At 40.4% G+C, this 247,552-nt stretch overlaps 11 protein-coding genes across 24 annotated transcripts; 5 read left to right on the top strand and 6 right to left on the bottom strand.

Moving 5' to 3' along the window:
* Positions 1–5,885: 5,885 nt before the first annotated feature.
* On the bottom strand, positions 5,886–16,008 carry raf1a (Raf-1 proto-oncogene, serine/threonine kinase a). Of its 2 annotated transcripts, XM_026332098.2 has the most exons (18): positions 15,520–16,008; positions 13,536–13,759; positions 13,262–13,374; positions 13,031–13,133; positions 12,782–12,939; positions 12,303–12,392; positions 10,552–10,705; positions 9,941–10,060; positions 9,742–9,766; positions 9,455–9,570; positions 9,246–9,363; positions 8,990–9,074; positions 8,643–8,819; positions 8,519–8,565; positions 8,296–8,414; positions 8,080–8,211; positions 7,159–7,293; positions 5,886–7,064 (listed from the first exon to the last, which is right to left on the bottom strand). In XM_026332098.2, exons 2-18 carry the CDS (start codon positions 13,734–13,736, stop codon positions 6,924–6,926), a joined length of 2,034 nt encoding a protein of 677 aa, XP_026187883.1. In that variant the 5' UTR covers positions 13,737–13,759; positions 15,520–16,008; the 3' UTR covers positions 5,886–6,923. The 2 variants fall into 2 exon arrangements, with proteins under 2 accessions (XP_026187883.1, XP_026187884.1); XM_026332099.2 differs by lacking the exon at positions 9,941–10,060 and having other exon boundaries at positions 15,520–16,007.
* Positions 16,009–18,174: 2,166 nt separating this feature from the next.
* On the top strand, positions 18,175–22,003 carry cnbpa (CCHC-type zinc finger, nucleic acid binding protein a). 2 transcript variants are annotated; one of them, XM_026333353.2, is made up of 5 exons: positions 18,175–18,289; positions 20,044–20,158; positions 20,423–20,488; positions 20,690–20,888; positions 21,013–22,003. In XM_026333353.2, the coding sequence occupies exons 2-5, from the start codon at positions 20,047–20,049 to the stop codon at positions 21,128–21,130; spliced, it is 495 nt and encodes a 164-aa protein (XP_026189138.1). In that variant the 5' UTR covers positions 18,175–18,289; positions 20,044–20,046; the 3' UTR covers positions 21,131–22,003. The 2 variants fall into 2 exon arrangements, with proteins under 2 accessions (XP_026189138.1, XP_026189136.1); XM_026333351.2 differs by having other exon boundaries at positions 20,044–20,164.
* A 724-nt stretch (positions 22,004–22,727) lies between these two features.
* LOC113146269 (haloacid dehalogenase-like hydrolase domain-containing 5) lies at positions 22,728–26,773 on the top strand. The gene is made up of 8 exons (XM_026333654.2): positions 22,728–22,983; positions 23,755–23,958; positions 24,112–24,224; positions 24,324–24,417; positions 24,530–24,563; positions 24,688–24,862; positions 24,991–25,179; positions 25,571–26,773. Exons 1-8 carry the CDS (start codon positions 22,864–22,866, stop codon positions 25,965–25,967), a joined length of 1,326 nt encoding a protein of 441 aa, XP_026189439.1. The 5' UTR covers positions 22,728–22,863; the 3' UTR covers positions 25,968–26,773.
* Positions 26,774–26,930: 157 nt separating this feature from the next.
* On the bottom strand, positions 26,931–28,266 carry gp9 (glycoprotein IX platelet). The gene is made up of 2 exons (XM_026331686.2): positions 28,018–28,266; positions 26,931–27,815 (listed from the first exon to the last, which is right to left on the bottom strand). The coding sequence occupies exon 2, from the start codon at positions 27,812–27,814 to the stop codon at positions 27,068–27,070; it is 747 nt and encodes a 248-aa protein (XP_026187471.1). The 5' UTR covers position 27,815; positions 28,018–28,266; the 3' UTR covers positions 26,931–27,067.
* A 659-nt stretch (positions 28,267–28,925) lies between these two features.
* LOC113145229 (IQ motif and SEC7 domain-containing protein 1-like) lies at positions 28,926–109,164 on the bottom strand. Of its 8 annotated transcripts, XM_026331678.2 has the most exons (16): positions 108,526–109,164; positions 95,141–95,170; positions 89,065–89,172; positions 42,446–42,725; positions 40,926–42,205; positions 40,539–40,700; positions 40,192–40,314; positions 39,502–39,668; positions 39,080–39,219; positions 37,976–38,005; positions 36,598–36,723; positions 36,410–36,509; positions 35,999–36,160; positions 35,479–35,655; positions 33,777–33,826; positions 28,926–32,505 (listed from the first exon to the last, which is right to left on the bottom strand). In XM_026331678.2, the coding sequence occupies exons 1-16, from the start codon at positions 108,783–108,785 to the stop codon at positions 31,969–31,971; spliced, it is 3,732 nt and encodes a 1,243-aa protein (XP_026187463.1). In that variant the 5' UTR covers positions 108,786–109,164; the 3' UTR covers positions 28,926–31,968. The 8 variants fall into 8 exon arrangements, with proteins under 8 accessions (XP_026187463.1, XP_026187464.1, XP_026187467.1 ...); XM_026331679.2 differs by lacking the exon at positions 95,141–95,170; XM_026331685.2 differs by lacking the exon at positions 33,777–33,826 and having other exon boundaries at positions 32,343–32,505.
* A 4,073-nt stretch (positions 109,165–113,237) lies between these two features.
* On the bottom strand, positions 113,238–137,459 carry nup210 (nucleoporin 210). 2 transcript variants are annotated; one of them, XM_026332279.1, is made up of 40 exons: positions 136,867–137,459; positions 136,112–136,251; positions 134,722–134,853; positions 133,970–134,066; positions 133,542–133,692; positions 132,904–133,036; positions 132,536–132,694; positions 132,246–132,314; positions 132,050–132,156; positions 131,594–131,734; positions 131,327–131,464; positions 130,935–131,090; positions 130,258–130,456; positions 129,380–129,525; positions 128,154–128,372; positions 127,735–127,908; positions 127,222–127,414; positions 126,830–126,936; positions 126,304–126,408; positions 125,667–125,768; positions 125,323–125,451; positions 124,955–125,082; positions 124,748–124,883; positions 124,592–124,654; positions 123,926–124,105; positions 123,755–123,835; positions 123,481–123,612; positions 123,064–123,222; positions 122,586–122,677; positions 121,336–121,510; positions 120,533–120,708; positions 118,944–119,164; positions 118,554–118,690; positions 117,735–117,849; positions 117,130–117,276; positions 116,464–116,714; positions 116,106–116,310; positions 115,350–115,472; positions 115,059–115,136; positions 113,238–114,472 (listed from the first exon to the last, which is right to left on the bottom strand). In XM_026332279.1, exons 1-40 carry the CDS (start codon positions 137,025–137,027, stop codon positions 114,369–114,371), a joined length of 5,661 nt encoding a protein of 1,886 aa, XP_026188064.1. In that variant the 5' UTR covers positions 137,028–137,459; the 3' UTR covers positions 113,238–114,368. The 2 variants fall into 2 exon arrangements, with proteins under 2 accessions (XP_026188064.1, XP_026188065.1); XM_026332280.1 differs by having other exon boundaries at positions 115,350–115,469.
* Positions 137,460–143,052: 5,593 nt separating this feature from the next.
* LOC113145339 (fibulin-2-like) lies at positions 143,053–165,874 on the top strand. 2 transcript variants are annotated; one of them, XM_026331949.1, is made up of 17 exons: positions 143,053–143,222; positions 147,025–148,486; positions 154,247–154,361; positions 154,760–154,889; positions 155,836–156,007; positions 156,330–156,542; positions 157,286–157,393; positions 157,949–158,050; positions 158,902–159,033; positions 161,727–161,864; positions 162,596–162,736; positions 163,044–163,172; positions 163,751–163,876; positions 164,283–164,399; positions 164,525–164,653; positions 165,043–165,166; positions 165,485–165,874. In XM_026331949.1, the coding sequence occupies exons 2-17, from the start codon at positions 147,133–147,135 to the stop codon at positions 165,840–165,842; spliced, it is 3,588 nt and encodes a 1,195-aa protein (XP_026187734.1). In that variant the 5' UTR covers positions 143,053–143,222; positions 147,025–147,132; the 3' UTR covers positions 165,843–165,874. The 2 variants fall into 2 exon arrangements, with proteins under 2 accessions (XP_026187734.1, XP_026187733.1); XM_026331948.1 differs by having other exon boundaries at positions 143,053–144,945.
* A 21,984-nt stretch (positions 165,875–187,858) lies between these two features.
* Positions 187,859–196,190, bottom strand: wnt7ab (wingless-type MMTV integration site family, member 7Ab). The gene is made up of 4 exons (XM_026332948.1): positions 195,855–196,190; positions 195,022–195,248; positions 192,200–192,471; positions 187,859–189,802 (listed from the first exon to the last, which is right to left on the bottom strand). Exons 1-4 carry the CDS (start codon positions 195,923–195,925, stop codon positions 189,320–189,322), a joined length of 1,053 nt encoding a protein of 350 aa, XP_026188733.1. The 5' UTR covers positions 195,926–196,190; the 3' UTR covers positions 187,859–189,319.
* A 703-nt stretch (positions 196,191–196,893) lies between these two features.
* fbxw12 (F-box and WD repeat domain containing 12) lies at positions 196,894–200,637 on the top strand. 2 transcript variants are annotated; one of them, XM_026332946.1, is made up of 10 exons: positions 196,894–197,068; positions 197,158–197,195; positions 197,281–197,447; positions 197,524–197,648; positions 197,948–198,154; positions 198,249–198,413; positions 198,602–198,812; positions 199,513–199,694; positions 199,828–199,958; positions 200,171–200,637. In XM_026332946.1, the coding sequence occupies exons 1-10, from the start codon at positions 196,970–196,972 to the stop codon at positions 200,268–200,270; spliced, it is 1,425 nt and encodes a 474-aa protein (XP_026188731.1). In that variant the 5' UTR covers positions 196,894–196,969; the 3' UTR covers positions 200,271–200,637. The 2 variants fall into 2 exon arrangements, with proteins under 2 accessions (XP_026188731.1, XP_026188732.1); XM_026332947.1 differs by having other exon boundaries at positions 196,937–197,057.
* A 132-nt stretch (positions 200,638–200,769) lies between these two features.
* Positions 200,770–203,969, bottom strand: ptpdc1b (protein tyrosine phosphatase domain containing 1b). Its single transcript, XM_026332945.2, has 9 exons — positions 203,924–203,969; positions 203,445–203,610; positions 203,244–203,324; positions 203,003–203,121; positions 202,792–202,929; positions 201,678–202,681; positions 201,246–201,428; positions 201,004–201,114; positions 200,770–200,904 (listed from the first exon to the last, which is right to left on the bottom strand). Exons 1-9 carry the CDS (start codon positions 203,967–203,969, stop codon positions 200,770–200,772), a joined length of 1,983 nt encoding a protein of 660 aa, XP_026188730.1.
* Positions 203,970–206,876: 2,907 nt separating this feature from the next.
* Positions 206,877–246,102, top strand: LOC113145276 (protein bicaudal D homolog 2-like). Of its 2 annotated transcripts, XM_026331796.1 has the most exons (11): positions 206,877–207,428; positions 222,950–223,162; positions 230,877–231,029; positions 231,829–232,043; positions 232,131–232,377; positions 234,066–234,323; positions 234,483–234,686; positions 234,770–235,318; positions 235,818–235,969; positions 240,731–240,962; positions 244,294–246,102. In XM_026331796.1, exons 1-11 carry the CDS (start codon positions 207,189–207,191, stop codon positions 244,294–244,296), a joined length of 2,466 nt encoding a protein of 821 aa, XP_026187581.1. In that variant the 5' UTR covers positions 206,877–207,188; the 3' UTR covers positions 244,297–246,102. The 2 variants fall into 2 exon arrangements, with proteins under 2 accessions (XP_026187581.1, XP_026187580.1); XM_026331795.1 differs by having other exon boundaries at positions 240,731–246,102.
* Positions 246,103–247,552: the final 1,450 nt, after the last annotated feature.

The raw sequence follows: 247,552 nt of genomic DNA, 5'->3' as shown, positions 1-247,552 counted from the left end.
ACACTTATGCTCAATAGCATTAAAGATTTTATCATATACACAATCAGGTGGAGAGTTCATACCATGCTGGCATTACTTCCAATGCATAAAAACATGACTGTATTATGATGATGCATCCCCTCTGCTTTCTTTGTGCATTTATTCTGTGGTGTCTGTCTCACTTATATGTTGTGGGATACTCCATTTTGTTATACAAATGCATCAACCATTGACCTGTGAGACATGAGAACATATGAACATATAAACATCATATAAATATAAGTTAATCTTTCATTCACCAATGTCTCTATAACTACAGCACCTGAATATCTCTTGCTATCTCTGCTGAAATTAGGGTCACAAATGGAACCCCAAGGATTATGTTCACAAAGGCCTGCTCCAAAGCTGACACTCAAATCTCCTGTAGATATAAACACAAATCTTATCCATGCAGCACAGCTATCTCACTGTGGGAACCAAGACACACTAACATCAGGAGGACAGCAGATCCAGTGTAACTCAAATACTTCTGCCTACCTTGAGTACCAGAATCAGTCTCAGGCCCAGCGGGAGCCAGCAGCCCAGTCTATCGGAGAAAACACACATCCTGGTCCACAGGAAACTGTGGGTACTGAACAACAGCAGTCTCTGGTGGAAGATCAAGCTACGAAAGAAAAAGCACAGGGACACCCACGGCTGAAATAAGCACAAACAGCTTCTGTGGTTAGCGCTCAGTCCTGAAACTTATTCCTTATTTGTGAATTCACATACACTCAGTGGCCACTCTATGCAAGACAGTATATTTTTAGCTGTTCATTCACATATACAGTACATGAGAGGACAGAAACTTAGAAACATTCATAAAAATCAAATATAGGCATGATAACAGTGAACTATCTGGCAGAGCTGTTGTATTGGATTGCATTATGTTGTACAGGGGTAGCTAACAAAATGACCACTGGGTGTATATCTTGACTCACTCTACACATCCAAAGTCATAATTCTCTTTTTTTTTCCCAGTAAATCACAGTCTCTGCTCAGTGCCTTTGGTCTGACAGACATGTCCTTTTTCCGCACTGGCAGAGAGGACACAGCAAATGCTGAGACCATCCGCAGTTTAAGGAAGTCCTTTGCAAGTTGGTTTTCAGAATAAAAAAGCATTTTTTTCCACAACTAGTCACTTGTGTATACGGAAGACAGTGTCTGTATACCATATTTGATATTAGGTGCAAAAAGATGCAGAAAATACCAAGTGGTAAGGTCTTTACAAATAAGATGTATGCACACATGTATTTTTAGTTTGCTATCTGCTGCGTAACTATCAATAGTACAGCTAAGAGAATGTATGTCACACTGTCCTTCAGAATAAGTAATAATGCATTGGTGTGCTAGCAAAATAGTAGTTGATTAACATAAATAAATACTGAATGAATATGTACTAATTGTTGCAGTGGTTATTTATATCTGTTTCTAATAATCTTTTCTTTGGACCCACATTACACATTACATCCTGTATGAGTTGTGAAGGTGATCAGTCCTGAGAGGAGATGAGGCAGCAAAAGATTTCCTGGCCTCTAAATTAAAGGAAATAAAACTGTAATACCTAATCATTAAAACATACTGACGGACTGACACACCTTATATTATATTTTGTAGTTTCAGAGCTCCAAAGTATATAAATCAGTCAGGTTTAATGTTTATTATTCTTTTGTTCATTCATTGGCCGTATTGCACTGCAGGACAGATCCTCTTGTGACATCATTCATTCAGTCTTATTGCTTATTATTTTCTGCCACTGTAATTATGCTGTATCAGCCAACTGGTGATAGATTTACACTGTCCCACCAGATCTTTACTTCTGCACCTCAGAGACTTTCTGTAGCAGCCAAAAACTAAACAACTCTTTCTGTCCTATAGCTAACTTCTCCAAAAGAGAGCACAGAGATGCACAATAAGGCAGTCATCGTAACTTCACATATATCACACTGTAGGCATCTGCACAGTTCCTGTTATTTCCAGATCAAGTGATGAAAGTGTGATGCGTTGATCATGAGACAACCCATCTGAGAGAAAACTACTTCTTTTCTCTTCATTTTACTGACTAACTAATGGCTGAACACAAGTATAAAAAGGAAAATTTGAAAATTTTATAATACAGTAGGTCAGAGTTCATATGCCTTTATTGTCAGGATATCATGGTACTTTCACATGCCTTATTTTTCTAGTGACAAAGTCTGGTGATACGTCTGAAAAGTCAACAACAAATATCCCAATGATTTTAACATTAAAGCTAAACAGATTTTGAGTCTTTAATAATGTACATGTATACATTTAACCATGGTGCACACAACCATATGAAGAATATGGTCAAAATGCTTTATTTAATTTCAGTATTTCTAAGTATGCTGCTTTTACTGATATTAATACCTTGATGCTCTCTTTTCTTGTTATCCATGACATCAGACCTGAACTGCCAACAGCCGTCAGAACTGGTGTATTTCCTGCTGACAGAAGACCCATCAGTGACTGATATGGCAGTGTCATGATAGGAGCACATGATAGGCGATAAGGCTCCTATACCGGAGCTGAACAACCACACATCACACATAGCCACATCTGCTGTTTGGTTATGATTCATTAATCAAACTGAAACTGTTTCCTTCAACAAATATCTGCAAACAACTCCCACAGATTAAATATGTTGAACATTATGTGCGTCTTCCAGACAGTAGTGTTTAAAACAAACCCACACTGACCTGGCCTTGCAATAGTAGAAGCTACTGGAGACACTGTAGTCTCTAAAGCTCCAGCTGAGGAGCTTCCGTCTAGACTCCCCCCAGCTGTCTGCCAAGCTGCTGCACTCTGGGAACAACTTGTGGGGCACATTGCACTGACCATCTTCTGAAGAACACAGTGGAAGAGATGTGTTTCTGTCACATAATAAAGGTGAAAGTTAATGTCCCATTATGGGTATCTTTCAATATCATGTAATCAACTGTAATGCATGTTTGACTAAATGTTCAAAATCCACATATTTTAAAACTGTATATAAAAATGAGCATTTATTTTGAAATTCATGTTTTTCACTAGTCACTATTTTTTTCATAATTTTTCTTTATAAGTTATCAGAATAGTTTGCAAATATTTTTCTGTAGATCATCAAATCAAAATTTACCGTAACTGTGTTGAACTGGCATCAAATCCTTGATGCCATCTGGTGGTAAAGTTGAGAAACAAGTGGACAACGTGCTGCATCTGTGTTTGTAAGATTGCCACTTGCACTGCATGAGTGTTCACTTTGTTTTGAAATAGACAAGTGTAGGTTACAGAATCTTGAATAAAGATGTGGCCTCATATTATAGGAGTGTTAGAAACTTAATCCTCACATGAACATGAAACTGAAGTGGTTTTATTCCCCGCTAGAGTCAGCAGCCTTAACACACAGAGACTATATGGAGTTGTATGTGTAAAATTGCGCTGGTTTAATGTTAAAGGAAATGTCTCTCTGTCTTCTCTTAGAATTATCCTGGTAATAAAATTGTTAAGATTCTTTTTTTTTTTACCTCTTACTAATACCAATATTGCACTGTGTGGGGGACCATTATGTATAGAAGAGCAACAGTAATGCCTTTAAAAAGATGTTCTAAAACATATAAGCTTATAAACTAAAATTCACTATTACATTTTAAATTTGTTTTATGACCCCTTTAAAAAATTAAAATTAGCTCCCCTTTGACCAACTTTAACAATAAACTGCTACTCATGCTTCCAATCTAATAATGTCATTATAATATAAGATAGACACCGTGTTTATGCAGAATGTAAAATTTGCTGATAATATATCAGCAGTTTTAAGTAATTTGAATGCAGGACTTTATTTCAAAGGAGGATTTTTTCATGTCTTTATGCAGGTATTACATGCAGATAGACATAATAGAGGATTACCCACTAGATGGAGCTATTGTAGGCCAGGGAAGTGGGGTGCTTGTACTATGTTTTCTCTGATTTCATTTTGTCCAGCCGGTGTAGCTGGTCAGAATGCAGAAATAGAACAGATAAATAGATATAGCAAAACAGTAAAAATAGATAACTAACAGTCAGCCAATTGCTTTACTCTTATTGTGTTGCTGCACTTTTAATGATATAAGACCTATTTTAACATGTGCTGGGTCTTTTTGACACACACACACACATAAATATAAATATAAATATATATATATATATATATATATACATACATACACACACACACACACACACACACACACACATATATATACACACACACACACTTTGGACTGAACCAGGTGTTGCCCAAGTATTGCTGTCAAGCAGCAACTACACATTGAATGTTTACACTACAACAAAACATAACTGTCCTCTCCACCACATGTCCCTCCCTTGCTGAATAACTGTTGTTCCACTGAGCTTGCCAGTAGCTATTGTAATGCACAGTGGCATCAGCCAATGGTGGAATCCCCTGGTGGCGTGTCTGGACTGGATCCCCTGTGAGGTTACACTAAGTCGCAACTGCTATAGCAAACATTACACCCCGCCACAAAGTCTTGCACATCTGTGGGATTTTACTGCTAGCGAACAAGAAGAAAGGCAGTATAATCTGATGTCAGCTCCTCTCCTGACCTGCTTCCACTCCAGCAAATTCAAGTAATCATTATCAATGCATCATAAGAACTCCCCTGTGTAAAACACATGAAATCCACCAACATAATAAATAATTCAAAATGATACATACTATAATCATTATTTTTTATTTACTTCTTTAATTTATTATTATTAAATTAAATTTTGAGCTGAAAAACTGTTGGAAACTATTTTTCAAAGTGCAGCCTCATCTTTCACCACAGATACTGCCAGTCTTAACTGAAGCAGGCACCTGTGATTAAGGCTAACAGCGAGAACAAAGTTAAAAAAGAAGCTGTGAGCACGGGGCTCCACTTGGTAAGAAATTGTCTAAAGTAGTAAGAAACCACATTGTGAGACTTCATAAAGGTGGGAGAGGGTACAAGTGCATGTGCAGGCCACAAGCATAAGCCAAACCATCTGAAGGAATAGTTAGAAAGTGGAGGAAGAGCCATACTACCATGAACAGACGGTGCAGTGGTGATCCTAGAAAAACGATGCCATGCACAAGGCCAGAACGCTGCACTGAAAAACCGACGGCCAATGATTCTGACTTGGAACAAGGATGATCTGTGGAAACCGGTGTTTCAGTGACAGAGTTTCAGACAGTGTGAAGGACACTATGTGACGTCCACCTCTACAGACGGTGTCCAAAAATTAAAGGATGGAATCAAAATCATACAAAGCTGCAACTTTAATGATCTTGTATCAGATGGGGCTCGGCATGTTCGGTGGGGACCTGGCAGGATAATGCCACTGACAGCAAAGTGCGACTGTGAAACATGGAGGTGGGAGTGTTCTGATATGGGGGAGGCAAGAGTACGAAAGGTGTAGGGGAGATTAAATTTATGGAGGGCACTACCCAAACATGAATGAAAAAATGACCCCCAGAATGAAGATTTTAAAGACCATGACAAAAACTATGACTTGACTGAGTACTTCCTCTGACGCGAACTCAATAGAACATCTTTGGAGCATTTTAAAGCACAAGGTGAAGCAACCATTCCGCTGAAAATAGTTACATGTGAAGAGTAACAGAACAGGTTTTGTGCAAGACTGTGTGGACAATCCATGTCCCATGAATCTATATAAATAGATATATATTAAATTAACTACATTCTTCTTGGGCTTTGTATAAAAAGAATATAATTGTAAATAATGAACAAGTTTTGGACTTTTAGTAATATTGACCAGGGGTGTAGTCAGTTTTGTTCGGTGCTTTGTGTTGACTAACAAATATATTTCCTTAACAATTTCATTTCTACTTTTGGCAAATTTAACTTAATTTTATTAAAATATTGAATAGACAACTTTCTCAAGTTCACAATAAAACGTTTAACCTCTGGAAATAGACATGATAAACAAATACAAATTAGTTTCCAAATCATTTTAAATATTTAAGACAACTGTCAAATGTCCAGCTCATGATAACCTACACATGGTAAGGACTGAAATTATGTGTGGCTATGGATCAGTTTATCCTTAGCTACGTGTTCAACCACTGTGTAGATGGTTGAAACATAAACCAATGCTTTTGCTAAAATGTGCAAATTCCTTTTCCTCATGCTTGCTGTCTGACAGGCTATAATTCTTCCAAAAGACCCAAAAATAAAGACAATAAAATAAATCGAGACAACAATAACAAAAAACAACAACAAGAATTTCCCATATCTACTCCATTATCATTTAAGACAATGCAAAATCAACTACTACTGTGCAACTAAATGGACTACATCCAACGGCTTTGTTTGCAATAAGAGGTGAAGTTGTGCAGGATCTTAGTTCAGGCTTTGTTTTGTCTTAAGGCAGGTAAGCTTTAAAAGTTCTCTTCATCAGAACCCAGGCAGGCTACATAGAAGGATGTGCTTCATATCACAGAACCAAAAATCAAGAAAGGCACCTGTCTTATCTTGAGCTTCCTTCAATGTCCATTTATCACGGTCTTAGGTAGGTGTGTGTGCATGTATTTACAGATTTTATCAAATGCATTGCATCCTTGGAACCTTTGCATACATCCTAATGCATGCAGCAACACACAAGGCACCACCTCCTTGTATCTTAGACCAGCTTTATGCATTCATCCCACTGTGATTCATCATCAATTGCTCCCTTCCATAGTTAATCTCTAACACACTTCTCTGTGCACTTCCCTCTCTCCTCTGTGCCTTAAATATTTTTTGATGAGCATGGGACATTTTAGGTTTATAATGACATCTATATGTATAGAATTTGGTTGTTGCATGAGCATTTGGATATTTCAAAGAGATGGAGGAGGAGGAGGAGGGCACGTGCAGTCTGAGCCTCTAGAAAACAGGCAGTCTGGTGGAGGTCAGAGTACAGGCATTGATATCCTCAGTGTGAGAGGCTCTGTGCAGGGATGGTTCTGAGGCACTGCGGTTTATCTTAGGGAGGGCATGCTGGAGAAGTTCAATGGAGGACAAGATCTGAAAAATGCATGATTGAGAACAAAAATAAAGATTAGTTCAACAAAACACTCTTGATCCGGTTGATGTCTAAATTAGGAAGAGAGTAGTTCACCTGTGGAAAGAGCGGCCTCTCATCCTTGGACTTCTTAATGCAGTCAGCCACCAACCTTTTCATGGCTTTGGGACAGTTCTTGTAGAGCTTACTGAGGTCAGGGGATAAATAGCCTCTTCCCACCATGAAGATAATCTGAAATGGAGAGATGTGACTGAGGGACTGTGTGGAACTCAGTTTTTATTGATCCATGTTAGTGTCACCTCAGAGATACTTTATAAATATGGTCAGTGAGTTTAAGGTGACAGGGATCGAAAACACTGAAGTTATTATAAAAGTATGAGTGCCTCTTGGTGCAGAGATAAAGAATGATGAGAGTACTCTGTTTTTGCCAGGTTCGCTGAGTAGAAAGTCATTTTATAGTGTCAAGGAGAATATGAGTACAACAACACATGCATATAGTCACCTTTTGTATAGCAACATCAGCCTGATTTAAGTACAGACAGAGTAAACTGAACAAGGAGCCACACACAATCCATGTGAGAGGACCAAAAACCACAGACACACAGATATGCGCACCCTTTACACACACACACACACGCACACACACACAGGGTTGTGTTACGAGGTCTAAAATTAGGCTGGTGGCTCCAGGACGCCCGCCTCTATTGCATGGTGGGCCACAGGCCAGCACCACAACCCCCTTCAGACAGCGCCCTGGTGTCTTTCAACCACCTTCTGATCTGAGTTTGCAGCCTGACACTGGGACTCAGCAGGGGTCAAAGCTCAGACACATGACTAAATGTGAGATTACAGCTAAAAAGGCAGCAAAAACTTGTAACCCTTGAGTTTTTTTGGGAAACTGATTTCACTAGACAATTACTGAGAGTGTGGAAAACAAAATAGTCTCATTATTGCCTTTTGATGTACTATGTATGTAGTATTTTACCAACAACTATCACCTGAGAGATATAACTTTACCTGATCTCTGTTTGCTATCTGGGAGTAAGGGAGCTCTCCCGTCATGAGCTCAAAGAGAACAATTCCATAGGAATAGACGTCAGACTGGAAGCTGTAGGGATTGTTATCCTGCATCCGGATAACCTCAGGAGCCTGTCAACATACGGAGAAAATATTTTATTGTGTTTCACAACTAATACAATATAGTCATAGTGAAATTAAAGCTGTGTTACTGACCATCCAGAGAATAGATCCGGAAGGCTGCTCCACCTGATGTGAGCCGCTCCATCTGGCCTTAACGGTAGCAAGACCAAAGTCTCCGATCTTCACTGTTAGCCCTTCATGCAAGAAGATATCTACACCACTGTCAAGGAACTTACAGCTAAAACACACTTAGAAAATGATGGTACATGAAGCACTTTAATCTGCCATGTCCACATAGTAACATAAGGAAGGATACTGTTGGACTTCATGTCCCGATGAATGATGTTCTTTGCATGCAGATAGCTGAAAATAAGAGGAATTAAATTAAATTTATTTTTTTGGTTTTTTTTTTAACGTAAATGTCTGTCTTAAGTACTTACTCCATGCCCTGTGCTGTCTGTCTGGCAATGTCTATGAGCTGTATCATCTTGAAGTTTGTTTCCAGCACATGAATATGCTTGTAGAGGCTGCTGCCTTCACACCACTGAGTCACAATGGCCAGGTTATCCTTCGTCATGTAGCCCATGAACAACAGGATGTTGACATGTCGTGTTTTCCTGTGACAGAGAGAGAGGGAAGAGGAAATTACCAAAACAAAGATAAACAATTGCAATAAGGATGATTCTGCAAAACATCTACAGTTTGCAACCCTCAGAACAGAACAAAAAGCTCCAGCTGGTAGACAGCTAAAGCAGACACTGTCATCATGCTATCTGGTTTTTCTTACCTCAGGACAGCCACCTCATTTCTAAAAGCCTGGAACTGCTCTGGTGTGGGGTCAGTCACTTTTAAAATCTTCACTGCTACATCACCTACAACAAAAATTCTCTACTTAGCTACTTTTGATGCAAAAATGTCTGCTGTTATTGTATTTAAGATGCAGTGCTTATGTGTCATTACAGACTATGAAGTGTATAATAAGAAAGTGAAAGCATTACTTGTTACACCTTAAGTGCCCTGCCCTATGTGAACTGCATTCCTACCATGCCATTTCCCTTTGTATACAGTTCCAAAGGAGCCTGAACCAATGCAGGAGTGCAGATACACCTCACTCGCCTCAATCTCCCAGTAGTAACTAGAGTCCCGTTTGTCCCGAGGCCTCTGAACGAACAAATCAAAAAGGTGCAACTGACAGTTATGTTTCAAAAGAGCCTGGACAGACTGCACTAACAAGTCAAGATACAGATCTTACAATTTTATTTTTCTCCTGAGTGTTGGCGGACAGGGCCCTCTCTCGATGTGCAGGTGCAGGGGCTTTGGACTGGGACTGGGACCAGCCAGTAGGGCTCTGACTGGGAGAACTCCCCGCTATAGGAATACAAAAAGGAAGGGAAGTAAAGGATCAGGGCTCAAAGTCCTTTGCTGTGGCCAAACTCATTTATTACACACTAATAAAGGGGATTCAATATAGAGTTCAGGAGTTAGAAAAATACAAAAGTACATGACATAGACCTAATGAAATGAAGAGCAGGTTCTTACCTGAGTCATGATCACGCATCGCATCCTAGATAGACAAGAAAAAAAGAAAAAACAAAACACAGTAAAAGGTTTTGCCACAGAAGTAAACCACATGTTGTACTGTCACTTGTCGTTTGACTTCCGTACTAAGATGTGAATGCAGATAGCCTGTTTGCAAGGCATGCCATACAGACTGCACACAGACACTCTGCTTTCTAACCTTTTCTGGATTCTCAGGTGAGGCCTCAACAAAAGACTGGGAGAAGTGCACAGTACCTACTTTCCTCTTCAGCCAGAATCTATGGCACCAGGAGCTGGGGGAGGTATTCAGGCAGTCTAGCTACTCCCCAGCAGGGTACAATACAACAGGCCAGTGAGGACACCAGGGAAAGGGACACAGTAAAGGAAAGTGAGGAGGGAACAATGGCAAGAGTGACGCTCCTGAACAGACTTCTACCTGGACAGACTATAGAGGAAATATTCTACAAAGTATGCAGAACCGATGGGCTGATTACGCAAGAATGCTAGTGGTAGTAAAAAAAAAAAAAAAGCAGAAACTAGAACTCAACAGGGGGAAGTCAAAATGTTGCACATTTTAAAAATGCTAAAATAAGATGCCATCAGGGGAATTGCACAAGGCAGGCTGAACTCTGTCCAGGTAGATTACTTAACACAAAAGGTAGATAGGAGGTAGAACAAAGCAAGACGCAGATATTTGGAATGTTTGAGAAGCATGTAGAAGGGCAAGATCACTCTCAGACAAGAGATATATTAGGAGTGGCTACCTGAACCTACAGGAGTACCCAAGGTGATTGAATAGTGTGTAGTTACCTCAATCATGCTGCTGTCTACAGGCAGGGTAGTGCTAACCATGTGGACATTCGGCGTGGAAGTGGAGCGCTGCCTCTGGGACAGACCACCACCAGTGGGTGGGTAGGGCGTGGTGTAGTTGAAGGCGTGAGGGGTGGAATATCGGTGGGCTGAGCTGTGGGGAGTAAGCAAGGACCAAATATTAAAGTTGCTACTGTTTGCCCAGATCTTGTGCCACTGCTTCAAACTGGCACATGTCACTGACATTTTGCAGCAAAATAGATGCTGTATTCTGTAACTTCTTTAAAATTGGGCCACTATGGGTGTGGTGGTAGTGTAGGCACTTTCTGGTTTCATTTCTCTCATTTTCTCCTCATTTTTCACATTTAGGTATCATCTGTTTATGCTGTACCTTCACCAAACAGCTACCACAGACGCAAAGTCAACAAGAGGTATGCTATGTTAATAAAAAAAAAAAAAAAAAGGAAAACTGAAAAATAGCAAACAGCAATGTGAGGAAGTAGTTATTGGTTAATGTTACTGTGGTTACGTTTATCCTATTTTTGGCTAACTTAACACTGTAGAGGTATTTTGCTTTCGATGTTGCCAAGATCAGTACAGATTCAGCTGAAGAGTACAGAGCTCACCAGGCAAATATGTTGGTCTGACTTAAGACGTTCAACCTTGCGAGCACAAAGTGAGCAACAATGGTCCCTAATGTTGGTAGATTTTCAGCTTTGAATATAGTCAAAGGTCTGGGTACATCTCATCTTATTGGACTAGAACTGTACTGCACACTAGCTGCTGATTAAAATGTGGACAGTGGAACTCCAGCTGTATGACGTTCGATGTGTAAGCAGAGATCATATTGCATCACACTTATAATCATGGAGTGCACTCCTTGAGAACAATCTCCTCTGCACCCCCCCCCCCCCCAAAAAAACCGCTCATTTGGCAACACAAAACTATGTTTCAAAAGACTATTTCAAATTGCCCTGCATGGAACAACTTGATACACTGTGAGTGCTAATTTGGCAGCTCACAGTGCTTTTTAACCATTTTAAGTGCCCCCTGAAACAACAGGCCCTTTTCACGCCTCTTGTTACATCAGCCTTCGGACTGGTAAGCCCCCACAAAGCTGAGGACGTCATTAAAAACAGGATTTAACTCAATTTAGATTAAGGTTCTTTTAGAAATGAAAACATGACTACAACTGTGTTTCAGCCAAACCTGACAAATAGCAGAAAATGTGGAAAAATAAACTTAGTAATGTATCTCTAACTCGTACAATATAGTTATACAACTACTTAAATGCAGGAAGAAAAACAAATTAAAAAAGAAACAAAATGACACATTCAATCAAAATAATTTTTTGGTCCTTCATCGTTTTTCCAGAGGTGGGCTGTGCAAATGGCACTTTGATTATTATTTCCAAATACCCAACCCCACATATAAACCCCCAACAGGACATACAGAGGGGCAACATAGTGGGTGACAGCACGGAATACTTATGTATCACTGTAGACAAACAGTGTCTGCTTCAAACAAAACAACACTAATGAATACTGCCATCAAAGACTTTGTTTTCTCTAAATTACAAGAGTTTTCTGATTGCAAAAGAACATGGCACAATGCCCATTATTTTTTCACTGTTCTCGTACTTATGCATTTATATGTGGGAAACATTTCTTTAGGAGGAAAAATACCTCATATTAATAAAAACAATGGGAGGGTGTGTTATGGACAGAGCAAGGCTGAAAACTTTGCCTCACCTTGGAAACCGTGTTATGGATTCTCTCATTCTCCGGGACGTCAGTGGTGGCAGTGTTGGGGCACTGCTGTCCCCGGGCGTTGGACACAAACTGGAAATAGAGACAAACAAAGAGCTTTTCAACTTACAGCTGACTGCTAATGTCTGCAAAGGTAACAGGACTTGACTGAATACTGTCAGTCCGACAGCCTGCATGCAAAATAACTCTAATAAGCTTCTATTATTACTCCAAGTATGCAAAATCATATGTACAAGCTGAGACCTGTAGTATCAGCAGAACTCGTTTTACCTTCAACTTATCAGCACAACTACTGATGCATTCTACTTCAGATCTAATTACACTTACAGAGAATGAAGTTAGGATGGCAAGAATGCCTGCCCATTCTATTTCTATAATGCATTTTGTTTACACATTTTTAAGAAGGCATTACTCTTGATTGCCTTTTTTTATGTTTCACACTTCAAGCTGATGACACTTACAGGAGTTGTCTGATATTGCTCCAGTCAACACACATCGTGGGCACTTTGGTGCTACAATGCTCATGGAATTTGTAGCCACATGTTTGGCAACGGAAACCATTCAGAAGAAACTTCTGGCAAATATCACAGAAAGCTAGTTTCAGATATGTTTTCCGAACCTAAAAATGACAGAAAAAAAACATGGATTTATATCTTTATCAGTGACATTTTATTAACACTGAGAACACTAAAAATGCTTAAGGTACTCACAAAATTATGCGTCGTCAAAGGAACATGATCTAAAACCTCCACCAGCAGCTCTTCACCGATCAGTGAGGTGGTGTCAGTATTCCAATCCATTCGGAATTTTTTACTGATGCACAAAAACAAACGATTCACACAAAAGGTTATGAAAGCAAGCAAAATAACTGCAGCAGCTATGAATGTGATCTCTGCAAACTCTCATCTCTTTTCTATGATTTCAAACAACCATAAGATCACCTCCTTTGTCCTGGATGCAGCTTGAAAACTGCACAGCACTGAGGCTGCAGACCCCGCACCTTCAGTGCCTTAATCAAGCAGTCATGCAAAGTCATACCTGGTCGCACGTTTACCTGAGGGACAGAAAACAAACATTAATTCCTTTTTTGCCTACCAAGACATAAGCACCTCCATATATCTTTAGGTAACTATGTTCCAATCCAGTTATTGGTACACTGAAAATCCAAGGACAGGAAACTCTCCCAGGCAGAATGTGCGAGTGAAAACCACTCACCACTGTGCGCTGCTGGTTTGGGAGGTAGACTCGGATAGTGCTGCTAGTCTTGGAGTCAGGCATCTTGCTGTCATCTGAGGAGCGACGCTGACAGGGAAAGCCCTGGACCATGGTTGGTGAAAGGCACGGGCCCTCGAACGCAGAGTCTTTCATTCCGAAGCCGTTGCTCAAAGTCCTCCACGCTCCCTGCAAGTGCTCCATTAGTAAATAGTACTCTCAATGGTCTGAAAATAGGAATAGAAAAATAATAAACACACAGTATTAGTATTCAGAATGTGTGAAATCTCATATCACCCACATCTACAGTAAATTAATATCACATTAGCCCTTTTCTTTGTGAGGATATTGCTGTCACAGAGTCAGTGCCAAAGAGTGAAAGTGTGGAAGGGTATATAAAGATGCCCTGGAGTTTTGAAATGTGGATTTAAAAAGTTTATGGTTTTTGTTCCATTGAGAAAGCAGCTGTCAGAGTATGTGAGTTACAATGGATCCAAATGTTTTCACAGCAGGGAAAAGGGGACCAAAGCAAAGATGTTGGTTATGGCACAGAGAACCTGTTTGATGTAATCTCTAAACATAATCCCACCAACTACCATTATCAATGGTGTGATTGGGGCCACTTCAGGGTTATATCAGAACCAAGTGTGGCAGAAAAAGGAAACATGCACAGTACGTTTTGACCTGTTTAGTCATCTTGTGTGCTTATAGGTGTTATAGAACGCCACATGTGAGGCGATTTGGCATAAATGCGCAGGCTACTATGGCAACTTTCTTTTCCATTTGAGAGGGAGCAGCAGAGCAATGTAGACAAACTAATCCACTCAGACAAGGAGAATCTCAGGCCAACACAGAGGTCAGCCCTATTATTTACAGTACATGCTTTCATCAGACTTTCTTCTGTATGGTCAGACAACAAAGAAGTAAACCTCACAATATTCACGTAGGCAGTCTAAGATAATAACTTGAAGACTGGCAGACCACAAAAAAAATAAATCAATCAATAATTGAAAGAGGAAGATGAAATGTCTGTATGTCTTGAAAAAAAAAACATTTCTTATCTTTCAACTAGGCAGTGACTTGAAAGGAAAACAGAAAAAATACTGGTCTCCTAATTATCTCAGATGTGTCTTACACAAAGACCTGTCCTCTCCTCCCTGTGGTTTGGCTTTGGCTTGTGTTATGGTTATGCGTAGCAGAGATAACCGGTTAGGGTGAGGTGAAGCCTCGTAAAATAGGGCTGGCTGGGCTTATGGATATGTCTGGTTTCAGATTTAGGTAAAGGGAAAACCCAAAGAAGGATCAACAACTGTGACACCCGTATGTCACTAGGAACTCATTCATTGTGGATCTCCTATCCTTCCAACAATCCCGCAGAACTGTGTACCAAACCAGGTGATTTGATCCATCCACACAATGGTATGAACAGAAATAATGCCAAGGCCAGAATAATTGATCAGCTTAGATCAGATCTGCATAACAGGTCAGACTACATAACCCAACACAGTTCGCTTTACTATGCCGCATTTACATTCGAGCTTCCCTGACTCGGGCCCAAGTCTTCAAAAACATATATGCAGATGAGATCAATATGAGCAGGTTAGCATATTTTGGGAGAGTTGGGTGGACAGTCTCACTGAACTGACTTTTAAACGCAGAGTCCAAACTACAGCCAACATCTTACCAAAAATCACCACAGCATAAGATATTACATAAACACGTGCATGATTTGTACAAGTCCAGGAGGCAGTAGCAGCTCGTGTGTTTTTATAAGGCCTGGTAGATCCAGTGGAGATCGCCTGTAGGCCCGAGCTGTATCGCTAAACTTCACTGCACGGCTCCGTTCACCCTCCATTCAAATGTCGCTTGCCCAAAACCGACTCATTGTGTTGTGTTGAGCCTTGTGGACGAGCCGTTTAATAGTTGTACTTAAAAACATAATTCAAAGAGTAGCGATGTTAGGAGCGGGCACCCTGGGTACACTTACCAAGAGAAGTTAGAAAAGTTGTGCTCCGCCATAACTTCAGGAAAAAGTGGCGTCGGTGACATCATCATATTTGCAACGCATTCAAAGAGAAGAGGAAAAAGTTGAGGTTGCTAAAAGTCCTGAAAGCGTATCAAACAATGTTGTATCCGGTGAATGTGGCAGTAAAGTAAGACGTCAAGGTCACAGGCGGGTCTCTTTTACCAGCCACCAAAACTAAAAGAGGAAAACCTTTATCTTCCAGTCGTGCGAGAAATGCGAGAAAAAAAAAATCCGTCGGACCCTCAAAGTGACACGACGAGGGACATTCTTTAAGTCCAATGAAGCACTTTCAAATTAAAACTCCCAGATGTTGCTCGGTAATGCCTCTCTTTTCAGATCAATATTTACGTTGTTCAGGAGAAGGGGAAAAGGTTTGAGTTGGTGTCGTTCGTCCGTCTGACGCCACTGATTGAAACAGGACCTTGCAGTCATAACAAGAGTTGCAAGCATCATTCACACTGCGCAACTATAGCTCACATTTAAGACCTCCCACTTCGGCTTTACTGTTATTTTTGCTCATGAAAAATCTCCAGAAGATTTGTATATATCGTTATGGCCTTAATATCCAATAACATTTTACATATACACTACATGTAAAGTCCTATTCGGTAGTCTATGAGCCTTTCAGATTAAAGTCCGAGGAGTTAGTAATGCCAAGATTTATTTTCTTTCTTTTTTTGCAAAACCTGATGCATATTTAACATTAATGTGGATTTTAATGCACGTTAATTAAAGTATGTGTTGAAACCGATCTTTTGAAAAGCAAAAAGCGGCCTACTACCGGTGTGGAGCAAAGGAGTAGACCAGTATTAACTCCAAGTGCACCATCGTCTGGAGACTTGGGGACAGTACAACTATGTAGTCTTAGGGATCATTTTGGAAGCCTTCCCTACATTTCTGACAGTATATGATAAAAAAACCCAAAACAAAACAAATTCAACTTGTATAAAAAAGTTGAAGAAGAGTCAAGATTCTTAAAACTGACAGAAATCATCACATTTGAGTTTACATATATTTGAAACGTTTCTAACTGTTAAAACAGGTTTAAGGTTTTGTTAGCCAGGACAGTTTCTTCTTCTCCAAACTGACCCCTTGAAACAGCACCACTGTGAAACTGTATCCTCTGCACTTACCATGTGTTCACCATCTCTGGAGCAGCTTAGCCTGGGTCCCTGAGGTATCCTCATCACAGATGGCTCATAGCTCCTTTCAACAAGCTGGAGTTGACACAATCTGAGAATAAAACAGCTTCATAAACATCCCGGTCAGTATGTCTTGATGGGTTCAGCATATATTGTTTCCAAAGAGCAGCAGCTGACAATTTTAGCTAAAAATCTGGCTCACAAACCATGTCATATCCCTGATTAACAACAAGTTGTACTTTGATTCTAGGCATCACTATTTTACAGTTTAGTCCATGTTCAGAAAATGGCCTTTTTCTGACAGATATCCCATCCAACAATAACAGAAATACTGTTTCTATGAAGATGAGGGCAGGGCTTTGTCATTGTGGAGCATTTTAAGGTACTCCACCTCACATGCAACAGTACCACTGTATTTCAGTGTCAGCATGGGGTATTATGGTGATACATGTCTTTATCAATTCAAAATTGTGCACCACAGGTTGATATATTTCTCATAGCTTTGCGTTAAAGGCCACGAGCTGCAAAATTACACCGACAAGAAACAGAAATTTCTATCTCAGAGCTGTATAAGCAAAGCCACCTTAAGACTGAGGCAAACGTCTCTTTCCCACTTATTGATCTGCCTGAGCACTCAGCCCAGTTAGCTGAGACACTGGCAGTTTCCCTGGACTGTTGTCTCTATCAGTCCTCTTGTATTCAAAATATAATGCAATTAAGACTGGTAAAAGAAGAAGGGTCTGCATCAGATCTATACAACAGTATATTTGTGAAATCAGTTTCAAACACACACACAGCACACACCATTGTTTGATTCTCCTGACGTCAGATTGTTTCAGCCTATCAACACTCTCATTACAATTATTTCAGTGATTTCCACAGTTTTGAGCTATTAGTTAAGTCTTTAGTAACTTTGTGACTTTCACAAATATAAAACTAGGTAGACTTTACACTACAGAAAGATTATATTGGTTGATATTTCTTTACACTGACTTAAGCATACATAGTTTTATTGGTTTGATCAATGCTCATGAGACTATTAGCATTACCAGAGATTAGGATTATAGTTTAAAATAATTCTTGATAAATGTGATGTTGCTTACTTGACCGAGTCTTCCCTAGAAAGAGATTTTGATGATCTTTCATCGGTTTTTCACAATCTGAAAATTCACTGGCCTGTCGGTCTATCCCTTTTTTCTTAGTTTCAGAACACGATTTGTTTTCATTATGATTTTTAGTTTTAGTAGTTGTATGAGTAATACTAGCAGTGGTATATACAGTTATGAGCTAGAATCTAACATTTTCCATTGTTTACAATGTTAAGAAGTTGTTAATGGTAAAAAAATAAGTTGGTGGAATAGGGTCAGTCGATTTAGGAGAAAGGGATCACTCTAGGTCCATGATTGGCTGATTCGTAGAGGCGGTGTCCAGACATTCTCGTGTCTGATTGGTTACTTGAAGAGCGTTCAGCCAATGACTGTAGAGGTTTTTACTGGATTCTGTGAATGACAATTCAGGAACTCCTGCTCGCACCGCATGCAGCGCAAAGAAGGAGGCGTAAACACTGACATAGCTAGGTAGCCAACAAGGTAAGCAATAAAACCGCTCTAAAATGTAAACTGGTACATATTGTGTATCCGTAAATTTTTAAATTGCGTCATGTTAAATCTGATAGCAGCGAAACCTTGTCGCTTGGGCGTTTTTTCTTGTATAAACGCAGCGGTTTGGTTTGGTCTTACTAACGGAGCATCGGCACCAGTCCGGCCTGCTAATGTTAGCTTGTCACAACGACTTTGGTGTGTGCGCCCTGCGCGGGAAATTTTGTTTTTATGGTATATTCACTTCAATACCCGTCGAAACCCATCTACGGTCAACCTTAATCGCTATGCGGGTCGTATCGACACTTTCCTACTGGAGAAGAAAGAGTAATCGTCGACTGAACCGTGCTTCTTCGCCGATATCGTGAGGTGGTGGGTTAGCGTGTGCTAGCTAGCAGTAACAGTGTCTCGCGAGTGCGCAGTAAAATCAACGTGACTAGGCCGACGTTAGCGCAGCTCCAACCTTTGGCATTTGATGCCAAAAACAGTTTGAGGTGGCGTTGTCTGCTTTACTTTCTTCAGACTGACTGCTTGTAGGCAAATTTAAAACGACTAACTTTTGTTTTCGTTCCGGGCTCGTTGTTTTAGCAGACCTTAAATCACCATAACACGACGCCGTGTGACTGCCCTCTGCAGCTAGCTTCCCAAGTTAGCCTGCAATCCACGGCATGGCCATTTCTGTGGTAGTCAGCGACGTGCAGCATTGCATAGTCTAAAGTCAGCTGTATTTCGCTAACAGGTATCAGGCACTGATTGTACATAAATTAATTATATATTAGTAACTAATTATGCACTACTATGCAAGCTGTAAGTTGAGGCCCATCAGACAATCGAGTGACCATTGTAAGACTTAGAAGCAACAAGTACGCTATGCTAATCTTACACTGAGACCACTTACATCGGGTACGCATTGCGAGACGAATAACTTCTTATTGACTCAGATTTGTATTCACTTGATGTGTTTAAGCCCCAGCAGCGACAGGAGCTTGGCCGATGGCAATAACAACATGATTGCTTTGAAGAAATCATGTAAGTTAGTTTAGTTGTTAGTGTGTTGTCCCATGGCCAGTTAAACCCTATAGTTGAGCATAGATTAGATTTCCCCTTGTAACTATTACGGTAGACTGACAGTGCTAGGAGAAAGTTGTGACTTAGCAATGACAAAAGTCCTTGTGGGACAGCCCTGCACAAGTATTGTAGTTTGGATTATATCCATGATCAGGTCATTTTTGATGTCACGGCACTCATCCCACCTTGTGTACACTGGCTGCACTGTTAAAATATTGGATCATTAGTGTAACAGCTGTTCATTTACAGTTGTACCCTGTTGTGAACAGCTGCAGATGTCAAGTGCCTTTCACTAATATGACAAATAGTGTGGGTGTGCATAGTAGAACAAAAGTATTTAAGTGGAAGAAATGGAATTACTGGATAGTGACCAGAATAAAGTGTTCATGCTTTTAAGTTTGAACAGCAGAAGCCTGATTGTCCAAAAGCACACTTGCTTCATATATAGAACATATGAAAACACTATGTGGTGTCCCTCAAAAGCATGATCGTGCACTCAAATTTGACACAAATAAAATCTCACTTTCTACCAGAATGCCCACACCTGTACACACAATTATGATTTGAGGGTCAAATCAAAATTATTCATCACAAAGTCGTGCAGCAAAGTGTAAAGGAATGCATTGAAATACTGTGTTAAACTTAATTTTACTTATGCTTCTGTGTCTTTTATTTAGGTAATGGAGATGAGCAGCAACAGTGAATGCTTTGGATGTGGCCGCTCCGGGCATTGGATCAAGCACTGTCCTAATGCCAGTGGTTCACGTGGACGCGGCAGGGGCCGGGGACGAGGCAAGGGTACATTATACTATTCAGGCAACACCAAATACAGAATAGCCATTACAAAATAAGCTTTTTTTTTTGTTTGTTTTAAACTGTATTTACATTACTAGTACAGTTGTAGTTAGGTATTTGGGATTATAGACAAGTCTCAGCACAAAGTTCTCGATGAAGCATATTAATGTGAGGAGAAACACACTGGGAATTAAAGCCATTAAAAAGCACCTTGTAGTCTTCTCTCCATCTTTGCATATTAATCTGTCTGTGTCATTACAGAGCTGTTCTGTTATCGCTGTGGAGACCAGGGACATATGGCCAGGGACTGTGACCAAACTGAGGATGGTGTGCATAGCAGTTCTCGCTCTTATATTTGTTCTCTTCAATTTGTTGTGTAGTGATATTTTATTGGAACACAATAAAAAAATAATTAAAAAAAAAAACCTTTTTACCGTAACATAAACTATGTTTATTCCAACCAAATGATTTGTTTTTGAAAACTGACAGTAATAGGTTTTTGACAGACTTTTCCCCCCCTTCCTCAAGCATGCTACAACTGCCACAGGAGTGGCCACATTTCCCGGGACTGCAAGGAACCCAAAAAGGAGAGGGAGCAGCTTTGCTACACCTGCGGGAAAGCTGGTCACATGGCCCGTGACTGTGACCATGCCAACGAGCAGAAGTGCTACTCCTGCGGTGGGTTTGGCCACATCCAGAAACTTTGTGATAAGGTGAAATGTTACAGGTGAGTGTTGCCTTGCTGTCCTGTGGAGCATTCCCAGCACTGTATTAAAAATGTCTGTCGTTACACATTGTAATTACTTTACGCACCTTTAAAGTGAGCCTGTTGTGTTCCTTATCTCCTGTAGGTGTGGCGAGATTGGCCATGTTGCTGTGCATTGCAGTAAAGCCAGCGAGACTAACTGCTACAACTGCGGAAAGGCAGGCCACCTGGCAAAAGAGTGCACCATTGAAGCCACCGCATAATCAGTGCCCTCTGTTGCCCCTCCTTTTTTTCAGATTGATGGTTGGTTGTATTATTTTCTCTGAATCCTCTTCACTGGCCAAAGGTTGGCTAACAGAGGCTAGTCCCAGGCCAGTGAGCCTCTTGACATGTAATACAATGAAAGGGGTGAAAAAAAATCTTTCTGCATTCAATACAAAAATGTTTTAGTTTGGTAGCGGTGTTATGTATAATGCTTTGTAAAAGAACCCCCCTTTCCAAGCCACTGGTGACCAGAGATGAATAAATGGGACGAAACACATGGGAATCTATAGGACCTCTGAGCTTGTTGAAGTGAGTCTCAGTAAAATGAGATAGCAGAAGGGAGTAAGTAGAAACCAAACCTCCGTGTATGGTTATTTTGGTTTGTTTTAGTGGGATATGAGTTGGCCAAGAGAGTATGACATGGAAACAGTTCATAACATGATGCATTTCAGCCCTACAAGCAGCTAAGTGGGCGATAGCAAACTGCGTTATATTGTTAAGATAAAAATTTTGGAGGTATTAAAAGAAACATGTTCTTTTATAGAAATCTGTTTACAATTTAAATATCACTTGGTAGTCCAAGGTAGACTTTTACTTTTAAAATGGCTTTGGAATTTTTTTTCTTTTTACCTTGGCAAAATTTAACATCACGCAGTTGTCAGAACAGCAGAATTAGGAGTTATTTGGGAATGAAAAATGTTTTCACAGAAATCAAAATGTTATTTTTGTACAATATCACTTAGACTACTGTATAAATACCATTTGCTTGTACTCAGTTTTTAAGTGAGAAGGAAAGTGCGACTGAAGTCCTAGAAAATAGAAATGTAATTTTAAACTATCAATAAAGCTGGAGGAGCACGGGGAGAACGTTTTGTCTGATTTGAATGCAATATGTGTTTTTAAATGCGTTTTCTTCACAGGTCTCTGCATACAGGTCATTTAGGCCTTTATGCAATTATATTCTGCTAGATAAACACGTCGCTTGATTTGTGGGTTAAAATGGATCTTTTCTCTGGCTCATAAAAAGAAGCTGTTTTCTGGTGCCTCTGCTTTGTCGCAGTACTTTGGCATCTGCTGAATGGCATCCCTCCTCTTCAACATAAGCTCTGTACATTCATTATCTTTGTGCAGTCGCTCTTCTGTGGATGCTTTCCAAAGGGGCTTTCGTTTACACACCATGGTGAGAAAAGTGGAAAGGGGATGTTGCGTTTTGGTTTCTTGCAGCATATTTAAGGACATGAGAACTGCCTGCTGCGACAAGAACGAGTGGCGCCCTGAAACTGAAGTCTATGCGTAAAATGGAGACTTCACGAGCATCCATGTTGTTCCTCCTACAGTCAATACATAAGTGACTACGAACAATAAAATTCACATAAGGTGACACTGATGAGAAAAGACGTAGGGCTAATGGTGATCACTAGGGTCGTGGATTGCCGCAGTGACCTGCAGATGTGCTTGTGCAGAGGAGCGCATTGTAAGCTCCACCTCGGTGTCTAAAATGGCAGCAGGGGTTTGCGGTGCAGATGCAGCTCCTTCCGCTAGAGATACAGCCAGAGATCCTCCCACTCTTCACATGTCGTCATCGGCTGTCGCCCAGTCAGATTCAAGACCAGAAAATAAACGAGAAAAAAGACTAGGAGCAGCCAGCTCTGCCGGAGCGAGCCGGCTCATCATTCAAGTGGGGCCAGTTTGAGCCATTTTTTTTGTTTCATTTTTTTTTTACACCCGGGAGATGAGGGGATTCCTGCAGTTTTACCGGGGCCTGTACCCCCTGAGTAACCGTCAAGCCAGACGAAAAGCTGGGATTGTCGGTTCTCGGTGCGGGTTTTGCGGAACTCAGTCTCACAGCAAGGTACAGTTGGAGCTTGTTGCTGCGCCTCGGCTCAGCCAAACAATAAGGTTGTTGACAAGACGATCAGCGGCGGTTTTCAGATTGTTGCTGAACTGTTTCAGATCGGCGGTGGATACAGTGTTGCATGCCAAGATGAAAACATCAGCAGATGCAGCTTACTGTGTTTTCACTCACGAGAAAAACAAGCGCTGATACACCGCGTTTCTGTTTCCTTTAGCCCCGGTTACAGAACTAACCGAGAAGAAGAAGAAAATCATTTATTACACATCTGCTTGATGAGACTGTTTGTAACTTCTTATGTTAATAATGTAACAATGCTGTGTCACTATAGGATTCCCAATATGGACTCCCTGTGGCTGCCCTGAGTGGTGGAGCTCTCATGAAGGAGCCTTATTGCCAACCATGTCACTGATTTTATTAGGAATTCACCCTCCTGTGTGGAAACTACAGACAATACACATGTTATATAGTGAACTTCACATGACAAATGATGCTCTGCTATGAAATTGTGATTCCTTTTCTTTTAAGCTGTTGAAGCTTTTGATTGAGTCACAAATTAACCTCTTTGGTCATGTTTAATCATTAACCCATTAGGTATTTAGTCAATCTTCATTTCACCCCATGTTGGTCATTTTGACCAGATGTGTTTCAGATCAGTCTTCTTCCCCCATCTGCATTATGTTGCACATTTTTTGACATGTGAAAAGACACTGTTTAATTTCTGGCTCACAGTGTGGACTATTAACCTGTGTTCGTCCTTCTTTCCTGCAGGCACAGCCCAGCTTTGGACTGTTGTTCGACATTGATGGCGTACTTGTCCGGGGAAGGCTGCCTATCCCTGCTGCAAAAAAGGCGTTTGAGAAGTTGGTCGACTCTCAGGGACAGTTTGTCGTGCCAGTTGTTTTCGTCACAAATGCAGGGAATTGCCTCCGACAAACAAAAGCAGACCAACTCTCTCACATCCTGGGAGTACCTGTGAGTTATCAACACTGCTGAGCCAAATCTCTGTTGTGACTTTGTGACTGTTTTATGCAGATTATGTGTAATTTAAGACAGACACAAAATATCCACTTATTCATGTGTGTATGGTGTCCCCACACCATCTCTGCTATTAACCTCCATTTCCAGATTACACAAGATCAAGTGATCATGTCCCATAGTCCCCTGAGGATGTTTAAAAAGTTCCACGACAAATGTGTGTTGGTGTCGGGACAAGGACCAGTCCTGGAAATTGCTAAAAAGTATCCTGGAAAATCAGTTTATGATGTTTTCTACACATGATTTATTTAAAGTTGTATTTGAACAATGCTCTTCATTTCTCCTTAACACACGCTTTTTAGTGTGGGCTTTAAAAATGTTGTCAGTGTTGATATGCTGAGGGAATCATACCCATTACTGGACGTGGTGGATCACAACAGGAGACCCAAACTGCTGGTGAGATGTTGAAATTAGGTGTAGAAAACAAATTGTGATTATAGAAATATCGTGTTCTTTAATCGTACATATCAGCAAAGGCCTGTACTTAGGCTTCCTTCGTTCATTTCAGTCCAATCCTGTTAGCAACCACCCTAAGATTGAAGGTAAGAACATATACCTCTTATTACATCTCAGCTGTTACTCACTGACATCTGCCCTGTCAGGTTTTTAATATAACATCACTGATATCTAAGAGATTTGTTGTCAATCTTTTATGTGCAAAACCAGCTGTGGTCCTGTTTGGGGAGCCAATTCGATGGGAGACCAACCTGCAGCTTATCATTGATGTTTTGTTGACCAATGGTAACCTCAACAATGTTCACCAAACCCAAAAGATGCCTCACATTCCCCTGCTGGCCTGCAATATGGACCTCATGTGGATGGCTGAGGCACATTCCCCACGGTAAACCTTCAAAAATCAGCACCGTCACAGTAAATTTGAAAGATTTCTTAACATCAACTAAAGCACAGCCTTTGAAACTCCCAAATGAATGAGTCAGTGTATTTTTTGTCTTCCACTGTCACACACAGGTTTGGCCATGGAACATTTCTTGTGTGCCTAGAAAACATCTATAAGAAAATAACTGGTAAAGACCTAAAGTACGAGGCTCTCATGGGAAAACCCAGTGAGCTGACCTACCACTTTGCAGAGTACCTCATCAGATTCCAGGCCATGCAGCGGCAGTGGAAACTTCCCATCACTTCCCTTTATGGTATAGGGTGAGACAGCAAGTTTCCTTTTGTATTGCAAGGGTAGTTCCCACCATATGAAATACATTAAGGCCATGCTAAGACTTGTACCGTGATCTGAATTCACTTTTGGTGAAGTCTCATGACTATTCTCATCTGAGTAATAAAAAAGCGTTTCGGCTGCCCACAAACGTGCCAGTGAACTAGTCACGCTAGATCTGTGTATTTCACTTTAACTTTTTGTCCTAAATGGTGCAGTTGTGCTGGTAAAGCTGTTCTGTGTTTGTGCATTCCAGCAATATGTAAATGCATTAATTACTGCACCATAAGCGGAGAAGTGAAGAGCAGCAGAAAATATGAACAATCTTGCCCCTATCAGTGTCCAGGCTAACTTTGTGCACACTGCCTTTTGCATTCTCAGGGATAACCTCATGACTGACATCTATGGCGCTAATCTATACAACCGCTATCTGGAAGAAAGAGTTTCCAGAAAGAACCCCAAAGCTGTGGCGAAGATGGTGGCCGCCACAGGGTCTGCCACTGCAGTGCCCCAGGAGGAGGAGATCGATAACCTGTGGGAGAGCGAGCTAGCTCTGCCCTCTGCTACTTCCTGCAAGTCTGTCCTGGTCTGTACAGGGGTGTACGACCCTAACGCAGAGGTGCCATCTGATGCCAACCACTGCATTAAAGAGACTGTGTTTCACGGACACAGGGACTTCAGATTTGACCCTGCGCTAGTGGAGCCAGGCCATATTGTCCACGATGTGGCAGAAGCTGTTGGCCTCATCTTTGAGCAGGAGAAGTTTGTGCCTCAATAGAGGTTGAAGCAGTTTGTGTGCTAATGGCGACCCTAGTGGAGGAGCCTGGAGCATTAAATTGGGTATAACATTTAGGGCATCAGCCTGTAGGAGCCTAACACTGTGGACATTGTTTAACCACCTGACAGGGCATTGATATAAAATGGGTTCACTTTAAATCTTTTATCACTGAGATCAATTTTAGAGAAAAGGTATTGTTTAACTGTTACTGTCGACCAGTCTTTTTTGTTTTTTCTGTCTTTAATGACCTGTTCTTCATTAAGAAAAAGCGTAAGAGCTGCCTTATTTGAGCCCACTGCGTATTTTTTTAGATAGTAATGTTTTAGATTATTACAAATCCTGAAATCGTCCTATATTTATTACACGAATTTACCAGTGTTTTTAAGGATCATATTGAGATTAGACCTTTATTGCTGTGTGTTTTTATTGTTTGCATTTTTAGTCGTTTCTTTACTCATTTATCCTGGAAAATCTATGCATGAATATATGAGTAGTAGTATGAGATGTACTGTAAAAACAACTGTTTGATGTGCAATACTGTCCTCTGATAGTACTGTCATGTAATTTTGTCTAGCTGTGAGAGTCTTGACCAGTATTTGCACAGATCAGACTTCCATACTTCCATCTTTGTTAAATGTTCTGTATTTCCGCCATAACCTGTTCACCGTAAGGTAGGAATTTTAATTCCAGGAGTAAACACTTAACTAAAACACTTATTTTATCCTGTATTTAATTCTCCATTTTGACCACTTTCAGTAATTCACTAATTGTAAATACATAAAAATATAAAGAAGAGTTGCACAGGTTTTGTAAACTGTTGTGTTTTTCTTTTCAATCAGAAATGAGCCACATCTTGTTGGAAGTGGCCAAGATGTTAACGGGTCTAATCATCATCCTTTAACATCACTGGATTGCAATTAGGTTACATGGTACGGAAAAGTAAAATGTATTGTGAGACAAGGCTTTGGATGTGCAGTAGATCATCTTTATTGCAAAAACACAAAGAAATCTGTTGTGCTTCCTTGCTACTGTCCTCATCCTGTATATGCGACTAGTGTTTTTGCAACATGTCATTTCACGGTAGTAGACAAAGAGGTCCCTCAGGTAGCTTTTATCTTTATATTGTGCTTCTTGTGCAACACATCCAGTACTTGAGGCAGTAACTCCATGTTTAGAAGTGGCCTTTCTAGATTTTCAGCACAAATGAGAGAATCTAAGTCCGTGCTGTCCTCTGACACCACAGCGTGCAGCCTCTTCCTGTGCTTGGGCTTCCTTGAGCGCAATGAGTCTGCCTCGAATCCTGAATGTCGCTCATCTATGTACAGAGTGAAGGTAGACTTTCTGGCTATTATCAAGCTCCACAGAAGCAGAACAATGACAAAGCATAGCATCACTCCCATCACGATGTTGTAAGCCACATTAATACAGCTTGCCTGGACACAGGAGGAAAATAAGTCATCATTGAGTTCAGAGATGGCTCTCTGAGCCACAGAACTTGGACTGGCACAGGTGGGTTCTGTTAAAACAATAGCTCTGTTCTTAAGCAACCAGTTCCTCAGGTATTGGATCCTGCAGTCACAGTGGAAGGGGTTCCCAGATAGTGAGACCTTTTTCAGACCAACCAGTCTGTCGAAGTGGCCTGGAGACACTGAGGTGAGCCTATTGTCCTGCACATGGAGCTCTGTGGTGTCTAAGGGCAGAGGAGGCAGCTCCGTGAGGTTTAAAGTGCTGCAGTTGACTTGAAGGCTGGTAGACAGGAGCACTGAAAATAGGCATGGGTGACCAGCAGCGTGTGCACTTGATGAGGCCCACAGAAGGAATAATGCTAAGCTTAAACTGGAGCACATCCTGCAAGATGAAGGAAAAGGTTATTCTACTGAGGATGCTTCACAAGAGGCTCACAGTGCAGGAATTTTAATTTGTTTATGCCGAAAGTGAATAAGTGAACTAAATCAAACGTCCCCGCGCACCCTGAAGCTGTAACAAATAAGGGCAAATTAACAAAATAAATGTCAAATACCCATCACAATATTTTAAAAGGAATACAAACCTTTTAGAGTTGAGCCAACTTGATAACCTTCTTTAGAGCCTGTCATCCTTAAAATATCATTATATACTCACAGCTGTAGTCCAATGTCATTACTGAGCTTGAGCGTATTTCAAAAGTTCTCCTGACCTCAAGGTATTCCCATAAATGACGTGTTATTAAAGTCAGAATGATCGTACACCAAATACAGAACCACGTCAGTGTGAGGAACACACCAGTTACACTGAGCAGTTATGGCGCATTTGACATGAAGGAAATCCATCTGCTTAAAGAGATAAGAGTAGATCTGTTAAAACCAGTGGTGGAGGCCAGCTGAAGGCCTCCCACATAGGACATATTACAGACATCTACTGCAGTGCACTTTACTGCAAAACACAGCCAGGAGCATGAGCTCTTTGTGGATTTGAATGTAGCTATTTGTCAGCCAAATACTGACTGAGCTTAAGGCCAAAATTAAAATGTTACTTAATGGAAATTTTGAGCTCCGAAGCAGGACGGACATACACTGAGGCAGAATTCCAAAAAAAACAAAAAAAGACCTACAATCCAAGAAAAAAAAGGTCCAATTTCCACAGCTTCAGTAAAATGGTTTAAAGCTGAGAGGCATGTATATGAATAAATTTTCACTGCCTATCCATGGAGGTACACTTTTCACCCATAGGTGGTGTAATGTCACAGATTTTCCGGTTTCATTTTATTGCACTTTAATGCAGGACCTCTAGTGGAAATGCTGCAACACTAGTGGAAAGTATTGGTGGGAGTCTGGAAGTGGAAGACATGAGAGCCTTAAAACAAAGCACTAATGTGAAAAGCATTACACACAAAAAAAATACTTAATTTAATTTTCCTTTGAGTCACACAGAGATGAGTGGTAAAACTGTATACGCTGGAGAGCAAAAATAACACATGCGTACCATAAGTCATATATTTGTTTATTTTGCTTTCTCAACATTGTCACAGTTGGAAGTTTTACAATAACTGGGGGTCTTACTGACTCACTACTCACTGTACAAACAGAATGCACATATAAATGAGGCCATTCTTGTCTTTTTTTTAAAAATGTGTCCCACGCCAGAATGAACAGCTTGCAGCAGGATGTGTGAAACGTTTGTCCGTGTGCACAGTGTATGTGCGTGTGCAGTGCTGTATGTATGAAAGAAGCTGGATGTAAATGGCAGCGAAATTTCTAACAGTCTGTTTTTGACTTCTACAGCAAATGTCAATTCAAGACCGCTGGAGGTTAAGACAATCGATATGTTCATACTTCACCCCCTACATCCATTTTTGAAGTGATGTAAATACATCCTGATCCTAACTGCAGATATCAGAATAGGTACTGGTCATATACACATTATGTACAACTCCATGAATCCCCGTCTTGGTCCCTTTACAGCTTCATAAAGATAAACTCTCCTACAAAGCAGTTCATCCATTTGCACATCAAAATCCCATACTTACACAATGAAAGCCCTCAGCAATGGAAGTGCACTGTTATTTACACAATGGCTTGGTTGATGACATGCATGCTGAGCTTCAATAACTACCAGCCTAACATGGAACAACAGGAACACATCAACGTTAGGAAATTCCAAATTAATCAAAACCAAAGCAGAGGTCAAAATTTATAGGCTGATTTTCTTCCCCATCAGCTCACAGTGAATAGGACACATGATGCATCAGATTCATGCAGTGCATTGTTGGGGTACTTTCTCACAAGTAATGACTGTAGACATTTGAAGCACTACAACACACACCAAAATAAACAGATTCCTCGGTTTAACATCATCCTATGATTTCAGAATTATAGTAAAAATTATGAAATCAATGTAAAGACACATTCAACTGATCATTAAAGTCCCATGTGTGATATGTCTGTCATCTGAATTTTCTTTGTTAATTCACATGAGCTGAAATATGTGAAAATTAGCCTGACTTATGCTAATGGTTTTCTTTGTGAATGTTAAAATACATTTACAACCTGAATATTGGGACAACAGTACTGTCACTAATTTACACACTAGAATAGACTCTTATTTGTAGAATGTAGAAAGTTATTCTTTACATATACCCATATACCTTTGTTCAGTTTGCATTTTGTATATTACCTGAAAAAATGAAAGCGGTCTTTCATATGTGCTTATCCAGCAAAATATTTCTGTTCAGCCCAAAGAGAAGCATATTCCTTTTATTAAAATATATACACACATTCCTCTTTCCACTGTGAACTGTGTATTTATATATTCTTTAATGAAAAAAAAAAAAAAAGATTTTTTTTCACCTGAATCTTGTCCAACAAGATAACAGACTTCCACTCTCAGTACAAGTCTGAACATGATTGCACTTAAACTTGCTATGGTAACACTGATTTGTTATACATGTGCAGAGGATAGCCTCACATCAATAACATTACATGCAAAAAAAAAAAAAATCACTTACTAGACATTCCACTGAACTCCATGTCTGTACCTCTCAGGAGACCACGAGGACAGCCACACATTAATTTACCAAGACTCTGACAGGGGTCAAAAACAAAAATAAATAAATAAATGATGCAACATGGATAACGCAGAAATCGGAAGGACACCTGGCCTGTTCTTAATGTACAAAATCAGTACAAAGATATTGCACATATGATAGAAAAGAGATGAAATATGACTTCTCTATGTAAGGACTGATTTTATTCACTCACCAAACTTTGTTGGTGAGTAAAAAATACACAAAACAAGGCAAAAGAAGAATTGACAAGTGTTTCAGTTTTTGATTTCAAAGGGTCAAGAGAGCAGCTGTTGCATATGTAAAAAGGCAACAGACTTGTTATGCATTCTGTGGGTCTATTTGTAGTGTAGTGTATATCAAATCTTCATTACTTTTTACAGTTTAAGCAGCCACAGTATGAGAAATGAACCAAGAGTAAAAGAACCAACAAGTCTTTTTGATCATCTCTGAGAGCTGACAGTAAAAGCCTGCCCTGAGGCTTCAGTTGTGACAGCACAGCCTTTATAAGCCCATATGCAACAGCTGCCATCCAGAGGCTCCTTAAAGGCAAGAATTCAAGAATAGATTGTTGGTCGGACTGAATGAGAGTTCACTCCTTTCAGATCTACGCCCTCTTACCACAGAATCAGTATAATACTGATAGAATTCATTTTTGCAATAATAATAATTGTAAGTATAATCTTACAAATTACTTTACGCACACTATACTGTACATGAAGTCTTGACTAAATAGATTATGCATTAATAATTGGCACATTTATTTATGAGAGCTAGGAGACAACACATATAGCTGTCATCTACATTAAATACAGCACTAGTACTACTATGACTGAGACGTTGACTCAGTTGTTTACCGGTCCTTTGATTTAAGTTTGCATGAAATGATGATATCTAGGTTTTTCACTATGGATGAGCTCTACGGGAGGCAACAACAAATAGCATTCATGTGATAGTAGCATGTACATATGATCTTCAAACTAAAGAGTTGTAAGTTGGCCTCCGAAAGGCTGTGCACAAGAAATTATGCCTTCATAGTGACAGAAAACAGTCAACCATCTTCTTGTTTCAGGTCATCTTGGTTCCTGATTATGTGAAATTAAGAGGGAATGAAGCGGTGGGGACCAGCTTGATGAGAAAATATACTTTCCCTTCAACACAGCCAGGCGGTGTGTGTGGGCAAACAAAGAGCATCTTCCTATACAGAACCCAACTCCACAAAACCCTGACAGGGCCAAGCCCATAATCAGGCAAACTTGTAAAGGCCCCTGGTGGAAGATTTGAGTCCGATTTCCATCCGGACCTGGAGCTGGAAAAAGGTGACTGCATGTGACCATCACAGCAGCAGTAAAACACAGTGGACAGGCCATAGAGTTATGCTGTCAGTCCCTTTGGTGTAAGCAACTGTACCTCCTTCATTAAGTTCCCTTCCTCACATCTCCTCTCCTGTATTTAGGAGCATCACACTACGGTGCTGATGCCACTGTGTTTAGGTTTGGGTCCGCCAGGTGCCGAACCTGCTTGCTGACTGTGGTGGTGAGGAGCGTGCTGGGAGTGTGAGCTGTGATGGGAATGCTGGCTGTAATGGCTGTGCTGTGAATGGGTGTGTTGGTGTGCATGTGAGGCATAGGCTGGATGCTGGTGGTACTGTGTGTGGGGAGGGGGGTGGTAGTGGTGGTGGTGATGATAAGGTGGTGGGTTCTGCGGGACTTGGCAGTACTGGGAATGTTGACCATGGAGTTGGGCCTGTACTGCATGTGCTGCCTGTGCTGTGTGGTGGAGGTTGGTTGGGTGGGGCTTGTGGGAAATGAGGGTGGGGTGACAGGGTGGAGGGAAAGGGGGTTGGCTCTGAGATGACGGTTTGCCTCGCTTGCTGCCAAAGAGTGACCCAAGGATGGAAGTCGATGCTGAGTTTGGGATGGAAGGATGGCCACGGGGTGGACCCTCACGCGGCGTGGTGGCTCTTCGGCGCGTGTGTGGACTGCTAATGATGGACCCCTGGAGGAGGGAAAAAAAAAAAAAAAAAAAGAAGGTAACAGCAACTCTGTCAGATACTGTGCAAGTGCTTCTGCACAACAGATACTAATCTACAGCTGATAAGCACCAGTGGGATGAATTCATAGTTGTCTTTCAGTAGCAAAATGTTATATGGCATGCAAATGAGAAACTAAAATGTTTTCATGATAGGCAGCAGCAACACTAGGAATAATTCAGCTTGGGCAACCACTTGATATAGAGAGTCTACAATCAAAGAAGCTCTGTCGATAGAGAAAACTGGCTTCAAACAGTAAAACTGTATCAGGAGTAATTACCAAAAGAAGCATAAGTAATAACATTAACAAGGGTATAAAAACATCATCTTCACTGCAGTCAGTGTGCCAAACCCTCACACATGCAACTTGTTATAATCAATGGAGGCATAGTTTCCGCATGCAGAGGATATGACAGGCAAACGTGTCATCCACACATTCAACTAGAAGTCAGAAGGCAGGAAAAACTGAGCTCTGTGTGTGCAGACTTCACAACAGGCCTGGGCACTTTCCCCCCTGTTCCAGTCCAACACTACTCATTATCCAGGTATGATTTCTCCTAAAAAAACAACAAAAAAAAAAGCTGTTCCTTTGGCACATGCTTTATCTAAGACTGGAGAAAGACCATATGACGTCTTTGAAAGCAGAATGAAATTTCCAGGGTCCCAACACGTGAAATCATGGACACATGAAATGAGTGAAAGATGAATGAATGAAATCCACATCTTTATAAGCCCCTGTGAAGCCCATCAGTAGACCTCTGGCTATGAAGGCTAAGTTCCTCCCTGAACCTTACACAGCATTTAAGATAAGTTCTGAATAAGAGAAAAAAGACCCAGACAGGAAGAGAAGGTGCAGGAGGTGGACAGAACAAAACCCTGCTACAGGGAAGAAGAACCAAATGAAAACCTCTTCTATGTGAATGAAAGACAAAGACAGGTGACAAGGGGAGGGATTAGTAGAGTCATGCTGGTTTGAAGATAAACTGTATATTGGTCATATAAAATGACCAAAACAGATCTCTGGCTTCCAAAAAAGGGGGCAGGATCAGAGGCAGGCAACCCATGCATGGACACTAACTGAGGCAAGCAGGCATCCCAGGAAGAAAAATAAATGATCCAAACAAATGGACTGTGTCTATGAAGCAAAGAAGGTGTAAGACCAAAAATAAATGGTGTGTTTTCACAGTGCACATCATCACATAGAGAGTAGCTTGGATACCAGCTGCTTCAAACTTACTTCCATATTGCTGTCTAGTGATCCTGCACTGCTGCGACGCCCCCGCTTGCCTGCCCGAGACATGCAATACCACAGATTAGAGATCGACAGCACTCCTGGATCGACTACAGATGTTTAGGCCACCCACCAGCCCCGAAGGGGGCAGGGCAGTATTTTGTGACTGTGAGTAAGGTCCAGATAGGGGCGGGAATGGCAAGAGGGTGTTTAGGTCTGGGAGGGTGGTGGGTGATAGGTGGTACTGTGGCTAACTGTATCCTGAGGTCATATCTTCACTCTGGTTAAAAACTAAAGGTGCATTAAAATTTCATGGATTTAAGTTTTAAAATGGCTTGGTTCAGTCAACTACTACCTAAAATTTGACAGCCTTTACTCAGCAAATAAAGATTTGATAAGGACTGAGACTGAAGGACCACAAAATGTCCACAGTGAAAAGATACTAAAAGATAGCAGGATACTTCTAAACCAGGGTTGTTGCCTGAACAAAATTTCTCATCCGATTGTCTTTTTTTGGTAAAATATGAGAACTTACTCTTAATGTTGCTGCACGATGTAGATTTTCACAGGGTAAGTGTTGGCAAAAAGCCAGTTTTAGTGACAGTCACAAAGGAGGAGACACATTAAAAGCAATACAGTGGTTGTTGCACATGGGATGTACAAGCATATACAGATCTGAGGGCAAACAGAGCTCTTTGCCGCAGTTAGGCACACTCAGCCAATGATACATGACCAATAATCACACATAAACAGGAAAATACCTGATGTGTATGGAAATAACACAGTAAATACACATGAAATGGAGTATGGCAGGAAAACCAAAAAAACACTTAACAAAAATGACCCCACTAACATGCCACATCCTGCATGGAGAAAAAAAACACAGGAGACAGGAGGGCAGATGGACAGACTTCTTCACTGTCTGACCTATTTCCCCTTGAGGAGCATGTTGTAGAGTGAAGCAGACCCCTGACCGGATTTCATTTTGTTATCAAGTTAATCGCCCACTGACTTCACATCCCTGTTATCTGTAATGAGTGAAAAATATTCTTGCTCCAAAGACGCAGCGGCTGTGTTAAACACTGATATTCATGAGTGTGAAATGCACCAAGACTGAATCTAAACCTTCATCTTGTTGCTGCTGGACAATGGTAACCAGCAGCACTGATTTGTCTGGTTCACAAATAATCGTGAGAGGAAATGTCACGTGGTTTTTGAATATAACAGAAAATTGTAATGAAATGTCTATGGATAAAAGAAACTTAACAATGACCATAAAAACATGAATGGGAACGTAAACATCCGAATGAATCGAGGTAACTGCCTGTCAATTTCATTCATTACTAAAAAGACAGATCCAAAAAAAAATTTAAAAAAAAAAATCGATCTTAACTTTCTCAACATGTGACCTTCTCTCACATAGGTCTGTATTCAGTCTTTGAATTGAATTTGAATTGTAAAATCTCTCAAGCAAAATATACAGAGTACAAAAGTAATGCAAACTGTCTACACCAAACAATCTAATCACAAGTGAGTTAGCTAGTGGACTTAAAGGGCAGAACTCTAAAAATCAGTGTGTGGTGCAATGAAACAACATTTTGCTATTTTTTTTATCCCCTTGCTGTCATCACAGAGAAGTGGATGACACTAGGAGAATATTTTTCTGTGAAATAACCTGCTGGCAAAAACAAAGATGTTTTGGCTGTACCTGCTTCAGAGAGGTCTCGCAGAGAGCTGCTGAGGGCACTCCTCTTTAGGCCTTCTCCCATGGCATAGGTGTCATCCAGACTGGCACGGCTCATGCTCCCATTGCCAGCTTCCTTCTTCAAGCCAGAGCTCTGTGACATGCTGGGTCTCACCACCCCTTTTTGCTTCTCCAGCTCAGCTGTGGAAAAGGAGCCAAGGAAAGAGTGAGGTAAGTGGCAGCGGTTTTACGTTTGACTGTGGCCAGAGAATGACTTTTTGCTGTCTGAAACTCAGGAACATCCACTACTGATCTACATTATTTTCCAACATCCTGTTTTTGTATGTGTCTCTGAAAACGCCTTTGAAAGGTCCACAAAAAAAAAAAAAGCATCTCCTGCTCTGTTAGTGATCCTGTGAATTCTGTAAACATTCTCCCTCATAAACTGCTGCAGTTGAGTAATGAGGACCATGCCCTGTTTCTACTTTACAGAGCCAGAGGGAGACAGAGTGAAAGGGGGATGGGACAAAAGCAGGCAGCTCACATTCTATTCTGTATTTCTCCATTTCCTGGACCTCGGCAATGGACTCCCGCAGGTCATCTGTGAATTTCTTGCGGTCTTGGGGGTTGGGAGCGTTAAAGTTGATGAGGACTTTGATATCCGCTCCTGGTATCGCTGATGTAAGTCTGATTCCATTTGGGTAATCTGTGGCAACGGCAAATAGAGAGCGGCAGATCTTTACACAGGGGCCATTGATCATAACCAAGTAAAAACACAGTGGATGAAGCCGCCTGATGTTTAGAGAGTATTAACATTGTCACCACCCACTGGTTGCACTTCCTGTTCTTGCTGCATGTACAATGGTGCTAAATCAAACTCCCATGTGATGCAAACATTGTCAGCTAACATGCCACAAAAATGCATATGGAATAAAAAAAGCCCTGTGCTACTTACACTGGTTTTCAAACAGCATGACTTGCATGCCATACAGAGAGAAGGACTGCCTGAAGCTGTATGTCACTGAGTTCTTCTTTTTCTGGAAAATCTTGGTTACCTAAAACAATGCAGAGAGAACACTATAAGGGTTGCTCTAAACTAGGAAGGAGAAGAAGAGAGAGGTCACAGGAGGAGAGGGCTTTTACCACTAGAAGGTCGTTGAACAGGAAGATCTCCCGCTGGTGCAGGCCCAGCTTTTGGAGCTTGTTGGGATCTGGCACTTCAAACAGGCGACAGTAACACACCAGCCGACGATGAGGCAGCGACAGCACCTATATGGCAGAAAAAAGAGCACAGATAACACTTCAGAGGTCATTTTGGCCTCAGTTCACAAGGTAATAAGAAACAGAAGTCACCTTGTTAACTGAGCTGAACTGAATACTAAAAAGTACTGTGTCTGTTGTGGTCCAAAAACTGTTAGAAACGCATCAGTGATCCTTCAGTACCATAAGCATGGATACTGCTCTCTAAATACCAGTCTTGTAAATACTCACCATTGCACCAAATCCAGAGCACAAAATAGTCTAAATGTACCATTACACTACTCATGACTGAGTAACATTTGCTAAAAGAAAGGGTTTGGTCTTTTAAGAATTAAAGTCTATAATCAGGCCCTGTTTTTAAAGATGGGGATGAGACGATTCGCAGCTGGGAGCCAATAACAAAGTAGTAAATTGGAGGAGTACCTTTAAGTAACACACTGCTACCTTTGGTCTTGGGATTCGTTAACAAAAACAATAAAACCTTCTGACATGTCATCCATTCCCTGATAATAACTACAACATATGAATTATGAGATAAAAAATATTAAAGCAAAACATTTTTTAAGATCAAGACTTCTGAGTAAACCACTGACTTGCAACATAACAGTCACAATGCTACATGCTAGATAATTTAATATGTAAGCAATAACATGACTAACTGCAGAGAAGAGGCACTGTTAAAACTCTTATTCTTCATAAGCCTGACAACATAAAGAGTATTTATACAAGTAATGAGGCAGAAATGTTTTTGATATTTTTTATATGTATACTGCTAAACTCTTAACCTTCACTGCAGGTTGTCTTGACACATAAGAAAACAAGTCAAATCAAATATTCACCATGACAAATACTGTATTATTAATACAGCTTCTTCTGCTTGCTGCAGCTTCTTTTGTGTTGCAAAAGAAGCAGCCACTGACAGGGTTAACACGAAAAAGAACTTTCTCTTAAGGGTTCTAATAGCTTATAACCAGGAACAGGACATATACAGTAACTGTAACCGAGAGGCATGGGCAAACAAACAACCCAACTCAATGTCAAATAAGAAGTTATGTCTGTTTCTTTGTGTGTGTTTGACTTTGTGTACAGCAATGGCTGCTCATTTGCTTCAGAGGAAAAAAATTCTATATCCTTTAGGTAATCTGACTGTATGATGTGTATTAACTACAAGGCTCAGAAACAGAGACAGAAACTAAGCATATACAATAAAATAATAAAACGATCAAATACAGTATGATTTACGGATATTTAGCTTACTTACACATCCCAGGCCATGATGGAGTGATCCAATCTGAAAAGAGAGAATGAAGAAGTTACATTTTGCAGCAGTATGTAGGGATTTGTTTCACTGCTGCCTCTGATAACATGCACCTATAGCCTACTATTGTGTCCATTAAGATGAATGGACCCCCCGAGTTCTGTATACAGGGTGGCGGTCTCTCTGTGCTGCTGGACTCGATGATTGAATGAAAGCAGATCCTCCCCTAGAAACACACTGTACAGTACTAGTGTTCCTGATTATTCTGGAGAGGAATTCCAATGTGTTTTTTTATGTTGAAGTGTTTTAACCAGGTTTTTAATTCTGCAGCTAAATGGTGACGAGGGATCATTTTTCAATTCGTTCAATTATAGCTGGCTGAGCAGGAGAGATTCCAACCTGGTGGAAACGTACTGTAACAAAGACAAGCCTCACCCTGAGGCTGTATAGGCTAATTACACTTCTAACCTTCACACATGAAAGACAATGCCTGCAGAATAATGCAGAAATGCTTTTTCCCTCCACCTGTTGGGCTGGAGCTCAGTCAGAACTTAGTTTGAAAATGTTCTGTTTCATAATTTCTGAATCAGTCACTTTATTTCAATATATGAAATGCTGTTTGGTTTAACACTGGCAACAGTGCTGGATTCAAACAGTACACCTGCTTTCTCCCTCTAAAACTATAATCATACTACAATGTGTTAAGGTGGCAAAAATGTGGCCCGGTGCTGCAGTCTGATGGGGACTACTCAGCACTGGGCCACATTTCTCAAGGCTTTTGGGCATAATTACCAGCATGGAGGTTTATGCTTAGATGCAAATCCCTCTTCACATAATAATACCCAAAGGTACAATAGGCTTAACATTTTCTAATCTGCTTATTCCTTCTATGACTTAAAACTTCCAGAATTTGAGGTTAGAAATTGGCATTGTTATTTATAGAAACAGATTCTAGCTATGTCAGAACCGACTAAAACTATTCAGCACTGTGCACATCTTGTGATGATGTCTCAGAGATTCAGGTTATACTTTGGCATAAAATGATAAATAAGAAATTCAACTGATATTTTAGTGACGTTTGTAACATAGATAAGAAACATTACTCACTGGTTTCTTTCCCACAATGAGCTTCTCAACCTTCTGCACCTGCGAGACGTGGTCTTCATTGGTCTTGAGCTCTCGCTTACGGATCCTTTCATAGATACCAACCAGAGTCTCCCTGGGTATGTCCTCTCCATCGTCCACACCTAGAACAGGGGGAAGAGCCATATCAAAGTCAAGAGTTGCATTAAGATTTATCTGCTGTGTCATTAGATCAAAATTGTAAAAATAGGAAATTGGTTTAATTTAAGACCAATTATATTTATATTTGTCTATATCCTTTAGGTAGGCCAGTTATTTATATTTGTCTGAAAATATAATTTGAAATCTTCCCTGAGATGAACTTCACATGTAACACATTTAAAAATATCAGTGAACATATAATACATTCATAAGTAATGTTTCACATTAGTTGTTTGTTTTATTACCTCTTAAATTCTTGATAAAGTCCTCCAGCTTCATTTTTCTCTCAGGCTTGACATTGGGGCTGTACATGTCAGTGTTGAGGAGGATGATGGCAAATGCCAGGATGAAGATGGTGTCAGGGTTTCTAAACTGGCGCACCACTGTGGGGTTACAGATGCAGTAGCGCTGGCTAGAGACATGAGGAGGGAGTACAGTATGACCGATTTCAGCTTATAACCAAACTCAGATTACTAAACTCACAAATGAACTGTGTTTACCAAGAGAAAAGTTTTGAACACTGCCTGGAGAACGGAGAAGCTCAGCTAGAACTTGTTTTTATGTAACAATAATTATCTAGACAACACAGCTTTGAGGAGTGGCAGCAGTGGCAACTTCAAAAATCAATAAAAGCTTACACAAATGCCTCTAGTGTCATCACCACAAAACATTAACATAGAATGAGTTTTATGACACATTTTTGCATAATAATAAATATGCATTGAGGATCTGTGTGGTTATACAGTTTACTGTTTATCCTTGCAATTACACATTATAATATTTTATAGATATAATGTGCAAACACAGAGTTTTCTCTCCTTTCTTTCCTAAATACTTCCAGATACCGACAGATGACTGCCTTTTTGTCTCTTTCTGTGTAAGTGCCACTCTTTCCTCAATGTGCTTAAATGCCACCTCTGACTGAGCGATCTTACCTGAAGGCTTCAATGAGTCGCTCCACCTTCTGGGCCTCACCCTGGACACGGATGTGGTTCTGAAATTTCCTGAGGGCCTCATCCAGCTCCATGCCCTGGAAGTCCATTTCATCTACCACACAGCTGGTTACATAAGGATCGACAGAGAAAAATGAGACACAAACATGGTGTACAGCTTTTATATCTTCTAGCTTTCTTACTCTAGGCAGCCTTGATCATTCTAGTTTGTTTTGGAATGTGCACATAGACAAGGACTTAAGCACATTTACACTAATACTTATTTAAATAATTTTGATCTTTGCTGTGATCCATTTTACCTATTTATATTTTTAAAAAGTTATACTTACTCCAAGACATCTCTGTTGAACTGTTTCTGTCGGTTGCCAAGGAATTCTCCAATCATCTGCCTACTTAACCCCTTCCTCTGCAGGAGGAAGTGAGCGACACCCACGGGTGTGTCAGGGATGAATCCCCTCTCAGTCAGGTACTGGATGCCCTTTTCTGGCTTCCTGAAAAATTCATTATAGATGGTATATTTTTGAACCAATGTAGGTGACAAATTTGCTACTGCAGAGAAAATTCATCATTTTTAGACTCAATTGTAAACAAGTTTATACAGAAAAAAATAACACGTCATGTAAATGTAAACCACAGCTCTAACATAAGCACATTATCTCCAAGTCTCTCATGAAGACAGAGGTCAAGCACCCGCTCCATCGGAGCCGAGTACCTACTTGTTGAAGAGATTCAGTCCGATGCGGTAGTGCCTCTTGCGAATAACATCATTACTGAAGATGGGGGAGTCCCAGCTGTTACGAGTCTCTTTGTGGTAAGTCTGCTTGCTGAGCGTCTGCTCCCGTAGGCTGTCTCTCGACGAGGACTCAGAGCTGCAGTTGATGGTGTCATTTGAGTTTGAAGTGCTGTTGATGCTGTCGTTGTCCCCATCAGAGAAGTCAGATTCTGACTTACTCTGCCTGTTGGCTGAGCCGTTGATGGCTAGGTGGCTTTCCAGCTGGCGGTGTCGGTGGCGCAAAGGCGCATCATCATCACGAGAGGGAGCTCTTGGGGGGGGTCCGTGGGAAATGTGTTTAGGACTCGCTTGAGATGATGTTACGATGTGGCCATGTGGTTCATACACAAGTGGCCGTTTGACAGATCCTCGTTCAGACCGGTCACTGAGCTCTGCAGAGCTGTCACTAGGAGGTTCAATAGTCAACAAAGGAAGATGGTCCATTCTAAGACGCTGCTCTTGGCACTCCAGAGATGGAGTGCTGCGGCAGCTCGTGTCTGTTTCACGACCCTCATCTTTAGTGTCAATAGGCCAGTACTCTTGAGAGGAGTTGACTGACCGCAATCGCAAGTCTGATTCTGTGCTAGAGGGCTGGTCCCCTGACCTTGACAGAGCAATAGAGGGGGACATGTCCTCCTCGTCGATAAACAGAGTAACATCACTATATGATGCCATCGTTTCATCGTGCATACGTCCAGCTGTCCTGCGGTGGGACTTCATCTGATAGGGTACTTCCCTCTCCACTATGGAGCAGCCCATGGCCTCTGGGTCAGGACCCTCATCTCCTTGAAGGCTGCGACAGTTCAGTGCATCATCTATTGACTCAGCCAGAGATTTGACCTGCCTGGAAAAGGCGTCTTCTAGTTCTGTGATGGCATCTGTCAAGTCACCCTGTGGGGCGGGGTGAGATGCCATGTTGGCATCCTGGTGGACATTTATATCTCCACAGTCAGACTGCACCATGGACAGCGGGGTGCCATCCTCTGTCATGGACACTTGCCTCCCTTCAAAATAGGAGCTGTGCACTTTCTCAGGCCCCTCAAATGAGAGCTGCATCCTCATGTTGGAGAGAACTATGCGTCTGGACATACGGTTCTCAGACATAGAGCTCCTGAGACGTTCAAAGTTCTTGTTCATTTGGTACTGGCGGAAGGCTGTTTGGATGGTGCGGGCTGCATGTCGAGTTATGAATCGTCCACCATATTTACGCTCCAGCATCTCCACCTGGAGAAAAGACAATAAATGAACTGAAACTGTGCCATTTTTGGCTCATCTACCATAAAATTTCCTTGCTCAATAATCTTTCACAGCTGGGTTTCTGCTAAGCAACCTACATACAATTCATGCTTTTTCAAATATAAAACTGCATGTAACACTTCTAATCTCTATAACGTCATGAGAAGGTGAGAAACCTGGAGAAACCAACTCCATGACAAACCATTTATCAAGGCTTCATTGTAATACCTGTTTGTCCTGGAGGTCAGCAGAGAGCTCATAGCTCTCGGAGAGTGAGCGTGACCGCTTGATGGCTTCCTCCTCAGCCTGCTTCCGGAGGATGGACTGCGAGTGCTGGAGCTTGGGCCGACGGGGCCTCTGAGGCCCAGGCTGGACCCCGTGGCTGTAAAGTGGGCTATCAAACCGGTCTGGACTGATGGCTGAGCCGTGGGTCACAGGGCCCTGACCATAGCTGGCTCCACCATCTAGGGAAGGCCCACTCTCATTGGACCGTCCATCTCCTTCCACACTGCAGTGAGAGATCAACAGTAAGGTTATATTGTTTATCTACTTGAAAAGACAATAAGAAGTCAAATTTTGAGTGAGAAGAAAATTGAAGTGTTATCAGGTTAATAACAGCTGTCTTTTTATTCCTTCTTCTGAAATGTCAGTGGAGAGTAGATTAACTTATCATAAACGTTTTATAAAATTAAGTATTGATATCAGTAGTCAATAGTATAGTAGTATATAAGGCATTACAGAAGCGAACTGTACTGGCCATACTTGAATTAAGGCTTTTCTGAGATGTTTGTGATTCGACACCTACTATTTCTAATGTTTATGATACACAATAAAATCAACATTTGATTCGATCGAAAGCTAATACTAATATGAACCTCTAATAATTTCAGTCTGCCATTTGCTGTGCTACATTCAGAAAATACAAATGCCACATAAAGACTTTCCAAATATTAAAACACATTCAAACATTCTGTCGTCTTCATGGAAATACCTCATCCATGAATGATATAAAAAGAAAAACAGGTTACTCACTCACTCTTACATTCTGCCGTATTACAAGAGGACTTCTTATTGAGAAAAGAAGACCGTCTTTCTATAAAGTGCCAACTCTTCCTCCATATCTTGTCCACCATTATTTCAGTCCAGTGAAATCCAGAGTACACAGTCTCCTCCAGGAAGCTAAAGTTTTATGCCACCTTAAGAGCCAATCAGTGGCCAATGGAGGTTGCATCATGTTTGCCGGAGAGACGACAAACATGATACAAAGTCCGGTTTAGAGTAGAATGACAGAGCAAATACAATTTCAGCGGTCCCTTAGGAATCGTTGACAAGTGAGAGCATGTGGTGCCCACTTGCTCAGTAATCAACATTACATTAACATTTCTTCTCCTTCACAGTACAGCACATTCACTGTTCTCTGGCAACCTGGTGTATTTGAAGTGTGACTTGACACACCCATACAGTGTACACAATCCACTTCCTTCATCAGACAGCTTCAAATCAACATTCAGCAACAACAGCTTACCAGCCAACAGCAGCCTGTGCTGAGTGACAAAGTGGAAGTGGAAGTTTTATTGTGATCAGATTACTAAACGTTTTGCTCTTTAACTGAATTTTATTTACTGATTTGGAACCCCCATTCAGCACAGTACAGCAGTAAAATGTTTACCACAGAAGCTCATTTTCTCAACAGCCTATAATTACTGAACAATAACAGAAATTTCAAGATTAGGTGCATTGCCTGTGTCAGTCTGCTACAATGCATCGTTGGCATTTTGTAAATCCGAACCTAATTCACAGCCCCTTGTTCTTTTCTGTGGGCTGATTTCTGCCTAACAAAGTGCAGTAAAGACTGTGTGCTGAGAATCATTGCAAGAGCTACAAACACTTTCATTTTCTAGACCAGCAGAAATACTTCGGAAAAGCAATTTAAAAAAAAAAAAAAAAAAAGGTGTTAGGATCAACAGGATCCAGTAAATATTTTGTCTGATTCCAAAAGCTAAGATTGAGATTGGATTCAAATGGAAACATTAAGTTCTCAATGTTTATTTTCAACAAATGCTGCAGTGAATTCTTGTGCATGACATTAAGTAGTCTCTCTCCTTTCTGCTAGAGAGGTGATGACCCTTTCATGGTCAGCTAAGGACACTGTGACACAGGAGAACTTCATGGCAAGTAAAAGCCAATCACCTCCCTTGGGGCAGTAGATACACACAATACTGAAATGTGGACCAGCACAAACCAACCATATATACTTATACTGCTGGACAAACATGAAACCCTGTACAACACACTGAAAAGCTTACTTCATTGCATAACTGCCACTGGAATGAATCTTCCAAACCATCTGTCATGGCAAACTGCAAAGCTGTCATCTCCAAAGTTAAAAGTCACACTGTGCACTGTCACAGCACCAGAATACAGCTGCTGGTAAGTATGACTACTGACCTGGATAAAGTGATGAGGAAAAGTATTTGGGTACAGTGACATATTCATACAAAGTAAATATTTTTAGTTTAGTGGCCAGATTTATGGAACTGAGATGGACTCTGAAGATTATTGCAATTATTAATAACTGCCTTTCCACTGTTTTACAATTGACTGTGCAACTGTTTATGAGGCAAAATAACTGTCAATTTAAATTTAATATTGCTCTGAGGTCACAGAGTAAAAGTAGTTCCTCATGATGGTGGTGAAAAGAGAAAAAAGAGAGAGCAGCATTTTAAAAGCTGACGCTTTGTGTGTAATGGATTCTGAAGGAAAAAGCAAGAATGAATGAGCAGTAAAGCAGGAAGTTGCATGATGTTATTCCATAGAAGAGGCAGATGTGATTCCACATGGTTCAGACAAAACTCTTCAGAGTCATGATATAATTTCTATCAACATGTTGGAGGAATAGAATGAAGCAATGATGGCTGGTCCTACACTTCCTGATATTAACTGTACAGCCCTTGAAATATGATCTCACTATGCACAATGGTGTCTGTCCCTCCGTCTGGCTCTTTATCCACCAGGAGCCCCGGCTAGTTCTGATGTAGGCATGGATAAACATGTCAGCTCAGCTGGCAGTGATTTCGAGCAATGGGATCCAGGGATTGGGGGGGGGGGGTCGACCATCTCTTTCCTCCCTCCTTCCCTCTCAACACATCCTGAACAAACAGGCCCAGGCCCCTATCCAGGCCTCAACCCATTCCATCAGTCGGACCTGAGGGAAAAACATTCCTCCATCCCGGAAAAGACGAGTCACATCTACAGGAGTTCTGGGAATAGAAGAAGGCTAATGAAGTGCAGGCCAGTGCTACAGAGGAAGAGAGCACTGCATTGTGGAAGTACTGTAACCTCAAACTAAGTCACTACAAACTGCTGTGTGTCATGTGTTTCCATTATTTTTCAGTTGACTTCAAATTGTGTTTTTAGAAATGTTAAGGAAGCACAATTAAATTCCCATTTATTTGTGAACTCTGTCTGCAGGGAGAGCAGGAATATTATTATATATTATAAACAGTTTATAAACATTTATAAAATCTAATTGCCTTTTTCAGGTTAACAGATGAAGAATAATGAAGTCAGTGTGCATAGATTGCTTTTGAACCTGATTACTTAACCAACCCATGCTGGTGTTTCCATAAATGTGAGCATCTGCACAGAAAAGACATAGGGTTATGTAAGTAACCTCATGCATGATTCAAAGTAATGTAAGCGCAGCCTTATAGTTAAACCCTCTTGTATTAGCAATACTGAACAGCAGTACTGCAAGTATTGTTAGTTGCATCCTCTCAATTAAAGTTTATAGTTGTTATAGCTGTTTTTATGAAGGATGTACAAGGGAAAATCTATTTCCTAGCTAAACTTAACAAGGGTGATAAAATATGAGCAGCAACACTAATGTGTGTGTGTGTGTGTGCATATTTAGATTCCCTGCCTTAACCTTAGTATTTACAGGCATCTGTTTTTTGTGTATGTAAACAGCCAACAAACCAACCTATCACTACTACACCACAATCATTAAAACATGTGCTCCAAACACAACAAATCAGATTTTTGCTCTCTTTTCAATTCAACTCAGAGTTCCTAAGTACAGATGTGTGTACTAGCCCTAACGCCACAGCTGTGAGGGAATAGACTTTAACACTTACTCACTTTTGACACTGGTTAACAGTATTAAAAGTAAACCTAACAGTTAACACTCAGATGTATCATTTCTGCACCAATAACCATAATTACTGATTATTTTGTGCAGCTATAAAAAAAACAGATAGGTTGGAGATTCACAGTAAGACACATCTGGAAACTGAAAGAGTACGATGGCTGACAGACTGACAGAACCTCTGGAGAATTTGCAGCAGACAATATATACAGCAGATGGTCAACTGGAGCCTCAGAAGACTCACTGCTGAGTCATAGTAACTACTGTAAGTTGTATACTTCATTTTGAGAGCACTTGGGTTTCTCTACAAATCAGAATCTGGCCTGAGACAAATCACTTATCAAAGGTCAGACACACAACACAAAAATGTATCTACATGCACAACAGTCTGTCGAATGGCTTCCATCTGCATCTAAAAATTCAAACCTTGCCTTTATAATTACCTTTTTAATAGCAAAGTAATGTAAGAATAGCAAAAGTTATTCCACTGTTTTACTTTACCTTTAAACTAAACTATGGAAGTGATTAGCAAACTTAATTTTCACAGATAAACATAAGTCATCAGACTCTGCATAAAGCTGGCTGATTACTGAATGCCATCCCTTTTCATCAATGTATGTATACAGATTTATAATAAAGTTGAAGAAATCTTAATTTTTTAAGATGACTTGAAATCAAAGCTTTATTGGTGCCGCACAGATGCAGTAAATTATAAATATAACACAGCATGTGTGGCAAGAAGATGCGTGATGATTTGTCAATGACATCCACATACAGCTATTTAAAGTAATTAGAAATCACTATGATTCCCCTGTTCACTTCCAGACCTGATTCTGTCTAAATCAAGGCGTCCCACCTCCTCCCTCCTGTCGAGACTCATGCAACAACAACAACTACTACAACAGAGCCACTGTCATTATCTCTCAATAATAAATAATTAAACTCTCCTCCACACTACACCCAGCACCTGCCCTTGAAGATCCAGCTATGAAAAACCATACAGTCACTGCCAGCAAGCGGGAGGGCCATGGCACACCACAGGAATGCCCTTCAACCAAGAGAGGCTGAACAATCCAACTCACAGATGGATTCTGTACAGTAAGACCAAACACACAGTGATAGCACACTCACACAGTGACTGAGAAGGGACATGATCCGTTTTCCATTGTAAGGGAGTCAAAATTGAAATTGCAGTCCCTAGATTTGAGCTTCACTTTGCTCCTGTCACCTTCAAGTCTGGATTATGAAATGAAAAAGCAAAAGAAAAGCATGTGAACTATGCTCTTTTCACAAACATGCATCCACGTCTCTGTGCTGTTTATTAAACAAAGCTATATGTGCTCTAGCAGCCTGGTGTAACCACATCCAATGACAGAACACACACATGTACGCACACAGCCACCCACCCACCAACACACACACTATAGACAAACACACTACATTATACACTCGCCTATTACTCTTACCAGCCATTCAGCTCCAGTTCCAGCAATGACTGCGTCTTCTCTGAATTACACTGCAAACACCACATGCTGGCCAGCCTTCACAAGGTGATGTACTCCAAACATTAGCAGTCCCCCTCTCCAGTCCCCATTACTGCCTAAAAGGTTTCTCTACACAGATACATCTCAAAACTGCAGTCGGCAGTTGCTTGTAGCTCTCTACAGACAGCAAACATTCCCATTCCTTTGCCTTGGGAAAGCTCTCTATGGATGGGAGGTGTACATGGTCAGTGCTAAGTGGCAGTCTGTAATCTCTGACAGACAAACAGAGCTCTTTCTCTTTCCTCTTTTTTCCTCTCTGTCCTCAGTGTGCCGGGCTGGTAGGAGTATAAGGGGGGCGGAGGCTGGGAGTCAGGGGAGTGTGGGTTTCTGCCAGGCCCTGTGCAGTATGGAAGGGGGGCGGGGTGCAGGGAAGAGGGTGTGAGAGCGTGGTGGCTCTGTAGCTGGGCAGAAAGACAGAGAAGAGGACAAAATACCTACGGCACAATCAACGGGACTCATGTATGAATCTGCATCAGGTGACACAGAAAAAGAAAATCATGGCGTTCTTTCAGAGGCTGGGAAATAATTAATGTGAGAGTGTTGGGGGCATTTGAACATTAGAGGTACGTTTGCTAGTGTTTGCCTGACCAGACGAAAAGGGAATAAATGGAAAATACAAATACACCTCTATTAATAGGCCTTTCAGGGTTCAGAAGTGACTGCTAAGATGTGCACTAAGAAAAGAATCTCCACTTTTCTGCTTCAGAGAAACGCTGTACTGTATTGCTTGTCCACCTCCAGTTCTTTTACTGACAGCCACTTCAAATCAACGTTAATAAGAAGATAAGATATGCTTTATTCATCCCTAAAGGGAAATTTGGGAGAAATGTGTTGCTAACATCATATTTTGCATTATCACTGAAAAGCTCAACAAGACTTTTACTTAGCTTCAGATTTGCAGCAGAGCCTAAACTGACAGTGCCTTGTTTCTGCACCTCAGTGTTGTTAAGACCAAGGCCATAGACTAATCACCCCTTTGTGAGAAGGGAGTTTGGGTAAACTCCCCCCAAGTCAAAGGTAGTTTCTAGCTAATGACAACCTGCACAGGAAACAGAGCAGAATAGCTCCCACATGGGGCCAGTTTACAGGGACACCAATCAACTCCACACACACAGATCTCTGGAGGGAGATGCTGTTGTCCTCTAATTACAGGCCTGAACTCCCAAAATGATCACCTTCTCTGGACTCTTCATATCTGCTACTTCAAATGAAAGAGGCAGAATGAAGATGAAGTAAAATAACAAAGGTACTAAAAGGAAAAAAAGTCTATATCTTAACTCAGTGTGACTCATTGTGAATCATTATGCGTCAAAAGGCAGACCAACAGTAACTGGCCATCTAATGTGTTTCAGTTTGAGACCTTGGCCCTGTACTCTGATGGTTACAGCTGTTAATGCCTTGTGGAGCTGCAGACACTTTACTCAACTTACAGACCTCACCTATCGCACACTTTACTGAAATCGTTTTATTCCTGTGTGCCCCTAAACAAAACAACGGGAATTGAAGCCGTTTAGAATAAGCCTTTAATAAAATAAGCATCTGAATTATTCTATCGTTTTGTTATGCTTTGTTATCACAGAGACACAAGGAGAGGCAAGCATGCAGCTTTTGAAATGTGTGCATTATTAGTCGATATTAGCCCAAGTATATATGAAGTAACATTATAGTCTCATGTGATGTTTATAAAGCCCCAGGCATGACATGATTGTTTCAGTATGAGGGTCCAGGGCAGCATCAGTTCAAGCATTAAGAAAAATTAGATGAATTCAAAGTAAAGCTGAGCTGTAAAGGTTCTCACAAACTTCAGCACACTTAGTAAGCCTGAGTAATCTCTCTGTCTGTCTGCCTGCCTGCCTCGGTGCCTCTCTGTTCCTCCTCTAGTGTTACGATCCAGTCTGGTCACCCCGTCTGATGAAGGCCCACTCCACCTCCACAGTCCTGCCAGAATGATGTCATTAAGAATTCCAGGCAGAGGCCCAGTCTCTACTCATAAAATGCCATTTCTTCAACTCAGTGCATATGGTCTCTCTGCATTTCAGCTCCAACTATAATGTCCTCTAACCCTACCCCCCTTCACTGTGATCCCTTCTTTTCTGCTTTTCTTCTTGTGCAGACATACATTACACTTAGAACAAGGACAAAGAGGCATGTGCAGGTCAGCTATAGACAAACGCATTTATCAGGTGCGTTACCACAGACGTACAACCTGAATGTTATCAGGAAAGCAGCAAAACTTGGATTACAAAGAGAATGAAACATGACAGAACAGAGGAAAAGATAACAAGGAAACTACAGAGGAAAGTGATAGCTTCCTGGAAACTTGGTGACAAAACTTTGGTGCCGTGTGCTCCATCTACATGATATCATGCACCGTTTCTCATTATCTGCTTTTGCTGGATCCTGAGCAACTGAGACCTGCACTAAGAAACGGAAAATAAAATGAAAACCCATTCCTTGACTGGTCTGGAAACAATTACAACTGGCTGATGTCATAGTTTGATACAGCAGCATACTAAATGAAATGTAGTGGCCCAGGATAGGTTTGTGAACACAGAAGACTTTGTATAACAACAAAAAAAGAAACACATTTTCCATGGAAATTCTCAGGAATAAAGAATTGCTGTGCATATGAAGAATCTGGCAGCAGAATGATAAATAGAGCTGAAATGAGAGTAATTAAAGGATATGCTGCATTCGCTCATAACTTCCTGACAGCAAAGCTGGAGCAGATGTGTTGCCTGTGGGATCCAATGGGAATGATCAAAGATCATCAGTGGCGAGTGATGTCTGAAAGGCTTGTCTCTTTTCTCCTGTTCATACATCACCAAATAATTCAAATCCAGATTTATATACTCCAGACGAATGGAAACCGAAGTCTGAACTGAGATATATTATAGAGTTGTTGAATTAAAACATTATTCTCAAGTACCTAAAGTCCACCTCAGATGGTTTCTTTTTCACACAACAAGGATTTGGAACTGAACTTCAACATCCATTTAGTACTGACTGATAAGTGTTTGTAACACCAAGGACTGAAAACTGTTAGCAGAAGCTGATGCTTATCATATTCATATTCATTACAGAAATTTTGGAAATGACACTTTCACTGTCTTGTTGAGAGATGAGAAGATTAAATATAGATTTTATGTTTGTACACTAAATATGAACCTGAGGGTAGATATAATCAGCTCAGAGTAGTATATAAACTGGACAGCTACACTGTAAAGCATCAGACAGGAATTTTGTCGAATCCACCAACACTGGATTTTTAAGGTTTAGATTTTCAAGCTGATTCATGGTACATTTTTTTTTTAATGAAAGTGCTTTTTTTTTTTTTTTTTTAGACCAAAATGGAATTCATAAACTTTTGACTTAAACTGATGAGTTGAATGAATTGAGTCAGCTCAACTTCAGTTACAATAAAAGAAACACAACTAGTGAATTAGTAGACTTCCTAGAATGCATTAAGAGACTTCAAGCTCTCTGCACACTCTTCTTTTATGTAGCTCAAATAAAACATTCATGACAGAAACCTCATGGTTGCTTCCTTAATGAAAACTATAACTAACCATAATGTAAGGTAGTGTTGAATTCAGTCTTTAAGACCTATGGCCTTTGTCCCTATGTATAACCAGATGTCTGTATAAAGTGCATCATGTTAGCTGGAGAACATTTGAAAAGTTCTAACTAAAATTAACAGAGAAACAAACCTGATTACATTTATGTTAAAATGAATGTATAAGTTTGAAGAACTACCAAAAAATGTTAAATAAATTAAAGAAGAACCAGGTTTGCTCTTCAGTCTCTTTTTGCACTGCATTTGTATGTGTTTCCTCTGGTTTCCTCTCACATTCTGAAAAACACATGCTGGGTCAGGTGGGGTGGAGACTCTAAATTGCCCAAAAACATAAATGTGGGCTTGTCAACCAATCCTGGGCGATTTTGCCTTTGCCATCCTCAAAATGACTGAGTGGGCGTAGAAAATGCATGGATGAAACGACACCCTTACAGTGGAAACTAAACAAACCTTTACTTTATAACTCAACCACAAGTTTGTGTGCTCCGGTCTGTGAATGAGGTTCTACAAAAAAAAACAAAAAAACACATGCAGCTGCAGCAAATATATGACTTCAAAGTTGTATTTCTCTTGACTGCATACATATACGTTCCCTTTCTCACAGACAGGTCACGTAATCTGTGCTGGTACCATGATTAGAAATGGGCCCTGTTTCTCCATTTACAACATTTTCCTTTCAGTTCACTCCATCACCAAATACCACATTTCTCTGAAGCTCTTCCATGTAACACCTCCCCCAGCACAGGAACTAAACTACAGAACAGTTCTCCCCTGCTAAAAATAGACCCATGTGAGGTGACACACTCCGGTAAACACTCCATGAGTTAGATTGAGCAATGCTGTGAAAAACAAGTGAAAGTATACACATTAACACATGTGAATGGTCACTGAATGTCCTGCTGATTTCATCTCATTACCTCTTCCTTTGTGGCAGATCTATGTGCAGTGGTTTTCAATGACACTGTGAAATTTTAAGGTCAGCTGGAAAATGGAGCAAGAGTTAGATGGTTCTTCAGAGGTTAATGTTCAGAGCAGGCCAGACTGTAAATGTGACAAAAGCCACAGTGTGTATAAATACTCATGGTGGTATTGATAGTCAGAAGAGCGTGACACCACAGCCATACTGACAAAACAGACCTGACGGAACCCTTATATGCTCAGACCCAGTTCACAGTGGGCTATCAGAATAACAGTGCCACCCACTGGTTAGAAATGAGACTACACATGCATTACAAACGCACGCTAGGCCTGGGGTCAGACATGTGGCAGTGATGTCATTCTGGATGACTGAGGTCTAATGCATTTGTCATGGTTGCAAGTCAAGAGAGTGGCTGGGTTATTCAAAGCAGACCAGCCTTTTCTGGTTGGGACATGGTGGTGGTAACATGTCGGGGGGAGGGGGTGGTGGCTGGTGTAATAATCTATTTGAGGCTGTGGTTCACACCTGTCTCAAGTCGCACAGTCACAAAGTGGTTCGTGTCAGAAAAATGGCACTGCTAAAATGTATTTCAGCATGCACTGTTTATATATAAATACACTGTAGGTTTTCCACGGTTTCCTTTATTGTATATTACTTCTAAAGCATATGACATTGTAAGAATGCAAATAACTATGTACATTAACATGTACTGGAAAATCATTTTAAAGCCCCACACCCTCTCTGAAGCTGTCTAAGCTGTCAATCATCTGACAGACTCTCTCGTATAACATCAACCAAACATTTTTAAACCAAATCTCTCCTCTGGCCTGAACTCAAAACTGATTTCCAGGACCCATCCATCAGCATTATCCAAGGGAACAATGAAAAAAAAAAACAACATATATATCCTTTGATACAACTCGACTCAACGACATGTTCCTGAAATATTTATCTGTGTGTATGTGCATGTGTTTGTGGGCCTGGAGATACAATCACTTAAGAGCTATGGCGTCACTGAACTGGGTAAATTGACTAGAAGGCTTACAATGAAAAGAATTGCTGTTTCAATCAGATTTCATTCATTGCTGACTGCATCTGTGATCAGACAAACAGCTGATGATCTTGAACATGTGCTGTTCAGTCATTTAAATCACTCAAGATTTCATTAGCAGTCTCACATAAAATGGTGTTATGGTTCAGAGCTGAGTGTTGGATAAATAAAATTTTAGTAGATAAACATGTCAGTTGCACAGATGTACGCTCTCAAATAAGTTTTTTCAGCATCAACTATTGATGCATACTTGTCTATTCAATAGAACCACACTCTATAATATCTTGACAAAGATAAGGGATTTAAGTTGAGGAGAACCAGATAATGGGAGGAAACACAGATCAAAACCTCTACATTCCTAAACTACTCAGACTGTGATGGCTGTCTAATCGCTTTAGCAGATTTGCTTTCGTTCAGCATTGGACTCCACAGCCAGGACTCCAGCTACTCGCTGCCCATCACTGGCAAAGGCAGTGGTGCCTCCACGACATCCAAAGCCCACAGCAGATACACTATGGCTATTGAGCTATGAAGAGTGGCTCCCGGCTCTGCTGGCTAACCCTAACTGGCACAACCCATTGTTTGTGTTGGCACCATGCATAAAGGCAGCCTTTCTCATTACGGCTTTCCAGTTTTTGATTCAGGAACACATAGTCATTGAACAACAGGAGTTACCGTGTAATGATGAGATATGTCAATGTGTCAAATAATGTTTGTTATTTTCTTATTGGGGCCCACAAACCACAGTTATAATCCTGAGCCAGGTCAATGAGAAATTTCAGCATCATAAAGATTTCCTTTCATTCTGCTCCTCTTGGAAGTGAAAATGCACAACATTTCATTTTAATAGTCCTCATTAAGCTGAGAGTGATAGAATCATTCAGGAAACAGTGTTATTTTAGGAGAAAGTTCCTAAAGTGGTGAACTGAGTCAAGTCAAGTCTTGGCTAAAGAGATTTCAAGCTGAGTTCTAACGTGATTCAAGCCATTACATCAAGTTAAACAGATATGCAATAATCAAAGAACTCAGGCTACAACAAGTGAGAACCATTTTTATAGGACTGGCAAGCAAAGCTAAATGAATCTGCTATTATATGTTCATCAAGTAAGAACCTTTTGATAAATGCTTCACTTTGACCAATAATAAAAGTCAATTGAGTGAAACTGCTGTGTCAGGAACTCATTTGTCAAAGGAAATCCTTTTTTTTAAAAAAAAAAAAAAAAAAAAAAAAAACTCTGCACATCCAAGCAGAAATCCACCGCCACTCCAGACCAAGACATCAAAAAAATGAAGATGAGCGAATTCAGGCTCAGTTTACATGTGAGGAGAACTTTGCCCAGCCGCAATGAAAACTTGAGCAGTTGTATTTAAATATTCATTGAAAACCACAGTTGAAAGCGCCTCAACAATGAAAGCAGAATTAAAAAAGAAATAATTCATGACTCCTATCTCTCTTGTTTATGTCTCCACTAGAAACTAGCATTCGGGAGGTTGACGATTAATCAAGAGCACCGTTGAGAAATTTAAAAGAAGAAAAATTACCAGTGGACAATTTTTAAACACACAAGCAGGAAGCAATCAATCACAGGACCAAAGCAGAGAGATAAAGCACCCATCCTCAATCTGCATTCCCTTTCCATAGGAATTTAAAGGGAAGCTGAGGGAACCTTTTGTGCAGGTCACCATAGTGCTGAGAACTGTATTCATGTTGACATATTCCAGTGCAACAAGATATCCTGAGTGTGCAGGTTCCATTCATAGCGCATTTCCACAAGACCCGGTGGTTGCAAGTCAGCAGATCTTACATTTCAACACACGCCCCATTTAGGCAGGCGAGGTAGGACATGAAGCCTGACTTTATAGAGTGAGGGAGAAATTCTGAGAATGAGAAGCAGAGTCGAATTCAGGATAACAATGCTTTGAGAAGGGGTTACACAGCACCATGTTCATCATTTCATTTCTTTCAATGCCCCCCAGAACTGCCATTTGATACAGTGCCAAGGCATTTACAGGACAAGTGGTTACACAGGGGCACATGGATTCATTGACAACTGCTATGACAAAACACCTGATAACAGATAATGTTCATTTGCTTCCATTTAATTTACACACATCCAAGCTTTACTGGACAGTTGCACTGGAAGTCAATAACAACATCCTGCAGTTTGTCCTTCAGGGGTGAGCTGCAGCAGAACCAGTCAGCCGTATCTTACATCAACATTAAGACAAAGCTTGCAGTGCACCAGCCTTGATCAGCGGAGTCGAACAAAAGACAAATTCCTGTCATTACAGAGGAATGGATTTCAAATGTCGAGTAAATCTGTCTGAAACCTTGGCTGTATCCTCGGAGATTTGATGTACGCTCCATAAAGCTCACTGCTTTATTGCCTGATAGCAAAGCCCAGGTCTCTGCAGGCTGCAGGGCCCATTGATCTGTAGGCCCTCAATCAATTTACAATTACAATTAAAAGCCCCCGTCCCAACTCTCTAAGCCTACAGGATAACAAATAAAATAGGGCAGCTGGTTATGTGTACCACATACTGTGATCATCTCAAGATATGTCAGTTTTGACAAAAATGATGAAGATACTATGGGTAAGAAATATAAGAATTCAATATAAATGGGCTTAGACGAGGATGTGGACTTTTCAGAGGGCGAAGAGGATGTTTTCCACCTGCTATGCTGTGGGATTTCTCAAATCTACCTGAGAAGCTGAGTGTTTAGCAAAAAGGCCATTGTGTTTTTAACATGCCAGTTCAGGGCTTTTTTTGATTGAATGAAGATCAGCCTAATTCTGCCACTTTAATCAGCTGAACCTCCTCACAGCCTCATGAGTCATGAAAAGCAGGAGACTGTATCGCCAGAGAATAAGTCTCACACCCACATAGTAATCTATGACTGACAAAAATCAACACGGGCCATATGAGAATGTTTTCTCTTTTGGTGGAGTCAATTTCCTGAGGCTACTTCTACTGTACCATCCTGCTTGATTTCTGGGAGTTCACTCTGGCTTCATTTTTTTAATGTTTAATGTATTGGTTTGGCAGAACTTGGGTGAATTAAATAGCTATGTGGAAAAACCTGATAATTCTTCTATGGAACAGAGCAGTCTGGTTTACCTCAGATTATGAGCTGCAGACCTTTTTCTCACGTCTGCAGTTTGGAGTCCATGCCACACAAGGTATGAACAGGCTGCAGGTAATAAGATATTATACAAAAGTGGATATCAACACTGACAGAGGGTCAAGAGTGCTATGAATCTAATCCTCCAATCAGCTACTTTAAGCTCTAAGTCTCATGGATATTTTACTTTTCGCTGTTTTTGTTATTAAACAGCCACATACAAAATATTAAGCTTTGTCAGATAACTAATCTGTAATGTAAAAAGTATATAAAATAGATGTAATATAAATAACACTTATTGAGTATTCATTATATAGTCAGTATTTGAGTATCAATATTTAAGTTTTAGTTGAATAAAAAAATTGTAGTTCTTATTCAATACTAGACATAGATTAGGATGTTACATTTTAAGAAACCAAATCCAATCAGTCTACGTCAGCATTTCAGAAACTTTCCCATCCAAGTTGTTTAACAAGTTCATTGGGTAAATAAAGTCACCTACCTCACTTAAACCTTTAGCAAATCGTGCAACTACTAAGAAGCTGCTGTTCCAGCTGGGAGGAGCAGTTTCAGAGGGAGGGACATGACGAGTCAGCAACATCCTCAAACCACCTCTGATAACAGGACAAGATCATTTTCCCTGTATAATCTGTGTTCGTGCACTTAGAGCTCAAGAAGGACCAGTGTGAGTGTGAGAGGTTCACTTTATTGTCTGCTGGACCTTCTGTTCAGAGACAAACATCTGTTTAGCATAAGGTTAAGATGCTTCTGGGATGATGCAGGCTCCTTGGCATCATGTTCAAGCAGCTTTGAGACCGTAACCATCTCCCATGTGGACACAATGCAGAATAATGAGCAGAGTATTCAGAAAAGCCACTTCAATCTTTTTGTTATTACTTTGCATTTAATGACGAAACCCTAAGAAATTCTGTGTAATAAAATTGAGATTCATAGCTGCTGGACAGTGCCTAATGATCCCTGAGGGGAATTCTGCTTTTTATTTGCTGTTCCACAAAAATGTAACTCGGCAACATCCTACACCAAGACAACAAGATAACTACATATGGGTTTAGACGGAGTGTGAACAAATGACAGAAACAGAGAAGGGGGGGTGGGGTGATAGAAATGGACTGTGGAAAGGACAGGGCAATGCATGTGATGTAAAGACAGAGTGCATGTGATGAGTACAGTGCAGCTCTGTATTCTCTAACCAGCATGCTCACGTACAGTATGACAGTATGATGGGGGAGACACTCTTTTGTGCCCTGTGTATACAACAGGCTGTTCATTCTGTTTAACAAGTCTAATGAGATCAGGTCAGTGTGGACTGAACACATAAGTTCCTTCATCAGAGGGCCTGCTTATAGGCTGCATTGAAAATATGTCAACAGGATGATCAAGCAGGACAATTAGTAGGAATGTGAGGGGAGTCAGGAAGATAATGGGACTGGAAAACATGGGCTTGACTAGATCAGAAGCACATACATCAGAGAGAAGCTGAGGCAGAAGCTAAAGGGACAAAAATAAATAAATCGGCAGAGTCTGTGGTTTATACAGCTGCTGGAAAAATATTTCTGTTATCTTTATATTTGCTTAAATATACAGTATATCTTAATAAAGATTTATTATGACTCCAAGTAAGAGACACAAAAAAAGACAAAGCAAGCCTTTCTCTCTGTTCGCCTTCATCCTGGCACTATGCATCAGCGTGAGTATGACATCAGACTAGAGAGCAGTGGCGTTGGCACCCCAATGTACGAGTATCAACAAACATTACATACTTTCCATACAAAAAAAAAAAAAAAAAAACTGATAAATGCCCATCACTATTTCCTAGAGCTTGTTTTAAATACAGTGAAGCAGGAAATCCTCAGGTTTGAAAAGCTGGACACGGAATGTTTGGCATTTTTTTGCTTGAAAAATAAATAGTTGTGAGAACTGTAGGTGATCAATTTTCTGCCTTGGCATATACATAGCGGCTCACCACAGGCCTGTAGTGTTTGACAGTGTAACCAGCTGCTGGCTAAGCTACACACCATACATGACACACACACACAGGCATATATATGTTCAGAGTAAAGCCCACCTACCTGCACTCATCTGTCTCCAGGTTGACCCATACAGCATGAAAACATGATCAGAGATGACAAATTCCGACTGCTCTTTAGAGAAAGGTAAAGTGATTTCTTGAAAGCTACACTGGTCTATCAGATGCAGCAGGGGGCTGGAAGCCACCACCTGACTGATTTACTCTCCACTATTCAGCACATTCCACTTAACATCAATGAAAAGAGGAGGCTCTCCTCATGTAGAGCACCCTCCTTCTGCTTTACTCTTCAGCCTTTACCCTCACAGCCTCACTCTTTCTTCGAATCATTCTCTTCATTATTCTCTCCCTTGTTTTCCTCTCTCTCTCTCTCTCTCTCTCTCCCTCTCTGCTCAGCTGTATTCATACTCCCAACATGCCTCTACCCTAGCCTGTGGTCATTTATTCAGCTGCTGTGTTGATGAGCTTACGTGGTGCAGCTCCGCAAGGTCACTGACTGTTGTATTTTTTTCCTCTTCTTAAGGACACATGGTGTTGCTATAGGGGTAATATGAGTTTTCAACCAGAATCCATCCTCAGACACAATTCAAAATGTGTTTAAATAACTGGTCAACTAATAATCTCTACATCTGAAGAGAAACATGAATCTTATTCACATTAGCTCAGATTCAGAATCAACTTTACGTATGTTGGAGACAAGGAATTTGATTCCGGTACAGCAGCTCTCTGTGGTTTGCAGGCAACAAAAAATGAATTTAAATAGAAAATTTAAAGAGCTAAATATAAATACAAATATAAGTATTGTTTGAGGTATTTACTGAAGTACGTACATTACATTAATACTTTTAATTATGAGTGGGCAATCAGAAATGGGTGAAAAATTATTTTCTGTGACCATAAAATATTTTTATACAGGAAAAGAAACTTCTATGTGGCATTTTGCAGCTTTCAACAGAGCTGACACTCTATCTGTAAGTAACATATCTGTAAGATTTCCCTTGTGCAAATATCCTCCTCTCCTTTGTTTCCCCTGCTTCTGTATCCTGCCCGGGCGGGTTTTGTCCAGTCGGCCATGGCTGACAAAAACATGTCAATGAAAAAAACAAAACAAAAAACAAGCAGAGATTCTCAGAAATGACCGTGAATATTGTTCAGTGACATCCTATGTCTTAAAAACTGTGAGGCAGAACATTTTTCCTCTTTACTGCTCTACTACTGTACAAGAATATTTGACGACAGAAATGACTGATTTGTGAGTCGTGCTTAAAAAAAAAAAAAATCCCAGGTAAAACTATTATGGTATCAGAAGTGCTAAGTAAATCTGGGCAGCAGCAGCTATCTGGGAGAAAAGCCAGAGAAACAGACTACAAGGCTGCAGCCTCAGTGAGACTCAAGAGCCCCCATCTTTATTTGATTTATAATATCTCCTATTGTTTAATTTCTCTGCTCTCTGTCCTTGACCTTCTCACAATGGATTGCTACAGTTATTTGACTGAATGGGCATTAACAGGAGATGAATCTGACTAAGTTTAGCTGTTTCTTTCTGAAGAATGCAGCCACAGTCTTGGACTATTCACACACTAGGAGGGAGATTAACATAAGACCTCTATCAAGTACTCACAGCAGATTTGCTCAGACCCTGAGGCCGCTCTCCGTCCCAAAGGCTCTCTGCCAACAGATGGTGCTAGTGTACAGTCAGCACTATAACAAGACTGATGAAGGGTATAGGGATATGTGACAGATTAAAAGACTCCCACTCATCTTTATCAGGATGGGGAAAGGAAACAAGCTGATGTAAAGTAGAGCAGCAGTGGGAGGGTTATTGTTTATTTAAAAAAATAAAGGAAAATGTGCAGAAAGAAAGGAGTTAAGAGTGAAGTCTACAGATAGTAACAGAGTGAAACTTCAATCTGCGGTTCCCGAGGGAACTCATTTAAGCTGCAGCCAGACATGTCCAAGACTGGACGAGAAGACAGATTTGATCTTAGTCTCATTTGTCAGAGATGACTCTTCAGTTTCAGTCTTGAGTGGACCATATTTTGAAAGGAAGTTGAAAACATCATTTCCTACCATATTACTACTAAAAGAATAATATTCTAAGGGTTGAGCATAAATAAAAGGCATGTGACTCTGGGAACCTGAACGATACAGGCATTAGATGTGTCTCTGTGGACAGTGCCTTATAGATTAAAAGCTGGATTTATCACAATTGCATGCACGTGCACAGAACTTCAAGGCCAGTTGTCAAGGCAACAGCTAAGGCTGACAGAAAAAACATAAATGCACTCCCTGTACTGTAAAAAAGATATAGATCCTTGGGTACGTGCAAAAATCACAGCCCTGTCTTGGCACACAGCCCAAGGCAATTAGTCAAATCAGGATAAACATTTAACTTTAATGACTATTTACCCGCTACAGTCCCAGTCTCCCTGACAGCATGGTGATTTCACCCTCATGCAGGAATGTACTAATTTCAAAGTCATAGTCCACACAACGCAGGCAAAAAAGACTCAAGCCCTGATCAAATATTCTAATTTTAAATAATAAAGCCATAGAGTATACAAATAATGGATGCTCCTTCTCCAAGTTAGGCTACAAAGGACTATTGTGTTTATGATATTAGCATTGAACAATGATGTTACATCATTTAGTCTTCTGCCAAGAGCATTATTTTATCCATTTATCTTATTCATTGCAGGATGAAACAGAACTGAAAGGCCCCATAGGGACCACTCTGTTTTATAGAGTAAATGCTCAGTTGTGCCATTATCAGCTCCCCCCATCCCTTGACCCAACCCTACCTTGCTCATTTCTGCCATAAATCAAAACACACACTCTGGGTAATGAGCAGCTGTATTGTCACAGAGTTGGTGGATTAGAAGCAATTACTGACCTGAGCTCTGGAAGCTCAGCTTGTTCACAGCTGAGCAAAACCTCTTTATAAGCAAGTCTGCAAGCAAGAGTGACAGTAAAGATATGAAGGCTGAATGCCAGCCTCCGGATTCTGCAGCAGATTGTTGAATAGGGTTTTAATTACGGAACAACAGCTGTTTTAGTCAATATCTACACATACACAAGCATTGTAAACATGAATGCACACAAACTGAGACTGCATCTGTGTATGTGCATGAATCCGTACATAGCATAAAGAATACAAGGAGCAGAATGTGTATATAGAAGCTGCAGTGCAGTAGCATGAGCTCATCACTCTTCTCCCCCTCCTCTTGCACTACTCCCCCCATCACACCCCTCCTCTGACTTGCCATTACATAAGTTAATACAGCACACACCCTCATTATTCTCCATGCAGGCAATGTGAAGAGACGCAAAGGAATATGTCATCAAAAGTAGAATGACAGCGAAAAAGAGAGAGTCTATGTTTTCCTCTGAGCTTTCACAGCTCTCCACTGACCACAAGGAGCAGTGCAGAGGTAACACATGCTCTGGCCTGTGCTTTAATCAGACATACAACACACAGAAAAAGCAGGATTTAAAGACAAATTTTTCTAACATACTCAATTTCATTTGTATTGTGTGCATTTTCCTCACACACCTCAGTAAATACCAAGAACATGAGAAGTGGATGGTGGCATTCCTGAGCATTAGAGTAAACAAACTGGCTTCCTCAGATGATTAGCATTTCAAACGCTGTGCAGTTTAGCATAAGCAGTGCAGATTCTGCAGCGCAGGCAAGACCCCAAATATATTCTCCCTTATTGCTGCTTCCCTGCAGCAATAGAAGGTGAAGAAACAGTGAAGAGGTAGTTTATTTTCGAGACTTTCCTTTATGGCCGCACCACATTAGCCCATTTTAGCGTCTTATTCAAATGTCCTCTCAGCAAAACAAGGAAGCTACACTATTAGAAAAAAAAATTTAAAAAAAATCTTATTCTAAAGGTTGAACATAAAAGAGAATAAAACTATCTTCTCACAGAATGTTGATGTTCCACTGGGACAGACATGAGCATAAATTTTTCAGTAGTGTGTGGACACTGACTGCAACTTAAGCATAGATCACAAAGCGCCCATGAATAATAAAGTGTCTGAGATGTCAGGTAAACCTCAGATAAACCAAAGAACAGAGATGTATCAAGCTCTTACTCTGGTCATGGGCATTACAAAAAAAAACCCCAAAACATCCATATAGTTACATCCCACAGTGAAAGCCAACCCATGGAAATTCCCTGAGAATACAGACTATTGCAGAGTAAACTTATTTTCTACTGGATGAGTGAGCATGAATGTACAAATAATATCTACAGAAAGGTGAGAAAACACATTATGCATCAACTTTAATTAAACACCTACTGCGCATATGGGGTCAGCACTAGTTTGTATGACCACTTTAGTAAAATAATTGTATAATTACAAAAGAAACATTATATTTTAATCTATTATTGACTGTTTGTTAAGGCTAACTGTAACTCAAGAACCTCCATCATCCTGACATTTCTGACCAGAGCACGCCTTCTGTCCTAGACACGTCTAAGCTTTTCCACACTGGAGAGTATTTTTTAACTCACCACAGTGGAACTGCAAACTCGCTTTGGCAGGTTGCTACTTTTCCATTACAAGCAATTCCTCTTAACCTCCCCAAAAAAAGACCTCATTTGTCATTTAGCCAGCGTACCAAAGCAGGGGACCAACAGCAGGGTTGTTGCCTCCTCACATCTGATCAACGAACATAATGTTGGAGCATCTACTTTCAAGTCCTAGTTCCAACTCAGGCCAACACCGATTTATACTAAATTTTCCAAAGTTAAGCCCTATTGTATTTACCTATAACAAAGAAGTGCAGGTCTGTCAGGAGCTGTTCAACATCCCAGATTCCTCCTGTACTCCATCATATGTATATCCACTCCGGGATAGGAAGGAACCGGTGACACACTCCTGATCCACAGACATTAAATAAGTAATGTTGTCACTGTCACACGCTGACAGTCAGATCAAATTAACCCTGGTGTGTAAAGTGTCACGGCTACAGGATTCCTGTTTTTATTTTAATCTCAAAGACATTCAGGAAGTGAGTTTATTCTTTGTTGTTGTTTTCTTCTATGTCCCATCAGGAAAGTGAGTCAGGTTATAAAAGGATAGATACCAAAGGATTGGAGGGATCTCAAGAGCTTAGTATGGTAATGGGCACATCAGTAATAATAATAATAATAATACAATTTATTTATAATGCACTTTATATTTGAAGCAGATCTCAAAGTGCTACAAATTATTTAAACCCAAAATCTCTGATAAAAAGATAAGTTTTAAGACCAGATTTAAAATTATCAACAGTCTGTGGTATCCTCAGATACTCTGAAAGAGCATTCCATAGTCTAGGTGCTGCTGAGCAAAAAGCCCGATGGTCTTGGTCTTTGGAGGTTTCAGAAGATGTACTGACACAGAGCGGAGGTTGCGTGTAGATGTATGTGAAGTAATAAGTTATTTGAGATAGGGAGGGGCATCCCCATAGATGCACTGGTGGGTAAGAATCGCAACCTTGTATTCAATTCTGAATGAAACAGGGAGCCAATGAAGAGATTTAAGGATGGGCGTAATATGGTCATATTTACATGCTCGTCTCAGGATCCTAGCAGCACAGTTTTGGATATACTGCAGTTTTTGAAGGTTTTTTTCATAAGTCCCAATGAGGAGTGCATTGCAGAAGTCCAGCCTGGAGGAGACAAACATATGGACTAACTTACTTTTCCGCATCTGCAAATGTGAATGCTGGATGCAGTTTAGCAATGTTCCTGAGGTGAAAGAAAGATGTCTTACACAGATGTTTGATATGAGCCTCATACATCAAATGAGAGTCCATTTTAACCCCAAGGTTAATAACAGATGTTGACAACGGGATATCCTGACCAGAAAAGGTGATACGAGTGATGTCAGACCTGGTGTGGGGGGCCTACTAAAATAGCTTCAGTCATAGAGCTGCTCAGCTGCAGGAAATTTTGCTTCATCCATGACTTTATCTCCTCCAAACAGATGGTCAAAGTGGATGATGGTGGAGTAGATGAGGAGGTTGATTTTATCTTGAGGTAAAGCTGAGTATCATCAGCGTAGCAAAGAGATAGAATTTTGTGCTGGCTGATGACACAGCCCAGAGGAAGCATATACAATATAAACAAAATGGGGCCAAGCACTGAGCCCTGAGGAACACAGTGTTTATGAGCAACTAATCGCACAACAATATTTCACCCGATATCTCAGGTATGTCATAAAACAATGTGCAGATTACAAATGGAGGTTTATTTTATAACTGGAAAATTTCCCACTCAGAGCATACCTTAATCACAACTCAGATCGAGGAGACCCTTCTCAGAAATGTGTTTAATGCTTAGGGATGCACTGGCCAATTCTGACCATAGTAAAAATGATCGTGGTATGACAATCTTCATTTCAATTCTATTGCTTTGTCATTGTGATTATGCAATTCATTATATCCACTACAATTGATAATTAATTATAGTGTCAACTCAGTTTTAGTGCTAGAGCAGTGCATAATCTCATGTTACCCTACAGTGAGGTAACATATACAGATTTTACATCTGGTACTGGTATTCATTATCAGCAGACAGAATATCTGAAGTTGTACGGTATAGTCTGTTACAGCCAATAATTGCTGTTTGGGTGATTTATTGCTATTGGAATTTCAAAATATTAAATTTCTCAGTAAAAGTCCTGAACACATTAGTTTGTGGATACTGTCTGTTTGCATTGTCTGCCACTTAGAAAATCTGATCCTAAATACACAAATAAGAATATAAGCAGTAATAGCAGTAAAAAAAAAAAAAAAAAAAAAAAGCAGTGTAGAGAAAAGACTATGTAACAGGTCTATATGTTTGAACAAGTCCACAATGTGGGAGCAAACATGTTACAAAAGAGATGAGTACATCTGAATTTCACTGCAAGAAAAAAAATGAACTGCACAATCCCATCGCCATGGAATAATATAAGGAGGACAGGAGATCTCCTCCACACAATGGTTATCTTTATGCCTGCTTCAGTGTTCATTCACAAAGAGATTTAAATACTGCATATCAGAGGACATTCCAGGTGTACTTGTCTATGGAAAGTCAAATACATGATGACAAAAAGGCTTAAAGGAGATGAAAAGAGAATGGCCAGATTAGTCTTAAGTCTTTATTATCAAAGACATGTCCTTGACAAAGTTGACTGCTCTGAAAGACCTTGAAAATGTTTTTACTGTTGGCTGTCTGTCTTGTTTAGCAATTGTACGAACCAATGATAATATATTTCCATGGTTTTAGAAAGGAAACCACCAAACCTGAGCATATAAGCAAGAATGTTATTTGATCAGTCAGACGTCAGAAATATCTGCACAGACTGCTGCGGTCAGTCGGAAAGACAACCGCTATTTATACTGCAGGCCACTGGTTTATGCCAGATGGTCTCCTACCTTATAGTTCGACTGGAAATGCAGTACTTCCACATAGCATTCCACACGGCAGTGACATCACCAGAGGGATCAGACATGCCCATAAAAAATGTGCATGGCACCAGAAGGAAGTTTCGAAAAAAGTTTCAAAAACACAAAATTGCAGTAGCTCCCCCTAAAAAAGGCAGTAGAAGTACATTCTGTGCTCACTCAGTGCTCGACCACAAATTACACCCCACATCCTTCACTTTCCATAGAAAACCCACAAAGAAGTTCATTCTTTTGCTGCTAAAGTTACTTTCTGCCTTTTCGAAGTTCTCCCTGCCCGAGTTTATGTTGGACTTAGAGTTGCAGCTCTAGCAACTGCCTGATGACCAAGTAAGGTAAAGGCCCAGTACATATAGCAGGAGGAAATCATCCCTCTTCTTAACAAAAGCACTCCACCCACAACGGATCACACACCAGTCCTCTCTCTCCTCTCTGTAGACACCCCCTCCGTTGTGCTCCGTCCAGTGCTACCCTTCACTCATCTGGTGCTGTCATGATGCATGGTCCCCTATGGAGATGGGCGGGGTCTGTGTTGTGTGCGTGTTTATGTGAACTGTTAGAGAGAGGTAGAAAGAGAGAAATAGAGTGATAGAGATAGATGAAGAGATACAAGGAAAATGAGAGAGCCTTCAGCCCATGTGCGTATGGTAACACTTGGGCCCACGTCCAAAAATCATACTGCTCTCAGTGGGAAGGCCGCGCAGGAGGGAGGGTGAACCCCAGTCCAGCAGCTGGGAGAGGCTGTTTTGAGTTACTACACTGACCTTGCTTTAACAACACAGTCTCAGTCCTGTGGTTCAATCTTAATATGTTACACTGAAGCCAGAGCAATGTAATGAGTTACACCCAATGACCAGGACATTCCAGTAACTCTGTGGGATTAAACATATAACGAATATAATGAGTTGTTCATGGTGTGTGGAAAAAACTCAATTAATAAAAATAAATAATTTCACTGAGTCACACAATAAGATCAGAAAAAGATTTTGATAATTCCTCAGAACACAAACATTTTGTCTGCTTTTAAATAGCAAAAAGAAATACTGAAAGATTTCCGACCGAAAAGATTATTTTAATGGCACAGGCGTTTGGTACTGAGGGAGCACCTACAGCTGGGGAAATCCCTGAAGCCCACGTTCAAAGAAAGACTTGCCAGCTAAATCTGTGATGCATTATTAATGAATTATGGACATACTGTATCCTCACCTTCGGAATGCTAATGCTTATGACAAACTGTGTTTATATATGTGTGAAAGCATTAGCATATCGAGCTGTGTCAGAAGGTAGGTACCTCTGATTTTCACAGTTCCTGAATCAGTATCAGCTCACTTCTGATTCAGACATCAAGCAGCTACACGACGGGGTGTGCATGAAAGAAACACAACCCGTAGATCTCTGTGGTGTAACAGGAAGGCAATGGACCAAAATATTGCAGCTCTTCTTTTTGCAACTGAAACAGGCATCTGCAGGGAACAATTCTGAGAAATTCTGAGTCTCTGAAGCTGAAACTGCAGCTTGTAATGCCAATGTGAGATTACAGAGTATCAGACACATGGGAGATGAAGCTAAAAGGCAAGGCCAACCAAACAATAAATTACCTTTATCACTGTGGAAAATCCACTCAGTGTTTGTTTTTACAGCCTCAACTGATAATTGTTATGTGCTAATCAGCCCGTTGTGCAGCTCAATTTGATGACTTGGAGGGTGTATGTGCATGTGTATGGAAAGTGGAGCAGCAGATATCTGTGTCGTGATGGGCAGTAAAACACAGAGATTTTTTTTTATTTTTTTTTTTATGGTCTTAAAACAGCAGCAGGGGGAGGGGGTGAGTAATTAACATAGAGTGAGAGAAACATACCTGGAAGCTGCCAAAAACATAACTCAATGTCAAATCTTTATGTTGCATTCAAATAAAACCATGACCTTCTACTGCAGCCATTAAACTGTATATCTTTTAGTCATTGCCTCACCTCAGTAATTTACAGCCATCAAAAGACATTAAATTAAATACGGTCATGTGACTGCTCTGTTGGGGTAAAAGAGAAATAAACCCACAAAACTGATTAGTTTTATATAGTTTCATAAAATATAGATTCAAGATTTGCAGAACTGCAGAACTGCAATAGCTACACTCACTCAGGTATAGATTATGCAGTAGGTGAAAGTTGAATGAGGAAAAGTCCCAGTGGGACAGAGATAAATGAATTCAGTCAGAGCCAGCTCATCTCTTTCTTTTCAGCTGCGCCAACACTAAACAGACAACCGACACAAACACGATCACTTTAAGCGCCAAGTTACTTAACCAAGTGCTCCTACAAAATAACAACCATAACCTGTTTCGCTTTGAGAAATCGATAATGGTTCAGTCAGCTCACACGCCCCTGAGTAATGTCTCTCTCAGTCAGCCAGTATGTCAGTGTGCAGAGCTGGACACCACTACAGTGTCTCAGTTTCTCATCAGTTGGCCCGGCTTGATGAAGTAATGCTTGAGTCTGTTCTAAAAGATATTGATTTTCTTACTGTGAGCAGCATTTCAATGCAGGCAGCAACATCAACAAGCTGACAGCACTCCATGATAATTCTGAGTTGTTCAAAACATGAGGAGAAGACACACAAGAGATTATCAAAGCCAAACATGACTGCACAATGCAGCCATTTTTAAACATACCTCTTGTAAAAGTTGTTGTGTGGGTGCAAACAGAGCACATGCCAGTAATCCAGGCAAAATGCTTTGAACTTCCACATCCTCAGACAATCGACAGGGCAGAACAGTTGTGAGCTCCAACAGTATTAAATGGCACCATAAGCACAGGACCCCGCTCATTCCTTCAACCAGTGAATCCCTGGCATGGAGTTCGGATACGTCCTCCTCTGGAGCCCCAGCGTCACCACTGCCACTGGATGACAGCCTGAGTGGTTTTAACCCGCCCAGAACAATCGCATCATTCCTGGAACTGCCTAAGTCATAACCACCACAGAAAGCCAGGTCTATCAGGAACACTGTGTAGGATTGATTTGGACCCAGTATTAATGCTTTGGATCAACCTCAGCATTAGCTGTGTTTTAGCTCCTAATCAGGTCAGTCAGGCTGTTCTCTGTGCCATTCTCTCCACACAGTGCGTCAGTCCAGGATCCTCTGAGACATCATGGCTACAGCCGAGGCTCTGCACTGCTCCAGCAGGCACAGGTACTGGAATGTGTAGGAGTGCAGAGATAAGGAGGAATCCTCCAAAAGTTACTCATCTCTCAGACTCAACAGGGATCAGTGGCCTCATCTCGTCTACTCCTCTGCTACATGAACTAACTTTCTAATTACGTGAAAGGCTGGGTCTTTTGTCTCACCATGAGTGTAGTTCACTCTTCAGCTAAATGCCATGCTTCTCTTTTTCGCCATCACCCAGTGGAATCCTGAAGCCTCTTTCCTTGTATCTCTGTCCCCTTCTCCTGATCCTCTCCCTCTTACAGCTGCTACCATCCACACAGGACCTCCCAGAAATGTGCTGATTCTGGTTGCTGGGCAACACCTCCGTACTACTGAAGCTGCAAATGGAAGCCCAGCACAGCAGCCTCGCGATTGGCCAGCTTTTCAGCAGGGAGGGGCTGCTGCAATGTTGTATGACCACATGAGTTTATACCCATGCTTTGTTCAAATAAATATGCGCTTCAAGAGTTCTCATGTTTTGTCACTCTGGTAGAGGAAAAATAAATGCTGCTTTATTTAGATCATCAGGATGAGAAAAGTACTATAAAAAAAGACAATTGCAGAAAGAATAAATCGAATAGAATTTCTCTGTATAGAGCCAGTAGGTTAAACGGATCAAATGAGTGTGTCTTCATTAGAACTTCATGTTCAAATGAGCTGCAGTACTTACTCAAGCTATAAGACTCTTAAAATCCTGCTTTTTTCTTACTAAAGAGGGGTTTGCATTTGATCATGGCCATAGTGCTGTTCTTTCTCAGCCTGAGATGCAGTGCCTCACTGCATTCCCACCCAATCTGGGCAGCCATGGGAAAAGGGGTGTGGAAGGGCCCCCTCATCAATATTCACCCAGCTAAGTGTCCTATAACACACTATAAGCTGAAAATACTGCATATTTACACAAACAAATAAGACAAGCATATGCAAACAGAAACACAAACAAACAAACATGCATTAACATGTAGGCATATTTACACATTATACACTAGTTAACATAATTAGATCTGTGTTGTCCACATGGTTCTTTTCACACACCTCCTGGCACAATATGGACGTCCTCTGTTTGAAGCTGAGATATAGAAAGACCAGAGCAGCACAAAGGCTATACTGAGCCTGTGTGAGCAGCAGGGAAACAGGAATGAATTAATCTACACACTATTCATTAGCTGTTTGTCTCAACTCCTGCCTCCTGATTTAAACACATCTCACAGAAAATGACCACACATCTTTTGTCTGGGCACTTCATCTCACTAAGACCTGATGAGAAACTGCTTTCTGCAATTTAGCATTTTGCATTATCCCTACATAGCAAGTGTGACCCTCTTTGTTTTTCAGCACTCTGAATTTTAATGAACTTACACATAATTTGTTGGAAAGTGAAGACACTGGAGATAAAATCCTGTCACCACAAGTAAGGCTGAGCTAAGTGACTAAACTTGAAAATACTTTATTCAGTGCTTCCAGATGAACATTTTGCCAGTTGTTTGAGATGATTTATTCCTGCGGGTCATGGCAGATGAAAAACATTTTGAGTTTCCTCTTTCTAATTCATGTGAGTGGGAGGAAACCCCACTCTTTCTGTGAGCAGAACATACTAGAGCCTGTCAAAGGCAAAGATCAGGCAAAGAAGAGCAATTATTGCAGCACTAACTGGCACAAAACACACATGGCTGTGATTCACACACATGACAGGCCATCATTTGCCTTCGTAGGATAAAGAGTGTGCATACAAGCACAGCAAGATGTGATTTAATGAGATAAATTGATTGATTCTACATGGCAGGTATTGGCTTGTCTATACTGTATGTGTGGTGAACTGGAGTGAGTGAGCGGAGAACTGCCTGCTAAATTAATGTTGTTTCCACTTATCACAACACATGCCTCCACCTACACCTACGTTTCACTGGTTGTGAGTCAATATATGCAGGTTGTCAGAAACTTCAAAATCTGAGACAATGCTGCTACATCATTACATATATGGTAAGTGTCTCCACCAGGGCTCACCCAGTCCTGGTTTTGTTGCTCCTTCCTAAATTTGGGATAAACCACGGAAGCTAATGACAATAGAATTTCTGCACAGGGCAGAGTCAAGGTCAGAAAAATGGGTCACATCATACAACTACTAAGAAATATGAATGACAAAAGCAGAGAAGGGATAAAAAAAAAAAAGTGTCATATTTCCTTTCTTCCTGACTAAAGTCCCTGTTACACTGCAGGAGGAATAATATGATATCAAAATGCTATATAAGCAATAAGAGGGAGGCAGTCATATCTAAATAAATGACTTTATGCAGATAGCCTTGTGACAAGCTCTTACTGTCTCCATGCTTCTGCTACCACATCATTCCGTAGTACACTGATACAGGCTGAGCGTTACACACTGCAGGGACCCCAATCCTCCCCACGGCTGACCCAGTCAATCACTGATAATCCTGAAGGATTTCACTGCGACCTACTCTGAGCAGGAGATGCGCAGTCAACAAATACTTCAATAGAAAATGGCCTGTTACAGAAAATCTTCTTGTTGATGGTAAGTGAGAAGGGGTGAATAAGCTGGATAAGAAGACATGGTACCCCATTATGCAGGAATTAAACCTGGAGCAAGACTCAAAAAAAAAAAAAACAGTTACAGGTGAGTATTAAAATCTAGGTATTTGCAGGGCCACCTTACTGCCCACAAAGACCCTGATTACTATAAGTACATAGTATATATAGTTTGCAGGCCTTCCTGCAAACTAATCCCAGTTCATCTGTAGAGAAAAGTGTCGAAAAGATAAAAGGTATGTTATATTAAAGGCCACAATAATAACAACGTGATAGGAATCTATTACATGCAAATGATACAGTGTGATGGACAGCCTCCCTAAAAGGAAGTGTTAGAAAAGTCCACCCCCTGGTGGCTGGTTGGAGTAGCTTCCAAGCTTTCAAAGATTACCAGCCTATGAGCTGATGTGATTGGGGGAATGAGGAGGCTGACAGGCATACTGATTCACTCAGAGTAGAACAATACAAGACACAATAGAAACTCATTTATTTCCTATCCACCGTGCATCAGAGAAACAATAAATGACAGGATTCAGATCTCTAGGGGGCAACTTGAACATCTCTACACAAAAACAACATTTTTAGATTAAACGGATTGTGACTGCTAAATGGGAATTGCACTCGAAACAGCAGGGTGATTTCTGATAGCGATTTAATACTGTCCAACTCTGTGCATATGTGCTTCTCTTATATGTCTTCTCTTATATGCTTTTTTCTTATGATTAGGATGAAAATGAAATTCCTGCAGTAAGCAGGGAGATACCATTACTGGCGAAGAGGGATGCACAAAAGCTCAGGAGTATGTTATGTTAGTCTATAGTACATGACAGATAATATTGTTTTACAGAAATCTGGGAAGATTATGTTACATCAAAGTTTGCACAGCTTGCAGGAGCACAGGCACATACACAGATTGTTTAGTCACCAGCCTGAAAGAAGCCATGCAGAAAATAGGTGGAGAGAAAAAAAAAAAAACACAACAAAAAAGGAGGAGGGTGCAGAGACAAAACCAGAGTGAAAAAGATAGGGAGGACAAGGAGAAGACAAGAAGAGATCCATAATCGCAGACCCTCTCTTCTAGCTTTGGATTTGTATTAAAGCAGAAACAGCAGCATAAAAAAGGAAAAAAAAAATCCTCTGTGGCTGGCTGGAGGTGGATCCCACAGTTGTCAGTCTCTGCCAGTTAGCCTGAATGCCTGAAGAACTGATAAAGAGCATTGTCTTTCCTGTCAGAGGGAATACATAGGACTGCCAGCACAGCGCACATGTCCACATCAAGGTTTACTTGACCCCTTACACCTAAATCTTTTGTAAAATAAAGGATGACTTTATATTCTTTAGTACCTCTATGCATAATAATGCTGGTTGAATGATGTATACAGGATTATAACCGAGCCAATGTCAAGACATCACCACGATTTCCCATTTAAAATCCCTATGAAATCAACAGAATCATTCAGTACACACGCTATAGAAACAGCTTCAAGCATGACAGCCACACCTTATTTCTATTATGAAACAGTAAGCCCCAACCCATGGAAGTGAGACATAACATAACATACTCAGTGATATGTTGCTGTAGCTGTTATTATATAACATTGTTGCTGATAAACATATCCTCATATCTGTTTTATTTTTGCCAGAGGAACAAAATGTTCTGTAGATGCATCCTTTCCTGATGCACCCAACTCTCCTCTGTGCTGTCGCTTCTGACGCTGCTATTGGCAAAGGCAGGGGCTTATTATGGGCTGTTTCAAACCACGGATGCATCAGCACTAGCTGCTCCCCTGAGGAAACTTTAACTCACTGAGATGTGCCCCTGAGAGGCCAACAGCTCCCATTGGTTTGATAATCCTTACACATGGCTGGCACAGCTTTAGCTGCAAACTCAACTACTGAAGACTCAGTGCCAGCCTACAGATGTCCAGCTGCTGATGCAGTGTGCAAATGACAGCCTTTGAGCTGACCCAGCTCAGCCAAGGTCTGGTTTGTCCTATTCTGGCAAAAGTCAAAGTGCTACTCTAGTGATAATGCTGCAGATTTACAGTAGGCTGCTTTACAGATCTTGTGCTGAAAAAAATTTTCACCTGCACTTTACAAACACTTGAATGAGATAATTCACAATCTTGTGTAATTTTGTCCACTTGATCTGTGATCTGTCTGTGAACATCAATGACAGAACAGGAACAGATCAATAAATACACTATACCAGTTTTTGGCATAAATACTGAACTAGTAAATGGGGCTCTGATGACTAATATCAATTTTTAAGGAAAGACGGTAGTTATTTATACCAGTGAACAATTACCATAGCTATCAGAAAATCAAAAAGAAAAAAAAAAACACAGCATGTGTTCCTGCCTTAACAAATTACTCACTTCCTGCTCTGTTGCATTATGGTACCATCAGCTGACGCTGTATGAACTGACAGCTTGTTATGTGGCAGCCCCTGCATTATATGCAGTTGTTGTCATATGCAATAGCAACATACATCCTACAGTTGCTGTCTCCAGTGGAGGCATATTCAGAGCAATGCTCCCATTGCCTTTGTGCACTCTCTCAGTCAGACCCAGCACTCTCTGTTGTCAAAGGCTCTGGCTCAAAATGCAGGAATGTGCTGTCAGTGCCTTAGATCTCCGGTGACACACTCCATTTTTCATCATCAGTGCTGGTGTCACCTGAACAGAAGCATCACATTAAAAATTTGCAGCCAATAATGAGAAATGGGTATTCATGCTGTAACAGAGCTCTCACACCATAAACACCCTCTGAGAGTAAGTATAAAACCCTCTGATGCTGAAGTCACATTGTTCATGCAGCACAGGGGCACACAGCAGTGTGCATTAAAGTTATTATTTTGAAAGTGACAACTCATAAACCTACTGGATGGTAATGGCATGGACAACAGTATTTGTTTTTAAAAAATGTGTGCACCCCTTAACTCAAATATACGTTTCCTTTCAATACCATGACATTGACATTTTGACACAAAAGATATTAAATGTTAAATATTTTCCACAAGATAGTTTGTGGAGTGTGCCCATACTCCCTAATACACATCCCTGCTGTGTATTCCAGTGGTATAGTGCTCTGCACAACAGTCAATCACTTAAACTCTCTGTCAAGCGGCTTTATACATCACAGCACATTAACAGACCTGGTTTGATCACTTATTGTAAATGCCTAGTTACTCCTGCATCACACTTGTATGCAGCGTGTGCATTTTCAGGCTGATAAACTTCATAATCATTTGTTACACTGTATTAAACTGATCAAAATGCACCTCGCCTATCTTGTCGTATTCAACCCAAGGTAATCTCTACATCCCTTTAAGTGAGAGTACTTAAATGTAGTATCCTTAAAGGTCAAAGAAGCCTTTTCCAAAACCCTGGCAATCCTGCTCTTGGCTGTCTGTGGCACAACACTGGAATTACTGAAGGACCGGGGCCTGCCAACACTGACAAAATAACATTTAGAACAGAACAGACTCATCACACTCCAGCTCCTCATTAGAAGATATTAGCAAAATACTGTGAGCTTCAGTCTGTTTGACATACAGTAAAAACCAATGTCAATCTGCACCACATCTCCTCTGTCTCCTACCAAAAACAGTAAATGTTTCAAAAAGTCATCAATTTGCACCACACTTTCAGCTTCCCGTGGCCTGGCCACATAACTTTCTGGTGGTTAAAGCTTTCCTTGGAATAAAGCTCTGAGGAAACAGAGAGGAAATAAATCAGCCACTATCTCAAAACCACAAACCAAAAGAGAAATTCAATTCCCTGCATGGCAAAACAGAAAGAGAATCAAGCATGTAGACTGAAGGAACTTGTGATTCTGTGGAATGCTTTCACGGATTAATGTGAGCTTTAAGCATCAAAAGGGAGATTTTAGTCGGTGAATGGCAGCGCCTGTGAAGGACTCAGTGGAGACACATGAAGGTCTCATATTCATTAAGATGACTGATCCCCATGTTAGGTATTAGATCATGACATGTCAGGGTAATTCAGTTTAAGATTACGCATCAGCTGGTAAGTACACATGTGTTAAATGCAAGTGGTCACATACCAGTTTAGACTAACAGGATTGTAAAAGAATTACAGTCCAAAATGAGACAGACTACAAGGAAAACACACCTAAATCTGCCTCTATGGACAAATGCAGTAGCAGAATGCTTATTCAGCCAAACACTAAAGGTGTAATGTACTAGGCAAGGCTAGATCTTGTACAGTGCTGAACAAATAACACAAACCATAATATCACCCCAAAAAAGCAATGCAACTGCATTTTGTCTAGCTTTTATCCCAGTGAAACCAACACATGATTTACTGAAGGAGAGAGAAAAGCTTTCCACACAGGCTGTTGGAGTCATCGCCATCCCAAAAATAACAGCTCAGACCCAGCCGCATTTTACACACACACACACACACACACACACACACACACACACACACACACACACAGTACCAATCACACACCGAGAACACACTCACACTCACAAATATACGGCAGAAGCTGCAAGGAACTCATGTGCCCGGTAAGAGCTGTCACAGCATCATCCAGAAATTAGTCATTTTTCCCAGCCACCCAAGGTCCTAAAACCATCAGTCACATGACTCTGTTGTGATTTTAGTCATAATGTGAGTTCTGCAAATACAAAACAACACTCAGGTTTCATCACTTTGTATAAAGACACATATTATGAATTAATCTGGGTGAAATATCTGTATCTCATTCACACAAATAAGCGTATGTTCCACCTTGACACCCCTCCCCGGGAGAGAGACCTTGTTTACTAATCACACACAAAGGGAACATGAGAGGACACAGCAAGGTCTAGATGCCATAGGTGACTCAGCATAGACACTGGAGAGGAAGGCACCGTGTTTTCCACCACCACCCACACAACCGCTGTCCCCATGAATGGGGAGAGCAGCCCAGGAAGACAAGCCCATCTGTCTCCCTTACCCGCCAGAATTCACACTGAACATGCAACTCACATGTCGTAGAGCCGGTAACCCATGGCAGAGCCCGGTCTGCTTGAGTGGGTCGCGGGGTCTCGGGTTCGTCTGGGGTCTGTGCTGCTCACCACGGCGCGCCACACGCTTGGTTTGTCCATCCTGTATTGCTGGTCAATGGGATTCAATGGTGGGACGGTGTGCGCACACGGGCTCACTCACATTCACTCTCCCACTCCCTCCCAGTCACAAACATGGACTGCCAGAGAGCAGTGTGTGTGATGTAACAAGGAGCATCCAAGAGGCTGGCGGCTTCTGGGGGTGGGGGGTACTGAGCTGGTGATGGAGCAGGAGTGCTGGAAGAGTTGTACAGCCCAGATGCGGATGGAGCTGTCTGTTAACCTCTGGTAAGAAGTCACTGGTCAGAAGGATAATTCTGTGCAGTGTGAGTGCCAGGGGAGGCTGCCACTCCTATATAAAAGCAAGACGACACAACCTGCAGGAAAGAGACTGGGATTGTAATGCCTCTCATAAACACAGAGATGCATCTACACACGCCCCTCTCCACCCTCTTATCTGCTCTCAGTAGTACAGTCCTCAGCAGGGACACATGATTGGCTCCTTGGTCTCCATAGAAACAAGAGGATGTGTCAGAGGTAGGGCTCATTATCATGTCTTCTCTCCCTCCCATTTTGTTTTCACTCTCTCCTCTCTTTCTCTCTCTTTTCCCTTTCCTCTTCTGCTCACATACTCACCCACCCATCTTCCCTCTCCATCTTCTCCCGTGGAATCAATGCACTTTTCACAGTAGTGTCTTTTAAAACAGATGAGGCCTTGCAGTCTAATGGGGAGTGGTGAAAACATGGAAAGATGCTTGTGGCTCCATTTAATTATGTCTGTAGAAAAACAATCTAACACAGAAATGCGATCATGAAAGTAGGAGTAATTAGGAGATATTGCATCATATGCAAGAAATGCCAAAACTAGAAAGGAGTGTGAAATATTAAGCTGAAGAAACATTAATGAAGATATCACGTAACCTCCTACCAAAAACCATCAATTTATTGTGCACAGCCTCAAAAATAATGTACCTAGAATAAAAACTGCTTTTTTTTTCTTCTTTTAATTACAGTCATTGTCCTGGTCTCAGAACAGAAAGTCAAAATAAATGCAAGAGAAGCTGAACCAAAGTTACAGAGGTGAAAAACATGATAGAAATGGAAGGTTTTTTCTCTGCCTAATTTTGGCATAAAAAAGAAATCTGTGATAATGAGGAGCTTTCAGACAGCACGTATCTCGTTCCAGTTATCTGAAGACAGACAAAACAGGTCTACAATAGTGCCCCCGAAAACATGTGGGTCGGTGCATTTTAGCAGGTTAATTCAGGGGTAGATGACATAAGGTACACTGCAGACCCTGACAGTTATAGAAATGGTACGGTACTATTGTTGACACTAACACAAGGTAACGGCATCTAAGGTGGGAACGGTGCACAGGCAAGAGTGTCTATGGAGACAAGATCTGATCAGGACTTTATGAACACACGCATACACACGCACACACACTCAGTGGGGCTAGAGACAGACATTCTGGGCTCACAGTCTCCATGGGAGTATGCGTTTCATCCCAGGCAGACTTTATGGCACACGTTGCTGTCGATGTGTCAAGTGTCAGTGCTAAGGTGACTATCAGACTTCTGTCTTTCTCTTAATAAACTTGTGTAGTAACTAATAACTAATTGTATGGTATATGTGCATCATCTCACCACAATTACACTGTGCACCTTCTAATTATCAAGAACAAGTGCTGATCCCTGGAGCTCTGGTACGTGCCTGTCTTTACTGTGCAGTGTGCTTATATATGTGTGCAAAAACATTGTTTCATTTTTTTATTCAATCACAGTCCAGTTCATTTCAACACATCCAAAGAGGACAAGCCTTTCATTTTTTATGGCATGGAATTTGTATTACACAAAATATATATGTTAAAATACATTGCTCTGGAATTTAGAGTCACCAATCAACCTGACATACATGTTTTTGGACTGTGGGAGGAAACCAGAGTACCTGGAGAAAACCCACACAAGCACAGGGAGAACATGCAAACTCCACACAGAAAGGCCCCTGATGGGTTTCAAACCAGGAACCTTCTTGCTGCGAGGAAACAGTGTTTACCACTCAGCTACCGTGCTGCCCCACTTCAAGACCAGTTAACTCCTACTCCGTCGCAGGACTTGTAATGACCCTTAAAGTGCACAAAGACAGTTAATGAGGTGTTCCTGTAAAATTCAATTCTAGCAAAGCTTGGCATGTAATTTAACTTCCAGGCTGACTATTGACTAATTCAAGCACCCCTAGAAATGTCCTCTGTGTTTGTGTGTACACACATGAACATCTGCGGGCGGGAGTGAGGCAACACTTAGCTCCATTCTGCTCAGCAGCAAGTGTGTATCAGCAAACCGCAAGTGTTAGTAGTTACAGAAGCAGGGAGAACAGCAGAGTGATGAGCAAAATGCTCTTTCAAGCTGACAGATAACTTCAAATTCAAGATTTCAGCTGAACATGTTTCCACAGAAACACTCAATCTTTGATATCTCCACAAACACACACACACACACAAAGTTGTGAGTACCAGGTAAAATGTCCTCACAAGGCCAAAAATATCCATGGAGGAATGGTATCAGAGTAAAATGTGTCCACACAACCATAGAAAGATGTGTACACAAACACACCCACACGTAGATAAAAAAATCTGCACAAACAAGACACGCTGCATGATGTCCGTCATGATGGAGAAGGAGCCAACAGCAGAACCTCCAGAGCACCCCATTTTCTAAATGTAAAGAAAGCAATGTCAAAGCACAGGGGATAAGCAAAACAATGACTAAAGGAGAAGATGTGGGCATTGTCATGTATATCTTATATATACAAATAGCTGAAAAAAAACAGCAGCACAGGCAGAGTCCGTTACGATGGTAAAATTTGATCTTCAGGATTTAGATTGTTAGCTCAATAAAACAAGACATCTGAAAACCATCACTTGCACTATGGTTAACTGGGCATTTATTTGTATTTTTTTTATATTTATAGACTGGGCAACTAATGGAATAATCTAAGAAAAATGTAAATAAAACAAAAAAATGGTAATTACTTCCATTATCAAATAATCTGCTGATTCTCTATGAATCATCTATGAAATGTTTAAAAACAGAAAAAAAGAATAGTGTACACAATACCCAAGAGGCCAGGTGTGATTTTTGTATAAAAGACATTAAATCGACTGAAAAACAGCTGATTCATTTTTTTGTAATGAAATAATGATTACAGCTCTACTGTAGCCGCAATGATTGTTGTTATGGTCTCACGCTCTTCCACTGATCTAGTTCTTGTAGTGTAAATTTATAATTGTAAAAATGAAAAGTCAAGAAAAAAAAGAAGAAAAAAAAAGAGAGAGACGCTACACAAGAGTTGCTCAGTTGAAACTGACAACCACAGCCTTCAGAATTTCCTGACCCAGCTCGTTTCTAGCTGAACTGTGTCAGTCTCTGCTGAGTTGCCTTAACTGATATGAAGACAGATAACAGCGATGTACAACTGCTGGAGGTCACAAAACAGCAAGTTCTGTACACTTGAACTTCTCAAAACTGATGCTGCACTTTTCCCATCACAATGTGTTCTTTTTTTCTTCTTCTTGCAGTGGCTAGCTTCCTTATCAAGCTTTAATAACAAAAACTATATGTTCTAATTGTATTTTCTTTTGTTGTCTGCACAACCTGTAGGAACAGTACTAGTAAGTGTCTGTGAGACAGTAGAAAGCATTATTTTGTCCTTAAATCAGGGTTCCCATCACCTCAAAAGAGACTTCGGACCACTTCAAACACATCAGCAATAGAGACAGCGCTAAGAAACGCCACAGCACTAAGAGCTGCAAACCACAAGGTGGCAGTGCATCACCTAGTGTGCGTCCGTAACCACCACCCTGTTGTGTGCACTACTGTACCACTACTGATGTTGAGAAAACATTACTGCTCAACCACATGACAAAGACCCGGCAAGGAGAAGTGCATGTTGCATTTCCTAATGCAGCAAAATTAATCACATATTATTCAAAACAGCCCATGCTGCCTGCTGTTGTTTTAGCTTTATTGTGTCATTTTTCTGTAACTGGTCTGATGTATTTAAAAAAACAACAAAAAAAAAAACATTCAAAATTTTTGTTCCACAAAAACATTTTTCTAACCACTCAGATTAGAGCCAACAGTTGGAAAAACAGAACTCCCCTGAGACAGTGACCCCTACACTCTATTCTGGAGAACTGGTTTGTTTTCCCTGCTGTTTTTCCATGTAACGATGCAGCACGGCTTCTCTGTAGCTTACTGGCAGAGGGCACAGGGCTATGCAAGGGCTTCTTTTGTCGCTGACTTGGCCTCCAGCCCGAGGATATCAGTGGCAGAAGACAGAAAAGCTTTTCATAGCAGGCCAAACAAAGAGCTGTCTCTCTGCCTAACTGTGAATTACAGACAGAGCCGTTTCTTGACCCCTCAGGCCTCTGCTGATGCTCTTCACTGCCTTCGCAGACCTTTAGACTTCTTGCTAAGCTGATGTTAGTAATACTGACCTCAGTAACACTGATGTGGAGCTATAGCAGCCCTGGCACCTGCTAATTTTAGCAGTGGAAGAAGGCTCAGATCTCTTACCCAAGTAAAAGCAGCATTAGAACATTGTAAAAGTACATCAAGTGCATTATTTATTATGACACCAGTATTATCAGCAAAATACCATCAAATATAAAACTACAGTACAGAGAAATGGCTCACATATATATATGTCTTCTTAAATAATGTATTGTATGTTATCCTGCTATGTATTTATTTATTTTTGTGTGTAAAGTATTAATCTGTACAGTAACGTCAGCTGCAAAATAAATGTCATTTTATTAAAAGTTACAATACTTCAGTCCTCATGGAGTGAAGAATAAATACCTAAGCAAACAAACAAATAACAGTAAAAGTCATTCAGTGTTTTTTTAGTTTTTTTATGAAGCCAGTATCCAGCACCTCAACTGGCCACATCAGGGGTCACACACTTCATCAATTTGGCTTTCCAGCTTCTGTGTTTCTACCACAGTACGTTGTGTTGTAAATAACAACAAATAATTCATTTTTATTCACTTAAAGTGCTCTCTTGACTCAGAGAAGAAAAAAAACACGACTTTTCACATAGATTCCTTTTGAATTGAAGGCCAAAGTGTGATGGGGATGGTTTATTATTTATTATGCTACCCTACGCAATATCACACACGCAAAGCCATAATGACAAGCAGCACAACTCCTTCATCAGTGCTGCTTTGACAATGACGTTTATCAGGACCAAGGAAGAATAAAGATTTTATTCTCACAATCTAATCCCTCTGCACGTTCTGCTCCTCACTTGCAAGAGATTTCACCCCACACACAAATACATCATAGACTCAAGTAGCTGCAGCATCTTGTTAATATCTCTTTGCACATACACAGCCAAATCTCTCTTCTTGAGTGTCAGAGCTAAAAGAGCAACTGAGAAAAGGCGATCATGCCTCCCGCACCTCGTCCCTGCGAGCCCTCCTTGTGTTCGATCTGAGCAGTGATACAGAGCTATGGAATTGCAAATGCCTCCTATCAGACTGGAAGGTAGATCTGAAGCACTCGGAGGTCTGATATTACTGTGGCATGGAGCTGATGAAAGGATAAGCTACGTGAGAGAGTCGTGCAGTCGCACGAATCTCTCACTATATCTAATTTAACAGGGAAAGTGACAATGGATAATAGAACGAAAGAGAAGCATTGAGAAGAAAGGATGCCCCAGTGTGTTTTTACTGGGTTCGAGGGGCATCAGTTGTGCTTGTATCACCTAAAGGCTTTCAAAATCACACTTCTGTCACACATTATTTTGTCTTGAAATCAAACACCTGTGCACTGTCGTGAGACATCTGGGTGCCTTTTCATTACCGCTGAAAGGATACATTCACCACAGGCATATTGTACTTCTTCAAGCTTGACTGAAATACAAACACCTGCCTTTCCACTGAGGAACACAAAGGTACATATTTCTTTTATAATTAAGCTGCTTTTGCATACAGAAGAACTGCATATGTTGAATGTGCATTGTCTTCCGCTCAGATAATGTCATGGCAAGTTACTAAGAGGGTCTGCAGGCCGATGATTCAAGGGTTCAGGGTTGCTGCTCCTTGTGTGTGCTCACTTATATTAGTAATAATAATATGTCAAAGGATATCTTCATTATTATGTCTTAATAAAAAAATCAAGGTAATCTTGTGCTCCCACATTGACGCACAGCTCACAAACTCAATAGAGAATTATCTGCAGAAGCAGTAAGCTGGGTAACATCTTCACAAGCGGCCACACTAGCAGGCACCGAACATTTTCACATGATCAGAATTCAGATGGATTTTTTTTCCACATAAAAAAAAAATGCAGTGTATGGTATATTGTTGGTCGCACAGCTAATCTTTACTATTATTACATGACATACATATACTGTATAGACCTGCAGCTCTCATAGTTTTTATTATAAAATAATCACTTAATTTTTTTTTAATTTGCAACAAGGAAAAAAAAAAAAACTATTTATCGTTAAATGTGAAAAACACATTTTAAATCAGTTTTCCAGAATTCTTCAGAAATGTATGTATTTGTGTAAAAAACTGTTTATCACTGAGATGATACAAATTTAATAAACTTAAAAAATAAATATAAAGATTACACACACAAACACACACACACACACACACACGAAGCCCAACCAGTGCTGACCTACCTTTACTGTACTGTGTCATGATACTTTAATACAAAACAATAAAGGCACACACAACACACATTCATGCAATTCTCCTCTGGCCAAAAGAACCAACAGTGGCACTGAGTGAAGTGAATGGCTCATGGCACAAAGAGCCGCACTTTCTCCTCTGGCAGAGTCAAAGCGACTCATAAGCCACGTGGCCTGTATACACTCCAAAATCAAAAAGTGTTTCCAGTGATCCAGCCTCACAGCGCAGCAAGGAGCCTGTAATTAACTCTTGGAGAATGTGATGATGAAACAGAAGCTGAGAACTTCAAAGACAAGCTTTCCCAAGAGTTTAAACACATTAAGGAAGTGGCCCCTCTGTTTCATAGGCCTATTAAATCATGGTGCAGTTACAATTTCCCATCTGGTGAAATCAACATTTTGCCATACAGCAGTAAACAAAAAGAATTCATACAACTGGCTAAACTTTATGGGAGGTGGAACGCTTTTGCATTGCTGCAACACTAACTCTTCCATGTAATCACCAGTTTATCAAGGACTTTTTGCTGCCACTAAATAAATATTTACTGTGTCACTAAGGCTTTTTTTTCTCTCCATATGACTTGAGTCAAAATAAGGAAATGTAGTGGAGTACACATAAGTTTAACCCTAACAGCCGCAATGCAGGGTTCATGACCCCACATTTGGTAATATATTTTCAGTGCCTATGTCACTTGTCTGCCATATTCGCCCCTGTGGATACATCGCAGCCTTCATGAGCTGCCTTTCTGCCTCCACAAAACACAGGCTGAGATTCTTAAAAGGCAGACAGGCAGGCCATTCCCAGTAAACGATAGGCCCTGCAGTGGTAATATTAGAGGTCACAGGTTCTGCTGAAATAGTCATTCACCATAATGAAACTCATAAAGCACCTGAATTATTTATACTTGGAATGGAGCCCCTGGTTCAGATCTGTTCTAATGGCAGACACCAAATCAGAACCCAGAACACAAATAAATGGAGCAGTGCAGTATTAGCAGCTTTATGATCTTTTAGTAATAGTATGGGGGCTTTGAGATAGGGATGTAAAAACTTGCAGAAAGATAAACACTTGACTGCCCAGCCTTCTCTTTATCTCTGTAAATCATGTCAGCATATCCATTAATAATGTGACGTGTTGATGAGATGTGTTTCCTTAATTGAGGAGGCAGACAGAAAAAACATGTAGACAGAATTGGAGAGAGAGCAAAGGAATACAGAGCAGCAGATGGTCTTTTGATTGAGTAGAAAAAGAAGGAGCATATCTGGAGAAAAGAATCAAAAGAGAGGCGTGAAGTGAGGGACATGGGGAGAGAGAGAGAGGATCTCGGGTATTTAAAAAGGGGTATTTAAAAGCATTCATTCAGCCTTGAGCTGGGCTTGATCAGTGCAGAGAGGCCTTAACTCTGGACAGGACTGAACTAGAAGGCAGCTGCAGGCAATGAATACAGCAGCTACTGCACAGGCAATAACAAAATCCGTTAAAACATGCTAAGGAACTGCCAAAGATAGAGAAAGCTGTTTTTTTCCCCCTCTCTTAATGAAGTCATCTGTATATTTCTGGCCACATCTGGTCAGATAATATAAAATATAATACATCTGTGCAATTTCCTTTCACATTCACAAGCTTTTGGACAGATTCATATTGCCTTCCCTCTAGTAAACTGTATAGAGTAATTACCTTGTCTCACCATAAGCTGTAATTCTGCATCTCAGTTGGCCTGGCAGACTGCTCCACTTTCACTTTCTCAACCTGACATAAACACAGCTCCTGCTTTCACCTCTCTCTGCTGCAGAGCACTCCACACAGCAGTCATGTGAAGTCAGTCAGAGCACAAGAAAATGCCAGGAAACGTTAAAGCAGCAGCAACAGCCACAAAACAAGGGATATTTTTCACAATGGTTTCCTTTTAGAATGGACTCCTACTCAGTAGTATGGGAGAAGATACAAGTGGGAGAGATCATTACAGAGGAGGACACTGGAAAATAACTGTGACTAAAAGGCACGGGTGGAAAATGAAAGAACAAAAAAACAGAAGTAGAACTTCACAGACTTCATAATCATCTGTAATGTTATGTGTAGTTGTCAGGGCATACAGCCCAGAAAAGAAGAGTGTTGGGTAGTTCTAAAGCTCTGTGTCTGCCAGTCACAGCCAACCAGCAGGATTCAGAAAGGATTCTGCTGCTTTTATGAGTCATCACAATTTTGGACTGATGTAAAATCAGATTCTTTATAAAATCCCTTAGTGTCAGTTGTCAGTGTCAGTGCCATTAAGTAGCAAGAAAATACAGCTGACACCAACATATCTGCAACAGCCTGATGTTGGTCAATACATTGGCCTGGCTGATGAATCTACAGTAGCTACAACTGCATTTGCAAAAGAGGAATTGATCAATATGCTAATCAGGTAAATCAACAGTAATTGTAATCATCAGGTAAAGGTCAATTTGGCCTTTGTTTGTAGGATAAGACAGTTTGCAGACCAATCAATAATGCAAAAAACATGCAAGGACATGAATTTAAAAAAAGCAAGCTGTGCATCAGCCATCATCCATACAACCCCACAGACCACACTCACATGGTGTGGACACTTCTTGTTTTGTGTAAATACACAGTTTCACATCCTGGAAGACTTTTCTCTAAAAAGCACTAAAGACAAGTGAAGAATGGAAAACATTAAACACACTGAGGAACATGATTGTGACTTGATAGAGGGAAAGTAATTGGCCACCTCTGTTCTGGTTCAGATATTCTATTGTGCCGAAGGCATCACTGCACCTATCACATGTGATTAACTTAGCGGGGTGTTTTTAACTGAACACATGAAACCTTGAAGTCACATTAAGATTTCGCTGTCCAAGGTGCTGAATTCCAAAGCCACTGGAATTTCTATCAATGTCTGTTCCAGCATCAGCTGGAAGAGGGATAAAAATCAAAGGTTAAACACATACAGTTTGGTCACTTAAATAAAGCTAACAATTTATCTGCGGATCAATTAGTCAATAAGAAGAATCAGCAATAAATTTTGATTTTAAAGAATTTGAATTCAATGACAAAATCTTGGTGGGAAAAGTTTCTCCATGTGCTCCAAACTTGGACGAGCTGGCTGTTCGTTGGTGGTCATACCAAAGTGGGTGGTTTCTGGGTTTATCATTTTACTTCTGAGCTCAGCTCCTTCTGCTAATCATCTTAGCAGGCTTAGTGCAGAATCACACCTAGCAGTTTGACAACTATAACATCAGTTAATTACACTGACTCAAACATGCACATTCAGGCATAAGAAACAAGCTACTGTATAAGATCCAAGCTATTACAGTCCTCACAGGACTATGGCTGATGACACGTATTTTGTTTCTGGGGTAGGAGACAGAAAAAAGACAGACAATAATAAAGAGCCGGTGCAGGGTAAAGCAAGAGAAGTGCAAACAAGGAAAGAGAGGTTAAAAAAAAAAAACATGCAGCAGAAGCAACGATTCAAGTCAGTCCCTGGAGTGTGTTTCTGCTATTATAGTCTAGCGTGGCTCTGCTTGCTCTGAATGTGATTGGTTGTCCCCTGAGATCACTTCCACTCCGGTATTGAGCATGTTGTTGTGAGCTGTTCTCTGTGAACAGCACTCTTCAACACCAAAACTGCCCCATTAATTCCTCCTGCCTTCTTTAACTCAGCTTCCAAAGTCTGCACGGATTACTGAAACTTTTAGACTATGACAGCATCTAGTCATCTAACACACTGCTGATAATAACATAACACAGGTTTAAAATAAGTGATAGAGGTTTCTATATCCAAGAAAATACTACAAGTTTTATTTTAAATTTTAGAATATGCTCGCTCAAAACATCTATAACATCAGGAGGAGTGATTCAGCATACTGCACCTCACAAATGGCATAATAGTTAATTTTGCACTACCTTCTTTCCTTTTAGTGCCACACAACCTGAAATATAGCCACCAAGATCAATTGCTCACTGAGAACGCCACACAGCCCCACTGCCTTAAAGGGAATTACTGCAGTTTTTTATGGTTTTTGGCATTGTTTTAAACTCTGTTTCCTAGCGACTCAGTGGTCAGAGGGCAGTCCACAGTGCATAGCATATAACTACAACATCCAGTGCTCAAATGTGGCTCAGGACCTCTGTCATGTCATGTCAAGTGAGTTTCTTTTCTTGCTAAAGGAAATAATGACTAAAAATGAACAACAACATGGCAACAAAAGTAGCTGTGACTAAGGCCTCTGTGGTAAGGGTTTGCTTTTATTGTGAGCTGAGTGGTCATTTGCTTACAGTTAGTAAAATTTCAGTGATGCCAGACAAACTGGCCTTAAATGTAAAATAAGCAAGACGAAGACAAAGACTACAGCAAATTATCACTAATCTTTGCCAGAGAATTTTCTCCAAAAAAGTCAAAGATCAACAGAAATCAGCTTCCAGTTTGATGATTGACTCTGGGACCCAACGAAAACACAACCATCTGAAATCACAATGATCAGGTGTTTGACAAGGCATGTTCTCCTTTCACCATGAACCTAATGTAATTAGCTGATTGTAGCAGTGTGTCTGTGTGCGACGGGTGAGCCTAAACAGACACAAACATTACTGCTGAGCTGGAGAGATAAACAATCAAGCTCCGATCACAGCTATCTTCTTGTTTACAGTCATGATCCATTTAACCTATTAGCTTTCAGCTGTGCTTGAAAATTACTTACTGAGCAGCAACCACACAAAGAGAGAGCATAAATGAGTGAGGTCTTAATCAGCAAGAAATAACTAATTGCTAATTTCTGCAATTTTACAAGCGTCTAAAAACGACCCACAGTTGCTCCTACTCATCAGAAACTTCTGTATTTGGCTCTTTAAAAATAGAACATGCTCCCACTATGCACTGAGATTTATTTTGGGCTGCACATCAGCCAAAAGTGGGCTATGGATTAGGTGCGCACATAGCTTTTTGATGATGACGCACACAGCGCTAGGAGGCATCTTTGAAACTCTCCCGAGCCTTTTGAAGCCCCCTAAGTCTGTCCCACCGATGCGACTGTGCGCTCATCTCTCCTTGTTTGTGCAGAGAATCTCTCAAGCTCAGCACAGCAGCCATGAAGCCTCACATTCACAGGGATGTTACTTCATTAAGGTTAAGCCTAACTATCTCCTCTTGCAGGTTATTTGCCCACCAGAGTCAGGAAAACATCAGCACGGTGCTGAAACTGCTGTGTCATAAAAAGCTAATGACTGGAGAGCAGCTGCAAAGACTCAAAACATTAGGACACAGTAAAGGCTGCAACTGTCAAGATGTCACAACTGATACAGTTGCCACAGAAAGGCTTATTAGCAGAGCATCCACATGAGCTGCGACCACTTCTAGACATTAACAAGACAAGAACAACATCATCTGCCGTAGTGCTGGAAGTGCCGTGGTGAGCCGAACTGAACAAGCACATGATCACAAAAAAAACAAAAAAAACATCTTACTGTACCCAAAGGAAGCTGACTTCCACTTGCGGCAGGGGACGACTCTTCTGCAGCCCGCTGACACTAACCTTCCTGGGTTTTCGTTGACTTCTACAGGTAGCGATGCATGTCTCCTATGAAAGGACAAACAACATTACACTGCATTAAAATCACTTATCTTCCCTCAGACTTGGACGTTTACACCTGTGTTATCTTAAGAGTACTGCTCATATTTCTGTCATGTCACACCTTAACATTTTTCTACATTGTAACTTCCTCTTAGTAACTAAGTGCAGTTTTTACAGGGAAAATAATAAGCCACTAACCATATTGTATTACCAAAATACACACTAAAACACACATTTAAAAAAAAAAAAAAGTTGACTTGGGCTTGTGAAGTTTTAAATATACCATTTAAAAAAAAGATTAGTGTAAATGCAATGTATGCACCAGTACATGTTTTTTTTTACATCTCTTAACATATGCTTCCTGTTGATTTCCATATATTTCAGTACAGCCACTTGAAGCCTACAACACCAGTAAATTATTACAGTAAAAATCATGTTCAGTTTGTTCCATTTTTGTTTGTTGTATGGCCTGGAGATGAAACCACAGAACGATACTGATAGAGATTTGTCTCTAAATATCATTTTCTTTTATTTTTTTGACTGAAGGACAAAGAAAAAAAAAAAAAAAACAGAAAGGCACCACTTTTGACAATAGTTCATAAATGTGAATATGTTAGTGTTATAAATAACACTGGACAAAAATAACACAACCTGAAAAGACAAAGATATAAATGGGGTATGTTTCTTTGTATAGTTTGTGCTCGATGTGGTGCACTTAAAGCAGTTTTGTCCTCTACTGATCGCTGTCCAAAGATTTCTCATCTCCTTCCTCTGGATGCTATTTCCACAGAGACATTTCTCTCTTTTCATATCTATTGTTTTCACTGAGCTGTCCCATATTTGGGCTGGTTGTCTCAGACAGGCCAAGCATATTTCTCAGGCTGTCAACTTGCAGTCTAACACCAAACAGTCTGCTCATCTCTCTGAGGGGCTAAGGTCTTCAACAAAAACATTAAGTCACATTCAGATTTATACAGAGAAGCACAAAGTCTATAAAGATAGTTCTGCAGAAGCTGCCAGTCTGATTTTGTCAAACTCTGCAATTACATACAATATAAAAGCATTTATGTAAAAATACATAGTTAACCCTCATTTTTTTTACTCAGCATCCATAGAAAAAAGCCTACACTGAGTCTCTGAGTAATATCAGTGTCTAATCATGTCATGACTGCTGCCATTGGCTGCTGTTTCAGCATAATAAATTATTAATTTTAAAAATGTTAATGTTTTCGCTGTAGCTGAGTTGGCAGCCATGAACCTTGAATTAGTCTGAATTTTGTTTCTGAATTCAGAATTCAGTTTCTGTACAGTCCAACACTCCGACTTTGTTTCAGACCTGTCAGGGCAATGACTGATGCACAAACACCCACAGTTTATGAAAAAATAAAACACTGTAGATATTTTTTCATCAGGGAGAGATGTTCTGCAGCTTAAAACATGTCATTAACATGCTGTGTTTGCCTTCATTCCTGTGGAGGGGAGGTGTTTTCTGAACAATGCCTGATTAAGACCTGAAATCCACTTTACTCACACAAGGACAAAGACGGCACGCTCGGTGTCCTTCCCCATTGAAGATGAGCATCTCTCTCCATAGCAACGAGAGATGGAAAAAGGAGACGAGTGAAGGGATAGGTTTGTGTGATCCCTGAGGAGAGCGAAGGCTGAGGGTGAGAGACAGCACTAGACCAGTCCTGAAAACACAGCACTGTCACCTGCGTCTCTGCAGACAAATATCAGTTCAACCGCCCTGACACGTACCGTCACTGCACCAGTGGATGGGTCAGCCATTTTTGGGATAGATTTGTGTGTGAATTAAGGACAGTTCCATATACACATTGTTTCAGTGAAATATCCTGCCTGCATACTGAAAGCAGCAGCTCCATAGCTATTTCAGCAAACACTTCATCAGTTACCCAACTCCTGTAGCATTTTGCTGTGCTTAAAGGATCCCACAATCCTTTTGCAGTAAATTCAACAAGGTGGCCTGAATGGATTTTTGAATTGATTGGAAACACTTTGCTTACTAGTATTCTTTAGAGACAAACTGTTAGAGGTTTTGACCTCTACAACAACAGCCCAGCAAAGCTTTATTCTCTTCATTGTCATCTCTACAATAATTGGGGTGTGGGCAGGGGGTTATAATCCTGCTTCTCTGTTTCCCCAACTCTCTGTGGAGACTTACAGAAAAATAAAAGCTGCAAAACCTCGCCAAGACTCTCCAGAAAACCTCCAGTCAGTCAATGTACTGTTTTTTTTTGGTTTTGTTTTGTTTTGTTTTTTTGGACATACTAGTCTGGCCTTCCTATGTGTCGGACAAAATATGTTCAATAAAAGAAGACAGTGTGCACCACTCAGAAGGCTTGCAGTCATGGCTACACCATCACAACCTGTATGAAATTTCAATTAGCCTCTCAGCTCTCAGACACTCTAAATAAAACAACTGCCATACATCACAATACACAAGCTCATTGGGTACAAGTAAACAGGTATAAATAACAAGTGTACAAATGGACTTTCAAAAAGCTGTTCAATGGCAGACAACAGCACGTTCATCCTCGACCCGCCGGGCAATTGGTGTGATAAAGTGTCGGACTGCTTCTCAGCTGTAGTCTAGTCTGGGTATATGAATGAGTGCTGTACAAAAGTGCATCAGGGAGTGGGAGAACATCTTATCATTACACATTCACTGAAGAACAATCCGATAAAAGCGTGTCACAGAGGCAGCTGAGCACCTCCCTGCCTTTCTCAACCAGGTTCTAATCACATCTGAATGAAGCCATCCATTCTGATTACAGAACAGCACTGCAGTTAAACACCGCCATGTTGTTACTCCTCTCTCATTAGCCACGAAGTGTGTATGTGAACATGCCCCCCAAAACAGACAGAGCCAATCTCCCAACACACACAGACACAGACACACACAGTTGCATTTCTATCTTTGTGAGAATACTCATAGACATAAGGCATTCCCTAGACACTTACCCTAAAATTAACCAAAGTGACAAAATGTCTAATCTCAACCCTTACAATCAAAATGTCCTCACTTTGATAGATATATGCTTTAAATGGTTCTCACAAAGACAGAAATACAAGTACACACACACAAACCAGTGCAAAGCAATCCATTGGGAGCAGGGCTTATTCATTTACAGTGTCTGTGCTAAGTTCAGTGGTATATCCATTATTAATGATAATGAAACCTACCAAGCCATGTAACACACAAAATTTTAAACAGCCATGCTCACTCATGTCTTGGCATGGCATATTAACACGGTGAAAGATGTAAGCGACTGGAAGTCTGCTGTGTGTAGTCAGCAGAGTGCTGTACTGACAGTTGTAGTGATTTTAAACAGCTTTGCTCTGATAAAAAAGGGAAACTGAGAGCCAAGATAAATCATGTGATTGATGACAGTAATCACAGTAATTGTGATTTGAAACTGGCTGTAGCTTCATTTAAAGAGATGCTACTCAAAGTTTATACAGAAATACATACATATTTCACAGGAAGCAAACAAAAGCCATATTAATGGAATACCACTACTGAAGATAAAATGTTAAAAAAAAAAATTAAATTTTAGTATTAAAATATTTTATTTTGAAATAAATTTTATCTGAATTTATGAGGTTTGATTTTCCTGATTTTTCAGTTAGATGCCAAAATGTGGTATTTTAAAAATAAGGATTGTCAAGTATTTCCAGTCATTTATTTTAGACTTCTCTTTCTTCAGTCATATGACTGACAGAACTGGAAAGGACAGAGATCTAACTGATTTTATTCAGGAGCAGTGCCATTATGACTATAGCTCCAAGCTGAGCAGAACTGAGCAATAAACGTAATTTATAAATGTCACAGCTTTTGAGAAGTAAGCTGTCAACAAGTCACGTAATCCAAAATGTGCTGCTAGAAATATGCATATAGAGATTGGACCTCCAGTTACAGAGGAACACAGTAACAGTCTTGGCACACCAGCATCATGTTAATGACAGGAAGGTTCTAGCAGCGATGGCCAAATTCTCAACCAAAGACGGCACACACAAAGATGCTGTTGTTCAACCACATCAGAGAATTAGTTAAGTGAGATATGACTGTTTCCCTCTGAAGCCTTGTTTTCCATTTCAAATGCTATGCTGTTAAATTCTGCTATTGGCAGCAGCACTAGCTCGGTCAGAGAGATATGTAAAATATATATATATCATGATAATCAGAAGATTTTCTGATGATGTTAATAGACACGGTCGATTCTAGACGTTTTTGGTGCCCTAGGGAAGATGTTCCATTTGTGTCGCTGAGACAACTGATAATATTATCCATAACCAAATATAAGCTGTTCTAGTGTTCATTATATGACATTTGCATGGAACATAAGAAATCTGGTTACTTACAGGCTGTGATGCCTATCAGGTTTGAACAATATACAAAATATTTTCGTCATCCTCTTTGGCAGCTCTCCACCAAATGGTGCCCTAGGTGCTGCTCGCCTATGCATAAAAACAGCCTTTTCAATAAAATCTATATCACATTTGTTGAGGCAGGAAAAGGAAAATAACACAGATAATGTTCTTTGCATAGATATTTGTTTTTCTGCTGGCATGCGAAACTAATTTAGAAATCGGACACTTTCAATTTTCAGTAATAGGAGCTACACAGGAAGTCTGAATGCCAGTGATTGCCGTGAAACTGATTGTGCATGCTTAATGTTTACAGAGGTGTATGTATGCTTAAAATTCTCCAGTGTGAACTAACACCTCACAACATTAATTATTGAACACTAAATAAACTATTTCAGAAAAAGCCTCTTTTGTCCAGAAGCAATTTCATCCAAGACCAGGTTTTGTAACTAAAAGCACTCTCTAAATCTACAAATAACATTTCTCTCATTAAAGCATTAAACATTCTGAGCAAGAGCACACCTAAAGCACTGCCAGCATCTTTTTAATTCAACTGATTTCTGTACAGTAAATTTTGATTTAAAATTTGAATATAACCTATTTTCCGCAAGGACTATTTCTTGGCACACTACGGTTGATGCAGATGCTTCTGAGTGGCAGACAAACTTCCCATATGACCCTCTTGCATGCAAGCATGCAAGCATGCAAGCATGCAAACATGCAAACATGCAAACATGCAAACATGCAAACATGCAAACATGCAAACACACATACCCGTTTATAAGCATGGTACAAAGACTAGCCCTCTGGATTTGCTTCAGATTTGTAATGGGACTTTTAGAGCAGAAGAAAAACTGTAGACTAGGGAACACAGTCATTAGAGCACCTTAAGAAAGAACAGCCATGGCCTGGAAAATTTTCACTAAAACACAGCACAGGCTGCACTACACACAGTGTGTCTACTAGACACTGCCAGGTCCATAATGCACAGTGCTACAGAGGCAGAGGAAGAGGCTGGTTGGATCCCACACAGAGGCATCTCTAAGGAGAGAAGCTACAGATAAGAAGTGTGTTTATCAGTGAGCAAAGCCAATCTCCTCCCTACATGCAAAGCTGTATTTCTTCACAGGATGTATTCACATTACAGTTTTAAATCAACCCACATTTTAACTCTGTCAGCAGAGACATCCCTGCAAATCTCCTGCCACTAACGTTCACAGAGCCCATGAGCTCACAATAGTGGAATGTGACCTTGGTCTCCACTTGACATAAAACCTCATCATTTCCTCCACTCTGTAATATCCACAAACACCAATAACAGGCACCACATCAGACCTGCCTCAGTCCTTCAGACAGAGGGAAAACCACACACTCGCACCAACATCACAATCTTTACTCAGTGTTTCACGCTCAAATCAAAACACTTACATAAGGTCATGTCTTCACCAAAGTAATTTTCTAAGCCATATGTTTTCTAAGCCACCACCCCCCGAACCTTTCCAGGATTGAGAAAGAATATTCACAGGGAGATATATAGTGCTAAGCAGATGAAGAGAGAGTACATCATTAGAGCAGCTGGACATACCTGACCATTCTGGAGGAGTCACATTTATACCTGGAAGACAGAAAAACTCTGGTTCATTGATTTTGTTAAGCAGGTAAAATGAAGGATCCTGCAGTTTGTCAGTATTACAGCTGAAGACATTCACAGCAAAATAAAACACCTCACTGACCGTGACTTGATTCAGCAACTACATACGACAGCCAGGTATAGCTGTTTGGCACTGAGGGATGCTACGCTATGAAGCAAATCAATCCTGCCTCCTAAGAAAGGGCTACACTTTAAATTCCTGCAACAACGTAGTTGTGACATTCACAAAGTTACAACATTGGTATTCCACTGAATGTATCAAAATGTCTCCTCTGTCGATGCAGGTATTATTTTAAACACTTTCTTGCCCTTACAAACACAAAAACCTTTCTTCATTTGGTTTGATGTTGATTGAATTCAATAATCATCATCATCATCATTTGAGGAATGGCTGTGACCAATTTGCAAAGAAAAAACATTGAAAACACTTCTTAGCATAATGCATTCTAATACACCACCACTAACAGCAAGTCTCAAAATAGTCCTCCAGAAGGACGTTTTGACATGTCAGACTAGCAGGAGGAAACTAAAATGAACAACACCAAATGAATGATGGCTAAATTCAGTGTAGCTACCTGTCAGGGTCTTGGTATAGGACTGCAAGGTTCTGAAAGTAAAATTTAGGTTATTTTAGATAAGGCAGAGCTGGAGCACTTCCATGGCTTAGAGAGGCATGAGGTAAAAAAGATGCCCATATGTGCTAGAAAAAAGCAGTTTTTAATTAAAAAGCTTAGGGTACATGTCTTAAAAACATAAGCAGTGAATTTTGACAGGAAACATCCAGGGAACAGCCAGATACATGCCTGGTTTTTCTTAGGTTGACCTTAGCTGGTGTGTGATGTTATTTACCTGTGATAGGAAGCATCCAATCATCAAGCTTAAAATTCTGTCCTGTTTGCAACTAAAAGCAGGTAGAAGTAAAAGATTACACAAATTTCACAATCTAAAGCGTAGAAACAAATTTAGTATTTGGGGCTAATTCAGTAACTATGGCACCATGTTTTCTTTCTGACTGCAGGGGAGAAGCATTTTGAATTTGACCACTCTGACTCTGAGCATCTGTTATTAGTACACCTGTGTTTTAAATACTGTGAAAATGTCTGCAGTCAAACAGGCCTATTATGTGAAGTATTGATTTAATAGTGTTTTAATGGCAGACTCTTCCGGATACACAGTAAACAGATATATTAGGAACATATAGTTCTTTCCACCAAAAGACAACTAGGTATTCAGGATGATGCATCATTGGCTCTGTGTATGTATTCACCAATTTGCTGTTATATGCGCTCTCTCTCAGTCAGGAAATTTCATGGGCAGTTTTAGAAACACTCTGCAGTAAATGGTGCTCCAATAGCAAGAAAGCACTCTACGCCACAGAAATAAAATGTCACTTGCTCCGTGAACCAAAACACTAAGAGAGAGTAAAACGACTACATGGCTACACCGGGGCAAATTTATGAGCCATCTTGATACCTCTTTTTCACTTTTCACAGTGAAAAAACAATGAGTTATTTGCAAAGAAAATACCCTACAGTGAGTACAACGGTAGGTGCAGTGGATGTTCAGTTCAGCTTTTTGTTGAGGTGGCTTGGGGAAAACAATGATCCTCTGTATTTCTAAATGCTTTAGCCAGTTCTCTTCTGAATGAATGATTTTGTTTTTCTTCTCTCTCATCACTCTTAGTTACTTTACTTGTTTTTGTTTCTGTTAGCTGTGCAGAATATCTAGTATCACTTAACCATCTGCCTCAGACTGTCTGATACATCAGTAACATGTCCGAGCATTCTTTAATTATTTCATAAAGCACATAAACTTGATACTGCTGGGGATGTCAGCACAGCAAACTCCATTATGACTGTGAAATTAGGCTGAGGTGAAAACTGGAGCCGGGTCAATATAATGCAGTGGTAGGATGAGATTCATTGACACACATTCTGCAGTCCAGATCCAATGGCAATTACTGAAGCTATCGATTGCTGTGTATACAATGCATCGCTGAAAAAAAAAAAAAAAAAAAAAAAAAAAAAAAATCACACAGATCTAGTGCTATCTAGTGCTATTTCCCAAGTGGTCAGAACCCTGGACAGCTCTAGTGTCATGCAAAAAGGCAACTACAAACAATCACTACTGCTAGTACATACATTACAGCTTGAGGTGTCATCAGTCATTGGTTGAAACTTTATGTCCTTCATTTCTAAGACACTGTTTTGGTAAAATTACAAGTGACAACAGAGGTATGCATTTTTTTTTAATTTATGAACTTTCCTTAAATTCTCACCTGCTGTTCTGCAGTTTGAGTTCCCTATTTGGGTCAAACAGAATAAACAGAGCTCAGTCTAAACCAGAGCTGTTCACATTTTGAGTTACATATTTTTATATAGGATTCAAACATAAAAGATTAAGAGAAAGATGAAGCAGCCCTTTCAGAATGTATGATCATGAGACAGGCACACTGATGAAGTAATATTTAATCCCACTTGCAGCCTATACCCTGCTAATTTGTCTAGTCGTGACATAAATGAATTCCACGTTTTATAGCGTTATCTAAGAAAGATCTATCATCCTTATGTTGATGGACATATGCTAGCAAGCTGGAAAGCAAATTAAACTGCTTTTTTTTCTGCACTGCACAGAAACACTGGCTACTAAGCTTAATCCAGGTGCATTCCCAAAGCCTTTTAAATAATGCATTAGATGCCAAATCCCATTGGAGGTATCATTCTGGCCTCCACAAGCTGCCAGATTGCCTTCTCCCACAGTGGCCAATGGAAAAGCCAAACCTCATGTGGCAGAATTAAGACTTCAAACCAGCTGCTTCCTTAAACCATACCCTACACCACCTTTGATTAGTTTGTTTTGATTTTTTTTACTATCAAGTCAGTGTCTTCAACCTCTATTCACCTTAATGCATGTGCGTGTGGATGTGCTTTTTTCTTTTTTTTTTTTGCTGTAGCTCAGATACAGAGTCTCTTGCATCTATCAGGGACAGCCTGTTTCCTGTTGTGAGGAAGGAAACAGACAGAAGGCACACCCAGCACAAAAAGTGCTGACACAGAATTTATCAAACAGCCTTTCTACCATAGTAAATGCAAGTGGACGTGGCTGCATAGTGCTCTACTACTGCTCATTAACCATAGCCCTGTGCCTTGCTTCAAATGAACTGAAATGTCGTATATGGTACACCATGGAGAAGAAATGATTCACACAATACACTGCTGCCCATGTATCCCTACTTGTGAATGTGTGTGTAGTCTATTTCAGTATAATCATGAGAAGGATCATTGTTATAATTTCAAATACAGCACTACATATCATAAAGGATTGGCCACCTTCCACTAAAAGCTGTTTTGCTTTCCTTACCTCTTTCAGAAATGTTCCAATGTAATTATAAACCCATTATTTGTTTTTCACTGTAAAATAATGACTAGGGTTAAGCCTTGGAAGAAATGGTTTCTAGCACTTCATCACATTACCACCCTTATTATGGCAATAAGAAAAAGGAAGAGCGCTAAGGCAATAAAGGAAATACATGTTCCTGAATCCAGAAGAACATCTGAGGCCATTACAGTTTAAGGTGAGTCATTGACTACATGTTTTCTAAGTAGGAAGGGTTTTCCAAGTATGTATGCGTGTTTTGGAGATGCAATGGTCTCATTATTTTACCCTCCATTTTCCTAATGTATTTTTCCCAAATTTAATATTCGGAGGTACAGTCCTGACGTCGTGTTTGACTACACCTCTAGAAGCTAACAGCAGGAAATCTATTACAAACTTTACCAAGTCCTTAACTGAACTGCTTAGTCCAGAACTATTTCCAAAGATACCCAAACAATCCTAGGGTTTACTGAACATACTATCATTCAGCAGCAACTGAAACATTCATGAAATACTTCAAGCTTAAGAGAACAAACACCTTCAAGCTGTGATGAAAATGAATAAATCACAACCAAAGTAATACTGAATTTGCAAAACTTTCTATTAAAAAAAAAAAAGCACAGCACTTTTTGCAAATTTGTGGCTCAGTGTCACCAAATGATCAATGACTTGAACCTGCGGTCGACTACAACAGCTCACTCACACTGACAAGTTCAACAAAGGAAGCTCAAAATTTTTGTACAGTATTTTATGTAATTGTCAGTTTTTTTGTAAGGTCTGCTTTTCTCAGAAATAACACTGCAGACACGTTTAAGCTCAAAGTGACATTTCAATGTCTGATGTTGATTTTGTTCTTCCTTCCTGATGACATTCATGCACGTGTGCTTTTATGTCTCCCTCCCTCTGTATGAGACTTTTTTTCAATCCAGTACATAAATGAAAGGCATTTATCATGTTTTAGTTTCCTCAGCACACCACATACTACTATGGTCATATTACTGAGACCAAAATGATCTGTTTAAATTAGCAAATAGGTGCAGGCAGAAATGTCTGTGGATAAGGAGATCTAATGAGCTGGTCCAGTCCTCTGTAGCTGTTTGCTTCTCATGGTGCTGTCATATAATCTATTTCTAAAGAGTTTCTGGTGTGTGACCCCCACTTTTTCCACAAACAAGCTTACACAATTGTGCACAGTGCTTAAAACTGCACAAAACAGCCCACTTGCTTCCTTCATTGATTTTTAATTTTCATCATCTACTCATCTGACATATATTACTTAGACAAATCCCCAGGACCCAGAAATGAGCCAGCAGAGAAACTGGACCTTCAAGATATACCGACTCTGTCACTCATCAGTATTGTTGTCAGGCTGGGAACATGGGCTTTAATGATGAGCATCAGGAAGATGTTTCATCTGTCTCGAGTGCATTGAGGTTACCCATGGCAATGTAACGCCTGACATCTAAAGCTGCAGTTCGAAATCTGCAAACATTATTCTGTTACATCTTACCAAAATGGCTACTACTCTGTCTCAGGGTTTCAAAAGACACTCTGAAATTTAAAAGTCTGACCATAAAAACTTTGTCCTTTTATCTCAGATCCTTAAAGCACTTGGCTCATGCGGAAAAGGCTGTGCCCTATTCTCCAGCCCTGACTGCAGCAAAACAGCTGATCTAACACAGCGAGATGGACACGAGGAAATCCCACTTTCACACTGGCTGCATTCCTGAACATATTGCTTGGATTTAGATCAGCTCTCAGAACCTTTTATAAAGTCCAAGGTTACACAGAACACGAACAGCGGTGCACACAGGCAGCCAGGGTGAAACAGATTACAGCCCAGTACGTATGAATGGAAGCAATGCAAACTGCTGAATCAGCAAATCATTGTCAGCCGATGAAAAATATACATGCCCACTGCCAAATATAGTAAAACATTAAAAAAATGGCACACAACAATCAGCACAAGAGCTGCAGAGATGATACGAGCCACTTATTGTTTATACACCATGACTCCAAACTACTTCCCACGGGCATTTCAGCACAAATATTTGTTATCAAAGGCCCAGTCAGCTGTGAGGAAGTCAGTGTTTGAGATCTCCTTTTTCAATGACTAAGAAGTGTGAGCAGTAGCTTCACACACACACACACACACACACACACACACACACACACACACACACACACACACACACACACACACACACACACACACACACACACACACACACACACACACACACACAGTATTCACTCTCCCACTTGGCAGAAAACTAGCAGCAGCCTTTGAAACGGCTCTCCACAGGTACCACGCTACAAATTGCCTTCGATTCAGCTGCTGCATCAGCTGGTTTTGACAGCTGCGAGGCGGATAATTGGTTCAGCTGTGAAGAAATAAAGAATGAATAGACGACCATACTTTGGCCTCATGGACCCACCAAATGGTAGCCGCTTTAGTGCTGATCACAGCTTGTAATGGTAAAAGAAGGTGGAAAGAAATTCGATGACATGACCAGAGCAAACTAACACAGCCGCATCATCATCATAGAATACATGTAAGAGTTGTTTTCCACAGGACTTTACACTCATAAAAAGTTTAAAATGTTTCAGGCAGTTTTATATTTGTCTATCACAGAAAGTTGCATTTTTGTCTTTGTCCCATTTATGGCTTAGTTGTTCTTTTTCAGAAATAACCCAACTACATAAACAACTTAGGCAAACGTTTCATCATAATGCATGATGTTTTTCTGTTTGCAGAAATTATGGCATATTACCAATAAGCAAGAACTCTGCTTTCCATTACAGTCTGTTTTCTGATAATGAACACATTAGTTTAGCATTTTGGGAAATGTGTTCTTCCCAAGAGGCAGATGAGGAGATTGATAATCCATATCGGTATGATAAATATGAATCTGGACCCAGCAGCCAGCCAGTTTAACAGATACAAAGGTAACAACATCAGCTCATCATATAATGTGTTATATCTTGTTCATTTGGTTCACAAAAATATTACATCCTGCATTTTTGTTTATGCTGAGCTAAGGAAGACAGCCCAAAATGTCATACTGTTCCTTTAACATTTGTGTTGTTACGGACTTAAAGAAACCCTGATCTACTACCAGGGTATGATATCTCTGGACCTGCACCTTGAGGCCAACTTACACCATTGCAGGTGCACTGTGAGGTTTTCATCAAAAACGTGCTGCATCAAAATGTCACCAAAAACATCATTCTTGAAGTGTGCAAATGTTTCAGAATCCTCATAAAAACCAAAAAAACAAAACACTGAGCATTTACTCACAAAACATGACTCAGCAGCACAAGAGGTCTTTAAAAACTCAACAGGGATCCTTTAAAGGTTCAATGTGTAATGTTTAGAGTGCTCTATTAGCAGAACTGGAATATAGTCTTAATAAATATGTTGCATTTAGTGTCTAATCACCAGAAAATACCAACTGTTGCATTTTCTTAATCTTAGAATGAGCCTTTTAAATCAACATAGGGAGGCTCTCCTTTCACAGAGGCAGCCATGTTGTGCTGCCATGTTTCTACAGTAGTCCAGAATGGACAAACCTAATACTGGCTCTAGACAGGGAATCACATTTTGTTTTGAGAGCGACATCCATTGTACCCTGCCTCACACCTGGAAACTGTGAGAAGGAGGGGTGCTCAGAAGGTTGCATTCTGCAAACTCACCACTATATGTCACAAAATCTTTCACTTTTAACATCTTTAAGTTTCATCTCAATGAAATTAGACTCAATCTACTCTATTGCGAAATATTCAGTGGACTCTGCTTTCACACTATCTTCATTGATTTCTGGCTGAGAAACTTTATTTATTTATTTATTTTTTCTTAAAGTGACGGGTGAAATGAATCTAACCTATACAGAAAATGTTGCCTAATCTGAAACTGTATTATCAAATTTCACAGGAATTACTAGCAGGACGTTTTCTTGTTCTTTTGCTCGTTAAAAGTGAGCTGAGGCTAGATGCAGAGTTGAGGTTGGTGATTTAAATAAAATATGGTTGTCTGACTCATTCTAAGCTGAAACATCCGACCCCCCTCAGCTAGGCCTTTACTTGGAACACCAACAGACAGAGGTAACAGTGCTCATTAAAGCCATCATTATCTCTCTCATGGGACAACCAGCTACATCAAAAGAACACAAACCAACCTTATCTGTCTTAATAGGCCTGACTGGGTGACCCAGAGGTTAGCAGTGTTGGGCTTCTTTCCAAAAGGAATGTAGCCATAGATGCAAGGAGAGCCAAACCATTACAGTTGATTTTGAGCACAAGTTGCAAATTGTCTTTGGCCATTGCTTGAGATTTATAGGTGGGTCTGAATGCAAATCATCCCTACATAGGCATTAATCTAGCAGAGGTATTTCATTAGCAGGGCTTTGCTGAAGAGGAGTCCACATGCTCATAAATTTGAGTTGGCACACTGATTGTTCAGCAGATCACTGGGAAAAGAGCGTACATCACCAGGCACAAGAAACAGCTTTCTCCATCATGCTATTATTTCCTGCTGAGGGGTCCCAAAACACATGCTAAAGCTGTTACGCTCGCTTGAAGTGCACTATTTATTTATGCCAATCTCCAGCCTACTGGCTCTAGCCAGGGGACTTAGTTAGGGCAACTAGGGTTTTTCAGCAAAATGCAGTGTAGAAGCAAAGACACGATCACAAGAAATAATACAGAAGGCAATATAAAACCACCAGTGGCTTTAGTGAATTTACTCACTATGGGCCAAAATCAACAATTTAAAAGAACTCTCATCAAATACTTCAATATTTGTTGATTTACTCCTCCGACCATTAACTCCTCCTTGGTTCAAGACACACCAAAGATGTGCAGTCGGGGAAAAAAATTAAGAGGTAAAAAGCTACGAAGTTGATGCAACAACTTAAAGAAAATTTTAAAAAACCAAATGGGTTGGTTACCCTTATTTGTCTGTTGTCCAACTTTCTTCATGTGATTACATTAAACTCCAGCAGGATTTCTAAATTGTAAAGCCGAGCTTCAACAGTGAAATCCATCTAGACTTTGTTAAGAAACTTCTTAATAAAATCTGCATGCCTCCAGCACAATTTATTCAAATTTTTGTCAAGATGAAAATGAAAACACTGTGTTAAAGAAGCAGCTGAAGAGCCATAAATATCATTATCAGAGCTGTGTTTAGAATACAGCCAAAAACACAGTTTTCTAACTTTTGTCTTCCATCAAAAATACTTATTTACATAAACCTATGACATATTCAAAATGTTCATCATCAAAGCAATTATAGTTTAGTAGCACCTGGATATGTGCAATGAAAGTAAACTACTCTAAAAAATATGGATATTCTGTATGTGTTGTAAAAGTGACAACCAGGCCTTGAGAATCAAACAACTCAAAAGTTGTTGCTACTCATTCATCAACAGTGAAACATTTATATTCGCCCCATTAGCATTAACGGGGAGAATTTGAGTTACTGTAGCAATGATTTGTCACATTCATCATCAATATATTATCACTCAAGATTGCATATGCTTTTTACTGAACAGGCCTCGTTTTAAATTTAAATGACTGCCTGAGCAAATTAAAAATAAAAAAAAAACAAAAACAAAAAAAACTGAACCTCTAAAAACACTGCCACCACAGCCGCCAAACACTAGACATAACACTCCTCTTTAGTTTGAAGTGCTACATTTAAATACAACTTCAGTACATTTCTGAAAACAAAACATGGTAGATCAGATCTTTGCAGCTGATCTGCAGTTGAAGAAGTTTTCTCTCCAGTGATTGTGTCAGCATCCCAAATATTGTTTACAGTCAGTTGGCTATCCGGGCCTGGGATAATGTTTGAAGGCTAAATATGGGATGGCAGATGCATCCACTAGTACTGAGATAAGGAATGAAAGCACTTGCAGACACCAGTTGACTCCATAGCCCAGAGGACAGGTTCAGATCACAGTGGACCCACTCTGATTAAACCACCAATCTCTACTGTATCATGCGAGAACAAACACCTGTCACAACTCCACATTCTAGTTCAATTAAGATTCAAAATAAGATTCACTTGTGACTTCTTGTTCCACTGTACAATGGATTCACTGACCAGGCAGATCTGACATTTGTCCAGAAAGTCTGTTAAAACATACAGTATGTCTGTCTCAACTTAACTGCTGATGAAAATCCATTTATTGTGTACTGCAAAAATGGCCAACTCTATCTTGTGTTACTTGTTATTTAATTTCAAAGTGAGCACAAGGGATACAAGTAACTGTATAGTGCTGTTAAAAACAAACACCATTAGGAGAGAAAAGTGCATATGGTCAGCATAAATACTGCTGGACTAAAGGGCTGACAAGGCAGACATGAGCACAGAGCCATGAACAGAAGAAACCTGATACATGTGTGAATGTTAATTCCTGCCTCAGTGCTACATGAATCATCTGTTTACTGACCTTAACTTAAAACACGTAGTTAATGGGCAAGCTTTAGATTCACTGGAGTCAATCCACTCAGTGAGCTGCTGGGCTTACAACCACCTAGATGGATGAGTTTATGGAGCCACATTAGGGTCAGTGCACATCCAGATGACTTCTAATAACTGTACAGCAGACACACATCCTGAGGACCTGGCTGGCAATGTTACCCATGAACCTGTTTCGCAGAAATCAAAAAGAGTATCTGTTGGATTAGCACACAGGTTACACTATTAGTGGTGCATCCCATTTCCTGCTCTGTCCACATTATTTCTGAAACAGGGTAGAGGGGAAAATGTACAATCAACATACAAGGTAAAGCCTTCCATTTGCAGCCAAGCCAAGAGAGCAGCAAACAATCTAATGCTTCATTCACTAAAGAAAATCTTTATGTGCTCACTTGTTTTGGAACAGACTTTGCTTGTTTTACACTGTGTGGGGGGTTTTCTTTTCTTTCTTCTGTCCTTCCCGCCTGCCTTCCTCTTTGCTTTCCATTAGGAAGTCACTTAATGATGACATATTAAGCCCTGCCATCCCAGAACTGACAGCGCAGCTCACATCTCTCCATATGCAACAACATGCACCGCATTCAAAATGATGACTCTCTAATACAAATAACTCATGCTGTTCCTGCTTACATGCACTTGCTACCAGCTGACAAACAGGAACTGAAAGGAAAAGGGAAGCAGCATTAAAGCTTCAGACAAGTATTTGACTTGAACTGTATTAAAATCCCTTTTGACAGTAATATGCAATATGACTATAAATTCAAACTTTACTGCACAAGAACCTCCATGCAATAGAGTACAATTAATGGACTTAAACTAGCAAAAGCAGACAGGCAAAAGCAGGAGCAGCCAAAGAAGCTCTATATACTGTAAAGCATTAGAGAGCTCACTGGCGGCTGACAATAAATGTGCCAAGAAAAATAAAAAAGCCAATGCAACTTCTTTCTCTTCCAACATCACCCCAACATGTTTATTTTCCTCTTAATATAAAGGTGAACATTCAGCACAAGCTCAGCAGTTCTACTTCTCCTCTCAAGGCAACACAGGGAACAAACGTGACCAGCTCCTTTCAGCTTCGGTCGGTCATGTATTGTTGAATTTCCCCACAAGGATCAATAAAGTGAAAGCATCCCTGCGCTTGGCATAGGGGAATGTAAGCAGGCCTACTTTCTTGACATACTGTCGAAAAACTCAAGATTGTTATGTTGCTGGAAGCCAAATGTGCCTTGGCTCCACTATTATGCATGAAAATCATATGGCAAGAACTACAGGCAGTGTGTTTGTTAAAACAACATTAGCATCTCCTGTTTACAGATAATGTTGATAGTCAGCCACATGATTTCTGATTTGCACTGGACTTTGCATTTTGGTATTAGAGTAAGCATTAACATTTAGACTACACATCTGAGGCCTTGGTCTCTCAACAGGAAAAATTGCATACACAGGTAAGGTTTAGGACTGTCAGTGGACATTTAGGGGACTGGTATCAGACATTTAGATAAAGGGGGTTTTGAAAGAGCTGTCCCAAAGGAATCAATATTTTGTTCACTGTACATTAACAATGAGTTTTTTAAGCTAGTGGTCATGTTTTGGCTGTTTTGCACCCAGGAAGGAAGCTGCTGGTTTGATTTGGAAACTGGGGTGCTATGTTGAGAGATATGTGACCGTGCTAGTTTGCTAACTAGCAACAAACACAAAGAAATGTTGACACTGATATAAAAAAAAAAAATGTCATTGGCTCTAAATAAAGAAGTGGACAAATCAAAATATTTGTGGATCAGTGTGGTGAATGAACTAAACAACCAGAAAACTAGCAGACCTCTTCATTCCTAAAGCAATGCCACTAGCAAGGCTGGAAATAAAATAGCCAACATACTGTAATCAGCTCTACAAATGATTTGAACGTCCTGGCAGCTGTTCAGACGTCCCTGTGTAAGAACGCAGAGAGAGGCAGATGAGGGAAACACTCCCAACCTGGGAATTCCTGGAAATCCCTCAGGAAAACCAGGATTAAAGCCACTAAGACCTCAGGCTTGCTCTGACTGTCAGATACCACTTCGTCCCTGACCTTGATAAGTAATTTAAAGAAATGGATGGTTAGATGCTTTAATTGTCATGTACAGACTATTTCACTCTAATCTTGTCTTTGTTAAAATACCTTTCAGATCGTACAATCATTCTTGTTTAAGACCTGCATTCTTGAAGCAGCTCACAGGCCTTAATTGACATTTGAAATTCTGTATCCTCCATAAACCACACTTTACATTATGAACAGCTGTCATATTTCATCAGGTTCACTGGGGTAGTCACAGGCTCCACACAGTAACCTCTGTCCCAGTCTGCCAGAGCTCTGATGAAATGGTGTTCAGACACTGTGACCGCTTCAAATGAGAGATGGTGACAGACTGATTTTCAAGGGAAATCACACTGAATGCTTCATAGTGCCCAGGTTAAAGTCACAGAGAGAGCGTGATAAAGGTCAGTGTTACAGTATGTCCTGGTCTCATGAAGCTGGTTTCTGTCAACCAGCAAACGCATCCGGCCCATGAGTCATCAGTATTGATTTTCTGCTACTGATCTTCATGACACTAAAACAGCCCTGGAGACAAAAGGTCAAGCACAATCCCATGATCCTAAGCTGTGTTAAATGTCCACATGCTGTGGTGTTTCAGTACAATATGAACTTCAACTCAGAGCTGCTGCTAGGGGGGAAATTCTTACACCGTGTGACGAATCAAGGTCCAGCACTCATACACAGCTCTGGTCTACTGTTTTTGGCCTTCCAGCTCAGGTTTGCTCTGCAGCAGCATTACCCCACTGCCTGCAGACAGAGCCAGCCCTGAGACATAACTGCATAATGGGTCTATCCTAAGTATGCTCCTTTTTCCCAGAGGCTGCAGTTATTGCATTCCATATATCATGGATTCTATTAAAGGATAAAAAAGGGCAGGTGTCGTTTCAGTGAAGTCCCAAATATAAAACTAATGCTATACAGAAGAAATCATGAAGGGTAAAATTAAAAAGTCCTGGACAGTTGTATGGAGCCAACTGCAACATATGTCTACCTGAAATTACACACTGACAGTTTCACGCCATCAAGTGAAAAGCAAACGGACTCTCTTGGGAAACCTGCTGCTGTGCCACCCGACAGGCGCACTGACGCAGGGCGCTGTGGTCAAAATCCCATCTGCATGTTTGTAGAGCTGATCAGAAAAGCTCCGTGCTGCCCAACAAGCCCCATTTTCTCTGACTGTGACGTGCGTTAGTTCACCGCCCCATTTTCCACCAGCAAACACCAGTAAAGGCAAAGCAGATGCCAGTCACTCTATGGCTTGGACTGAATTAGCAGTAATTACTTTAATCAAGTCCATTTTCAACTTTGCCAGACACTTGTGGAGAAGCTGCTGTTAAACAAATATTACGTGACTCTGATGAAACGATATCAGATGTCGTGTCTTACTTTTCTTGGGTGATATGTTCCTTTATGGCTCCCAGTGTGGCCAAGCTGTTGCTGCCCTGCAGCAGCCTGCAGGTTGCCAGGTGCCGCTGGTACTGCTCCTTTAGACAGACGTTCTCCGTGCACAAGTCGGACACTTGCTGCTCCAGCTCCTCTATCCTTCCCCTCTGCCTCTCTAGCAACTCCTGCTGGGTCTCGATGATCTTGTTAAGCTCCTTCAGATACTCCGCAGCCCTGGTAGGGTTCTCCGTCGGGCTTTCCATGTCGCTCCGAGTGCCGTTTTTGTTTGTTTGTTTGTTTGTTTGTGTGTTTGTTTTGCGCGGTTGTTCCCTGTTGTATCGCAGAAGCCGGAGGGATGTGTTTTGTTAGTCCAGTTCAAGCGCAACAATTCAACGGGTTGCGCCTTTTGCGCTTCGCCATTGTTTTAAGTCGGTGTGCGATAATTCAGAATGAGAAATATTCCCGGTACGCGCGTCGACAAGTCCCGGTGCACAAAACAAGAAGCTCCTAACCACGTCCTAAGCCGCAAACGTCAGCTGCCATGAAAACATCAATCAAGCAAACCGTGGCAGGCTGCACCGTGAGGGTGGTAGTTGGCTCTCTGCGAAGTCTGCTTGTTCCCCCTGTTGGCAGCGCGGTATGACATTTTCTCTCGGGTGCCTTTCGCTCCACGCTGCTCCCGTGACTTTTCGTAAACAGACGCTGGCTGTCAGGTGGGCGGGGTTTTCAAGTTTTATGGACCTGCAGGTCGCGTTCAGCAGTAATAGCTTTGCAGCAGCTGTGAGGGGGGAGATTCATTTTCACTTAGGCTCTTTCCTCGTCTTCTCACGCAATATTTTCATCCATTTCATGTGTTCTGCGGGTGCGCACACAAACATGCACCTTCCTCTCTGTCTCACACACACACACACACACACACACACACACACACACACACACTCACTCACTGCAAATACGCGTTTACGTCCCAACTTTGTTGCATTGTGTTTCCTGCAGCAGCGCAGCCTGGTTAGACACAGTGGTGCAGAGTTGTTTACTATGCTGTTTGTGTATTTCACCAGCGGCCTGTATCCTCTAGTGAAATGATCATGATAGATAGAAGCAGCGTGTCTGAATCAGAGAGGGCTGTTCGGCACATCTGTATGTGAGGCAGGAGGCAGCAGATTTGCACAGGCTGTTTCCCGTGGGGGTAAGAGAGCAAACTGCAGTGCTGCTCTGTCATATATAAAAAAGGCTGGTGCTTAACTTTCACGGATGACCGTCTCATTCCCGTCTTCCCTGCCATGAGAATAAGGCTTTAAAATGTGGTCTTAACAGTGGATCAGTTTGATAAATGGAAAGTTTTAAAGGTGCAACTGATGAATGCCAACCCCATTCAGGATGCTGAATTCCAGATATTTGCATATCAGTCACCAAAATGCTGCAGCTGCTCAACCATTTTCATGTCAACCTCCCTCATAAAACTCCTTTTTGATCACTTCGTCCATTATGGTTTGTCCCCACCACCCAAAGGCTGAACTCAGATGATCAAGGATATCTTGCTTTATTGTGGAGGGACAGATGAAGCAAAGCAGAGACAGTGGGGGGGCGGTTTAAGAGCAAGGAGCACAGGTTGGTACATTAGGCTTTTCTCTGTGGCTTCCTAATCCACATGGCAGGAGGCCAAGGAGGGCTGGAAGAGTCTCGGCATGCCACCCAGAAGGATGTACAGCCATTTGCAGCCAATAGTCACACGGCGGTGCATGTCAACAGTGCCAAATGTCATATTTAATGCAGCAGTTCTGATGCATTTCTTTTCCAGAGGTATATACGTCTCCTCCCCCACAGAAACGGATGTAAGTAAGTGTCTGAGTGAGGAAGTGTCTGGTCCCCGGCCCACACAGCAAAACTGCTATGGTCTGCAGCAGTGGGAGAGGAGGCCATCCTTTCAGCTAGAAGGGCCACATTCACATCCATGTGTCACAGCACAGAGTGACCTTCAGTGAGCCTATGCAGTTCCTTTCAGTCCTTGTACTGTTCCTCAACTGACCCTGTTTTTGAATGAAAAGCAAAAAAAATAATAGCATCAGAAAATGATATCCCTCAAAATCTGAATTTGATATTTTCTAGTCCACAATTACACTATCGAACCGTGCACCTCCATCAGTCGTACATGCCTTGGACTCACAGTAGCTCTTGAGAGTTTTTGAAGTACTGGAGCTCATGACTGGCGGATGAGGAATGCCAGCAATCACAGGAGATTAACCACTTCAAAACATACAGCCAGTTGTTATTACGCTCTTGGGCTTTCTTTTTCCTTCCTTTGGCTGTCCAGTCATGTGTCGATGCCAGAGAGATTTATTTTGTGAAATCACTCATATATTTGCACTGAGGCAAACCCACTCGGAAGCACTCTTAGTTCAGCCTTATAAAACATTTGCCAGCTGTGATGGAAGAAGGGCCCCAATCATTTAGCCAGCAGAGCGGAAAACTTTTTTTTTTATTTTTATTTTGCCTCTGCTGAGCCCAACAACCACCTCATATAGATGTGCATTTGTTTGATGGATCTGTACTGAAACACAAGAGGGAACACTGGAGGCCATAAAGTAATTTACTCCATTTTCTGGTATTCATATAATACATAATTAAAGTCATAAATACCGCAACCAAATAGAGTCAGGAATTTCCTCAGTGGTGCCCCTGCAGCTAATGAAAACTGCAAGAATATAGAGGGAGCTTGATTAGCTTTTTTATATCAATATGGCAACATACACATACGTACATTTTTCTTTAATGAGGAAACACTTAACCTTCCATAACCAGGGGGAACCCCTCAGAATCTGCTCTGTTTGAATCCATTGGTCTGTGATATAAATGTACAAAACTCATGAATTACTGAAAGCTTTCATCTGGCTCAAAACAGCAACCTCTGACTGCCCTCGCAAAGACACTGCTTCCAGGCAGACCTTCTCACACCGCCCTGAAGGGCCTGTGGGTGCATCCTTACCATTCTTGTCAGGTTTCCTTCAATGCCCCCCTCACTGATCCCCTCCACTGACAGCACAGCAAGCCATCTGGAACAGTGGCGGTTTCCCTTCACCCGGGATGCAATGCGATGGCACTCAGCTTGACAGGCTGACAGGTGGAGTTTGTGCAACTTGTGCACCTTAATGGAGAGAATAAATTGAGTGTCATTTTAGCTTAACATGGATGACTGCCTTAATGAGCTATAGATATAGTGTATGGTCACATTTAAAACCCACATGCCACTATCATTTGATGGGAGTAATTTAGAAAAAGTCATTTCCACTTTTGAGTTTCGGCCCATTTTAACTGAAGTAGACAGTAAATCTGATCTGGTGTGCTACTGCTGTCTCCTAAAAGCAGCAGATAGCCATTTCAGTTGCTGTGCTTCCTTACTCAACACAACACATCACTTAAAGTGTTTTCTTTTCCTAGGCCAGTTAACATCTTAAGAATACCCACGAGCCCCTGTTGTGGCCATAGCCAGATCCACACAGCTGCTCTTCCTAAGCTTCCTCATAAACACCTCTCAGGCAGGACTAGCTGCTCTGTCTGCCTGACACGCCCTCTGTGAAATAAGGAGCATGAAGGAAATCATGCAAAGATTGTAGCTGGTTTTGTATGTGTCCCACTAAGGATTACTTTTCAGCAGTGTGTATTTTTGGGGATTTTGTGTCTTGACTTCATAAATGTAAGGATTTTGTGCAGACTTCCAACAGATCTTTATAAGGATTTTGACTTTTGGTCAGGCTAAACAAGCATTATGAACACCTCCCCCTGAGAAACTGAGAAATTCTGTTTTCCAGAATTTGCATTGTAACAGTTAATCAATGATGAAAATAATTTCCGGTTGTTGTTCTAGATAAGACAGATCTTAGATTTACTAAAATAACACTGAATGTTAAACATTTAAACACTCAGTACAAATGTACCCACCATTTAAATGGCTGTAGATCTGAAGGGTGCTACAATGGGTGTTTTTCACACACACAGCATTGTCTACTCACTTTCTTGACACAGCATAGCTGCTGAGACAAACGAGCTAAGTGACTGGGACCCACCACAGCAGTCAGCAGCAGCTCCACAGACAGATGGAAGATCAGTGATCACAGACCTTTACATATCCTCAGGGAGCCAGAGATAGACAACAGCCCTAACCCCCCATGTTTGTGTGCAAAGCACAAGGGTGCAGTGAATGTGCTGACTTAGGAATACATAGGGATAGAGACAGTGCTAATACACAGTCATCAGTTTCTGCAAAAAGAAAGTTTACATTTACATACAGTACTTCTCTTTTATTGTTATTTATTGTGTTGTAACCAATGTTTTTTTATGTGTATACAATAAATCAGCAAAAAATGTGGACTAACAATAATATTGGATAAGACAGATTAGATGTGGACAAAATGCAACAAAGAGGAAAATGAATAGCATAAAAGAGAAAAATGAAAACATGTATACACAGAAATTAATAGATGGTGTAGAAAACTGCAGGTCGAGTGGGTACGAATGACATTTTGCCTACAGTATTTAGTTCTGACCATATTTCAGGTTGTTCAAAGATGTTTTCTCTGATTATTCATGTCAAAATCCTGTTTAACTGACAGTGAGTGGAAAGATCTTTGTTGTCAAATACTTTGTGAATTTGTTTAAATGTGAAGGGGGTGATGGATTTATAAATGCTTTGGGTGAATAATTATGAGGACACACCAAACATAAAAAGTAAAAACTTTAATTAGCAAAGGCAAAAACTTAATTTACTCAGGCAAACAAGCTTGTGTTTGTATTATGTTCTATAGGATGCTCAGGTATAATTGTCAAGCATGACTATGACTCTAATGAATCCAATGCAGAAACAGCACTGTAACACCATGCCATCATCACACACAGCTCTTAAGAAACTAAAAGAATTTCACGAGCTAACATAAATACAATTCCTTGTCAAGATTTGTCTTCAAATACAAAAACATTTTGTTTAAATCAATATCACACTCCTATGTCCCAGCAGTTCAGCAGTGCTACAGTAATCTCTTTCTGGAAATGTTGGCATGTTAACACCAAAAACAGTTACACTTTCAGAAACGAGAACAGGTCACGTTTGACTGCTTTTAAAATGAAGCCAACCTGGGATGAAAACTGAATAATGGCTCATATTAATTCTTTCACATTAATTAATTAGATAAGCTGCATGTAAAAAACAAAACAAACAAAAACAGTATCAATTAACTGGTAAGTTACATTTCCCCAAACAATGCCCAAGAGAGAACTAGACCAACCATTTCCAGGTTGGAATTATGCACATTTGAAGGGTCCTTTACCAGGAGGACGGATTCAGTGAATGAAAGTTTCACAAAATGCAAATATTTTCAAGTTGCTTCCTCTCATATTACAAAGGGGTTATCCTGAGTTACTACATTTCACATGTCAAATATGATAAGTAGCACACAAACATTCAAAACAAACAAGAGGCAATATTTTTTTAAGCACAAGCTAGTGATTTGGTTTCTAAGTCAAAACGCTTCAAAGGTTGCCGGTATATAATCACATAGTCTTGTATAAAAACAATTTCCATCAGAAACCAGAAAACACAGATATGAACCTTTTTGCACGCGCGCACACACACACACACAAAGAAAATAGCCATGTTATTATCTTGCAACTCTTACTGTAAGTTGATTGGCTATTCTGAAAAATTATTTTTTAAGCATTTGTACCAATGTAAAAACAAAGATTTCGCAGTCAAATCCCTCAGCGTTCATACTGAAGGACAGAGGCACATTCAATATTCATTCACAGCCTGCAGTCTTCTGCTTATGAAGAACAGAGACCAGACAGAGGCTTTATCAGGACTTGTAGTCTGGAGAATAGAGACGCGACCTGGGGCTGCTGTTTGGGTCGGTCCAGGGTATTGTGCTGTTGAAGGAATTCTGTACTCGAGAACCTGATCCTGAAGAATAAGGCAGAGTAAATAAAGCATATACAGCAGAATAAAGCAGTAATTCGGTAGAGAGAAAATATTCTAAGCAAAAAACCACTGGAGCAAAAGTAAAATGTATATGGCAGAATTTAAAACTCGTCTTTAGAATCACAATTGAATAGTCTCATTTGTATTGGTAGTGTAAATATCTCCCAGGCCAGAGCACATCAACCCTATACCTGCTTCATTTGTGATAAATTGGAGACTGGCAGTCCTTTGCTTGCTTTTGCATCCAAATGACCTTTAATTTACAATGGGTGAGGTAGCAATTCTTCAAATAAAAAAAAAAAATCCATTGACTGCCAGAATGCTGTCTGGTACGCTGTCAGCCAGTTCTTCTAACTTTCTAACTCTCAGTGGAGCTTTACAGCCTTCTGCCATCACAGATTTAGAGGTTAAACAAACTTCTTCTTACTCATTAAAGTGAGCTAGAGAGCTCAAGTATAAAAAAAGTGGACAGGTATTTAGTGCTACGTCCCTGTGAATGTGCAATATGCTTTAGCCTGTTTTTTTTGTTTTTTTTTTAAACTGTAAAATGTCAGCAACTGTGTGATACCTGAGATCGGTGGTGGTGTCCTCTGGATGAAAGCAGGGTGATAAGTTTGTTCTCTTGGAGAGAACACTGTGTGGAGAACTGCAGGGAATCCAAAAATGCATTGTCACAGGCTACTCAATCACAGCTTTAGGTGCTTCAAACTGTGACCAGTATTACCAAATACTATTTAAAATCCTAAAATGTTTGGTAGATCAAATCCCTTTAAACAACAAAATGACACTGTAATTGAAAAGAACACACACAAACCAGTTACATGTCAACAGATTTTTCTACAGAAATATAGGGACCCACCAATGATGATGATAGCTGTACCAGCCAACAGCGCGAACAGGGTGAAGAACATCATCTGGTAGCAGTTTATGAAGCTATGCAGGGAGTGGCCCCCCTCCATGTTAACAACTGGAGGAGCAGCTGCTGAGAGAAAACGGAGAATGAGATAACAGGCTGTCAATACCTCTTTGCAGTGCTGAAACATATGACACACTAACATATTAGCTGTGGCACAGAGGGATAATGATGCCTGTTAAAATGGTGGTAAAATCTGAGTGGAATTGGTGGTTACTGAAAACCTGCCTTGTCTGTGTGCTTAGTTCCTTCACAACAGAAGCACTCACTGATCATTGAATTGTTTACTTGTACGTTTTGACTGTGCTTATATGTTATTTGACACACTAATTGAAAAATAGCTGCTGTTGCTAATACAACTAAGTATTTGAAAAGTACTGTGTGGAAGAATTGCGAATAAAGAATTTACTTTGCTTTGCTGACACTGTACAATACAACTGCCTGTACAATACAATCATTAATATTAGCATCTAAGGCAGTGGATGCAGTGGGAATGATGAAACTAAATTTTACAATGTTTTTAGGATTAGGCTACATAAACTGCAATCAGATTAATTAGAATAAATGATTTGTTAGTTCAAATTTGGGCAAACTCATTTTTTTGTGAAGGTGACAGCCCTGTTACCTTTCACAGAAAATACACCAATACTACATGACCTGGTAGGACAGTTACTTGTCATTTGCTCTGAAAGAGTATCTGACCTTGCATGACAGCGCCGGGATCAGCCGCGTGAATCAAAGTGACTGGGATGACCAGACTCTGGCCAGAGGATGCGCTGCTTATAGAAATAGAAGCAGAAACCGTTGCCTGAGGGTCCACAGCACTGATGGTGTACTTTGCAAAACTGGGAAAGCCATGGTGTGCCTCCTTCTCATGGACAATAATGATAGGAGAAGTAGACACCACCTACAGACATGGAAAAATGTGGCACACATCTAAACAAGGAAGTCCATTGGAACTAGGGTCCTAAGAGTCAACCTTTGATCCTAGTGTGTAAAGGCGTAATATTTAATAATGGCACATGTTAGAGAGTTTCCTAGAAACACTGCTATGGCTGACCTCCATGTTGGACAGAATGGCTGTGGGGCCGTAGACTGTGAGCTCAGCTGATGGATGCAGGTTGGAGAGCAGCAGCTCCGTCTGGTCGGAGTAGAGGCCTGTCTCTATGGGCAGCCTGGCGCTGACTTGCTCCCCAGAGAAGGCGTTGCCCTTCAGGCCTGCCTTCACCAGCAGATTGGTCATGGACATGCTGAGCACACGGGTCTGTTGGTCTGTCATTGGCTGTAAGGTCATCGAACATGTGTAGAGGCCTGGAGCAAATATGGACACAGTTAAATGCGATGGTTCAAGGCAAACTGTGTGGACTTAGGACAACAGATGACTGGATGTCACAGTGTGGATTATTCTTATTGTCAAAAAGGTGCAAAATACAAAAGTCCCATTCAATTCTAATCTCTGGATTTGTTGGGGAGGATCATTTCACCATCACATAGTCCCATTAGGACTTGAGTGATGTTCAGCAAGTGAAAACCTGAGAGGGGCTAAATGGACATTAACACACACAATGGGAATATGGGACTTACAGTATCTGTAAGTGTACAGTGTAATGTACAGTATCTGAATAAAAATAAATTATTCAATACAATTCATATAGTCACGGCCCATATATTTGTTGCTTCTCTGACCATAAACATAATTTTTAGTCTGAAGTATGAACAGCCTTACCAATACTGGAGTCAAAGCTTATGTGTGTTTTGAAGACATCACGAGCAGAGAAGTCAATAGCTTCACTGGTGAAACTGAGATGGCAGCTGATGGAGGTTTCTGGCTGCAGCTCTGAAACTGCTTCACTCTGGGCAGAGGAGCACATCCCTACAGGGAACAACACACAGGTGTAAAACATACAAACACTTTGCACTCAATTACACAGATTGATTCTTAAATAATAATAAAAAACATTATTAATGACTAGTATTTATGGGTCAACAAATCAGAGGGTTGAATAAACAAATGTGCTTACATCAGTCTATTGAATATAAAACTACAGCCAGTACACAGGTACCTTAGCACAACAGCAGCTAGTCTGACTTTGTCCTAAAATGAGCTCACTTAACACATTATATCACACTTGTTTAATTTGTATAAAAGCAAAAGTGTAAAATCAATTTGCTGGATTATATGCCAGACTCTTTCTTGGCTATGAGCAGGTGCCGGAAAGAGCCAGACACTGCGAAAAGTAACAGGTCAGCCATAAAATAACCCTTCACATATTAGCCTTTCTTTAGACAGAGAAATATTACATTTACATTATAACTGAGTCAGTTCAATACCAATGAGGTTGGTTCCTCTTTCCCTAGTAGTGAGTAGGACCTTGGTGTCCTTGCCGGTCCTGACAGGTGTGGCCTGTGCCATAGCAGCTGTTCTTGTAGCTGCTTCCACTACTACCTACAGAAACACACAGAGATAGCCATCAGTTAATAGATCACAGTGAAATGTGTGCTTGGAATAATCACATCATAATTTACATCCACAACTAATTGTTTATATCAATCACACCAGACTGTCAGTGAAAAACTAATTAAAACACAGCTTGGTGTTAACAGAACATTACTGCTAACTCAATCAACATTACCTCCTGCACACATAAAAAAAAAACAAACATTGTGAGCACCTCTCTGCTTAAGATAACATACCCCATAGTAGATGTCATCAACTTTCACTCTGCTTATGGGAAATATTCATTTAAAACTGCAGGTTACAGCTCAGCTCATCTCATGAGTAAGGTTGGATAGAGTAAGAGCAAAATAATTTCCACACCACGCCATCACGTATGAGAATCTCAGCCTCAGTAATGACATGCGCACACATATTAGGCAGAAAGGTAAAAATGGACACCGTTACACACTTTCACTGTACTTGATACTGTTTGAGTACCAGATACAGCATGATTTACTGGCAGAAAAGATTAAAATCTTGAGAGAAAAGACATGCAGAGAGTAGAAATACAGAAATCCTCATAATATGAAACTCATAACTATTTGTGGCTCATTGATCACAGCCCTGACTAAAAACAAAAATACACTTTATGCTTTAGTCTGTCCTTAGAGCTCTGCAGCTAATACAGCAGTTACCACATACAGATAACTTACCTCTCGGTAGGTTTTCAAAACACCAGGTATTTCGTAGTACACTGTAACTGTCCCAGAGTCTCTGGCTACAGCTGCACCACTTTTAGGGTCCACCTGAAGAACATTATTAGCTGAGGTGCTCCAGGTACCATGAACACCTGCAGAAAAAAAGATGATGTCCGGTTTTAACACATACACAAATACAGTAAGAAAACCATACTGCATAAAATATTGAGGAAGAACACAAACAGATTACAGCAGCATAATTAGGCTGCAACCAGAGTGCCACATCAAAGGCCATATTACATTAACTTCCAAATGTTTTTATTCTTTCTGTTTAAAGTAGTTATTTTTAATTACTTTATACAAATACAGTAGGTCTGTTACTCAAATTATATGGAGACTTCTCACCATCTGGGCTTGTTAACTGGGCAGAGAAGCAAACCACATCTCCCACAACCAGTCTGTGGGCCTCATGTGGGTAAATACCATGCTCCACAGGAAGTGGAACATAGTCCGCCACAGCCATGTTTTCATTGTCCCACACTGCGAGAAGGGTGAGGCCTACGTTGACCGTTCTCACTGTCAGGGTGTGGTTACCAGGCCCAACTCCCACCTGCACCAGGTCATCTCTGCACAACAGAACAATGTACAGGGTTTATGCTATGGATTTTTTTCTATTAATAGAGTTGGTGAATTTGTTTCAGTTCTTTTAGCGTTTCTATTATTTTCTAAATTAAAAAAAATAGAAGCCCGATTAATAAGGGATTAGGCATAAGGTAAACTAATTACTTGTCATAATACAACATGTCATTACAACAAATATAATAACTTTCTTAATATTCTATAAGTAAATAAACATGGGCAGGTTTTTATGAAAATGATGACTAAAGTAGGAGTAAAGACTATGCTTCACTCTAATCTAGTCTCTGTGCATAGTATGACATTGATTCATATATGCCCCTCCGTTCTGTAGAATAACCTTATAAACCCAAAATTGGGCCAATACCACTAGATATGGTTTAAAAAGGCTTCACAAAAGCCTCACATGCATTAGTTTATTATATTAGTTCCTGCTGCAATAGTTCAACATCATAGTTTAGCTTTCCCCTGAAAACATGTCTTGCTTTTTGTCTCCATCTCCAAAGCATTGATTCTGAACAAATAAGACTAAGGTACTCCCACCACAGATACCAGTAAAATCCATTTGGCTCCCTAGAGACTCAACAGATCTAATCACAGGCCAGCCTTCTTGGTCCCAAGACTATTAGCCCTTTACTAATCTGATTTTGATACTTTTCCCCTAAAATTGTCTGTCAGCACCTAGAGAACAAGGTAATAGAATCAATTTATTGCGCAGACAGAGGAGGGAGTCCCTCATCCTCATCCGGAGTGCTGCAATGCTCCTCCCTGCCCAACACGCCCATTAATTTAGCTCACTCACTGAGGTGGAAACAACTCCATCTGAAATGAGGCTGAAGAAAAAAAACCCAGTAAATTAATTTTGTGAACTCCATGCAGAGGCTGCCACTAAACTCAACGACTCTGGTCGTTTTCCCTGATTCACATGAAATACACGCAAAGTCTAAAAATCAACAGTATGTCAAGAAACCACATTTTCAGTTTTGACATTTTAACACCATAGGGAACAATAATAGATAAACAGATTCCAATAGCCACAGTGTCTGTTCAGCTGGTAGAGGTTGAGGAGTTGACATGACTTGTGTGGCAGACTTTGAAATAGAGGGAGACATTAGGTCACGCAAGGCTGGGTGAGGTTGCACGAACAGACCACTCCGAAGAGGAGCTTCTGTTCTCTCTCGCATGGGGTATTAAGCAAACTGCAAAACATGTCCTCCTCGCCTGTTTCAATTTCACAGAAGTAATGTTTCACTTATTGGATAACACGGTTTATGAACATATCAATTCTGTTATTTGACAGCCACTCTTGAAAAATAATGAGATGTATTTACAAAAAATAAAGAAACAAGTTGACTGACCTATTTGTAGAAAAAGTAAGTTGAGAGCTGGCGCTGTGCAGGGCCTCTCCAGTGCTGCCATGAAAGTGGACAGTAAAGGTAAGGACTATGCCCAGAGGAAAGGCTTTCGGGCTCTCTCTGGTGTGTGTGTAAAGCACTGGACTGGTATTGAAGCGCACATAAGACACAGGCATCACCTGAGAAATGAAGTGAAGAACCAGCATTAGAGTCACCAACTGCTATGACAATAATGGTACTACTGTTACCAATAGGTGACTATACACAAAGGCCACTGAGAATAAGACTGCAGTGAATGTAACAATACAATGAGCTCATTATTTACTGATATAATGGTGAGATTTTTTTAAAAACATGCTATATAAAAATCTGTGTTAGGTGCTCTGTTAGGACCTAAAGGAAGATTTTTCTAAATTTTATTAAATAAAAATTATTATACTGTAAATTTTAGGATATAAATTTGAAAAAAAAAAAAAAAAAAAAAAAAAACTGCCATTTAAAAAAACAAAAAAAAACAAAAAAAAAAAACAAGCTAAGTTGCATCTATACCAAACTAAACAAAAACAACACACAAATGTACATTTTTAAGTCCATGGTGTATATTGTTATATTCTTAAATTTTGTTTTTTGTAAAGTGCCTTGAGATGATTGTGTTGTGATTTGGTGCTATACAAATAAAACTGAATTGAACTGAATTAAACATCCATGATTTAATGTTTAAATCATATTGAGGTAGAGATGTGGCAGATATTGCTTTTAAAACCCAAAATCTGAAACACATTACATGCAGCAGGTGTCAAACTGACCTTCACAGCAAGGATAACAGTCTGATTGACACCAAATGTCTCTTGTGAGGTGATCAGCAGAGAGGAGATGCCAGTGAGGGAGCCAGAGAAAAGAAAGCCCTTATCATCCACTTGAGCGATAACCACCTGGTCAGGACAATCCAGCATTCGATAAGAGAGCGTACCCACACCATCCCTGTTACACAAAGAACAAAGTCACATCAAGTTTCTCTCAGTGATGTACACATTTCTGTTATTTTGCATTGTGTATGGTAAGGGTGGGAAAAATAATCTTATTTTTCGATGCATGTTTAGGTGCATGAGCCACGTGAGACGCTAGCATCGTTAGCATTTACATACAGTAACTGTCAGCTGTACAATATCTTCTTACTGCTAAGTCATCGTCATAAATGTCAATCAAAACGTCAGACGAAATGCCGTGAAATATGAAAAAAAAAAATAAAAAAAAAACCCACTGCGCCCTCTGTGTCACCAGCATTGTCAGGACAACGGTACTGCCAGAACGCAGGGATTTGAAACCCCCGCCCCTTAGCAACGTATGCAGTGTGTCACATCATTGGAAATGTTATTCCATTGGCTGCAAAATATGTCAATCATCATTGACAAACAATGCGACTGGCTGATTTTACTGTCATTAGAAGTTGTTCTACCCCCTGGGTGGGTTCTGCCTGTCAGTCGTGACTTCCATTGGTTTTCGTACTGATTGAAGTTCTAAAACCTGACATGCTTGGTTGTAGGCTTATTTGATTCACAGGAGTCTGCAGAATGTAAATCTACTGTCTGTTTGTCTATTTGTGGTAAATAAACAGTGAAAACAACCGGAGAACAAACAGAATTAAAACTTTTTAACGAACCCTGAAGAGTGAAGGACATTTTTGGCGTTTTCTCAAGGATAATACGTCTTTTGGACTAAAAACTTGGAGGCATTTTGTTCACTGGACTCTTGGTAAAAAACTGATATACAACACTTGCCGTTTCAGTACATGTGTGGTTCAGCAAAATTAGGAATTACTGTCTTGCTGTGTGTGTCTTGTTAGGCATCATGGAACTGTTGTCACTGTGATAATTCAGTCCTGAATATACCATTTGAATTGTGAGGTTTTCTGTTTTCAATTGATATATAGTTTGTCAGAGTTTATTCAAATAAGGCTGACAATCTTTGGAAATACTTTTGGAAACAATTTCAGGCCGAATATGGGCGGCGGGGTTTTAATGGGTAGCAAGTATAGAGAAAAACACTTGTAACTCACCGGTTAGTTTGGAGTTTGAGGGCTGAGTTTGGCGCCATCAGCAGCTCACCAGCTTCTACTTCAGGATTAAGCATGTGCAGCTTGTCATAGACCTTGATCAAAGCAAAAAGTTGAAACTCCATTTATTACAGGGCTTTAATCATTCTTTGATGTTTTGGCACTAGTGACATGTCATAGTGTAATGTAATGTGAAGCTGGATACATTCAGCACCTCCTAATCTGCCATCTTATCACTTTAGAAAGTTAACAACTTCTGATATGCCAAAGTTCTACCACTTCAGTGCTCTGTTGCCTTAAATTGCCAGCATTCTATATTATGAAGAAGCAGTGAAGGTCATGGTCATGATACACAATGCATCCATAAAATATCTGCATACATGGTATTTAACTGTATGAAACTAGTGCTCAGGACACGCTGATAGAGCAGTGCATTTTTCATATGTATCTCCACAGAGAAGTAGTATCCACAGTGCTATACCTGGATCTGGGTCTCATCTCTAAGCTCCTGCAGATTCCCCACTAGCTGCCCAGCCTCAGGGTCAGTAACTTTGAGCACCACTTTCAGCCCTGTCCGGCCTCTAGTTCTTCCAGTCACTGTCATTCCAAAGTTGTGCTCTGACTGGAGCTCCATGTTTGCCTGAAGGAGACAACAGTCACCATTAAAAAAACAGCAGAAGCAAATTAAATAAAAAGGCAACAGTGATGAGAAAAAAGGGACGAAGCAAAGGCTGACAAGAAGACAGAGACAGGACAGGTGGTTTTAGTCACAGTGTAATGCAGGGACAGCACATTATAATATAATTAAGAAAAAAATTTCCAAGGGACATCAGAAGTCAAAAATGGGGATGTTCATGGCAGAGAGTGCATGTACAGAAAAGCCCAGAGTGCAGAGTACCTCAGTGTGTCTCGACTGGACATCTAGAATATCTCTCTTGCTGGTAGACCAGTGGAAGGTGAGGCCAGGTAGAGCATTGCCAAAGGAGAAAGGTGTTTGACTATTGGTCAGACCCATCACATATACAGGCATCTAGAAAAGCAGAAGATGCATCAGTGAATACAATATCATTAAAGAAGAGTAGAGTACTATTTTTTTCAGTTAACTGCCCCACTATAATAAGCATTACTGGATATTTAGAATCTTTTTTATAGTGTAGTTCTTCATACTGTACCTGTCCTCCAGTCTTTATTCTTGTTATAGGTGCTCTGATTCGAATGGCTGTCAAAAGCACAACCTCAACCTCTACTTGATCCTAAGGAAACAAGCATATAAGGCTCTCATCTGTAAAATTTGCATGAGTGTACACAAATACACAAATCTACATCATCTATACAGTACTTACCTGAGAAACAACAACTAGCTTCCCAGTTTCTGCATCCACAGCTTGGACCAGCCCAGTCACTGTGACATTACCAATAGCAACACCCCTGACATGGCCCATGCCATTAACTGAAGCTATCTTCTTATTTGAAATGGAGAAAAGGATATTTGACTGAGGCTGCGGGCCACCTTCAGATGTGATCTGTAAATGACAGTGGGAATGAAAAGGAGAAGAATCAGGAAAAGATGAAACAATGAGCACCACTCTTACTTGAGTGACAACAGTGGCTCTTTAGTCAATTGTTTTCATCAGTACAGGGGTCTGAAAATTTGCTGAAAGGCATCATGATTTGTGCTCAAGGTTAGAAAAATAGACAGTAACACAAATAATGTAAACTGCATGTGTATAACTGAGTATAATGTTTAACAAATTAGGAGCCTTCTTGGATAGGTGGTAAATGCTGTGCATTTAGAATGCAAGTTGAGGCAAATGAAAGGCGAGTTGGAGGCAAATGAAAGGCGAGGTGGATGTTTAAACCAGGAGTAATTAGGCCAACATCATCTTCCAAAAGAGTCTTGGCAGCGTGCTCTTTTGGAAGATAAGCCAAGCACCAGATGAACTCTTCTGGCAAGATGAACTGAGGCCAGCTGTTTTCAGACACAGCCTAACCAGCAATATTATACACACCTGCATCATTGCTCCAATTAACAAAGTCATTTTCCTTGGGATGAGTTTGAATGGTGGAAATACCTTTAAAAAAAATAAATTAAGAAAGTTACAGTATCTTCAACATATGCAGGAGTCAAAATCTGAAATGACATACAAATTCACACAAAATTATACCTCAATTTGCTGAGGCGGGGATGCAATTTTTCTCCCATTTTTATCCACAACAACAGCTGACAGAGTAGTCTGACCAATAGAAATACCCTCCACCAGGAAAACAGCTGTATCATTTTCTGCAGATTCTGCTAATGGTCTGCAAGAAAAAACTTCAATTGAAGAAAATTCATATAAGGACCTGCAAACAGAAAATTTCATATTACTTACTTTAGAGAGACTATTGTCGAAGCTGCCTTGAGTTTTAGATTCATGAAATGAAAATAGCTGGCTGGGAAGGGCTTCTTGTTATCATCCAAGACTCTGACATATGCTTTCACAGATTTGCCAATTTCCACCTGTAAAAGAGATGAATGGCATCTGTCATTCTGGTTCACAGGCAGGGCAGATGTAATGATACTAATTCAGATAGGCTGCCATTCATGGAAATTGGGAAAATGATAGAAGAGGACAACCTTATTTAGTGCCTAGATGTCATTAAAGAATTTCAGGCATGTGTGGTAATGATAAAAAGGATCATCTAAGTCAAGCAGTGCCTGGACCCTCCAAGATGATGGATTATGGGGCCAGAAACTGACCTTGTCAACCACTCTCACATAAACCTCCAGGATGTCAGAAATGTGTACTGTGGCTTTGGTAGGTGCTGGAAATGCCAGGCAAAGGTCATGAACCATCACCTTCACCACTCCTGGGTGAATGGGAGAAACCTGGACACAGAGCAAATCAAAGCCACATTACATTCTGCATTCAGTGGAGCATACTCAAATCCACAATTGAGCCAAAAAAAGAAGAAGAAAAAAAAAAAAAAAAAAAACAACAACAACAAAAAAACAATCACGTTTTCCAGGAAATGACACTATGTTATTCAGAATGAAAATTGTGTATTACTCCCTGATACCACAGCCAAGATGTTCCTTTTTACCTGAGCTGTTGCTTGGGCCTCTTGGAAAGCCACATCTGCTATCCCTTTTACACTGGTATTGACAAAGAAGTGCCCTGAACCCTCTTGCAGGGCCAGGTTCGCCTGTGAAACAAAATACAAGCAATGTCTTGTGAAATTGATATAATTGGTCAAATGACACACACATACCACTAATCAATTCCATATATCCAGACAATTCAAAAATCTGTTGCAATTCATTTGCATGTTTTTCTAACAGCCAGTTGGCCTTGCATGAGACATCAAAAGAGACCTCTGACCACGTTTCACACTTCTGAAATCCTCTTACACAGGTCACTAACTGTTATTTAACCCCGACACCTGTGAAACTCTGCTCCAATATAACACTGGCGTAACAGAGTGAGCCCACTACGTAAAGAGGGCAAGGTTTGCAACTTTCCACTGTGTCTGTCTACTGTCATTAACAACTCTGAATTCATTCAGTAATTAGTAGCAAGCTGAAAGCCAATTCCATATTTTTTTACTCTGCGATACAGAAAGCCAAAATCACAGCCTTGAAAACAGGCCATAAAATCCCTGCCTGTCTGGGCTCATGTTTTAAAGAGATAACCCAGTTATGCGTACAAGATATCACAGCCCTAATAACTCTGTATCTTACCCGCACATCTGGGTGGTTGTATATGGTGACTGTATCGGGAGAAACTTTGACATCTTCAACCAACAGGAGCTCCAGAGTGGCTGAGACCGGGGTCAAGGAGACATACTGTTCAGAAGAGGAAGAAAAAAATGAGCATAACCACTCTGATGCCATATGTAAATATTAGACCAACAGGTAACACAGTCTGCAAGTAATGTAAACACTATGAAGTAAAAACTCAAGTGTATAAATGAAAACACATTAAAACCATTTTGATCAATTGCAGAATAGTTTCATTAAAATTGACAAAGATTTGACTGGGATCAAAATATATAATAAATCAAATAGTGAAATATATTAAATTAAACCTTTACTTAAATATATTATTCCACTGGTTTAGATCTTTTTGCAATACAGACTTGACTCCAAGAACAACATACAGCACTAATATTCTGAATAATGTTTTGCTCAGCTGCTTCTGCTTTTTTTAGAGGAAGTAAAAAGGTATTTGACATGACTTGGTAGTTAAGCCATTGTTTTCACTTACTGGACTGGAAACTTTGGCTGCCACTAGATGTGAAACCTGGTAACCCAGAGCTGTCACTGTAATGGCAGCAATGCCTGTCTGATGATGGACAAGAACTGTCTGACGTCCTGCCACAGATGACAACAAAAACAAAAAGAATGAAAAAAAGAATTTTTGGCATCACTAATTAATCAAATCAGACAGGAAACACAATGTAATGTATTCCCGCTGATAGGTCAATCAATAATCACCTATCTGCCGCAACTGTCTCAAGATTAAAGTCTGCCAGAGTTTTTCCCTCCTGTTTTTATCATATTACTTTCCAAATGTTCCAAATGAAAAGTGTAAAGTTCAGCTGATAATCTATTCTCTCTTAAAGAAAAAAAAAAAAAAGCCAAGCCACAATGTTTTACCATGGAGTTTCATCTGTTTATTGCCATCCTCAAACTGCTGCAGCTCCATAGGCAACGTTGGTTCAATACTGGCCAGTGACACCTTTGTCGATTCCCACAACATGCTCAGAGAACTGAAGTTGTCGAACTTCCTTCCTTGTTGATCAAAAGCAGCCAAGTCCAAAATGGGGTTACGGTAATTTGAAACGGGTACCTAGGAAAACATTTTTATATGATGGACTCATTTTCCAAACATTTTACTTCCTTTATGAAAATGATAATGAACATTACGCTAAAGCTGCTTTCTAATAACTTGACCTAATGAGTCATTTTTTTGGTTAGCTCTCACTTTTCCTAAAATAGCAGTTGTCTACTTTTAGAACACAAGTGGCTGTTTCCTTTTATTAAAATCATGTATACCAAATACCAAAATCTCAGTGCTATCAATAGAAAATTAAGTGATGCAGATCTTTTAAACACATACATGTACAGCTGCAGCTTCTTGAATCTTGTTAGATCACATCACATACATACCACTTGTTTGTTCTGCTGCAGCAGTGGGCAGGTCAGGTCCAGCTGTGGGCTGGTATACACTGGCACCAGGGTCAGGCGAGATGGAGGAGCACATACAAATTTGACCACAGCTGGCTCCACAGCAGGATAAGGGTTTGTTACAGTGGCCTTGTTTCCCACCATTACCTCCAGCACCTGCTCAAAAATATGGTGACAACATACAACAGATTTATTTCTAGAAACATTCTAAGGCATTGTACTAATAAAGCAAAGACACTTTCATATGCACAGTAATAACCTACAAATAAATAGTAAAATTAGGAATTTGCACTATTTATTGTCATGGTACAGTTACATAAAGCTACGGAACCTAATCATAAAATATTTTACTTGATGTCACAAATGGCACATAGAAACAATATGATTTCAGGAAATCCCACCTGCTCTCCTAGAGCCCTGCAGGTTGCTCTGACCCAGTGCTGGTTATAGTTGTGGGATGAGGGACTAGTCAAAGTAAGGCTCACGCTGGCCTCATCCTCAGCACTCAAGTTACAGAAGAACTTGGAAGGCTCTAAAACCCAAGGCCTTGGGCCGCCCTCAAACAACATGTCTTTAGATGATCCCAGAGTCACCACAGCTACAGATATAGGGTCAATTGCCTGCCAAATAACATGAGTTTATTATGAAAAATACAAGTCTACACAGTTTACAAGTAGGACATTCATTAACAGATTTTTGGTACCACATTATAATCACACAGAAAATAGGTCTCAAAAAAAAAAAAAAAGAAAAAAAAAAAAACATTAAAAAGAAAGCATGAATTTATTACTATCAGCTTGGTCATTCTAGTCTTTAGAGCTTAGCTAACACTTAGCTAGGGAACTGCTCTTGGTTGAATCAGGATAGATAGTAAAATGGAACTGGGTCAACCTTTAGCTGCCAGGGCAAAACAAGTGAAGAAATATCACAAAAATGTCTGCTCTTTACTAAAGAACACTACTCACTACTTATTACGCCTATCTTGAGTCTAAAAAGTGGTGTATCAAACACAATGTTACTGTAATGACACCCTAATGGAGTATGCTGAAAATCCAGATGGTTTTTGACAGGGACTTAATTACTTTATCATAATGCATTTCATAATGTTAGATTCAGTACTCTACCACAGCAGTTGAAGTCGATTTCATTCCTGTGAAGTACTACTGCCCAGACATAGAAAACAAATCAGGATCACAAATGTATTATGTATAATTAAATGCATGACACGCAAAGTAAACCCAGGAGGAGAAATTCTGAACACTCCCTGATCATCTGCACCAATTGTAAGGAAGAGATGTGTATATATATTGTGAGACTGAGTGCATTAGTGAGTTTCTTTCAATAGCAGAAAAAAGCTAATTGGTGTTTTGAGATCAGTTAAAAGAAGAAAAGCAAATCACAACAAAAATGTCAAGTAAAGTTCAACATTATTACACCCAAGTAGGTGCCTCATAGTACTCCAAACTGTGTAAAGTAGAGTATTAACTAAAGTAAAGATTATCTGGGAGGGAATTAAAAATCGGATACAAATTCCTTAAATAATACCTATGTGCAAAAGAGGGTACAATGATATGGTTCACGGTTCATGCAGAGAAAGCTCCTGAAAGGACAAAACCTTTGGACTCACTCTGAGAGGAAGATAGGCAGCAATGGTGATCTTAGCACTGAGGTGAACATTGCCATGTGTGTAGCTGACAGTGATCATGGTGTAGCCAGGGGCCAGGGCCTTGGCTCTCACCCCACTGCAGTGGTCCTGGCCTGCAGCCATCCTCCCTGGATGAGAAGATGGTTGGAGAAATTGAAAGAGTAAGAGAGAATACAATATGACAATTTACAAATAATCACAATTGTTGATACAGGCATACTGATTTAACTTCCCATTGTAAAGCACTATGGAGAGCTGATTTTCCCCTACCCACTCTTCTGAGTAGTTATACAAGATTCAAAATGAAGAACTGTAGATCTTGCTAACAGAAGAACTTTTCAGAGGTAAACTCTATAATGACAAATTAATACTTTTCAGTGTTAGAGCGGACTAGGCCCATACCATGTGTCAAGCACAGTCGCACTGATTTTATTTAAGCAACTAATACAAATTTACGTCTAACCAGGAAGACGCTGGCATATGCATTAGTTCCCTAATTCTTCTTCTGTAATGTGAAACTGCAACTGAAAAGTTTACGGACTGGAAAAATGACTGTAATAATTTAGGTTCGTAATACTCATTATTGCAACAACTGACAATAAGCACAAAGAGGTGAACCTCCCACTACACACAAACTATACCCACAGTCATAACTCTCATTGAATAACTGACAGAGTGATCAATGAATGAGTCCTATGAGTGTGCATCCTCTGATTAATGCCCTTCTAGAAAAGCTGTTCCACCTGGAGTCCATAAATGAAATTACTTGTATGTGACATTAGTAGATGAACTTCTGCTGATACAAACAGTGAAATATTTGGGAAAATTTGCTGCATTGCAGTGTGACGACTTGGACTCACCCTCTAACAGTTGGAAGACACCATGGTTCTCCTCCTCAACCTGCAGGTCGAAGTGAGAGCAGTCACTCAACATAACTCGCTCTTTCTCCACCTCCTCCAGCAGGCCGAAAATCCTAAGAGGCAGATCCAGAACCAGGCCCACCCTGGCCTCGACTGGGCAGGGAGCAAAATCCATGGCCACGGGCTCAACAACATACACCTGAAGGAAAAGAAGATCAAAGTGGCATTAATGAGGGTTACACTGAGGGCTGAAGATTATTTCGACTTACAGGTCTGGAAAGTACAGCAGTATAAAAATAATTACAGTTATATTAAATAAGTGAGATAATTATGAAAATATGGTTACAAACCTCAAGTACTTTTCTATAACATTAAATACTCACATAATCTGTTTCTTACAGAATGTGTGGGTGTAGCCTAATCAGATTTGATTGATAGTGGCCTGGAAACTGGTATAATATGTTTTCCAACTGTGAGCTGCCCACATGAAAAAGCACATCTACAAATCTCTTGTGAAATAACCAAAACGGTTTGAAGGTAGGCTTTGGTTTTATAATCATGATTATAAAAGTGATAAAATCAGACAAAAGTTAGGCTTATTATTTGTACTATAACTCCAAATTAATATTTAATGAGGATGCTGTTTCACAGTTTGACAGTTTTCCACATCAACGTACCTTCATTTGGCCAAAGTGTAGCCGGTTGCGTAGATCATGAGCATAAACTACACTGATGCCAATGTCACTGACTGTTGTCATCACTCCTTTCACAGTCACTGTAGCGACAGCTGTATTAGAGGATGACCAGCTAAAATTTCCACTCCCTCCAGTAGCCTGTCATGAGCAGCAAAGAACAGGAGATGAGTGCCTCATTTGTGATTTCACATCAGGACTCAGCAGTAAAATGACAAAAAACTTAATTTAGAACTTTATGTCAAAGTGTGAATAAAACTAACTGCTAAAATGTGCTCTCAGACAAAAGGTCACGTATGTCTGACATTTCTGTCCGATGAGGATCAAAGCCATTCAATGTATTACAATTCTTATACATTCTGAAAAGGAATAATTACCTTTATTGTGTACTGATAAGCTCCAACCTTGGGCTGCCATGGAAATGTGAGAATACTAGGATTAAGAACTATGGGGTTATAGATTTCCACATCCTGTTCATTGTGGACTGGGTTAGCAAGTGTATGGACCCTTCCACTCTGAAATAGAGAGCACAGGAAATTATTAAGCTTTCTCTAATGAATTGGAAGAAAGGTACAGAAGTTATTACAATAATATTAGTTCGAAGGAGATACAGAGTGATGGGTCAAAGTCGCAATTAAACTCACTTCGTCCACAACAGCTCTTAGGGTAGCATCAATGAGGGTTAGGCCATTTTTGAGCGCTCTGACACGGTGATATGATCCATTTAAAGAAGAATCCAGAAGTTCAAAGTACTCCACAGGAAAACCAGTGCCAATACGGACCTTCTACAAAATCAAACCACATAGATTTTCAAACTAATGCACTAATGATGGGAATGCATGCCTGTTGGGTATGCCACTAATGCCACTGATAAAACTGAACAAGCAAACAAAAGCAGCTTCAACAGCTTCTATAACTACAGCGCAGGCTGCTTTCTGTTACCTGCAGTTCACTATTGACAAAAGATTTGATTTTATTGACAGCTACCATGACAGACTGTTATTCTCAGGGTGTGTCAGGTCAGAGGCTGTAACAATAGATACACTATTCACACAGACAAAAAAAATGATTTCTTTTTTCTTTTACTGAAGCACACTTACATCAGAGAGGTAAATTTTGTTGCCAGATTTATCAAATACATCAATGATGATATCATACACTCTGCCTGTTTCGAGAACCCAGCTGTCTCCCGGATGAATTTTAAAACCTAAACAGGTAAAACAGAGGTTAGACAAAGTACTGACACTCTTTTCTTATGTCTATATGTTTAATGTATGTTAAGAGCAAGACACAGACCTAGGTAGCCTGGTTCAACCACATACAGAGTGCTGTTGGGTAGGCGAGACACTCCTTGCATTCTAAGGCCTAAATAGTAGTTACTAAGGAAAATTACATCAGACTGATAATGACAGCTGTAAACATATCAAATGCACAAAACCACTTCTAGTACTTTAGTAATACTCTTAATAATACTCTACAGTAGTTAGACTATATAAGCAGAAGATGTCAAGGCAAAGTACATATCATCATATAGTTACAATAACCACTGATGAGTGCAAATAACATATGATTTGTCATAAGGATACTCTTATGATCCAACACCACATTGATGTGTCCTAGTTGAATTGCTGTGACTGTGGAGGTGCTCTGCTGCAGACTGCCCACAGCAACATCTGGATTTCCATTAGGGCCAACTACACTGTTCTGAAGGTGCAGTTCATACTGATCACAAGGCATAGAGAGCTCTGAACAAACAACACAAACACATTAGTTTATTAGATGGCATTTCTGTATTAGACAGACATCTGAAGCTGAAAAGAAAAAAAGCCACACCTCATCTGATCACAGGGAGTGACATCAATGACTCCACTAACATTTTGACTTAATACTTTAGGTAATCAACTGATGCAAAAGTAAAATGATGGACTTTACTCTTCACTAAACAGAGTTATACCTGTGATCTTTCCTTGTCTAATCTTCAGGACTCTGTATCGGATGGAAGTTCCCACCAGGAGGAAGACATCATGTGCGGGACTCAGCAGGATGTTCTCTAAAATCAGCAGCCTCACCTCTGCTGCACCCACATCCTGTGGTTGCATCGGATACCATGGTTACAGAAACAAAACATCTTCAGATTCCCGCCTTAACAAACCAGAATAAACTGGTTGCAAAGTTAAAAAGGACATAACAAAATAAATTGCATGTGACTATAGGTTAAAATATTTTATATTTCTTCTTTGTTACACACCGACCTGATTCAATAATTAGGCAGAAAAAAGTTAGCCTGCTGAAAGCAGTTATGAGCTCCTGATTCTTTGCAATGACAGAAATACAACTGAATTGTCACTAGTGCTGTGACATTGTATATAAAGCACTAAGAAGCCATTATCATCATTCAATCCTTTGCTATTTCTAGAAGATAATAAATAACACAGGGCACAATTTAACCAGAACGTATCTTCTGATTTCCTTTTGTCTGTTAAAAATAGGCCAGAAGTTGTCTGTGACTGTAAATATCAAATGGAATTTTTGAGTATTGTAGTAGCGTCATCAGCCAGGAAAAAAAATCTTTTATACAGCCTATCACCTTACCTTGTACAATGACTCTTGTATTTTGGCCTTCAACTTAGCATGTCCTGTTTTAAGTCCAGATACCAAAATAATATCGCCCTGCTTCCCAACACGCTCCATTTCAGATATGTATCCTGGAGGCGTGTATGTAGACTCAGAGAATTTAAGAACCCTTGAATGAATAAAAGAAACAGGTTAGAATAGAAATAGAAATATATTTGACACTGAACTCATTATCTGACCTCAAGCATGATTAATTTTCAGAAGAAGGGACCAAGTAGTAAAAGAAATATCATGCTAATGCAAAACAACAGGATTACTGTACTACTGGTTTTAGGTTTAGGTTAGATTTGATAAATGTTTTTACTTTTGGTTTGCCAACAGATTTCATTAACAAGTCTGACTGCGCAGTAAAGTCTGATTGGAGTATTAACACTGGGGAACCTTACCGTAATGAATTGTAAGAGTCAGAGAATCCATTTGCGTCTACATCTTTCACTAAAGTCCAGTCAAACACTAGACCTGCAAGGGTGCTGAAAGTATTTCCTGCAATATAGATAAGGACAAATGTGAATCCTGTTCTTTCCTTAAGCCAGAAACCTTAATTCTAAGACTAAATATGGGCATGTTAGATTTGGTGAGGAACAGAGAATATTTGCATAGACTTTTAACTTGTGCTTTAAGGCTAAGGCCACTATTGCATGTTTCAGTGTATAATGGCTGCTGAGCAGAATTGTCTGAAAGCTTATGGCAGTCAAATTAGTCAAATAGGCATTTCATTACAGGATGCATGCTGTCCTTTTGCAACCTACTCCATCTAAAATGTCCTTTTGGGCCAAAGCAAACAAAACAAAACACCAGGCCCTGGAGCCATCATCAGACAGAATCAGGCTGTAGCTACAGCTCATTAAACTAAGTGTGTCTGCCCTAAATGGAGCCAGTCGAACAGAACAAACACAGCTACCTCGCAGTCATAGCCTGGGGGGAAAGAAAACACTGCCTAGAGCCAGCTCAGTCATTACTCTCAAAAATGTTTACAGCAGCAAAGAAACAATGTGATGTAGATTCTTTACAAGAGAAGAACAGAGGAATACTACAGGTCAATTACTCTTAATACACTTAAGGGGATATTTAATTATTGGTAACACCAGCAACCCATAATGAGATTAATTTTATGATCTGATAAGCCAGTACATGACACCTTCAGAGTCCAGTGCATGAATTTTGAGTGCCAGTGGAGAGTCCTCAAGATGTAGCTCCCTGGTGGTTGACACTATTTGGATATCGCTGATGATGTCAACAATAGCGTCACACCGCAATACCTGTCCTGTAACTACAAAGGAAGAGAGGACAAAATGACACACAGTAAATATATAAAAAACACTGTATGGTAACACAACATTGCACTTTCACCAAATAAGGAAAAGCAGAGACAAAACGTCAACCTCCAGATTAGACACCTGGCAGAATGCTCAACAGTTATCAATCAAGTCAAGGTTTGAGGCTTTACAGGCCGGTTCAGTGGTCTGTTTGACAGACTATATCAATTTACGTTTTGGTTAACTTAACATACTTTAAAAGACATAATCCTCATTCAGAGTCAGTAACTGTGATCTGAACAGGTAATCTTGAAGTTGTTTGTTTGACTTCTGAGATTCATGTGAAAGGGCCAGTGTATGTAATTTTCTTAAGTACAAAGCAAATTTTCACACATGCTAGCCATCCATGACAGAAACAGTGCCACAGGCAACAGCTGTCACACAGCATTTCAGAACAGCACAGAAGAAAGAATGAAAAAGACATGCAACACAATAGAATCCTGTCCATTGCGGACAATATTTGTTCATCACCTGCATTTCAAACGGTGAGTATTTGAATATTTTCAGTTGCATATTTTAGGGTTCCTATTCTTCTCAGCAGATTATTTTTTGAGATTTTTTTGATATGCACTTAGTACACTACTGCTAATTGCTTTTAGGAATTTTTGGTTAAACTGTGTTAGTTATTTTTTTTTATGTAAAATAAATTTATGTTCTTCTCTGACAGATCTATGTGACTGTCATTCATTGTGCAGAAACAGAATATAAAGAAGCATTTGTAATACACAGTTTCTATTATGCCCTATATATTCTGAATTCCTTGTATTACAGAACATTGTAAACATGACCTCAGGAGACCTGAATTTTTATGTAACTTTGTAACACGATTACTTGGAGCTTTCTTGCTCTCAAACATGCACTGTTACAATAGTTACGGCTCATTCTCAGCAACAGAAAAATTCAAAAACCAATTAATGGAAAATGATTTAAAGGTCAAAACCATTCATTTCATTGAATCTTCCCATTTTCAGTTTTTTTTTTTTTTTTAAATGTATTACAATATTCTAAGTTTTAGTATATGTTGAAACCCTGCATTTGCGTGTCTATATGAATGTTTTTGTACATCTTTATGCAATAATGATATGAGCAGTAAAATGCAATATCTTTTACTTCTAACTATGCATGTGTTAATTTCTGCACACATATGAACTATTCTTGAATAAACTACTTGTGTTCAATAACTGTGCATTAATATAGTATCAGTGTATTTACCAACATCTTCAGCCAGAATAATACTGGTCAGTCTGGAAGGCTGAGTGGAGAGAGCCTGGAGAACAGCTCTGCTGGAGCATCCCCTGCTGCTGTCTTCATCCAGAACCTGGATGCTTGCTACCTCTGGTCTGGTGGAAGACCTGCAAGACAATGACCAGAAAAAAAAATTGCCCACGTTAAACACATAATTTAATCTAATGCCTTCATCAAAAGATTTTAGGCGGAAAACCATTTTCATCCTGTGGTGGATGAAAATTTACTGAACATTTGGTTGCATTAAATGATGAACACAAAAAACTAACATCTTAATGTCAAGTGTTCAATCTGTTTTTACACAAAAGGAATGGAGAAGCTATACAAACATTCAAGTAAACAAGAGAATCAGCATCAGAATTTAAGAAATACAGGTAAAAAATTATAAAGTGATTGGATACATATAAATATCAAGATAAGCAGCCAATAAGCTTGTCTCTGAGGTTAAAGTTTCCAAAATTTTCCAAAAATAAGGGGTTTTCAAAGAACAGTAAAAGAGCTGTCGATATCTGTCAACAGTGAATAAACCTTTATAGTGGGATTCCTTTTCTTTGTATTGCACACCTTACTTTTAGGTCTAATTTTGTTGTGTAGCTTCGACACAAACAGACAGACAGACACACACACACACACACACACATTACCATAAAGTGCATAGTGTTGTTGGCCATGCGGCCTGACGTGCAACATGACACCCCTTCACAAAGCATGCGTCCACTCACCATCTGTAGCACCCTTCAGTAGTTTCCAATGTGAAGTTGATTCTTGTGCTTCGAGCCAGCGGTAACAACACTTTGGGAATATTTAGCTTCGATGAACCGTTAACACGAATAACGGTTATCAGTGACAGCATTATTAGCGCCGGTAACTTTGACCCGGACATTTCCGTTAGCGGAGATTTACTGGCAGCTAAACTAACAGGCGTATGAATGAGGGCTTAGTCTCTATTGGGACTTCGGATAAACTTCCTCCGTCAGCATGTGTGCAGTAGATTTGGGGCTGTGGCTTTGAGACACGCGTTTAGTTGAGCTAACATCGATTCTAGCGCAAACGTCAAATACCCCTGAGACACACGCGACTTGCCTTCCTGCTCAGTTTCAGGTTGAATTTAGTTATCTGAGTGCAGCCACATGATGATAACAGTCCTGTTTCAGGTCCTTCGCTTTATTTTTCCTCTAATATGCCTCGAAACACAAAGCGATAATTACTTTCAAATCCCCGGTGTTGATTTAATACACACAGTTAGCAAACGAAAGCTTAAAATACGCACACTTCATACAAATACCCGCCATTAGCAATAATTGGACTTCCAGTGTGCGTGCCCGGGAGTGATGAAACGTCATAGACGACCGTAGCCAACGTGCGGGTGACGCGTTTTCTTAAAGGCACAGTTTGTTTTTTCAACGCTTGAACTGAGCACCGGCACTGCAAAGCTGAGCAGCTGCTCTGCTGATCCACACCCACAACAAAAGCCTCAGGTCTACAGCGAGTTTGGTTTATGGCTGGTTCATTATTTGCATTGTGAATTTGTTTGTGAAAATATCATTACATACACCAGTACAAAATCTAATGGAATATAAAATCCTCTGAATTTTGAGTTAATGTTGAGGCCTTGCCGATACTAATAAAAACTAGTGATCTCTTATTATCTTTAACAACAATTGTGGGCCTTAATGAAGTACTGAAGTACATTCCTTCTGTTCATACTGGCCTAATGTGTTGTCAACCTAAGTGAGTGACAATGGAACAGCACTAGAACAGGATCTCCTAGTGGCCTGTATTAATAGGAACAATTTTACAGCATGCACATTTAGAAAAAATTAAAAAACTGTGAACCTATCATTGAATTTCACTGTAATGTTCAGTATTTGTTATTTGATTTAATTATATGAACAGGAGAGGAAAGATACACAACATGGGGGATTACATCCCTACTGTCAAGCAGCAGCATCTGCATCCCCTTGTGGCATATATAGCTACCTCAGCAACTTTAAATGTCACTTGAAACTCTGGTGAAGCTACTGAGTTAGCAGTTTATGGGTACACATATAGAGTCTAATCCATCCCAAAAGCCTTTAAATTATTTCAATCTATCTGAAGCTCAATGTGCACATTTTATTGACAATGTGTCAGAGGGGTGTACATTCATCTCTAGTATAGATCTTAAAGCTCTAGTAGTGGTGTTCTGTTGTATACTGAGAGCTATTTGTAATATTTGTTCTGTGTCATGTGTGTATGGGTGGACTCAATACTACACAATAACAATATAATGCAATCTAATAAAGTAGAAATCCTAAAAATGGCTTCAACAATTACAATAATGTTGAAATAACCCAGCACTAGCACTGTGTCAATAAAAGCTGTTTTTGTTTATTCACAATGACATGATTCATTGCTGAGCTATCTCTGTTGATTACAATAGTTTGCACAGATATGACTTGCCTCACAGCAGGGAGGTTCCTGGTTCAAAACCCAGCAAGAGTCCTTTGTGCAGTTTGCATGTTCTCCCTGAAGAGAGCTGGGATTAGCTCCAGTAGATCCCCATGACTCTAAGTAGGAATAAGCAGGTCTAGATAATGGATTGCTGGATGGATGAATAGATGTGATAATTGTACATTCTTGCCCTAGTGGTGAGCTGTAAGTTTTTGACTAATCCTTGTTACTTGTAATCAATAGAACTACTTGTGCTATTTGGACTAAAGTTATAAATGAAAACAAATGCAAAAATTTGCCTCACCTACTACAAAAGAAATTTCTCAAACAAGTTACAACATATAATATGCACTGCTTTTAGAAAATGCTTAACAAAATAACTAAAAAGGGTGTACATTATGACATATTTTAAACCTGCATTAACATCAATAACACACAAGACAGACCATCATGAATGTCTGACTCCATGAGTTTTTTGCATCTTTCTAAGTCTGTCTGGGTCTTTAGCATTCAGTCATGAACATGCATTGTTTTCACCCCTAGGTGTCACTGATAACTACTTGTATATTATTCTCACTAAGGCATGGATGAATGATTTGGAAACACATCTATTTCATGAGCCTGTAAAAAGGAAATTCACTGGTGCCTTTCAAACAATGCAGTAATTAACATCAGACAAGTGGTTAAAAACACCTATCCATTATCTATACCTGCTTATTCCTAACCAGGGTTATGGGGATCTGCTGGAGCCTATCCCAGCTCTCTTTGGGTAAAAGGCAGGGGTACACCCTGGACAGGTCACCAGTTCATCACAGGGCCACATAGAGACAAACAACCTCACACACTCACTACTATGGGTGTCAACAATATTTGTTTTGACAAGGCCACTTCTAACATTCATGTTTTTTGGACTGTGGGAGGAAACCAGAGTACTGTATGTCCCTGACGGGTTGCAAACCCAGGACCTTCTTGCTGTGAGGCAACAGTGCTAACCACTCAGCCACAGAGCTGCCCAGTGTTTAAAAACAGTTTCTGAAAATAATGATTAATAAGCTGAATAGCAACATGTTAAAAAGTGGAATTTGGTTTAGAATCAGTAGTAAAACACCAGAAACATCCAAAATCTAATCTTGCCTTTGCTGGTTGGAGTGTGAGATAATTTTCTGGCATTGAAATTTGGTCCTGAGATAAAACATGGCTTGTTAACAGAATGTTAATTAGTCATTCTGAGTTCAATTGGCTGCATTATTTCTGATCCATGCTTTTATCCACTTTGAAGTTATCACAGCAATGCTCTCCTGGAGTGTGCCTGCAGTTTTCTAGACGGAGAGAGATGCACAGCCTGATTAGCACATACACTGTGGTTTTGAAATGCTGGTGTGCACCAAAGGTGACATATTGTTTGAGTCAGAGTACATTATCAACATCACTGACTGGTGCTTTGCTCTAATAGGCTGGCTTTAATGACAACCACTGCAGCTGCAGCTATGTACACGTGATATATTTTATAATTACACTTAAGAAGTAATGTCGTTTGAAGTGATGGCTGCTTAGGTTAAAACAAAATGACAAATGTTTCTTAGCAGATGAGAATGAACCCTAAGAAAGCAGTACATCATTTATTTGTTTTGACAAGGCCACTTCAATCTTAAATTACATTTAATTATTTTTTTATCTTTGTGCTTTATGAGTACATGCAACTGATGTTAGAGCTAAATGAAGTAATGTCTCATAATATGGAAAACAATACCTGAATGGCATTCTTTGTGACTGTGGCACCTCAAATTGAGGCTAGACAGCACAAAGTGCAGTACCAGACTGAACTGATTAAAAGGCAAAAGTGCTCATAATGTAGAGCTGTTTTGGGGTCTTGGTTAATTTGTTATGTAATTTCCTCATTCTAAATCTGTCACTTTCTGAACTAAGAAAAGGCAAGGTTCCCAAATTGTTTATTTCTTTAAACTGTCAGAGTTTGTGTGTGTGTTTTGGGCAGTTTTAATCTATTATTATCTATCTATTTTATTATCTATTTTAAAAAAACTATTATTTCTTAAAGGTTGTCCTTTCAAATTCCAACGTTTTTAATGGCCACCCACTTTTATTTTGGGTAATGTACAACTGTATGCCACACCTGAAACCATCAAAACATTTCACTACTAAATCAAAAACCTGCACCCACATAAAATATTTTTCCTATGTCACAAATGGCAGCAGCTGCTTTGAAATTCCATTTAGTGTCGACCCATCTGGCATGCATCAGCAGTCACATCCTTCCTGGTGTGATGTTGGGAACTTTTCTTGGCCACTATGCTTGGCTTCATCCAAACAAGTAGGTGCAGAAGGCCACAGAGCTTTTTTAAATGCCTGCTCAATGGCAATGTTCTCAAATGGTGGCATAGCTTTTACTGGGAATGTAATATGCTTTGCAAGGGTCACTGCTCCAAATAGTTTGAGAAGTACACAGCTTAAATGTCCCCTAGATGCAAGGAACAGTAAAAGCTGCTGTAGCTAAGCATTAAAAAGGTGATACTGTCCAGTGAAATCAGCCTTTGGCGGATGGAGCCCTCTTATGTGTTCCAGGAAATGTAAAAGGGGACAAGGAAGAGGGACTAGCTCAAATTATTATTACAATTCTGTGATAAGACTACAAATGTCCACAGGCTCTTGACTCTGCAGTTTCCTCTGAAAAATAACTTTTATATTGGGTATTTTTTTTATTACAATAAAAAAGAAAAAACAAATCTCCTTAAATATCAGTGTGTCCCTTGAGAAGTAATGTACATTTTCTCCTAAAAATGAACATATATAAAATAAATCAGGGCAAGTCTACAGAGCTGAGCTGTAAGTATAAAATCCCTTTACACAGTCTACTTCATGCTTCACATTCCCTCCATTTCCATGGCACAGGCATTAGGTGGACAGAGTTGAGAAGACTTGTATTTGCAACACTGCATTCACTCATGGGTAGTGATAGTGTTCCCCAAGTACAGTGTATATAATATATTCTTTTTCACAGTAGACAGACCTTTATTTCTCATTTAAATTCACAAGTGAAATTATTTTGATAGCTGACTTTACACTAATATGTGACATTAGATTATTTTATATTTAAATGGGTTAAATATTCAATGCACAAATGAAGCAGATTTAAACGTTAAACACTTTATACTAAACCTGAAGCTGTTGTACTGTTGCACCCTTCAGTAGACATGGCATTTAACTACAGCCTGGAAAGTCTTTACAAGACACAGGTGGGAAATCACTTTCAGCACATTACATCTGGGTCTTAATTTCCTACGGTGTAGCCCCCACAGTGCCACTGTGCCCTGTCTTTGCTGGTTTACTTTAAAGACTTCCTCTCTCTGCTTTATCTCCCAGACCCAGTGCGGTGATAGAAAACACATGAGTACGAAGGAGAAATATTCTGGATATTTTAGAGAATATCTACAACAAGTTAGGTTCATTATTACTGAAAACTATCATGAAACAAATCAGCTGCCACTTTTTATTTGTATGTAGCTGTTGCTGGGATTCCTGATGATATATTATATAATGCTATAATGGGATTATGTGTAAGGCTGATTCCACAGTCAAGTCCTTGTGAAATGACTCATGAAATGAACAGATAATGGACTGAGATTACAATATATCAATTTAGATCACCTCACACACTACCTCTGTGATCTAACAAAGGTTACAACAAGCACAATGATGCTATATCCACCTGTTTAAACAAAGGCAGAAGAGCAGGACAATGCATCACACAACAGACAGATAACATTAACGCCTGCAGCATTAGGGGGCCCAAGTAGACAATGATGTCACGATCACTGGCATCAGTCTTAATGAAAATCCAGAATATTAAGGCTCTGCTATCATCGAAAGAATGAGGCAAGAATGATTTCATTCTGCTTGGAGTACAAATAATAAACACAGTGTATTAAACCATAAACTTTAATTTAATATTCTTAGTGTGAAATAAAGAAAGTGCCCATTAGGTAGATTATTGTAAGGCAGGGTTGCAGTTGGTGGGCTTGGACAATTAGTAGTGGCATAAGTCACCATTCAAACACGCGTGAATGAGAAATTACAACAGTGCGGGGTGCAATTATCTCTCTCGAATCAGTGCATGTCAAATGAAATTACCTTGCAGGCTAAGAGCCATTACTGCTTTGAGGGTTTCTTGCCCCAAAAGAGTGAGAAGAGGTCAACTACTGTGGGGGGACAGGCCATTTAGTCTCTACCTGCAACATGAGGACATTTCTACACTATTTGAAGCCAGATGGCCTCAAATAGTCTAAACCTGCAAGATAAGAAGCATTTTCGGGATTCATTGGTATTGTAAGATAATCTATTTTTATGCAACTTCTGGAGTGGCAGTTGCCAAAATAAGCCAGTGTATTGCAAAATACATGTTGCTGCAGGTGGTTTTGGGTAATGTGCATTAAGTAATCTTGGTCATTTGTACAACATGTGTAGAAGAAAGGCTTGTGTAAAATATTTATTCCTTTCATGGTGATTTTAGCAGCTGAAGGGTGTTTGCTTAGTTGCCTTTTAGGGTCCACGGGGCAGGGCTGTACAGAAGAGTGACCACAACTTCCCAGGGGATTAGCCAGCTCTAGGACCACTCAGCTCGTCTGTCAAGGTAAATAATGATTGTATAAGTGAGCTGAACTTGTGTTCAGTAGATATGTGTCATGCATGTATATGTATTCATTTCACTGTGGTGAAAAAATCAACCAGGTACAATTCAGGTTACCGTATCACTGAATCAAAACAATCAGTACAGTGGTTGTTAGTATGAATTCTACCAACCTACGCAGGTCACAATATAGTACATTTACAGTAGAGATAATTTTGCTTGTTATCAGTGATGTGGAATCAAGGCTTGACTGAGGCAAAAATTGGATCTTGGATTTTTTGTCCAACACAATTTGTTAGATATCATTAGGTTGGGTGATATCTGGGAATTGGACTAGTTCCAATGTAATTGGACTAGTGTACTCACCCAGTCTTGACTGACTCTCAGTATAGAAAATGAACCAGTGAGCCAGTTCTTGGCCAAAACCATTTAAAATTAAAAATGATTCAATTATATTGGTCCTGAAAGTGTGTCAGCCCACTTGGAAAATTCCCAGTGTACCAGATTACCAGTCCATCACTGTGTAGACGGATACTGCATGAGTCTTCATAGTATGTGACTGTGGAGCTGTGAATTTAATTATAGTGAACAAAGGATAGTATTTTGATTAAATGCTGTCATTCTAAGGAAACTCAAGCTCCAAGAATATTATACAAATCAATGGCTTGTCTGTTAGGACAGATGAGCAAAGGTGGTACTTTTTCCATACTTTTTTAAGGTACAGTTTAAATTGGTTTGACTGACAGGAAAGAAATAAATGTAATGTTAATTTCTTATTGCAATAAATTACACGTGAGCTGGCTCCACCCATACAGGAAACATGTAGACCAGGTTAAGAAAGTTTGGAATGGGGGGGGGGTGGCCACAAGAATAAAGCGGACACTAATTGATCTCTGTAACTGAATAGTCAAAGGAGACCCCTGAAACAAAGTGACCACCGGCCCCAGTGCCCCTTGTGCCTGTTTGATCAGTCTGTTCATCCACTGAGGCAGCTTTTGTCTCAGTTACCCTAAGATCAAACTAGATTAAAATGAAGCGACACTGAAAAAATTAAATTCACTATGGTCTGTTTAGAAGAGGCACATGCATGGTGTGTAGTATCTTTGCGTACTTTATCAAATTTCAGTAATTACAGCTGTAATATAAATAACCTATCCAAAGAGCTCTGTTGATGAAGATCACAGACATCATGTGATGCCTAATGATGCTTGTATGAGCTTGATTTATCATTGTGGCATCTGTGGGAGTAAACAGAAAGTCTGTCAGTAATTTGGCATCTATTTGGAAGCTGTGCAGCTTTAAATATACTGAGGTCGTGCTGTAATAGTTGTGAACGAGCTAGTCTTACTATTGGTTAAGACACCTTTTTCTGTGGTATTTTGTTTCTCATTTTGTTCTTACAGAGACTTTTATCCAGGATCCCAATCAGCTTTGGGATCATCACAGTATTTTTCTAGGTATAATGTTGACACCACAGATTTTCCGTTAAGTAATCTCTCCATTACAGTGACTCAAAATACGATCGTATTTTGAGTCACTGTAATGGAAAAAAGCAAACCAAAATAATTTCGAAAGAGTTGGAAATTCTGTACAAGATTGTCCCGCCCCCCTCACAAAAAAAAAAGGAGCGAGGAGGCTCCCAGCCTCCGAAACAGAGTCAGGGTATTAACTTTGTGCACAAGTTTCCCTCAGGAGCACAGCAGTACTGCAAGATCCCAGACGCAAGGTAGGCAACGTGACTTTTAGAAATAAAAACCTTCGATGTGAATGAACAACTTGATACATGGAGAGGTTTGATTTCCACTGGACAGATCCCACGGGACAGCATGTGTAACCTGGAAAATCTAATTAGACCTATACCTTTGTGAATAACAGTCATCATCGATACCGTGTGTTTATGTGAGAGGTGATAGTTGTCTGATGTTTCTGGCTCTAACTGAAATGTGCGTCTTCTGACACTAAGCTCTAAGGCTGAGTCCTGTTCAACTCACATTTAGGCAGAATTTAGTGATTTAATTATGAAGTGACTGAATGTTGAACTGCTGAGTGTTCACTTTGCGTTCAAACGTTATTTCATTAAAAAGCGAGTCGTACTTTAATATTTTCCTCCCACAGAATATTTAACTGCGTGTTCACTCACAGACTGAGGTGCTGTATTTCTAGATGTGGGGAAACGGTGCAGTGTGCGCGCGTGTGTGTGTCTGTGTGTGCGTGTGTGTGTGTGTGTGAGTCACAGTGAGCAAAAGGGTGAAGGTCAGTTTTTGGCTGCGGGGTTGGGCAAGGCAAACATTTCCCAATCCGATAACTGAGCAAAAAACCCAAACAACTATTTTATTGTTTCATTCACAGAAAACAGCTCTATCCATATGTTAAAGAGCACAAGCATCACGTGTCTCTACATCATAGCGTCTTTGTCCTCTGCTAAATTTACACTTCAGGCCACTTTTAGACAGTTTGGGTTTGGTGCCTTTGGCTGGGCCCAACGTGGTTGAAGCACCATAGCAGAAAGTCTGCAAGATCTGGTAAAATGATTTTGTACTGGCAGCACACAAAGACACCATTGATTCTCTACACCGAGGTACAGCGAGCTTTGTGTTCTCTGAAATGCCTGACTCATGAAGGAACACAGAGCTGCAGAGGTGATTTTGAGGACCTGTAGATTTTTAGATTCTTTTGATTATATTTTACTATTTGATTTAATTTTCATTACTTTCAAATATATGCGCAGTACTCTGAAGTAGGTTTCCCAGTATCAGATACTGATTTATAGATTTATAAGTCATAAGTACTTGTAGATAGCATGGGCTTTTTGTGTTTTGAGGTAATTTGTGAACAGCTGCTCCTATTTTAGCTGGATTCTGTTCCAAAGACATTGAGTTTAGGGCATTTAAGGAAAAATGTTTTAACAAAATAGGCTGTGGAATGACCACTAAAACTGGGTACAATCATTTTAGGAAATGTTTAAAGACAACTTTAACAATTAAGTTAATCTCTAAATTTGGAATAGACTTTAAAGCACCAAAAGTAACATAAGTTTCTTTGATTTGGCCCAAATACAAGCAGTGGGGAAAAACAGGAAACGTTAAACAGAAAACACCTGTTTTTCAGTATGTTTTCTGATTTGCAGTCACATCACCTACTCACAGGATCAGACCTGTCACATTCAGGTTTTGTGCTGCCACTATGCTGCCACTGCTGATGCACAAAAAGAACCTTCAGAAAACTCATCAAATGCATTCAGCCATGTTCATTTTATGCACTTCGACGCAAACTATTACAGTAGTTTGATGAATCAGTTTATGCTCCACCAGATATTATTAACAACAGACTCAAATGACTGTACAGTATTTGCACAACATCCCAGCCTTATTCTGTGGAAGCAGACAATTTTATAAGAATGCATATGCTGCAAATTGATATTCCAGATAAGCAATCCTTTGCACAAAACAATCAACACACTGTTTGATATGGCAAAGTACAATATTGTCATAGAAGGGAGGGTTTGTTATTTCAGCAGTGTTTTTTCAACTATTCACAATTTTTGTTGGATTATTATTATACATATTTCTTTCAGTATGCCTTACCTTTGGCCAGCTTTCCATGTGCAATCAAATACAAACCACAGCTTTCATCTCCTGTGGTGCCAAAAGAGTAGGCATGGAAAAATGTGCATTTGGCAATTGGTCAAATTAAAGACATGCTACTAGATGTTTTTGATAATAACCAGCAGTAATAATAAGACAAGCTGAATGCTTGATACATTTTATGCTGTAAATATATGATTAACCACTGTTTACTTTCACAGGCTGAACAAGACAAAATTAGTTCTCATGTGGAATACAGTCTACTCTGAAGAGCTCATTTTGAAGAACTGACTTAAAATATTTAAACTTTTTTGTACTTTTTTTGCAAAATGAAATTTCAGGAGGCAACATTGTTTTTATGTTGGATGATTCTGTCCTTGGACATCTGTCTAAGCCAGAAAGACTGCACAGGTGTGGACTGTCCTGTTCTGCACAGTTGCATTGAAACAGTCTTAGAGAAAGGTGCATGCTGTCCCACTTGTAAACAAAAGGGCTGCACCTGTGAGGGTTACCAATACTACGACTGCATCCAAGCAGGCTTCCAGAAAGGGAAAGTCCCAGAGGGGCAATCTTACTTTGTGGATTTTGGAAGCACTGAATGCTCATGTCCCCAGGGAGGAGGGAAGATAAGCTGTCATTTTATTCCGTGCCCTGAAATTCCCCCCAACTGCATTGAAATTTTACAACCTGCAGATGGATGTCCACAATGTGGGCGGATCGGCTGTACCCATGGAAACAAGAAGTATGAGGCGGGACACTCCTTTCAGATAGACAGGTGCCAGGTTTGCCACTGTCCTAATGAAGGTGGAAGGTTAATGTGTTCACCTGTCCCGGGTTGTGACCTTCGTAATGTTAATAAACCCATGCGGGTAGCAACCACCGAGAACAGTCCTCTGAGAGACATTAGCAGCCATCATGAAAGCCAAAGTCCTGTAGAACCATTCTCAAAACTGACACTGGGAAACACTCTACCACTGTACAAGCAAGACCCACCCAGTTCTGGCACAGAGGATTATGACTACACATTGGCAGTGCCGACATCTTCCGTAATCCATGCGGCCAAACTGCTAGAATCCACTCCAGCAGCACCAGCTCAGCCAGAGTCAAGCTTTACTTCCTTCAGCTCCCAGTATGACAGCAGACATGAGCTGAGAGAGACAAAAAAAAGCCCAAATACAATGAGGAGCAGTGAGGATGAGGTCACACATAGCATGGATCCAACCACTACAGGGGCTCAGAGTGAAACCTCAACATTACAAACAACTACAACCACACAAAGAGTGGCTGCCTCAGAGAGCCATAGGCCACAAGAGGAAACTGGCGAAAGGGCCATTAGACACAACAGTGACAGAAACAGAGCGGTGCAGGACACTTTGAAAGATACAGTATATACTACTCATGCCAACAAGGGGAGAAGGCACTTTAGTCACCACAAACATAATCAAGGCAGTCACAACGAAAATCAAGGCAGTTTCCATTCTGCTGGCCAAAACGGACAGGAGAAAGATTCAGTGGAGCACAGGCCTCCGATCAGTAAAGAGGAGCAGGGCTTGTACCCCACAGTCCAGTTCAGTGCCACCAGCAGAACTCCAGTCAGGATGAGAGAGGATGGTGAACAGGTTGAAAGCCAAGCTCAAGCCGTCTACAACTACCAGCCTCAGGATTTGGAGAGCAACACAGAAGGTCAGTTTGCAATATTATACTAAAGAATGTTAGCCATTGGAAACAAATGAAATCAGAAACACTGAATGTTTTGATTCATTTAGTGCATACCCCCAAATACATCTATTTTTAGACTAGTAAAGACAGTCAGACACCTACTTTTTCAGAAGACATCTTGCTTTTTCTTGTCTCACATCCTGTCTTTTGAAAAGGAATTCATAATCACTCCATTCAAGCTGGCAGTGGTCCAGGAAAAACAATTGTCTATGGAAAGTCTGTTTTCCCTTGATAGCATTTATCTACCTTGCTCAGAGGAGAAAACTATACTTACAAATATTCATTTTCATGCATTCAAGTTTAGAGCACACACTATATTTATTTCCCAAAGGTTTGTAAATGGAAGTTAATACTGAGCCTGGTGCCATATTTACATTACTATGCCTTGAATATGTCTGATAAATCCTGTTAGATCAACTGAAACTGCAGTTTCTCTGTGTGCTTTGAGACTACTGGAGTTATGCTTCCTGTCTGTATTCTTCATATGATCGTGAGCATGGTTTCAAATAGATCAGCGTCCTTCATGGCATGTAGGCCCATCTGTTGCAGGCACTGGGACAGAAAGCGGATGATAAATGAGTGGGATGTCTAGAAGATGAGTTGCACTACATTGTAAAATCTGAGAAAATAAACCATGTTTTATTCCATTTACACTAAATCTATGTAAAGATATATAGATATGCATTCATATATGTACATATCCCTCATGAATAAATGTGCATACACGAGAAAGTATGAAAAAAATCATACTGTTCTATAAATGCTAATGATTAATGAATTTCCTGCCAAGGAAAACCTGATTACATCATAATTTCCCTGTATTTTATAGCCCTGTGGCACACTGTAGTCTCACTTTATTAGAAGACTTCCCTGCAATGCAAGTGATCTGAATTATGAATGAGTGAAATGTATTAGCCTTGTCATTTCATCCACATAACCATTTTCAGTTACAGGACTACTAAAGAAAAAACTTTAGCTTTTGAGAACTCATTCTTACAAGAGGTGTTGTAAGAAGCTGACAGCTAACAACAATTTAGGGCTGTGTTAACCTACACCATGCTTTTTGTGGAGACCTGTCAGGACTTTCTGTCCTTTCAGCACCTGGCCTCCATAGGTATAGTGTATCCTGAACGCGTATTTGAGGTGTTTCTGTGGGACTAAACTCTAAAGGTATCTGTGAAGTTCATTTACCAGCATAAAGTTAGAGAAAAGGTTATTAATGGACTGTTTGTTACTGTTTGCCATGACAAACCTGGTGAAGAAAAGTTACAGGCTCAGGTCAAGTCTGGGTGAAATGTGGAACTATGTGTGGATGCTTGCGAGCCAATACAGAAACTCTTTTATTTATTCTAGGAAAAAAAAAAGTTTGCTTTGACAGACACCAATAGAGCATTTCCACAACATCTATAAAGGCATTAGGATGATGTTCAGATATTTCATTTCAAATTATAATTTCATGGTAAAGACTTTGAGAAGGAGGGTCTTCTTCAGGGATAAGAAGGTTGAACTAACTGGTCTGGCTGCTTAGTTTTTAGGTTGAAACGACTTTTTTGAAAGTTCACTGTTGAAAGTTGTTGGACTAAGGAAATATTCCCAAAGCAGTGGCATTTTAAGGGCAAAGACCCAGCTCATAGCAGACTTGACTAATGCCTCTTGTCAATGCAGTTAGTCGAGGATGACAAAATAATTTGGAGAGGAAAAGAGAAATCATGAATAACAAGCACACAACCATTTTTCACTAAATTACTGAATTTGCCCTCTCTCTTTCCAACCAGACGCAGTGTGTTCTCAGAAGAGGGGATGTGATTGTTTAGGCGTTCTGATGCTTGGCTGGTGTAGGATTTCCTTAGGGTCCTACCTGTGAGCAGCATAATACCCATGTGATGAATGAGACCACTGTTGTGGCTTGATTGCCAGACGCTACTCACTGCTCTCTCATGAGCCGGAGTGATTATTGGTCTCCCAAGAGGCTGCTGGTTTCCCAGTGTTCTCAGTAATCACTTCATCAGAAGCACACCTTCAGACATGCTTCCTACAGTCAAAAAATTTGAACTAAGCTAGAAGAATGTTAGACAGATTGCAGATAGACTAATGTAACACATAAATATATATAAGAAGTGAGGTGAATGTAGTGTTAATTTTCCTTTGCGATGAAAAGGAGGGTGAGAAGAACATAGCTGGCTAAAATCAAAATAAAAAATAAAAACATCTACACTAAATGTAGGAAACCACACATAAAATAGACTCACAAGTTAAGTAGAGAGAGGCTGGTGATAAATCGTAACACACTGAGAGATCTGCTTCTTGCCCATATCTGTATTTCTGTCAGTAACACACAGGCAAAGTGCAGCTGTATACAGATGTCATCAAACCTACAATCAATTATGTTTTCTCCTCCAAATATGAACCTTTTTGTTATATTCACATTTATGCTTACTGACCTGATTTCTAATAAAATGGATGGACAAGGAAATTGGACAGAAGTTGCTAATTCAGGGCTGTGGAGAATAATTGGAAAGAGGAATGCAGCAGAATATACTTTAACCAATTTAATATGTAAGTCTCTAACACTGATGTTACATTATGGGTGTGTGGGTTCTTGACTGTGCCAAGAACTCATGTGACATCTTCAGAAAACACAAGTTTTAAATTGCAGTATTTCAATGCACCATTATCGACAGGTTCTGACAGTGGGCTCATTTGAAATAAGCTGTGCCTTGAGGAGGAGAGCAGGTGGCGGCAGCAGGGGGCAGTGACAAAAAGGTGCAGACAAGACAGACAGCTTCTAACATTTTCAACAAGCTTCACAGTCTGTAGAGACACTCGCATTCCATTAGATCTGTTATCAGACCTCTGTGTCCAATAGTTGTTTGAACAGAGCTCTTTTAAATAACAGGAGCACTGTTAAAATGATACAGCATTTATAGTACCTTTAGCTTTTACAGTTTAATCTCCAGATTACTTCAATATCTTACATGAAAATGTATAAAGCAGTCATCATATCATCACAGATAAATCTAACACATCATCAAAATGCACAGGGAAAGAAACACAAGGCAGAAGTTTTAATTGTTATTCTGTCAGATATTTAGACTGTCAGGGCCTTATCTCTAAGGACAGATTATTTTAAGAATTTGAAATACTGCTTACCAAGAGTTTTTGTATAAAACAGTGTGCCACCAGCTTTTAGATCAACCTAATATCTGAGTCTCCAGGCTCACATTAACTTGTTACAACCTCCGTTACAACTTCAAAAAGATGGATCACACATTTGTTGGCTCATAATCTCAGGGGGATTAAGCCTGAAGTTGTCAATAATTAAAACCTGTATTGGCTGTTCTGCAAATGAAGTCATGGTAATAGCAGGAGAGCCCTCCCTCTTATGTCATGGCCAGCTGTTCCTGGAGAGTGATTATGAGCTACAGAGGAGACACAACACATATCTCTGAAAGTAGTTATGTTGAAGGTGAGAGGAACTTTTTAGTCCCTCCCTCCCAAGATTAACACACAGACATTCTTTTAAGCTTTCAGCATAAATCATCTGTCATGTCCAACCACATGAGCATGTATGTTGAGGGCCCTTGGCATGTGTTGTTCTTCACATTGTTGGTTCTTTTCTCTCCAGCCCACCTGTATTGTAAATCACTGCCAAGTTCACAAAAGAAAAGACATATGAGCTTTGATTAGTGGCAGTGCACTGTTTTATGACACCCCCAGACATGTTGAGAGTTGCCCTTTTTTGGTTGTTATTCAGGCTCAATGTTTTCAGAGGGTGTGATGTCACTAGTTTTGGATTTGGACAAGAGCAAAGCATCTGGTCTTAATGCTAGGCTAATGGACAGATATAATGACAGGTCTGGAACAGAGAGATGCTCCTCCACCATCTCTCAAGTATGTATTTTAGATTTCCCTTCTGCAAGCACAATAAATCAACTAAGCTAATTACTGCACAGCTGAATGAAAGAAGTTGCTATATAGTCTAGAGTTAATTAGAAGGTATGTCACAACGACAGGAAGAGACCTGGGTAGATATAGCTTGGCTAAAATGGTTTATCACTGTTTTCATCCTCGGTAACTATTTTAGTGAAATGTAGTTTCCCTTCAAAGTCACTTCGGGCGCTACATGCTTTGTAAACATATCCATAAACTGTATTTATTATAACTCTGTTTACAGTACATACCACATGCTTACTGGACACATGGAGCACATTTGTGTAATCTTCATGATGAGGGAACTGATTTCACCAGGAGAAAATGAATAGGAAGAAAAGGAAAGAGGATGCGTAATTATATTGTCTGTCTTACTGAGGTTCAAAGGGACTGTTTATCTGCACAGCTGGCACAGATACTGTAGTTATGTATCAAAGAGTCATCATGCCTATCAAGGTTCAAATCTTCTCATTTTTAAACCTTTAAATTATGTATGCGGCAATACTCGCTCGCTTTGGAGTAGTTTCTTGGGTTGTATTGTTTATAGGTATGTCAAGAAAAATAAAGTGAGTGTGAAGGTTAAACTGCTAGAATGACATTGAGTCCTCATGTGTGTCGCAACTTTTAGAAAGTTGCCCATATCCTGCTGACTTTGGTGATCTTGGACCTTTTCTATTGGGGCCGTCATAAGCTTGACATTTGTGTGTTTTTGTGACGTATCTTTGCAGCTACTGAATGAATATAGTCTGTGCATTCAGGGTCCCCACAAGAAGAGCTGTAAGAACTTTGCTGAGCTTGTGACTTATCCTGTAGTGCCATCATCACATCAAAATTTCGATTTGCCCAATACTTTGGGACTGAATTGCAAAACAAAGACATTCCCATCAACTTCAGCTGAACTCTGTGCACAAATATTAGCCTCCTAGAGCGGTAAACTTGACCTCTTAAACATTAGCATGATAAGCCTGTCATTATGAGCATACATCTATGTATATGTATATATCCCATAAATAGAGTCAAGCTGAATATAAAACTAATTTTGTGATTGTATTTGTTAATTGAAGTTGAAGTAGCATGAACGTTAGTAGCATTAACCCTTTATTCAAGTTAAAACAGAAAGAGTCAATAGGAAAAGTAGCATATATAATGTGTTATGTAGATTAAGATTTTTTCTATATTATATGCAGTGTGACTGACTGGAAAAACATGAATGCCAAACTGTGTCTTTTACAGTAGTGCAGAAGCCACAAATCAAAGCTGGAATGCACTGCTTGGTTGTTGAAGGAACACATATGTATTTCCCCTATAAACTAAATGATGTGTTTTTGTTCTGTCTGCACTCTGACCCAGTTTGAAATGAAGTTCTAATGTGTTATTCTTTCACTCTACCTCAGCTCTGATTAGCAGGATGTAACAAAAAAGGACAGTTTTACTCTGAAGGTAATTTTATTGAGTCTTGGGTTTCATACTTCCCCGCGCCAGTGAAAGTGAGAACAGATTGAAGAACTCTGAAAAGAAAAACACAGACTGTGCTAACTATTCTCGGCATGCATTCACCAAAAACAAACTAAGCCTATGAGACACATTTTGCACAAAAAATGAAATTCAGTTGCACTTCAAATTTTCTGTAAACCAGATTATACATCACCTCACTGACAGGATTCTATTATTGTGAATTTTAGCCATCCTATTCCAACTGCAATAACATTTTAATCCTTTTTCATGTGATTTCTCTGAACCCCTGTTGCACTGAATGGGATAAAGCTGGAACATGGTGTTTGTGTTTCATTATAGTGTCTGCCAAGGAGCTGGTCGAGACCTGCTGTGAGGCAGGGGAGAAATGGGCTTCAACTAATGGTCACTGCAAAAACATGGAGGTGCCCGCAAAAGATAGGCACTCCATCTGCTGGTAACACCATAATTAAACACCAGTCACATCATTTATCTCTTAACACATTGTAAATCTTAAATAATCTTCTGCAGAAAGGTAGCTGACTGCTTGTCTACTACATTAGACCTATCAACAAATGACATTAAAATCTATGAAAGGCAACAACAAACAAATGTTTGTGATTTTTAGCTTTTTCATTTACAGTCAGTCACATTCAAGTTCACATCTCTTTGGCAAATTATTAAGACTTTGTAAAGTAAAGTTTCTCATTCTAATTAAATTGATTGAAATCTGAATAGACGGTTAAGTCAGCTATAGCAACACTCATAATCAGGGTACTTGTCGTTGCTGTAGGACCATAGTTACAGTCTAGACACTTTTGTTTCTTTGTTATTGTGTGTGCTTTTCTCGGCTAGGACCGCCCAACAACAGTGCTGCCTCAGTTTCCTGAGAGAAAGCCGATGTTTGGCTGGAATCAACGCAGCCAGAGCCGGAACTACATGTGAAGAGGATGCGGGTGATAAGTGTGGGATTTATTCATACATGGCAAGTATTTGTGACCAAATAGTTCACTGGGTTCCCTGTCAAAATGAATGACATTGTACATTTCAAATTGAACCAGTCTGAAATGACATCAGTCACAGTAAAACTGAAAACGTGTAGATGGTAATAGTCAACACTATTTTGTTCTTGTGCCAATTCCCTGTTATTTAATTACCCTATTTAATTTAAAGAAACTAAAAAATTCCCACAGTCCTAAACATTCAACATTCATTCTTTAAAGCAGACCTTAGCTATTCAAAGGTCAGTTGCTTGGCCTCTCAAGAATAGTGGAAAAACATGGACTGATAATTGATGTGATAAAACAGTAGCTGTGGTAGACACAAGTTTTAATGGCAGTCAGGTTAGAGGGAGAGTCAGGTAATTGTGACTGTGTAGCTCTACTGTGTGCGTCTTCATTCTGAAAGCCATTCATTTGCCTTCTGACCTGTTAGTTGAACGATACTTTCTGACCTACACAGGGGCCCTTGAGCAGCATGGGGCCATTATCGACTCTATGCTGCAGTTCAGCTGTTAAATATTGGATTTCACCACCTTTCTGTGTGGCCCCTGTAAATTTAGTAACAACGTGTCACACTACATCAGAGCAGCCATTACTTCAGGTTTACGATTAGCTGTGCCCCATGCTCTTACAGTGGTGAGCTTCCTGAGAGGCTGTGACCAAGGGCACAGTTACCTTAAATTAAGACTTGTAACTATCAGAGGATAGTCCAAAAAGATAAAGAATGTCCAGTCACCCTTATGAATCTCTGAGGCTATTTAGACACAGCAATGCTTTCAGAATGCTAACATCCTCTACAATGGTAACATGCAAATACTTAGCATGTAATGTTTACCATATTCAACACCTTGTATTGTATTGTATTGAGTATTATAGACATATGTGATCTATATCTACATGTGTACATGTGAATGACTGTGTGGCCTGCAGGAGTGCTGTGGCTGCTGTTCACTGGGGCTGCAGTTCCGCAGTGAGGGGCATCCCTGCAAAGCTCACCAGCAACTGGGCTTCCACTGCAGGTACGTCTTTATAACCTGCTGTGAGGGGGAGCACACTGTCAGGGAGAGGCCTGCTCTCAACTCCACTACTCCGCCAATAAAAGGTACTGTCAACAATTGTTCACACACAAATATACAATCTTGTGTGGGTTTCACGTGAAGGGACAGGACATTATTGAGTGGGGAAATGTAATACACATCAGTGCACTGCCAGGGGAAAGCACTGACTTTCAGACAATCTATTTTTTTACACTAGTTTTTAAAAGGTTGCATGTGCTTGTTATGCTTTCAAATATAATATAAAATATAGAAAGTGTTTCCCCTTAAGACAATACAACTTTTTTAAATCTTTTTGTTCAGATAATTAAATGACTGTATAGTTTTAGAGCCTTTGAGAGCACCAGTCACTCTGTCTATGTGCTTTAGTATTTGACAGCCTGTACCCTAAAGAGGCCTTCTCCATTGGTGAAGAGCGGGAGAACACAGTGGAGGGCCCTGCTGAGGTGGAGGACATGGATGAGTGCCTGATATATGAGGGGAACATCTGCCACCACAAATGTGTCAACACACCGGGCTCCTTCCGGTGCGAGTGCTTCCCTGGATACGTGTTACAAGAGGATGCTTTCACTTGTGTACAAGGTAAAGAGAAGCTCACTAGTCTTATTGTATTTTGTCACATGGTGCTAGCAGATATTTCCTGATGTAGTAGTACACAGGAAAGCCGCTCTGTGTGCCGTTTGCACTTTGAAATATGATTAACAGTGTGAATTCCTGTCAGGAAGACCCCATTGGTTGTAATTTGTTTCTGAATTAACAGTATATCATTTTCCTGGTCTCTTTGAGGTCTTTCCTGTCTGCTGGGCCTGATGCTGCCTAATAATGGTTATTCTAATCACACACTAACATCCCTTTCCTGGACTGACAGCAGTGCTCCGCTAACTACTCTGCTGTTGTCAAAAAGCCTTTGAGCTACAAGAAAAACCTTTTCACTGTCGCAAAATCATTCTTTGCACAAGCTAAAAACAAGGACTGCTCAGATGTGTTTTCAGGCGATGCTATATGACTTTTCTGTGGTGTACAAGACTTTAATCAACAGTGGCTTTCAACAACACAAGCCTGTCTCAACAGGATACTAATGCCAGACCTCTCAACAAATTACAGTGATGTGACGGGGCTCACTAATAAAACCAAAGGTTTTGTCTGCAGGCTGTGTTTTTTCCTGTCTCACCTGTACTGCTATTACAACTTTAATCTGCAGCTATGAGCCTTATATCGTTGGATGAAGACAGACAAATTGCACAAGGTTTAAGGCTCTAAGACCACAGTAGTGGAATTGATTACACTGTAGTTCATCATGCCTGAGATTATTCATGTTTCTGCAGACAAGGTGGACGAGGAGAACAGACTGAAGGAGGATGACAGAGGAGCGACGGAGCCCACCTCACCTCTTCCTAGCTCCCACCCCTCCAGCCCACTCAATCCCTGTGAAGGTTGGAAACATTCAGCTTAATCAGAGGAGAGAGCTGCAGGCCTGACAGCTCGCAATGAGCACTTTCATTCATTCTTACATCCTAATCAGACTGGAGCATGCATGATGATGGAGCTGAATATGTTCAGAGGAGAAGCCAACAAAGGCTGCTCTGGACTGACTTATTATTTTAAACTCACCTTTTTATTGAAATGTTATTGTGCTGCAAATGTCAAATACAAGCATTGAGATTGTATCAAAGGTTAGTTTATTTTCAGCATCACTCATTCATTCTCAAGGGTTCTCCACATCATAATTTGTGCATGGTAACGTTTTGTTTCTCTTTGGCTTGGTTTCCATGGCACATGGGTGGAGGTCCACAACACCAAGGGCCAAAAGTAGGAAATATAATATGACCAAGTCAAGGATCAACCTGTACAAAGGAAATGAGCAAATAGGAAAACAGTAAATAGTGTGTCCCACGCAGAGCCATAAAGCTCCTCTTGGTTTTCTACTGCTGTGTGGATTAGTAGAACAGGGTATTTCATTTGACCTCACCACACTGTATTATTTTCAGGAAACAGCCCCTGCGAGCAACAGTGCATCCCTGTGGGCGGTAGGTCACAGTGCTCCTGTTTCTCAGGATTCTCCCTCAGGACTGATGGACACTCTTGTGAAGGTAAAGAAACAAAACAGAGTTATAAAACACTTTCTTACATCACACCAGGGTAGCATGTGGAAATTTTAGAAGTGAAAAATGGCTCTCAGTCTCAGCCCTTATTTCAGTTTTCTTCTGTAGCCAGAGGAGTTTGGTTCCAGTTGAAAAGAATTTCTTGGCAAGACCATCTGCCACTGATTTGTCTCTTTGTCTCATTGGTGCTTCTAGATTTTCTGAGGAGATAGTGCCATGACCTCCTTCACTCTCAGGAACACTGTGTGATGCAAAAACAGAACAGAATCAGGAGATGTTCTTTTCATCATCATTCATAGAGTATATCAGAGAGATTATACATGCACCTTCCATGCATTATCATTATCATGCATATTCTATATCTCACTGACTATATATCATACGCATCCTTTATTTTCATGCTGCTCTGAATGAGCATGGAATGGATGGTGTGTTTTATGCTGATCACCTACTGCTTTATGTGTCAGAGCCATCCTCCTGGGGTTATATTTCTAAGTTAAGCTGTAACCACTGGTCTGATTCCTGCGTGATGTTAGCAAACTGGCAGTGACACAGAGAGTGACTGTTGGCAAATTACTTACTGGGTGGATGCTATACCCAGTGGCATTGTCCCGAATCTCTCTCTCACAGGAAGGTCTGACCTGCCTCTTTAATCTGCCTCTAAATACTGTAGTGACCGTTCCACACAGACCACTGATCACTGGACTGTATTTTTGTACATCTCCTTGTCAGCTTTTCTAAATCTATTCAGCCAGCATCTTATTCTATGTACTTTTCATTATGTATTCTTGTTCTTCTCATTGACACATTTGGCTTTTATTCTTTTTGTCAACGTCCAGACATAAACGAGTGTTTGTCCGTTCATGCCTGCCAGCAGAGTGAGCGCTGTGTGAATACTGCAGGGAGTTATAGCTGTCAGAGAGTGATCACCTGCCCCCCCGGGTACCAGATCAACAGCGACGTTTGTGAAGGTACACCACATCTCATCACTGCCACGTTATAGGCAGCATTAAAACATTCATTTTCACCCACAGCAAATGTTACAAATACCATCAGGATGCAATTTGTATTACTGCATACTCACAATGTACGGAAGGCACATTGTTCAGGAAAACAATCACTTTTCCCACCACTGAAAATAAGTATTGAAAATGAGAGTTTTAAAAAACTCTTCTCATCCAGTGATTATATAATTTCACATATGAGCACACAAACAAGAGGGAATAATAGGAGTTATGACTCCAGAGAAGTATTTCTATAGCATTTGCTTGCTGTTAACTCACTATAAAGAGGCCTGGCCTTGTGCCCAACTATGAGATGCAACAGTAAACCTCCCAGTATGTCTCATTATTTCCATGCACCATAAATTGGGCCAGTGCAGAGGTCTCATTCATAAAGCAGCAGCGGTGTTCAGCAAGAGGGACCCTTAAGATGAGTTTTAAATGTGCTGGAAGGGCTGTTTCCCACTGTCGATGGGTTTCTGTGGGCTCAGCCAAGGAGACACAGCTAATCTGCAGCTCCTTGTGAATGTAAACAATGTTCAATCAGGCAAAATGAGCATTTAACAAGAAAGTATGTTTAATGGTAAGCCTCCGAACAGCTGCCACTTTAGGATGTTGGCATAAGTGGAGTGTTTGAAGTGCTACCTATTTCCAAGTCATGTTTTATTAAGAGATTCTAATGTCTCATCACCACACAGAGAAAAATTTAAATGCTCTTACATCAGTATCCACTGTCTTTCTGAGTGTGTTAGAGAATCTTTAAAAACTGGACCACTACTTCTGTCATAATTCATAAACTGAATGCACCAATGTCATACATACATTTCAAAATCAGGACAAATGAAATGCAGTATGATTTTCTACAGAGCATCCATCCATCCATCATCAATACCTGCTTATTCCTAACCAGGGTCCCAGGGATCTGCTGGAGCCTATTCCAGCTCTCTTTGGGTGAAAGGCAGGGGTACACCCTGGACAGGTCACCAGTCACACAGGGCCACATAGAGACAAACAACCTCACTCACTCACACTCACTCCTATGGGCAATTTAGAGTCACCAATCAACCTGACATACATGTTTTTGGACTGTGGGAGGAAACCAGAGTACCTGGAGAAAACTCACCTTGTCCAAGTAGTATCCAGGCCTGACCCTTCTTGGGTTAAATTCTCATGAATTTGAGAGTGTGAGAGAATTTTCTCGCCCTTTCTCGGTTCTATGAGCCAGTTGGCGTCACTGGGTGGGAGGTCACTCCCAATCTCACACACATTTATCCTGCTTCCTGGCTTTTCCCTCTGTCTACGTCAGTGTCAGGCTCACTCAGCTCTTGTATCAGGAGCAAGTCACTTTCTGCTGATTAGAGTCCTGCACTATATGAACAGGGCTGTCAGAGCTGTTTTTGACCTCTATATAGCAATTATAGTGGTAAAATCCTGCAAGCCTGTTTAAAAACAGAAGACACTCATGGATTATGCACACACACACACGCACACACACACACACACACACACACACACACACACACACACACACACACACACACACACACACACACACACACACACACATGCAGCATGATTTCCCCCCACCTTTGGTTCATATGGCAACAGATATGGAAGGCTTATTGACAGAAAATAAATCTCTTTGTAGACAGGTGCTAGAGGACTCAAGGAGGAATATTTTGCGGTGTTCGCTCACACAGTGCACAGGAAGACTAATGCATGTGACTTCCTCTGGTTCGATTCATTAGATGTTTTCATCTAGTGGAAATAAGTGAACTGTCATATGCCTGGGAGTTTGAGGGTTCTTCGCAGTATGTTAGCTATTCCTTTCACTGCACTCTTCTGAACTGAGAGCTCTGATGTTGTTTCTGGGATCTGTTGGAGCCACTCTCCCAGTTTGGGGGTCACAGCCCGAGGGTGCTGATTACCACAGGGACCACTTGCCTTCACCTTCCACATCTTTTCTAGTTCTTCTTTCAGTCCATGATATTTCTCAAGCTTCTCATGAATCTTCTTTCTGATATTGTCATTTTGACCTCTGGACTTCCAGCCCATACTCGGCACAGATGTTCCTGTACACTATGCCAGCCACTTGGTTATGGCGTTCCATGTATGCCCTGCCTGCTAGCATCTTACAACCTGCATATATATATATATATATATATATAGGTTGTAAGCACGCGTGGCTGGCATAGTGTACAGGAACATCTGTGCCGAGTATGGGCTGGAAGTCCAGAGGTCAAAATGACAATATCAGAAAGAAGATACATGATATATATATAAAGAAAGAAAGATACATGAGATATATATATATATATATATATATATATATATATACATCATAGTATGTATAAGTAATCCAATTCTTTTACTCTTTGTTGACGTTACTGGCTGTATTGACAAATATATATATTATGACAAATGACCTGCAGTAAAAAGCAGTACTTCTACTCATTTATCTCATTGTATCTCTATCTGATTTAACCACAGTGCCATCCAGTGGTGAAGTGGTCACATTACAGGGCTGCATGGTGCAGCATGCACTGTTCATAATATATGTAGTGCAGTATTAGACTAAAACTAATTAGGTTTGATTTGTGCTTTATCTGCAGTTAATCATTTCCTTTGTTGTCATTAGCTCATTTATTTTTCTTCTCCTGCAGATATCAATGAGTGTGTGCAGAGGAGCCATAACTGTGGCCTTGACTTTGAGTGTGTGAATACAGAGGGCTCTTTTAGGTGCAACCCCAAACCTCGCTGTTCTGTGGGATTTACCCAGGATGCACAAGGAAACTGCATAGGTGTGAAATTCACTTTCTTTTAGAGACATCATATAATAATCAATGTCCATTAAAGTGCTGTATTAGTTCCCAGTCTTAGATATACAGTAACAAGCAAGCAAAGGGCTGGATGCCCCCAGAATAACAGATATGCACACAGTAGATAAGAGACATTTAATAAACAAATTTTAAAAATCCAGTGCTGTCAACTTAAAAAACTAAATGTTGAATTTGGAGTGAAAATATCAATGTACAGTCTAAAAGGATACCCAGTCTAAAAAGATACATATAATAAGTAATAGTCTGGGCCAATGCACAGTTGTACACTGTGCAGGTGAATCAGCAGATCTGCAGTGACACAGGGGTTAAATGCCACACAGACGGGAGATCAGAGGGGTTGCTGTTAGGGGCTACAGAGGGGTGGATAAAAGCCAGTCCTCTGTCCTCCAGTACAAAATGATGAAACTGTGGAATTACCCCCCAGGGGCAGGAACTGGGGCATGTTGAGGCAACCAGCACCACTGTAAAAGGTGTGTAGAAGAAATGCTCAGAGAAATTATAAAATTGAGAAAATGTCAGACTCACACACAACAACATTATCCAGGGGAATGTAACTGTGTGATCTGTGCTTTCTTTGAAATCACAGTGGGGCTAAGGAACTGCCCTCTGGTCTCTTATGCCCTGCCTTTGTCCTCTTTGGTTTTCTGTCTTCTTCCTTTAGCTTAATCCCCTTCTCTCATTCTCTGCACCAGACATTGATGAGTGTGGTGCTTTGGCCCAGCCATGTAGCCCGGATTTTAACTGCATCAACACAGCAGGATCCTTCATGTGCCAGAGAAAGATAATCTGTAACCGTGGCTATCATGCCAGTCCTGATGGTTCCAGATGTATCGGTAAGATTTTAGTTAGTTACACATGAAGAATGTGAAATCACATTTGAGGTCATTGTCAGCAGAAGATGCAGGAAAGACAGGAGAGGTTTGGATTTATTTTGCTCTCGCACATCTATAAAAACAAAACATAAGTATTTCATTAATTATAATTCTATTATGTATTTTTAAAGAACGGGTAATATTATTTCAGAAATGAATAGGAGATTCAAAAAAGTTTGTAGAAGACAATAAAGTGGAATCATTTTTAGTCATTTTATTGATCACTTCATCATCTTGTTAACCTTTACCATTCATGTGTGCTGTATAGATGTGGATGAGTGTCAGAGCAGTCTGCATCGATGCAAAGAGGGCCAGCTGTGCCACAATCTGCCCGGTTCCTATCGATGTGAATGCCAGACGGGATATCAGTATGACTCATTCAGGAGAATGTGTGTGGGTATGTTGGACAGCACATACAAGTACAAGTATTTTTAAGAGAAAAACACTGAAACTATTTATGAGTTGTCTTTGCCCTACTCTGTCTTGCAGTTTCCAGCTCATTCTGTTGTCTACTTCCCTTCCTTTTGCCCTTCATCACTTTTTCACTTTCATTGTACAGTCACCCCTCTTCATTTTCTGCCTACTCTGCTGCTCTAGTTTATTTTTCCATGGTGCTGCTGTTTTCCAGGCCCTACTTCAGGCTCCTGCAGTAGCCACTGGGCTACACTTCACGCCTCTTGCTGCAGAAGGACTCCTCTGTTCTGTGCCTGTTGCTCCCTATGTTTGTGATTCACTGTGTTGTGACTCTCATAATAATGGACTCTGCTCAAATGTTTAGACTATCAGCAGGCAGCTGGTCCCTTCACTCTCATCAACATGAACTCAGACATGCACAAGAAGGCTCATGTACAGGGTTGTATAGGGCAACAAACCTGCACATGCTTGGTTGCACACATGCACTCCCACACATGGGTGAAAGCACACAAATGCAATACACACTTACGGAGGTATGATGACACTGCTTCTTCCTCTCAGATATAAATGAGTGTTGGCGCTACCCAGGCCGTCTGTGTGCCCAGACCTGTGAGAACACCCCAGGCTCCTATGAATGCTCATGTACCTCTGGTTTCCGCTTATCCGGCGATGGCAAGAGCTGTGAAGGTGTGTGTGTGTGTGTGCATTAATACCTGTGCGGGTGTTTGTGCATCCATGTGAGCATGTCAATGCAAGTCGTTGTATGTTTTGTGAATTTGTACAAGAAAATATGCCTGTGTGTGTATGTGTTAGGTGGTGTACCAGGTTTGTGTGTATGCATGAATAGTACAGGCTCCTAAACTGAACTGATATTAAAGCTAGCCACTGGACAGCATATTGCTGAAGAGGTATGACAGTTAAAGTTATTAGTATACTACTGTGTACTGTATATCATGCCATGCCTGCAAGCATGAACCAGTAAAAACATAGTTGGCTTAATAACATCATCTCATTGATGTTAGCATAAAAACACAGGGAAATCCTTTGATCGAGTGGATTCTGACAGTAATGAGCTCTAACCTCTAATCTGCAGATGTGAATGAGTGTTTAGCCAGCCCATGCAGTCAGGAGTGTGCCAACATCTATGGTTCCTACCAGTGTTACTGCAGACAGGGCTACTACCTCAGGGAGGATGGTCACACCTGTGAAGGTGCAGCACACTCATCACAAACATCATGTTTACATGTATAACACTTGTAGCATGTTATACGTGACACATTTTAGAATCAGTTTCTCAGAAATTACTTCCCGGTGCTTGTCCTCCTTATCACCCAGACATTGATGAGTGCTCCCGAAGCACTGGCCACCTCTGCACCTATAAGTGTGTGAACATTCCTGGCAGTTACCAGTGTGCTTGTCCTGCATATGGCTACACCATGTCTCCAAATGGACGCTCTTGCAGAGGTGAAAAAAAAAAAAAATGAAATGAAATGAAAAAATGCGTGTGCGCTTTGTATTGTACTTGTGTTGTTGCAAGTGTGTCTCACTAGTTTCTGCCTAAAATAGATTTTAAATGACTCGTTACCCATTTAACTTAACAAGAGTACAGTAATGGTTATGTTCAGATAAATATAATTGGTGCTTCAGTTTTGACTCACTAATAACACTGTCTAAAAAACTTTATTGGCCAAAATTTGTTGCCTCACTAATTTTAATAGAATTCTTCCACTTTTTTCCCACAAGGATAAGATTTCTTCTTTCAGCAATGAAGCTTTTCCTCCAAGGTTAATTGTCCTATGATTAACATGCTTTCCCTCCTCTCCAGACAGTAAACCATTAACTGTGTGTTTTAGATATCGATGAGTGTGCCACAGGGGCCCATAACTGCTCTCTAGCTGAGACCTGTTATAACATCCAAGGAGGGTACCGCTGCCTTTCTTTCAGCTGTCCACCAAACTACCGCAAAGTGTCCAACACGTAAGTTATGACTTCACTTTGAAACCCATACCCATGATGATGATGACGCCTCATTCAAAAGATTAAACTCTTTCTTTGGGATGTGTATGAAAGCTGATAATTCTCTGAAAGATTTAGTTTTGGTTTAAAAATGAGTAAGAAGCAGCCATTTAAAGTTGGCCAATATAACCTGTGTTTACTTATCGCCATTTTCAAACACAGCTGCTTCTTAAATATTTCAGTTATAATGCAATACAACTGTATTTATAGCATTTAGTTATGCTTCTCTTTATCTGTAACATGTTTGACCTCTCTGAATGTTCTTGTTTCTGTGTTTAGGCACTGTGAGCGGATCAGTTGTCCCAACTATCTGGAGTGTCAGAACTCTCCTCTGAGAATCACGTACTACTACCTCAGCTTCCAGTCCAACATCGTTATCCCTGCTCAGATCTTCCGCATCGGGCCCTCCCCTGCCTACTCTGGAGACAACGTCATTGTCAGCATCACACAGGGAAATGAGGAAAACTACTTCAGCACAAGGAAGCTGAACACTTACACAGGTGCTGTGTACTTACACCGGCAGGTTGAGGGCCCAAGGGATTTCCTCATTAATGTGGAAATGAAGCTTTGGAGACAGGGAAGGTTTACAACTTTCCACGCTAGGATCTATGTCTATATCACAGCCAACTCGCTCTAACAGCTGGGGTTGATCTTGGGCCACTGTGGATCCTAATACAGCCCAAAAGGACATTTAACATCACTGTTTAACAATGCCATAGGATATACAACTGCCATCATTGGTTTGAGTAGTTAACCTTGCTTATGTCCAGTTGAAACAAATATTGAAACACTGCTGTAAGAACTGATGGCTTTTGGTCAGTTTTCTGTTTTCACTGATATTGCATAAAAACTTTGTAATCTCAATTATCTTTGAATTTACATGGTATGGTTGCAGGAGGATCCATTAAAATGAGAATCTAAAATCAAAGATTTGGAGATATATATCAAGTAAATATATATATATATATACATATATATATATATATATATATATACATATTAAGTATATATATATATATACTTGATATATTACATCTTGTTAGGTTATTAAAAAATGTTTCTTTGTTGTGGTTGCATCTCCATCTTTCCATCTTGTTACACACACACCCTGCACTATATATATCGTACACTGTTTTTGTTCTGTCTCTGAAGTATTTTAAAAACTTATTTAATAATACTCAATATTGTGTATTTTTGTATCCCTGTAATGAGACACATTATGAATGGATGTATCATATTTTTATGCTAGGTTCTTAAACTGCAAAGTATTTTAGTAAAATATTTTAATAAAACACCTCTGTGGTTTTGTGTGTATTGGCTGCAGTGCATTCATTAAGAGGAAAATTGTTTGCTGAGAAAGTGAGTGCAGTATGTTTTTTGTATTACAACCATGACAACACCTGACAATCTTCTTGGCTTATGCACCAGTTCATGTTAATACACTGTATGTATTGAATATTATTCCTCAGTACAGTTGTTAAAGTATATAATCCATTCTTGTCAGGGCATGTCACGCAGTAAATATTCGTTCCTATTTACATACCTCTTCACACCTTGCTTGTGAACTCAACATGAGCGTTATCCAGCAACACATGCCAGTTTGATGCACACACATATTTTATTACAGCTAATAAAAGAAATTATCTTGTGGTTTTTGATATCTGAAATAAAAAAATATTATAGTCTTCATATATTTATGTGTAAGGTCTTGTAGATCTGACAGCTCCATCTACTGCAGTTGGCAACATAGGAAGAGTTACACTCCCACCTACAGGATCAATGCAGCCCTGCGCCCTACAAATTTCGACTTTCTTCAAACGTAGTTTTATGCAACAACATATTCTTAAAAAAACAGGGGAAGGTGAGAAATCTGAACCACATAAAATGTAAACATTTTATTAACTAAGCAGTTAATATAATTTTTTATTATAAAGTAATCTGCCCAGAGTTCAGTGAACCTCCTTGACCTGCTGTAATCATCGGAAAGGGTGTGTATTTCTTTGTGACAGCTGTATTAATGCATGTTGAACATCCAAACAAAGCTGCTTGCCAGCTTGCTTTCTGTTCTCTCGTAACTTCTACTGTCAGAGGCCATTTCAACAAAACAGACTGATTTCTGTGCTAATATTAAAGCCATATTACTTGAAAGTTATAAGATGGTTATTCCCAAAGGTATTAAGGAAGCAATCAATACATCTCTCATCTGAGACGTTCCTCCTGACATAACTCAAAATAATAGCTATGTGTGTATGACTGACACAAACACACCCAGTGTCTGAGATGCCACTCTTGGTATGTGCAATGCATAATGAACCCTAAAGCTGTGAGTGATGTGTCTTTCCCCTAATTAGCTTTATCTGCACTTTAAGATTAGGTGGTGCTGTGTTTCAGGGACAGTGAATCATGCATCCCAGGCACAGGAAAATACACACATCTATTATGGGTTAAGAAACCGTGACAGGAAGTTTTGAAATGTCATGGACAAAGGAAGAGGGACTGTAAGGGAGTTATAGGACTGTTATAGAAGAGATGATATATTAAAGTCACTGTATTAAAGATCATTAGGCCTGCCATGTAGCCTCATTGTTTTTCCAGATGTACTTAGTGACTTTGGTGATGATATCCACTGATACAAAAAGCATTTTATCGATGTTACCCTGCTGTTTTTACTTTTTAACTTTTAGTCTTTGGACCGTAGACAACAAAAATCGGTGAGTAAAGCACTGATGCAATATTGGATTAACTTCACAGTGTATCCACACACGACTGACCTATGGGTTGTGTTGACCCAGTGTTAGTGTTATTTATAACGTTACTGTTGGGCTCTATACCCAAATTTGTATAGTTTGAGCTTGTTCTGTCTAACACTGGGGCAAACCAATTCACTGGCACTGGATAAAATTAAGCTTTTCTAGTTGCTGCTATATTGATTTGAAAGTGGATCGATTTAAAATTTTGTGTAAAATGCTACACAGTACTATGCTGTGCCCTAAGCCCTGGGCACCAACCACAAACCGCAGTGTCACCAGCTTCGTTTCGGGCGTGGATGTTAGTAGCATGTTGTTTATTTCAAAGCGCTTTACAAACTGTACAGCATGTAACACCCTCTACCCTTAGACCTTCTTTATTAGACATGTAATATAACATAGATCCAATGACAATGCCTCACATATAGATCTTTGTACAATCCTGTGACAGTGATTTTTTAAGTTTTTAAATCTATACTTTTTTGTTATAATCACTGCAGTCGTTTCTGTTGTATTATGGGGTGACAGAAAACCTTGGCAAATACTGCTAATACTAACAATCTGTGCCGGATTAAAAAAAAAAAACAAACTAACAATTACCCTTAAAAAGCCACTTTTGGTGGAAAAATTTCACTTCAATCTGTGACTGTGGCTGTGTGACTGTACAGCATGTGTCTGGGTGGAGGTCGGAGTGAAGGCGGGGTGGGGATGGAGTGTGATGAGAGGGGGAGGAGGGGAAAGGTGGTGTTACAGACACGCTTTTCTTTGATAGCTCAGGTGGTCATTACCTGAGGGGGAAAAGAGCATTAATGGGCATTCTCAGCAACAGACATGCACAGGCTAGCGCTCCCTCTTCCCTGGCTGCCATAAACAGGAGGAAGTATGCAGCATTAGATTAGGCTGAGGCTAACTACCTGCAGCCGAAGCCCACTTAATACACTACCTAGCAGTTTGTTGATGTACACATTCAACCTCCAGCCTCCCACCGCTCAGTATGATTGGCTGGGTCAGACGTGGGCCTTGAAAGCACTGCAGAGCACTGAGTAATGGGTCAGTTTATGATGTGATTACCTGCTCCAAAGCAATTGTTATTATTGGAGATGATCAACAATTCTATTATGATCAGTTATATTGACAATAAGGTCTAATGAATGATCACTTAATTATATTAGGAGACAACAGAGATGCATCTGTGAAAAAAATGAGAGTAGTTGAGTTATTATAAGGCAAAATAATCCTGCAGCAATTATGATTTCTATGGGTGGGACATAATTATCCACCCACAGGATCAAGCATGAAAAGAGAAAAGAAAAGGAAAATGTCAGTGAGGTTAAACCTCAACAGGTTAAAATAAAATGTAAAAAAGAACGTGCAAGATATTAACTTTGTCTAACATCAGCAGGAAAGAAAAAAGAGCAAAAAAAGAGAGAAGAACATTTGAGAGACACAGAAAGAACGTCAGAGAGGAATTTGCCTGAGAGGAGAATGAAGGAAAATATGTAAGGTTACCTGTAACTGTGAGGTGCCTGATAGCTCAGTCTAGGTGTCATCTTATCACACTTGAGCAGATATTGCACCATATTTCTAATTTACCACCTCTGAGAAAAGACTTGGTCATAATGCATGTGCCAAAAGATTCAACCAAGCCCTAGAAACTGACTTTTTGAATATAGTCTGACCTGTAAGAAGGTCAGAAGGAGGAGCTGCAGGAGCTTTAGCCCTCGGGGCAGATAGAGAGGAAAACAAGGCTCATTCTGCCAGAACTGACCTGAGTGGGAACTCCTCTCCATGGCACCCTGGGTGGGAAGATTTATTGGAGTCTTAATCACAGGTCACCACCTCGGCAACAGGTTCTCTGTTTGATGGAGAATGAACCACAGATGACGAGTTGCCTTGTTAATGCCCAACATTTTTGGCATGCGTGACTCTTGACACCACAAAACACTACTTTCTGTCTGGGTGGACAGTATTTACTCACTCAAAGTTACATTTGTAGGAGTGTACAGTGTAAAACATGTAATTTAAAATGCACTTCCCCACATTACAGAAACATATTTTCCCAGTTACATCTCATTATATGTACTGTAGCTGTGCAGATGGTTTAGGTTTTATTTGTCCAGGTTTTGGAGATATCATATCATGTGCTCAGAATTTTTGTAGACGAACTGAGGCAGACCATGATATGCGACCAAAATCTTTGAGAAATGAACTGACTGACCTAACTGAATTATTTGACATTTTGGAAATGTGCTTATTTACCTTATGATTAGAGTTAGTTAAAAGATCGATCATGTCACTGAAAAGGAATCTTATCACTTTAAGAAAATGTATGAGGAGAGAATATTTAGATGGTATGTAGTTGCCAGGTAATGCTTGTTGCTAGTTGTTTTTTGTGGATGGTGAGAGGTTGTGTAAGATTTTTTTCTTCTTTTCTTGTTTTACTCTTGTTTTTATGTAAAGTAATGTCGTAGTCTCTCTCTGTGCCTTTTCGATCATGGAATGTAATGTCGTCATTATAATTTAGTTAACAATTTATTTTTTGTTGTAAAGTGGCTATCTCCCACAGCAAAATAAAAAAGAAAGAAAAAGAGAAAGAGAAAGAAGTTCACAGTGTGAACCAGGACATGTTTTTGCACTTATGTTTTTGTACTGCTTAAATAAAATAATGTGTTAATTGGTTGCTTTTGTTTTTTTTGGACTATGGCAGATGGCTGCTTCTAGCATTCACACTTCTCCACCTGACTCATCAAGGCTTCATATTTACTGTACAGATATGTGGTTTGTATCAATGTTCCCATTTAATTTTAATCGTTGGAAAAATAGCATAATTGCATTTCCCAATCTGCTGAACCATCCATTTATGAGCCCTGTTTCCCAGGAAAAGACGTTTTCAAGCTTAATTTAAGATTAGGCCAGAAGTGGACTGAAGCCAATCCCAGCTGACAATCAGTGAGAAGAAGGGTCCACTCTGGACAGATCACCAGTCCATGACAAGGATGACACACAGGGACAGACAAACACTCACATCCACACCAACAAGCAATTCACACATACATAATAATCTAACATGCAAGTCTTTGGACTGTGGGAGGAAGCTGTGTACCCAGAGAAAACCAACACATATTCTACCTAAACTGAGGGCTCATGACCAGGACCAGCTTGCTGTGAGGCAGCAGTGCTAACCACATCCGCACTGTGCCACTCTAGGTTTCAGTGTGATTATCAAAGAAAGAAAGAAATTTTATTTAACAAACAGTTATACATGAAATGTACCTGGTTTAACTTACAAATACAGTCCAATTTAAAAATATTTCATTACTAATAAGAGAAGATAAAAAAGAATTGTTAAATTAACACAGCATTTACACCTTCATTCAAAAATGATTGGTTTCATTTTACAGTTCTATGTATCAATATATCTATACATCAAAAAATAAATTTCTTGATTTCATTTGATAACAGTTCATTTAATGTCATCATCTGGTGATACTGTTGAGGATGGTCATCAGTAGATGAGTGTAGATCAGTAGATCATCTGTAAATCAAATATCATTTGTGTTCATCTAACTGTGCCACCACTCCAGAGTGGTGATAAAAAAGGCCTCCTTAATTTAAGTGATTTCACAATATTCAGCAAATGAATTTGCAAGATGCAACAGGTACTGCACTGCTTTCATGACTGTCTGCATACCAATGTGACCACAGTCTAACTATTACTCTCTTTATCTTTGCTCCCTGCGGCACCAGGGTAGAAAACCGTGTATTCTGTTTCCAGAAAAAAATCTCTTCTTTAAAACTTCTGTGAGATATGTACACTTGTTTGTGTTTACCCCTACAGCAAAGTCTTTTTTTTATGACAGGTCTTTCATTTGCAGTACAGAAACCAAAGTGAAAATAGGATTATGAAAAATGCTATTGACACAATATACGAAACTGCAAAGTATATCTACTGTTGTAGCAATGACTCCATTCTCACCCAGTGGCACAGCACCTGAGCTCTGGCAGTGTTTGTTGGAAAGATTGATGCTTGTGTGTTTATGTGGTGTAAATCCTGTTGTATGTGGCAGTGAGCAGTTTCACTCTGATTGACACCTGCTCAATATTCATATTCATAAACACAACCTGCAATCAGCATAAAACATGTTGTTCACTCTGTTTTATACGCTTCAAGAAATATTTTTGTAACAACAAGTTGATTTGTCTAATTGCCTAACTTGTCACTAATGCACACACTTATGACTCACAAGCAACATGCCCAGATCATTTCTGAGATAATCATAATAATCTTGTTGCAGTAAGAAATGTTCCTAACTCTTCACAATAACTTGCAGGTATTGTAGAGAACTGTATGGATGCCACTAAGATATTTCCCTGTCTGTTGTGAAAAAAAGATTCACCTGACATATAGCTATTTTTCTTGCTAGCCACAGAGCACCACTGGGAAATTCTCATGTTGAAACAGTCTCACTGCAAAGGTACGGCAGAGATTGAATCTGAGTCCCGTCAAGTCTGTTTTCTTCTCTGATGTCGATTGGACAAAAAAATGTCATGCTGTTTGTGCTGCCAAAAATGGTCAAATTCAAACCCAGGTTCACCTAAATTCTAATAAAAACATCATCCTCACTTATCATTGTTCGGTGTTTAAATATTACAATCAAAATCTTATTTACTGGTTAACCATTTACTGATCAGATAGGTGAGAAAATACATTCTCAGAGTACTAATGATGAGATCATGCTTGAAGATCCTTATGTTGAGAGCACGTAGGAGACGGCTGAGACACAGTGGCTCAGCACTGAGACAGGGAGAGGTAAACACCAGCTGGCCCATCATTCAGATAACTGGGCTGAGCTGTGGTATCTGAGAGGCATTGTACTGGAGCAAAGAGTAGAACTGAGGCACTGAGAGCCAGAGCAGCAGCTGCTGAGACCCTGGTGGGGGAAGGTGATAATACAGCTACATTACAATGAAAGACTGCTTATTCCTAACCAGGGTCCCAGGGATCTGCTGGAGCCTATCCCAGCTCTCTTTGGGTGAAAGGCAGGGGTACACCCTGGACAGGTCACCAGTCCATCACAGGGCCACATAGAGACAAACAACCTCACACTCACTCCTATGGACAATTTAGAGTCACCAATCAACCTGACATACATGTTTTTGGACTGTGGGAGGAAACCAGAGTACCTGGAGAAAACCCACACAAGCACAGGGAGAACATGCAAACCTTCACATCAAACCTTCTTGATGTGAGGCAACAGTGCTAACCACTAAACCACCATGCTGCCCCATATCAGACATAAAACTCATAAAAATTTGACCACTTTTTCCTCAATTTCAATAAATCACAGACATCCAAACAAGACAATGACACAAAAATGACATAACAGACAAAATATAAAGTTAAAAACAAGAGAGTAGTAATTCTAAAACTACATTCTGTGTGAATATATCTTACAAAAGAACTTTTAATCTTAGCTGGTTTTACCTTCAACATAATCAATAATAATTTGAAATAATGATGGTTGAATTGTGTTTCTTTTTTTACAGTTAACCCACAATTTAAACAATGTTGGGTTACCTCCATTTCTACACCAACCTTGTGTTATATGGATTTGTCAGTATATGACAAATAAATTGTATATTAGACCAAAATGGTATTCTAAACTCTAGACCTATGACAAACAAACAAACGAATACAACAAATACTTATGATGAACACAAAGAAACTTTTGACTATATTGACATTTAAAGCATGGCTGATAAAAGTTTGCAGGTTAGTAAGAATGAGATCAGGTTTTTCGCACAAAGTCTTCAAACAAAGGTCCACTTGGGATGAGGTGGACACATTATGGTATAAAAAAGTGCAAAAAATTCTTTAGATAAAAGTGGAAGAAAATGACATCTTGTGAATATGATCATTGTTTCCTTTGCTTTGGTGTTTCACTTCATAAACCTCCAGGAATGCAGCTGCATCAGCATTTGAGCTTTGACTAAATCCATTCAGACTCTTTGTTGTGCAATCATTCAGATCGCACAGGCACACATACACAAATACACACACACTTACACAACACCACACCTCAGTTATCAGTCATCTACTATGGCTCTGATAACCATGATCAACACACAACACAGAGCCATGCAAGTTACACCTCCTTTCACTGGCAGTGTCTGTGGTGAGTTTTTTTCTCTTTCTCTTTTGCTGCTCTTTATGTGCCCCTGTAATTTCCCACAATGCACATAGAAGCCTATCAGTTGCAATCAATCTACAAGCTATCAGATGCCCTCACACTAAAATTTCACACCCTTGCTGGAAGATACAGCAGTGACACTGAAAAACAATGTGGGCAACGTTATTCCATAATCGGGTTTGTTGACTGTGTTTTGTCTTTAGAAAGAGAAAGCAAGGATGGTAAAAGGAATCATTCAGCTGGGTTTAAGGAAAGAGCCTGGAGTACTGTGGAGACACAGTGTCTCCTTTGAATCTGATGAGGAGTTTAGAGCAGACCTGCAGCTATGGTACAGCTAAGAAGAACAGTTAGTTGGATCAAACAGCTGCCAATATGAAAAGGACTGCCATATCCTCTCAGCACCCGGGGCTGTGTGAAATGAATAAAGCTTCTCTGGCTTCCCTCTCACAGGCACCTCTTGGGTTGGAAGCATTTTTTCATAATTGCATTTAATTCTATGTTAGGTGTCCCCACAGTGCCACTATTAAGGTTAAGGCTAAGCTGAGGAAGCTTTTCAACCTTTGTCATCAGGGCTTTTGCTCATTTAGAGGTAGTATCATTGATCCAACTCTAAGAACATAAGAAAAAAACAAGATATTAAGTTGTATCCCTGTTATTTTCAATATTCCAATTATTCCCATAAATACAGTGTATTTTAACTGACTGTGTGTGTGATATTGTAGCCCCCCTTTGTGTATGGCATATGAATCAGATGGCTTGAGAGATGAGTCTTTAATGAGAGAGGGAATTCCCAAATTGAAATCCTTAGTCATTGTTTCATTAAAGTAGTCTTTCATTCCATTTTTTTCCCCTATGAGAGGCTTAAGGTGTGAAGGCTCATTAAGGCTGTGACAGTACTAGGAAACTTGCATGACTCCTTACAGCTTTGCAAGAGGATCTAGTGAACTGTGAATGTTTTGGTTAGAGCTGAGCTCATCTGTAAAGGCAATGTGAAGTAGCTGTGATATAATTAGTGGGCATCTTCTTGGTAGCTCAGGATTGTACACAGAAGAATGTATATAAGCACAAACAGTGGGGTGAAATGTCATAAAAGTTGGTGAAAACGCACACGCTCATGCCTCCACTTGCATGCACGTGCTGTCATGCACACGACGAGGTAATAATAGTGCACCTTTTGACTTTAAAATTAAAGGACAGGTTCATTACAGGATTATAAAGTCAGTTATGGGAAAAAAACATCCACTTTTTTGTGAGATTAGCATCAAATCTTCAGTGAAATCTTCAGAGAATAACTAATGATGGGGTAATTTATAACAATAACATTACAGCAATTGTAAAGTCAATTAAAACTGAAGCATATTGTCTTCTTAAACTCATTTTCTACAGATGTGAAGACATGAGAACATGTTATCTAAAAGCAAATAAGAACAAACTGACTATGTTAGCACTTGGTACAACCATTTATTAACACATTTTAGACATTACTGCTTGTAATCTGTTAATTGAGTGTATATGATATAATAAAAATATAAATTTGTTCTTATGAGGTGTACCATATGAGCAGTTTATAATACAGCCCCTAGTAGGAACTATTAGTCTTTTTTTCTGCTCTCCAAAAACATGTTTGGTGCAAGCTAAGGGCCTAAGGCGAGCTGAGAGTAAATGTGCATTCCTTTCTGCCTGATTTAAAAGAGAAGTCTCATCTTCTTTATGCATTTAGTTGATCAGAGTTGAACAGGATGCCATCCATCCATCCATCCATTTTCTATACCCGCTTATTCCTTAACCAGGGTCACAGGGATTGAACAGGTTGCCTCCCGACAAAAACATGAGAGAAAGTCATGTGACCATTCTAGAAATTTACCTTTAATGCTGAAAGTTTCTGTTGCTCAAGGAAAAATCTGAAGGTGCTGAGAGACGTAGCTCAGTGTGGTAGACTAGAACATTTCTATTAGCAGCTGATAATGCTGTGTTTTATATCGTACACATGACATGTTACATACAGCTGAATACTGTGGAGTAACTACAAAAGATCCTGCACCACATGTTCATTTAAATCATTTATGTGCTGTGGGACGTTTTGATAAGAACCACACACATATGCAGAAATTCGTGCACAAGCACGGGTATGCACACAGAGGGCAGCTCTGAGCCAGCAATTCAGTACAGATGAAGCCCTGCACCTTGATTAGAACTTACAGATGTATATCTACATTTGACTGCGTTCAGATTCAAATGCTAGACCACATGGTCTCTGCAAGAAAAAACTCTTTTTATTTTCTTATTTAACTTTCTACTCAAGTTTTTTAAATAAGCTGCATTTTGGAGTTTGTATTGGTATGTTGAAAGGCTGCTGACAGAGCACAATATTCAATATTATTCAAGTTGTTTTGGCTCATGATTTGGCTCATCTATACGCTTCAAGACAACCAGGCTCCGGCAGTATCGTTCAGTTTTAAAGCTGCAGTTCCGTACCTGCGGTCCGACTCAAACATGGGTCACTTTAGACCATAAAAGTTTACATGTATACATGCAGATGTGACAGTGTCCACCACCTCCAGGTAAGTAGGTTCACAACTAGTGCAGTTACAAGACAAGATATAAATATATTGACCACATTCTGAGCGTGGTGCTGGATAAGTAAACTGTATGGATATACACAGTATTTTTATTACTATTGTTACATAAACAAGATATAACTAGTTGTTCAGTGAGCTTTAGGGGTACTGATACTGTAAGTAGATTTTATTACATGTGAAGTCTACAGAGCCAGACTAGCTGATTCTCCTGATTCCAGCATTTGTGCTGAGCAAAGCTAAAAAGCACATAAGCATATTTCCCAAAATGTGGAAGTATTTAAGTATTTTTATTTGTTTATGAATGGAAACTTCACATATCTACTGTGCATGTGCAGTTCTAAAGTGCTGTCGATATTAGTTTGCTCTTTTGACTGGCATTTGTATGACTGATATGATGATGACCAAATAGCGCCCCCTTGTTGAGAGTTAGCAGTGAACAATTGCAAATGAATGCATCAACTTAGTGATTGTTCAAGAGAGTATAGCTACAATGCAGCCATGTCACAAAGCACTGATAAAAAAAAACCAACAAGAAGAATCTGAGAGGCTTTGTGAGTTCAAAAGTGAGTTGTAATCCAGTTCTGAGAGGCACTTTTTGATTCCCAAAAGAAATTTACGAAAAAGTGACGTAGTCTTATTTACTTTGGCATGGAGCTTATCTACCTTGATGACATTTGTTTGGTGAAATACACAGTTCTGGGTGGCCCCTAAAGGTTCCTGAGAGTCAAAGCCTAAATATACACTGTGACTATCTACTGTATGTCAATCTCAGTCTGGCTTTGAAGTTTCACCTCCGGAAACGTTTTGTTTATTATATTATGTTGGTCCTCGCTTTTCAAATCAAGTGACCTTGTTGTGAGTGAGGTAAATTCATGATGCAAATAGATCTTTCACTCCCTTTCCCTGCTTGGTGAGCTAAATCTCAGGAAGTTCTGTCTGTATAGAGAAATAGCTACTGTGGCTCAGTCATCTTAGAAAACCCAGGCCTAAATTGGTGGCTGACTGGTGTTCAGGTGCCATGTATGTTACTATTACTGTTTAGTCATTATTCAGCAGCATCACCTTTTCCCTTTTTGCATGACAGTCTATTTAACCACTTTCAAACTTGCTCTTTATGTAAGTAGTTTTACCTGCAGGGCTGTGTTTTCTGTGTTTTTGTTCTACTCTGCCTCATTGAGTCTAATATGGGCTTCCTGAATGGGTTATCTTCAAACTTGTTCCCACAGGAGATGATGAGTCAAAATGATTTCAAAGATGTACAATGAGAATGCAGATCTCTATGATCTGAAATAACTGGATTTGTTGCGGTTTATCCTACAGACTCTAGTCAAAGCTTCAAAGTCAGCTAAATGTAGCAAACATGCAACATAGAGGCCTGCAGAAAATGACAGTGCAGCTGCCTTTCTCTCTTGTGTAGATTAGTCTGGGGAGGTCCTGAGGCTACTGTTCACCGTTCCACACCCAGTCATGTTGCCTCCTGATCAGATAATTTATGCAAACACAAGCACACAAGCTTCAGAAGATAATTTAATTAGTATGCACATCAAGATGAGAGTGGCTACAGAGTAAAAATGGCAATATCAGCAGAATATAGTTTGGATACACTGGGACACAGCAGAGACATGGATGCAAGTGAAGTCAAAAAGTTGTCCAGACTGAAATATCTTAACAATTATTGATTGCCATGGAATTTGGTGAAGACATTCATGGTCCTCAGAGGATAAAGCCTTGTGACCTTCAGGCTTCCCTGACCTTTCCTCTAGTGACACCAAAAATATTAACATTGCTCTTTCAGAAAGAAGTGTCTTGACAATTATTAGTTGTGTTGCTATGTAATTGGGTATATTCATTCAAGGTCACCAGAGGATGAACTCCAATGAATTTGGTGACCCCTTGATTTTTCTTCTACTGCACTTGCCAGGTTTTGTTTTTGTACAACAGCCTTGTGCTAATTAGTAAATGTTAGTATGCCAACTAAACATCGTCTATTTGTTGTCAAAAGCACCAGAGGAGTGGCTTCATACCTAACTTCTCCTCAGCTGGCACAAGGCAATCCTTCCAAACAGCTTTGCCAACCAGTTACGGAATGCATGCTGTCTACTCTAAGTGGATTTAAGTGAGGATAATAAATTTTCTGCAGATGAGCAATGGGCAGAGTTGTTTAATGATGAATAGTTGAGGCTTGCCTTGGAAGAAACAATGTCACCCAAGTAATGAGCTGGCTTTGAGTGTTTGTTATGACAAAAGGCATTTTTCCTCTTAAAGGTGCAATCATCATACAGTTGTGGACTGTGCTGTGGCATGTTGCTCTCAAAAGAAAATGTGGATAGGGATTTGGTGGTGATGTTCCCAAAAAATACTGTCAGTAAAAAAAAAAAAAAAATCACAATCCAAACTGTGACTGATTAAGAAGTTGGAATGTGGTATGATTTGAGAGATTTGCTTCAAATTGATCACAAATATATTCATGGACTTTACTGATTCAGAACCTGACAGAACATAATATCACTTTGCCTGTATGGAATTCCTTAAACATGACAAACACATTTAGCCCTAAAGCAATTTGCTTTGCTTCGTACAATGATCTTTTTCTATTGTGCCCTAAATCACCACATGTAGGTTTGACATGTCTATGGAAATTGGGCATGCCTTAAGCAAACCTGCTAACACTGCTGTTTTAGTGTGTCAGGAGGAGATAAACAAACAAGTGTTTACTAGCTTTAAATTAGTAGTTGTTCATGTAATGAACAGCTGCCAAGTCCATTTTTAGTCTCCCCTGATGTGTAGGAGCATTTATCCTTCTCATAAAACAGAGCACGAGTCAATTTACCTAAACACCTGAGGCTTTTTGAAGCGCATTGCTGGCTTTTGGATTGTTCTCTTCACTTTATGGCTTTTTTCTCTTGCCACTTGATTAGCCCATTATGTGAGACACAAGTCATGACAGTTCTAAATGCAGTAGCTATTATCAGGCAAGTGTAAAGAACGTGGTATAGGCTAAGACACTGTGTTTACCTAAGCTAGAAAGTCATCAGGCTGTTTTGTTTTCTGCTTCCTTTGCGTTTACCAGCAGCAAGAATCTGGAGTTTTGATGTTAAATCACTGGGCGTTAATGTATGAGGATTAGCCTGCCATCATGGTAGTCCATATTCTCCTAAGCAAGAAAGAAGGCATCCAGTTGCAAATACGGTTCTGCAGGCTGGCACATAACTCTGATGGAATGTACTGCTCTTATTTTTATTAAACACATAAATTCAGATAGTCCAAACATTGTCCGACAGCGCTCACTACCTAGGAGAAAGCATGTTACATTCATCAAACATAAATGTGTATTCTCAGTCAATCCCACTCATCCATGATGGGATGATACCTCTGTCAGTGTGGCCCTCTCAGATGGAATTACTGTCATAGTTGGCAGGATGACTCTCTTCAGGTGATAAAAGAGGTGTTGATACAGAAGCATCTGGTTGGTTTCTGAGCTCCAGACAGATTCTACTCGCACTCATATCTATCAAACACTATTTGTTTGGGCTGTAGATTAGCCTAGTTAGTGGATATTGAGAATTTCAATGAGTTTGTTGCTTGTGCTGACCTAAATATTGATTTTGTTGAAACAACTTAGATTAATCATGAAATCATCCAGGAAAGGAGAGTTCACAGTAATCTTCAACATCTCCTCCACAGCTCTCAGGCAGCAGGGTTTTTCCTGAAATATGTTGCCCAAGGCTTGTTTTTGAAAGGTTTTGATTGATTACCAGGATTTACGGTGGAATCACACAATTTCACACAAATCATGAAAGACTTTGAGGATAAACCACAAGGATGCTCAATGCCAGTGGCATGTAGACTTTGACACAGTTTAAAACAGACTGCAGCAGCATAACTGATCCTATTCATGAAACTGACAGATCAGTTAAATTAAATTTGACTAATGTCAGCTGATAAACTTTACTGACTGTTGTGCTCTTTATATGAAATAAATGCTAACATTACATTTGATTGCTATGTCAGATTAATCTTATTTAAAAATTCCACAACTGGAGTTAAACAGTAACAAAGTGAAAGCTGACCATTCACACAAACACACCTCACTGTTTCTTTTATATGTCACTGTCTATCCTTACTCAGTTACACGCACACAAGCAGAAAGACACACACGCTAACACGAGCACGCAAAACCCCCAGAGGGACCAAAGCCACTTTTCATGTAATTATGGAAAACCTGCCTGACTGGCTTTGAGGCAGCTTGTGAAAGGAAGGACCAGGTCTTTTTGACATTGTACAATACATCTAACCAGTTACTATTATCAAAAGGCAATTTCACTAGTTTCATTTTCAGCCACTGGTCTAGTTTTAGTGGCACATCAAAGTTCTTACAGGTGTGCCTCAGCAAATTGGCCAGCTGAACAGCACTAATACTCATCTCCTCATTATACTGCTCTGTTATATAAAGCATCATTTAGTTTCTTTTTGGTTGATGTTTTAACGATCCATGGAGCAGGTTTGGGTTTCCAGACTTCACCTAAGCGCACACACCTTGTCTAGTGGCCATCTTAATCCTGCATGCGTCTTCAGGTTGAGCATTTGCTGCTCAAATGTGTTCACAGTAGTGGAATTTTTCCATCATAGAATATGCACAAATATATCATAATATAACCCAACACTGACAACTACAGTGTACTCAGAGAGGGACAGCAGTAGAAAAGAATTTTCCCCCAGGACAGATCAGTACAGACTCAGAACTGACACTGTCTTTGGGGTGTCTGCAGCAGCACTAGAGGAGGCAGTTGTGAGGTAATGTTTGTCTCTGTCTCTCTTCAAGATGAACCTGTCATTAAAGCACTGACGACCTGTCACATTCTGACCCTGTTTTCCTTTTTATTTCTTGTCAGAGAAATACTGACCCACGTGATGATAGCACAGACAGGTGTGATCCAATTTTACACTCATCAAAGCCCTTTATTGACTTTTACTTTGAATTCTCTCATAAATCATATTGTACATGTTTTCAGGTTTTATTTTACATATTCCACACATACACGCATATACATACATATATATATAACAGAGAAACTAAATGATGCTTGTGTGTGAGTGTGTGTTTAAAACACATATTCTAGTGTTCATTTATCTAAACCCTACTGACCCAAGATGCAGCTTCTCTTTTTGTTGCACAACAGTTGATTAATGTCATAACACTGCGCCTTAACACTGTCTTCCCACTGTGAAAGTCTGCCACCTGCAGCAAGCTTCCACCTGTTATAGGAGGCTGTGGTGTGGACATCGCCACTCATCACCTGTCATGCTTCATCATGTACAAGTTGTTGCTCTTTCCCCAGTTTGCCATCAGCACTGGCATCATTACTGTTTAGTTGAGGTTTTCTTTAAGGCAGCGATAATCAATAGTTTTACATTACCAATGGACCATTACCACTTCGATATAAATTGATATTAACAACTGTTATATTAACAACTCTGTAAACGATTTTCTATGCAACTTAAAAGACGATCACATGTCAGTGTCATGTTTGCAATGTGTTTCCACTGTCCCCAAGTGGCTGAAAAAAATCACTCATTGCACGTTTAAGATATTTCACCCGCTATTGGAAAACTGAGTCAAGACAAACAGGAAGCAGTGAAAAGCCAGGTGAGTAGTAAAACATGCAACGGTCTTCCTTTTTAATGGACAATTGAGAACATCGTGATAAAACAAAGTGTGAAGACAACAAGGTTGTAAAATGTGATAAAACTCTGTGTTTTTTAGTCACAGGTGTTTGGTCGCGCTGCAATGAAGATTGAAATCCATAAATATCATGTACGCAAAAATGTAACAATTCAAAACATTACAAAAACATTAACTAATAACCTGGTAGCTGCTAAGTAGTATAATACACAGATTAGAGTCCTAGCTTAAAAGTTCAAAATAATGACCAGCATTCACAAGTGATATTGGCAGGCTGACTCCGGACGAGTGCAGTTTTCAATGAAAGTCCTGTTTAGAATAAATCCTCATTTTCCCAGTGTGCTCCAATGAACCACTTCCACTTGATGCAAGGTTTTATCGCAGCAGGAACTGCTTTGTTCAGCCTACTCATCGTGTCACAAGACACCTATCCTTTTGAAGAGCATGGATTTATGATGGAAGCGATCGCTGTGGTATCTATGTCAGCTGACAATGCTCCGACTGCTTTTGTTCCATCTTCAGGAGTCACAGGTGACATCAGATCATAATCTGGATCATATTTATACTCTTCTACCTTTGATAACTGTGGGACATAGACTTCTACCTTACCACTATGAGCCTTATAGAATGGTCTTCTTTCTACATGCCATACTGATATCATCGCCACTGCATGAAAGGTTCACAAAGGCCCATGAGACTGTCATTTAGAATTGTATAGGCCAAGAAGAGCTGCTCACTAATGAATGCCCAGGCAAAAAATGACATTAGTATGGTCTGTGCTCAGTATTGTGAAGAAAACAACAGTAATATAACATTACAATAACCATAAATCAACATATCGTAGGAATAAAACCTTCGTAAAATCATTAAAGGAGGGTGAAAGTGAGACTGTCTCCCCTTCAGTGCTCTCTTTATCCTATTTCCCTTTTGTCCTATTCTTTATCTTATTACCATCACTGAAGCTGACCTCAGACCAGAGCATCCAGCTGTGTTCCCCTGCCCTACAGACAAACTTCTGACCCCACAGTGAACTGCAGGATCATCTACCACTGTCACTGAATGACCTCCATAACTCTGAGGTCATTCATTGCACATTACCTACTTGTTTCAATTCAGCTTTGGATTAGCGGATTAGGAATTTACTAGTGATTGTGCATGAATTGTAGGGGAAGCAGTGATGAATGGAAAAAGTGAAATATGTTTAGAGGAAGGAACAGAATGATCTGAGACACTACCTGTCAGACATCTTTACAGAGGCCTTTTCCATGTTTACAGCCAACATAGGCTGTTATTTAGAGGGAGCCACTGACATAAAGCGTCATACAAGAGGTTATCACAGTTCATGACATCAGTGTCATGACCTGTGTACCCAATTAACCACATGCAAAGGTCCGCTTGTGACACACTGTGACAAATTGTAAATTGTGCAGAACACTTTTTCTGCATGTTGCTGCAGCAGAATCTTTTCCTTTCAAAGTCTTTTCTGGAAGATGCATTTCAATCCAGCAGCAGGGTATGAAACGAAGATAATATGATTGAAAAGGTCTGTGCAACTGACTTCAAAACACTTTTGTCACCAGCATTGTGGGATACATATCAAAAGAAGTACTTTCAGGTATCTCTTTACGTCTTTTGGGTTTGAAGGTGAGGGTGTTTCCATATCTTGGCAAAGCTTGAGTGGAGAGAGGGAGAAGATTAATGATATAATAGCTCTGACCACACGGTTTAGTTATTTAAACTGGCAGCATCAGCTCAAATTGTTTCATGGCTTTCTGCAATGATACATTTAGGAGCGTGTCTGGACAGGTTACAAGATGCTAGAGGAGAGAATTCATTGCAACTCCCTCTGAACTGTTCAGCCAAGAGACAAGAGCTTGGAAGCTATGACACCATCAGTAAAGTACACTCAGAATGTTTACTTACAGCAACTTGTTTGTGCACCTTTCTTGTTGACAGACTCAGAAATTAAAAATTGAAATGCCAACAGCACTGACTGATTAAATGATTGCCTAATATACAAATGGAAAAGATCATAGTTGGCTGTGTTTCCAGTTTCATTTCAGTATTCTCTCTGCTCTTGTTGTGCATTGGTAAAGCGAACACATGGGAAGAAAAGGTTTCGTAATCAGGAAGTGAAAGGAGTCAAGGAGTCAAACCTCACCAGTGAGTCTGTGGTTCATAATAATTCTGTCTTGTTAAGACCAACAACAAACAATCAAGTCAAGCAGTGAAGGTGCCTGCTTCCTCTTTGTAAGGGCAAGGAAAAGGCTTTCAGGGTAAGAATCCAGCTGGCTGGGTGGCTGGCTGGCTGTGACGACCCTGGATGAAGATCAGCTATATCCCCTAAGCTTCTCTGAGTCTTACGGGGTTGTAGTGAGTTTGGTGTTTTAGTTAAAAACATCCCGTGTCAGGACGCCTGAGACGTCGGAGGATTACTGTAAGCTTAGCTCAGGTGACGTCTCCTGGAGCAGAGGAGCGTGTGGGAGGAGGAGGGGGGCAGGTATGAGGGTCCTCCATAGCCCTTTTTCTAGCACTCCAAAAACAAGTGTCATATGGGGTGCCCAGATCATTTGAAGATACAACATTACACACCATCAAAGGCAGCTCTTAGCATTCTCACTCAAAGCTCTTATTACCCCATTTCACAGATGCATTACTGTTTCATGATTACATATTTCACTCCCTGCTTTCAAAGCCAGGTTAAGCGGGCTGGTATGCACATTCAAATCATTGTAAATGACTCCTTCAAAATCCCCCCACAGAGCTCATCCAGCCTGTGTTCTTACCTTAATGCCACTGACAATACCTTTAAGCAATCTGACCACTGTGTTTACCTGTAAAATCAGATAGACCATGGGAAGTCAGATAGACCCCGTGAGGGCCAAACATTTGTGGATCTCTCTTGTGGGGAGTGGATATTGTCAGCTATCTCTGGCTTCCATCGCAGAGTCTCAAACAGCACACGGTTAAGAGAGTGCATGAATGAGCTTTGTGCCCATACAGTATCTCTGGAATCACATAAAGACAACTTTGTGCTCTGCAATTTACTGTGCAGCGCTCAGGTGCTTGTGCATGTCTCAACCAGAGGAAAAACAAAAGTATGACTGACATAATCATGTGTCAGAAGATTTATGGTCAGAGAGCGTGGAAGGGGAGAAAAGCTGGGACGCACATTTTCTCACTCTGCCTCGTCCTCCCTCAAATTATTGTCTTTAGTGCTGTCCACTTGAGTAAAAGGTTGAAAACTGTTGAAACAAAATAGTTCACACACACAGAGACTTGTGTCAATGACGTACCTGTAAAAGTGATGATTTAACAACTCTTTTACTGCAAAATGATGTCATTTCCTTATTTACGGGTGGCATAGTTTTAGTCATCTCAGGTTTTCTTAGGAAAAAATATATCATTGGCTTGTATGTAACTAGAATTGTGTAAGGGGCTGTCATGTACACACAAATCAAACACACAGCTGAACAGGTAAGAAATATGATGATCAACTGTAATTAGGTTAAGGTTAATAATATGAATTGGAAATGAATACTAAATTCTGCCATGGGTTTCAAACATATATCTGCATCATCTTTTACATTTTAATTTCAGCTATAAATCTAATCAACAGTGCAGTCAATGCTGATCTAATGATAAAAAAGAAAACAGGATGGGTCTTGCTTCGATTGCTGACTTTGATGCTAATTGCTGGCTGGAGCTCCCTGATGGGATGCCCTGATGTTATGGGTCATGGGAGCAGATACAGAAGCTGTGGCAGGACTCCAGTAATAACAAAGGGAGCGAGCCAGACAACCATCCATAAATCTGCAGCTACCTCCAATTTCCAACTATTGCAGGTGACGGCTGGGTGCGTGTGTTTGTGTATCTATGTGTTTTTATAAACAAAACTCTAAAGGGTAATGCAACCCCACTTCAGAGCAACATGGATATTACACCCCTTAACATCTTGGCATGGGCCTGGTCCTGTTTATGGAGAAACACAGCTAAGAGTATAATTAGCATTTGGGTGATCCTGCAGGGTGTCTGACTTAGGCCGCGATATCAAAGAAGGTGGTATTTTGTGCCTGTGACTCAGTGGGGATGAAGTGATTGTAGTCTCTGTGTGAGATTGTTTTGCACCTGACTGGAAAACATCGCAGGTGGATTATCTGGAACAGCAGCCCACTGTTTGTTAAAAAAAAAAAAAAGTTGCTATGAGATAAAAAGCAGCATGAAAGGTTTGATGGTATAAATCTTTGTGATTAATCAGCATTAGTGGAACCTAAGGGCACCTTGTAACCTTAACAAAGCACAGTTAAAGTATCGACACAAACCTGGGACTTTACGCTTGTCTTTCAAATGATTACTCTAAGTGAAAGGGCATGAGTGACACATATAAAGGACTGAGATCTGAGCGTTTTGTTCATGAAATGATGTGATCTGCAGCTTTCACACAAAACCCTAGTTTAGGTTTAACCAGGGCTTTTGGAGCAGCTGCCTTTTCTTATGGGTGAGTCTTTTGTATCAATATTATGAAAGCTGAAAGCTTTTGTCAGACAGAGACAAGCCTCTGTTATTATCCCCTTCACGCCCTTTTCTCTTTATTCTGTGCAGATTATCACTGCCAGTGACACAAGATATGGCTAATCTACTGTAAATTAAACCTGAATTCTCATGTGTCTCTGCTTCTTCAAGAGAAAGTTTTTAAAAAAAGAGAGGCTTTTAGAAGGAAAATACCAACATGGAAATGTTCTAAAACACAGTACAGGTGAAAACTTTACAAGCTACATTTGTCAATCCCAGGAGATTACTGGGAGCAGGTTTTCAGTCAGCACTTGCGGGCTCTTCTCCTGGCTGCACTTCCAGGCCGATGAGAGTGGAATCTGTAACGACTGTGGGCTTTAGCATCGTTAACATTTCCCTGACACGTCGGCCGGCCTCTCTTGGAAACTGCCCTGCATTTTCTCTGCTGTGCTGGAGTTGTTGTAGCAACTAGTGGCCCAGGAGTGAATGAAGCAGATGTGCAAGTCATCTATCACCTGACAGCTCCCACTCCCCCGACTGAGCAAGTCATCACTGTGACAGTCTGCCCGACCAGTCTCATCAATTACACTGGTACCCTACCATTAGAGCACAAACACTTTTCTCCTCGGACACATTCAGCTGCTTGCCAGTCTGCAAGATGGGCCCTCAATTAAGCCTGAATAGCTTTCCCTTCTGAAAGAAGACATCAATTTCTTTGGCCCACATTTTACTTGTAGGATAAGCTCTTTAAAGCTGATTCTGGTGATGTAATATTTGAGAAAATTTATCTTTATTTAATGGCCTGTGCCTGATAATGATGCAATTCAGAAGCACAACATAGCTATTGATAAAGATTTACTTTGATGTTCATTTGAAAGTAAAAGCAATGACTCTTAGTTAATTGACTCTCATTTAATGAGCAATTACAGTAATTTATGGCATAAAAGTTCAACAGCTACACTGCTACACTGGTTTATGGCGAGGAAATGTTGAGATCAGTGGTATTTTTCTTCAATATTATACACTAAGTCATTTTTGACTGGCCAGTTACAACATATTACAGCTGCTCAAACATGTTTTAACCTTGCAAAACTATTGCAACTCACATGTATCTTTATAGTATGGCATTTGCATTTTTTTTCTTTTGCCAAGATCAGAGTGAGATTAGATGTATCCAGAAGCAATAATGGAAATCTTGTCTTGTTAGTGTTATTCTGAACCTGTATTCCATCAGTAGTAGTCATGAAATGCAGTAAACACAGATATTCGAACACAGACACATATAAACAGTTTCTATCACTTATAGTATACAAGTATGACAGTGACAGCAGTGGGCAACTTACATATATCAACTTTTTTCACAGGGGATTTAAAAACAGGAGTCATGGTCGAAATCTGACATTGAATATGCAAAAGATATAAATAAGACATTCATATAAAAATAGGCTTTTACAAAATATACTCTGTTAACCAATATTTACCAAAAGTGGAAAATGTGCCCATTTGAAGAAGTCTTGTTAAGCTAAATCAGCTTGAAGTGAACAACGTCACTGGAGACAATAGAGCCAACAGCCTCTTACTCCGGTCAGTGGGATTCTCTGAACTAGCAGCAAACAAAGGGAAGACAGACTCATGAGAAGGTGAGAAGGCTGAATTGCCTGCAGCAGTTTCATCTGGAATGACAACTTATTATTCCAGGTAGGTTCAAATCCAGTGTGTTAACCATGGACAAGTTTCAATTGCTTTAATAAACTAAAACCTCCCAGCATTTTTGATCCAATATAGACAAAATCAGTAGTGTTTTTTAATAGAATAAATTAATATTAATTATTTTCATTCTCTAAATACAGTATGTTAAATATTCCAAATGGCTGTGTCATTTCATCTGTGCACAGGGAGTGAAAACTAAGGCAGCGAGTGCTGCCCAGCGATCACATCCACCATAATTCATTTGCATTAGCTAAGTCAAAATGTCCATTTAGCTTAAATCATGACATCTTGTTTCAGCGACTCACACTGCACTCATCCATATGTCCCATATGCCAGGGTACAGCTTTTCCCTTAACAGTGTTTGTCAGACTGTTTCTATCCTGTACCCCAACAACAACACAACAGTCCAAGAAGAGGGGTGAAGAGAGTTGTGTGCAAAACAGTCATGACGCCCCATCCTCCACTTACTGTATACACAGTTACAGTAGTTCCTCATTATGTATGAAACAACTGCTATATCAAACTTCTTGTGAAGTTTAGCAGTCCCAGTTTGTCCAGGACAGCACAAAGGCATGAACACACACCCTCACATGCATCGTCTCTCACACACACACACACACACACACACACACACACACACACACACACACACACACACACACACAGAGACACACACCATCCAATAAATATTCTCATTTGCATGTGTACACCTCTGTCCTCTCACTGCAGGTGTTGCATTTAACGTAGCAGCACCACAGGAACTTGCAGTTACACTGCCAGACGCGGGAGTACTGGTGTGTGTTGTATCCCCGTCCACAGCACATCAAGTCACAGCCGCTGATGTGCTGCATCATAGTCTTGTTGCACACCCTGCCCTGTGTCCCTAAGCTCCCCGTCAAAGGGTCCGCCTCACAGTAGTTAGGTGACTTGTCTATGTACACCAGGTCTGTATCCATGGGCTTCCGGTAAGAGTAAGGCTTCTTGATCTTGAGGAATTTAGGGCGCTTGTTGCGGCTGGCTTTGACTGGTTCCACGTGCACCGCATGGGCATACTTCTCCTTGAGAATGTAGCCAAGCTCGCGAAACTTGGGAAGTGTAGTCCAGCAGGTTTTGGTGGTGCAGGAGCCTGAGACACCATGACACTTGCATTCCAGTCGCATATTCTTCTCCAGGACCTAGACACACAAAAACAACTTAGTGATGTAGAAACAACTGGAAACTGTAAAAGGTGAGATTGAGTTTTATTCTTCAAAAATGTTGAATTAAAATGTATGCAGGGTTTACATTGTCAGAAACCGGAGGTACTTCAATATTTCAGCATTGTACTTCAAGGTAAGTGTCAAACATGCAACTCAATAACAATGTGACTGATAAATATACTATGGTTGGGATTAAATACAGCCCCACCACAGAGCAGTGTGATACCATACACACAGAAGCCAAAATAATGTATCAGATTTCAGGCTCTCTGTGTGTAGTTGCTACACACAACACACAAATGTCAAGAGTGACTGTACAAGGTGCTGAATGACTAGGATTACTGCTAAACCCTGCACTGATGACAATGAGAAATGCCACTGAATGGAACTAACTTTCATTAGCAACAAGGTTAATTGAAATTTTGTTTTTTTTTTTAATGCCAGCTGCTTGGTATGCAATATGGTCTCCCAAAGCCTTTGACAAGATATTTATGCTTGTGTTCTTGGCAAGTAAAAGGTAACACTAAAACCCAAATTCAGGCATGTGAACAAGGACCAAAAAACAACTTTTCCCTGAGCAAACCACTTCATAAAAACCCTTGGCCTCAGCTCCCTAATCCATCAGTTGTTCTGTGACCAACACTTGTGACAGCCTTTGTCTGGATGTCTACGAACAGGGAGCTGTGAACTGCGCTGCTGCTCAATGTCACTGCTTTTGATTAGCATAAATAAAGAAGGAGGAGGGGGAGATGACTGTCAACAAAGAGAGTCTATTTGTTAGCAGAAAGAATAGGAAGGAAGGAAAATTTGAAAAAAGTTTGAATCTACAAGTACAGTCTTTTCCCTGGAAGGCCATTTATCTGTCCAGATAAATCCATTTGAATTCATGGTCTTGAAATGCATGCAGAAAATGATCTGCTCTGTACAACTGTGTGTGAGGAGGCTTTTCAGCCACTGTGTTGGACGTGTTGGTTGTGTGAATCAGGCAAATTTGGCACGGTGAGAGCACAGGAGTTAACTTGAGCAAAGCTGCTCTTTTATTCTTCACTAACTCCAACTTCACTTTAGTTGCTTGGCACATTATTTCACTCTGTTTTTAACCGCTAGACTCACTGGAGTCTCTTTGTAACTCTGTCTTCTGCAGCCATGCATGCAGAAAAGCCATCAAATGAGCAGATTAACAGATCAACACAAATTTTTCTCTGGTAAATTCATAGCATTTCCTTAAAATTAGTTATTTTTTAAATAAAAGTTGTCATTTTATTGTTATGTGGCAGCAAACATATCCAATTGCAAAGTATATAAAACCTGATTTTGAATGAATGAAGATCCAATTTAGGCCTTATACCTAATGATTGAATTAAAACCGTGGATTAAAGTTGATAAGCACATGGATTGTAAAAATACTGTGTAGTACCAGAAGAAGACATAGTACTTGGTGATCAAACCTAGTAACCAAACAGATAACACCCATGAAGCGCATGTACAAGAACACTGCACCTGATGTGGCTTTATGATATTAGAGAAACTGTATCCTGTCCCAGTGGTGCAAAGTGTGGGGGGACTGGGTTAATGCCTTTTTGTACAGTGTCAATCTGTTTTCAGAAATCTGGGCTGTAATCAAACCCTGCCACTTATACAGCTCTTCCCTTAAAAGCAGGCTTTTATTCCACTGCTTGTTTAATCTTGGCCCTATTGCCCAGGCCCTTGGCAAGGTTTACCCACACTATAGCATGGCATAGACCAGGCTTAACCACCACAATTGAGTCCTGACTTATACAGAGTGTCCATAAAGTCTCTTTACAATATAAAAAATATATTACAAAGGTGGCTCCAGCAGATCCCCGTGACCCTGGTTAAGGAATAAGCGGGTATAGAATATGGATGGATGGATATTAGAAAGGCAATTGATGAGATATCTTAATCAGATTTGTTCTATGTACTTAGTGGTTATCAAAGTTCTTTCTATGGGCTTATGTTAAAGTTATCGTCTATCGAACAAAGATACGGGACATCACTGATCTAAAACAAAAGATCACTGATGCCATTGCCACCATTGATGAGGCTATGCTACAGAGAACATGGCAAGAAATCGAGTACCATCTTAACGTGGTTTGTGCAACTAATGGTGCCCGTATAGAGATGTTTCAAATGAGGCAAAAAAACTTCAATAACTACTCCTCATTTTGTAATAATTTCCACATATTTGTCTCATCATTTGCTTTTAAAATATATTTTTTAAATTGTTAAGAAACTTTATGGACACCCTGTATATCAGCAGTGCCTTGAAAGAGTCATGGTGGAGATGGGGTTACATCTTTTGCATGTCAATGTATTGATTAAAAAGAGATAATCCTGTCACTAACCACCTACCTTGCGTCCCACCTCGTTATTATGAAGGTTCATGAGTGTCCTTGCATTCTGTTTGACCTCCCGAGCATCGATAAACACTTTGGAGAAGCCGAGGCCATAGCTGATGTCTGCAGAGCAGCCTCCCCACTTCCAGCCTTGGTCTTTGCTGTAGAAACCCTGCTTCTCCTTGTCACAGCTACAGTCACTCAGGTTACCCTGTGTGCAGGCAGCAGTAATGGCATGGGCCACCCCTGCTGCAATAATGGCGTAGGTGAAAGCAGCCTCTTTGCTTCCTAAGACAGGAGGGAAAAAAGAGGTGATGAAGAAAAATGCAAAGTTGGATTTTGTGAAATAGAGAAAGCTACAGCTTAAGGGCCCTTCAATTAGTACATCAAATTATTTTAGGAGCAAACAAATAGGAAGAAAGATTAATTATTCACAGTGTCTGTGCTTTCATCACAGTCTTACTGACATATCACTTAAGGGCTGCAGTGTTTTGAAACCTGACCTGAAACTGTCCTGTCCATGAACCAAAATGGCTGCTGGCAGTATAGTCAACAAAGCAGTATGAATAAAAGGGTTGTCGGCAAGGAAGGAATATTGATCTGCTCAGAAACTGTCACATTCTGTGTAAACTTATAAGGGACTGGCATCAGAATCTTCATCCTGCCGTTATCTCACCCAAGTCCAGCTAACAAATCATTTACACACACAGGGAAATATCGACAAATAACTAAAGATTAATCTGACAGCGCTCATAGACAGATCCTGAAGCAAAGTTCTTCAGTCAGATATTAAGCAAAGAAAATAACACTATGAAGAGGACGTCTAATGTATCTTATTCAAAGCCTTCTATTACGCAAACAAATCAATACCTTTTAATACAATGTCAACACAGGCCATAATGTTATAAACAGACAATCAAAAACAGGATCAACAAGTAGCAGGCTTCAGTTTTACATATGTGATTGATTATCATGCCAACAGGAAACATCCATTATATCTATGTGTAAATAAACTCCTCTTGTCTGTGTTTGTTCAAAACAAACACCATACCCTCTTTGTGTTTCCTCCTCCTACCCGGTTCACTATGTAAAGCTGCCATGTTTTTGATAAACATCTTGGATGTGTGCCTTTGCCATTGAAAAAAAGAAAACTCATATTGAGGCATCAATTATGTGGACGTTTTTATAGACTCGATGGGCTCTGAGCCAAAAAAGAAGGTGTGCCAGTGCAGTCAGTCAGCTCTGACTGCACCGTTGTTAATTTTTCCCCTGCAGTTCTGAGTGCATGAGTTCACCACAAGAGATGGTATGAATTCTTCAAAGTCTTGTAATGAAAGGTGGAAGATATTAAAAAAAATAAGTAAGTGGTCAAAAAAATGCAATTGCGTTTATAACCTGAAGAAGGAGTGTCAATTCACTGTTCTGCCATTTTCACTTCTCTTTCATCTCTACAGTGTCAGGGACCACTCCATATGGACCTCAGCTCATGCAGCTGACGAGCAACTACGATGTTCACCTGCAAGCTTAGTTGAGGTCCTTTAAACGGCTCAGTGCTGATGCGTCTTGTATTATGCATAAACAATATGTCAGTTCACTGGTGATTCCTCCTTTTACTTAAAGAACAATTGCCAGCTGCAGAGCCTGGGCATCAACAATGGCATTCATTTGCAACCATTCGCCTCCTATGCTAATCTGATCAGTGAAACCAATCTATTCGGTACGGCTGTCCAAGCCACAGACTTAAACTCCTCTTTTGGAAACACAGACCAAGACTCTGGATGGGCTAAAACCAGTCATTCACAGGACCATTCTCAGATACCAGTTTTCACTTCAGCAGCATGAAGAGATAATCCCTTCTTCCCAATAGCAGCAGCCAAGATGGCCTTAAACAGATGGCCAAAGGTGCTGACCATTGTATAAAAGTGTATTTGGAGTCTTTGTTTCACTTCAATAGCTGTGGCTGGAACAATGAATAAAATACAAGTCATTTTATTTATAAAAATCTAACATTTCTATGAAATTAAAATTGTTATTCAGAGTCACTTGTGTTGTTGACACACCTGTTACACTGGCTATAGCAATAAATCTATCATTAGAAAAAACACTGTACTTCATTAACCTTGGTATGGATATCTTTGATATTTGACAGATTTAATCCACCTTAAAAGTTTGACGCAGCCAAAGAACAAGCCACAAAACTACAAAACTACAGCCATGCGTTCAGCATTGCCTGAGTTCATCCTGTCTCCAGATGAAACTTCTGTCTCAGCAGCAGGAACACTGATTTGGACTCATTTGTTTCTCTAATTTAGTACTTTCAAGTCTTGTTTTCCTCTTGGCTTTTCTCTACTGTAACCTATACCCGTGGTAAGATCTACATCCTTACAGTGAGAACCCCGGCACCCATCACTAGACAGAATAAAGACCAGTGAAAATGTGTCTCTAGAGGCTCTGCTGGACTGAAAAGAAAGGCTGCCAACATTCACAAGCGCTTTGTTACAGAACTGGCTTCAGATACCTTTTATACATGCTCAGAAAGCCCTGCTCAGTGAAAAGTCTAGAGTGTAAATGACACAGGTTCTTTATGGGGTGCACCTTACACTGTGAATGTAACAATTTATGTGTCTAGATATTTGATGTAGACCAACTGCACCAGCAATGCAACTAAAATTGAAATTGCGAAGGATACCTAATTTTTTACGAAAAACAAAGAAGTAAAGGCAAAGACGCGCATTTTACGCACATAAATACGCAATAACGTGAGATGGTTGACAAATTGTGTTCACTGCTGAAGAAATGCTTCAAACGGTAAACAAACTTTAACAGACAGCAACATACCCACTTTCAACTCTTTTCCGAAGACTGTCCTCTCTCCAAGCGCAGAGCAGTTCCAGCGCCCGTTTTTGAACTGAAACTGACACTCATTGATGCCCATTTGGACTCCCTCTCCGATGACGATAATAGCATCGGGGCGACTCTGGCAGATAATCCGTTGTCTGGGGGCCAAACCGGGGATCTTGTTACAGATTATGCTCGCACCTAGGGCCACCACCGACGAGAAGCCACTGTGATTGGAAGACGGATAGGACTGAGAAACAGCAGCCAATAAACATTTATTGTTCACTCCTAAAGTATTGTTGTTATTGTTGGTTTTAGTTTAATATCATATATGACAATCAACATATTTCTCCTTTTTGGTTTATTAAGTGTGATCCCAATTTCAGTATTACCCTGTGGAGACTGATAGTTTGACTGGGATGTTTGTATTTGAACAATATAATGCATTGCACCATTTATTGATTTCCCTTAATCCATTTCATGAATTAATTTCAGCGGGGAATTTAGTGGTCTCTGATTTTACGGTCCACCAAAAGGCAGATTTTGAAGTTAAGCTTTATTAAAGTTACTGCTCCACCTAAACGTTGTGTCATTATGAGTCTTAGGCTTTAAAGATATAGTGAAGGAAATGCCGTCAGGTGATAAGCACGTAGTTGCCTCCAATCTATGTGAGATAAGTTTACGCTTTTCACTAAACGTTTTATCATTTCGAAAAATCTACTGTCTTAGGAGCAAACGTCAGACACAACATACAGCGGGAAACACCTACTGTCTCGTGTGTGGTAGAATAACGTAGGCTGCAACAGAGTAATGAGAAGTCAAACGCAGCTCACCCAATTTTCAGATAAACAATTCCTAGACAAAGTAAAACTCTTAAAATCCAGCGTCGTGTTCTCCGACTCATTGCGGCCTCGCTCTCAGTTTCATGCAACGATTTTTGGAGCTGATGAATAACTCGCTTATTCTCCGATCGATCACAGGCCAGGTAACTCCAAAGGAACTCCAAAAATGACGAAAAGCATCAAAAACTAGGACACCTCGGGAACTTTTACGAACCGCCGGCTACTGGGTGTCATCCAAACTCCCTGTACGTGGCCCCCTTTCGCTGGGCCCTCTTGTCATTGCGAGGGTGTCACAGGTAACCTTTGGGGTGAGCAAGTGCGATTATCTCTTTCTCACAGCTCCTCTGCTACCCGCAGGTCTTGGTTATATATCAGGCTCATCTATCTGGGGCGTGTTCACAGGAGACATGGGGCCCTACTGAAGAATCCCGCCAGGGCTGAATCTCAACACACACACACACACACACATGCACACACACACACACACACACACACACACACACACACTTACAAACTCCTCTGCTGTGAATTCATCTTGACTGATTTGGATTCTATTTACAAGGTTTCATGTGGGTCAGGGCTCGATTTAATGCTGCCATAAGTTTGGATTTGCTTTAGTGGAATTAACAGTAATTTCCACACTTGTCACGAACAGACGCCAAACATTTGCAGGGAAGTAACATTAAAGCAAGACAAGTAAGATGCACTGATTTTTAGGTTAATTAGATGAATTATTACCTCAGAAACAGACACAGACTGAAAAGCACCTCATTCTCGCCTGTTATATTTCACCATAACATTTAAGACACGCACTTATCTCTTTTAATTTATTTATATACAAAATTAAATGTATCCTCGTGTCAGATTTATAATGCATGTATGCGCGCTGCCGATTGTGCGTCTCCATGGATGTGATCGCTCCACGCATCTTCTATCTTTTTATTATGGCGACATCTGGCGGTGAAGATGGGGCTTTGCGGATAAAATGACAAACGATTCCTCATTCTTGTCCCTGTGCTATTCCCGTAGTTTGTCCTGAGTTGTTGCTGTTGCTACTTAGACTAGCGAGGTTTTTGGCGAGAGGGTGCAAGATTATCGATGTCAGTATGGACCATCACCACCCGCGTTTGATCGATGATTGCCTAATAAGTATCTTTACATTCCTGGACGAGGAAGATTTAATCAGGGCCTCAGGTGTGTGTAAGGTAAGAAGCTTTCTGCATGCGGAAGTAGCAGCCTGTTAATAAAGAAATACTTTGCAGGAGTGGATGATTTGTGTCTGGTTACATTTCAGCAGTGGCATGAAGCTTCAGAGACGCCTTGGTTATGGAGGTGAGCTGCCTATAGTCTTTTAAATTGTCAGCACACACGATAGTGAAGTAGCTTGATATTATTATTATTCTTGTGATCCCGACAGGAGGATGTGTCTGCAGCGCTGGAGCTTCTGTAATCTTGCTGTGTTGGGGAGTGAACATGCCAATCAATCATGGAAGAGATACTTTCTGCGACGTCGCCACTTAGAGATGAAGATGACGAAAGGCCGGACAGGAGGTTACACCTGTAAAACCTTCAGGGGACACACAGGTTGGCTGTCTTTCTGTCCTTTCCTTTACACGTCTCATCTGGTTTTTGTATCTGACGTGCGCATGTCGCCCTTCAGACAGGGTGGTGGGGTTAGTGTACCTGCAGGGGAACTCGGCCCAGCATCCTGACCTGTGGAGCAGCAGTGCCACGGTCTGCAGCGCTTCCACTGATGGTACAGTCCGAGCCTGGAACATCCAAAATGTCAGTGCCAAGGCTGCAGCGTCCTCATGCGTGTAGCCAGTGTAGTATATTTTGTTAGGAGGCACAGCCTGATTACATCTGTTCGACTGTGTTTCTTGATTTGTTTTTATACCTTATTTGTTTATTTAGATGAAAGCAGTAATATGTACTCATGTATATAATCATGTGCTATTCCAAGCCTTTTGTCCGTGGATTGATTCCACTACTGAAACATCATTTCTCCCATTGTTTTTCCTGCTTGGTCTAAAGTTGCAGTGCAGTCAATGCAGATGATGGCATTTGCCTTTTTTACCTCTCAGGGTGAGCTCCTGTGGTGCAGTCCTGTGCAGAGCCCTTTGGCAGGGCTTATAGTTGATGAACGCCATGAGGTTGTGATCACTGCAGATTCCACAGGACTCATCAAGACCTGGCAGGCCCAGACTGGCCAGGAGGTGGCCTCCTTTTCTGCTGCATCTCCGCAATGTACATTACTGCAGTACAGTATCAATAATGATTGGTTTCTGACTGTGAGTAAACACTGAATTTTCTGGTTTCACATATGAAGATACTGTAATTGTTTTGAGTAAAGTAACATGTGATTCTTCTTATATTTTCTTCTAGGTTGGAACCAGTCAGGGATCTCTGTGCACACTAGCTGATTCAGAACTGACTAAAAAGTCCAGCATAATGGTGTGTGACACCTTTAAAGTCAACATACTCCTGGTTTCACCTGACAAGAAATGGATCATGGCTGGGACCAAGGACAATGATGATCTAAGTCCAAAGGTATTCCTGGTGGTCTCTGACAGCCTGATTTTATATTTGTGTTTCCTGCTCTGCTCTGTTCTCGTGTGTGTATTGTTACTACAGTACCTTCTTGTAAATGACAAGATTGGAAAATAGATGTTTATAGATAAGAATAATGAAACATTAATGCACATTTCCTAGATTTCTGTTGTTTGATTGGTTGCCAGGTAATTTACACTGAGAGTCTGACCTCTCCGCCTGAGGACGAAGATCCTCTGTGCCACTCTGTGCCAGTCATTGGGTGCCAGGCTGCTGTCTTCATACCCACACAGCCTGCCAGACTGGCCGTTATCCACTGCAGCAACCACCAAAACAACAAAGCCCTCACTGTGTTTGATGTCAGCATTAAAAAGACCAAGTACAAGACAGAGATCCAGGGTGAGGACTGAGATATGTGGAGAATGACTAGTAATAGACTTTATATCTGATACTGACTTTTATGTTAGCCATTAGAGAATAATAGCCAAATTGTGAATCATTCTAGAAAAAAATATTTTTAATCACAGGGTGATGTGGGACTTGATATATTCATTGTGTAGTTTGCCTACTGCCATGGACAGGCCATTACTTCAGTACATTTTTAATTTCAACCAAACGCTATCTGCAAACACTATCTATAGCTCAATGAAATAAAAAAGTTCCTCTATCTTAAATATCATTTTTCACACCAGCTTCTGAAGATCAGAGTTTTATTTCACATCATTATACACTGATGTTCAGTAACCAGAACTGAGAGAAACTGATCCAAAACAGGAAAGAACTACATTTACTGTACGGCACCAGTTTCTATAGGCCAGTATGCAGGACACCCAGATGTCACACTGAATGTAGTTATTGTTCATACCTGTTCACACAGTAAGTGGTATCTGCTCTCTAGAGTCAGCCCATGGTTCTGTCAAGGGTCACTCTAGAACATGGAGGAACTTGAAATAGATGTAATATGAGAAGATTGAGTGAAAGTGGGCACCCCAAAATTATACATATCATCACAGAATAAATTCTGTTATTACAATTTATGAGTTTAATTAAAGGATTTGTCCTCAAAGAAGTTGTTTTTAAAAATCTCTTTTCACTGTAGTCCAGCAGGTGGAGTCGTTCTCCTTGACACTGAACACCAGGACCTCACACATCTTTCTTGAAGCCAAAGACAGCAACTGCTTAGTGCTGGCAGCTGACCAGGAGCTATGGGTCTACTCTCTGAAAGGAGCCCTGCTTGCTACCTTTAAAGAGCATACTATGCCTATCTCTTCTATATGTGTGGTAAGCTGTTTTCTCATATGGGATTCAGTAAAATACCCCCTTCTGCTCTTTGTTTTACAAAGTGCCATTTAACCTCTGTGTGAAAAGTGCAGACACCCGAAAACCAGCAGTTTGAGTTGTCTTAACATTACAGGATAGCTTTCGTGTGGTGACGGCATCTCAGGACCTCTCCTTACGAGTACTGACATGGAGAAGTGACAGAGACCATGGGCTGACTCTAGATAGCAGATACCACTTACTGGGAGGCTCCCATACAATGTCCAGGTACTGTACCCTGTGGCATTTTAGTATCTGTCTGCAATATCAACACCAGCCAAGTTAGTCTCAGTGATTAATGTATCTCATTACTACCTGCCTGAATACAGGTATTTTCTGTGTTTAATAAGATAAATATCAATATGATGACATTTGCACCATCTTTATGTTGCTTTCATTTACTAATGTTCTTACTTTATACTTTGTGTTCTTTGTTGTAGAGGATTCACTCATGTTAAATGTGATTACTCCAGCATCGTGGCCACAGTAGAAGGGAAAGATGGGAAAGACGTCTTAAAAGCTTATTCTTTCACCTCCTGAGCCACATTGACCCACAGAAAAGTGCCTCCATGCAATTTGCACCACCCACTGGAAGGAGTAATATCTGCTTTTATTATAGATTGTTTATCGTGTACTGGATGCTTGCTGCGATGCTCTTTGGTATTTCTATGTTTACCAAAAAGATAATGTAACTAAATAACACTGTGTTGGTGGAAAGGCATTGATACATTGTGTGATACAGCTAGAGGCTTGATTTAGGAGCTGAGGTATGTCAGTGTTGTATATGACCAGGCTTAAGGCAGGCATAATGTGTGCAAGAAATATTCTGGTCATCTGGTTTTTAATATGTTACCTCCATTCTCTGCCTGTTTGTTATGAGTGAATTAAACTACAAAGTGCACATGTCCATATTTAGCTCATCTTGACAAATCAGTTTATACATTTTAAATAACTTTGTTACAAGGCACTAAAGCAGCATTTTTCTTTCAAGCTTTCATATGTATGTTCATATGGTGCACCTCATTTACATATCTGATACCTATGTAAAAGAGAGTAGAGCCATGGGTGCTTCATTTGCTTTGATGGCAAAAAGTCTCATGTTCTCAAGGACACACATAAGGACTGCAGTCATGGATTCGTAGACTTTTCTCTCCTCCTCTGAGTTAATATCCATCTGTTTGAAGGTAAATGAAATTCTTAAGTTAATCAGTGATGATGAAATTAATTTGTTGAAATACAGGACAAATTAAATAAAATCTTTTGCTTTTTTTACCCAAGTGAAAGCCTTGATGGTACGACTCAGGAATGCATTTTCAACGTCTTTTGGTATTATCAGCATATGGGCCATACAATCCAGTATGCAGGTTAATGCTTCTTTTTGGGCCTGGTCAGAGGTGAAAAAGAGGATAAAACTTTAAACAAAGATAGCTTTTTTTTTTTTTTTTTTTTTGTCCAAACAATTTATTGTGATATTTCTGCTCTTTCAAACCACAATCAAACAGAGTAAGCTCTGACCCGGTCGAGGGTGTTGAGGACCGTTTGAGCATCAGTGCTTTCATACTTCAGGGCTTTGGCATCCTGAATGGAGATGACTGGTTCTTTAAGCTGCTCGAACCATGCCCACATGAGCCCAGTGAGGATGAAGGGATCCCGCTCCATACACAGCCTTTCCCATGCACCCCCTTGGTTCAGCTCGGTCTGCGCACATCACAGTCACATTAGACTGAGGAAACTTAGACACACTGTTCTGTTAAAGCCTGTTTGTGTAGAAATGTTATTTTTAGAATCTTATTTGTGTCGAACCAAATTACCGGCTCTAACATTTCATGTCATCCAGTGGATCCTTTTAATGACTCAGGACCGTAGTTTTTCATGAATATATAACACCTGATGTTTTGCTCTCCATTTCTACAAATACTGCTACAGCATTTGTATATGATCAGTTACCTGCCAGGCTAAGACTCTGCGCTTGTGATCTTCTTCCCCATCAAGAAAAAGGTCCACTGCCAGGGCCTGTGCCACTAGCAACCTCCTGGCATCCAGGGACAACTCTGACTGCAGGGTGATAAAGGGCACCTCTGATTGCTCCTCCTCTCTACCTTGAGATTTTGTCCCATTCATTGCTAACTCTTCCCTTTGCTCTGACTTCCATCTGGACAACATGCTACCCGTTCTGGTAGAGTCTGTGTTTCCCACAGACTCACTACGTTTGATGGTTTTCCACTTCACTTTCTTCAGGAGAATGGATCCATCTGTTTGCTTTTCTATATTTTGCCAAAGTGAGACTGTGGATCTGTTGTTATTCCAACCGTGACACTGGGATGAGAGTGATCGTGGGAGAGTGGACTCAGATGGAGAAATGGACATTTTAACACTACTCTGTGACACCGAGTCCAGAGATTGCGTGAGGAGGTTGAGCTGTGAGCCAAGTCGTCTCAGGTCAGACTCACTGTAGCTCAGACTTTTGCGATGGTAGAAAATGGGTGGCTCATTGAAATGTCTGGGTAAGGTGGGTGTACCTGGTAAGCGGGGCTCCTTTGCAAAGAAATCTGGGCCTAGTTTCTCAATCATGCTGAGAGTCATCTCTATGTCGTGAATATCGGGGGCCTCCAGAATGTCCTCCTCAATCACCTGTCGATTCTCTACGATGTCCAACAGCAATTTACACACTAGCTGGACAATCTTTGGCAGATGTCTCAGCTCCTTCCTTTCTGAACCATGCAGTATGTTCCTTTGGCGGTTCAGGTACTGGGACAGGTTGACTGGTTTGGATCGAGGCTGAGCACAGGAAAACACACTCCTCAAAGGGGTGAGGAACTGGACAAACTGTCTGATACAACGCAGTTGGCTTCGGGTCTGGATGGAATTGGGGCGTTTAGCACGTACATACAAAATAGCCTGGTTAGCAGTCATCCTGGTAGCATAGGCCAAGAAACAAGCTAAGAGCACACCTAGAGGGAAGAACGTGGAAAACCTTTATTGTATGTCAGATTGTGCAGGTGAAAGTTCAGACTATCCTGAATACTTAAAATACCTTGTTTAGCAGTCCTTAATAATGTACCTGTTCTGCCAAGACCAGCATGACAGTGGATTGCTATCTTTCCCTCCTGCAGAGCGAAGGCTATAACCTTCACCATGTCCAGCACAGTGGTGAGGTTGGGTACTCCATAGTCACCCCAGCCAAAATTATAAAAATAAACTGAAATAGTAAGACAATTTGAGTTACACTTGTGCAGCAGTACGGATATGGAATGATTGTTTAACGCACTTACTGTTGTTTTCCATAAAGACCTCGGGGTGGTATGAGAAGCCGCTCTCTGTTTCCAGAGGGTTTCCACAGCTAGCATGTTCACCAGGTATCTGCAGGTTGATCACTGTTTTAATACCATTCCTTCACACACACACACACACACACACACACACACACAAAAGAGACATATACACGTTCATTATCCTTATTTCCAAAGGTCTGGATTTATAGCCAGGAAACTGCTGAAACAAAGTTGTGCGTACCTTTTAAACTGATCAATAATGTTATATTTCTCAATGATTTCTGTCGACGGTCTGGACATAGCAAGAAGATGATCAGTAACCCTAAAATAATAAAATGTTAGTCGGATATGTAATACGTTATATTCTGCATTTTTGTACTCCAACTAACACAGCGTCTTGGTTGTATTATGAAACCTACTAAGGCAGAACAAACATGCGTACCAGGATGAGTAGAGGCCTTTTATAGCTTGTTGGTCATCACTCCAGTAACTTGGGTTGTCATATTTGCAATCCGGACCTCCACACCCAAGTGAGCATTGCATATGTCCAGGGACAACAGAACGTAGAGCTTCTCCTACTATAGTGTACTTTGCTCTGGGGGCTCTGACTGGAGTTATATCAGGGTGAAAGAATAAAATTAGTAGATTTGATATTACACAAATAAGCCTTAATCTAAAATTCAAAGTAATATAAATGTTGAAGTGAAGCAAAAACACTCAAATGTAGGTTGTTCTGCAACACCTAAATAGTTAAGATCATCAGTGGAGAGTGCTGACTTGTCTAATCCTTGTCTGGCATCAAAAATCTGCCATCAAAGCATTACAGTAAAAATAACTACACACTTTAATGTAACATTTTATCATTCGTAGATATCATTCATTGATATGTTTAATTAATGAGTCTTCACCATCTTTACTTACTGTATTCCATCAGAGCGCCACCTCTTGTCTTCGTATGGAGTGCCATAGGAACTGTCACTTAGACTGACATCCACATTCATTGCAAAGCCTGGGCACACATACCGTACATATATCTACCTTATTACACCATGTTATATGCTGTCCATAAACAAATGGTGCTGAAGGATGTACTCTATGTTTGAAACACACTGTTGTATAACCAGTTTCCAAGGCTTTCCCAGAGCCTGGAAAAGGCCTCTCATTAATGACTGCATTCAACTTTAGCTCCTTAGTAACCAATGTGTTTTCTACAAAACAGGATAAGTTTAAGAAAAGCACTTACTAATTGATTCAATATCAACATCACAAATCATATCTAGTCATAGTGGATGTAAAGCAGACATAATCCATTTTAATGACTTGGTTAGCTGCTATTAGTTGTTGGAAGCTTTACCTTATTAGAGAACAAAATTTAAGCTCATTCACCAATATCATTGTGCAAAATAGTCAGTATTGGATTAGTTAACAGGGAAAGAATGCAGTCTAAGAATGCGTACAACAAAATAAAATACACTTTATTATTAAAAACAGATTACCTGCAGTAGATGAAAAAAATGTTTGTATCCACCATCTCAGAACACCAATTGTTCACAGATAAAGTTGCCAACATTTCTGACATCAAGCTCCACAGCTCTGACGTTTTCTTTCCCTCTCCAGCTCTGTGAAAAGTCAATCCTGTGGCCTCACTTGATGTGATTGGTCTCAGATTATCCCTTTGTTGTGGGGCGGGGTGACAGTGACACATATTTGGCTATGTGCACTCCTTTTATGAAAGCCATCAATTTCACTGAGATGACAGATTCAAGTATGGGAATTAATTAAGCTCAAGAATGTGATGAAAAATAGCATGGTTTGTGTCCTATATAATTGACTCCATGCACAGGTTCCACCAGTCTACAGCTCTGGGGGTGCATAGGGCTATTCCTGACTCCCATTGGATTAGACTACTAATCTTATTACTGTACAGGGAAAAAATAGAACACCCACTACTTAAGAAAAACTCACACTTCTGCCTTCTGTTGAACTGTTATGTGATACAATGATCTACTTCACATTTGGTTTTTATAGAAATATAGCTTACATATTTTGTAAGCTATATTTTTATTGTCATTATTTAACACCTGTTTGTTTGAAAAGCTTCTCATCAAATTAATTACAGAATTGATATGCATGTCTATTGTTCTGAATAAGTAGAAACTGATTTGGGATTTTTCATGAGAGAGTTTAGATGATTTCTGAAAGCAATACACTTAAAGTCTCCTGTCCTGCTTACTACATATAGTGGGACATTAGTGACAGGGCAGAAGTAGATGTGATTTGCTTACTCTACACCTTGCTAAAGCTGGTTAGGTTTAGGTTCCTGAGGAGAGATCAGTTCATGAACATATAAATAAAAAAGCAAGACTTTTACCACAATAATACAGTCCAATGGGGGTGGTACCCGCATAAAAACATTTCTAGAGTCATATTTTAAATATTTGAAAAACTATAAACACTTATACTGTACACCTATAAACTTACCTGTTTTCTTGTTAAATAAAATCCCAGTGAGTTATTGTTGTTAATTACCTATTATCAATTTATTTATCGATCTGAAAAGCTTTATAGGGGAGAGAATCCCTGCAGTTAAAAGCAGGCGTAAGTTAGATGATAATGTAGCAAATTATGCTACTAATGCTAAATGTTTTTTAAAGTTATATAACATTTAACTTTACTACTTCAGTGAAGAATGGCAGTCACATTACACATTATAGACCACTGAAATTATGCTGTCATCCATAAATTAAAAAAATTCACATTCACATAATCCAGAAAGTGTTAACATCCCCACTAATAAAAATAGTTTTCTTTTTATCTCCATAGGGCAATAATAAGAACACTCAGTGAAAACAACAAATAATCACTGTTATTATTATTATTATTGTTGTTGTTGTTGTTATTTTTAGACCTCACAGTTTCTTTGTATGGGTCCTGTGTTCAAAAAATAAGAATGTGCTCTGAATTTCACCCATGGGGGATGAATAAAGTATCTATCTATCTATCTATCTATCTCTACCAAATGGTTGATCTGATTGTTTAAGGCCACATGACAAATCTACATAGCTGCATTGAAATAAACTCTTGGCTAATTAGCAAATCGCCACTAAATCATTTTTTTTTACAACGCTTCATATATTTGCCATGACATACAACTGAACGAGCAAAAACTGTAACTAAGGCATTTACCCTATAGACACATTGTACCTTCAATACAGGTAACCTCTGACTCCATGAATAGGCAATACAGCTATCTGGGAATATTAGGTAGCAACTTCATTAATAATAATAATCATAATCATCATCATCATCATCATCATCATCATCATCATCATCATCATCATGAATGAATAATTGTTACTTCGTTAATTTTTCCGACAGATGGCAGCAGATATACAAATGAGCTGCTGTTAGTTCTATTTCTACGACAACAAACTGCACGGGCAGATTTCCGTGCTCCACATAGGCAAGTAAACAAAGCCTTCTGGGAAATGTGTTCAGTTCCTGGCGTCGGTAGATCGCTCTCGTTGACTGCACATACTAAAAGTACGACATTTACCATCAGGCACTTCTGCTGCATAGGAGGTGCCATAGCGAGTTGCGTAGGCGCATCTTATTTCAGTGAACGGACTGTTTCAAACAAGGCGGTATACGTGCCATTGGACTACCGGAAGCTTCAAAATAAAGGACGCCAGTTATAATATTCGCAGAAAAATATCGATATATTTCAACACTCTATTTATTTTCTGTTATTTATATAGTTTTAATATTTGTAGTACCTGAAGGAAATGAATAAACCTGCACATACGCATGGTCTGAAGCTTATTTTGGTTTTACTTTGAAAGGTAGAGCCAGAAGTAGCGTTTCCTTTCTCATCTGTGGCAGTTGGTACTGCTGCTCCGGCGTTGTCCCTCCGACAAGCCGGGGGAGAAGCGAAAGAAACGCAGGATCTTGGCGATGGAGCATTGATAAGAGACAACCCGAGCTCCCCCGTCGGAGAAAACTGAACAGAGTCATCTACATGACCAAAGAAACAAGAAGGACAAGCAAAACAATCATGCAATTTAAATGCAGACGGATTTGAGCAGCGGCTTCTTCTTCAAGGTTACACCGCTTGAAGACGCCCCAACACCCCCTCGGTTTTGTTGATCAGCTGGCGTACGTTGGTTGATCGGCACCGATACCGACCATGTCCGTGGAAGAACAGAGCTGCCCCGACACTATGCTGCTGCTGCAGGCCGGACCGGAGTGGATGCGGACCGAGATAGAGCGTCTCTCCCGGGAGCTGGGCGAGACCACGAACGAGAAGATCCAGGCGGCGCAGTACGGACTGGCGGTGCTGGAGGAGAAGCAGCAGCTCAAACAGCAGTACGACGACATGGAGATCGAGTACGAGTCCACCCGACAGGAGCTCGATCAGCTGAAAGAGGTAGGCTTTGTGTAGGAAATACCAGAATATATGTCTTATAACCACACCGGGTAGAATTCATGGGCTGCTCACATAAACCCTAAAAGCTCAATGCTTACATTCATACTGGGGCGTTTACCGATGGTGACAGTAGATACTGGATTGCCCTTGACCTTGTCCTTGTGCTATTACTCACATCACTGTCATACTCTACATAGGGCCTTAATTTGCTCTGATACTTGGGGAGAAGTCAACCATAAAATACCTGTATGATCTTACAAGGTCAGAGCCGCAGGATGGGGAATGGACGTTTCCTCTGTCACTCTACAGCCCACCCCCTCTTTACTCACGGTGTCCCCCGTTACACTGTCACCTTTATTTACTTATTTATGCAGTTCATGGCCCCTTCTTCAACAAACTCCTGTCTGACTCCAAGGACTAGGCCTGGTGTTTCTCCATGTCCCAATTCTGCAAGGGCTTAATCACTAGTGAATCTGCCAACTGTTCATATATGTGCACATTTTTCACAGTGATATTTGTTCTTTAAGTTTTGCGTTGGGTTGTAAAAGCGACTTGAATCATTAACCTGCAGCCTGTGTTTGTTTTTAATATCTGCTTTTTTAATCTGTTGAGATCACTTTGAAAACAAGGACTCTGAGTTGTTTGATTGACAGATATCTCGTCAAAGTGACTCTCAGCTCTTCTGTCAACAAGAGTTACTAGTTAAGTTAAAAGGGGAGGGAGTAGGTTTGAATTTTGAACCTTCCCGCTCAGCAGAGAGAGGGATGAGCAGCTTGCAGAGGAAACCGGACGAGTTACGACCTTTTGGGAATGGAAAGAATGTTGAGAGTGACAGTTCAAGCTGGGCTAGAGAGTCCGACAAAGGATGTGTCTGTACAGTTGCCAGACTTATTCCCTACTGTTGTGTCGCATTGTGTCCAATTTTCCTGACTAGAACAACAGTTTGTCACTGTTTTATAATTTGCAAAATGAGAAGTATGAGTGTTTGGCAGGCATTCCCACCAGCTGCACACTCTGACTCTTTCTGCACCTACAAGAAGTAATGGGAAAAAAACGGATTCCTGCTTTGAAACAGGCTTGGTCATGGTTGCTCACATCCTCCTTTGAGATATGGGTTCTTCCTGTGTCCTCTTATGAGGCCAGGAAACCAAGAGCTGACCAAGCTGACATCCCACTAAACTCCTTTTGTGCTTTTCAGTAGAGAGACATAGAGTGAGGTTTTGAGCTGCGTCCCCATCTTCTCCAAGTCTTTCTCTGGCCCCCTTGCTAGTGGTTTCTATTGCAAAAAAGGAGGAGGTCTCAGGACTGTCTTAACTCCTGCTTAGTTTCCCATGCATTTCTTTGGCAAGGAAGCCCAGTTCTGCCTCAGAGGAATAACAGCAAAAAGCTCTGAATAGAAGAAACAGACTGGAAAAGGTCTAAAAGAGTAACCATGGTAGCAAACAGAAGTGACTAAAAAGAAGCGGGGACATTTTTTTTTAATTGCTTAGTTGAAGCATTGTTTAAAAAGAAGCTCTTATCAGACTGGTCTTTCTTGTCTTATAATGAAACACAAACATCCATCTGTGTGGGCAGTAAACTCAGACATTCTTTGTTTTGCCTTGAGGTTGTGCTGTGCTGGTTGTAGATCACTGATCAGATGTTAGCTATGACCCTTTAACCTGCTCCCTAACCCCCTGCAACCCAACAGTATGAAGGGTAGACCTGATGCTGTCACAAGAGAAACACAAATGCACTCTCCTGACATCACCTTCTCTTTATTGTTCCAGTCAACATAAGATAAGCACAACACAAGATACTGTCACAACGGGCTGAAGTTAAATCTTATGTCTGTGGCTAGTTCCCATGTGGAAACCAAATTTCTAATTGAAGAGATCATTGTGAAAAGACAAATGTGGGCTTAATGAGCCTCAGAACCCTCTTTTGTTGCTCTGATTTGTGGTACCATAGGGAGTAGGCAGGTCAGACTGACTGGAGGGGCTTTGTCTGCAGCTGCCGTTAAAGCTGTTATGTGTTTGGTCAGGTACAACTGCCATATAGTCTTTAAGTACATGGCTGCTGTTTACTCTGATGGTGGCAATGTTTGGATGTCCCTTCTCTTTTCAAGGACAGAGACAGACGGGAATAGATTGTCTGGGAGATTTACAGAGTAGATCAACACAGGCTTCTTTACAATGACCCTAAACCTCTCTTCTTCTGTGGCATGCACAAACAGCACAAAAGAAAATAGCCCAGACCTCTCTGTATTCATAATGCTTTTAAATGCCAAGATACCACACTTTTGTGTCCATTTGGACAGAAGAAGTCAGTCAGAAAGGATCAAGACAGTCGGTGAACCTCCGCCACCATGAAAACAGTCCTTACCTTCTCTGCTATGGTCAGCTACTAATATTGAAGCACAAACACATCCCCACATACATGTTACTGTTTAGGCAGAAAGATGGAGGAATTCTGTGCACTGCTGTTGCTTAGTAACCTCCCAGTCCTGTGCCATAAATGTGAACAGCCGTTCTGCTTTCTCAGCAGGTGTTGCTTTGGGTATGGGTTCCTGCTGAAGGATGCTAGCTAGAATAGTGTACAAATACAAATGCTACTTGCCTGGAAGTAACCATGCATTGGTTAATAGCATTCATAGGATTTATAGTTTATTATAGAATAATCAGTTCCCCTGCTTTTCCCATTTCTTATTTTTTCATTATTGCCTTGTGCAGTGATAACTGGCCTATACGGACACACTGTTTAGTATATGTTGATTTCTACTTACCTGTAATTATCCTCTTTCACTTCACTGTAAATAAGGTAAAGCCCTAGTTAATTGTATAGGGTGATGTAGACTAGCCTGACAGAGATTATATTTGTCCACAGAAAAATTGTATTGTTAAAATGTTGCATAAAGCAATGTATAATCAGACATGTGATCAGGTGTTCAAACAGTGTTCTGATAAAGGAACCCCTGAACAAGAGACTGCACAGTATAGTTTGAGTTGCAGGGTAATGACATTATACAGTGCTGCAGCAGTGTAGCATAAGGTGGGGTTCCATCTGCTGCTTTTCATATTCTTAAATGAAGCTACTCAGAGATACTCAGAGATGAGGTCTTGTGCCACATCTCCAACAGTTAAGGCATCAGTGCCTTCTCCTGTATGGAGAAGCATAGAGGTTTTCTGTATATATGCTGGGCTTGATGTTTGGCCCTTCCAAATATGTCTGTGTAATAACTTAAAGTATTGTAATGAGATAGAACACAGCCACAAGGATGTCATCATTTTCCCAAAGGATACAGACCCAGAGAGCATTCTTAGCCCTTGCTTTTCATTTTTAATTTTCCAATACTTGTACTTTTATTTTCAGATTGCAGACACTGAAACAATAGAAATGCTTACATCCTTATTGTACTCGGGCAAAGGCAGAGACCACACTGAAGTCGTATGTAGGCCGTGTTCCTCCCCTGCAACTCTCCTGTTGATGTGTGATCGACTTGCTGAGCTTTTGTGTGTTTGAGCTCACTGGGGTTAACTGGTGTTGTTTGTCACAGATGAAGAGAGGGTTAAATGCCAGCAGAACACAGTGTATGACAGAGGAGAGATTGAGAGAGGTGTCCCATTGTGGCTACATTTGAAAGGATTGGTCACTTTTGTCCCTTTTTAAAATGGCAGATCACCAAAGGATATACCCCAGTTCTTAAACAAAGAACTCTAAGCCCTTTCTGTGGTGTTAAATGGGTTGGATGCTGATTGGACGTCAAAAGAAAATACAAGGACATTAAACCCATCTGGTCCCTTATATGAGGTGTCATAAATAAAGTCAGGCTCATATTACTGGATTGCCAAACTGGGCCACATTGCACCAACAGCTGCCGATCTGTCACTCTCATGATCTTTCTTTTCTTCCCTTTTCACTTCAGCTATTTTTGTATCTTGTCTGAAATACTCAGTTCTTCCTGATAGTTCATTACGGACATCTCATGTAATTGTCTTAATTCACTGGACTTTCAATCTGTGCTTAATTATGATTTTTCTTCAGTTTGTTACCTGACATATGCTAAGCCTTTCATTATGTGGGGTATTCAGATGGGGCTTTTTATCCACAATGTCTTTTGCCCAGTGGCAAGACTGCAGTTAAGGGGTAATCTTTTCTAAATGACACTAAATAAAGTCCCAAATCCCCTACCCTCTGGCCATAAGAGGATGAATCCCAGCCGCTATGCACAGGGCTTACAGAGGTCTGGGAGTCTGCCAAGTCCAGCCAGGCTCCACAGCCTCCATAGCCAGGAACAGATATGTGTTTTTTGGGATAAAGTTGCACACAGGCAGTCAAGTGAACTGGTCTGTTCTGCCTTGCCTGGCCCAGTAGCCACTGGAGTAGGTCAAGTCTAACAAGCTGTGGCAACTGTAGCAGTCTCCTATGTTAATTTCTTCCTCAGTAAGAGTATGAAAATTATTATAAACATCAACCACACAATCAATTTGCAAATACATCTCCTGAGTCTATTTTTATAAGTGTCCAGACAGACTGTTTTTTCCACAAGGTCCACTCACATACACTAATGTAGCCTCCTGTGTCACAGAAGGAAGACCATATGGTATTGTAAAGTGATGAAAGAATCATTCCGCCTACTTTTGGGTAAAAATGGCCTGCTACTAATCTGTAATACTTTTAAGAGCTTTTGTCCTGAACTCTGATAAACAAAATACAACCAGCACCCATCCGCAGTTAGAGGTCATGTTTGCTCCGGAGCATTAGTGGATGACTGTTTGAGTGTTCTAGAGATGTCAGAGAGAGAGAATCGTTCACCATGTATGAGTAGGGAGTGGTTTAACATGTAACGTGTATTCAGTACTCGTGATGTATAGCATTTGATTGGATGTTTACATGAGTGAGGTTTATGTGTAGTTTCTCCCCTAGCCTGTCAAAGGTTGTTGTTCCCTACTGACCGAAGAGCACTATATTGTGACTGTGCATCGTCAGGTCACACCCCACAGACGCTGGCTACAGTCACTATAAGTAAAGTTGCTTGTTACTCCAAATAACATATGACCAGAAAAGAAGAGAGTGATTTTGAAGTTCTTCTTGTACATGATTCAAAATATTAGAAAGCTTCTATAAAGTCCAGAGTGTGTGTAAAAAAGACTATATGGCAGCCCAGCAGGGTCATGACTACCACAATAATCCAATTGCTTAAGACTAGGGCCAGATCAGGCATGAGACAAAGCTAAAAAGAGACGATGAGGTCATAGTAATGTCTGTATACTTCCAACAGTAAAACAAGGTTCACTCAGGCCATAGGCCAGTCTCCAGTTTCCCTCCTGTTTCAGCTCATAACTATAAACTATTATACATCTGTCAACAAAGAAGCCATTGTGGATGCACGTGACTGAGCTAGATGTGTGTTTGTGTGACGAAAAAAACACAATGGCTACTTGTTCATTTACTCCACCATGTCCCTTTGCCTTTATTGTGTATTTTCATTGTGTCCCTTTCCTTCCCTTGTTGTGATTTAACCAGCTGTTTGACCCTATCCAAACCCAATATTTTACATTTTTTACCACGAACATCGTGATTTTGTTATATTATTTTTATAAGAAGTTGATTGCATTTATTTGTGGAGGCCACGGTCTGTACTGGGAAAAACACTGGCCTGTTTGTTAGGTTAGGTTTGCTCCATATTACCCATACCTTACTGCTTATGCTTCTTACAGTTATCTGAGACAGTTATCTGAGCTCTATTTTGTCAGCTTAAGCGGTTCAAAGGTTGAATCATATTTATTCATCTTGAGACTCAGTTGTTTTACATAAAAAGATGAATCAGCCAGGCATGTGGGTACAGTAAGTTTGTGTTGAAACCTGCCTCCCACATCATTCCTTTAATAGAGTTTGTAGACTATGTCTGTAGGCTATCCTTTTGAATCTCTTATTAAATCTATTTAAATAGTTTGTTCAGTGGGGAAGATGTCTATTTTATTTTTCTTAAGTAACCTTTTAAATGTTATATTTAAGAATCTAGCTTATTCAAGTTATATTATTGTATAATTTTGCTTCTGACTGGGACTGTGCTGCAACTGCACAGGCCCTACAGGCCAAAATAAAAATGCAGAGAAAATATTATTCGTACTAACAGTCAATGAATATTCAGTGAAATAAATTGTGCACTGTGTTTTGCGTGCACAGTTAACTGAAGGTGAGCTTGTTCTTGCACTGCTGCAGGTCATAGAATTTGAGGGGTTGCAGAAGACAGTGTAACATGGGTGGCAGGCTGAAGTTTAACACAAGTCAGCACATCCTCAATATAAAACATGTCATCGTCCCATAGTGCTCATTTATGTGTTTTGATAACAAATCTTGGCTTATGGCCGCCCCCTCTATCCATAAGGGCTCTGGGAGTCTAAGCAGTGCTCTCTACTTCATCAAATCTTTTTTCGTCCTTGTATTGAAATGTAGTTAGAGCTCACCTCCCTGCCCCCCCGTCCTGCATCCTGTTTACTTGTGAGCAGCTTGGCTTTATATAGAGGATACGGAATCACATGAAAAATGGCTCTGTATCAGTCCAGATGTCATTTAGTGGTATCAGAGGAAATGACCACATAAGTTCATCAGTCTTTTCTGTTAGCTATTTTTAACAAGGAACAGGTCTCCACAATAGAGATTTTTTTTTTTTGTTTTTTTTTTGGATGAAAATAATCTTGCCTTGACTAGTGTGTTAATATCAGGACTCCTCCATCATGCTGAATTTTCTTTCACTGTGTTTTGGGCACTGCCATGACAACAAAGGCAGGAACTGACATTCAGTAGGCTTGTAAAGTCACAGAACTAACTTTTCTTTTGTATGTTGCACCTCCAAAGATGTCTATCATTAGTGTTTCTTGGGGTGGACAGAATTACTGTTAACACCTATATAATAAGCAATCAGAAACATGTTTGTTTATATCATTTTAATGACTTGGTGAAATCAGATATCCAGTTTTTCCCATATTTTGCTCGCTTTCCTGGGGTTTGATCTTAGGAATATTTCCCTTTGAGTTGAGGTGAATATATAAAGATTCGAAGGGTGTGACTTGGCCCACCCATATCCTCTAACCTAAGATTGGTTTTATCATGCAGGTTCTTCTATGCAGTTTGACTCTGGGCATTTTCTGGTTTGGCGCAGTAAATGAAGAGATCAGGGGAGAGATATAAACAGAAGACTGTGTTCTCTGTGTACACGAGTACACACCCCTCTGGTTCCTCTGAAATTCTACATTATCAGTCTGCTGAGCTCAGCTGTCCCCTGACTGGCAGAGTAATGTGCCATCTCAATCTCAGCTACATTAATTAAACCAGAGGGCAGATTCTGAAAAGCATCTCTCGTTTTAATGGGCCACCTCTTCAAATATTAGCAAACCCAAATTTAAAAGGTTTTCCACTCGCCTTGAGGGTCCTTTTTAACCACAGTGCAGTCAGAATATTAGTATCTACATTTTCTCCACACTCTCCTCCACTCCCCACCACCACACCCATCCTTCTCCTGCACCTACCCCAGGCTCCTTTTATAAATAGGCTAGTGGGTCTGGGTCTGCCCATGGAGCCCATGCTTTGACCCCTCAGGCGCAGAAAAACACGGGAGACAGAGAGGAACTGGGAATATAAAATGAGCGGAGATAAGAAGACAGAGTTGTCAAGCAGGGGGCTGACTGTACAGCAATAACAACATTGGAGATTGGGCTTGGATTGAGCAAGGAGAGGAGGGGCTTTAATTGGATGTGCTCCAGTCTCTCAGGGGCCCTCGAGAAATGGGGATAGTAGAAAGAGAGGGATTTTGTGAGAGGGGCACTGGGCAATGCATGGGTTTCCTGTGGGAACCTTCTCGATTTCTTTTTAGATATTAGAAAAATAGTGGTTTCTCCATTAGTCGGCTTGATGAGTTTAAAGTGCTGAAAAGGAAAAGCAACAGTTTTGTACAAACATAGTTCAATAAATATGTACATTGCCTCTGAAAGAGTTGTTGGCTGTTTTCATTTGTTCAGCATTCACCTAAGGGCATTGTGTTTTGGCTCCTCTTTCATCTTTCCATTATTTTTACATGAATACTCTGCTGGTAGAGAGAGCTTTAGATATTGTAGTTTTGACCAAGCATTGTCTGAGCATAGAATCAAAGATCTTAATCTTAATGCAAACTAAAAGAGAGTAATTAGGTCACTGTATTCCCATACTGTTTTTATTTATATGGTCAGTACTTTATTTGCACAAAGATGAGGTCTATTTTATATAAAAGTGTTAAGGCAACCTATCCCCCACCTCATTCTTTACTGCGTCATATAGAAGGCACACCACCCTGGTCCCAGCTGCTCTGCCATTTAATGCAGTAGCAACAAGAGGCCGTTCAGCTGTTGTAATTATATGTATAGCGTCCACAGGGAGCAGTGTCTTTTGGGAAATTCACACTAGGGACTGGGTGTGAGTCCCTGCTTGTTTACTATGATATAAGCTCAGAGCAAGAAGTAAAAGCTTCAAAGCAAGTTCAAACCTGCAAACAAATCAAACTGGAGAGGAATGGGACACGGGTAAAGACTGTTGCCACAGAAATGAGGGAGGGGAGCAAGCTGTGCTAGGCTGAGCTCTGAAACAGCCATCTGTGTCAGTGGCACCCCCTTTCCCAGCCTTTGCTGACCGCCTCTCACTCTGTCACTGTAATTGGCATAGTAACTATAACGACGGCTGTTCCCCTGGGGTGCTGGCGCGTGGACCTGGGAGATTTCATCCAGAATGTCAGGCAGAAAGGGGAACCAACCAGCTGACTACAGGCAGGGCAGATGAGGCTGACTTTGCATTGCAAATGATTGAGACTGTGAATGCACAGAACTGGAGCTGGTATGGAACACTGCAGTGATAGGAACAGTGATAATGAAGCCTGATTCCAGCCCAGACTGCTGCTGTGTATAGACCTATTAAATCCCTGCTCTCCCTTGAGACACCAGCTGAACAATACACCCCATGAGCAGCCAGGGATAAACAGCTGCTTTGTGATATGAATTGACTGCTAAGGTTAAAGCGCTACAATTTTTAAGATGTCAAAATCAGGAACCCAAGTTGAGACAAACCTTCTCAGGAAACAATTCACCCCACCGATATCTCCTTTTTCTTTGAATGTTGATAGTGGAACATGGTTTGTTCTCAGACTTAGCTTGTATTAGCTCATCAGTGTTATAAAAGTAATCATTTCTCATCTATATCATCAAATCTGGAACATGTAAAGGTGCCTTTAGCTTATAGAATTCACACGAAGGCTAAACAAACAGCTCAGACTCTTTAGTTTGCTGCCAGGGGCATAGTGACTGTTGTACCCTGTAATAATAACACAGGTGCCTGTCCATGAACACCCACACTTTAGAGTCTTCAGGCTGACACAGACACTGTAATAGCAGTGGGGCTCTTGGCTTTTGCAGGTGTTTCACCTTCTATAGGAGCTATATTTTATCGGAGCTCCTGACTATGTAGGTGTCTGATGACTACAGATAGCAGCATGTTGGAGCATGAGCTCTCATCTGACCAACTTCACACGGAATCGCTAATGCTGACTTCAGATTAGTGGCCTATGTAAAATTAGAATAAAATATGAAAAGGAGTTTTCCCCAACTAGTTCTGATGAAGTGATTAATCACTGGAGCTCGATGCAGCAATATATGTAGACAACCTCTGTAGTGAGGCACATAAAGGGCTTCATGAATCTGATTAGTACCGTGCTCACATGCACAGATCCATGTACATGTGTGCATTAATTGCATGTGTCTACCTTCCCCCAGTGGTTTCTTCCCCTCTGGTGTTCTATCTTTCTCTGTCCTGGCCTGCAGCTCAGGCACAGTGTTGTGCTTGTTTCAGGTGCTTCACATCCCACAAGTCCCATGTCGAAATTATAATGTTCAGTTTACTTGAGGCTAAATCTTTTTTTTTTTTTTTTCAAGGAAATCAGTGTCTCATAAACTCACTTGTAAGTCTGTTTCTTTAACCCTTGTTTTCTTCAAACTCTACAGACTATTCCTTGCCTTTGGCATGTGGTGCATCGCCAGTATATGTTGAAAACATTAGTTGCATACAATGTTGGTGGAAACCCTTATAAGGCTTTCAATACTCTCCTCTTCCTCCTTTATCTTGGAAGGGCGAGCAAGCCTCGGCATGGCTAAAATGTTGGTATGGTTGACTGCAGGCCACACAGGGAAATTTGGAAATGTGATGTGTGCGTATTTGTGTTGAGTGTGTGAAATTCTCCGTGGTCTGTCCAACGGCTCTGTGCTATGCAGTGAATCAATGTGGCTCAGTGCCAGGCAGCAAATCTGCCTCCCCTTTCTCTCTTTGGTTTCTCTCCTTCTTTCTCCTTGTGTTTGGCACATATAATGCCACTCATATGCTCATAGCTTCTCCTACATTTTTTTTTAGAATTACTCCTCTTATAATTTTGCTTTTTGTATGTAGAAAATTGCTAATGTGGTCAAAAACTGTCAGGAGAGCAAGAAGAGGAAAATTTAAACCAGTGAAGAATGAATCCTAATGTGAAGGGATGAAAGTGAATATCCGTCTTTTCCATTTTCATTCCACCCCCTCTGAAACTCTGTTACTCATTATACTGAATGTCATTGGTTTTAACATAACATGAGCTAATCAGCAACAGTACTCTCAGTAAACTGAGTTAACTAAAACAAGCACACACTGTCATGTGAGATGGTCAGCACTCCTCACACAACCTTGGTATACAGCCTGTTGACGCAGGAATAAAACAGTGAGCTATTATGTCCTATAGGAGAGTGTAGTGAGGTTGTTCAGTGCAATACTGGTTTAGTCTGCAATGCCAAGTCATTTGTATGTGTTGCAGGAAGCCCCTGATTCACCAGATGCCTTTTAGCCTCATGTCCCAAGAGATGTGTATTTTGAAGAGTGAACTGCTAAACATCGAAGCAGAATAGACCTTAAATCGGTTGCTTTCAAAGTCACAGGCTGCACAGTGGCCTTTGAATGGCAAGAGAGAGACAGGCAGGAAGAAGGAGAGAGACAGCAAATTGTTTATCATTGTTAACTGCCGCTCCACGTGAGTTTTGATTCACGAGGCAGGAGAAACCGCTCAGTGTGTTGTTTTTTTTTTTTAAATTTTATTTCTGCTCCTCCTCTCTTCCTCTGCATTCGCCTACACTGACAGCCCTAACACTGACCAGCCTTCAGTTTTGCTGAAACACTGGTTTGGCATCCAGGCTCAACCCCAACACCCTCACTATCTCTCTGAGTAACTAAACCAACCAAAGTTATATTGTTCAGCATTCATCACAAGCTGTCTTCGTCACCACACAAGTATGCTGCAGAAGAGACTAAAAATCTCAGCCAAACATCAGCCCCCTTGGGTCCACAAGTCGGCATTGTCATATCGCATTTCTGCATCTGCAGGGTGTGTCATCTGGTATTGCAAAGAGGGCATTTCCTGTTGTGTCCTGTCTTCTCGCATCCTTTAGTGAGATGATCAAATCAGTGTTTGGATAAGGAGAGCTATTATACTTTTCTGTCCTTTCAGTTTTAGATGTTAGATTTTCTGCAGCGTATGTAATATTCTTAATGGATGGATCATTTTATTAGATCAATCTTTTGCTTTTCAGATTCACTGCTTAGAATTTTTTGCACTCAGGTTTGCGTCTTCATATATTCTGTATTTCCTTAAGGTCACATTAGCCAATAACAAATTCTATAATCACTGGATCCCTGAGACTTACTCCAAAGTAGAGTATAAGGTCAGTTTCTTCACTATCCCATAGGCACGATGATTATTAGAATGGAAAGTACTTTTTTTTTTTTTTTTTTTTTCTTCAATTTGGCTCGGGAACAAAAAAGCAGTCTGTCTCCTCTCTCTCTCTTAACATGTTTTCATGCCTCCATTTCTGTCTACCTGTCCTTGTTTGTGCAACAGAGCCAGACAGTGAGAGCAAAGGGCACTGACAATGATATGATTGTAGGTAGACCAGAAATGCAAGAATCAGACCCAAAATCCAGAGTGTTTTGATAGGCCTCTACCTTGTTTGGCCCAAGGCAGAGGTTTTCAAAAGGATTCACTCATATTGATTGAATAGATGTTAGTTCTCAGTGAATTGAGGCTTGAATGTATTGGTTTTATTCTCTGCTCCAGAGGATCTGCAGTAACTCTACTCTACTGTGTCTCGAGAGATACTCTGTCTCGAGTATCTCTCGAGACACCTGCTCACTATTCTTACTTCTTGCCACAGAAGCACTCTTCTCCACCAAAGAAACTAAAACTGAAAAAAGGATTCTAGATTCAGGTTCTTCAGCTGCTCTGAGCCTCTGAGACCAGCAGTATTGATCTTTTTGTTACCTGTCAGGGGCCCAAAGCCCATCTCCCTTGTGTTCTTGACTCACCAGATTAAAGAAGCATGTGCAGGAAGATTGTGAGCTGGGAAATCCAGAGTGAACTCTTACAATCCAGGATTTCACATACCCACTATATTACAGGTCACTATATTACAGGTATCACACAGCTGGTAGGTGTGATTTGAGCCCTGATTTGGTTCACCTTCCAATGAGTGGACTTTGTTCGATTAGATGACAATGGAGCGATTACACCATTTTCTAATGTTGTTTGACCATAAACACACAACCCAAGACTTTACTGTTAAACATGCTGTCATAGCAACCTTTGTTTTGTAGAATGATAAACTACCAATGGCTTGAGTTTAACTCCGGGTGTAAAATAAACCTCACTACCAGAGAAACCAGTGTTGTGATATAGGCATTACCTAGGAGGAAAAATGCAAACATAGCAATATGCTCTTCCCTTTGAATTAGTCTACATTCATGCACTCACGCCCTTGTCTTTATTTGTACCTTTGTACATATGCTAGTCTTATGACTTGAGCAGTCAGATCCTGCTGTTTGGTGTGAGCAACATATGGGGAAGTATTAAGATACTTCTGATGAATAAGGGGAAAAAACTTAAGATCAGAGGTGACTTTTCTAAAGTTAGCAACTCCCCAGTCACATGATGCTTTTGATCACAGTAATAATGTACTATGATCTGAGTGCAGCACCCTATAGCATAAAGACAACCCAGCGGGCGTCTCAATTCAACCCCATGTGTATGCACTCATCTGGAATCAGACTCTGGCTCTGTAGAGGGATAAATTGCTTGCATTTTTTACTGTAGCATCATAATGTTAACCATAGTTATTAAGCAGGGTATCCAGTCCAGCCTCCAAGCTCATGAGTAAAGAGCTGCCTTTGATTAGCTTTACAAGAGATTAATAATCCATGCTCATATGTCTAATGCAAAAAAGCAGCATATGGCAAGCTAAAGATAAATTCTAAGTTGGGTAGGAAGCTCCCTGTGAGATTATAGGCTTGGTCGCGTGTGTCCCCAATTTACCCTCCTTTACACATAGCTTAAACTGACGCTTGGAGAGCACAGATTAAAGGACCTGTGTCAGTGGGCTTTGGCTGGGAGCTCTATATTTTAAAAAGACAGGCATTTTAGATTGCATTGATTGGAGTCCCTTCGATATCCACCATTCACCAAGATTATAATGATGAGATTCCCCTGAATTTTGATTGGGTTAATCCTGTCTTCTATAATGACTTTCTAATGAAACACAGCCTCCTGCTGATTGATGGTGTGATTTCTGAGGGGGAAGGAGGTGGTGGGAAAATATGAGGAGAGATATTTAACTGACACACTTATCTAGACTTACAGGGTTATAGTTTGACACGCTGGCCACTGATAAACAGCAATGCCAGCTTTGGTTAATGTATTACTAAAGCACATCCTACTGTCTAAAGCACCATGATAATGAGCTGTTCTTTCAAGATAATATATTGTGTGTTCATGTTGTGTTCTGAGCAGTTCAGTAATAAGTGCAACAACAAGCTGTAACTAATGGTTGTGTTTTATTATAAAATAATCTGCATATTAGGATTAGAAATAGAATTCCTTTTATTGTCTTTGTAAATAATACAATGAAATATCAAGGCACAACATGAAGGATACGTCTCTTAAAAATCGATTATATTTTTTTAATCATTTCTTGTTTTGTCCATAAAATAACACAGATTGCTTGTTTTGTCAGGCCAGTAGACCAAACCCTAAAGATATTCAGTTCACTGTCACATAAGACAAAGAAATGCAACAAATCCTGATCCTTGAAGCTGAAACAAGGCAACATTTGGCATTTTCCTTAAAGGTGACTTTAATTTTGATTGGATCAATTATGAAAATAGCTTGGGATTGATTTTTCTCACTTGGCTAAGCTCCACTCTAGCATTTTAATTCAGTCTGCATTTGGTCCAACTTGATGAAAATGTTGGAAATAATCAGTTCTGGAAAAGTAAAAATAGTGTCAAATCTTTCAGTACTTTAGCACATTGTAGTTGTTTCTAAAGTGGTTTGTCCATACCAAGTCTACACATAGAAAAATGTTACTGTGAAAGAAAACACAATTTTAAATTATTCTAAATGAAGTACATTTTGACTTATGGTCATAGTCTCCCTGCTTGGACCATCATCTTTCCTGAAATGACAGGGAGATCCGATCCACCATGCATGAGTCATGATGTCACGCACTTCTGTAACCCATTAAACTAGTTTGAGTCCTGCAAGTAGGTCAGTTTGACTAACACAAATTTCCAGATTTTCCTTTCTCTAAAGGAATTACTGGGATTAATACGATACACCGTCACACAGAGAAAATCCAGTCACGTGCAGATATATGGGGGTGAGCATGGTGCAACTGCAAACAAGGTCAGACTCAGTGCCTCAGGTGATTGCAGATTACTGGCTGTGCCTGGGCTGTGAGGCGAGATGGGAATCAGAATTTCCATCAGATCACTGGTGGCCACAGAACTGAAAATGAAATCTGTAATCAGTGGGATGTTTATTTTGAAAAGGAAGAAGGTAGACTAACCTAGATTCTGCTGTAGTGAAGATTTCTCTCTCCCTCTTTTTCTTTGTGGCCTTAATCTCTCAGTCCTTATTTAATCTTCATAAACGTCCTCACCTTCAGGCAATAAATAAAAAACAATATCTGGTGACCTTCCCCTGATCTGATGGGATCTGCCAGGTTATTAAGAACACTAGAATACAGGCTTCCCCAGACACTGGTTCACTTGCTTTACTTTTCCTGCTTGTTTTTTCAGAGCACGTGCAAGGGACGCCAACATCTTGCACGTAGGGGAGGGAGAGATGAGGTCAAATAGGGAAAGATGGGATGATGCAGCCCAGATGGAGCCTAACTGATTATCTCTACAGAACAACATGGGGAGGGGAGGTTTTGTGAGGCCTAGTCCCCAGCTGAACCACAGTAGTACAGATCAGTGTCACTTTAAACAGACTGATGCATGAAGCAACCCTTTTTTAAGTCCTCATGTAGGTTTTAATAGCCAAGCTTTCATCCAGTGATGGTTCTAATTTGGCCATTTATTATTAACAATAGACCAGCAAGAAATCCTCCCATGTTTATTAAAACTATAGCTTCTAATCAGTAATGCTTTTCATACTTTCCTGTCTCCAGGCCTTTGGACAAGCCTACTCCAACCACAGGAAGGTGGCAGCAGATGGGGAGAGCCGTGAGGAGTCTCTTATTCAGGAGTCAGCTTGTAAGGAGGCCTACTATGAGCAGAGGGTCCTGGAGCTGCAGACCGAGCTCCGTCAGGCGCGCAACATCCTCACCAACACCCAGTCTGAGAATGAACGCCTGAACACCATCTGCCAAGAGATGAGAGAGGTAAGATGAGGAGGCCCAGAAGCAGAATCACAGCACAGATTATATGCTCCAGGTTTTGACTTGAGTTGAAATTTGTTCTGTTGAACTCAGTCATCATAGGATGTTATTTATACACACTGAGCATATGACATTAGAACTCCAAACACAATAGGGCTGGGTAAAGGCATTTCTAACATTATTACTGTTCATCAGGAGACATTGCTGTGGTTTGTTTCCTGCGTCAGTACTTGAAAATTACTGCACTTCTGAACTGAAGCAGAGGACTGTGCACGCTCTAGTTTGCCTGTAGCTACTGAGAGCAACTAGTGTGTTTGTTGATGGTATCGTCTGATGCTTTTTACCTGTCTAAAACTGCAGAAAACATAACATACGCTCATGGCTGATCAATCTCAGGCCCTAGTTGACTCTAGGAGGAAACTAGACTTTACGACATGTTGGTTTTTAGGACTTTTTATTGAGTGCAAAGAATAATTTCATATAAAGAGCCTAATGAGTTGTTCTCTCACAGAAAAAGTCCAAAGGCTTTGTTGTGGAATATGCTTTGCTGCATAATGACTCCAATTACATTTATTTACCTTTGACATTATTGCTCTCCAAGGCTGTATCATTTATGGTGTGATTGCCAGTCAGTGGGTGGTGTGTTTTTGACAAGTGACATGCTAAGACAAGACTAATTGTATTGTAACTGTGACATCTGGATAGAAAGCAGACTAGTTAAATCAACGCCTTACCTTTAGGCAATCTCCACTTATATTGTGATCCAGGGTGGAGTTATAATTACAGATAGAGAAAAACAGTGAGACCATGGGAAATATAGTCTTTTGCAAGACAACTTGATTCTACATGAGTATTTAAACAATTAATATCTTAAATAAACGGTTGCTTCACAGTAGTGTTTAAACCGTCGCTCCAGCTTTGGAATTAGTCACATGTCTTATTATGAAAACCTCTGACAAGCCTTTTACCAGCCTGGTGAATTCTGAAATCTGTTTGGTTGAAGCATGCTCACATTGCATTAAATATCATAATGCAAACATTGTCCCACTTTGTACAATGATTTAAGTATACTCACAGCTGACCTCATTACAAGAGACAAGAGTCCAGTGCAAAGCAAAGATGTCATGTGTAATAGCGCTGGTGATGGGGAGACTAAATTAGGAGAGCAGTAGAGAAGTAAGGCATGAGTAGTTAAGAAATGTATGAAGCTTTGAGGAAGTCTGTTTGACACACAGACAGGGAGACATCAAGGGAAGAAACAAGATGAACAGAGTCTGACAGGGGGCCAGAGGGGTCCTCTCAACTTTAGCTGGGTTTCTATGATCCAAAGGTCCATGCTGCCATGACAGCCAAGGAAAGACTAGAATAATAAAGAATGAGTTTCTTTTATGAGGAAAGAAGGAACAGACAACCCATGCTACATTTAACACTCCAATCTCTAGGTGGGTGCAGGGTCTATATTTCTGCTCTCTGTGCAATACTCTTGTTGTCTTTAAACCATTAGTATCCCATATCTTCCAGTTATAGTAAATTACAGTTGCTGTAATTCCAATGTAGTTGGTAGGAGAAAGAGCAAAGATGAGTCTGAGTCTAAAGTCTTTGGCAGACAGCTGCAGGATCCACTGCTGTTTTTTGATAGTCAGTGCTTGAGACAGATGTCAGCAGCATTTCTTGTTGGGATTAGCGAACAAATAGACTTTAAAATGGCATGTCCCTCTTAAGGACTTAAATTCCACTATAATTAGGTCAGCTGCTGCTCAGCTCTGCATCAGTGTTGTTATATGTTTGAAGCCAGATGTGCCTCACCAGACATGTTTTTTAAACTGCTGTGTGTAGTGACTTAGTTCGGTATCTTTATTTTGAAATTTGAGGGAAAAAGGAGTACAGTGTTATCTCCGTATTTTGTTCTACATTTTCGGTGTAGCTGGTGTTTCACCAGTGACCTGGATGATTGCCTTTCTGCAGGTGCCATTTCCATTATAAACACCCTGACGCCGCGCCGCGCTCTGGCCAGCTCTAATTGGCTAGATAAAAGGGGTTAGATTGTAAATCACTCCATGTATGGCAGATAACAACACCCTTCTAATGGTGCTTCTGTGGGTGCTTGGAAGACTGTGTGGCAAGCAAATAGAGGGAGCTTGGGCACTGAGGCTGGCATTGTGACCAGACTGACATGGCTGAAAGAGACCTTTGTCTCCTGGGATTCACATTAGCACAGAAGCTCAGGATAGGGGGTGGGTGGGCACTAGGAGAAGATAAGAACGTTATCAAAGGAAGAGAAAGAGGTCTGAAATCTGTTACAGAAGGAGAAAATCTTAATCAGAGTCAATTTAACTCCAAAGATGGACTGTGCTGTTTTTTGGAACAGCATAGCTAATCATATTGAGTCAATGACTCAATTTCACAATGGAATACCACTGACAGTTGGGCTGTAACAGTAGCCTTTGTGTTTGGTTGAAAATGAGACTGTTTTCACCATGTAAATGTGCTTTGTAAAATAAAGATATGTTTAGAGTAAAACCTTTCATCATGCAGCTAAACCAAAGCTTGAAATATGCCTAGGAAACCGATTCTACTGTGTGTTGTGCACAAGACAGTGAGGATAAAATTTGTGTTCAACAGATTTACATGGTGTTTGCCTCAGTTCATTCACTACTGCTTTAGATAAAGCATTTGATCTGGTTACATGCGCCACATTTAAACCTCCCAGGCTGTCTCTCACGCCAAAGACTGAAATGTTGGCCCCAAGCACTGATATGACATATTCCACTGCTATGGTGTAGTCTACAGGATTAAACCTCCACAAAAAGCCAGTAACATTGTAAGGAGGTGCACTCTAATCGGCATAACTTCATTAAATTCAATCTCAAGGCTGCAGAGAAATGTGCCTACAGTAATGGCTGCCATTGTCCTCACAGAATGGGAATCCTCATTGCCTTTCAGGAAATGATCAAGCGAAGCCAAAGATAAAATGGCTGAGAAATGTTATCAGTGTAGGTCAGTCTCTGTATCCACACACCGAGCAGCAGAAAATGTGACAGCTTTCAACCTCAGAATCATTCGAGCTTGCATTACATCGCCTCTGTATTTGCATCAGTCATGATGCTGTTTTGACACAGTAACTGTTGTTGCCCTGCATCATCTTGAAATAATTCACCTACTTTGATCATTTTTTTAAGACACACAAGTAATATAGAAGTCATTTCTGGTTTTTCCATCTCATTGACATACTGAGTGTGTTTTAGAAAAGTAGGGTAGTGGAAGAGGGAAGGTACTGTCTGCATTAATGGGATGACGCATAACGATAGTGCTGAAGTTTTATCTCGATTATGGAAAGGTCAAAGTTGTGCAGTAAAAGGATCCAAGCAGGATTGCTCTTTGTTCCCTGTTATTATCACCTGACATGAGGCTAATGTAATAGGAATCCTTGAGGGCTCCAGGGTGTTGATGTCGACTGTTATTATTTCTTGTGACATTAATGCCAAGACAGATTGCCTGCTGTGATAGTTAGAAAGGGTGAGGTATGGACAAGCAGAGAAAAGCTTGAAAAATTGTCCTTCACACAAAAAGATGAACTGAAATAGGATATGAAAATGTTTAAAAAAAGATTCTGCTTCTTCATTTTCTACTTTTCCAGCAAACATTGCTACCACTGCTATAACCAGTGACAAATGAATCTGCTCTAAACCCTCCAGATGTTATCTGGGTTATGTGGCCACAGCACCCATCATCACTGAGCCATGTGTCTGACAGATTGATGGCTATTTTTAACCCCTGAGAGAGCCTGTCTCTAAAATGCATTAGAAGATTTTTCATTGATCCTGTGTTGGTCTTTTGGTATCAGCTTTAAGCTCTGAAAATGTGTCATTCTTGATTGAAGCTCTTGGATCACTTTACCAAAAGATTTTCCATACTAGATCAATGAATCCCATTAAATCAACAACACACACACACACACACACACACACACACACACACACACAAACACAAACAGGTCTACACATTCACTCCAGCTAATGGATATGAATGTGATTGTGCATATTTCTCTCCTCTCATTGAAATGACCTCAATATTCACTGTTAAGCGCATGCAAGGACACTTTCAACTTCAGGGGTTTTGGCAATACCATCAGCCACACACCCACAAGGTTCCTTTCACTGTTTATTTTTTAATTGTCCCATTGAAAAGCATGACCTGGACTGTGTTTTCTCTCCCTAATGGATCATGGGTAGGCTGAATACAGTGACGATTGCTTGCAGCAAAACAGGAGATAAAAGCCGATCTGCTTTCACCCACATTCTTGACTCTGACAGTAGCAAAAGGCCCCTGAGCTTCATTATTTCTTTGCTCTGCCTATAGCTATGCTGGGGGAGTTGAGCTGTACTGCAGCTGTGATTAATTTTTCATCTCTCCTCAAGGTAATCCTCAGATGGTTTTGATATGTGAAGTTAGATTTAACACGCCTGACATGACCTTGACATGCAGCAGAGCCTAAGGGACATTTAAAGTTTTTTCATAGGAGCTCACAAAAGTAACAAGTAACAAGAGTATCACAAGAGTAATTAAACCTGGCTGCCCCTTTCCACTTTTTATCTGTTGGAAGGATTGGTTGGGTAGATATGATGGCAATAAAGCTCTGAGTATAACGAAGGAATTCAGCTGTGACTCTAAAAGCACACTGACACACTCAGAGGAGAGGGGAGGCGGGGGTTGAAAAAATAAAAGCAGCAGTGGTGGTGACATGATGAAATGGAGTTCAGAAAGAGAAAGAAGCCGTGAAAGGGGGCAAAAAGCAGTACTGATGTGGTGTGCAAATGGTGCCAATGCCAAATGTGAGCTCTTCTGCACTTTACAGGGTTGTTCAAATGGAAACTAACATACAGTGCGTGTGTGTTTTGTGGAAGTGCATAGGAGGCAGGATGAAGAGAGAAATGGAGGTCAGCAGAGTCTGTCTGCTATTATATTAATAATGAAGCCTTGTGCCATCTGGGCAGCACTTTCTAGGGAAACACTCAGGGGATAAGAGGCTAGTAAATATGAATTTTGCAGAAACTGAAGCTGGATTCTCTGGCGTTACTAAGAGCACAGCTGAGCCTTTAATTGAGCATTAAGACATTTCTCATCTTTACTTGTGTTAAGCCTGAGCTATTTCCCATAGAAGTGGAGGTTATAGCAGCATTGAGAAATTTCTCAGAGCTTTGATGAGATTTAAACAGGCTCAACCTCACTGTGCCGTCAAACAGTTTAGTGGTAAAAAGAAAGCTTTAGAGTTGAAAGTGAGACAGTTTAGGAGTGCAGTACAGACTATTTAGAAGAAGCTCTGACCACTGGAGTCTGACATTTTATAACACCATGTGACTTCAACAGACCTGGTTAGAATAATAATAAAAAAAATAATGAATCATAGGATTTATCTTGCATATACACATGGATGCTCCAGTCATCATTATGCTTTTAAACAGCCAGTCACACCTAACCCAAGTTTATGGTATGGCACTACAACCTAATGTTTATAGTGGCACCCATTTTGCATGTAAGTGACACATTTGTCTGTATGTGTGTGTGTTCAAACAGCTGTCCAGGCGTCACATGTAGTGACAGCAGGCAAGGAGTTAAATACTAACCACACACAGGCCTATGGTCATGGAAGTCTTTTCACTGACAAGCTCTATGCTGGTGGCTCATCAGACAACTCTCAAAATATCACACTGATCCAACCAGCCACACACACATACACAGACTATTCCAATTTATCACACACATTCCCTTGAGAGGCTTGTGTCCCTCGCCTGATTAAATGTTATTTACATGTAATAGCAAGAACACACATGGCAACCACAGCCTCTGGTGAGTTTACTCGAATCAACTTTTGTCAGGCAGCAGGGACATGTAACCCCACCCTCCAGTCTTTAAAGTGCTCAGTGTGGTTCATATGGAAGCAAGGTGAAAGGTCAGAACCCTGTTATACATTGTAATCAGGTTGGAGGAGGATCTTAATCAGGTTCAATGGCAGCCTTTATTCATCAGGTCCAAACGGCACTGACCCTCCAGCTGAGTCTCATAACCCAGGCCAAGAAGACATCTATACAGCCAGCTGCCATGAATAACTCTACTGATGAGATTATGTTCAAAGTCTTTATGAATTTATTTTGTATGTGTTGATTGATTCTGCAAAGGTAACATCAAAGTACCCAATCTATCATACTTTAGCTCATTCCAGCTTTTTACTTTTTTTTTTTAAGTTTTAAAACGTTCAGTTCCCCCTCAGAAGTCCCAACCACTGTATAGAGACTTAAGTGATAGGACTGGTCTGTATTGTGAGTTCATGCATTATTCAGCAATAAACCAACATTAGGGCTTTTCACACAGCAGACACCCACACTCATTAGGCATGCGCAGAACCCTGATGAATATTAATGCCTCAGGGTTCAAAACATCAGCCACAGCTCAGCACTATAAATAGTGATTAATTATTACACAGAGCAAACAAGTATCATGTACTGTTCATCAATGGGGATTTAGTGACATAATATTTCAGTGCTTTCCTCTGAGTGAGTAAATTCAAATTACAAAGGGAGTAGGAATACCATATTCCTTTTGTTGAGTGGTCGTCTCTCGAGTCTGCATTAATGTATAATACTGTATTTTTGTATGAACAGTCTTAATGGGATCTGAGCAAATGACTGGTAAACCGATGAAATGACCCGGGAGCAGGGATTGGTAAGCAGGCACATGGTGACTGCGTAAGAGGAAGGGGCCACCTGGCAAGGGATTGGGAGGCTAATTGTCCCTCTGGTGTCAGGTCATCTCTGCCAACTCAGAGAAGGACATGCATCACAGTAGCCATCAACACAAATATGCAAATACTAACTGTACTGCACATACAGAGACTACCATTTTTCTCTTACTGCCTGACACACATAAATATGTACACATACTACACCCATTCAGGTGATAACAACACTGGGTGTTTGTGAGTGTGTGAATTGAAGCTGGATGCAAATTCATGCAGAGGCAGAGGCACAGCACACCTTCAGCAAAAGTGACGTTAACAGATGAACATGTGTAAGGTCAGCCCACATGCTGCTGAATATTGAGATGTGTTTTACATGCTGTCCCCTCTCTTTGTCACATGACGCACACACATGCACGCTCTTTCCCCTTTATATCCGGACAATGATTGAATTTTCTTTTTTTTTTTTCTTTTTCCAAAAAATAGATTTAAGTTCTTATTAAGATTCAGATATTCTTCCATAGTTTCCTCAGTTGTGCTGATTAGTTCTTGTGATCTCCTCTAAAGAGAATCAAGCCCAACCTTTGTCCTCTTTAGAAAATTAGACCATAAGAGTGCTTCCCAGTCACTGAATGCACATCACCAGACAGAGATAAGTAGGCTTTAGTAGCTTTGATGCCATCAGAGCTGGCAAGCAAGCACACTTATGGCCCACTGCCCAAACAGACACCTGCCACCTCCCTCTCAAACACGAAAAGGCACAGGCACATTCACATTCACACTACAGATTTGGCCAGATGGGAGTCATTTCTTATCTAGCAGGATATAGAGTGTTAAGGAGCCAAAGTGACACAAACAGTTACACCAAAGGAGCAATATCCAATCAATCGCTAACTCTCTCACACTCAGTCAAATGAGATTCAAATAGTGGTCACTGACAGCTCTTCCCTTTTCTCCTCCTGTCTACCTCGCTTGGCCATACAGAACAGCCAGATGGTGGAGCTCCAGAGGAATCAGCTGCGGGATGACATCAAGGAGTACAAGTTCCGGGAGGCTCGTCTGCTGCAGGACTACACCGAGCTGGAGGAGGAAAACATCTCGCTGCAGAAGCAGGTCTCCATGCTCAAACAGAGCCAGGTGAGGATGAAGCAGTGCTGCAGATCTACATGTTCAAATAGTGAATCATTTAAATGGTCAATAAAAGAGGAGGCATGGGTAGGAGAGTAAGTATAGAGCATCTCCCTCATGCTAAATTGGCCTTCACTGCTTGCCATCACTAGACAGACGGTTCAGTTTAGGTTTAATGAACCTGGTAATTTTGGGCATTTGCTATATACTATCTCACAGCATCTTAGTCACCCTACAGGCTCTCACCTCAGGGACACCACCTCTCAGTTTTCCAAAATAAGCACGAGTGCTTTGATATTCAGATTTAATTATGATAACATGAAAACATTCTTTAATACAGTAAAGAGATTAGCAGCTACCTTTGTGTTTTCCAGCGCCCGGAAACAGGCCTGCCACCTAATTGTGGATGTGTCTGACAGGCTCTTTACCAGCAATCGTTCTAACACTTAGCTGTACAAATCAAACACCCTTCTTGGATATATTCAAATGAGCTGAGGAAATACAGCCATTACAGACCTGAGTTTCCAAGTAGGATATTTCCATTTGGTGTTGATTTTTATGCTTGGGCTGTTGATTCCTTTCTTTATTAATCATGGAGGAATAAGAAAATCAGCTTTTACTTTTTAGACAATAAATATATAAAGGATTTTCAAATCCATTCAACTAAAAATTCATTCAACAAAGGCTTTAAATGGATATGTTCTTGATTAACAGTATCTTGAATAGTGCAATTTTTCGTATGCGCTGCATCTACATGTCATTTATTTGAGTCCAATACTCAACTTGATTCTTCTCCTCCTGTTCCTAGGTGGAGTTTGAGGGTTTGAAGCATGAGATCCGTCGTCTGGAGGAGGATACTCAGTTCCTGAACAGCCAACTAGAGGATGCCATCCGTCTAAAAGAGATCGCTGAGCGTCAGCTAGGGGAGGCCCTGGAGACCATCAAAACTGAGCGTGAGCTAAAAGCTTCCCTGAGGAAGGAGCTTTCCCACTACATGAGCATTGGAGACACTCTATACCACAGGTACATACCTCAGCACTAACAAGGTGCTGACAGGCTACATCATACTCTGTAATGAGCACTTAATGACACACCTTATTTTTCCCTCAGCCCACTTAGCATCTCTCTGGATGGTCTCAAGTTCAGTGACGATGCCGCCACTGAACCTAACAATGACGAGGCTCTTCAGAGTTATGAAAATGGCTTCATCAAACTGGCCAATGCCATCACTGACGACAACCGCGTGTCCACACCCAAGAAGGAAGAACTGTTCCATCCTGCACCCAGCCTTGTAGATGACCTGCTGAGTGAACTTAACATCTCAGAGATCCAGAAGCTCAAACAGCAGCTGATGCAGGTTTGTTCTTATTCACTGTGGAAACTGAAAACATCAGTTTATAGAAAAATTGCTTTTGCACATTGTGATATAAATTACTTCTTTTAGTAGAATTTGAGAATAAATAAATAATGTAAATATGGCTTATATTTTTATTATATGGATAAATAGTTTTTAGAATTAACTTAAGAGAGATGGGTTTATATAGGATGGAGGTGTGTCCGTGTGTCCGGTGTGTCAGTCAAGTGTTTTTGGCTAGATTCTGACCTAGGTTACTGCAGGGATATAAATCCCCTTATAGCAAAGTTAATCCACTGAGACACACACACACAGAGGCTCTGTTGGGCTGTGAGGCAGCGGGTGGTGGCACTGGAGGACCTGCCATCTGCTTGCTCATCACCCCATGAATCCAAGGCCATGCCTGATTGGGTACCATGGTTACCAGAAAGTACTGGGAACCTGTGGATAAGGATTGTTTTGAGGACCAGGCTGTTTCCCTGCTACTTCCAAAAAAAATAAACAGTTTCTGGATTAATGTGTGAACTTGAAGTTACCTCAGTGTGGCCCTGCTACTGTCCTGGTTCTCATTCTGTCCACTGTGGTGACGAAGCTGGCAAACAGCAACAAAGCCCTGTGACTGATATGACCCAACAGGATGTCATATGGCCTGCTGAAGCCTCCTGCAGAGCCATTCCACACATTCCTGACTGGAATCAGAGCAGAGGAAAGAAAAAGTTTCTAATTCTGTTGATTTGGTCCTAAGTGATCAATAATAGGGAATTTCCTGAAAGTATGGATTCTGTACGAATAGGATTGGCAATGATGGCTGCCTGTAAGTCTTCTTCCAAATTTAAGTGTCATTCTGTATTAGGGTGTGTCAGATCATTTTCACTTATAAATGTGAGAAACCTCGTGTTGGCAGAATCTTTTTCCTTCACAAGCTTATTTTTAAATAGGTGCTAGAGAATCAGTTCTAAGAACTAGCTTTTTTCTGTTTGCTTTCACACCAACATAGGCAGCCTGAACTTCGGCATCAGTCAATTTGTGTGAGGTTTTTTGTTATCTGTACTTTACGCTACTAAAAGTAACATTAAAATGCTATTTGCCACTGTTGCATTGGCTTAAGTTAGTGTTTGATGAATCAACATAAACATTTGTCACTTTTGGTTCCTATTCTACTGGAAAAGTACCTAAGTCTCCCAAAACAGTTCTCAGTTCCTGAAACACTAAAAACGGGAACCTACTCCTATGGTTCTAAGAAATATGAAAAGTTTCTCTGGTCCAAAAGCACCTAATGTGATCTAGAGTCCATCTCTCTTCCATCTCTTTTTGAAATTTTTCATCATTACACTTTCTGCACTTATGGATCAGCTTCTGAAATAGCAGTTTGTATCAGCACAACTGTTTGCCTGTGGGTAAGATGACCCACTCAGTGACTGTGCCAGCACTGAGCTGAAATGTGTCCAGCAAATTGTCAAGGTCATGCTCACTCTGATGCTGGACTACTGGGCAATGAGCCTCACATACCTTGGCAACACAAGCATGGTAGTTGGTACAGGACAGATAAGCCACAGATTTAATGTGATCTGCCAAGTTCAAAGAGGCAGTCCTTCACAGAAATGTGAAATTACATGTGCAATAAACCAGGCAGTACAGTATTGTACTTGATCTTAATTTTCATTGCTCTTTGTCTCTTTGTCTCTCCACAGATGGAGCGGGAGAAGGTCAACCTGCTGTCCACCCTGCAGGACTCCCAGAAACAGCTAGAGCAGGCTAACGGTGCTCTGTCAGAGCATCAGGAGAAGGTCAACCGCCTCACAGAGAACCTCAACGCTATCCGCAAGCTCCAGGTCAGCAAGGAGCACCAGTCTGCCTTGGACAACGAGAAAGAACGTGATAGCCATGAAGATGGAGACTATTATGAGGTTGACATAAACGGACCTGAGATCCTGGAGTGCAAGTACAAGGTAATTGTTTTATTGGCAGATGAGAGGGGATGGCGTAAATGACCAGGTTCAAGTTTAAGCCTAAACGTAGTCCTCAGTGAATCAATTTAGAGCAAGTCCCATGTCTTACAATATATTTGGGTTTTGTTTATACTCAGCGATTACACTTGTCTTGCTTAGGTTGCTGTGTCCGAGGCAGGAGAGCTGAAGGAGGAACTAAAGACTCTGAAAGCAGAATACCAGGCCTGTCAGTCACGTTACGAAGAGGAGCGCACCCATCTGGAGAACGATGTCACTACACTGAGAGAAAAGTTGACGACTCTGGAGAAGACAAGTCAGGCAGACAGAGAAGAGAAGACTAAACTAGAGAGGGAGCTACGCAAGGTGAGCTCCTGATACTGATACTCTGAAATGTTTTTTTTTTTATGAACTTTGTGCGCCATGCATTTCTCTCTATGTTTCCTCAGGTGAGTGACGTGGCAGGGGAGTCCCAAGGTAGCCTGAGTGTGGCGCAGGATGAGTTAGTCACCTTCAGTGAAGAACTGGCCACCCTCTACAACCATGTATGCATGTGCAACAATGAGACACCCAACCGCGTCATGCTCGACTTCTACAAGGAGGGTAAGGGTGGTCGGAACAGCCCAGAGGGCCGTGGCCGTCGCTCCCCCATTTTGCTCACTAAGGGTCTCTTCCCTGAGCCTGGTAAGACTGACCTAAGCGATGGAACCCCTTCGCCAGTCTCCTCCCTGCCCTCTCCTGTGTCTGACCACCGCCGCGAACCCATGAACATCTACAATCTTGTGGCTATCATCAGAGACCAGATCAAGCACCTGCAGCTGGCTGTGGACCGCACTACTGAACTGTCACGCCAGAGGGTGGCCTCTCTGGAACTTGGCACCGTGGCCGACAAGGACAAGGAAGCCTGCATGGAGGAGATTCTCAAACTGAAATCTCTGCTCAGCACCAAGAGGGAGCAGATTGCAACGCTGAGGACTGTCCTCAAGGCCAACAAACAGGTCAGTTAAACTGTGCGTCTTTTCCCAGTGTTTCTTTAACTAAATGTGGAATCACTTTTCAAACATTTGTCAGGTTTCCTTGAGAGATAGAAACAGGGGGTGTCTATTTCAGGTCTACTCAGCTGTTGTAACAAATGTGTTGCAGACAAGATCTCTAAGAAACACTGGTGGAGACAACTGCTTAGAGTATGTGTGTATTTAGGACGGAGGAACAGCCCTCCGAAGCACAAAGAACCATTACCCAGAGATGGTGTGCATTCAGTTGCTCTGGTAACCCTTTAAAGTATGTGTGTGGTTACTCAGTGACTGCACAGACATTAAAGCGCCTCATAAACCACACACATATGATTTTTCAAACAGCAACTAGCAAGCAGCCAACGGTCCACTGGGCTTCATTAATGGCTTACATCAGGTGGCCTGTATGATTGTTTGGACAGGAAATGTTTCCTTGACACCTTGCAGCTGCTCTGACCCTTTTGTTCTTCTTGTCCAATCACAGACAGCTGAGGTTGCTCTGGCCAATCTGAAGAGCAAGTATGAGAACGAGAAGGCCATGGTGACAGAGACCATGATGAAATTGAGGAATGAGCTGAAAGCCCTCAAGGAAGATGCTGCCACCTTTTCCTCACTCCGAGCCATGTTCGCCACACGGTAGGTTGCTTATCTCCATCTGCTCTGTAGACACTGCCAAAAAATGTTTTCACTGACATTCAGGACTCATGTGAGTCACACAAGCATTTCTCTGACATACCATTCTAACCTCAACCTAAACATTTGCCGACATAAGGCTGGGGACACAATAGATGATTTTAAAATCTTCAATGTGTCCCCACATTATTTCCAGGAAAGGTTTCTACATAAGCAATTTGTTGTTTTCCCAAATGGTGTGGTATGAATCCCAAACTGTGCTATAGATTGGCTCTAAAACTTCTGCACCATACAAAGATACAGTATAATTAGGTAAGAAAAGTTCCAATTATTATTGTAATGTAATCCATGTTTCCTATATTGGCTGTCTCTCAGTGGTATTATTGTAACATGGCATATTTAGAGACGGTATTGTTTTTTTTAATAGTCGTAGCCAAAAAGGGAAACTAACACTGATACTTACTATGGAGCATAAAGGGTATCTAATGGGGGAGTCATTTAAATGCATCACCTAAGTAGTGTTTTTGATGAAGTATTTTGTGTGTGCAAACCAGCTGCACTGACACACTTACTAATCCCATCTGATTCCTAAAAGAAGCTGGTCAAAGGTTTTTGAGCATAATCCCACCTCAGCTTGGTCTGGATTACACATTTAACCCTTAACACAAAGCAGATTTAAGTGTTAATCCACAGCTTGTTTGTTTAGATATGCATGCATTGCATATTGAGAAATGCACTTGTGTGTACTTTTAGATTTGATTTTAATGCCATAGTGGATGCGCAACTCACTTTCTCACCTGTTCTTTCCCTCTAGTGTCTAATTTTTTTTTTAATCATAGTAATGCATATGTTTTGTACATACATCAGCTCTGGTCCAGAAGGCTGTAAGTTGCTGAAACAGACTTTCCTTGTGCATTCAAGACTCCTTCACAGTCCACAGTAAATCTCAAGTTGTGTAGGGGAAAGAGAGGTGGTGGAGGGTGTGAGTGGTTTTAGAGAATGAAGGTTGCAGACACTGCAGGGAATGTGTGGACTCAGCGCCCCTCATCTTACCAATGCTGAAATTCAATGCCTCAGTGATGTGAGCTGGCTGAAGTAACTCCATATACCTGCAGTGTCTAATCAATTAGTAACAGAAGGAAAACTCCTGTCTCCAAAGTGTGTGTGTTGCCATGGGTTCTTGGTTCACTGCAGAGGCAGATGGTTAGAGGTTGTAGGTGTAATGCTAAACTATTTGGCAATCACGACTTATTGAGAGTCAAATCTTGTTCCTACTAATGACGTTATTTTTACCCATGAAGGGGCCCATGAATTGCATCACTTGTCATTCTTCCAGCTGTGTAGCAAAGGTTTGAGCTCATATTAACTGTGAAGAAACAGAAACCACAGTGACGTATCTGAATCATTCTCTTCTGCATATTTACAGCACATTACAGTTGACGGTTTACCACATAAATCATCAAATGTTTCTTCCCACTTGGACACAAAGCATCTCCTCTGATGGTAATGATGTTCTTGGAGATCCATCCCCAGTAGTCTATGCCTTAAACATGAATTCATTCTGTTCATGGGATTCGTGTATTGGTATGTAAATTCTGTCCTATACCGCAAAGAGTTGGGTCAGGGAACTCTTTGAGAGGCTGGGGGATTTGCCCAAGAGACGTTTCCCACACTCCCCCCTTCCGTCCTTCCTCACCACCAAACACTAGTCGTCTGGAAAAGAAAGGGAGGAATGGGCCAGGCTTTCAGTTAAAGCCCACTATAGCAGTCTACACTGACAGTCGTTTTTTTCTTTGAGAAAGTCTATAAAGGTGAATTTCTGAGGCTTGCAAAACACTTACATACAAATGTGTGGTCTTTGACAATAGGGCAGAGGAGTAGAAGTGAAAGAATGTGTTACTTTTTGTGTGAGCCTTTGTGTGATCTCATGCCTGTGGTCTTTGGCTCTCATAGATTAGAATTACTTGAGATTTTCACGGTGCATTGTATTCGGTGAGAAGTTCATGAGAAAGACTAAAAAGCGAAATGTTTTTTAAGCGCATGTGTGTGCATGTTTCTGTTGGTGGGTGTGTGCCTCTCCAGCTGCAGTCTCATGTAAACAGTAAGCTCCTGCCTCTGACATTCCTAACACATGCCTGTACATGCTCTCAGCTCCTGTTCATACTGATTAACATTAACAATTAGCCCAAGTCATATTTTCTCCTCAAACATACTCCCTCCATCATCCTGCTGTTCTGCTCTTCTGTTGTTTTTTTTTTCTGCACTCTCTATGCAGAAAAAAAACCATCCTTCCATGGCCAAACAAGCTCCAGACAAGACTACAGCTGAAGAGGTTGTGTGTGGGTGTGTGTGTGTGTGTGTGCGCGCGCTGCGGAGGCATTATTGATTGTGAAATATGTCTGCAAAACTGTTGCAATAGGCTGTTCTTATGTTGGTCAAAGTGAATATGATGACAGGTTCATCCTCAAAAGGCCAGCATCTACCTCTCACCCCCTTCATCCATTGTACCAGCACATCCCATCAGCAGGCCAAATGCCTCCTATTGTATCACCCAGGCCCCTAAAATAGACTCCTCTGTTCTTTCCCGGGAAAAATGCACACCCTCCCACCACCCCCATGGCCGAGTGGTTAAGCCATCTGAAGGCACACCACCCCCCTGAACCTGGGTCGTCTCCCCATCTCATACTGGGTTTAATGAAGCAGCACTGATCCCTATTGTCTGGGTGTGTGTCCCACTGGGAATCAAACTGCATACACAAGAGGGGAGGGTATGGTTTATGTTTGTATCCTGGTCTGGGAAGGCCAGAGTTCACATGATCCAAAACCACGTGCAGCAACACACGCAGCGAAACATCTGCTGTCGTTGGTCCTTTTGGTCCCAGATCCCAGATCATGCCTTCATGACTTATTTTTGCCTAGTTTAGTAATTTAGTTTAAAAAAAAAAACATATCCTTATTGAGAAACTGTGATTTTATTAATAGGATTATATCTCATTTGGAGATGGTGCTTTGTTTTGTTTTTGTGCAGCAGTAAGCATCATCACACACCACTGACAGATCTCACATGTCTTCTGGAAATATTTCAGTTACAGTTTGCAGCTATTGAAATACAGTAAATGAATGACAAAGTGATATTTCTGCATCCTTGTGGTTTTTCAATCACCGTAGGTTGGGGCATTCCCAGATAAAGTAAATACTTTAATACCACATAGATAAAAGGGACTAGGGTGAGGCTACCTACTAGTCAAATTAATTCTGAACGGTTGTGGCTGTTTACTGACGAGGCTTATTGACATGACCAGCCTCTCCCTTCGCAAAGGTGTGTCAGTCATTACTGAAGAATGTCTATCAGATTGCTTTGTCAGCAAAGACAGAAAGCAAACACAAGCAAGAGGAGGAGAAAGAAAAGGACTGATGCAGGCAGACAGACACAGACAGCACCAATAAAGCATTGGGCTTCAGAGGCAAGATAAGAACAAGGAGAGAGGACTTGATTGAATGAGATAAGGTGAATGACACAGCAAGGTAATGAAAAGGGGAGAGGCAAGGAGAAATGTATGAAAATGAAAGGTGTGTAGGACAGTAGATGGAAAGTGGAGATGAATGCACCCACCTCAGAATCCCTTTTTGGTGACCCAGTTTTATCCCTGTCCAGACTCACATGAACATGCATACACTCACATACCAGGGCACAGGGAGAAAGGTGATAATGATGCATTGCAGTGGTGTGTGGACAGACTTCATGTCGTGGGCTATTTTGCGCACAGAGGGGAGCTGGACTTATACAGTCTCACTCCAAATGTAAAAATGGTTATCAGGTGTGAACAACTAAGTGTTAGAGCAGTGAGCACATTCCTTTCATTTCCCATTTTCATTATTATCCACTGCCTGATTCCCCCTCCTCAGCCTGGTCCTCAGATGACGCAGAGAGGGTCTAGATCCTTAGGTCAATGCTGTCAACCTTTCTGCATGTGACCTATTCTTAACTTCGTTATATTTACATATTCAGTAAACTACCTTCAGATGTATCACCTGTTCATAGATGTTGATACTGTATAGCAGCAGCCATATGCACCCAAATAGTATGAAGTAGCATATCATTTTTGAAAATAGCAAATTAATTAGACATTTCTATGTGGAAAGTGAATTGTATGTGAGAGGGGTCCTCCGTTGTATGAAGGAAATGTATTCAGTCAAAACAAAGATTACAAATTAATTGCAACTGTGGACAGTTTGTTGATTTGTGTCACAAAGTATTCACTCAAATGAATCAATAAAATACTGACAACATTTAAGTGTGTGAAATTTGGTGCAGGAAGCTGAAATGGCTGATGAAATCATCAGTTAATAATGCAGGAGCTTCTCTAGTCTTATGAGGTACTGAGTGGCTCAATGGCTCCATCTGGTGACGATATAAACTCTAACTAGGAGAAAGGTCATGATCAAAGTGATGCAGTTTCAGTTGTTCTAGTCTTTTAGTCGTCATGAGTGTGATGTGTAGTTCAGGTGCAAGTGAAGGGTTTCTAATAACCTTGATGCAAATAAATCAAAATCACATTTTTTTTTCTCTGTTGATGGTTCATTTCCTCCGTTTGTCTTTTGCTGTTATTGGAAGTGCCAGTGTCCCCTGGTGGTACAACACAGGAAATTACTGATGCTGTAAAATGTTTTGCTGAAATACATTTTTTGTAATTTATTTATGAAGAAATACACACCTAACACACTGTTAACACCTAACACTGAAATGTTCTCTCTTTCACACAGCTGTGATGAGTATGTTACTCAGTTGGATGAGATGCAGAGACAGCTGGCTGCAGCCGAGGATGAGAAGAAGACTCTCAACTCTCTGCTTCGGATGGCTATCCAGCAGAAACTGGCCCTGACGCAACGCCTGGAGGATCTGGAGTTCGACCATGAGCAGACCCGCCGTGGAGGCAATGCTGGCCGGGCTAAGACCCGCAGCAAGGCTGCCAGTGGTTCTACCAACAACCCACACGTAAGTCAGAGTGTCACCTGCTCTGGCTCCGGCCGACCAGAGCACAACAATGCTATGCCTAATGGCATTCTGGGAGGCCCCGTGGTCTTCTGCAGCGAGAAGTACAAGATCTACTGCGACTGAGGTGGCTGAGTCCACAAGGGACTGCTGTGTACAGAGGGGAGGGGCCTAGAGGCCAAGCCCTCCCTGCCTTAGTGTTAAAGAGCCCCACTCGCTCGCTTAGCTCCCTGGCCAGCCTGCGCTCCTCTAGGGACTGCTGTGTGACTAACCAGCTGCTCGTGTGTGCTAGTGTAAACGCTTAGGGGAATGCAGATGTACAGTGTGCACTAGACGTTTGGACTGTAGTAGACATATATGGCATGTGGATTATTGGGCCCCGGTTATATTGAGGGTTTTGTGGATATTATGGAGTGTCTATTCTTTCCGCTGTCATAGTGCTGTAATGTGAAAGGTTGCAGCTTCTGTGCTTGTCTGTCTTGGCCCCTGAGTGTATTGCCTGGTAACAGTAACATATTGTGGGGACAGAGACTTATGAAGAGGATATCAGTCTTCTGGTCTTGTGACTGAGTATGACATCCGCTCTTCTTCGGCTCTTCTGTCGGCATCGGTGCTCCTTTTTAAAAGAAAAAAGAAAAAGAAAAAAGGCCCTTTCTCTCGTTGCCTCTCCATCCTGGTCCCCCAGGACTGACCTGCATCCAGCAGCCCACTGTCTAATCAGGTCACTCTTCAATGTTTACAAGATGAAAAAGGAACTAAAATATGCAATCTCCCTCTGCTTTCTTGCTAGGGGAGCACATTAAGATTCTACACAGTAATTCAAAAACCCATACGTGGGTTGATGGGTTTATTGATGGAATTGTTTGGGCAGAAAAGGAGCACCTGTGACCGCAGGTGTTTATTTCAGGATCATTTTAAAGCTGTGATGCTAGCACACCAATATGTTAGGGTCAGTAGAATCGCATGGCTTTGCAGCTGAAAACGCTTACGAGCTTTTTAACTGTTTTTCTGTTGTGAGGTGTCTGCTAAAAGACAAAGTTGTGTACTACAGGGCTCTACATTGTAAAAAGTGAAGATAGTTGGTGTCTGGTGAAATACAGGAGAGCTATCTATTCCATGCGACTCGTTGTGATGGATTGTTTCAGAGCCATAGAGAATAACTAAGTCTGACAAATCGATTTCCATACCCAAATTAAGTGCACTTCAGCATAGGTGCCTCAGTTTCCTATTTCTCTTAAAATGGATATAATGATTACTGTGAAAAGAGATATAGTTTTGATCAAAGATGAGTTTTGAAATATGAAGCAAATCCTAGAAAAGCACAAATCAAAAAAGGCACCCACATCTGAGTAATAAATCTGCAAACACAACCAACCAACCACTTGGCAAAAGTGCCTGTTGACCCAGCATTAGATATATTTAGCTATCTATTGATGTAAAGCCCTGTCCTTGTGTCTCATCTTGAACTAACACTGTTGTTTTCCTTCCTCTCCCACATCCTCTGCCTCCCTTCTCTATTTTTGCGAGATTGCTCCTAGTTCTCCATGTGTGGTTACATGGCTGAGAACCTTTTCCTCACATTGCTAATCTGTGTCCTGTCACTCGGTCGTCATAACGACCTACTCCCTTGTAGATCGTCTGCAGCTTGCGCCCCCAGCATCACCACTCACCCTTTAACTAGAATAAGGAATTCTGAGGAAAATTGCCGTCTGAATATTTCTGTCAGGTAACGTCCTCGCGTATGTTGTCTTCCTGAAGTTTTTATTTTTTTTTTCCTTTGCCTGTGTGTATAACAGTGTTGAAGTGAGAGCCCTCATGTGTGTATTAAGTATTAAGCTTTTAACCTTTGCAAATTGAGGGCTATCATTTCTTTCTTTCTTTTTTAATATGTGAGGACAAAGCGACGTACTGTTTTAATATTCACAATAGCTTTAACCCTTTGCAAGCTAGCATTACGCAAATAGGAAAAATATAAGTGGGGCTTGTGTTTAATAAACCCATGTACTGCTTGTGGATCATAGACACTTTAGTTTTATGATGCTAAAAGCAGGGTTGATGTGAGGTCCTGCAAGATTTATCAAATTATGCGTTTTCTACTACTAAGCTATATATTAATACTCTATATTCTTGATATGATCATGTTCAGGTTATAATCTTGCAGGACTCTGCTACAGTATTCCCTCCTCTCCGGTATAAAGAGAGGGAGCTCGTTTATTCCTGCAAAAAAATGGAACAACATCAGCAGTCAACCCTGCTTGAATGTGCATCCGTACACCACAGCACACAGCATGGAGACAAAGCTGTCATACACATTAGGGAAAAAGGAAAAAAAAGCAGCCTCCCTAGAGGTTAATCACTCTTACGTTTGAGATTAACTTAATTTACAAGCGCGATATGTTCTGTTTCTATCTGTTTGCGCTGAGAAAAAAGGTTTGCGGAGCGGGGAGCACTACTTATGTGGTAAAACAGCTCCTGGGAGAGGAGATAAGAAAGCTAGACATGCTGGTGAAGAAAGCCAGATGTCTGGCTGAGACCTGACTCTAATACTGTGTAGAAATGAGTCCAGGGGAGAAGCTCCTGGTTATATTTGGAGATTAAAAAAAAATAAACAGAAGACTGATTGCTCAGTGAACAAGAGGACATTGATTCAAATTAGTAGAGCCCCTAACCCTTCCCCTTGTAAAGGCTCTGTGATTTCACTGAACCATAAATAGACCCCAGGATGTGATTGTGACTAGGACCCCTCTCACTAGATAGGTGAATTCCCACTTAGCTCCATCTAGTTTGAAATCAATGTCTGACATATCAGGTGTCATAACAGCATGCCACCTAAAAGGCTCCTCCTACCTCTGCTTGCAGGCTTCTCCCACTTCACCTTTGAGTTTCCCTACCCATGATGCATCCAGTTTTTTTTTTGTTTTATTCCTAATGGGCCTGCATGTCAACAACCATAACCCATTTTTCATGCATGACATCTGAGAAAGACCCCTCTCCTCTGACTTTGGGTGGTGGAGTTTGGCTTCAGCTCTGGCCTGTGAATGAAAGGTCATGGTACTTGTGAGTCACTGGCTTCCTAACTGCACCCACAGGATAACTTGTGGTTAATGTGCTTCCACATCAACTCCTTAGAAACATTTTGACAAGGTTGACAGAAAAGCTCCTGACATAACATCAGCTGCCTCAGAGCTCCTAACATTGGCTTCTGTTGCTTTTAACTAACAACAGCCATCATCTACTTTGTCTGCATGGACTCAGCTGCTGACCGTGTTAATAATGGCTCTACACTGACCAATAATGCTAATGCTGATCATGTGTTTGTTTCTCCATTTTGCAGTAAATTACTGTAGTTCTGCACGGATGATGAAGTACCAACACAAGGTCCATTCTCACAGCTGATTGAGTTCGCCGAAAAGAGTTAGCACTATAGTCTATTTGGACTTGAAGACAAAACAACAAAAAAATTAAGTGAAAATGCAGATTGAAAACACTGATTTAGAGTCGAATCAACTGTCCTTCCTTTTTGAACACTAAAATGTGTATATAAAAAAAGCATTTGGTCTCATTTTTGTGTGCTGCTCCTGGAAGCCAATTTCTCACAAGTTCAGTGAACTGATAGAAATTCTGTCCATAGTCTATGATTGGCTGATTTATAACCCACCAATGAGAAATCTGTGGACATGGGGTTGTTTCTCATTACAATATAAAACAAGCGGTTTTTTTTTTTTGGTTTTTTTTTTTTTACTTTTAGTTTATTATGTTATTATTCTGTGCACTTTTATTATATAGGATTATAACAGACTATTATTAACCTGTAGGAAAACATGGTAGTACTATGGTTTGTGAGGTATTCAGTATAGGTTATAACACTATATATGTCCACCTGAATCATGTGATTATAAAGAAACTAGTATAAGCTCCACAAACCACAGATCTACTATATCCTCAAGATTTTATCCATCAAAAATTTCTTTTTAACTCGTTTTGTTACATCACATGTTGCTGTTGTCCTTTGTTTGTTCTACTGCCATGTTCTACACAAAAATCCAGGGTGATCAAATTCTGGGGTTTTTTCATGTATTTATTATTCCTAGGAATAGTTCAAAATAACAAAATGAAACTTGACGACGCTCTGACTCAAATAGGTAAGTTGTATTTTGGGAAAAATTTGAGTGATATGATATGCTTTTCCTAGCTTCTTACCAAGGGCGTTCACTGAAACGGGATCACTGGCTCTCAGAATTTTCTGCAAGTGCATTGATTAAATTCCAAATTGGAATTGTTTCATTCTCTCTTCGTTTATCGTGCCAAATCTTGGTACACTGTTTAGATTGGAAAGAATCAAGACTTGGAAAGAAGACAAGCTGTCACTGCAAAAAAGGTGTAGATCGGGCTATGGCTGTCCGTGCAGGCGCCAGAGTTTTGTTTTTGGTTCGTTTAGTTCTTCGTTTCTGACCAGTAGTGCCTTTCATTGTTTCAAGGGAGAAATTTAGACTAGTGTTTTATGATTTTTGTTTTTATAGGTGAGGACTTAGGGTTCAAAATGACTGTGAGCAGCAATAAGTGCAAAGGGAATTTTGCCCCTTTCTGCATGAGTGAGATGATAGTTTTGGAATTAGCTCAATAAAACTGAAATTGCATTGAATTCTGCTGGTCAGTGATCCACTCAATAAATTCAGGGGTATTAAGAAATGGTTGTTTTTTTAATCAAACGATGGGAACCAAAACTAATCCCTTTGGCCTCCTGCTATTGAACAAAATGCTCCAAGCACCTGTAATGTGTTGGGGTAGATTGGTGTACTATTGGAAACATCTACGTATCTCTAGCTTTGTTTGGTGAAGGTAATGTGATATCAATAGTATTGTTGAAAAAATGTGCAGAGAGCGCATTTTCTCTTTTCTTTTTGTCCAGTTTGACTTTGTTGAGGTTGTTTTTTTTTTGTTTGTTTTTTTTATTCTTGAATCTTTTCTACGTCATCTTTGAACATTTATGTTTTCAGGAAACAGAAAACAAAATGAGCATCAACAAGCTTGAATAGTGCCATTATAGCCAGTGCTTGTTTGTTGAGGCATTAAAGTTACCAATATGGACAAGATGCTAAAAACTAAAGTGCAATTCAGAGACAGTTTTACATAAAAAAAGAAAGTTTTCTGTTTGCTGGAAGCAATAGCATTGTGATAATAAAATTAGCTGTGCAAACTTTATATTGTCATATTGTGTTTCAGTATTGATCCATAATGAAAGTTTGATATCTTTATATGAAATAATGACTTCACCTGTATGTTGGTATTTATTTGAGTTGTCATGCAGTACTGTATTCTTATCAATAATGTGCATTATGATTAGTGGCATATTGATTACAGCTAAATGTCATATGCATGTTTCTCAGTAATGGGACCTTTACACAGAATTGAAAACAAACATGTAAACTTTTGTTAGGTGTTTTACAAATGTGGGGTGGGGGGGGGGGAAGACAAACGTTACTTCTGATGTATTACTGCTGAACTAATCCTATGAAAGTGTTTTGTTTGTTTTCTAGTAGAGAGGGGCATGTCTGTGTAAAGGTAGTCATACTGGCTAAAATCAATAAATGTGACTTAAGTTCCAAGGTGTCTGTGTGTTGTTATTTATAGCTCCACCTTAGCAGCAGCAGCCGATAAAGGGTTAACACAAATCTATAGTCTGCAGCCCTGGTGTCACCTCGGAGTGTTCCCAGCTGGAAGCCAGGGGTAGGGGAAGTTCCCAGCTGTCTGAGCAGCTCCAGGACATGATCGCATTTCACACAATGCACAAAAACACTTCCACTAACCCCCACCTCAACCCTCCTCTCTCTGTCTTTTCTCTGCTGTCTCACTTAAGTCTACCTCCTCCCTTTGCTTTTCTCCATTTCTCACTTCTTTTCCTTTCTTCCCCTCTCCCTGCCTTCTGGAGATCCACCCATGGTCTGATCAGAGCCAGTTTCTGTTGACCTTTGGCACACCCAGCATTCCTGTCCAGGCTCTGGAGGCCCAACGCTCTGCCCAATTAATACTGGGATGATTTTCTTTGCAGTGATTTTAAAATGGTGGAGAAACACTGTTGGGCTCTCTTGTGAGCACCCCACACTTGAATACTATTACAGATGAAAAGTGTTTTATAACAATACACATTAATAATAAGTTGTTTCAACTTTTTGGTCAAGTACTTTTTTTCAGACTTTTTTCAAGTCCTCTGATTTTGTCACTTACTCTAAATGAACATAGTAATGTAAAGCAGAGCGGCCGAAGCTTAATGTTACACCAATGTGTTCATGTTCTTTAGCAATCTATTTTTAATGCTCTGCTCATTGCAAGCTGGTTTTCACACATTCTCAGTTGCAACATAAGGTGTCAGGTTGTTAAAACTGGATGGAGATTACTTCTGTGCAGTCATCTTACTGTAGGCAGCTTTATTACAAATTGTAGCTGCCAGTTGATTATTGTGACATTATGCAAAAGCTTAGCCTTGTTTTTGTGCTCATAGAAGCAGAACTTCTATTTTGTTTAATTTACCTGAGCTACTGAAATCTTTTTACTTCTGGTAAAAGTAATAACCCACTGGTGTACATATGTGTCGC

The sequence above is a fragment of the Mastacembelus armatus genome, chromosome 7 (genome assembly GCF_900324485.2).
Source record: "Mastacembelus armatus chromosome 7, fMasArm1.2, whole genome shotgun sequence".
Classification (NCBI taxonomy): Eukaryota; Metazoa; Chordata; class Actinopteri; order Synbranchiformes; family Mastacembelidae; genus Mastacembelus; species Mastacembelus armatus.
The sequence above is the reverse complement of the archived record's forward strand: the minus strand, read 5'-3'. Positions and strand labels throughout refer to the sequence as shown.

What these genes read in the sequence shown, in the direction of transcription:
- raf1a (XM_026332098.2), bottom strand. Translation starts at nt 13,736, where the DNA reads ATGGAGCACTTGCAGGGAGCGTGGAGGACTTTGAGCAACGGCTTCGGA. An exon ending in ATACAAAGGGAAATGGCATG is followed by an intron (nt 9,075 to 9,245) that starts GTAGGAATGCAG and finishes TTTTTGTTGTAG; the next exon opens with GTGATGTAGCAGTGAAGATT. An exon ending in AGATAGCAAACAGAGATCAG is followed by an intron (nt 7,294 to 8,079) that starts GTAAAGTTATAT and finishes TCTCCATTTCAG; the next exon opens with ATTATCTTCATGGTGGGAAG.
- cnbpa (XM_026333351.2), top strand. Translation starts at nt 20,047, where the DNA reads ATGGAGATGAGCAGCAACAGTGAATGCTTTGGATGTGGCCGCTCCGGG. An exon ending in GGGCCGGGGACGAGGCAAGG is followed by an intron (nt 20,165 to 20,422) that starts GTACATTATACT and finishes GTGTCATTACAG; the next exon opens with AGCTGTTCTGTTATCGCTGT. An exon ending in CTGTGACCAAACTGAGGATG is followed by an intron (nt 20,489 to 20,689) that starts GTGTGCATAGCA and finishes CCCTTCCTCAAG; the next exon opens with CATGCTACAACTGCCACAGG.
- LOC113146269 (XM_026333654.2), top strand. Translation starts at nt 22,864, where the DNA reads ATGAGGGGATTCCTGCAGTTTTACCGGGGCCTGTACCCCCTGAGTAAC. An exon ending in CTCACATCCTGGGAGTACCT is followed by an intron (nt 23,959 to 24,111) that starts GTGAGTTATCAA and finishes CTCCATTTCCAG; the next exon opens with ATTACACAAGATCAAGTGAT. An exon ending in GTCCTGGAAATTGCTAAAAA is followed by an intron (nt 24,225 to 24,323) that starts GTATCCTGGAAA and finishes CACGCTTTTTAG; the next exon opens with TGTGGGCTTTAAAAATGTTG.
- gp9 (XM_026331686.2), bottom strand. Translation starts at nt 27,814, where the DNA reads ATGTGCTCCAGTTTAAGCTTAGCATTATTCCTTCTGTGGGCCTCATCA.
- LOC113145229 (XM_026331678.2), bottom strand. Translation starts at nt 108,785, where the DNA reads ATGGAAAGCCCGACGGAGAACCCTACCAGGGCTGCGGAGTATCTGAAG. An exon ending in GACTCCTCCAGAATGGTCAG is followed by an intron (nt 89,173 to 95,140) that starts GTATGTCCAGCT and finishes GTCCTTTCATAG; the next exon opens with GAGACATGCATCGCTACCTG. An exon ending in GCGAGACCTCTCTGAAGCAG is followed by an intron (nt 33,827 to 35,478) that starts GTACAGCCAAAA and finishes TGTCTCGGGCAG; the next exon opens with GCAAGCGGGGGCGTCGCAGC.
- nup210 (XM_026332279.1), bottom strand. Translation starts at nt 137,027, where the DNA reads ATGTCCGGGTCAAAGTTACCGGCGCTAATAATGCTGTCACTGATAACC. An exon ending in TACACTTTGGCCAAATGAAG is followed by an intron (nt 130,457 to 130,934) that starts GTACGTTGATGT and finishes CTTTTCCTTCAG; the next exon opens with GTGTATGTTGTTGAGCCCGT. An exon ending in AGCTAGTTGTTGTTTCTCAG is followed by an intron (nt 123,836 to 123,925) that starts GTAAGTACTGTA and finishes TTGTTTCCTTAG; the next exon opens with GATCAAGTAGAGGTTGAGGT.
- LOC113145339 (XM_026331949.1), top strand. Translation starts at nt 147,133, where the DNA reads ATGAAATTTCAGGAGGCAACATTGTTTTTATGTTGGATGATTCTGTCC. An exon ending in CCCACTCAATCCCTGTGAAG is followed by an intron (nt 157,394 to 157,948) that starts GTTGGAAACATT and finishes TATTATTTTCAG; the next exon opens with GAAACAGCCCCTGCGAGCAA. An exon ending in ATTCAGGAGAATGTGTGTGG is followed by an intron (nt 163,173 to 163,750) that starts GTATGTTGGACA and finishes TCTTCCTCTCAG; the next exon opens with ATATAAATGAGTGTTGGCGC.
- wnt7ab (XM_026332948.1), bottom strand. Translation starts at nt 195,925, where the DNA reads ATGAGTCGGAGAACACGACGCTGGATTTTAAGAGTTTTACTTTGTCTA. An exon ending in ATTGTTTATCTGAAAATTGG is followed by an intron (nt 195,249 to 195,854) that starts GTGAGCTGCGTT and finishes TTCCAATCACAG; the next exon opens with TGGCTTCTCGTCGGTGGTGG. An exon ending in CGGAAAAGAGTTGAAAGTGG is followed by an intron (nt 192,472 to 195,021) that starts GTATGTTGCTGT and finishes CTCCTGTCTTAG; the next exon opens with GAAGCAAAGAGGCTGCTTTC.
- fbxw12 (XM_026332946.1), top strand. Translation starts at nt 196,970, where the DNA reads ATGGACCATCACCACCCGCGTTTGATCGATGATTGCCTAATAAGTATC. An exon ending in ATGATGATCTAAGTCCAAAG is followed by an intron (nt 198,414 to 198,601) that starts GTATTCCTGGTG and finishes ATTGGTTGCCAG; the next exon opens with GTAATTTACACTGAGAGTCT. An exon ending in GGCTCCCATACAATGTCCAG is followed by an intron (nt 199,959 to 200,170) that starts GTACTGTACCCT and finishes TCTTTGTTGTAG; the next exon opens with AGGATTCACTCATGTTAAAT.
- ptpdc1b (XM_026332945.2), bottom strand. Translation starts at nt 203,969, where the DNA reads ATGGCACTCCATACGAAGACAAGAGGTGGCGCTCTGATGGAATACA. An exon ending in GGTCTTTATGGAAAACAACA is followed by an intron (nt 202,930 to 203,002) that starts GTAAGTGCGTTA and finishes TTACTATTTCAG; the next exon opens with TTTATTTTTATAATTTTGGC. An exon ending in GCAGAGTCTTAGCCTGGCAG is followed by an intron (nt 201,429 to 201,677) that starts GTAACTGATCAT and finishes TGATGTGCGCAG; the next exon opens with ACCGAGCTGAACCAAGGGGG.
- LOC113145276 (XM_026331795.1), top strand. Translation starts at nt 207,189, where the DNA reads ATGTCCGTGGAAGAACAGAGCTGCCCCGACACTATGCTGCTGCTGCAG. An exon ending in AGCTCGATCAGCTGAAAGAG is followed by an intron (nt 207,429 to 222,949) that starts GTAGGCTTTGTG and finishes TCCTGTCTCCAG; the next exon opens with GCCTTTGGACAAGCCTACTC. An exon ending in GGAGACACTCTATACCACAG is followed by an intron (nt 232,044 to 232,130) that starts GTACATACCTCA and finishes TTTTTCCCTCAG; the next exon opens with CCCACTTAGCATCTCTCTGG.